The sequence below is a fragment of the Mustela nigripes genome, chromosome 5 (genome assembly GCF_022355385.1).
Source record: "Mustela nigripes isolate SB6536 chromosome 5, MUSNIG.SB6536, whole genome shotgun sequence".
In the NCBI taxonomy this organism is placed as follows: Eukaryota; Metazoa; Chordata; class Mammalia; order Carnivora; family Mustelidae; genus Mustela; species Mustela nigripes.
Genome location: NC_081561.1, coordinates 79,423,068 through 79,711,425, shown reverse-complemented (window position 1 = coordinate 79,711,425; position 288,358 = coordinate 79,423,068). Strand labels below are relative to the sequence as shown.

Genomic DNA, 288,358 nt, shown 5'->3' with positions numbered 1-288,358 from the left:
TCAATGGATAGCAACACATTTTTAGTAAATTCATTTTGAAAATACCCATTGGAATAACAAGAATATCATTAAGTAGAACACATAACAAGGCTAAGGGAAGGCTTGTCAGAAAGTTTATGTGTGATTATACCATTTTCTTTTGTCATAAATGTAGCCCATAGCATCTCCAGACATGAGACGAGGTTCTCAACCAAAAAATAAAAAAATATCTTCAATGGAAAACAAATGCAATTGTTTCCTAGATTCTTATCTGAATTGTTTTGCTCCAGCTGTGAAATAAATTGATAGTCTTAAGATCCCCAAGGTATCTGGCTGGAAGCCATAGTTGCTGTTTCAAAATAAGGGGTATAAAAGGACAAAGTCAATTAAAGAAAATGATCTATCTGATTTTATCTTTAAAATTTGGAACAAGGTAGAAGAAATACAGGGAAAAGAAAAAGGTAATAGAAATACATTTACAAAGAAATGTTCAAAGTCATTTTATTTCACTGTGATTTTGAATAGCACTCTGCCATATTTTTAATCTTTCTTTCTCATTTTGTATAATTGATTAATAGTTCAGTATATTTAGCTGCAGAAAGATGTTGTTTATTTCTCTTCATTAAACATGCAAGTGAGAGTACTAACCCCTCTCAAATAGAGGTTTTATAACTTTGCAGCTGATACTAATACTTAAATATTTTATAAATTCTGTATTAACCCCCTTATTTTATGATAAACCTCTTTAGCTTATGTTTACCTGAGGAGCACTAGCAGTATACCCTTCAAAAATACAAACTGGGGGACAGACTCTCTTTCTCCGAAAACTCCAGTTCCTTCTTGTGAACAGATTTGTACCTATATGTAAGGAAAGATCATCTTATGGCTGGCAATCCAGGAAGTATTTTCTCAGGAAGTTTCTGATTGTATATTTTATTGCAAGAATTTACTCACAGAAGATGTTAGAGATTTGACTGAATAGTAACCCACCTGTTCCACTGTCCATGGTACTGAACCAATCATGCATCAGTGCTGGGCTACTCAAAGTGTGGTCAGCACAGAAAATTGTTAGAATAGCAAATTTCTGGCTTCAACCCAAACCTACTGGAGATCATACTCCACAATTAACAACAACCTCAAATGATTACTCAGCTTGTTAAAATTTGAGAAGTGTTGCACTAGGACGCCATTCATATTACCTTGTAACTATCCTGGGGCTTTGTTTATATTACTCTTCCTTTCAATCCCTTCCTGAGGCACAGCTGAAATCCTGCATTTTTATCTATGTTTTATTTGGTGATGGTAGTGTGGTGTTATGCAAAGAGCATAGCTTTTGAATCAAAGAACAGGGCTAAAATCTCAACTTGTACTGACCACTCTGATCTCTGTTGTCCTCATCCATAAAGTGTCAATAATTATAGGACGTCCTTATAATGCCATTTTAAGGATTCAATGATAATAAAATAGTATTTGTAAAGCACTTAACCTGGCATATAGCAGATGTTCAACAAGTGTCTCAGTCACCCTGATGGCTGCCATCTTGGCATCACACTCTTGGGCATTGTAAAAATTTATTGTATAACAAGTTAGTCTTTAATTTCTGCTCAGTGAGGGTGCTTGGGTGGCTCAGTCATTTAAGCAGCCAACTTTTGATATCAGCTCAGGTCATGATCTCAGGGTAATGAGATCGAGCCCCACGTTGGGCTCTGCACTGGGCATGGAGTCTGCTTAAGATTCCCTCTCTTCCTCTCCCTTTGCCCTTCCCTCTATTTCTAATAAGTAAATATAAATACATAGATACATACACACATGCATACATACTAATAATTTCTGCTCAACCAAATCATAGTACATACAGATTAAATTAATTAATAAAATGAGATTTTAATATCCACCATATTCTCTGTCTTCACCCATAATTATGATCTAGAGCAAAGAAGGGTATGTTCTTTCTTCACAATTATATGAGATCTGTTTTTATTAAATTGGAGCAAGATGACTTGGTATTTTGAATTCTAAAATGTTTATAAATATCTAGATGCCTTAATTCTACTACCAACAAAAATCTGTACACATGTACAGTTGACTTTGTAAACAGTAACTGTTTACACTTATGTATAGTCTCTAATGAAACCACGATGTTGATAAAATAGAATGCAGTTTAAAATTGTGCTATTTAGGATCCCTGGGAATACCCTTTCACACACTTATTTCGAAACATGAGGAAATGTTGACACATTCATTTTTCAAAAGAAATGTCAAACCTGATCATCTGTTCTATTACAATAGTCATTTAATGAGTTTTGACACTTGGGATCATTGCTCACTGTGCCATTGTTGATCTGGAAACACCTGTTTCCACAAGTGAATAAGCTGTAATGAACTTGAGCAGGCCAAGTCTTCTTTTAGGCACTATATCCATTGTTTTAAATTATTGGAAAAAATAATCTTTGAAATACTTTAGATATCATTTCTTTCATCTCCCTCATTATTTTAGTTAATGAACACAAGTTAATTGTCTATCTCAGGATCATGTAACTAGAGAGTGGTAAGGGCATGACTAGAACCTGGATCTTTTTATTCCTAGTTGAAGGTTTATTCAGCATTCACTAACATAACTCATGTTAGGCTGCTTTAATGTCCCCAGGTGGTTATTGGAGAGCTTGTAGCCTATCCCTGGAAGTAGATGAATTTCCCCAGCCTTACCACACCTCCCCACCTAAAGGAACAGTCTTATAATAATTTATGAATAGAAATTCTGTTTTGGATTATTCATTCATTAATTGAGAAAGCATTCACATAATGTACTGGACATTATATTCAATTAGGGTCATATAAAAAAGAGTGAGAGGAGTCCTTTTCCTTATATGTATTGTGGTCTGGTGTGTTTTGGCACTTTTATAAGCATACAATCACAATGTGAAAAGTGCCCTAATAGGGGTAAAAAATGATGATATAAAATAGGGGTTCTCAGAAATCCTTTGGGGAGCTAGAGTTCAAAGGAGGTTTCAAAGACATGGGGATACAGGATATTGGTCTTAAAAGACTAAGAGTCTTCAAAGGATGGACTAGGGGGGTAAGGGTGAGCAGAATTCAAAGAGACAGAACTGTGTGTGCAATTTCCAGAGAAGAAAACAGTGTGGGACATTCAGAAGAGGGTAGGTAAACCCAGTATGGCAGAAGTGTGGAAGGAAGCCAGAGCTATCAAAAGGAATGTGGAGAGTTCGACCGGGACCAGCTCACAAAGGGCTCCGATCTCCAGGTTAAGAAATTTAGGTTTTAACCTGGAGACATTAGGGAACATTAGAACATCTTTTTGACAGAAGTGGTAGAGGTTTTGTGGAAGGGGTGAGAAACTCAGAAGCAGGCAGACAAAAATGTTGGATATTTTTATAATAGCCTAGGTAAGGGAAGGTGATGGAATGAACCAGGACATTGGGAATAATGATGAGTTTGAGAGCTTCAGAAAGTACATATTTTTATTTACACTGTCTAGGACCAGTATTCAATGAGCAGAGCCGTGTGCTGCCTTTTCTGTTCATTCTTCTGCTAAATAAGAAATGAAGACTAAGAGTTCATTTGCTATTTTCACCATGGTTTAAATTCTGTGTCCTCAAAAACATCTGATTTATTCAAGAGTTAAAAATTCAGATATATATTAAAGCAGTAGATTGCAGTATTGTCCATAGTTAACAAAAATATCATAGCAAACCTTCATATAGTACTTACTTTGAGGTCGGCACAATTCTTAATCGTTTTATATCTATTAACTCTTCACAAAAATCTTCTAGATTAAGTACGAATTTTCTCCCCATTTTACAGAGAAATAACTGAGAACTATAGAGGTTAAGTGACTTACACAAGTTAGTAAGTAGAGGAACTGGGTTTATGAGCCATGCAGGCTGATGCCAGATTTGGAGTTCTCAAGGACTTTTAGTTGTCTTTCAGTGAAAATGGGAAAGCTCATCAGTAGGAGATTGTCAAGTTATGATATGTTGACACATTGGAATACCATGTAGCCCTAAACAGAAAAGATCCATATTCACCTATAGGAGTGAATGTCAAAGAGACAGTGCTAAGCAAGAATAGAAGTTGTGGAATATCTTGGATAGTGGAAACCCATCTTTGTTAAAATGTGTGTGTGTGTGTGTCTAAAGGTGTTAGGCGTGGAAGGATACATACCAGAATATTAACAGAGACTATCAGTGGGGAATGAAACTAAACTCATTCTAATTTTTATTTTATGCAATTTTTCTCCTTTAATTTTTTATAATGACTTGTATCAATTTTATAATAATATTCTTAAAATAACAACAACAATCATTAAGACTTTTCTCTGTAACTGTGGACCTAGCAACAGATGGATCTTACTGATAAATGACATATGTAGGAAGTTTGTGTTCATATTTTCAGACTTTTCTTCAAACCTGGCATATACACACACAATAACAAATTTAAATACCAGATTTCACCTTATAATTCATCAACTAAAATACAGAATTTTTGGAATCCTTACTGGAGATGTGCAATCTGAATTAAAAGCTTCCTGAAAGAAAGTTCTTCAGGACTTTCTGGCAAATGCAATCAATCTGCAGCTTCATTATATTTCCATCTTCTTATTGTATGAAAGAATAATTTACTTCAAAAGGCAAGGTAATGGTTGCTTGATTATTTGACATCTTGCTAGCAAGAGCATTATCTAATTATACTCTTCTGCCTCCATGAGAGAACGCAAATTTTTGTCATAGAATATTTGATTAGTAACTTTTAAATGACTTAAAAAACAGAAAGTGACATGTTATTGCTATGAGAGAAATTAACCTTTTTAACCAGCCTGATGCCTCATATAGCATTCCTTTTCTTACTGACAAAATAAAACCTCATTCCTCAAATGCATGTCAAAGCAGCTCTTTTATTTTCCTGTCTGCTTCCTCATTAATTATTTAAACAAAAGTTAATGTGTGCCAACCAAAAAATCCAAGAACTATGCTTTTACAATGTTTACCCAAATATACTCAAGAACAATGCTCTCTTACAATGTCTTATAAAGTATAGTGTACCAGTAGACTGGTACAGTTACCCAACTGGTTAGTTACCCAACAGTTACTCACAGACTGGTCAGTTACCCAACAGAGGATTTGAAATTACTTTTTTAACCTTGAAAGAGAAGGTACACGTTGGAATGTTGGAGCTCAAAGAGTTTACCTGGCCCAGAGTCTGACAACTAACAAATTTTAGGGTTAGGATAAGGATACAGGTCTCCTGTCTTGTTGTTCAATACCCTTCAATGCAAAAATACTGTCTTCCAGTGAATGGTTGTAGTGAGAACACAGGTGGCTTGCCAGAGCTTTTGCAAATCAAGAGATTAATGAGGGCCTGCTTACTGGATCCACAATTTTGCTGGACAATGGAGGAAAGATTTTTTTTATTGAAAGGTAAAGATGACCTATGAGAAAAATTATAAAATTACAGGGACTTTTAAAGACAAAACACAAAATAGCAAAGAAGTTCTGAATTCCCATCTAATGTTTTGACATGCTCTAGTTCATGGCACACAGTAGATGTAAAGGTAAAAATCCACTTTCCTCAGCAAAAGGAATATTTTGATGAGATTATTTGTGAATCTCTCGCAAAATTAGAAGCTAAGCAACATAGAGATGAGTCACTCGGGTTTGAGAGCATCTGAAATATGAATTAATTACTGCAAACCAGTAAGTATTTGATTGCCCTCTTATTTCTTCCCAACAGTTCCACAGGCAAGGGAACATACCAGGCAAAGGACTGATATTTTGGACTGAAGTTCATTTTGATGAACTTCACCATTGGGGGGTGGGGAGAGAGAAAACCAATAGGCTGTTAGGGCCTCTGGTACCATCTATGGGAAGGACAGTAAGTATAATCTTATGATTAAAAACTGTTCTTTTATTCAACACATTCCTCATGAGCTCCTACTACTGTGTACCAGGCCTTGTTCTGGCCCAGCCATCTCTACCATTAATGATTCAGATCTCAGAGGGGCAGAAAATCATTACATACAAAGTGTAGCAAAAGGAAGTGATAAGTGCTTTGAAGACGTAAGCAGGGGAAGAGTCTAGAGAGTGATCTTGGAGCAGGACTATAGTTTTACGTAGAGGCATCAGCAAAGTCTTCTCTAGGGGCAGATGCTTGAGGAGTATATCTAAGTGGAATAAGCCTTAGCCTCACTGGTTGTTACTCACAAACAATAAATCATTGAACACTACCGCAAAAATTAATGATGTATGATATGGTGACAACATAACACAATTAAAAAAAATCGGCCCGGGTGCCTGAGTGGCTCAGTTTAAGAAAGCCTCTGCCTTTGGCTCAGGTCATGATCTCAGTGTCCTGGGATCAAGACCTGTATGGAGCTCTCTGCTCAGCAGGGAGCCGGCTTCCCTTCCTCTCTCTCTGACTGCCTCTCTGTCTACTTGTGATATCTCTCTGTAAAAAAAAAAAAAAAAAAAAAAAAAATCTGCAGCAGGGACAGACCAGATTGAGGGAACAGAAAATGCAAAACAAAACCCTCTGAGGTGGAATGTTCTGGGCATGTTTGGGACCAATCAGAATGCCAGGATGACCAGGCAGATCAGGGAGAGGATAAATGATGAGAGATGAGAGAGGGAGGAGACTGGGGCCAAGCACCCAGAGCCTTGTAGGACTTAAGCTTCAGTTTAAAATCACATCATTTTAAATTATACCCTTATTTCCTATAACAAGAACAGTGACAAAATTTGAGATTTTTAGGGACACTTGGCTTGATCAGTCAGTGGAGCATGTGATTCTTGATCTCTGGGTTGTGAGTTCAAGCCTCACACTGGGTATGGAGCCTACTAAAAAATACGTAAAAAGAAAAAGAAAAGAAAAATTTTAAAAATGAGATTTTATTTCTGGATGCTCACTTCAAAATTCATAACCTGAATAAATAAAACAAAAACATATATGTGTAGGTGCTTAGATTCTAGAAGGCTCTTGCCCTCCACTCTGACTTTGAGCAATTGTACCTACATAGAAAAACCTGATAGCCAAGAAGGAAGCAGCATATTAGCTTTACAATGGCTATGCAAATACATTAAGCAAACTCCAAAATGAAGAGCTATCAAATTAAAGCTGAATTGGAAATATTGTTATGGTCCAAATCAGTCTACTCTTGCTGTCTGCATCCCTGGGCCCTCTGTATCAGCTGTTAAGCTGGAGCACAGCATCGGCCTTTTTAACTGAGAAGTTGAAAATTTCAAAGGTAAAGGGATGTAGACCAGAGGATCCTTTAACACAGAGATCTCCAAGGGAGTCAAGAGAGGAGCAAAAAGTATGTACTCCAACACTTCCCTGTTTGCTCTTTGCCCACAGAAACAATAGGAAACAAGAATACACATCATCTCACTTATAGGTTGAAGCTAGGAAAAACAAAGTAACAAGTGCATGGATACAGAGAACATATTGGTGGTAGCAGAGGTGGGGTAAGGTGGTTGGAAGAAATGGGTACAGGGGGTCAAAATATACAAACTTCCAATTATAGAGTAAACAAGTCATGGGATATGATGTACAGCATGACGAGATGTACAGCATGACAACAGTAGTTTGCATTATTGTATCACATACTTGAAAGTTACTAAAAGAGTAGATGTTAAAAGTTCTCATCACAAGAAAAAACAAACTTGTAAGGATGTATAATGGTAGGTGTTAACCAGACACTCTGGTGATTGTTCTGTGATATGTACAAATACCAAATCATTACATTGTCCACCTGAAACTGACTTAATGTCCTATGTCAATTACACCTTGATAAATGTAAACAAAAAAGAAACACAGGAAAATGAAAAATGTTTCAAATTCCTCCAACTTTGTAATTTTTAAAGAATTACAAACCAAAAATAGGTAAGCTATATATCATGCTAATCCTTTTTGCTGAGGCACCTTGATGAAAAAAGCCCTAAAACTCTCAGAAGGAAGACATGTCTGTTACAGGTAACTCTCCCTCCAGTAGCATAAGCTTTCTTTGTTGCTTATAGAAACTGTGAATTTCATTCAAAATAAGAATGAACTCTTCAAAATGTTTAATTTCTAGCTCAGTGCTCATGAAGATCCTACTGGAATGGTAAGTTTTGAGAAAGAAAAAATTTCATAGTCTTCAAGGACCTTCACTCAACTGTAGCTACATTGTCCTATTCACTTGACATTAGTATTGTTGTTGATAGGATGAGTATTTAGGACCCTTTTGATTGGAGTGTATTTGCAATTCTAAATATGAGAATTGGTGGTAAGAAAAGTCACAAAGTGAAGAGGTTTCAACTCAAAACCCCTTAAGCTGTGAGTCACACTTGAGTTTTAAGATGCGATAAGTAAAACCATCTGCTGAAATAATTTTAATAGGCTTTTACTCATAAAGCCTTAATATCTTTATTCATTAATATAGCTTCTTTAAAAAAAATTGCTCCTTGACAGTAACTGACCCCTCCTTTCTTTCATAAAATCACCATATTAATTTTTAATGAAGTCATTTTCTTGCCTAAAAACTTCAATGGCGGCCTATCACAATAAGATAAATGGAAAATATTTAGCTTCTCTTAACAACCTAGTTTGTTTTTGACCCCTCTAGACTTATCTATAACCCCTCTCATGGCACTAATAGAACTATTTTATCTGAGTGTCCTAACATTCAACTTGGGAATAAGACAAAATCCATGACTCATGACAGATACTGAGAATTTTTGAGTTCCAGTTAGGAGAATCTGTTCTCTGCCTTTCCTTCTTGTGCTCCCTATGTACATTTGTGAAAACAGGCAGCCTGATTTCCTTTATACCACTCAAAGACAGCTGGCAAATTCTTACTTCCTCCCTGTAAGGAGGGGCTTAGAAGGTCCATTTCTGTTTACTCATTCAGTGAACACATGTCAAGTGCCTGCCATGGGCCAGGCACAGAGGACTCACAGCATCCCTATGCCCCTATCTCTGGGAAGGGGGGGGGCAGTTTCAGGATACATGGATTTTCTCCCTATTCCCGACTCCCCCAAACCCATCTCATTCATAGTTTTGTAGATAGCTGTCCTGCCTAGAGAATTCTTATCACCCACCCAAATATGGTTCTGTCTAGACCAACCCATCCTTTTTCATCCAACCCATCCCTTTCAGCATGAGGAACACCCTCCCGGGCAGGACAAGGTGACAAGTTGTTGCCACGGCTGTCTCACAGGAATGTCTCGTTGGATGGGGGGATGGGGGGGTGGGGGGGGGTGTCTGCTTTCTTCTGTCTGACTGAAGAAAAAAGAGATTGGCAAGTTTTTTGATTGCCTTTTTCATGCCTAGGCCCCTTGTCCTAACATTTCTCTCCCTTGAGTGGGACCCCATGGCCCATGGCCTCCACCTCCATACAGGCATCTGATGCCTTCCTGTTCTCTTCAGGCCTCTTTCTCCTCCCTTCACCCCCCACAAAAAACTCATAAAATTCAACTCAATTAAGAATTTATTTATTAGGTGCTTATTAACTATGATCATCAGCCTCCTATAACTTGATCATCAGCCTCCCCCTAACCAAGAAATTTTAAACCAAACGGACTGATTAATTTGGTGGAAAATTATTCACAGCCCAGGTTTAGGTCAATGAAGCATGTTTTCTTCCTCCATTTGTATACTACTCTGTGTTCTAGTTATAAACAAATAGTGCAGGAATTTTGATAGGGAAGATGGAGGGTGTAAGTTAAGGGTAGTGGGGGTCAGTGTCCTGAAATAGCAGAGGAAAATGTTCTAAGCCAAAGCAAATCTTTCTTTCCTTCCTTCTTCCTTTTTTTCCTTCCTTCTTTCCTTTCCTCTTTCTGTCTTTGGAGACTATGTATAATGGGAAGGGGAGGTGGCATCAATGGAGGGGTTGCCCACCAAGGCCCAGGAAAGCGAGAAGTCAGTCAGTGTCTCTGGAAAAAATGTTAGCATATAAAACATTAAGAGAATAAAGTTGGATTACAAATTAGATTCCAGGAATTTGGTGGTGTGCCAACAAACAGGTGGCTAGAGATGTCCATGTCGGGAAAATACTAGGGAGAAAATAACCACATGTTAGCTATTATCCTTACTGGTTGGGCTGGTTAGGGGTGAATTTTCTTTTTTAGGTATTACCACGTTTTCTGCAATGAATAGTTGGTACTCTACAATAAGAAAAATAAATTGTTAATAAGAGGAAGAAAACAAACTCAGAAATATTTTCCTCTCTGAGGGCGATCTGCTGCCTTAGGGGGTCCAGCAGACTTCTCTCTCAGAGTAGAACAGATGCCCTTGTCTCTTGTTGGTGATTTGTCCTCCACTAGCACTTTCTGTCCTGTCATTTCAGTTCACCACCACTTCTCAGGACTCCTAGACTCTAACCTGCCTAGATCACACTGCACCCCTCTCCTTTGCCCTCGGGACCTAGTACTTATTTTCTGACTCCAGGAGAGGAAAATGTGAGCAGCGCAAAAACTGGGGCCGTAGGATACATTAAGCTTTGCCACAGTACCACAGAGACATGCTTTTTATTACTTAATCATTTCTTTACCCATCCATTGGTATCTTATTTTTGTGCTGACCAGAATTTTCAGACAAAGTCCTGTGTGACGAGAAAACATCCTTTCCATTCTCTTGGTGATGACTTACGGTACGGGTAGTTCACTTCAGATACTGAATTGTGGAGATTTCAGGCTGACCTAAGGGACATCAGGAACAAGCCCTGAGCTTTCAGTGAAATGAAATCTTTTCTAAGTTAAAAAGGTTATTTGAAAAAAGATTCTGAGAGCTATTGATAATGCATCCCTGAAATTGCATTCTATACCAGATTCAATATAACATTACCCCCCAAAACCCAAAGTACATTAAAAAATCAATAACAATAATCACAGAAGTAATCAAATTCCATCATCATCTCTAAAAAGTTAAGTTTTTTTCCCTAGAAGTTTCCTAAAATTACTGACTTAACTCCATTCTAGAAAAGTCAATGTTTTGTTCCTAATAGTTTTGAATCAAGGCCCCACAGTATGGTCTGAATTTTCTAAGTTCACAGACTATGTGCTTACTTACCAAAACATGGTCAACATTTTCTTTTATACACTATAGATAAAGACTTCAATAATTTTATAAAATTTTAAGAATATATGTTACTGCTACCTTTCAAGGAAACAATTTAGCTTCTTACTGTAGATCCAAAAGAGTTAAAGTAAATTAAAATATCATGTTTCATATGAAACTCACTATATATTGAATATTGGGTAAATAATTTCCCTTTTTTTGTTTAACAATAGAGTCTCACTTTTTAAGCTATCATTAATGAAAAGACTGTACATTTCCAGTATTCTGGAAGTCTGTCAAGACAATATGGTGTCTCAAAGTTTTAAAAAAGAGAGAAATCCTTGAATAAACAAAAACATGCCATGGTTTGGAGAGGCTCTAAAGTGAGTTTTAAAGTGATTATCTTTAATTATAAATGTGATTGTAAGATATTAAAATTAATAGCCCAATTCTTAGCTAAAATTAATTGAAAATGATGCTTAATGCACAGGTTGCTTAGCAATTACATTTTATGATTTCACATTAATTTTCCAAAGCTGAAGCTCAGTTTATTCATGGGAACCAAAAAACATCTCATCATGAACATGAAACATTTTTTTCTGAGGTTTGTAAGCAACATCGTGGTGGAGGAAAAAAAGATTCTAAACTTCTGGTCCTGAGCTATTTTATTTTATTTGTTATTATATTTTATATATAAGGTCATATGAGAACCTGGTGAAAGTTATGACTCCTCATCCCAGAAAAAGCTTAATGCCATCATAGTTACAAAATTTCCCTATATCTGTAGAGAATTCATTGTTGGCCCAATATCCCCAATATCGTTTTGGACCGTCCGATTATCATAAGCCTGAGGTTAAGAATCCCTGTCCAAAGACCAGGTTAGTGTTTCATATTAAGTCAAGAGACATATCTAGGGCTTGGGTTTGTAAGAACTCTTTATTTCCCTGCCAAGTTTAGTCTACTGATGGGATAACAGGAATAGCTTGTGAATATCTGGAATTTATTGAACTGAATTTGAAAATGTGTTTGTGTGTAGAAAGCACACAACTATACATTTTAATATATCATCCAGTTATCAGGGTCAAAGAAAGTAGAGAAGGTAGAGTGAAATGGCATCCTTTGGCCATTTATTTTCTGGAAGGCTTTCAAAGAGCATGTTTCCATGCATCTAACAAACCTGCTACTGTAACAAACGTCCCACTCACAAGGGCTACTGCGGACACCACTTGTAGTGCACCAAACACCTTCCGGGGCTTTGCTCACGAACAAACGGAAGCTAGTCTGCACGGACACCAGGTTCTCACTACAGATACACCTCTACCTGTGTGCCATGGAATGTGGTCCCCTGGAATATCCTCACCCACCCCGTGTATAACGGAAATGTTACTGGAATTTTCGGTCAGAGTGGGCTTCAATCACCAGAGTGGCCTTCATTTAATTTGGAGGCAACTTAAGCTTCCATTTCTCATCCAACAAATCTCTGTAAGTTTTTAAGTGACAGGAGACAACAAACCAACCAACTACTAAAACCTGAATTAAAAACAAAAAGTAGGGGCACATGGGTGGCTCAGTCAGTTGAGCTTCGGACTCTGGATTTCGGCTCAGGTGATGATCTCAGGGCTGGGCGATCGAGCCCTGTGACAGGCTTCACCCTCAGTGGGGAGTCTGCTTGAGATTCTCTCTCTCTCCCTCTGCCCCTCTCCCAGTCTCTCATTAAAAAAAAAAAAAAAAAAAAAAAAAAAAAGGAAAACTAGGTCTTCCTACTGTGTCTTTACTTACTTAAAAGTCATTAATGTTTTACCATTTTGCATTGTCCATCAAATAGTCTAGCTTGTCAATTAGCTGAACAATTCTGATGTCATGTGTTGTGTTAAAGCAAGATAAAGTGATGGACCATATTGATTATTACCATGTAGCTTCCTTTCTTGCTTGGTTGCTTGACAGAAAATTGTCAAGTAATAAACAAACATTAATGTGGAGATTTTGTGGAATCTAATGTCAATAAGGCTCAATTATTACAGGAAACCAAAAACCTCATATGGCCCAAATGTATTGGAAACAGTTTAATGCTTCTGACATCATATTTTGCTTCCAGACAGATTTCACTCAAAGATGACACACCTGGTCTGGAGATCTGTCTCATCAGGGAAATTAGACATCTTCAGGGGGAAAAAACGGTTCAAGAAGAGACACAATTTGGAGCAATGTAACCTTGAACTTCATCATAAAGGATGCCAGATGGCTGACTATAATAGCTGAAGAAAAAAAAAGGTCTCAAAATGGTAAATATATATAAATATGATCAAAATATCAAATTGCATCAGATCTAGTATTTTCTTCCTTTAGAATTTCCAGAAAATTTTTGTGGAATTAAAAAACAAGATTTTTGAGAATCCTTTCTGATTTTACTTTAACTCTTTTTGTGTTTACTTAATTGAATCATGTTTGTGGAAAGCAGTCCATGCCCCAAACATCCAGAAAAGGTGAATATATTATATTATTTAACAATGAAGAATTAGGCTGTAGATGGAATTAAGGTTGTTCATCTGCTGACCTTGACTTGGGGAGATTATTCTGGATAATCCGGGTGGGCATAATCTGATTACCAGAGTCCTTGTAAGTGAAAGAGAAAAGCAAGAGAGTCAGAGTCTGGGAGAAATTTAAAGTTGCTATGCTGCAGGCTTTGAAGATGGAGGAAAGGGGCCACCAAGCCAAGATATGTTGGAAAACGCAAGGAAAGTTTTTCCACTAGAGCCTCCAGAAGGAACCAGCCCTGACAACAACTTGACTTCAGCCCAGGGAGACTCACTTTGGATGTCTGACCTCCTTTTTTTTTTTTCCAAGTGACCTCCACACACAGCTCAGCATGAAGCCTGATGCAGGGCTCAATCTCACAACCATGAGGTTAAGACTTGAGTGGAAATCAAGAGTCAGACAGCAATAGAAAACAAATACAGTATTACCAAACACCTATCATGTGGCCACCTCTGCATTATAGACTGGGTACATATTGAAGGAGAAGTCTTGATCCCTAATAAGTTTAGTGGAGGATAAAATCATGTGTACCAAATATCTCCGCAGCATATCATGTAGTGATACGGGAAAATCTTCACAATCTTAAGAATCCTCTGACTTTTGAGGAGCTACATTAGGAGGATAAACTCGATCATATAAGCTGAGAGAAATCGACTTAGAAATTTATATAGAATATTTAAATCGCAAAGACCAACATCTTACATTGAATTGGAACTCATGTCTGGGCTATTGATGTTCTTTCTTCAATACCCAAGCACCTGTTACAGAAGGTAACAGTGGAAATTAGCCCTTAGAACTCCTATTTTCTGAAAGAGGAGTTTGGAAAGAAGACAGTGTGATTGTGGATGTAGGAGCCCACTCAGTGCAAGCGGCAGATGGTGAATGCTGGTAGCATTGAAAACTAACACTCTCCAACTTGTAGTTTGCTCCCAGCTGCTCTTACCCTCTTTGCTGGTGGTGGTAAGCGTCTGACGGTCTAGTGAAGGTTTGACTATAACTTACATTCAGTGCTTTATAGCTGAGTCATAAAACTTTATGTAAACCCTTGGGAGTACAAACACTGCCTGAGGGGCACTTACCAAGTGGCTAGAAACCAGGCCTGTACCCAGTTCCTCCCAGGATGGGGTAGCAAGGTGCAAATTCCACATCATGAATGGAGGGGTGGAAATTTGGAAAAGGGTATGTTACATATCCAGATTCTGACAACCACAAGGAACCGCTACCTCCCCCTCAAAGGATCACAATGTATAGCAGTTAACTTGCCCTTTTGGCACAGAGAACCAAAGAATCACCAAAGACATTGTCAGGTGTTTGGGCAGCATATACAGATGTGAAGAAGAGTGAGCAGGCAGGCACTCCCCCAAGATTAATGTGAATAGCTGAATTTTTAGGAGCTATGACCAGCATTTTAGATAATGATTTTTCCAGCTTAGGAATCAATACACTTGCATTTTAGAGCAAGTGTAGAACACTACCTACTATAGCAAGATTGATTACTTCATTTTCAGGCAGGAAATGACTATATTCTACTACATGCTCACTTAAGACTACTAGTCTGCAGCATGTGAAAATATGGTGGATTTTTCCTCTGGATATTTTTGAAGAGAAATCACTATGAGATGCCCATTTTACCTGTGGCAAATATACAAACAGGATCAATTATCAGAGATGTTACTTTCACTTACCAGGTCTAACCTCTATAACTGTTATTACCAGGTCTATCTTCTATAGTTGTCATTACGATTCCTTCTTCCTTTTTTAGAATGAAATTCTCCCAGAGATAGTGGCATGCACTGAGTTGTACCATAGGATGTGGTATCATACATCGATTGAACACAGGCAAATCAGGATTCCAACCCCAGGTCTACCACGGTGTGTGCCTAACAATCCGAACCTCATTTTCCTCGACTGTAAAGCAGAATACAAGAAAATAGCTCCTAAGTGTTTTCTGATAATTAAAGTTGTAACTCACGTAAAGTGCTTAATGCATTGTTTTAATAAATGTTAGCTTTCATTTTAATAGGTAGTGCATAGAAATCCACTGACACAGAGCACGTGTTTGATAAGGTTAACTTGGAAAACCTTAGGTTTGGGGCACCTGAGTGGTTCAGTTATTTGAGTCCAACTCTTGGTTTTGATCTCAAGCTCCTGGGATCAAGTCCTGCATCAGAGTCTGTGCTCACGGTGGAGTCTGCTTGAGATTCTCTCCCTCTACCCTTCCCCCCACTCACACTCTCTCTATCTCAAATAAATAAGTAAAATCTTGGGGCGCCTGGGTGGCTCAGTGGGTTAAAGCCTCTGCCTTCAGCTCAGGTCATGATCCCAGCGTTCTGGGATGAAGCCCCGCATCTGGCTGTCTGCTTGGCAGGAAGCCTAGTTCCTTTCCTCTCTCTCTGTCTGCCTCTCTGCCTACATGTGATCTCAGCCTGTCAAATAAATAAATAAAATCTTAAAAAAAAAAAAAAAAGAATTAAATTTTTAAAAATTAAATAAATAAGTAAAAGCTTAGGGGGGTAAAAATCTCCTGCTAGACAATGTTGGTTGACTGAATAAATGAATTAATATTTATGGATCTGATTTGCTTAAATCTAAAATACATAGTAAGAATAAGTACATTGTTCTTCACTCAGCAGGATACTGGTGGTACTGGCAGGAAGATTCACTAATGGGATTATCTCCTCGGTGGTGACTGGGCAGGGCTGTGCCTGTCCTGGGGACAGGTCATACATGTTGGACAGTTGCTTGGCCAGCATCAGGGCTGGGCTCATCAGTCTTGGCACATTGTTTTCCCTTTCTGGAGCATACCCACTCACGAGGGGAGAGAATTCACAAGCTTGGCCTCATTTCCATTCACCCTGGAGCATGACAAATGCTGCTGGTCAACTGCCTGCTGACCACTTGGCTCATCTTTGGGGATGGGAAAGTGAGCTTGAGAAATATAGCAGCTGGGAGCCTGACCCTCTGCTACTGTCAGGCCTCGGCCCCTCCCCGGAGCTCAGAGACAAAGGCGATTGCTGCAGCCAAGTGTTTTTGCAAAGATTATGAGTCTTTTCAATGAAAAGGATTGATTGATAAATGCCATGTCCTCTTTGCACCGAGCGTGCATACCATCTGTCTGCCGGTAACAGGTTTGTTTCCTGTTGATAGGGCCTGGTCCTCCATATTTCACGGCCTTTCTCAGAGGACTGCACTGATGGTGCAACATGAAAGGAAGTGTGCGGGAAGCAGGAGAACTGGAGATGTCATCTGGATCTGCCACAGCCTTCGTCTTTGGCTGTGAACCAGGACAACAAGACTAGCATTCTCAAATGCCTTCTGTGGACCAGTTCTGTGTAAGAGGCCACATACGCATATCTGGGCTTAAACCTCCTGACAGCCCTGTAAGATAGGTGTCGTGATCCCCCTTTACAGATGAGGACGCTGCATTTCGGAGAGACTGTATAACTTGCCCAAGATCACTGAACTAATAAGGCACCAAATGGGGAAGCTAACTTCTGCTAACTGCAAAACCTTTGTTGTCTCTGGAACTCAGTTGTCTTAGTCCTACAATGAGGGAGATGAGCTAGGTGGGGGCATCTCCATTTTCTCAATAGTCACACAAGTTCAAAATCCAGTATCACATAGAACACAGCTTTCCTCTTCTTTCTTTCTTGAAAAAACACAAAAACATTTTCTTTAATAAGAAGCCCATGCCTTATATAGAAATGTTGCAGGATTATTCGCTGAGGTTAGTAATTTGTTTAAACGTGTTTCCCTCCTCCCTTCTTTTCCCACTGACAATTTCAAATGGGGCTCAGGACTGTGTTCCTTCAACTCAGAATGAAAAGCATAAGCCACTTGAAAAACAACAACAACAACAACAACAAAACCCAGAGAATTTTCCTGGTTTTTGTGAAAGCCTGACCTCCTTGGTGTTATTTGGGTAAGTGCGGCAGGGGTAGAGGTGAGAGGAGGTAGTGCCTTTGAGGTAGGTCGGCAGAGGCAGGTGGAAAGATTTCAACAGAGAAGGAAAAGAGTGGAGTTCTACGTGCAGGATTCTGAGCATAGCTTCAGGGCAGAGCCCCAGAGACATGGCCGTTCTGCCGGTCCCCTAGCTCCACCGAGGCTGGGTCTCAAGCACAGGCTGGCTGGCTTCCATGTGGCATGGTGGCGGAGGGCATGGGTATAAAGCATGGGGAGAAGACGACCATGATGAACTACAGAGGAAACAGTCTTCCCCCTTTTTGTCATGATGAACTACAGAGGAAAGAGTCTTCCCCCTTTTTGTCAGCACCACATACAATCTCTCGATTCTTCTGCAACCTTAATGACTAAGACTGAATTTCTCACCTGTCTGGCAGCATAGGAGCTTGGAGAAGATTTTATGTGGATTTAAAATAATAAATAAATGTGATATTTCCTGCCAGCAGGGTTTATAGACTGAGTCACACCTGTGCTACGGCTTTGGATGTGACTCAAACATGAGTCAAGTGCATGTGGAAGTTTTATTCAAACCCATCTTCCTTTTGTTTATCATCTCTCGTAAGACCCCTTTTTCATGGTGTAATTTTAAAGGAATTGAATATGAGCTATTCAAAATTCTGTATTAAATCATATGCGGCATCTATTACAATTGCTAATTGATCCAAGTCTATTTAACACTATAACTGCTTGTTGTCCCTCATGACACAATCATGCAAGAAAGCATTAGGATGCAATGGACCACCAGTTTATACTAATGTTACGACCCACATTTCAAAATCTTGGCTACTTCCGGAGAGAAGTCGGAGCAACAGGATCAGGAAGGAGCACCCAGGCATGTGAGTGGTTGTGGTCAAGTTCTAAAGTGCAGCTTTTAAGTGAGTGGAAGGAGCCCAGGACTTTCCTGTACTACGTATACTTCCTAACTTACACATGCATGGCAAACATGCTTTTGCATGCATCAAAGATACATTAAAATATGTTTAAATGCTGAAAACCTGTAGCAAGTTCGAGGTTATAAACCTAATACATCAACTGTGGCTGTCTTGGACTTTATTGAGGAAATACACACGAGGATTATATTCCAGTCACTTAATCCACCAGCTACTTGTATCTGACCTTGACTTTCTTCCCTCTCTTTTGCTACAGTGGGAAAATTGTAGCAGCCCCTCTGTGTCTGAAGCCAGTCTCCTCCAGCACACTAAGATATTTCCCTTGCACCAGTTTGCAACCTTGCTGTAGAACCTCTCTCCAGCTACAACCACCACTGGACAGCCTGCCATGACCTCAGATCTCCGTCAGCTAATTCTTCTCCCCCTTCCCAGCACCTCATCTTTATAAAAACCAGACCATCCTCCCAGCCTACATTTTCTTATATCCCAGTTTCTTTGCAGCACTCTTGGCTCCATATCTCCACTCAGTTTACTCATGCCAAGATCACAAATGTCCCTCATGTTGTCAAACCCACTAGAGCCATGGTATTTAAAGAAAAATCTCAGGACTGGACTGCATCAAAAGTGCAAAGAAATACATAGATCCTAGCTTGAACTGCAATGAGATTTCTGCCAAACTAGAAGACTTGCACAACTCTTGTTTGTGAATGCACACAGTTCTCTGTGGCCGAATGGTACCTGCAATTTCACTTAAGGTTACACTGGCGCTTCGGGCAATAAAAATATATTTAATTTAAAAATGACAAGATTATCATTTAAAACAAGGACAAACACCCTGACTCCTTGGCAAGCTTGCATGGGAAGGTCCCAGGGTGGCAAAAAGAATGGATCAGTTCTTGTGTGCATGCTGTACCTAAATCACACTAGGTTACTGCGTCTGGGCCAGTTTTTTTGCGTGGATTAACATTTTCCAGTTCCAAAAAATTTTCTCCAAAATGTAATACGTGTTATTTTAGTTGCAGCTATTTTCAAGAATAATGTTCAGATCTTTTGAATTTAAAATTTGACTTGATATTTTTAAAAGATCACTTGTTCTACCCCATGACTAATTTTTTCTGATACATAGAGTTTTAACTTTGTTTCTTCAAGGCAAGAGAAATAGTGTCAAAGGGGAAGGAAGCACACAATAAATTGGTGCAAACAGCGAAGTAAGTGCTTCACAATTTGAAAAAAGCTAAGTACAGATCTCAACATACATTTTTATATTTTGATGGTAAAGAAGGCAGTTCCAAAAATTATGCTTCAATATTATATAAATGGATGCAACCATTCCAAAATATAAATATCAAAAGTATTCCTCACATATGTTTTTAACTGCAAAATCAACCACACTTAATATACTCATAGTAATGGCTTTTGCCAAACTGGGGAAGCAAAATACTGAAAAACAAACAAACAAATAAAAACCCATACTGAATTTAAAAGCGTGGTTTCTAGTCCAAAAATAAAAGGGTTAACCTATTTATCTCAAGATAATTTCTAACCAAAAATATCTACTATTTTAAATCAATATTTTGGGAGGGGGTGCCTGGATTGCTTAGTCAGTTAAGCATCTTTCTTCAACTCGGGTCATGATCCTGGGCTCCTAGAATTAAGCCCCACATAGGCTCGCTGCTCAGCGGGGAGTCTGCTTCTCTCACCCCCTGTCTTTCCCCCTGCTTGTGCTCTCTCTCTCAAATAAATAAAATAAAATCTTTTTTAAAAATCATTATTTGGGCATTCACCTAATCTTTTTAAACTCTTATCCTGATATCTAATAACATTTGATCAATCTAGAATGTAAAGAAATATTTTAAAGGCTTATTTGTGAAGTGTTCTAATTTTAATCATGCATTTAATATGTTCTTTAAATGCTCCTGGAGCACCGGGCCGGCTCAGTTGGTGGAACATGTGATGACTCTTGAGCTCCTGGTTGTGAGTTTGAGCCCCAGATTAGATGTAGAGATTACTTAAAAATAAAATCTTTAAGAGAAAAAAGATGTTTCAAATGTTCAGGGCTGGATTGTATTTACTAAGTCATCCCTGTGCATCTCAGAGCACCATCACATTTTAGTCATTCATTTACTTATTCGTTGACTTAAATATTTATTGAGCATATATGCTATATATCCAGCACTCAAAAGGCACTAATAAAAGGGAACCAGAATGCAGTTTCTTCCTTCTCACTTTACTTTCTGGTTGAGAGCAGACTATTACATGATGTTTACCATGTGACCAATTAATCTAATTTCTTCTTATATTAACTCATGCCAGTCCTGCAATAACCTGAAGAAGTTAATACTATCATCATTCCCTTTTACAGATAAAGAAAAAGAAGCACAGAGAGGTTAAGTAATGGGTCATATATCACACAGCTAATAAGCAGCAATCCAAGAAACAAGAAAGAACAGGGAAATTTTACAATCCAAAATGTTAGTGTGCTTTGTACATAATTGGGGGGGATACGAATGCAAAAAATGAAGTAAGATGGTCATAGGAGGTCATTTGTCAGGGAATGGTCTCCAATGGCATCTCCAAAAGCAACAGGGAACTTGGATTGGTATGAAGGAAGTGAAACCTGGTCCAGAAAACCCTTGTAGCTTGCTAGGTGCAGCTAGGGCGCCTGGTTTTTGTAAGGGCTGGGAGAGAGGTATCCATTGTCGTCTTCTATCACCTATCTCTATTTTAGATATATCTAATGTTCACCTATCAAAAGATTCATTTAAAAACCTAGCAGACGACACTGCTGTTTTGACTTTTTATAAATGCTCCATTGTTAACTACTTGTAAAACAGTTTTATTTTATATGTCAATGGCTGCTCACATGGTAGTCATTGTTTGACTTTCCATCCATTATTCCAGGAACATTTTCTATTGTGAACTTCTAAATGTCAGAAAAAACTAATAGCTTGAGATTCTGCTCCAGTCTGATCTGTGTTTACCGGCAAATCACGACCACACTGCCACCTAGTGGGTCTTAGCAGCAGCCTCCGCAACTGACAAATCGTAATTCAAGTATCTCCAGCCCAGAATTCCTTAAAATTTCTGTTTTGACATTGGTGGCTTAGAACACACAGCTCATGTTAATATAGAAATGATATTATGAGTAGCTGGTACGTTTCCAGCTTGTTCACACAATCATTCATCCCATAATGTACTCTGAACACTTTCCAGCTCAGCTGTCCCGTCCATCTCCACAGTTTCACGGAATCTTCTTGGATCATGATATAAGTTCTTTCTGCTTTCACTGTTCTGATGGTCCACGAGCAAATGCCTGGTTCCCAGCCTTCCACTCCAGCCATGCTGTCTCAGCCTGCAGTCTGGCCTTGGGCAGAAAAAGAACCCCACTGGGGGGTCAGTCTCTTTCTCTCAGTCCACTTTTGATTGCTGATGCCATGACTCGAGTTTCAGAAGGGCCGGGCCTCTGTCCAGTGCTCCCAGCTGTGTATCTCCTCCACTTCTACCCTTACCTGGCCCACGTGGGCCCCTCTCTGACTCTGCCTCGCTGATGACTCAGTGGAATCCTCGCTGATCTGTTCCTGTCAGTGACCCTCATCCTGCCTTCATGGACTCCCTGACTTGTTTCTCTTTTCCGAATATTTTGAGAGCATGGTGAATTAATACTGTTGCCTGATAATAGGAAAGATGGAATGCAGCAACTCAAGGGATTTTTCTCTTTCTCCTGGTTTCCTGTGAAAGCCCCCTCTCCTGGAATTGAGACCCACATATGTCTATGAGGCTATTATTAGCTAAGGAGAGTCCATCTTGTGGTCTTGACTTTTTTCCAAATTCTATGTGAAGGTGCCAAGTGTACTCTGGGTATGTGGTTATTTGTATATTACCACAGTAGAGAATTTCATACATTTCATTGCATGACCAGTGCCTGGAAGAGTATGTAACACATAGTAGGTCTTCAAGAAATACTTTTATGGATGTTCCGTGAACTCGAATTCTTCTGGGGAAGAGCTCATGGACTGGCCACCAACTCACCTAAAACGGGATGGTCAGATTTCCCATTAGCATTTCAGGATTCTAGGAATGGGTTGGACTCTACCTCTGTCTTCCTTCTCCCACACTCTTGTCACCTAGTTGGTTATGGTTGCTAGGGAAAATTAAAATCCATAGACACAGTAAGAACAATAAGGTGGATGGCTGGTAGTAGCTGTGAATTAAGACCAAATTGTGTCTCTTAGGCTTTCTCATTGTCCATCTGCATCAAATTCTTAAAATATCATAGACCAGGACTCAGAAGACTGGAATGTAAGTCTGCTTGGTCACCTGCTGGCTGTGCAGACCAGGGCTATTCCTAACTTCCCAAAGCCATTTTCTCATTTACTAAATGAAGATGGCAAGACTACAAGTGTACGATCCCTTGCCTGCAATTCCAAAATCCTAAAAGTTAGGAAAATAAAATGCTTTTTCATAGCTTTTTTAACATCATAATCTGACTTGTATGGAACAAACGAATGGGAATCTTTTTAAAACTTTTATTTATTCACTTACGATTATGAGGCAATGTCTCAGAACCACTTGGATATATTTATGGTTTAATGTATGATAAAGGCATCAACTTACCTTTCTAAAAAAACGTAAAAATTCTGGCCCAGTGTATGCACCTTCATATGACACATACTTGGACTTGAGCATTTCCTAAAAGGTGCTGTGGATCTTTTCCTCTCTCAGGATTTTGTCAGGAACGTAGTCACAGAACAAAAGCTGTGAGTTATCACAGTGCCTGGCTGTACTGAGCCCTCAGTGAACGTAAGTTATAATTTCTAAATTTTAATTTCATTTCCCCCCTCCCAGAGAAAGACATTTTCTCTGTCCTGGAGGGGCACAGACTACCTGGAGCACATTCATCCCAGGGCTGTATAGGCTTCCCAGAAAATCTCCCCTAGCACATATACACACTTTCACGTGTACTTTCAGCGAAGCCACCAAGTTCCCCCAAAGTCTATCAAGGGACCCTACTCTGGAAGTTCATCTCTACGGAATTCAGTAATACCATCTGTGTAAGAAGAATCCCATTAATGTGATAGGTGGTTACTTGGAAATGATTTAAAACTATTTTCAAAACTATTTCATACTAAAAAAGTGCTATGCCTTATGTTAATAAATATAATTTTAAACGTTTGGAGAAAATTGAAATACCACAAAATACGTCAAAGGCATATACAGGTAAGTCACTCTCCTGAGTGGCTTAGGCACGTAAATGAACCAAACAACCTCCTATGGGCATCACCAGTTCTATTTTCCTATGATTCTGCTTTTGTTAACAACTTACATTCATATAATATATATAACTTATAAAGTGATGTCACATACGTATTGCAATAAGTCCTCAGAGACTCCTGAGAGCTAAGACAGATAGTACCTTCATTTTACAAGTGGAAAAAAATGTAATTTTAGAGGAGCCAGATGATTTATATTGGAGGTCACAAAACTGGATCTCCAAATGCCTAATCTAGTGATTCTGCCACGATACTCCACTGGCTTTTATGACAAATTCTTCTCATGGATACCTTCTTCATCTCCAAGTTTTCACTGACACTCTAAACTATATTTGCATTTGGCTTGCTTTTTGTATATATGTGTTATTCTTATATATATTGTATAATATATTTATATTTATAGGGAATATAGATTCTATACAGTCTATCTAGATCTAGATCTGGATGTATACTTTTGACATACTATAGTATGTCTTTGACCTCTTCTTCCTCCTCCTACATTTTCCATGGACTTTTCATCTTAGCACATTGCAGTTGCACCATATACGAGGTTAAGTCAACAGGTGTTTTGAAAATCAAGGGCAAGAACACCGCATTATTTCTTAGAGCCTATTAGCTTGAAAGCACCAGACACTACACAATTCTAGCAGAAATCCTGTGGTCTGTTTATATCCTGGGATTCAAGTAAGTCATAATGCAATGGACATATGAATTTATATTTAATAAACGTGTGCTAACCCCAATTTTTCAAGTGCTTATATTCAAAAAGCACTGAACAAAACAAACAAACAAACAAACAAACATTCAAACATCCACAAAGCTCTTAAAGCAGCTGGAGGGCATTTTGTCACATAGGGCTGTACCTGTAGAAAGCTCAGAAGGAAGTCACGTGTCAAGTCAAAGTTGGATTTGTAGGACATGTAGTCCATTTCAGCCGTGATATTTTTACAATTCCTCTACCAGGAGAGATTGACTCCTGAAGGATCTGGTAATTTTCCCAGAGCCAGATATTTATTTGTGAAGAATTTTCACTTGTCATTTTGCTAATTATTGAATTTGAATTCAATATCCCCTTTGGTTACGTACAGCTAAATCCCACCTGATCCACAAAAGTCATGAGCTGGGTTCTCTTTCAACAATAAGAAAAGTTACACATGAGCAAGTCTGACTAAGACCTAAATCGCACTTTCAGATTGTGTTCGGATTTCAGATTGTTCGTATTTGGAAAAGCAGCCCAGTGGTTCCACTGACTAGAATATTAATAACAACAGTAAACAAACAAACCAAACAACCCACCTCCAAATGCTTCGAGGGGTTTAATTCTCACTTCTAAGCTATTTGGCTTAGTGCCAGTGTTATTTTCAAAGTGGAAAGCAAGTCTACTGTAAGAATATACTGCTTTGATTTTAAGGGTAAAATGAAGGCCTATAATCTTTATATTTTTAAGTGAGGAATCATAACCTAACATGGGTGTATATCTGACATTTACAAAAGGTTTTAAGAAATATTGTCTTGCTCAATATTTCAGGGTCTCTTAAGGACTCTATCTTCTACCACAAATGTTGTTTTTATTGAATAGATGATAACAAAGTGTAACAATTAGGCCTTTAGGCAAAAAAATTGAAATAGGAATAGAATGTATCTCATACCTTCAAATTTCTTTTCTTCATGTTTAGTCAAAATCATTAATAACACCTCCCCAACTCACATACTTTGTATGCCCTTTCTCTTCTCCCTTGTACCGAGACATTATGTCCAAAAAGCAGCTGGGAATTCTGGTTAGAAAGGGCATTGGGGAGGGCATGTGCTGTGGTGAGTGCTGTGAATTGTGTAAGACTAATGATTCACAGACTGGTACCCCTGGGGCAAACAATACATTATATGTTAATAAAAAAAAAAAAAGAAAGAAAGAAATGACAGATTAAACACACATGCTGTTCGTTGCTCCTTCACAATATTCCAGATTGAAAATAAATGTGTAAAAGGGCACAGAGCCATAAAAACAAAGAGAGTGGGAGAAGAGATAACAGCAGATGAAAGATATCAACAGAACCTTGGACTCGGGAAAGCAGTTGGGTGAACGGCACCCGATTACGCAGACCCGGGAAAACAGACCTGTGGGCTTGCAGGAGAGGGAGCTGCTTAGCTCTGCCAACCCTCAGAAAGGCTCCAACCCTAGAGAGAGGGGACAGTTCTGAAAGCAGAACTTCAGAGCCCTGGAGCGTGGGTCGAAAGTTCATGCGAGGGTCGGTCAGACCCCCGGGTTCCCTCCCCAGGACCCTGGCCTGCTCCTCCCCTGTTGAAGAGACTTATCTTTAGACAGATGTACAGGTGCAAATGTAGCATGAGATTAGACTGGTGAGAGGGAATGCCAAAAATAAGGGCGTGAAATAGACTCCCAACAGAAGGGTCAGACTCTCGAGGGCTCCACTGCCTACCAGCTTGCTTACAGTGAGGTTTTGATTTTCCGGGGGGGAGACACAAGGACTCCTTAGGGTCGTCAGTGGTTTGGCAATGCTTTGAGACATGTCTGATGCTTGCATCTTGTGGGGAGAAGCCAGGGATCCTACAAATACACAGAGCAGCCCTGCACCACGGAGAATTCTCCAGCACAAAATGTCAACAGTACTGGGGCTGAGAAACTCTACGCTTCAGGTGGTGATTTTGGTGTGGTCCCCAGACCAACAACATCTCCATCACCTCAGAACTTGATAAAAACGTGCATTCTCCTGAGTCTCTCTCCAGACCTACTGAATCACAGACTTGGAGGCTGGGGGCATAAGACTCAATCCTCCATTGGAACAGGCCTTCCAGATGATTCTGATGCAGCTGTAATGTGAGAACTACTGCTGAGCCATTCTAAGAACACGGCGACCAGAGGGAGAAGTCCTAGAGATGCTGAGGACTGGTGATCCTCCAAGGCAAAAAGTTTGCCACAGCCTCCGTGTTCTCATCACGTGCAGACCCAGTTCCTGCCCCGTGGGATGACCATCAACTTGTTAGTGTCTTACTCTTAAAAAAGAACCAACCGGGCCTCCAGGGTGGCACAGCAGGTTGGGCGTTTGACTCTTTGTTTTCTCTTAGGTAGTGATCTCAGGGTAATGGGATTGAGTCTCCCCTTGGGCTCTGTGCTCAGCACAGAGTCTTGCCTGATGCCCCTCTCCCGCTCTCTGCCCCTCCCCCGCTGGCTTGCTCTTGCATGCACTTTCTCACTCTCTCTCTCTCAAAAATAAACAAATAAATCTTAAAAAGAATAAAAAAAAAACAGCCAGATAAATCACCAGACTATTAAGAAAATTAGGGATCAAAACAAATAAATGATATATATGAGGTCCTATGAACATACTGAAGTACTATCATTAATATATCTGACAAAATAAAGTGAGCTTTAAAAACGAGGCACTGAATCCAAACAAATCACCCAAAATTAGGACCCAAATTACATGAAGAATAACTTGCCACTGGAACCCAGAGCATACAAAGTAAACTTGCTTTGTACTACCTTCTAGGGAAGACAATGGGTCAGCCCCCAGTCACTCATTAGGAGGAGGTGTTGGCTAGCTTTAGCTTCTCTCTTTCTGGCTCTGCTTCTGCCACCCTTGCTAACTGTGGTTTTAGCGTGTTAGGTGTAGGAATTGAGGAGAAATGAGGGGAAGGAACACTCCCTGGGCTCGATGGAGGTTTTAAATGGGCTCCTTCCTCCTTGGGTACTCTCCTGTGTCCATCCGAGGCCGCTCTCCTGATGGGCATGGAATCTGTTTCTGCAGTTACCACACTACTCTTGGTTCCTAGTTTTCCTGTTGTCCAAAGAGAGGTCCTATCCTTTGGAAGTTCTTCTGAAACAGGACTTCAAACTTCTCCAGCTCACTTTGGTTCTTCTTCCCTGTCCCTCTCCAACATGGCTGTCATCCCGCCACAGAAAACTCTTACACATCCTTTGTCCTGATGAACTCAAGTGTGCTGGACTATCCCAAAGCACTCAGCTCCATTCTGCTCACAGACCTCTTAAACTCTCCCAGGTTGACTCAGGCTACAAAGCAAGCTCTCTGAGCAGTCTCCTGGCTCACTAACCATGGCATTGGAGGTCAGCTCCCCCTCATCCCTGTGTATTTGGGTAAGGATGGGGGACTCACAGTATAACAGCTCTTTCTTTAAAAACTTCTCATAGATGCCCCCCTTTTTTCCTGCTCTCAACTCTTTCAGCTTTGAAGTTGGCAAAGAAGTTTAAAAATGTGGACTCAGAACTACCTTGGCTAGTTCTACACGTAAGGATTCGCCTCAGTCATTTTGAGGTCTGACATCTATTGTTTGATGCCTCAGTTGAAAATGAATGCAGGATAAATCCTTCGTGAACCATGATACATACAGAAGAAAGTGGGAAGCTCAAGCAATGTTCTATATGGTAAGCTAGGCCCTCCCCAAATAAATGAAATAATCCCAGCTCCAACTCATTCCATTTTCCTTGACTAAAGACTGAGTGTTTTCCTCTTAAAAAACTCAGTCATGATTTGGGATGGGGTGGGGGACCTAAGGTTGGATGCCCCATAAAACTGAGTTAGCCCAGCCAATCTGTGACCAAACCCAGAAGTTAGGATAAGAAAGTTGTCTTCAGCAAAGCATTTCCTTTGATGAAGATTTGATCTCTTTTGATGGGATGTTTCCAGGTCAGACCCTAAGAGATGAATCAGAAAAAAAAGAGACTAAGAGAAAGCAGTAGACCCATGGACATCCTTACAAATTTTATTGTCAATACTTCAGCTGACCCCTTGCTCCAAATCTCAGCCAATTTTAAAAAGTATAGCATAAGCAGCCCCTGGAATACTCTCCTCTTCAGTTTTTTTGATTTTTTTAAGGAAGGCTCAGATACTTCTCTGTGGGCACGTAATCACAGGCTACAGCAATATCCAGGGCAGGAGAGGGGGCTGGGGGGTCTGCTCTTGCCTTGGTCTTTGGATGGGCACATAGTTTCAGTAGGCCCCAGTGCCCTCACCTCACATAAACTGCATCATTAACAGAATTTCAATGATTTCTAAATAACCTTCCAGCCCTACCATGTTGTAATTCTGGCCACATAAATAAAACACTATTTTGGTAGCCGGATGAATAAAATTGATACTCACAGCAGAAAAAAATAATAATATAAGGTTCAATATAATTCTAACATCACTTCTGAAAGCATGGAAAATGCGACAGTGGGTAGGAGGCTGATGCTGTTTGTGTACTTTAACAGTTTTCCTTTATAAAGATAGTTCCTCCTCTCCGTAGCTCCATGATTTGGTGGGGAGAGTGAGATGGTGAGCAGCACTGTGGCTCTTTCTCAGGGTCCCCTCAATTGATTTCAGTCATATTCACTCCTCCAGAGCTGCCCAGCCTGGGGTCATCTTTCCAAGGTACACTTGGTTAATATGGAGCATTGGGTATACCACCAAAGGACTTGTCCTTCTTAATCCACAGGGGAAGAATATTAGCTATGATTGTAGTTAATTTTTTAAAGATCTAAACCTATTAAATCCGGCATATTGCTATGGGTTACTGAATGCCTCATGCTCGGATCTATCTCTTCAATGCAGTAGAAAAAATCCACGGCTATGTTAACAGATACACATTGGCAATCAGTCTTCAACTCATTATTTTTGCAATATAATTCAGGTCCTTAAGATCTATAATCGTAGGGTTTGGGAATTGACAGGTGTTAAATTATCTGTACAGAGCACATTTACTGTAATTTTGGATTCAATAGAAGTACATTATTTATTGCCCGGGAAAATTACAGCACTAAAAGAGATAGGAAAACTATAACATTCAAGGAAATTGTGCTCCCTAGCTCATAACCAGAACTGTTTACATGCAAGGTGTATTGAAATTTTGTTAGAACATGGTATGTTGTGCCTTGATTTTTAAAGAAAAAGAATTTAAATATTTTTATTAACCAAAAAGTATTTTTATTTTTATTTTTATTTCTATTTTCTTAAAAGATTTATTTATTCATTTATCTGAGAGAGAGCACATGGGGAGGGGCCGGGGGGGAAAGAGAGACAAGCAGACTCCCCAGCCTGTTGTGGGACTTGACCCCAGAACCCTGAGACCTAACCTGAGTCAGAATTAAGAGTCAGACACTTAATGGACTGAGCCATCCAGGCGCCCCACAAGAAAAGTATTTTTAGAAGACAGAGATAATTAACCTTGGAAAACAACTCATTTGTGTCAGTGAAGAAATAAAATATATGAAGTTATTTCTATTAATATAAATTCTACCCACAAAGGGTTCTAAAGCTCTAGATATTAAATGAAATATTCTCAAAAGACAATCTAGGTTTTTACTAAGATTACATTTGCCCTACCAATATTGCAATATTTATAAAGATATGGAGGCAATTCTGGTAATGATGTTTTACATTCTTTGACGCAATTGAAACACACCGAAATGGATTCTGGGACTCACATGGATAGGCATGCCAGAAAATTCTGGGAGAATATCATTCTCTAATATAAGAATAGAGAAACCATGGGTATCTTAGCTTTCAGTCATTTTTTTAAGTGCCTGCAGCTCGTTTAGGGTTTCAATTTAGGACAGGAGGTTATGCTCAGGAAAGGGTATTATCTTAATTGAATAACAGAATTACCTGCCATTTGGTACATTGGAGAAAGATTTTTTTTTCCCTTCGTATGATATTATTAAGTGATTGCTTTCTGAGCTGAAAGGAAAACACTGGGAAAGCTGAGGAATACAATTAAGGGGAGTCAAGAATGACTTATAATTAAAAAGAGTAAGCTTTGACTTCCCAGAGGCACAGGAGTGTAGAGGAGGACAGTCAAGGAGTTCGGTTAATGCAGCTGATGGCAATGAAGTGATCTGGATTCAGACCCCCCCACACTCAGCACAATAATGGTGCCCCGAGTCCCTCAGGTCTCCTTTCTTCTGTCGGCAGGAGGCCAGGAGGCTCACACTTCTTGGTGACATTTCTGCTTCTTGCTGTTCTTTTTCATTTCCCCTGCTTGGTGGCTGTCCGAACTTGGGCTCTGCTTGGTCAGAAGACCACCTTGTACCTCTCCATCTGACTCACTTCCGTCGTGGCTTCTGACGTCAAGGATTTTCAAAGCACCAACATCGGATCTGTGGCTCCACATGACAAGCGACGAAGACCATGACAGGAATATGTTCACACATAATCCCTAGCATTTCTTGAGCACTTTCTAAGTGCCCAGCAGAGTGATAAGTACAGTATCAACTTACCGGATTACCGCAACTACTCTACAAAGTGGGAAAGAATAGTATCCGATTTTTCAAGCAGGGAAAAGGAAACTTTCTCATAATCACATAAGCAGCTAGAGCTGGGTCATCAACTGGAACTTAGAATCTAACACCTAGGCTCCTGTCCCTTAGTGTCTAGTTTCCAGCATCATGAGAAATAATATTTTCTGACACTTTACAACATGAATTCAAGTATGTGACATGCATTTTCCACTTGGAACACAGTGCTTGAAATACCCTGGCTCTCCTTCAGTGACTTTGGAGAAGGATCTCTTCCCACAGAGGTCAACTTTACATGATAAGACTGCTGAAGGAAGCCAAGTGTTAACACCAGAGATTAGAGTATGAGTCTTGATTTTGCTACTCACTAACTTTATAAGGTTGTTTGAACATTCTGAGTCTAGTATTCTTTACCCCTAAAATAAAGATTATAATTGTGTGTTTTGTGAGTTATTGAGATAATTGAGAATTATATAAAGAACAGTGTGTACTCATATCATTCTTTCAGTAAATGCTGGCTATCCTAATATTAATATTGGTTATTTTCCACCTGAAGGGTGACCTCATAAATCTCCTGAGTATCAGGACACCTTTACTTGGAGCTAGGTCAAAAGTCCATTGTGAATCAGCAACTAGGATACATTTTTAGCACCTTGATTTGCTTCTATATCATAGTAACTTCATTTCTCAGAAAAGGAATTTTTGCCTTGATTTGAGGTAGATTTGATCATTCCCTTGTTCTAGAGGCTTAATCTTGTAATCTAAGACCTACCCTCCAGCCCCAGAATTTCTTCCACTGATATCTTTCATAAGGTCTGATGAAACACCATCAAAACTAGGATTTGGAGGGTGGGGAGCCTGGGTGCTTCAGTCATTAAGGTCTGCCTTCGGCTCAGGTCATGATCCCAGGGTCCTGGTCTGAGCCCCACAATGGGCTCCCTGCTCAGCAAAGAGCCTGCTTCTCCCTCTCCCACTCTTGCTGCTTGTCTGTCAGATAAATAAATAAAATCTTTTTTTAAAAAATAGGATTTGGGGCTCTCTCCAGGTTGGTCAAAGCCCCTGGGGTTTGAGGTTTTTTTCCCTGAACCATTCCTACAAACAAATAGTATAAAGTAGCATGGATATTTGAACTTGCCAAATCAAGGAGACAGAGATGGAATGAGGGCCTCTTGACCTCTCCAGGATTTGTAAACATCTAAAAATCTCCTGAGACTTTATTTTAACATTCTGAGAGAGTTCTTCAGGAACTTTTTGGTCATGGACTCCGGTTCCAGGTTTGATCAAGATTAGCATCGAGCTAAACCAAGCATAACCAAACAAAGAAAGTAAAAACAAAACAAAACCCTGTTTGATCAGAGAGGCCAAATAGAGAACAGACTATAGGAAAAGACTCCCAAGAATGTATCATATATAATCCCATCAAATTGTATATGTTCTCTAAGGACTTAAATTTAGATATTGGATGGGATGCCCTCGAGCTCCATCTGAGACGGAACTCTTCTTCTGCTTCACCCTCAGCCACTTATATCAATGTCAAAAGACATAAAAGTACAGGTCTCAACTGGCAATGTAGAAACTGATTTTGCATAAATGTGTAGTTTTAAAACAGCTATCTCATAGTTGACAGATGCTACGCTTTTTCAGGCCAGCATCTATCTACTCATATAAAGAAATAATCAGAATGATCAAATTCAATAAAGCGGTGATTGGCATGCTATTCTTTGTAAGCAAAGCTATTTAGAAACTTACTCTGACTTTTGGACATGATCACTAACAGCCAATTGACCTAAGTTAATTCCGTAGTAAAATCCTATAAAAGAGCAGTATGGATCACAGTTATTCAATTTTCAACATCAAATTCTTTGTTTCTCCCACAGTTTGTGGAACAATCCAACTCAATATTAAACCCATTTCTCCTTCGTTACATTGTAAACCCGGGTTTCTTAAATCAATGCTGTAATTCCTTTCGTAAAGAATATTTGAATTATTGTTTTAATAAGGCCTTAGAAAAATACTCATTTTCACAGTTAATGAATACTTTTTAGCAATTAACAAAACAAAACAAAACAAAACAAAAAAAAAAAAGGAAGAAAAAGAAAGCTTAACTCCAAGCCAATCAATACTCACAGCAGAGCCAGCTAGCTACATAATTTGCAGGGCCCGATGCAAAAAGAAAATGTGGGGTCCCCTTTTTAAAATCCATGATGAATTTCTAGGTAGTGACAGCAAAGCAATAAAATCAGACCGAGTCCTTGGTGTGGAAGCCCTGAGCAGCTAGCTAACTGCATGGTTTCACGTGCATGAAGGCAGCCCAGCTCACAGCTACATCCAGCTTCTACATCCAGCTTCTGCATCCAGCTTCTATAAGGTCTTTTGCATCGAGTGAATACTTCCTTCCCCACGGTATGCACAGGTTTTCACTGTATGTAAAGGCTGAGCTTTCTGAATTAATAAATATTACAGAATATTTTATTTAGATCCATGCAAGTATGTTCAGAAATGCAGAAATATAAGGGAAAAAATATAAGGGGAGAAAGGATTAAAATAATTCAAAAATTTAAGAGAAGGAATGAAATAGTAAGTCAGAATCATAGTTCGATCATCTACATCCTTCGTCACACTATAGAAATAGAAGCTCCGCAGTGAACCAACAGTGAAAACCTTAATCGGTAGCTCAGAATCTTTACTAGAAAACACCAGGCCCAGATGGCTTATCAGCTGTGTCTACCAAATACTCAGTTGAGCAGTTTCATGTTCGTGAACTCTCCCAGAGAATAGAAAAAGAAAGAACATTCCCTGGCTCATTTCACGAGGTTAGCATAAATCTGCATACCTGGGATGGATACGTTTTCCCTCGACTCTACATTTGTCCTCTGTATTTTTCTATACCTCTGAGGGTAGAAGCCCACAAACTGTATCTTGTAGCCTTCTTGCCATCTGGCTTCCTGTTAGTTTTGCTAATGTGAGGCCCTGACAAGAGTCTGGAAAATGAGACTAATGGTGAAGTGATTTGTTTCTCATTTCTGGCAGCTCCTCCAGGGATGGCAGCTCTAGCTGGGCTGCCGCAGCTCCCTATCAGGTTAACAGCTTAGTCCGCTCCCTTCCATCAGCAAGCAGCTCAGAGTCATGGCAGTCTCAGGTACAAGGTAGCTTTTTGTTTCTCTAGCCCTCATTACCTTCACTGGGTAACTGTTCCTTCCGTGTCCCTCTAACTCATCTAATAACCTTGCAACAAATTTCATTCTCTATATTAAGTGTCCTCTTCTTGTGATATCTAGAATGGTCTTGTTTTTTCCTGCTTCGATACTGACTTATGCGGTGGTTAAACCATCTGAGAATACTTTAAGAAAGTATTGAATATATTTGCATAAGTGCAAAATCCTGAGCAAAATATTAATTTAGTGAGGTATTAAAAAAGATACTATGTGATTGCCAAGTTGTGTTGATTCCAAGATTTCAAGGATAGTTGAACCTTGGCAGATTAATCAACACATTTCCCACCAATAATATTTAACAGGTGAAAAACCATATGATCTTTATAGAGTCAGGAAAAACATTTGACAGAATTTAGTATCCACTTATGATTAAAATTCTTACATAACTAGGAGCAGAAAGGGATTCTATAACCTGATAAGGAAAATCTTCAATGACTTCTACCTATCACTTTTCTTGATGTCAAAATGCTATAAACATTCTCTTTAAAATCTAGAAAAAACATAATGACTCCACTACTACAACATCTATTTAACATTTCTTTGGAGATCATAGCTAGTGAAATAAGTCAAGAAAAAATAAATAAGAGGATAGAGTATTGAAAATTAAGAATTAATACCATAATTGTTTAGATGACATAGATGATATAGATAATCTAGACAGAAAACCCAAAGAATCTATAAAAACTTCATTAGGATTAATAAGAGATTAACAGAGTTGTTTGAAACAAAACCAATGTAAATAAATCAATTTCATTTCTTTATAACAGCAACAGAAAATGCAGTTTTTCTATTTATAGTAGCGACCAAAGAATCATAAAATGTACACTTTGTAGATAAATCATAAAATATTATTGAAAGGTATTTTTAAATACCTAAATAAATAGATCCATATACCATATTCTTGGAAAGATTCAATATAATCAAAAATATATATCAGTTTTAATATCTTTAGCTTAAAGTTCTCATAGAATTCTAATTAGAAATTCATCATGATTTTTTTTTGTGTGGAACTTGGCAACTTGACTTTATATACAAAAAATGAAAGAGCCCTGAAAAGGGCCAAAATTCTTTTGAAGCAAAATAATAAATTGAGGAGATTTTCCTTAAGCTTAATGAACAGTTATAAAGCTCTACTAATTGAGATACAAATGTAATATTGGCATAGCGATAGAGAATTTGGTCAATGAACTAAAGACAGAACCCCCACAACTAACCCACATATTTTCAGAAACTTGGTTTATGAACAAATTTGGCATTTCAGATATGAGAGGAAATGAGGGAGTGTTCAAAAATGCTGACAGAACAATTGTTTAACCACACAGGAGAAAAAGAAAATTGATGCATACCTCACATGAAACACAAAAAATCAATCCTAGGAAGTTTTTTGTTTTGTTTTAAGATTTTATTTGTTTGACAGAGATCACAAGTAGGCAGACAGGAAGGCAGAGGGAGAGGAGGAAGCAGGCTCCCTGCTGAGAAGAGAGCCTGATGCGGGATTCGATCCCAAGACCCTGGGATCATGACCTGAGCTGAAAGCAGAAGTTTTAACCCACTGAGCCACCCAGGCACCCCAATCCCAGGAATTTTTTAAAAAATAAAGTTTAAAGAAAAAAACATTATAATGTTCTGGGGAAATGCATTTAGACACTCATTAGATTTTATTAAGGGAAAACAGATGACACGCTTTAAAGGAAAAGATTGGTATAGTCAACAGCTTTAGATTTAACACCTTATGTTAATCAAAATATTTTTAAGAGATGAAAAACTAGACTAGGAGAATGTACTTGCTGCATGTATAAATAATAAGAATTAAAGTCTAGAATGTACTCAGGAGACAAGTGACATTATTTTATTTATGGTTTTAAAAGCTCACCAGACCATTGTTTGTTCAATAAACTCTATAGGCACAAAAGTATAAAGTGGGGAACAGCTAAGAGAACAGTTACGTATAAAAGATGGAAATTTGGACTGGGGTAGTAGCAGTGGAGAAAGATTCAGGAGATGGATTCAGACAGACAGATTCAGGCTGGATTTTTGCATGTGTGGCCAATAGAACTTGCTGACAAATTGTGTTTCAAAGAAAAAGAAGAAAATTCTAATTTGATTCCAAATTTAATTTTAATCTCAATCAACTGGATCCCTGGGGTTCTATAAATAAATACATCTATTTCTATTTATGGAGATGCCTGAGGGAAGAAAAGTTTAGCATTGGGGAGAAGTCAAGAGTTCCCTTCGGGGCCATGTTAAGTTTGAGTTACCTATTAGATATCTACATGGAAATACTGGCTTCATTAAAATGGGCATCAGCTGCTTTAGCTCAGAAATCAATAGAGATATCAAGCTTAAAAGACGAATGTGGTAGTCATTGGCCATATATGGTAGGAAAGTACTCATCTGGGCTGTCATCTGAAACAGAGAAGGTTGTGACCTCTGCCTTTGGGGAATATTGACAAAGAGGACCCCTACTTGGAGGAGACGTGCTCTCCCGGATGTGGGAAGTGGGAAAAGTACTGAAAATAGCAATGTTCAGTGGCGTGTCCCAGGCAAAGTACTCTGTTGATCAGCTCCAGGAAGAGTGATATATGATAGTCAGTATTAATTTTTTTTTCCCAGGTTGTAGTCTTCTAATATCTTCACTGACTTTTCGTGGGAGGGAAAGTTAAGCTTGCTGTTATACTCATAGTGAGGACCCGGTAACTTAACTGCAGTCTGGAGAATTAGGTATAATGCCATAAAGGGAAACCGATAGAAGAGCACAGAACATCATTTCACAGCAGCTTAGTATGGAATGATTGACTAGCCAATCTCCCTTTTCTACACAGAGGTAAGGGCTGGGGGGAGCGGGCAAGAATCATTGGTTAATATGAGCCAATTGCATCAGTCCCATCTCCCTTGCTTGTTGTTGGTATATATACCTAAACCAGTTTATGCCAATAAGAAGTGACGAGAGGTTGGCTGGGGTCTTGACTCTTAAGAGAAAGCTGTAGCAAGTCAACTTCCTTTTCCCTAGACTTGAAAATGGAACTCTGTAGTTCTATTTCTATAAACCACCATCTTGTGGCCACAAAAGAAATGTAGGATAAAGGTGATCCAGTAGATGTGGTGGGAAAAGAGGGAAAGAACCCAGTCCTCTTCATCAACAACCAACTCTGAACCATACCCTACTCCAGGAGCCGCTCTGATGTAAGTCAGATTACTTTTACTTACTTTTAAAGCTCATTATGGGTCAGATTTCATGTAGTTGAAGCTGAAAACATTTCAACTGATACAAATATTGGTATGCAATCATCAGAAGGATTTATGGGAAAAATTAAACATTACTGGAGCTCAAAAATATTAAAGAACAGAAATCCAAGGATGAGATGAACTGCCTGAAGAAATTTAAGATGAATAATTGGACTGTAGTTGCTGGATATTGGAGAGAAAATCGATGCTAGCTAAAGGACTTGGGGACATTTGGGAAATTCAGGGTACTCAACAGTGTTCAGATTTCTGCAGAACCAGAAGTCAGGGAGTTATATAATTTTTGAGACCATCCTAACAGTCATATTGAAAAATAAATCACTGGAAAACTGAAAGTAAATGCTTAGAATTAGAAATCTTAATAAATATGTACTAATAATGATTAATATGTTCTTCAGTTGAATGCAATGAAAGAATAAAATTGAAATAATAACATTTCATCTTGGTACTTAATCACTAATCCTTCTTTCTGAAGTGCTTAAAGAGCATCACAAATAAGATAAACGTTAATAGCTGGAGACCAAGTAGAATTCGTTCTAAAAAAAAGTACAGACAGTAACTGTTCAGGCAAGGATTTTCTCAGAGTAGTCTGAAATGCCCTAAAAAAAAGCTCATTCAAAACTCTTTGAAGTGATTTTCAGAGTTGTGTGTAATGCTTAAAGCCTTTTGGAGTCTAGTATGTATATCATATGACATCCTTAGGTTAATCCTACATATGTATATTTTTTCTTAAGTAATCAATTTCCTTTAAAATTATATAAAACTACAATTTAAAAATGATTAACTTACTCTTGCTTACCAGCTCTGCACAACCATGTCCATCAATGTCTACTAATACTCCCAAAGAAACGTCTTGGGAGGGGACACCGGGGTAGCTCAGGCAGTTGAGTGTCAGAGTTGATTTCAGCTCAGGTCATGATCTCAGGGTCATGAGGTAGAGAGATGGAGAGATGCAGCCCTGCGTCTGATTTCTCACTGGGCAGGGAGTTGGCTTGAAATCCTCTCCCTTTGCCCCTCCCAGCACCTTGTTCTCTCTCTCTCTCTTTTTCTGTCTCTTCCCCTTTGTCTCTCCTTCTCAAGTAAATAAATCTTAAAAAAAAAAAAAAAAAAAAGTCTTGGGAATAAAATCTGTGTTCCTTACAATACAGGAAGGATCACTTAAATTAAGGTAGCACAAAAGGCTGTCTGCCCTCTTCTGGTCAATCTTGAAGTTAAGCCAGGCTTGACTTCCACTGCTATAAACTTTCACGCAGAGCCCAGGCTGTGTGAGTTTCTCTCCTTGCCCATGGGGCCCAACACTTATGAAAATCAAAGGCAGTCCTTACCTGGAAAAGTTTAGAGACTTAAGAGACAAATTCTGAAGTCTTTTGTAGCATGAACTCCTGAAAACATATTTTCATTATAAAAGGACATTGAGTGCTCCTAAACTTGAAGATATAGCAAACTCACTTCTGACAATAAAATAGTCATCACTGAATTAATAATCTGTCAATATCACATATTAATCCTTTATCTTTAGAGAATGACCTTTTAAAAAATATTTATGAAAACATCACAATTCTACAGGCTATTCTTAGGCCCATAACGTGACTAAGAAAACCATATCCTACTTAGCAATATTGTCACCTGCCAGGAAAACATGGTCATATGGTTATCTGTGAAAGAGAGTAATTATATGGATAATAAGATTTTTTCAGTCTTTGTCTAAGGGAATGGGCAGTGTGTCTGAGAAAGGTCTGTACCCTAATGGCTAGAATGATGCAATGTCTTCTGGGCCAAGGATATTTGTGAGTGTTTTCTCAATAACTTTATCAAAGGTGATGGAAACATGGAATGCCTGGCTCACAGAAGAGATTTTGGGCAGATGTAAGATGCTGTATTCAATCATAGAACATTCCTTCCTGCTGGCCTCAAATGTTGTCTCAAAATACTCCTTAACCTGGTACCTTAGGCAAATAGAGTGGGCACATACCATAAAACCAAACTGTTCCTCTGACATAGATGCAACAGCCCAGTTCCTTTGGCCTAACTGTGGACTAAATACTAACTCAGGGTTTCAGAGAATTTGAAACCAGGAGAGGGCAGTACTCTAGATTAATCCTTGGATAGAAACAGCCTGCAGTGTAAATGAATAAATAGACCACCTGAATTACCCAGCAATCATTTATGAGTTTGATTCTTAAGAGTCTTTTCTGAGAATGGAGTTGAATCAGGACCCGATGAAAATGAGGTTTTATTTATTTATTTTTAAAGATTTTATTTATGTATTTGTCAGAGAGAGAAAGCCAGCAAGTACAAGCAGGGGGAATGGCAAGCAGAGGGAGAAGCAGACTCCTCACTGAGCAAAAAGCCCTAGGAAGGACTTGATTCCAGGACCCTGGGATCATGATCTCACCCGAAGGCAGATGCTTAACCGACTGAGCCAACCAGGCATCTAAAAAATGAGGTCTGAAACAGTAAAGGCCCAGCTCTTGTGCTATGAATTGCCCTGCCAACTCACTGCCAACCTGTGAGAACCCTCCTTGGTGGCCAGTCCTTCAACTCACCTCTGTATATGCAACAAAAAATAACATCCTACTTGTAATTTAGTAAGCTTTAGTTTTAAAAACTTCAAAAACTTCAAAAACTTACCTGTTTTAATAACTAACCTTTAATAATAAAAGTCACTAACGACCTTTTAAAATTTTTAATTCCTTTCTTAATTTCTATTTTCTCTTCCTAAGCTAAATTACTTTTCATCTAAACAGAACTGTTGTAGACACTCATTAAGAACTTATAGATCTGCGCACATGTATTTATTTTAACAGGACTGAGAACTCATTAAATATACACTTATGTGACTAAGGGAAAGCCCACAGTTAATTAAATAATTCTGGAAAACCAATAAGTGTTGGAAAAGGGAAATCACATGAGTATTAACAGATAAGATCACATACCAACAAGTTGTTTTAAATGATGCTCATATGTACAGATGCAGAGAAGTAAACTATAACCCTTGGAGATTATGGCAAAAATTAATGAATAACTTTGCATGATATTAAGGATCCTTCACCAAGACACTGCCTACAGAGCCGTGAGACTTTGGGCTGACAGCTAACTAATTTGCTGGTTCTCTATCAAGCTATGAAATAAACCAGGACCTTGAGTAGTAAGACTTAACAACCATTTTCAAAGGTCACTTGTTTTCAAAGGCATCACTATTGTGTAAATCAAACATCAAAATGAAAGTTCTGAAAAAAGTGTGCTAAAGGAGGTGTTAAGGAAGAATGTTGAAATAATGACTGTCACAGTAAATCCAGAGTGATTGGTTACTGCCTGAACCCTGAGGGCAAGGAAAGCAACAGGATTGATAAGCATAAAAATTTATTTTCTTAAAACTTGTATATTGTTATATTTCCAGATTTTAGAACAGTGGTAACAATAATGTACATTTAATAATAATTGCCATAACTTTTTGCACATTTACGGTGTGCTACTCTATTGTGTAGGTACATATTACCTGTATCATCCAACCTCAGAAGAGCTCTGTAAGGTGACTTATTAGATGAGGAGACTCAATCACAGGACAGATACATAGGATACAGAGAGGCTCAAGGGAGATCCCAAAGGCAGAGCTAGAATTAAATCTAGGCAGCCTAACTCAAGAGTCATGTATTACTCGCAATGTTGTATTGTGATGGTTATTTTCAAGTGTTAATTTGGCTAGGCTGTTGTGCCCAGTTAGTAGTTAAAATACCAGAGTAGATATTGCTCTGAAGGTAATTTTTACATGTGACCTAACATTTAAATCAGTAGACTTTAAGTGAGGCTAACTCTTCCCCATAATGTAGATTATGGGTGGGCCTTATCTAATCTACTGAAGGCCTCAAGAGCAAAGACTGAGGTTTCTCCCAGAAGAGGGAAGTCTAGTTCAAGATGGCAACATAAAAACTCTGCTTGAGTTTCCAGCTTGCAGTTATGGGACTCAAGACTGTGGCATGGACCCTTCCTTGAATTTCCAGACTGCCAGCCTACTCTACAGATTTCAGACTTGATGGCCTTCATACTTGCACGAACCAATTCCTTGAAATGAATCTCTTTCTCTCGATCTCTCTTATAGAAATTTCTCTCTCTAGATTTCTGTTTCTATGGAGAATCTTGATGAATTCATGTATATTAGTATAATCCGAAAGTTGTCTTACGTAACAATTTTTCATTTAGATTTCAGTATAACCTTATGCCCTAGGTTAAAATAAGTTATTATTAACATGTTAGAGATAAAGAAAATAGGCCAACAGAGAGCAGATTATTTGTCTAAATCACAGCACTAGTCAGGAATAAAGCTGAAGAAGACAAGATCTACCAACAGATGTGTTATGTTTGGTTCTAGCAGGTGTGTTGCCATCACCTACCTGGGTCTTCTGACTCCATGGTCTAAAAATATTTCCTCCACCTCATACCACCTGTCAAATACACAAGTACATTTATCAGATAATTCAAACAAAAAGGAAGAAGAGAACACTGAATCAAAAGCTTTACACGAATCCCGCTCTTTGCCACTTTCTGGGGCATGGTATGCAAAGTGGGCAAAAATGATGAAAATAGAATCAAGAAAACCAGCCTCTTCATTCACTTCCTCAAATACACATAGAGTGCCTATTGCCCAGTATATAAGCATATCCTTTGGAAGATGGCAAAAGGAGTGTGTTAATATTAAGTCACAGAGCAAGGGGGGGTCTATGCTAAAAGCCAAAAGTGTTTCTAACATTTAAATGAGTCCCAACAGTTGTATCCCCCTCTTTAAGCTCTATACCATGCCCCCTGTGCACCACTCCAAATTTTAATATTTATTATATGCATAATGTTAAAGGCAAATAATGCTAAGTTCGTCAAATGAGCAGACCACAATTGACACTGTTGGATCTAATAGATAGGATAAGTATAGTACATAGTGCTTAAGTGAAGAGTGATGTTTTCCAGCAGAATGTAAGAGCAGTACTTACAAAGATGTCATCTGAAGCAAAGTGAAATGGCTCTGCAATGAGTGTTTATTAAAGAGACTATACTATGCATAAGATTGTGATTAGCTCTGTTCAGCTATTTGATTCTTTTTTAAAAGATTTTAGTTATTTATTTGAGAGAGAGTGCTAGAGAGCATGAACAGTGGGGAGGGGTAGACGGAGAGGGAGAAGCAGACTCCCACCTGAGCAGGAAGCCCCACGTGAGGCTCGATCCCAGGACCCTGAGATCATGAACTGAACTGAAGGCAGATGCTAAACTGACTGAGGCACCCAGGCACCCCAGTAATTTGATTCTCTTTCACTTGGCAACTCCCATTCCCACTCACTTCAGTCAATTTTGCAAACCTTATCTACTCTCTTCCAACCTTTAATCCCCTCCTTCCATCCCAGAAGATCTCATTCTACTTCACAGAGAAATAGAAACCATCTGATAGGAATTTCCTGACCACCCACAGAGCTACCATCATCATTTCCCATTTGAAATGGAGGAGCCAGGGCACCTGGGTGGCTCAGTAGGTTAAAGCCTCTGCCTTCGGCTCAGGTCGTGATTCCAGGGTCCTGGGATTGAGCCCTGCATTGGGCTCTCTGCTCAGCAGGGAGCCTGCTTCCCTCTCTCTCTCTCTGCCTGCCTCTCTGCCTACTTGTGATCTCTGTCTGTCAGATAAATTAAAAAAAAAAAAATCTAAAAAAATAAATATATAAAATGGAGGAGCAACTCTTCTTTCTTCTAGAGAAAAATCTTTACCTGGTTCTTTGGCTTCCCTCCTGTGATGGTGAATTTCATAGGTCAGCTTGGATAGTCTATGGGACCCAGTTTGGGGTCAAATACCAGTCTTTATGTTACCGTGAATGTGATTTATTTAGAAGTGATTAGCATTTAAATCCGTAGACTTCCAGTAAAAACAGATTATCTTCTACAATGTATCTTCTACTTCTCTCCTTTATACATTCTATATTTTCTTGACTTCTAAATAAATCCAACCTATCAGGTCAAAGAAATAGAATATGAATTTCCACAGCATCCTCAAATTACTACCTTATTCTCTTTTCAGCTTCACACTTTTGATAGTTGTTTATTCTGTTTTCCTCCTTTTCGTGCTTGTCATTCATGTATTTGTTCAATGAATGATGAAGAGGTGAGTGGAGAGTCTTCTGGATACAGGAATTCTAGACACTTAGAGGATATAAAAAATATAAACACTACTCCTTAAACAAGGCATAATTTAACATAATATAATATAATATAATATAATATAATATAATATAATGCCTCGTGATAGTTATAAGCAAGAAGGTACAGAGACAAAGCATCAAAGGGTTGGGATTCTTCAGAAGATTTCTAGGAGGAGATAAAACTCCTCAAGATCACTGTAGTAAAGAATATACTCCAAGAACTCATTTAAGGGACAGAAGGAAAAAATTAGAGCCAACTACAAAGACAGATATGAAGTAAGGCATCCACAAAAAATTCTGGATTAGGCAAAAGTGGGGGGAGAAGGAGATTTTTAAAGAGAAAGAATGAAGGGAAGTGGGTAGAAGAGACAGGGTAACTGGGTGGTGGGCATTAAGGACGAGATATGATGTAGTGAGCACTGGGTGTTACACGCAACTGATGAATCACTAAACTCTACCTCAGAAACTAATAACATATATGTTAATTAATTGATTTTAAATAAGAAATAAAGAGAATAAATCTAATCTTGTGGAGAAACTAAAGGAGAAAATGTAAAGAAAATGAAGAGCTGTCAAGGAGAATAGAAAAAAAAGGAATATATGCATAAATATTTTCAATTAGTAGGCCAACAGTCAATATAGAGAGAACAGTTTCAAAGAAAAAAACTGGAGCAGAAGTTGGATTATCATGCATTAAGGAATAAGGGAAGGGGTGGAAGCAATGAATATTAAGTCTTCTTTCAAGGAGCAGGACTCGGACCTGCAGGACTTCTGGCATGATACTTCCCCATGATACTTCACTATTCCCCACCCCATGTCCCTCTGTCACCAAGGTTCACCACTCCTTTTACAGATGTCTCCCATCTTGATTCCTCCTTTTCCCTTCCTGTGCCTGCCTCTCTCCTACCTTCATTGGTCCCCTTGACTCCCATTTCCCTGCCCTGGGGGTCCTCCGATGTGAATGATGAAAAAGAGGGGGGGAAGGCTGTGGTGGGTGGGGTATTCTGGGGGAGGGGCAGTGCATAGGAGGGACAGTGTAGCATGAAAGAAAGCACGTGAAAGCCTGGAATTGAACAAACCTGCTTTTAACCTTACTGCTGTCTGATCTTGAGAAAATTATTTAAATTCCATGGGCCTCAATTTCTTCATCTGTAAAACATAGATATTACCTTCTTTATCGGTTTGATATAGGGGTCGAACGAAATAAAATCTGTTCGACAGACAGGTATATGCACTCAAGGGTCTCAATCATTTTTATTATACCAAACTAATGTTCCCAAAATGCTGCCTTTATTATTTTACATCTGTGACCAAAAGCTTTCAAGATCCTGTGCTTTCTTACCATTTAAATGTAAATTTTTTTTCCTCGGCTGATCTCCTGGGCCAAGAACCTGTCTTAGTCATCTTTGCAACTCCAGTGAACAACTTAATTCACTTATTCAAAAAAACCTTCCGTTATCTAGAAAATAGACTTGTTCAATGGCACTAGGATAGAGTAAGATACTTTTGGATTCAAGCAGCAGACCACGTAAGTAGCAGGGACTTTACAAAAAGGATGCTTATCTCCTATAACAAAATTCTAGACGTAGTGACTTTCTAGATTATCAAGGCTGTATGATGTAGAATTCTTTCTCTCTTTCCAATCCACCAGCTTCTGTGTGTTGGTTTTTCATCCTCTGTCTTGCTTCCTCATAGCTCCAAAATGGCTGTTGTAACTTGGGGTATCACAGGACCTGACAGAACCACCTCCGAAGCAACACATACTGAGGCCAAGGAACAAAAAAGCTTTCCTTATTCGTCTCCTCGCCACCTTATCAGTGAGGAGACCTTTCTACATTTCATTTGTTTAATTCTCTTCTTCTCAGTTTGCTCTGTTAAATGTGGAAAAGCCCCAGAACTCTAATGGCTTTCTTTTCTACTTATTCTCCTTGGTGCCTTTATAACATTCTCGTGCTTTGGAAAAGATATATGCAGATAACTGCCAACTGTACAAATCTCACCTCTGAGGACCACGTTCATATATTCAATTCATATCTCCACTTGCTGTCCTGCCATATGTAATATTTTTCAATTTCCTTTTGTCATTCTATATCATGTTTTTGAGAATGATGCGTATTACCCATGAGAGTGTGTCCATTTTTAACTGTTGATTATTAACTTAATATGGAAATAAAGCATAATAGCTCTGTATTTCCTTGACCTGGGACAGTTACTACTTTTTGTTCTTACAAACAGAACTGCAAATAAAGAATTTTTATGTCTGCTTGATCTATGGTTAAGGAATAAGGAGCATTTATTTTCTAGTATAATTGTTGGCTTGTTCATTTCTCTTTCTATTCATGTAAAATGCTCTCTCTGTATGTTGTTGGGGGCATATACATTTGAAATGGTTATTACTTATTGTAACTTGAACTTTAGATCAATGTGTAGTAACCACCTATAACTCAAATAATGCTTTTCCCTCCAAGCGTATTTTTTGTATTAATAGAGCTACACTAACTTATGATTTTTATTTACCTGGGCTATTTTCCTCATCTTTTTACAGTGAATTATTTTGTGTCATTATGTTGATGTTCCTATATAATGAGAATTTTGTTGGATGTTTAAATCCCAATTTATAGCCTCTATTCTTCAACTATAGAATTTTGTCTATTGACATCTCTTGTAAATTACTGAAATTTTTAGATTTATCTCTCTTTTCTCTCTCTTTTTGCTTTCCGTTCAAAGTGCGTTTATCTTTGTCTGACTTCTGTAAGATTGGCCAAGGTATCTTTATCTCTTTTATCCTCTAATTAATTAAATATTATACACTCGATTTCTTGTTGTTTAAGTGATTATGTTGAAATTGCCAACATATATTCTAACCTTCTCCTAAACAATAATTACCCACTTTCCTTATTTAATGCTGTAGGTATTTGGGGTTTTATTATATCTTGGGTTTTTTTTTATTACTTAAATTAATAACCACTGAGACACAGCTTTGTTATTATTCTACGTAAGAAATGCTTCTTTTATCCACCCACATTATTGCTAATTTCTTTGCTTACCATTTCTACTTGAAATCTGTCTTTCTTTCTGGCCTTTTCCTTCCTTACATCCTTTAAAAAGCTTTTATTCATCATTTATCTGAGAGTGGTAAGTCCTCTGAATTCTGTCTAAAAATGTGTTGTTTAACCCTCCCTTTCCAAAAAACAGTTTGCTAATTTATTCTAGATTAACACTTACATCCTGCTTAGTGTACCTATTGGCTTTTTATTTCTAGAAATTGTATGTATTCTTTCACAAATGTACAGTTTCTTCATAGTGTCCTATTGTTTTCTTATGATTTATTCACGTTATGTTTTATTCATGTTGGACAAACATTTTGTAGATTCTACCAGAGTTTTCCCGGGACTGAAATTCTCAGGGTTCACTCCTCCTCATTGTTGAATCTGGTGACTGCTGCTCCCGGTGAATTGCTCTCTGTGGCTTAGCCTGAGGGTTGCCTCTCTAGGACAGTTTTGCATTCGCTTCTTGCACAGGCCCCAAGGGTACCATCCTGCTGGGTCCAATCTTTATGCAAACTGCTTTCTTTCAAGATTTCTAGGCTTTGCGAAAGTATTGTTTGGAACCCTAACCCTTCATGAAACACACATTTGGAATTGGATTCCCAGAAAATACTCTTTTGACTCAGCTTGTCATCTTTCTAGACCGATAGGTGGAGTTTTGCTTTAAGAATACTTTCTCTGAGGGGTTCCCTGAGATTTAGAGCTTTCTGGGTCCCGTATTTGTCTAAAGTTCTCAGCTTCAAGTCCCTTTTCTTTGGAAGACAAAGCTTCAATTTCTGTCCCTATAAGAATGGTAAGCTCTGGGCGCCTGAGTGGCTCAGTGGGTTAAGCCGCTGCCTCCGGCTCAGGTCATGATCTCAGGGTCCTGGGATCGAGTCCCGCATCGGGCTCTCTGCTCAGGAGGGAGGCTGCTTCCTCCTTTCTCTCTCTCTCTGCCTGCCTCTCTGCCTACTTGTGATCTCTCTCTGTCAAATAAATAAGTAAAAAATCTTAAAAAAAAAAAAAAAGAATGGCAAGCTCTGAGCTGGATTACAGAGACCAAGAAGACCGCCGGGCAGCCACAAGGGCTCATGGGCTCACGTATGCCCCTCTGCCACCAAAGCCGTCTGTTCTTCCTTATATGCCCAACTATGCATTTAAAAAGTCTTGTTTTTTTTTTTTTTTTTTCCTAATAACATATGTCCAGTACTTAACTTAGTGTTGGTAGCAGGAGAATTTCTGCTTCTCTTTGTTCTCTGTTTGTTATACCTCTTTAAGACTGCTGTCATCTCAGTAAGGCTAGAAAACAAGACCCTTTCCCTAGTTATAGAAGCCATCTTAAAGGCAAAAAGCAAGGTCAACCCTGAGTGTGTGTGTGTGTGTGTGTGTGTGTGTACAAGTATGGCTTATGTGAATGTGTTAAATATAGACCTCAGGCAGGGAAGACTTTGCTGAGGAACTATGTCTTGAAGGAAGAAGAGGAGTTTACTACTGAGGCACAGTGAGCCTGCTCTGGGCATAAGGGAACATAGGCCATTTGGAGATCTTTAAGAAGGTGCATTCAACAGGAGCATAAACACAACACAGACAAATGGTCAATGTGTAGGATTGGATGAGAGAAGTCAGATTTTTATCTTAAAGGCAATTGAAAGCCTTTGAAGGCTTCAGGCAGAAGAGTGACATGATTTGATTTCCTCTTTAGAATGCCAATTGGAAGACGAGGCAGGGAGACAGACAGTCCAGCAGATCCTTGGACTAATCCGTATGTCTGATTTTCTGTGCTATACTCGGGCGCCGGGGGCCAGAGGATGTCAGGGTGTTAGGAGAGGAGGAAAATGCAGAGAAAGGATGTCAGGCAGAGAAACCCGATGCCATGACCCAAAAGCGAAAGGAACGATCAGGAGGTCTGGACATCTGGACAGAGGGTCTGAAGTTCAAGAGAGTCAGAAGGGAACTCATGAGGGTGGCCAAAACTGTAGCCAGGTTTGGTCATAATGCAAAGAAATCTAGGCCGGGAAGATGCGGACCAAATTAGAGAAATGGTGAGAACAAGGATGAATGTTTGATGCTGTCAGTTATGGGACGTTGTGGTTCGTCATGGTGAAGCTTTCAGAGATGTCCATTTTCACTGGTTCATGGAACAGGCGGACATGCTTCCTACTTAATGTGACTATCTTTCTTATAGAGTCTCTGATTCATCAGCACCACTAAAAATTCATTCTTAAATATAATCCACAAGAAAAAGCATGAGAAAACATAATGATATGTCAATAATGCATTACACTGCTTTCACTAGGGAGAAATAACTCTTTAATGGAGCTATAGCTGTATCTCTGTGGGTACAGGCATAGACATTTATGGGGCAAGGTGGTAATACTCCTGCCAGAAGAAACAATCTGGGCTGTCTTGATTTCCCGTTTTCTCTGTCAGAGGAATCTGGCAAAGCTCTAGATGCCTGGCAGGTGCTTATCACTCTATTCCTCCTCCAACAGGAGAACAACAGCCTGGCGATGTGATATTCCAAATTTAAAACAAAACCCACTTTATCCCAGATGATGAGCTCTAACTGGTGTGGCTCCAGGGAAGCAACTGCTCATATCTGGCTTTTGTGTTCTTTTGGGAAATGCAAGCTGTGTCTTTCCCATCTTGGCAGCAGTGGATCTCTAACCCTAATTAAATCTCCGCAGTGGTACAAGTTGGATCACCCTGAAATTTAAATAAAGGAGAAATCACAATTTTATACTGTAAAATCAACAAGGTAGAGACTTCCCCTTTTTCTACCAGTTTGAACTGTGGGGATTCCTACTCTGCTCAATTATTTTATACCACATTTTTAGCATGAACAGTTAAACCGTGTATATTCTTATGCATTTTATAATTACCAAATAGATGCTTGATGGTCATGGAGATGGATGATTCTGGAAGATTTGTAGAATAACAAGAAAAGAAGCCAAAGATGAGGCAAGAAGATAATGCTATAAGATTATAATTACTGTCCCAAGGAGTTTACAATCTGCAAGACGATGTCCCAAATAACTACAATATAGAACACTGTGTGACACGTGTCAAAATAGAAGCATGAACAATTTTCCCACGGAGAGAGAATCCAAGTTAGGACAAGCAATTTTGAGGTACAGGAAAAAAATTCATGTGAACATGGCATTAAGCAACTGGGAAGCAGGAACAGAGCTCAGATGAGAGTCTGGTGTTCAAGGCTAGATTTGGAAGTTGCTCATCTAGAAGTGATATTTTGAAGCTTTGAGATTAATTATGGGTGCCAAGGAGAAGCATGTGAAAGAGCAGGAGAGAACCAAGGTGAGAACCTTCTGGAAGATGCTCCTAGAAGGGACAGAAAGAGGAGCCAGTCAGGAAGGGATGAGAAGGGAAAGAGGTGTGGGATTGTATTCTGTCATCAAAGGCAAAGGAAATGAGAATGTGAAGCCAGAGGGAAGACCCACGATGCAAAATGCTTGGAGAGTCTCTTAACTTGGTCATGATGAGGCTGGTTATCATCTGCAGAATGGCTTCAGTAAGTAGGAAGAGAAAAGGAATACGATGGTGGGTTGAGTAAGAAATGGGGAATTGGAAAGTAGAAGCCACTGAAGAAAACATTACCTCACAAAACAGAACACTTTGGGGGAGTCCTGTGATAGGAAAGAGAGAAATGCAAAAATCGCTCAAAGGGCCAATGGGCTTGAGAGTCAGATTTTCTAGTTTGTTTTGATTGGTTTGGTTTTATTTTTAACTTAGGTGAGATAATTTTGATTCCCAATTAAAGATGAGTCAAAACAAACCATAAAAGACTCAATCTCAAAAAACAGACTGAGGGTTGCTGGGAGGAGGGTGGATGGGAGAGGGGGGTGGGGATATGGACATTGGGGAGGGTATGTGCTATGATGAGTGCTGTGAAATGTGTAAACCTGGCGATTCACAGACCTGTATCCCTGGGGATAAAAATACATTATATGTTTATTAAAATAATAAATTAATTAATTTTTAAAAAAGATGAGTAAAAAAAGGAGAAATTTAAGAAGGAAGGGGAGAATAAAATAGGGTCCCTGAGGGATCGTAGGTCAAAGACTCACATAATAATAAAGGGTATTTTTTATTTACTGCTTACTGTATGCCACATAAAGTACTAGAAACTTTATAAACATTAAGTAATGTAATCTTTAGAGCAATACTGGTAGAGAGCTATTGTTAAGCTCATTTTATGATGTGGGACTGAGACTCAGAATGATAAGGTAAATTTCCATGGTTATACAGCAAGTTAAGTGGTGAGGCTAGGAATGAAATCAGATCTAACTGGACTCCTAGACTCATTTTCCAACTCTTATGCTAGGTTGATCTTGGCGAGGCAGAATATTCAATGTAATTGCAAAAAATGTGATCATGTCTGTATTTTCCACCTTCTCTCTAATCAGTGATGCTACTAAGCTCAGTGTGTGTAGGGGGGTTTATGGTGGTACAGCAACACAGCCCTCCTTCCTCTCTAGGCACATAGAGACATATATACATCAGTCCCTTGTTGGGCGGGGCTGTGTGAATTGTTCAAGTAGATGAAATGTGAACCAAAGTAACCCAGCACTTCGGAGCTGAGGCAGTGAAATGCATGACCGTCCTATAGCACCCTTCTGCCTTTGTGCCACTTGTGGAGGAAGGTCTTGAATTGAAGAGTCAGGGCCAAAAGTCTGACGCTGACTGCATCCCCCGTTCACTGTACGGAGCATAATAGTTTTGAAGAGGTGGCCAAGAGTGGCAGTGGACTTTGTGAACAAAAATATTCTTGTATTATGTTAATCCTCTGATATTTAGGGATTGTTTGTTACCATGTTACAAACCAAACTTAGGCTATGCAGAACTGAGAAGGAACGTCAAGTTTATACCTGGGACATACATTAAAAGGTTCTTGAAAGGGGTAATAACTAAGTTACTCCTAGAGATGAGCAGAGGTTAAATAGGCAATGAGTAGAATAAATAGAATAAGAAGGACAAGTAGAGGGTGTACCATAGACCAAGGAACAAGATGGTCTATTCGGAGAAGAACATGGCAGGTCATTTAGTGTCAATGGACATTGTCTTTATCATAAAGTAAATGTGTATACACATAGGTTTTTGTTCTATGCTATTTCATTCACTTGTGTCCAGACTTGTTTAAACAACATAATTTTTTCATTATTATAGCCTTATGAAGCATTTAATGTCTGTTATGAGGCATTCTCTCTCATTATTTCACTTACTATTTAACTATACTTTTAATTTTAGGCTTTGAGAGAAACTTTAAGAGCTAAAATTAGTAAACTGATGAAAGCTTTACACTTGCATTAGTTTCCTACGCTTGCTGTCAAGTTAGTGGCTTAAAATAACATCAATTTGTTATTTTGCCATTCTGAAGGTCAGAATTTTGCAAACGATTTCAGTGAGCTAAAATCAAGGTGTCAGCAGGCCTGAATTCCTTCTGGATGCTCTAGGGGGCATCTGTTTCCTCACCTCTTCCAGCTTCCAGAGGACACCTACGTTCCTTGGCTTATGGCCCCTTCAAATCACATAGCCCAAACTCTGCTTCTGTCCTCTCTCTCATTCTGATCCTCCTGCTTTCTTCTTATAAGGACCTTTGTGATCATAGCGATGCCGCCCAGATAATCCAGGATAATCTTCCCATCTTAAAATTCTTAACTTCCTCACATCTCAAAGATCCCTTGTACCATGCAAGGTAACATAGCTTCAGGCTCTGGGATGTAGACATCTTTGGGAGGTTAGTAGTCAGCTTATGACAATACTTAAAGGAATTTTGAGCAAGGTTGTAAGCAGAGAGTGATGGAGGAAAAAAAGCTCTAAAATAAGAATGCGACCATATGGGAGTGGAACCTAAAGTAAAAAAACTATAAATAAATAAATAAATAAATAAATAAATAAATAAATAGCAGAAAAGAGAAAAAGCAACGTTTGAAGATCAGTGAAAGAAAAATCCAAATCAGGACCAAGCAGACCATTTCCTGTTCATAACAAGCTAACTAATGATTTCCCCCCTCATGTCAGTGAGCAGAAATAAAGAAATAAGTAAGCTCAAATTTACATCACGAGTATACTGCTATGTATAATTACACTTCAACTGTGTACTGTAGTTAAATTATATAATGCAGGCTTGTTCTTATAAACCAAATACATGTTTTATTGTTGTTCTTCTGAGGTCCAGAGCAATACAACCCTACCCCGTATTAAAACAGATGGGTTTTTGAACTCTCTGGGCTTTATCTGAGTATTTTGGTCAAGACTTTAAAACCAGAGTTGACAGAGTAAGAAAGTACAATATCTTTTTATTGCTTTTTAAACCTAGCTTATTATGTCCGCACAATGTAACATGCTGATGATACGGTCTGGGACTATTGAAGAAACACAGGAAACCAGCAAGTGAGCCTTTGCGGTCAATGGTGAGAACTACTATTACCAAACTCGAACTTGTCCATGCACTTGCTGCACAGTAAGTCAATGTCAGAGTACCTGTTTTGAAGCTGAGGACACTTTATTATCAGAAGGGCAGCCCAACGAGAAGGCAGGGGATCACTCCAAAAGCTGCCTTGCCCTGTTGAGTGTAGGGGAAGCTTATATACCTGACAGGAAGGTAATGGGTTTCTTGAAACTTTGAAAGAATTTGGAGGTGAGGATTCTTCTGGACAATGAGGCACTGTTTGGGACCACGTATCATCAGATTAAATATGTAGAGACTGGTGTTACCATCTGGTCCCCATTAGGTTTCTACAATTACTGGGTAAACAGGGAGTAGGGTTAAAGACAAACTTAATGATTGAGCAAGCATGAGGTTAAGAGATGCATAAAACATAATTGGGCAAGGAAAAAGACAGAACATGGAACTAAACTAATAATACAACTAATAGAAGTATAGTTCCAAACAGGTCCAGGAACCAAGCACGTGGCCTCAGCACTGGTACAGAGATAAGTGTGGGATAGAGATATCTTCCATTTACAGGAACTATGGGAACAGAGAAATAAGTAAATGACCCCCACAAGGGAGCAAAGAGACAAATACAGAGTGAAAGGCATTCTTGGGTGGGGTTTCTCACATTTAGTGGCTGTACAACTCACCCAGGGAGCTTGTTAAAATACAGCTTCTGATTCAGCAGGTCTGGGGTAGGACTTGAAATTCTACATTTCAGATAAACTCATAGGTGATGCCAGCACTACTAATCAGTAGGCTATATTTTGAGAAGCAAGAATCCAGAAAGCCACTAAGTTGATTTATCCAACAAGTTAATGGTATGAAAGGAAAAAATGGTGAGGGGTGGGGCTGAGCAACTGAACTCGAGAATCTCAAGAGACAGTGCAATCAAATGTAATGAGTTGTACTTGTTTGGATCCTGATTTGAACAAATGAACGGTAAAAAAAATTTTAAAGTACAAAATGTTTCTGAAACTGGATCCTTTGATTCTGAACTGAGTTTTAGAATTCCAGAGAATTCTCATTCATTTCCTTAGGTGGGATAATGACTTACTGGTTATGCGAGGTAATACCCATATATCTTAGAAATGCATATTGAAGTATGTGGGAGTCAAATGCTTTAAAAAAACTTCAGTAAAAAGAAAAAAATGTAATGAAGGTATTGCTAATTGTTACATTTGGTGATGGGTGAATGTTTACTCTGTTTTTCTTTCTACCTGTATCTAGAAAGAATGGAAGTAATTTTAAGAAAAAAATTCCCAGTAGGTATGCTAGTAGAGGATGAGGACGCTAATATGCTACCAGTCTATTACATTTTTCCTGTGAATTCTACCTGGCGCTTTATATCTAATATAAATGAATGAATGAGCCATAATTAAAAGCTGACATCCAATGCTGTACACCAGCAAAACAATAAACACTAAAGCCTCCTTGGATGGATTAATTCATTTCTTCACAAAACACAATATTTAATTATTAGCTGAAGATTTATAATCTCTTACTGGCCAGATAGCTAATCATCCCAGTTGTTTCAGGGAATACATTTTTGGCTCTCTAGCTTTTCCTCATTATTTATAAAAATCAGAAGCTTTTGGAGCTTTCTTTTTCTTTCCTCTTTCTATTTCTCTCTCTCTCTCTCTCTCTCTCTCTCTCTCTTTTTTTTTTCTGCTCCAGGACACTATACAACTATAACTTAGGTGTGAAATAATTTAAAATAATGAGTGGATAAATAAGTAAACCATTTTAGGAAGTGGCTATTCCAATCTGATTCCTGATTCTAAGAGGCTCTCAGAAAAGTAATTGATTTTAGATATCCCCAAATTTAATCCGTTAAATAAAATACTGATGAATAGACATGGGTATAAGTATATGATAAAGATGGCATTTCAAAATAGAGAAAAGATAAATGATTTAATAAACAAAAATGGGATAATGATCAGCCATCTGGAAAATAAATATATCCGTGACTTTCCCTCACTCTTTCCACAAAAATAAATTACAGGAGGATCAAAGCCTTAAGCATAACAAGAGAATTATTTATAACTTTAGGAAAAAATAGGACTTTTTAAGAACAAATACAAAACTCAATAAACCATGAAGAAAAGGATAGATGAATGTGTCTATGTAAAATTTGTAAATTCCGCTCAGGAGGGAAAAAACAACATAAACAAAATCAAACACAAGTGACAAAAACTGAAAGAACACTTGCAATATATGACAGACTAAAAGTTATTTTCTAGATACATGAAGATCTTTAACAAACCAAGTAATAAAAGAATTCAAAGGAAACTGAAGGAAAGAACATAAACCAAAAAAGTCTTCAAACATAAGAAAAGATGCTCATTCATAATCTTAAAAATGGTCCTTAAAATGAGAAACTATTTTAACCCAATCAAACTTGAAAGCATCAAATTTTTAGATAGCATACAGTGTTAGTGAGGTTGAGGAGAAACAGGAATTCTTATATACTATCAACCAGAACAAATATGGTAGTATTTAGCCATGCTTAAGATGGTCACAATCTTTGACCCAGCAAATCCACTTCTAGGAATTTTCAACAGATACATTCATACCGATGTTCTAAGGAATACATACATGAATGTTTCTTGCAGTATTATTTATTTAAATAAACCCCAAGAAAATCTTAAAATCCATTAGTAAAAGACTAGTTAAATAAATTATTATTTATTCATACAATAATGTCATGTCATGTAGCTATTAGAATGAATAAGATAGGTCTGTGTATTAATATATTTACAAGATCATATGAGGGCCATGGCAAAATATTTGGGGGAGGGACTTTGTGAAAAAATGATTTTTAGGCTATCCATAGTTTACCTTTGCAAGTAATCATATCTTGATTTAGGTGTAACTTCATAGGCAAATTCTTGCTTATTTAACCCTCTTAAAATCCTTGGGAGGAATGCTAAAGTTGAAACAGAAAGAGGAGAATGGTTCAGGCCAAAAAAAGTCCCAGAAAACATCATGAGATCAGGAGCTACTCTATATATTTGACTCACAGTTTTATGGGAAATATTAAAATATCCAACTCTATCTCTAGGTTTACAGATATAGAATGGGAGGTCCAAGAATATTTATGGAACCAGTAATATTTGGTGCTCATTTGCATATGAAATAGTTAACATATCTGAAAGGATATATACTTTTTTTTGTTTAAGATTATTTATTTATTTATTTATTTGACAGAGAGAGATCACAAGTAGGCAGAGAGGCAGGCCGAGAAAGAGGGGGAAGCAGGCTTCCTGCTGAGCAGAGAGCCCGATGCGGGGTCCCATCCCAGGACCTTGAGATCATGACCTGAGCCGAAGGCAGAGGCTTAACCCACTGAGCCACCCAGGTGCCCCAGGATATATACTTTGAAGTAGTTTTAATTTAAATTTAAGGGCAGAACCACATGTATAATGCATGGAATGATTTGCATTTTGTTATGAAATGATATTAATACTTTGAAGAGGAGTTGTTTTAATAATCACAGACTTGTTGCTCACAATTACAGGTTATTCTGAACAACATGATAACTGTTTTTTGTACACTGTCTAGGTTGCTATGGTTGTTAAAAAATTTTTTTTCTATGAATAACAGTGATAAAATTGAATCTCTAGATCACCAAGATATCTCTATCTTGGAAACCTATGCTTTGAAGGCACTAATAAAAACAACCCATTCTATTCTGTCCATCTGTTTACATTTAGGACCACAAATAAATCTTCAAAACCACAAGGCAGATCATTTGTTTCTCAAAGATTAGGACTTTTCTCACAGAGTTGAATATGTAATCTTGCTCTTCATAGGTGCTCAATAAATACTGGAATTGATTGTTTGAAAAGACTGGGCCAAGTGGACAGAACTTCATCTGAGTGAGACAGACTGGATCCCAATTCTGGCTCTTCTACTCACTGACTGATGATTTAGAGCAAGTCAGTTTTCTCTTCTATGGGTAGAGTTGGCCGCACCAACTTTTTTTTTTTTTTCTGTGCCATTTTGGGCACAAAAGAAATTTTATTAACAAGACGCACTCAAATTTTGCTGGTTCATTTTCCCCTCCTGCAAATTTTATCAAGTTGGTATCCTGTAAACTCTCCCTAAGTGTTTCCAGAATTCCTTAAGGGATTCACATACCAAGCTGTTCATTCTGGATACTGCCTTGTTCCATGGGCACTGCAGCTCTCCACTGTGTCCTACTGCTCCCTGGGGTGTCTGTACTTCTTCTGTCTACACTGAAAATCAGCCATATTGTGAACCTACCTGGGTTAGTAAGTCCCTTGTGCTTGCTCTCCCTGCTATGACTCCATCTCTGGTCCCAGCAGAAACTCTGCTGCTCCCCCAAGGTGCCTTCCCAGCAACTGGGCTCAGGGGCTCGAAGTTGCTTGGTGATCTGTAGTGATGTATCCTCCAGGGCAGTACTTTCTGTGAGAGTTCCCCCAAACATGGTGCTTTTGTGTGCCAGTAACAGAGCTCTTTCTCTCTTTCTTTTCTTTCTTCCTTTTCCTTCCTTGTTTCCCTCTCTCCCATTCCTCAATTCTCTTTCTAATTTATAGACCCCTCACTCTCCGTAATACTAATGCTTCAACAGAGGCTGTGCTAGAAGTTAGTATCAAGTGATGAATCTCATATTGTATTCAAAATTCCTTTTCTTCTTCTAACTCACTACAGTTGGCCCTTGCAGAATATGGGGGATGGGGTTAAGGGTGCTAACCTTGAGCAGTCAAAAAACTCACATATAATTTTTGACTCCCCAAAAACTTAACTACTGATAGCCTACTGTTGACAAGAAGACTCACCCTCAACACAGTCAATTAATACATATTTTGTATAATATACACTATATTCTTATAGTTAAGTAAGCTACAGAAAAGAAAACATCATTAAGAAATCATAAGGAAGAGAAAATACATTCACAGTACTGTACATAGTTTTACTGGAAAAAAAAATCTGTGTGTAAGTGAACCTGCTCAATTGAAACCTATGTTGTTCAAAGGTCAACTGTATTTACTACAGGTTCAGCCCCATATGCATGACTTCTTCCTTTAGAAAATTCTTTCTCTCATAACACATTTCAGCCTCCATTAAAAGACAATTGTGTTGGCCCACATAACCAGTCTGTCATATATTCCAGGTAAGATTGTAGACAGCCTGTGCTCAAAGTGAAATCCTCATTAAACACAGAATACATATAGTGATACCCAAATTATAAAACTGTTGTAATATCTTATGATATTCTTACTAGGCTTGTTGGAATTTTAAAATAATTACTAACACCTTGAAAACTATCAATAGATGTTAGCTAGTAGTACTAATACTACTGGTAGTACATAATACTTTTTGTTATATTTGTATGACCAGTTTAAGATGATTTTCCTTTGTGTATTACTTGTGTTCATTATAAATTTCTTTTGATACATTTTAAAAAATATTTCTATAACTATATTTAGTTTCTTTTACTACATTCCTTCCTATCAATAACTTATAGAATAATTAGGAAAATAAGCAAATTATGTTCATCTACATTCAAGTTAAGAATTTTTTTGTTTTTTTTTTTTTTAGAAGAGAGACATGCATGAATGGGGCTTGGGGAGGAGCAGAGAGAGAGAGAAAGAGAGAGAGAGAGGAGAGAATCTCAAGCAGACTCCTTACTGAGAACAGAGCCTGACACAGGACTCAGTCTCACGACCCTGAGATCATAACCCGAGCCAAAATCAAGAGTCAGGGGACGCCTGGGTGGCTCAGTTGGTTAAGCAGCTGCCTTCGGCTCAGGTCATGATCCCAGGGTCCTGGGATCGAGTCCCACATCAGTCTCCTTGCTCGGCAGAGAGCCTGCTTCTCCCTCTGCCTCTGCCTGCCTCTCTGTCTGCCTGTGCTCGCTCGCTCTCTCTCCCTCTGTCTCTGACAAATAAATAAAATCTTAAAAAAAAGAAATCAAGAGTCAGGCTCTTAACCAGTTGAGCTACCCAGGTGTCCCTCAACTTTAGGACTTTTAATTAAGAGAGTTACTTTTGATCCAAAACTTTAACTGTAAATTCTTAACTATGAATTGAACTTAAAAGTAAGTTGTTTGATTTGAAAAATGAAAAAATAGCATTAGGATTTAATTAATTAATAAATATATATGGAGTGTTATCTGCCCAGCACTAAACTCAATACTAAAGGAAAAACAAAAGAAATAAAATACCTGAGGACAGCCCTTCTCAAAAAATATAGGATAGATATGGTTAAATTTAAAAAATTAAGAAAATAATAACTAAGAGCTAACCCACATGATAATTACAAAATTTACAGTAGGCTATGAAAGAAAAGGTATGGTAGGAAAGGCTGAATCAGTTGCCTACAGCTTAGTGAAGAAACTAGAATTACCAAAGGAGTCAATGAGTGAATTCAACCAGTGAGAAGATAAGCAGGGGATTATGGAAAGTGTTTTAGCCAAAGATTCAGGAAATTTGCTTTCTGGATCTGATTCTGACTTGATCCATTTAGTGAGACTTTCAAAAACTGACTTAACCTCTATTTTAGCCTCTATGTTATTATCTCTGTTGTTTTAATTACAAAATTTTAGAATGAACGAATACACAATTTTTTTTTAAGTATTATGATTTCAATAGGTTGGAAATGTGCAGAGTTTATTTTTGGACCACAATGAAATTAAAATGACACTTGAGACCAGAAAGATAACTACAAAGTGGCCAACTGTTTGGTAATTAAGCAACACACTAGCAAACAGCTCATTGGTCAACAAAGCAATCACAATGGAAATTCAGAAATACATGAGGTGCAGCTAAAGCACCACCAAGAGGAAAGCTTATAGCACTAATTGCTTCTACTAGAAAAGGGGATGTTCTCAAGCAATAAGAGTTCCCACCTTAACAGAGAAGAAAAAGCAAAATAAACCCAAGCAGACAAAAGGAAGGATATAACAAAGCTAAGAACAAATATCATTTAAATTGAAAAGAAGACAACAATAGAGAAAATAAAATTAACAAAATACTGGTTCTTTAAAGAAAATCAATAAATTGATAAACTTTTTTCAAGATGACAAACTAAAAGGAGAGAAGGCACAAGCTGCCAATATCAGAATTAAAACCAAGGACATTACTACCAATACTTAGCCATTAAAAGGTGACAAGGCAATACTACAAGCAACTTTATGTTCACAAATTTAACAACTTAGGAGAAATGGACAAAGTTCTAAAAGCCACAAACTCTAAAACTCAACTAACATGTAATATATAATCTGAAAAGTCCTAGAATCATAAAAAAGTGAAAAAGCTCCGAGGAAAGGAATCTCTAGTCCCAGACGGTTTCACCAGAAAATTCTAGTGAACATTTGAAGAATTAACACCTATTTTACCCAATCTCTTCCAGAAAATAGAAGAGGAGGAAAACTTCCCAACTTATTTTATGATGCCAACATTACCCTGATACCAAAACCAGACAAAGATCATATAATAAAAGAAATCTACAGGCCAATATTGTGTATAAACTTAGATGTAAAGATCACCAACTAAAATACTAACTTATTGAATCCAAAAATATATAAAAACAATTATATGCTGGGGTGCCTGGGTGGCTCAGTGGGTTAAAGCCTCTGCCTTCGGCTCAGGTCATGATCCCAGGGTCCTGGGATCGAGCCCCACAATCGGGCTCTCTGCTCAGCAGGGAGCCTGCTTCCTCCTCTCTCTCTCTCTGTCTGCCTCTCCAGCTACTTGTGATCTCTGTCTGTTAAATAAATAAAATCTTAAAAAACAAACAAACAAACAAACAAACAAAAAACAATTATATGCTATGACCAAGCAGAAGTTACTTCATGTATGCAAGCCTGGGTTCAACATCTGAAAGTCAATCATTGTAACTTACCACATCAAGAGGCCAGAGAAGAAAAATCATAGGATTATATCAATTGACACACACACAAAAATGTTTGACAACATGAAACACGCATTCATGAGAAAAACTCTGAAGAGTTAGGAATGGGGGGGGGGACTTTAAATATTCAGGGAGAAAAAGATGAAAAGTAAAAGGATAGAGAAGAATACACCATGAAAACAATAAAAATAAGAAAGCTAGCATGACTACATTCATATCAAAGTCAATCAAAAGACATATATAAGAATGTTCCAAACAGCTTTATTTATAAGTGGCGAAAACTCAAATCCCCACATGTCTGTGAAAAAAGCCCAATGAAAAAAATAAGTGGCTGTGTATATATTCAATGGAATACTAACCATGATAACAAGAACAAATTACTACAGTGCAGTAACACATATGAACATTAACAAGCAATAACATGTATTTCCACAAGCAACATAGGTGAATCTCATAAAAATACGTGCATAGATTGTATGACACCATTTATACGAAGTAGTCAAACTACTTAGTCTGTGATAATACATGTCAGAATAATGGTGACCTTGGTGGGTAGCGACATTAAGAGGCACATGGCAGTCTCCTGGACAGCTGGACATGTTCTGCATCTTGATCTGAATGCTGGGTTGCTGGGTATGTATATTTATGTTAATATCCATCAAGCTGTGCTTAAATGTATACATTTTCTTTGTGTATAACTTCAATAAGAATACTATAGAAGTAGGACTTTATAAATTAAAAACTCAATAATCCTATAGCATTCTGAGGACATTAGATATGAATGATTACTATTAAATTTGATCCAACTAGAGGTAGAGTTGGTGTTGAGACATGGTGGGAGTAAAAGTTGAGGGGTATAACATTGTTTTTCTTAATCTGTCAGCAGTTAAAATAGTTTTCTAATTTATTTTTAAAATAGATGGAATGAATGCCACCTATTTATATTAACCCAATTTCTCTATTATTCTCAAAGTACTTTAGATCAGGCCAACGCAGCTGCAGGACTCTGTACACTAGGACAAAGAAAAATGTTTTAGAGGATTATTTACAGAGAAGCTATCTCAAAAAAAAAAAAATGTGAGCTAGCCAAATAAAGATTTTGAGTACTTGTAAAATACCTTTGTTTTACACCATTTCATAAAGCTAAGTTAAGCATCTTACGGAATGATAGAAAAGTGAACCCGTCCATTTAGTGACATCTGGATCAGCTGGAACATCTGGCTTGGATGTTTAAAATAAATTGGAAACCAGAAATGTTTTATTTTTTATTCCAATCCAGTTTCATTTATTACATTGCAGAAAGCATAGGCAGCAACATCTGTTTCCAGGAACACTGCAAGAGGAGTGCGTATAGACAAAACATGCAATCATCAAAAGACGAGGTAGGAGACAAAGACTCTTCGAGTTTATAAACGGAATGGCATGAAACGGTAAAAACCAGAGGGATCACTGAGCAAGAAGATTTTTTTTAAAAAAGAATAGCAGGCAAATAAAGATTCTACAAAAAATAATGGTGTACAGATTTCCAGAACAGATTCATCTTGTATAAGTGAAATGTTGTCTCCTTTGGCTGACAACTCCCCACTTTCCTATTCTTCCAGCCCTGGGAACTATTATCCCAGACCCTGGTTTTGTCAGTTTGACTATTTTATTTTTTATTTTCTTAAAATGAGCTGTGCACCCAATGTGGGATTTGAACTCATGACCCCAACCAAGATCAAGAGTTATATGTTCTATCAACTAAGCCAGCCAGGTGCCCCTCATTTTGACTCTTCTAAATTCCTCATATACTGGGGATTATGCCGTGAGCCTCTAGTTAACAATACTGTATTGTATACTTAAAATTCACTAATAGGATATTTCTTCCATTAAGTGCTCTAATAGCAAAAGAAAAAATATACTGTAAATACATACATACATACAACATACACAGGACAGAACGAAAGTTTTCAGGGGTGATGGATAAGTCTATGGTCTTGGTTGTGGTGATGGCCTCACAGGTGCACAGTTCTCTCCAAGCTCATCAAGCTGCATGAATTAAATATGCACAGCTCTTTGGATGTCAGTCATGCCTCCAAAAAGTGGTTTAATAAATGATAATGGGGATGTATACGTAAAAGCAGTCCTTCATTTTTACACAACAGTGAATAGCAAAGATGTAGTGCAGAGTCATCACTGGTCTTAAAAGATTTCTGAAGTACAATTACAAATGATTGTCTTGGATCCTGATATAAAGGGCCTCTAGTAATTTAAGTAACAAATTCTTCTATGTTACAATGTTATAACCACTAGCTACAAAAGAGAAGCTAGTATAAGGATCTCATTCCTGATTGTGCTAAAGAACAAGAAGCCGGGAGCACCACAGTTAATCAAGCGGCTCGTCAACGAAATCAAGGGTCCCAACCCCCTTCATCTTCCCAGGATAATGTTGGCAGCTTGCCCACTTCATGCTTACACCCACCTTCATGGCTGCAAAGTGGCTGCCACAGTCCCAAGCACAGAGACACGAATGTGGCTGTGAAGGGGGAAGTACTTCCTACTGTGGGTCGTTTTTTGTTGTTGTTGAAGAAGAAGAAACCTTTCCCAGACGATTCCCAGCAGATTCCCACTCAGTCCCCTTGACTAGAATTACAGCACATGTGCCTGTCCTTTATGAGAGGAGGATGAGGAAGGATCTGATATTGTCAGCCCTACTAGTCAGAGGAGAACTCAGGTATCGCAGGGCAGAGCCGAGGAGGTTCAGTAACTGTTGGGTGTGTGGCTGGTGATGTCTGCTACACTCTCCCTGGACTAATCTGGGGAGGGGCTGAGTGAAAGAACATAGCAGAATTGGAGAGGACAGTTATGACACCTCACAGAATTTGCTAGAATCCTGGCTCTGTGCCATATACTAGTTCTGTGAGCGTAGGCTAGCCGTTCTGGTCCTCAGTTTGCTCATACATAAAAAGAATAAATAATGCATAAATCACAACCTTTTTAGTAATAAAGGATATACAAGCCTTGTGTGGTATCTGATCCATAGAACACATTCAGTAAATAACACTGCTATTACATTAAAGCAGCTCTATTAGCCTATGACTCTTACTAACCGGCTAGGGTTTCTGTCCAATTATACACTTAAATGTTCTTATTCTTTATAGATTCACCTTCACATTCTTTTATTTCCTAACTTCTAGGGTTAATATTTTTACAGACTGTTTTGCATTAAATTGTTTAATAGTATAGAAAATGTCTATAAAGGAAGATCAGATGATAAGCACAGATATCAAAGAAAGGCAAAATATCAATGCTAGAAATTCAAAACCTCATTTTACGATGAGAGGACCTAATATATAGTAGACATTTCATGATCGCAAGTGAATGAGTCAAGTCCAGTAGGTAAAGTAGGTTTCCTATGGCTAGCAGCTAGATATTGCTGTTCCAGGAGAATAATGAATAAAATACTGATTTAATATGGATGGTGTTATTAATTGGCTTCTAATGTACATGTGGTGGCATGAATTCAAAATTCCTCCCTTTGACTCCTGGAAATCACCTTAGAGCTTCAATCTACATTGACTTATTTTTTTCTTAATTTTTAATTTTTACTCATTTTTATTTAGTTTTTTAATGAAACTGGGAGAAGCTAAATTTTCCAGACTTTATTTTTTTAATTTTTTAAAAAGATTTATTTATTTATTTGACAGAAAAAGACACAGTGAGAGAGGGAACAGAAGCAGAGGGAGTGGGAGAGGGAGAAGCAGGCTTCCTGCCAAGCAGGAAGCCCAATGCAGGGCTCGATCCCAGGACCTTCAATCATGACCTGAGCCAAAGGCAGACAGTTAATGACTGAGCCACCCAGGCGCCCCTGAACTTTCTAAACTTTAAAGTAGACACAAGAGCTACTGAGAATAGCTGGAACTGAACAGGGAGATCAAGAATCATAAGGGAAGAAGAGGAGAGACGGTATCACAAAAAACATAACCTCGAGGCGAGACTCAGTAGCTTCTGGTAAGAAGGGCTAGAAAGGTATACTCCTGAAGAAGAAAGATACCCACGAAAAGGCAGTAGCTGTTGACAGGAGACCCTTGAACCATTTTTAGTTGTGAGGAACAGAGGAGGCAGAGGGAAATGGCAAATTCACATAGGCAGCCATCTTTTCTGGAGGGAATCTGTTTCTGGAGGCAGTGAAGGAAGAGAGACTCTGTATTGATTAACGTGACTCTCTCCATTGACTGAGGAAAATAACTTCTGCCAGTGTGATGAGTGGAGAGAAACAAAATAAGATATATTATGCGATCATGGGAAGGAATGAAGTACTGATTCAAGATATAATATGGATGAACCATGACAACATTCTAAGTGAAAGAAGTGAGACACGGAAGACCACACTCTGTATGATTCCATTTATATGAAGTGTCCAGAATAGGCCAATCCAGAGATAGAAGGTAGATTAGCAGTTGTCTGGGGCTTGGCAATGGGGAGGGAGGGTGGGAGGGAATGACTGCTAAAAGGTGTGCATTTTTGGGGGGCGTGATATAAATCTTCTAAAATTTAATTGTGGCTATAGTAGCACAACTCTGTGAGTATACCCCAAACCACTGTACTATATACACTTACATGGGTGAATTTCATGTTATGTGAACTCTATCTCAGCAAAGACTTGAAAGGGGGAGAGGCTTTTATCTTATCGGTATCACTTCTTCTACAGTCTTTCCTCACCCCTTCTCTGGGGTCCATTCTACACTGGACCAAGAATAAAAGTACTTGGTAGACTCTCTGTAGAGAGCTTAGAGCAGAGGGGGAAAGTTTTGGAAGATGTCAAATGAGTTATGTTGCTATGTCCAAAAGAGGTCTTTGTAAATACTTTCATTAAATATGCTAACCTTATGCCCCTTTGGTTTCAAATCTTAGCCACGCCTGTCTCACGGTGGTGCTGGTGATTCTAATCTGCACACCTAGTTATACATACATGTTTGAGGGCTCACGTGCATCGCCATCTCTACCTATTACCCATTACTTCATTCCTGGGACCGCCATGTTGTTTAGTATTGAGCCCCATGTTTGGCCAGGGTTGACTAATATAAGCCCTTCTTTACACTATGACCACAGGCCTTGTATCTGGACTTCTTTTCAGACCTTATGGGTCTCAATAAAACTATTTTGAACAGGAGATGACTGAAGAGGGTTCCCCCTACCTGATAACCTTTGGTGTTCTATAAAGTTGTACTCAGGGGCACCTGGCTGCCTCAGTTGATAGAGCATCTGACTCTCAATCACAGGGTCATGAATTTAAGCCCCACATTGGGCACAGAGCCTACATGAAATAAAATAAAAAGTAAAGCTCTACTCAGAAGCATAACTTCTCTGGGATCACTTCTTTGATAAAGGACTTTCCCTGAAACTGGTCCTCCTGGAAACCTTCAAAGCAATGGTTCTCCATGTCCCACAGCCCACAGGCTTACAAGATTGGTTCAGACTGATCATTTTTTTAAAGTAGTATAGACTGTGTCAAGTATCTTTTGAACTTATCATATTACTGTGTCTAGTCAGCACATCTTTTCTGCTGGTTTCTCACTTTTGTTCCTTCAACCCGTGTAATGGGATAAAAACATGCACCTTTAAAGTCCAGGTGTATCTGCTATGCATACATGTATACAAGTCATTAAAGTACAGATGTTGGGCTCACAAGACTCCCGACAGCACTCAGGATGCTCACAGCCCTAAAATGTAGATAAATTAGAGTGAAAACACCATCGCTTCTCTCCTCAAGGTTCGCAAACACGATTCCTTCTCACATACGAGGTTCAGATGTATTCAAGAAAAAAACTAAAGTCATTTTTAAAAATCTGTTTTTTACCAGAGAAAGATATATGGCTTCAGAAGAGAGACACTTTGGGCAATTAGAGCAAGTTATGTTAGCGTCATGAAGACGAGGAGGAACTAAATTCAGGGCCTCGTGTTCAAATTACACTGATTAGGCCCAGCCTTTTATTGCCTTTCCTGGGGCCCCTGATGACCAGCATGGCCCAGACTTACGGCTATAGGGCATACATCTGGTCCCAGCCCAAGCTGTATTACCAAGTTTTCCAGGAAAGGGAAGGAGGTCTAGAAGGACAGAAATCTAGACAATTAGCTCCTGAATGATTTTTATTTTGTTTATCTTTTTTCAGAAGTCTCCAATACAATTTTGTTTTTGAACTTCAGTGTTGAGCCCTATGTCAGATGCTGTTATTGAGCCCTATGTCAGTTGCTCTGTCAGCTAGACATAGATGATATTTTTGCCCTAGGGGCCTGGTTTTAATCAAATTTTACCCTGATAGCCAGCCAACTAATAATTTAAAATTTCCTGTTGCTCCAGGAGTAAGAGCAGGATTCATTGCTGAGGCTTCTATAAGGCATCTTAGCCTTACTGCTAGTAAATGGAGCCCAGGTCCTTTTTCTATACCCTTGTCTCTTTTACCCCTCATCCCCAAGGAGAGGCTAGCTTAGTACTGGAGAGTTCTGTCCATTGGTTGGGTGAGCCTTAATCTTCAGTGCTGGCACTCCGTGCTTAGAGTCTCTTCTTTACCTTTTACTTGGTGATGGAAGGCTGAGGGTCAGGTAGACAGAAGCAGTGAGTAGACTGTCCTCCCCTGGTCACAAGCAGTATTCTTCCTGTGTGTTCCCCAGACACCCAATATCTATCCTTGTTAACAAAGTGGCCATCAACTGCTCTATGTTGATTTTGTTTCCAGGCATTTTATAACTACCAGGGGTATTAGTGGGATATAACAAAAGACTAGATTAGGGTGCTTCTAAAGGGGAAGAACCAGAGGGGACAAAGCTCCTTACAGTACATGGAGCCCAGTAAATGGAGCCCAGGTCCTTTTTCTAAATCCTTATCTCCCTTATCCCTCATCCCCAAGGAGAGGCTAGCTTAGTACTGGAGAGTTCTGATCCAGACATTAGGTGGTCACTTTTGGGGACCAGTGCTACAGCGTTTGAATAAATTTCAAGACACTGTGACTTTTTGCGAATAAATTCAAAAAAGCAAACACATCAAAATCTGCAAATTGCATCACAAAAAAAGACCTAAAATAAAATGATTCGTAGCAGTTCAAAACAACAGGTAACCAAAAGAATACCAAATAAAGGCTAATAAAATGAAATCCTATCTAGGACCCTTAATATCGGCAAGATCAAAATACTGCACAACACAATGAAGGGCAGCTGATAATACTACAGGACATACTTCATGCCAAAGATATTATAAATATTGATGAATCAAGTGCTAATAGCAACAACAATCCTAAAAGAAACAAGATACAAGCAGAAATCTACAGACACACTTCAGAGAGAAACAATCGTGATGCACCCCATTCATATGAGGATGGATACAATGGACAACACATGGGTAGAGAGAGACTTGCTCAAGAGCTGGAAGTTATTCCTCATGTACTAGCCAAATACTCCCATAAAAAGAAACTTACCCTGGGGTGCATTTCATACAAGGAAGATGGGGTACATACCCGCCTTTGTTGTGGTAGTCCTCTTATTTTCCAGTTTTCAAAATAATGAGTTGTTCCCTGAGCACCTTCCAAAGGCAACTGACCCCATGGGCGTTCTTAAGAATTTATGGTTTTCAACATACTTGATGTGTTTCAATCCATTCTGGGTATTGTTCATACTAATGCTCAAATTGTCTCCTCTTTGTTCCCCGGGAGCACTGCCGGGTTGATTCCTGAGTCCTTTTGATAGGACAACAATCATTCTTAATAACTCCTTCAGTTTCTGATAAGACAGGATGACTCTGGCTCATCTTACTCACTTCACGCCCTGGGCTGGGAATCAGTCATTTTCTCAGGGAGAACAGGTTCCTTTGGAAATGGTTTTTAGAGGTAATAATCTGGTTCTAGGAGTGCTCAATGTTTCCAGGCCTTTTCAGTGGTCAAAATTATAGGTGAATATAATAAATTGTGAGCTCATAATGGAATTTCACATTCAAATTTATGAGTAGAGAGATTTTACTTAATCTTGCCAGTCTCATATTTTTATCTTCTTTTTTCCCCCACACCTGAAATGCTATATTCTAACTTCAAGGTAATTATCCATTTAATATATACCTAACAGTTTTTTTTTTCATTTATTTATTTTCAGCATAACAGTATTATTTTTTCACCACACCCAGTGCTCCATGCAATCCATGCCCTCTCTAATACCCACCACCTGGTACCCCGACCTCCCACACCCCACCACTTCAAACCCCTCAGATTGTTTTTCAGAGTCCATAGTCTCTCATGGTTCACCTCTCCTTCCAATTTACCCCAACTCCCTTCTCCTCTCTAATACCCCTTGTCCTCCATGCTATTTGTTATGCTCCACAAATAAGTGAAACCATATGATAATTGACTCTCTCTGCTTGACTTATTTCACTCAGCATAACATAACAGTCTTTAAAAACAAAAATACCAACACTACCACCAGAGATATGATTACTGAAAACAGTTTATACATGTTTTGGTTGTTTTTGTCCTTAGAGTATATCCACTAGTGATGGACTATATAGTCAAATTAAAGTGTATTAAAGCCATTTGAAATAATTCCAATTCTGCGTGGTTATGCCACCAACTTGACATTATATTGTGTTCTTTTTGTTTTTTGTTCGTTTCATTTTATTTTCTGTTTTTACGGATGGGCTTTTAAATTCTCTTTATTTTGTTTTATAATTACATAATGTATTTACATTATTTCAAAGTTAAATCTAATGTTATATCTAGATATTACATATATTTTGGGGGGGGAGGGTGCCTGGGTGGCTCAGTCGGTTAAGTATCTGCCTTTGGCTCAGGTCATGATCCCAGGGTCCTAGGACTGAGCCCCACGCTGGGCTCCCTGCTCAGCAGGGGAGTCTACTTGAGATTCTCTCTTTCCCTCTCCTTCTGCCCCATCTCAAGCTTGTGCTTGCCCTCTCGCTCTCTCTCAAATAAATAAAATCGTGTGTGTGTGTGTGTGTGTGATGATTTCTTATGTATTTTCTAGAAGCTTAGCCTTGATTATGGTTCTCCAAAAGTCTCAGTGGTTCTATGAGCTATTAAATTTTTTTTTAATTAATCTCTTTTTCTGCTTAGTCTCCTCGAATTGGCTTCAGTTGCTTGCAACTAAGACCCTTATCTAATACTTGGGGACTGGTGTTGGGTGAGCGACCAGCTCCATCCGTGAATTAATCCATGCTTCCCTGAGACTAGCTTTATATGAACAAAATCTCAATATAAGTGTCAGATCTGAGAGTTATTAATGTGCCTATTACACCCTTACCATCCTCCTGCTTTGTCCTGGATTCATGGCACTAAGGGATCCCACTCAAGTGGTTTGCCACAAAATAGAAAAACTGTTTCAGGATAACTTTGAACTCTACCTCTAGACTCTAGACATGGGAAAAGCTGGCCTAAATTTGAGGTATTCAATCACTTGCCACCTTATATAGCATAAGTCTTTTACATATAATTTTACACATATTTCAAGAGTTTCATTATATTCCCTGAGGCCTATTCATGGTTCTGCTCCAAAGAAAGGTTGAGAAGTTTATACTCATCAAGAGTCTCCAGTTACTGTGTCGTGGCCACCAGTGGTGTAGGGGTGCCCTTCCTCCTGGCAGGTGACCGTGACCTTTGATCTAAATAGAGTATCAGTTCCTCTCTACAAGTCCTGCATAAGTCTGAACCGAGATGTTACCACAGAGAAGTTGTGAGAGAGCATACATTCTCTCATCTATACTTAGAACACATGGTACACTGGAAAAAAGTGGGAGGTTTGAAGACTATGAATTGTATCTGATGGTGAAATACAGAGATGTTATTATCAAAATAGCATTACTTTCTCTTTCCATGAAAACAGTCCTAAAAATTTCTAGATATTTCTGATTGTGGTGTGTATTCTCTACTTGTTTTTTTGGCAGCAGAAACCCTTTTTAACTACTCTTCAAGTTAATCTAACACCTTCCACAGCACCTTAGTTTTTATAGAAAATGACTATGCCTTAGCCTGGAATTCCCAGTATTCTGTGGAACATTTTCCTAGAGGCATTCATAGGTTTGCACCCAACATATCCCAGATTCAAATGGATTTGGGAACTTCTGCAGAGACTTTACCCTGAATGGGAATTCACAAAGCCCTTTAGCATGTCAGAGCATTATAGTCACAGCGCTGCCTTCCAAGCATGTATGCTAACATTCTTCATGTCAGTCTTTCCCTAGAAGATGGTAAGGGAGTAAAAATAATGAATATTTACTGAGGTTTCACATAGGGCCAAGCTCAATTCTGTGGATTTGTTCTACAGCATCGTCCTGGTTAATCACAACAATCCTATCAAATTGGTACAATTTTACAGATGAAAAACTGGGGCATGGGGATATTAAATAATTTACTTCATAGCACACAACTGAATGTACATTATATGGTAAATGAAGGCGCTAAGAATTGAACATAGACATTTTGACTTTTGAGGCCATTCTTAACTGTTGCACTTGCTGCTCTCAAATGAAAAATGCTACCAGAGAAGCATCTCAATCATTTCTATGTCTTTATGACACATCTCATAAGGTTAGCGAGGCTTCAAATTGTCTATTGTGTAGAAGGTTTATTTTTTGTCAAAGGCATGAAATATTTCCCTCTGAATCAAATCATCCAATAAAACTAAATTTGCAACCAAATTAAAATATACTTCCAACTTATTAGGAGCAAATTTAACAGCCTTATTTATATAGGAAAAGAACCATTATTTGAAATCTATCTTCTGTTTGGTATTTGCAAAACTGATTAAAATTTTGCTAGTCATTTATCTAATGAGAATTTCACGGTTACCTACTCTTTTTATCTAAGGTCATAAACAAAGAATCCAAAATCAAGTTGCAGACAATATATATTCATGAGACTATTAGAGAGTAAAATAACAATACAAGTAGCAGCAGATGAATTTTTAAAATTTTTATTACACTGTGTGTGTGTGCACGCGCACATGTGTGTGTGTAACACAGGCAAGAGACAGCTTTCTTCTCAACTACTGGACCTCAGAGGAAGTCACCAATCTTCATCAAGTCTCATGGTTTTTAAAAGAATTAGTGGAGGGGTGTGGGCAGCTCAGTTCGTTAAGCGGCTGCCTTTGGCTCAGGTCACGATCTCTAGCTCCCTGCTCAATGGAGAGTCTGCTTGTCCCTCTCCCTCTGCTTCTCCCCCTTGCTCATGCTCTCTCTCTCCCTCTCTCTCTCTCAAATAAATCAATAAAATCTTAAAAAAAAAAAGTGTAGACTATATAATGTCTACCTCGTAGTATTTTCCATGATCGAAAGAGCCCAGAATTTGGTAAGAACTCAGTTCAAATCTTGATTCTGTACTCAATAGTTTAATGACTTTGTATGAGTTATTAAAACTTGCCAAGCCTCAGTTTCTTAACCTGAAAACAAATGGGAATACTACCTTTCTTGTAAGTAGTCAAGATTAAGGGAGATAATATATGCAAAGTACACAGCATCCAACATGAGAAATGTCCATTCCAGTTTCCTCCTCCCCCCGGTCTTGTATCCTCTCATCTATTAGAAAGGACTGGAAGACATGATGGGGGGGTACTATTTGGAAGCAGAGGTGCCTCCTGCTCAGCAGAAACCTTCGTCTCTGAACAAACCCAGCCAAGCATGGTAGGCTCAGAGAAGAGGAATTAGACAGCAGAGTCCTCGGGTTCTAAATTTTAAGGGAGAAAAAAAAGAGGGCTTTAAAATTTCTTTCCACGTATCCCAACCCAACTCACCAGGACAGCAATGTTGTTAGGGATTCAAGCGGAGACATAAGGAGCAAACATGCGCCCCTTCCCAGGTGGGGAGCTCGGCAGCACAGGTGCGCTTCCAGGAATTGCGGGGGAGGAAGGGCTGGGAGGAGGTGACTGTTCTCCTCTGTGATGGGGAGGAGACCACAAATGCCTCAGTGTCCGGGACTGCCTGGCAGAATCCCTGAGGTTGCCCCAGACCCAGAAGGACCCCAGCTAGTGCCCCACTGACCACCTGCTGTTCCCCTGAGACTTGCCCCCTTCACCACCCCCCAGGGCCTGACTCCTGCTAGGAAAGGGAGGCCTGCTTAGCCACTGCCTCAACTGCATTTCCCCATATTTTCCTCCTCACAGGGTGTCTCCCGTATCCTTATGCCTCAGCGTCCTGATTCAGGCAGATGGAGCACTCTCTGGGTGGGCCAACCCCAGATGTTATCGTATGAGCCTTTCCCAGAACCTTCCGGGCCAGCCAGCCCCTTCCTGCGTTCCTTCCTGTTATTTGCCTGCCTCACAAACCTCGATAAACCCTCCTTTCCCTGCCATTGGCTGCCAGATGCCTCTTTCAGCTCCTTGTTTACTTATTGATGAGTATTCTTTCCCACACCTGAAAGCAAGCTCCTGCAGAAGAGGGACTTCGCCTGTAGGACCAATCTGGTCCACTGCCTGTATTTTGTAAATAAAGTGTTATTGAAACACATTCGCACCCATTAATTGACATATCGTCTGTAGGAGCTCTGCACTACCACAGCGGCCTTAAGTGGTTGAGACGGCTAACTATCTGTCCCACAGAACCAAAAATGTTAGTTATCTGGCCCTTTATAGAAAAAGTTTGCCGTCTGGTAGTCTGGTTCATTGTTCTTGCAGTAGAACAGTGTTTGGCACATAACAGGCACTGAATAATATTTGATGAATAAATAAATAAGCACTAGACCGGGAAGCGAGGAGGGAAGAACTTTCCCCTTGGAAGACTTTAGATGCTGTTGCCCTGAAAGGTTATATTAATATAAGTAGCTGAAGAATCATAACAGGTAATATTTACATTTGTTTTTTAGGTTTCCTTTTCCACTGATTTTTGTAGTGTTGGCAGTGGTTTGCTAGAAATCAGGACAAAGGTTCCCACTTTAATTTCAGAGCTATATTAAAATAACTGGATCCGATCCAGGAATATATCAAACTTATTAAATATAATCATTTTCCTTGAGCTACAGTTATTTAAAAGATAATGTATATCTGTTACTGAAAACGTAAGACGAGGAAAAAATTACCTCAGTCCCATTTCTCAAAGACAGATGTTGACAACATCAGTGCTTTCCTTTGCAGTTTTCCTTCATTCCAGATAGAAGTTTTTCAAAGTTGTGTTTTTATTAATGTGATCATTTTTCTGCTTTAATTTTCAATTTAAAATAAAAAGTATTTCATGAGCATTAGTAAGCGTTCATTGGTTGCAAGCCACAGAAACAAAGAAGCTAGGGCTTAAGTAAAAAATGAAATGTATTACAAAGAACTGGGGTAGCAAATAGAATCAAAGGGAAGGTTATTCAGCAGAACAGGCTTTTCAGCTGCAACCATTTCTAGTCTTGTGTCCTTCTGATCAATGTTTAAATTCCAGGCAAACAGAATCTGACCAGCCCAGCAGGAGTCCTCTGGCCTCCTTCCCACACAACCCCCCACGTTCACCCAGGAGCCTGGGCTATTTTGATGGACAGTTGGCCAAGGGTGAATGCAATAGGAAAAAAAAAGTGTTCCGCAAAACACTGAGGTAATGTCACCAAAAGGAGAGAAAGGAATGTAGACAGACGGACATCCACTGTAACATGTTGCTATACACTCTTCATAGATAAGTTTATTGTTTAATGGAATGCTTTATTGGGAAGTTTCTGACTGTTAGCAAGAATTCTTTGCAAAATAGTTAGATTTTTCTTTTAAGTGATCTCTACACCCACCATGGGCTCAAACTCACAACCCTGAGATCAAGAGTCTCGTGCTGTACTGACTGAGCAAGCCAGGTGCCCCACTCTTCATAAAAAAGTTTAGAAATTACTTTTGAAATTGTTGTAAGAATCAATGATTATTAAAATGCTAGAAAGAAGGGTCCCTGAGTGGTTCAGTCAGCTGAGTGTCCAACTTTTGATTTTGGCTCAGGTCACAATCTCAGGGTCGTGGGATGGAGCCCTGCATCAGGCTCCACACTCATCATTCTGGAGTCTGCTTGGGATTCTCTCTCTCCCTCACCCTTCTCCTCTGCCCTTCCCCCCACATTCTCAAATACATAAACAAATCTTCTTAAAAATGCTGGAAAGAATTTTCCTTTGCTTCTGAGCCCACAGATGTCTATGATTACTCACTCCCTGACATTTTGCCATCTCTGAGTATTGTAGCTTATTCCAGATGGTCCCTCTTTGACCCTCTCTGGTCATGTGATTATTTTACTAAGACATTTTGAGACACTGCTGATTTGTTTGTTATAGTGTTTGTTATACCAGGTAGTTTCATCAGCATTGGTTCCTGGGTCTCTGGAGGATTCCCTGAAACCTATAGTATGGGTTAAAGAAAAAATTCTATTTGGGAGGAGGAAACTTCAGGAGCCCACATCCACAAAAGACAAAAAGGCAGGGAGAATCTCTTTCTCCTCCCATTACCCCATGGAGAGCCCCCCTAAGGCCAGGCACTGTGACAGTAGCACACGCCGCCTGGGATTGCTTTGCAGGGGAAAGAGCCCATTCTTCTGGCGCTCTGCCTTCATATAGAGCAAATGTGAGAGGAGCTTTTCTAGAGAAGGTGTTTGCATGCTAACTGTGTCCAGGATGACAGCTTCCCAGCACCATGGGAAGTCAGTCGTGCTCTGGGGAGCAAACGTGGGTACAGCCCCTCCTGTTAATAAAATGGGGCCCTGGTGCCAGCTAGCTCATCATACAGCCAACCCAACAGTGAGTATATGACGTGGCATGTTACACTTCTCTCAGGCCCAGGGCTCAAATGTCTGCATTGTGGAAAGAGAAGTTCAGAGTGAAATTTCCCCCTCAAAACTTAAACTAACCTTTGCATATAAACGTGTGGTTTTTCACTTGGACAGTAGGATGTGCTGGGTACTAGTTTTTTGTTTTCTTTCTTTCTTTCTTTCTTTTTTTTTTTTTTGCCACTAACTGTGAGACCTCAGACAAGTCAGCCTCTCCTTCCTCTTGTCTGTCTGTCTGTCTGTCTGCCACAGTATTCTCACCTATGGTAGAAGTTAGTTGGACTTGATAAATTTTAGGCCCCTTCTTGATCTTAACTCCTATAAAATCTGTAACTCTGTGATAGACAAATCAGTGAAATGCCTCCACTGGCTAAGTTTTCTTTAATTATGTAGTATTAATTTTTTTTAAAGATTTTTATTTATTTATGTGACAGAAAGAGATATAGTAAGAGGGGGAACACAAGCAGAGGAAGTGGAAGAGGGAGAAGCAGGCTTCCCACCAGGCAGGCAGCCCGATGCGGGGCTCAAACCCAGGACCCTGGGATCATGACCTGAGCAAAAAGCAGACATTCAATGACTGAGCCACCCAGGTGCCCCAGTATTTAAAATTTCTTTCTAGCTTTTTATATTTTATCAATTTGTCTTAGAAGAGCTTATAAAATACCTCAGTGTATCGATGACAGATATTTGCTGGTCTATGGATGACAGATATAGCTGGTCTATGGATGGCTCATCTTTTGCTCACTGTTACAAAGCAGACCCTGTACCACTCCACATCATTGAGCAATATGGCGTAAAGGGTGAGAAAGTGGGAATCAGGACATAGAAGCCCGCAAGGTACTGTACAGCCTCAGGGGCAGCCTCACACATCTTCTGTTAGATGGTTCACAGGCACTCTCCTCCACCTCTTCATGTCTGAGAAACTGAGGGGAAAGCATTTCTTACACTGACCTCCTGCTCCCACCCCTTTCTGGCCCAGACACAGTCAGTCAGTCATGAACTCCCTGCGTCCACAGGGATATGAGGATTGCACGGACTCGTGTTCCCATTCTGCCCGTGTCCTTCTGGAAAGTCCTTTTAGAACCTTGTAGTTATTAGAGCAAATTTGTGTGTGTGTCCTTTTTCATATCTTTGATCTTTTTTTTTTTTTTAAGATTTCATTTATTTGTTTGAGAGAGAGTGAGCACGAGCAGTGGCGAGTGTTAGAGAGAGAGGGAGAAGCAGACTCCCCACCGAGCAGGGAGCCTGACGCAGGACTTGATCCCAGGACCCTGGGATCATGACCTGAGCTGAAGGCAGATGCTTAACTGACTGAGCCACCCAGGTGCCCTCTTTTGCTCTTTCTTCACAAATGCTAAGGAATAATCTTCTCTGCTGTTTATTTTTAAAGATTAAACATGGTCTCTAGCTTTAGTGCCTCTTTACTCACATTAGTTATTTTGGTTAAAGAGTAGATTTGATGGAACCAAATGTAATTATTCTTGATTTCCAAACATCATTCTACACTATCTTTTATAAAGACAGAAGAAATATTAACTGATAAAATAATCCATCTGCCATCTTCCAAAAATATTTCCATTTTTAGTATCAATTATTTGGCTTAACTGTTGACTTTGATCACATTAAGTCTCTAATTTCTTAAGACCGTTGGTGTTTTGTTTCCGTGCATGCAGTTTTAGTTGAATAAAATTAATTTTGCAAAATATTAAGATTGCTGACAATTTGGTTCTCTATATATGCATAAACCATAGTTATATATATAAGACTACTGTGCACTTTGTGCTAAAAAGCAAAGTAAAAATGTGGTGATTGAGAATGTTTTACACCTTTAAGCCTAATTAATTTTCATTATGACCTATATTGGCAAAATCAACTGAAATGGAGTTTGTTTCTTTCTTTCTTCCTTTCTTTCTTTCTTTCTTTTTTTTTTTTTTTAAGGCTTTGTAAACTTGGAAATGAATCTTTATTAGATATTTTTAAACACTTCATTGCATTTCTTGTAATGACTATTTTTACAAAAGTTAAATCCTCTAATCCTCACAACCAATAAACTAATCTGAAATATCACCCAAATCAGTGATTTGGGGGTTGCATTTGCTTTTAGAGGCAATGCCTCATTGGGATCAGAATCAAATATTGGCTCAAGGCCTTAATTAATTGTTTGAGTTGGGTGTGTTACTTACAGCTCTGAACCTTGCCTTCCTTGTCTACACCATAAAGATGATTGCACTTGTTTCAAAGGATTGTGGTGTATGAGTGGTGTCTGGCAATCAGTGCTGCCAACGGCTCTTCTTAGTGCTTAGCTACCAGTCATTTTTAAAGCAATAAAATAGTCTGATCATTTTTATCCAGCAAACGGTCATTGAGCTTCAGCTTTAGATAAAAATAAGCAATTCAGGACAGCTCGGAAGTTTAGATCAACCCAAAATTCACCCAAGTACTAATGCCAGGTGCTTTGCAAAGCATTAGAGACCCAGAATGAGAAAGAGCTAGGAAAGAGCTCTACCTAGGGCTGACACAAGCACGACAGAGCAGGGGCAGGGAGGACTCCAACATGTGCAACTGATCTTTGTATTAAAAAATAGTTTGAATAATAATAGCACAAGTTACCCTTGAGACAGTTCATGTCAAACAGAGTATCAGACTCTTTGCATACATTATTTTACTTTATTCTCACTACCCAGACACTTAGACCTTTTGTCCTCCACAGTCCATAATCAACAGATTGTTGCTGAATTGTTGGGGATAGAAATATTTCTGTATAAAATCAATGTAACTTATTTTTTATCTAATGGCGTACATTAGCCATTAATTATAATAAAACCACAGTAAAATTAAGAAGTATGATGACTTTTTTTTTTATATTAAAGTTGGGTTTGTTCATTTTTCCTTATTATTAGGACTGGATAAAACCGGACAATATTTTACCAATTGCGATATAATACAAATGGCTGAGTGGTCTCTTAGTCAATTTCTTGTTTGCAGTCATGTCAAATTGATACATGGAAAAAAGTCCTCCAAAATAAAGTTTACATAAAAAAATTCAAAAATACATAAAAGATATGAAGCTAACATTAATTATGTAAATGACAGCACCAATATTTTGATCCAATAAAATTGACAAGTAGCCAGAGGTATTGATTTCATAATGTAAGCCTGCCACAAGACTTTGGGTAATTTTTCAAGTCAATCATTTTCTTGCCTTCTGCTTAGCTGTCATTTGTCGTTTGCTTAGGATGGGGAGAGAGATCTGAGGTCTAACTTCTACCTTACCAATTTGAAGCAGGTCCCACATTTTCAGCTCTATATCCGTAGTCTGCCTCCCAAGAGAAACTCCAGTTTCTGACCTTTCTCTCTTGTACAGTGGCCAGCCGCTGTCCCCTAGTCCTAACACACGAACTCTGCAGATCCTTGGAGGGGTCCTCTGCCATCTACTTTTCTCTTCTCTTTGACCTCCTGAGTTTAAACGTCTTTCTTCATTTACTCTTATTTCCAAAAGAAGTGAAAGTTAACACAGACGTGCAATCTACCATATTTCCTTGGAAGTTCTGCAACATAACTTCTAAAATGAAATGGTTGAAAACATATGGCTATTAAGTAAAACGAATAAAAGTGTGTTTACATAGACTTAGAAAAATGATATTAAGACATTCATTAAAAAATCTGTAATCTATGTAACTAATCAAACATTTGAAAGTATAGTTCAAGTCCCATAATTCAAAAAACGTTTACATTATGAGTATTAGAGTTTGACCTATAAGTTTGAAAGCCAGCAACCTTACTTATTGGCTATTAAGCTAAGCCTGTTTAGAAATCTACATCTGAACTACAAAATGAACATAATAATAGGATTATCAGGTTGATAATTTTATGAGTCAATGTCTGTAAATCATTTTGCACAGTTTCTAAAACCTAGAAATGGCTCAATAAATATTACACTCATCACTCTTACCATTATTCTTAAGTACAAACTGAAAAAAAAAATTAGCTTCTACTGCATCATTTGAACTTTAACTAAATGTTACACTTACTTGTGTTTCAGACTTTTTCAAATACTGGGAAATAATTACTTTTTTCCTTTAAATTTTGAGGAAATTGATTTAGATTTGTTTTGAATGTTCTTTCACTGTTGAGAAGTCTAGAGGCATGTAGTTTTAGCTGTATGTTTTGTAAATCTCAGGATAAGGTCCAAGTGGAAATTTTTCCCTTTAATTTTTGTGTTCATTCTAACAGTGATATTATACTGACAGATTTCAGTTTTGGATCAATGAGTGGGAACTTAAGAGAAAGGTTATTAAAGAAGACACTATTAAGTTCAAAATTCACCACAATGGGAAAACTCAATAGGAAATCAAATTATTGTTTTCAGACTCAATGCAAACATTTGGAATTGTTTTGTAAAAAGCATTTGTAAAAATATCAGCCTTATATTAAGGTTGAATGATGAGAGTTCTGAACAGATTAGATAGCTTGCATAAAAACAGCACTTTGTGGCATCATATACATTGTTGCCCGGCAGAAATACATACATATTTTGCCATCAGTAGCTCATTTAACTCATTAGAGAAACCTTGGTATTTCCATATTTATTGTATGAAAGCCAAAATGGAAATTCAATTTGCTATATTAAATAACTATAATTTCTCTATTTTTTTTAAACTTATTAGATTTCAGTCTAGAAAAATATGTAATGATTATAGTTCAAAGGAAAACAAGCTTGCAATCCCATGACAGTGAGTAAAGTGAGGCTTGGGCCATCCATCCTTATCTCTGGGATGGGGGACAAGCAATAGGGTAGAATCCAAGCAGTGTTCTCCTGGTTCAGGAACAACCATCTTCTAGTTTAGGTCGTTTGTTATGCAGATTTGGGAATACTCAGGGACATAATACTTTTGGGGTGATGGAAATGTTTGTTTTCTTGATTATGGTGATGATTTCATTCATATATATGTGTATATATATGAATAGTATACACCTCTCTCTATATATATGCTTGTGTGTGTGTATATATATATACATAGTGACATACACTCATAGATATACGTGTATATATGAAAATCCACAAAGATGTGCTCTTTAAGTATGTGCAATTTATCAATTAAACTTAAATAAACACCAATTAATTTTATAAATAATTTAGTAAACATCAATTAAACTTTAATAAAGTTGCTCTTAAAAACCCTCTTTGGTAAGGAGAAGAAATAGTCAATCTAATAGAGAAATATGAGCTTCACGTAAAAATAGAGACAAATGCATCTTGAACGTATGAAGAAATGACTAACTATACATGTAAGCAAAGCACAAATGAAACCACAGCTAATGACATAGCAGTGACACAATTCCCACATTTTGGCAACACACAACAGTAAGAAAGGGGTGCGAGTGAAGAACCACTCTTCCGCATTGCTAAGGGAAATGAAAAAACAATGATAAAACCCTATGAAGGGCAATTTAGCAATTTCTCCCCAAATTTCTAACAAAATGGCAAATGCGTTTAAATTTAATCCAGCCATCATACTCTGGGGAAGATAGTCAACTGATCATTTTATTCATAATAAATTGTGTGTACTATTTATACATTAATATCATACATATGCATATAGTGAATAATTATACAGTGAACAACACTGTATCTATGAGGAAGAGGTTGGAAACAGCCCGTGTGAAACACTACCACACTGGCCCAGGAAGCAGAGGGACCTATACAGGGTGCCCCATGGCTGTGGAAAAGAATAAGGATGCTCTACGCTCTGATAGGGAAATATTTCTGAAACTTATTTTGAATAAATCAGAAATGTAGGATTGTGATAACGGCTACACAACCCTGAACCTTTAACAAAGTAATGAACTGTTTACTCACAACAGGCAAGTGTTACTTTATATAAGTTATACCTCAGGAAAGCTTTAAAAATAAGTAAACACACATATATAAAGGCATTATTATCACTTAATATGTTATGCTGTAAACCCTGTTCCTTTTAAAAAAGTGATTTGAAATTGTTGGGTCTTGTGAAGGCAGTGCAACTGCTTTGAAAGGTGTAAATCTCTATGCAGAAAAATATGAATAATAAAAATAAATAATAATAAACGTTAAAAAATAACAATGCATTTGGTGTACTATTTCTACCCAAATAAGGAAACAAGAGATTACATGTTTGCATTATCTTGTTTGCATGGAGAACTGATGAAAAGGTAGTAGAATAAAATAAAAAAGGTTGGGGCACCTGGGTGGCTCAGTGGGTTAAAGCCTCTCCCTTCGGCTCAAGTCATGATCCCAGGGTCCTGGGATGGAGCCCCACATCGGGCTCTCTGCTCAGCGGGGAGCCTGCTTCCCCTCCTCTCTCTGCCTGCCTCTCTGCCTACTTGGGATCTCTGTCTCTGTCAAATAAATAAATAAAATCTTTGAAATAAAAAAGGTCACTTGCAGAAGGGGGCATTTGGTAGAGAAGAATAGGAAGGGGAACAAAAGATTTCTCTCTCTTTCTTTTAAAATTATTTCTATCTTTAAGTGAGTGTATTTTGAATTAAAAAAAAATTAAAGTGCATTTTGTATTTATCTAAAACCAAAACAACAGCCAGTCTTTTTATGTCAAATGTTTGTCACATGGGTTTGTTAATAAGCAAGGAGCATGGTCTGATCAGCAGTGCTTCAAAATTCATGTAATTGCAATCCCTGATGAAAAGTTTCCTTCCCAAAGATACTCTAAGAATTTAGATATTTTGAGGGACATACCGACATTCCTATCGAAATGTAATTAAGCAACAAAACTCAGTTCCAGAAAACCTATTGAGTTACCCTAGAATGACCCTATGAATGAAGGGTTGTGTTTGTGGTGTAGAGGCATACGAAAGGAGTCACCCACAAACCCCACTTTTTAAAGGGAAGTCATTTGGTCTTCACTACAGAAGCAATTAATTCATACCAGGGAGTAATGTTCCGTACAATTAATTTTTAAAATAAAGTTGAGTTTTACATTTTAAGCACTAGATTAATCTTCTATTCAGCAAGTCGGCTTCCATAGTGATAGCAATCAAACGATTCTACTTCAGGGTTCTGATTAAAAGAAGAAAACCCAGCAAACCCCAAAGACCAAGGTCACCTTTCATCCAGTCTTGCTTTTTAAAGCGATTCCTTCGTACGAAATGGCAGTGCAACAGAAACTCAAGCAGGCACTTGACATTTATCCTTCCACTCAACTCGGAATCCTTGATGGCACCATTTACTTTTCTTTCACATCGCCGGATTGCTGGGAGGATGGTGTGAAGCTTTCATTAGTCTGGAAATTAAATCAAGTCATTTCCATTTCGAGCTTGAAATTTAAAGCGTCAATGATCGTTAACAATCAAGTCAGTGAGTTAAGCTTGTCTAATAATCAGGGACTTTATACAAGATGACAAATCCATTTAGGGACAAGTTCCCTTTTTTCACAGCTCTCGCAGAGCAAGTCAAAACTCCTAGCCAGATGGTGTCATCTCCACTCGAGGCCAAAAATTACCTGAGATTATTTTTGTGTTGGCCTCGCTCCTAGCCCCAAAAAGGGAAGAGTGAACTCTGGGTGACCTAGGAAAGAGAATTGCCCCCATTAACCCAGCTCAGACCTCAGTTTGATTTTAAAGAAATGAAGGAGTCCTTGGGTGGCTCAGTGGGTTAAAGCCTCTGCCTTTAGCTCAGGTCATGATCTGAGAGTCCTGGGATCAAGCCCTGCACTGGGCTCTCTGCTCCGCAGGGAGCCTGCTTCCTCCTCTCTCCCTGCCTGACTCTCTGCCTACTTGTGATCTCTGTCTGTCAACTAAATAAATAAAATCTTAAAAAAGAAATTAATAGACAGAGTTTGGGTGCAGGGGTCTGTTTCCTTGAAAAAAGACGAAAGTTTCAATTTTGCTCTCAGCTCTCTCGGTGTCTCTCCTGGTCTGTTTTCCCCCTTTGGATGCGGAGAAGAACAGGTACAAATTGGGTTGTGGAATATAAAAGAAGGTTGTCACATTTCCCCTGGCCTGCACCTGGGTCAGATCCGGGGCTGTTGGGGCTGTTGTGTGGCACTCTGAGGTCATGTGGGGGAGTCTCTGAAGAGTTCCAGGGCTGGGGTCTGCCGTAGAGGGTGGCCAAGCTCTGCTTTTGTTACTTCCCTGCCAGGCTTTGAGACGAAATCTTTCCGAGTGATCAGAGAGAATGAGGGCATGGGCACCACACGTCACGCTCCTTCCCCCCAGTGATAATGGGTCTCATGGACTCACTGTACTCCCGTCCAGTCACTCTCAGGATCATAAGGGATTCCGCAGGCCTTTGTCCCTGGAAGTTTACTTCTAAGCCCTTGGAGTCTGTCACGTGATAGAATTGTCTTTGCTGTGATTCAGTCAGGAAGCCTGTCTGTGTAATGAACCCTCAGTAAAACTCCGGATGCCAAGACTGGGTGCAGCTCCCTGGGTGGCAATAGTCAGAGTCTTGTCACTCTCTGGTGCCTAAAGGGGACCCGGTCCTGAAACAGGCAGAAGCTGGCATTCGGAGCCCTCCCAGACTTCACCCTGTGTGTCTCTTCTTCGGGCTGCCTCTCATTTGTCTCCCTTCCCTTGGCTATAATAAAGTGTAATTGTACACATAGCTCTTTCGGCGAGTTCTGTGACGCTTTCTAGTGAACTGTGGGACCTAACACAATTCTGGGGACCTCCATGTTTGTAGTGGGCCAGTGGGAAGTGAGGGTAGCTCTGAAGATCTCTAAATTCAAGTTAGTCTTGTGGAGATTTCTGATGAACTCACCCTATTTTTTGAAGCTTCTAGCCACATCTGCCTTTGCCTGTCAGAAACTTAACACAATAGTCTCAGTTCATGTCATAGGAAATGATCTGAGAGGGCCTTCCACAGGTGTCTTTCCACTTGCCAACTTTCCTGGGAAACTCCTTGGAGGATAATCCAGTCTTTCAGAAACCAAGTTGACCCTCTTAACAAATAAGAGTCCACACCATTGCTGAAACTACAGTTACTATAATAACCGTAAATGCTGCTGAGTGCCAACATTTGCTGGTTGCTCTTCATGCACTAACACAGTCTCAGGAGAAGGCCCAGTTATCTTTTTTTTTTTTTTAATTTATATAAGGGAGAGAGCATGCACATACATGGGGAGGAGCAGAGGTAGAGAGAGAATCTCCATCAGACTGCACGGAGCCCGACACAGGGCTCAGTCTCACAACCCTGAGATCATGACCTGAGCTGAAACCCAGAGTCAGACGCTTAACCAATTGAGCCACCCAGGTGCCCCTCAGTTACCTTCCTTTTGACAGAAGAGGAAACCGAGACTTAGGTTACATAATTTGCCCAAGGTCATACAGCCAGAAAAAGGAAAGGCCAAGATTGAAACCTCAGCTATCTTATTGGACTACTTGAACCTTCAAAGGGAGTGCTCTCAGATCGTAGTGCCTCCAGTCGTCCCCACGTGCAGGTATATTTCTGGAACTTACAGTTCTATTTTGGCTTGTCAAGAAGCAGATCCTGAGGGAACTTGGGTACAAGGAAACACCAGGAGGGCAGTGGAGAGATGACAAAGGCTGGGTGTTCAGTCCAAAGCACAGATGAACTAGCCTGTCACCATGAATTTTACTGAACCCAGATCCTGCCTGGCAACTCCTGAGTCAAGAGTAGGACTTGTGTCTCTGAGATACCTACACTGGCTTTTCGCATCTCACAGGGCTATGACATCTTGTCAGTCCGTTGTCATTTCAGCCTGCCCCAGGCATTGTGTTGACATTATGTTGACAAAGCAAGTCCCTGGGTAGTGGAGGAGGGCCTTTCCCCACTGGAGTGGTCAGACTTTAGAGGCTCTGGGGGAGCGCTGAAAAGGTAGGGGGTACCTTCCTCCTACTTCAGAGTTTAGTGACAGAGTCTACCTGGGCTGTTGGGAGCCATGTATAACTCTGTAAAATTAATTAAAACCAATAAAATTAAAAATTCATTTTCTCAACCACATTTCAAATGTTTAATAAGCATATGTGGCTAGGGACTACTAAATTGGACAATGCAAGTTTAGAACAGTTTCATTAATGATAATAGTTCTATTGTTCAGCACTAGTCTATGCTGTTATGTAAGAGGGTCTTGGGGATATCCCTTCTAGGAAACAATTTGGCAAAAAAACCCCAGTGTGTGTGTGTGTGTGTGTGTGTGTGTATAACTTTATAGTTGTTTATACATTTGACCAAACCCTGATTGATTAAGGTACTAATCCTTGAACTATCTATGAGCCATCTATGAACAAAGATGTTCACTGTAGCATTATTTTTAATAACACACACACATTTTTTTAAAAGGAGCAATTTAAACACCCAACATTTGAGGTGGGCTAATTAGACTATACTCCCATAAGTTGGAATACTATACATTAAAAATTAGATTTTAAAAAGTTGAATGATGTGAAGAAATTCTTTTGATATCAGGAGAAATGACAGAAGTAAAAAATGAAAAATAACTGTGTACTAAGATCTTAACAATATTAAAACACATTTATTATAAGGTTTAAGTATTTTTCTTTATATCTTTTATTTTTATCTTACATTTTCCACATTTCCTGTACTGATCACGTTATCCCTATAGTCATAGATAGAATTAAACATGTCCAGGGGTGCCTGCATAGCTCAGTCGGGTAAGCCTCTGACTCTTGATTTTGGCTTGGGTCATGATCTCAGGGTCGTGAGTTCAAGCCCCATGCTGGGGATGGAGCCTGCTTAAGAGTCTCTCTCTTGCTCTGCCCCTTTCCCTGCTCTCACGTGCTCTCTCCTCACTCGCTCTCTCTCTTAAAATTTAAAAAAAAAAAAATTACACCATATAATTTTTAAGGTCTTTGAAATCTTTATTTTCTCATCTAAGTCATCGATAATGCTCTTGGGCAGAATGCCAGTACAGGCTGAATTGAGAAGCAAGACACTGAAGATCTTCCCCCAAGATCTTATCAGAATTGTTCAGCTTTGAATATTCTACCAATTCCAAATGTTCTGATCTTAGCACCCAATCCATATTTCTTTATCTTGACCACAAGAGTTAACAAGACTTCATGAACCAAGACTTCATGTTTGTTCACTGAATTTATTCAACTAACATTTGTTGGGGAGCCGTTCTCCCTCAAATGGGGAGGGTCCCAGGGTTGTGCAAAGAGGCCAATGGATGGCTCTCTAAGGTAGAAGTTCAGCAGATGGTATCCTGGGCAGGACTAGGGCAGCCCGAAAGTCTCCCTAGACCTTGTCCCTTGTCCCTGTTTGGTCCTAACCTGAATGTTCCCACCACAAAGTCTTCTGGATTATGACCAAAATGTTGTAAGCACAAAGAGTTTCCATATAATATTCTCCTGATGGCCTCACTGGCTTGGGCACTGAGGCTCTTAGGATCTCTTCCAAGAACTCAGTGGGAATAAATATGCATTCTTTTCTTAAGCAATTTAATCAACACCGTTCTGCATCACAGCTTATGCTACGTGAGCAAGTTTATAATACTATCGAGTCCTTCTTTATTTTAAACCTCACTTCTTAAATACAATCACAACTTATTGTAGAACACGGTAGTATTTGTTTAAGCAAGTACTCGTCTAATGAATTGGGAGCAGAGAAAAATAATTTCTCCAAGTATGAAACTTGTCTACATTTCAGAATCTAAAATAAATCTGTTTGATAACCATTAACATTGTCACTGTGGTGAGGTTTGCTGACACTTTGGCTTTGAACTTCTACTCTTGTAACTGTGCAATTCATTTACCACAAAGAGCTCCGCAGTTTACCAGCTATGTGACTTGCTGGCTACGAATTTAGTCATAAGGAGCTCTTCATTTACTCATCCTTAACAGATGGCTTGCTGTGCACCAGCTGTAGTAGTAAGTGCTAAAATGACAATGTTGGATAAAATGTGGTCCTTAGGACAGTTAGAGTGGAGAAAGCACAGTGATCAATTTCACTTCTCTCTGGTCAAGGTCACAGCAGAACCACAGCGTGATGCTAGGGAGCACCTAACCCATGTTTTGCCATCCCTGGTTTCTCTTAATACCTATGGCTGACTAATATTTTAAAAAGTGTCAGGTCAGGGGCGCCTGGGTGGCTCAGTGCATTTAAGCCTCTGCCTTCGGATCAGGTCATGATCCAGGGTCCTGGGATCAAGCCCCGCATCGGGCTCTCTGCTCAGCGCGGAGCCTACTTCCTCCTCTCTCTCTGCCTGCTTTTCTGCCTACTTGTGATCTCTTTCTGTGAAATAAATAAATAAAATCTTTAAAAAAAAAAAGTGTCAGGTCACAGGTATAAGTCTCGGTCCACTAAGTCAGTAGTGTAGGATATCCATTTGTCATTATTTCACAGCACCCAAGAGTCAGGCTCTGAGTCCCTGTTCCACCAGAGCAAGGAGAAAGACAAGCACCCTCAGTCCTTCTGACATTTCCCCCACTCTTGTGCACTAGGGTTCTGTCACAGACTCCATGACACGGGCACTGCTAAAGCAGTCAGGGTAGAGGGTGGTGGAGTGGTGACATCAAATATTTGGTCACTGGACACCCAGTTTTCCATTAAAACATCTACGGTCCTGAGGTGCCCGGGTGGCTCGGTCAGTTGAGCGTCCCACTCTTGGCTTCGGCTCCATTGTGGGATGGAACCTGCATAGGGCTCTGTGCTCAGTGTGGCATCTACTTGAGATTCTCTCTCTCCCTCTGCCCCTCACGCTTATGCACGTTTTATCTCTCTCTAAAATAAATAATGTAATAATGATAAGAATGATAATAATTCACTGCCCCTGTCCACACAGTCCTTGGGTCCAGAGTCTCACTACCACTTCTAAGCCATGCTTGGGCACAAGAAACTTCACCCGGCCCTCCCGAGGTCTCCTCTGTGCAGCTCATAGCACAGCATGGCTGTCTCAGGGATCGCTGGGAAGGCTCAGGTACCTCCTTAGAGGACTCTCCCTCCAGCCAGAAGAGGTCCTCCTCTCTGTTTTACCATGATACTCTCTCTAAGCCTAAGCAGCGCAGGGTCTTGTTTACAATAACCAGCAACACTGTACTCATTTCTGCTGTTTCTACCCAGTGGCAGGGAGCCCACTTTGGAAAGGAGTGATGGTAAGAGGAACGATTGCAGACATACCTAGAAATATCTCTGCTGAGTATTATTTGCTCACACCTCCTACTGGCAGGCCTCCGGGAAAGCCTCCCCTGAGCTGATTGCACACAGCCAAGAGAAGCCTCAACAGGGACATGCTTCCATGGTAGTCTTTCCTTGTTTCTGGAGGTCTATTCTGTCTGCCTTACTTCACACCATCGCTTCTCAGCCCTGATGCACACTGGAATCCCCTGGGGGAGCTTTAAAAAAATTCTGATGCCACAAACTCTGTTTAATTGTACTGATGTGAAACCTGGGCACTAGTTTTATTATTTTTGGCTCTGCCAGGGATTAATATATGCAGCCAGAGGTGATCATGCAACCACTGCTGTCTCCTGCTCCTGGTTCTCCTGAGTTCCATTCTGCTAGCCTGGCCCTTGGCTTCTCAAGCTCTTCACATCCTAGCACAGGGAAGTATGTGTGTGTGTGTGTGTGTGTGTGTGTGTGTGTGTGTGTGTGTACACACAATGGACTAAGTAAATGGAACTGCTTAAAGCCTCTGCACACCGGGAAGAGGTTCTAGTACAGCAAAGAAAGAGATCCAGTCCTTGCCATCTGTCAGTGGAGGGGGGCAACCAGTGTGCTCCCATACCGGGGTTGGGCAAGTCTCGGTTAGGAGAGCCGTCTGCCCCTCTAGATACAACCTGTGTATCATTCCCTTCAAAGCATGTTCACACAGTAATTGTACATGTGCCTCTGAAATGGAATTTTACTCAATGACATTTTGGGTCCTGCTATCTGTTATTAGTGCCCAGCACAAGAAATAGAAAGAAGAAAAGCTGTTGTCCTCACGCAAGGGCTTCCAGTCTCTATCCGGATGAACTCACCTTATAGGCTGGTATTCAATACAATTCAGTTTACTTGCTTTACTGAGCCTGATGTAAAGTTCATCCTCATTCACTTAGCTGTTTGTCCTTGGGCAAGTCACCTAAGCATTTCTGAAACTCTCTTATCCAATCTAGGAAAGGAGAGGATTTTGCCAGATCTGGAAGACCAGATCCCAGGCACCGGGGAGCCAATTTTTTTTAAAAAGACTAGTTTTAGCTTTGTGTAAATGAAAAGTTGGAACATCACTGCCTATCTTCAGGAGAATCCAGGGCTGACAGAAGCATGAGCATTTGTCATTCCTTCCTGTCACTTCCAGTATCAACCTTACAGGAGAACTACAGGGTCCTGTATATTTTTCATCCCGCCTTTCCCATCTGTGGTGTGAGCCCCGCTGCATTAAAAGGCATTAAGAAGATCGACCTGGGCGCCTGGGTGGCTCAGTCGGTTAAGCCTCTGTTTTTGGCTCAAGTCATGATCTCAGAGTCCTTGGATCGAGCCCTTCATGGGGTTCTCTGCTCAGCGGAGAGTCTGCTTCTCCCTCTACTGCTACTCTCCCTGCTTGTACCCCCCTCCCCATCAAATAAATAAATAAAATCCTTTTTTTTTTTAAGATTTATTTATTTACTTATTTATTTGACAGGCAGAGATCACAAGTAGGCAGAGAGGCAAGCAGAGAGAGAGGAGGAAGCAGGCTCCCCGCTGAGCAGAGAGCCCGATGCGGGGATCGATCCCAGGACCCTGGGATCATGACCTGAGTCGAAGGCAGAGGCCCCAACCCACCGAGCCACCCAGGAGCCCCCCAATAAATAAAATCTTAAAAAAAAAAATCCACCACCTTGTGTCCTTTCTTTAGGGGACACAAAATCCAAGTCATGCTCAGTATCACAGACGAACAGAACAGAACCCCCGCTTGACTCACAGGAGGAGCCTTATAGGAGGACGCAAGGATCAGCTGTCACGTGCTCTAACAGATGAGTGGCTCCCAAGAACAGTTTAGTAAACTGCAATATTTCAATAATGCAAGTTCTTGCCACCATTCAGAACTACAAAACAAGCAATTCTCACCTGCCCAATCCCATGCGCATTGAGCTATGTAAAAAACATTACATCAAGCCGGTGTCTGTGCTCAATAAAGTCCCATGCATTTTACTTCTAGGTACTTACTCCAAGCAAACAAAAGCCCCAACACACAGGACTTTCTTAGACACAAAGCTTTGAGTCCTTGAATCAACACCTTTGTTCTGATACATGTGTTACCATCTCTGCCTTAATGTTGCTGTGGCAAAGGTTTTCTGATCAGTAAAATTTCTTCTAGGAGTTAAGAAGTTAATTGATGGGAAATTAGATATATTTAAAGATATATTATTGTGCACCTATGTTTTCACATATATTTACATTGGCATTTATCACTCTTCTTAAGACGTTTGTCCTTCAAGAGTTGATGAACATTAGCTCTCTGAAATCTAGCCGTTTCAACATGGTTTCCTGCTTCTGATAACCATCTTGGAGGGGATCTTGCCCTTCTTTCAAGGACACAGCCACTGCTCTGTCTATTACTGCTCAACAATATAAGTATAGCATTGCCAGAACTCTGATTTTTTAAATCAAGATTCTAGATTTTAAAAAAATATATTTATTATTTATTTGAGAGAGAGCATAAGGAGGGAGGAGAGGAGGAAGCAGGCTCCTGGTAATCAGGGAGCCAGATACAGGACTTGATCCCAAGACCCTGGGATCATGACCTGAGCTGAAGGTGGATGCTTAACTGACTGAGCCACCTCGGTGCTCCAAGAATCTGGAATTTCAAGGAGATATTCCATTTTTAAAATAAAATAATTAAAACCACTTCTGTGGCTGGATCTGGCCTAGTGCTAGCTCTTTTGATCTTCTGGTACAGAATTGGTGGATTGATGCCTCTCCAGCAATGATCCATAAATATCACTTTTTATCTTTTATCTTTAAAACCCTAACTTTTGGGAAGCCTGGGTGGCTCAGTTTTTAGGCATCTGCCTTCAGCTCAGGTCATGATCCCAGGGTGCTGGGATGGAACCCTGTTCCACGGAAAACTTGCTTCTCCCTCTGCCACTCTCCCTGCTTGTGTTCCCTCTCTCACTGTGTCTCTCCCTATCAAATAAATAAATAAAATCTTTCCCAAAAAATGCTATTAAAAGAAATAAAAAAAGAAAACCCTAACTTTCCCAAAAATAAAATTTGTTTTCTAATTTGTTACCCTCAACATTTTCTCAATGAAAAAGTCTGAGAGTAACAAATTAGAAAACAAAATGCATTAATTCTGTCAAACCAAGGAAACCACTTTTCCCTTTTGGTGCACGTTTTCCCTGTTGTTAGTTCTATTTCTATTTCATACTCCTAAAACATTAAAGCATATTATAAGCTTATTTTCACTTAATGATATTTCATGGCTATTTCTCTGTATTGCTATTTTTCTAAAACACTATCTTTAATTACTGCATAATAATCCATTTTAAATATAAGTTACCATAATTCAGTATTCAATTTCTATTTATGGAAACAGCCAGTCCAATTTCTTTGCCATTCTAGCTATTGCTAGAGTTCCCATCTTTGTGTTCTTTGGTAATGTCCTTAGGGTAAATTCTTTTTTTTTTTAACTTATTTTTTATTTTCAGCATAACAGTATTCATTATTTTTGCACCACACCCAGTGCTCCATGCAGTCCATGCCCTCTATAATACCCACCACCTGGTACCCTGACCTCCCACCCCTCCGCCCCTTCAAAACTCTCAGGTTGTTTTTCAGAGCCCATAGTCTCTCATGGTTCACCTCCCCTTCCAATTTCCCCCAACTCCCTTCTCCTCTCTATCTCCCCATGTCCTCCATGCTATTTGTTATGCTCCACAAATAATTGAAACCATATGATAATTGACTCTCTGCTTGACTTATTTCACTCAGCATAATCTCTTCCAGTCCCGTCCATATTGCTACAAAAGTTGGGTATTCGTCCTTTCTGATGGAGGTGTAATACTCCATAGTGTATATGGACCACATCTTCCTTATCCATTCATCCTTTCTGATGGAAGCATAATACTCCATAGTGTATATGGACCACATCTTCCTTATCCATTCATCCATTGAAGGGCATCTTGGTTCTTTCCATAGTTTGGCGACCATGGCCATTGTTGCTATAAACATTGGAGTACAGATGGCCCTTCTTTTCACTACATCTGTATCCTTGGGGTAAATACCCAGTAGTGCAATTGCAGGGTCATAGGGAAGTTCTATTTTTAATTTTTTGAGGAATCTCCACACTGTTCTCCAAAGAGGCTGCACCAACTTGCATTTCCACCAACAGTGGAAGAGGGTTCCCCTTTCTCCACCTCCCCTCCAACACATGTTGTTTCCTGTCTTGCTAATTTTGGCCATTCTAACTGGTGTAAGGTGATATCTCAATGTGGTTTTAATTTGAATCTCCCGGAGGGCTAGTGATGATGAACATTTTTTCATGTGTCTGATAGCCATTTGTGTGTCTTCATTGGAGAAGTGTCTGTTCATATCTTCTGCCCATTTTTTGATATGATTGTCTGTTTTGTGTGTGTTGAGTTTGAGGAGTTCATTATAGATCCTGGATATCAACCTTTTGTCTGTACTGTCATTTGCAAATATCTTCTCCCATTCCGTGGGTTGCCTCTTTGTTTTGTTGACTGTTTCCTTTGCTGTGCAGAAGCTTTTGATTTTGATGAAGTCCCAAAAGTTAATTTTCACTTTTGTTTCCTTTGCCTTTGGAGACATATCTTGAAAGAAGTTGCTGTGGCTGATATCGAAGAGATTACTGCCCATGTTCTCTTCTAGGATTCTGATGGATTCCTCTCTCACATTGAGGTCTTAGAAATGTTATGTTAGGGTCAAATGTAGGAGTTTTTTGATGATTTTTTCACTTATCTCAGTAGCCCTTGAAATTGGAGAGATTGGGATTCAAAGCTACTCTTTTCCTTATGAGCTACTGGACTTTTGGTGAATTATGTCTATGAACTTTAGCATCCTCATCTATGAAATGGGAATAATACAACAGAATAAGTTGTAGCAATTTATACTTCCCTTAGCAATATATAAGAGAAAGTTAGTCCTCACATTCTTGCTAAACTTTTTTTTTGAAATTTTCACCTTTTCCAATAGAGTAGATAAAAATGGAATTTAATCATTTTTATGACAAAGAATGTTGAGCAGATTTAAAATTTTGTTCATGAATTGCTGATTCCTATTTTTTATTGGTGTATTTAACTTTTCAAAAACATTTTTATTTAAACTCCAGTTAGTTAGCATACAGTGTAATGTTAGTTTCAGGTATACAATTTAGTGATTCAATACTTCCATACAAAACATTATATTCCTTATAATTATATTTTACATATATACATAAATATTTTTCCCTCTTAGTAGTCAAATATATCAATCTTTTATTTTCATTTTACAATCTTATTTTAGATTATTTTACTTCTTTTGTATTTAATTTTCATATTTAATTCTTTAGCTCATCTGTGGAATTTAGTTTATAGGTGATATGAGGTAGAGTCCCGACAAAATCTGTTGAATAATCCCTTCTCTCATTAGCAATTTGAATCACCGTCTTTTTAATACTTCCATATGTATTTTTCTGTTTCCAGATTTCTATTCTATTTCAGTGATCTGTCCTCTTTTGCCCCAGTACCGCGCTTTTACATTTCTTATAATTTTATCGGACTTTTGAACATCTGGGAAAGCAAATCCTTTGCCAAGAATTTCTCTTTTTGCCCATTTGTCCTTCCAGATGAACACGAGTACCATAGTTAAGTAAAAACATGAAACAGTGTTTGAATTCACTAATGGGAATTCATAAATTAATTCTGAAAAAATTGACAGCTTCAGACGATCAAGACTTCTCAGATACACGTTCAGCTTCTGATAAAAATTAACACCATGGCTCACAGGATTCTCTGGCAAGAAACCAGAGAATTGCAGTCTGCGTTGTTGACCCATTAACTCTGACAATCAAGTAGGCAGAAGCAAGAATGAGTCATAAGTTTGATTCAGAGACCAAAAGATCTGGGTGTTCTGACTCAAGAGTCCCGAAAGTCCTGGGACACTCACCCATTGCTATTGTTTTCATTAGTTTCAGTAACCTCCCAGATAAATTGCTCTTAGTTTCTTTACAAATGTAGAAATATAAAGTTTAAGTTACTATTACTGTGTTCCCCACTTCTCCTCTCCCTCAGATTTCTTGGGGGTGGTGTGGATTACAGATGCCTCTGGTAAGTTTTGTTGGGCACAAGAAACCCAGAAAGATTTAGTAGTTTTCAGAAAATCAAGATTTTAGTCGGTAAGTTCAACCATTAGAAATTACTGATCTGAGACTCCTGTAGGTACAAAAACGTCAATTTCATATGGTTCTGCTTAATATCTCTTGAGATCTACACAGTTAGCTGACACCAAGCCAAGGAAACACATCAACATAAACCACAAACGAACAAACAAACAAAAGCCTGTGTAACTGTTTAGATCCCAGTCTGTTTTTGTCAGGGATTTATGGAAAAATTAAAAATTTTATTTCCATAATTTTTTTAAAGTTTTATTTATTTATTTCAGAGAAAGACAGAACTCAGGTGGAAAAGACAGAGAGGATTCCAAACAGACTCCGCACTGAGTGCAGAGCTGAGGTGCGGCTCGATCTCGACACCCTGAGATCATGACCTGAGCTGAAACCAAGAGTGGGGTGCTTAACTAACTGCGCCATCCAGGTGCCCCATTTCCATAATTTTTTGAGAGATAATATAAACATCTGTCTTTTTAAAATGAAGGAAAATTGGTGTATGTAGGAATGTTTAGAAAAGCTAAACCCTTCCTTGTCATACACAATTTACTTCAAGAAAGAATACCCTTTCCTGTAATTTATCTTACTTGGCTTTGTAAATAATCCCTCTAAAGCATGGAATATGCGATCAAGTCAATGACTTCCCCAAGCTGATGTGTATCCGTAAGCTGGGGTACAGGATTCCCAGCTCTTCAGTGATCTTTCAGAGCCTGTCTGCTCTGGCCACTCCAGACGGTCCTGTGCACCTACAGGTCCTCAAACATGACTTGTTTTTTGCTGGCTTTTTACTTTTAGTGTGTTCTGTTGATTCCCTTTCTCTGCCTCTTTCACTATATGAACTGTATTTTTTTTTTAAGATTTATTTATTTATTTGACAGACAGAGATCACAAGTTAGACAGAGATTGCAAATAGGCAGAGAGGCAGGCAGAGAAAGAGGGGGAAGCAGGCTCCCTGCCGAGCAGAGAGCCCCATGCGGGGCTAGATCCTGGGATCATGACCTGAGCTGAAGGCAGAGGCTCTAACCCACTGAGCCACCCACGAGCCCCTGAACTGTATTTTTTGTGCAGATTCCAACTTAAGATCCATTCAATCCATTTCCAGGAGAGTGGGGAAATCCAGCTTTTTACAGCGCCTGTCATATATTATATTCTGCTTATGGACACGTCTTATGTTCTTGGTAAGGCTTCTAACTTCTTTATCACCATTCACCTAGCTCTGAGCTACCTACGCAGCAGACATTTTGATGACAAAGGTGGGCAAGGTATTCTAGTTAACTATTCCAGTTTTTATACCTGCTGGTTGGGTGATGGTTGGAATGAACAATGCTCCAAAGTGGATGACGTGATTCGCTTTACTTTAGTATAATGATGTCATCTCTTCCTGCGGTAGCAAGGCTGCTCCCGACAGAACTGCCTGCACGTTGCTCCATGTGACTACCATATACCTGTTTTTTTTGTACCAATCCCTTCTTTCTTTTTCGCTAATAGGATTTGATCTTTTGCTAAATGGCTTCTTCCTTCAAGTACACCCACGGTTAGAGATGTCCTTTGCCATCTTTTGCAGGGAACCAAAAGGGCGTTGGTCCAGCAGAGGACTTAATGCCCTGGCAAAGCTTTTTAAAAATCCTTCCATTGCCTCAGCTTTGGGATGGGAAAAGAAAAAGAAAAATGCGAACAGCAAGAAAAGTGAAAAGATGCTTTCATATTTTAAAAAATTATTTATTATTTATTTTTAAAAAAGATTTTATTTATTCATTTGATAGAAAAAAAACACAGCAAGAGAGGGAACACAGATGGGGGGAGTTGGAGAGGGAGAAGTAGGCTTCCCACCGAGCAGGGAGCTGATGCAGGGCTCAATCCCAAGACCTTGGGATCATGGCATGAACCAAAGGCTGAGATTTAATGACTGAGCCACCCAGGCGCCCCTCATATTTTTCTTTAAAAGTGCTTATTTGTGGTTGATGGTGTTATATGCCACATCACCCTTGAAAGATTATAAACCACATTCATGGCAGCTGGTACTATCTTCCTTTTGGGAGCTTTAACAAATTTATTAAATAAAATTTGCCCTCAAGCTGCTCTAGCTGAAATCTTATCTCTTCCTGGCTTTAATTAGATGTGATCCTTTAATATTTACTACAAATTTATTTTATTAAAGCACAATCTAATCGAATAATGAAAATGCTTTGGCTGGGGTATTCACTCATAACGTTCTTATGTCATTCTCTCTTTATTATTGTGCCTTAAAATATTTAGGGATCATACTTGCTCTCACATTTCAAAATTACTTCAGATGTTTCGAAAACTGCTGGATACAAAGTAAAGCTGCTGGATACATATTCTCTCATTTGACATGTCTTCTGTTCCTGAATGAAGTTTAAGGTCATAAGTAATATATCCATTATTTATGTGAGAGGAAGATGCAGGGTTGCTGCTTAAAGATGTTACCTTGTCTTGGAAGTGATATTATTTTATTTTCTTAAATACTCAGAAAAACGAATGGTCAAAACTACACTTCTTTAATCTGATTAGGTACGTATGAAGTTATAATTTGATAACCGTTTTGTTTTTTCTGGAAGTAGAATTAGGTAAATATCTGGGAGTTTAAAAATACGAGCCGGTTTCCAAGTACTCACTTTATTTTCAAATTTCCTTTTATCCATTGATGGCCTCAGGGCAGTATCTTCTACTCTGCATACCTTTTAATCTTGGAGTTTAGAGTATTGTGAGTTTTTTTTCTTTTCTTTTCTATTATTTTTTTAAAGTCTTACTTTTCACAAGGAAGCCAGAAGTGTGACAGGAAGGTGTGATTTTTAATTTACACCAGAGTCTTGCAAATAATGACTTTTCACACGGTGCTATTGCTGCTTAGCCTAAGGGAGGAGTTCTGTGGCTACTGTTGTCTTAGCAAATTAAATCCACTGCTGTAATTCAACAAGCCAGTCTTCTGTATTTAACCCTTGTTTTCAGTTTTGCAGCTTGGTGTTTGTGAATGCATATGAGAATGTAGCTTATTACTTTGAAGTGGACTTGTTCTTGAGGAAATGGATTTTGAAGACCGTTATCTTCTCAGATGGTTGCAGTCTGAAAGGTAAACATGTTTCCTTCCCCACCATGCCAACTGTGATGCTGGAAATTCTAACAGACTCAAATCCGCAAAAACAAACAAACAAAAAATACAATAATAATAATTTTGAGAACTTCTGGCAATAAAATTTAAATACACAATCTAATAAATATTTGTTTCTTTCCTTATGGTTCCATTTCTTTAAGAGTAGCTTTGTGCTGTTTTCATAGAAGAATCAGTGTCTCAATGAACAAGTAAATCTGCATTGTTTAAAGGATGAAATAGAAAGTAATGCTAAAAGATGAAAATGTTTTGTTTTGTTTTGTTTTTTCAGTTCCTCCCTGGTCCATTTAAAGTAATTTGGATGGAATTATAAAAAACAGGGACTGAGATACTAAGAGAAATTTTAAAAAATTACTGAAATTGATATGCTTTTTAAAAAAAGATTATATTTATTTATTTGTCAGAGAGAGAGAGAAAGCATAAGCAGGGGGAGCAGCAGGCTCCCTGCGGAGCAAAGAGCCCCATGTGGGACTTGATCCCAGGACCCTGGGATCATGACCTGAGCTAAAGACAGATGCTTAACCAACTGAGCCAGCGAGGCATCCTGAAACTGATATACCTGTTAAAATTTTCTGAGCAGTTGCAGAAGAATAATGGCATGTAAAAATAACTGAATAGTTGAAGAACATATCTTGCCAGCTTTGTATACACATCGTTCACTTAACAATTATTAACATATTTATCTTACTATTTTAAATTTGTCCAACTCAATTCTTTTAAAGTTTTCAATCAATGTGCTTCTTTTTCCTACTTATCTTACCAATCATAATGCTGTTTAATAAAGTTCTAGGACTGAATAGAATATAAAGGGTATTAACAGAAGGAAGGAAAGAAACATTCAGATTCTCTTGAGAAATCTGGTTGGTACTTCATCCCCTTGTTAAACCAAAGTAATCAGGAGGACAAGCTGTCTTTCCTAGCTGGGAGCCACAAGGGGTTAAACAGTCTTGGTTTACGAAGTATCTCTGTCAGGCTTTTATCTGATCCTTCCTCCCTTCCTCCCCTGCCCACCCCTTTTGTAAATGTCAACCACTTCCTGATGAGCCCAGTAGTGGTGAATTTCACACCTTTCTTTTCTTTGTGAGGAGACCTGGGTGTTAATGGTACAGGATTGGGTACCGTTGTACCGCTTTGGCGGGCTGTTAGTAAAGCTGAGGGATGCCTGTGGAAAAAAAGTCGGAGAAGGTGAAGACATTCGAGAACTAGGAAATAGGTAATAGTTTCCAACTGGTCTCGTTTTTTAAAAGAGTATTTGTTTTATTAGCAACTTTTAGATGTGTATTCAGGAAAGAGTAATCTTAAAGAAGCTTTGTGTTGAGAGTCTCAAAGAGTCTGGCAAAGGGAGGAGCTGAGATTAGAGAGCTGATTGGGGAAAAAACAAAAAATAAAAGAACAACAATCCCAGAGAAAAACGGAAGAATCCTTCTCTGACCTCTCATTCTACAGGTGTATTTACAGGACACAGCCATGGAAACCTGGTCAGTTGATCAGGTCTGCAGTTGGTTGGTGGAGAAAAACTTAGGAGAGCTAGTTCATAGGTTTCAAGGTGAGTTGTTTACACTTTGAAAAAATATTAACAGGGCAGCCTACCTAATGATTGTCCTCTGTTACTGGTAATTAGTAATTAGTTACTCTTGTTGCCTAATGCATGCGCATGTGGGTGTGGAGTTGCTACTTTGGGGAACTTCCCTTTCTTTATTGACTGTACCTAACATCCAGAGGAGGATGTAATATTCGAAAAAGAAATTGAAATAAAGCCAAGTAGGAAGAGCTAGCCAAAATACACCTTGGCTATTGGCATTTGATATCGCTTTTGTCTTTAAAGAATGCAGCCTGTGCTCTGATCAGTGTTGGATTTACAAGTATTGGATATTGCCTGGGAGTTACTATAAAGAAGGATTTTCAGAGAAACCTTTTTTCTTATAAAAACAGTGCCTCTTACAGAGAATAATCCGAAGTGGGGAGGCCCCCTGGGGAAGCAAAAAGTTTCTTTGTGACTCAACATTCTGATACTTTCTTAGGAGCAGACAGCTGTTGGGAATGATAAGGTGTCAGTGTTCTTCTTTCTTTGTCAAAGAGAGATAATTTTGTAACTTCAGAGGGTAAGTTTAGATGATCCTTTTAAAATCAGAAGTGACTTTGCCTGTTCAGAGTGTTGTGTGTGTGGACTGGACAAGCATGTGGAGACTTTTTTTTTTTCTTTTTCCCAGAGGAAGAAGTAAGTGGGGCCGCTCTTCTAGCTCTTAATGATCGGATGGTTCAGCAATTGGTGAAGAAAATTGGGCACCAGGCTGTTCTGATGGATTTAATTAAAAAATATAAGCAGAAGAGTCAAAGACTGGAGCCCCTTGGGAGCCTTAGAGAAATAGCCTCCCTCGCTCAAGCAGGAGCAGCCCGGGAGTAAGTCTCTTCTTGAATGACCTTAGCTTTGATGCTGTGCTTTCTCGATGTGGACTAGAGCATGACATGTGGGGGTTAAAAATGTTTTGAAAACTGTGACCATTTTCAGCAAATTTGTAGGCACAGTATTTCTAGTATCTTCGTTAAGGACACTTTTGAAAGTTTCATGAATCGATCTACATCTTTTCTTTTCTTTTTTCAATACACTGCTTTTTGAACAATGACCCCAGTTGTTAGGGAAGTCCCGTGAACTGGGAGTTCCTATATAGAAAGCTCTGTAGCAGGTGGTTAGAGTGTACGTAGAACACAAGTGCAAAGGGACTCCTGCAGTTTGGGGTTTTTTAAAATCAGGTTTTAGGAAAGGTATCTTTTGGTGTTCCTTTGCTTTTCCCCAAAACTGTTTATTTATTCATGTATTTATTTGCCAAGAATTTCTTATAGTAAGTAATTTATATTCTCCTCTAGAGGTTTTCGCAGTATCATTTGCTGAAGACTCTTGCCACAATGAGTTTTCTAATTTCTCAGGGAGTATTCTTCGAATCGTGAATGCTATGATCACATCCCACAGAAATCATGTCGAAGAATTGGTGGTGCCTTTGAGATTCAGGGATGGTTTTTGTTTTTTTTTTTTTTGTTTTTTTTTTTTTTTTTGGTTGTTTTTGTTTTGTTTTGTTTTTATCACTGACTTCTGCAATGGAAAGAAGTGATTAAATTAAATTAAATTAAATTAATTACCAAATTTAAATTGTTACCAAATTAAAATGTTCACTTTACAAATCTATATGCCCCAGGATCATTTCAAATATTCTGACTTGGTTTTTCTGTATTTGAGACTTTTTGCCAAGTTTCAAAGGTTAAATAATTGCCACAGATCTATTATTCATTAATTTTTAAAGTAAGATTATGGTGTTTGATGATATCTATTCTGTGTCTTTGGTTTTTCAGATTAAATCTGTAATAATTGCTGCCTTGCTCTTTGATAAGCAATACAAGGTTAAAGAGACTTGGCCTCAGTAATTTAATTTCTAGGATATTTGGGTATTTAGAACACAGAGTGGGGCAGGTGGTCTCGAAGGAGTGGTCCGTGGTTGCTCTGAAGATTCTACCCTCTGATTTGTTTCAAGGATTTCTCCTAAACATTGTTTTGACATATCTGTGTAAAAATCACACTCTTCAATATGTGACTTCTGATGCAGTTCCCATAGCATGCTTTTACGCCATTCTTGCAAAGGGTGGGTGTGAACCTTAAAGTAATTTCCCGGCATTCTTGGATGGGTTGGCCTTCTAAGTTGGAAGTTCCCTTCAGTTGACTGGAATCTTGATATTGCCTGAGGCACAGCTTGGAAGAAAACAGACAGCCTTGTTTCCACTGCAGATCAGTTTACAGTGTTCTCCAGTAAATGAGAACTAGCTGGACTGCCAGGAAATCTGGGCTGCATTCCTGGTTCTACGACTGCCTTGGATTGATTATGTTAAATGTTGACTTTCCTGTTGCTTCATCTGTAGGTTGCGAAAAGTGATATAGTACCTAACTTCATGTTAATTCACACTGATGTTGGTTGTATCATAAGCTTTGAGAAAATCTTTCCTCCTTCAAAGCAGTCTCACGTTAAATTCGAAGCTTTGTTACCCTGGTAAAGAAAGCCATTTGCAAGTGTAGCCAAGACTTGAAACATTGGTAATCCAGGAATTGATGAGTGGCGACTTTTCACTCTAGTGGTAAAAAGCTTAATCACTTTAAGGACTGGTTAAATTAATCTGGTACAAAGCCACAGTTGCAGGTGGGGTTATTGGTTATACTAGGTTTAAGCTTTTATTGGCTATATTTGCTTATTATCAAATAATATGTTGTCCTGTGACAAATATATTGTTGCATGCTATTTAATTAAACCCTTTCAGGAAGTGCTTACTAAAGCTAGGAAACTGGGCGTAGTAACCAGAACCCTGAAGCTAGGTTTCAAAACACTTGATTTCAAACCTTTTTTCTGATGATAGCTACTCATCTGACCTTGGAGATTTGCTTGGCTTTTTTTAGTTTCAACTGCAAAATGAAGTAGGTAGACTAAACGATGCTTAAGACTCCTTCTAAAGAGTCGATAATGGCGTTCTGGATCAGAGATTGCAGATGGGTTTCGAATCGAGTGCAGACTTCTTTTAACGGCTAATGGTTGCCCAGTATGTTCTTTTGAAAAGTATTTGTAGGCCATATCTGGCCAGAGTATTTGGCATCCTATTCGGACTTGAGCAAATCACAGGAACTTGTAATAGGTGGGAGTATTTGCAGTTGCTTTTCGGTTGCTGTTGTTGCTGCAGCTGGTAGAGAAATCAAAGAAAGTCAGAAGACTGAGGTCAACTCCTGGCACCGCTACTGAGGAGCCTGATGCTGAGAGCAACTTGCTTTTCCTTCTGGGCTTCAGCCATACCAGCTGTAAAGGGGGGTAGTTAGTGGACTGTGGTTTTAAGAGTATTGGATTCCACAGAGAAGAGACATCCCCCCCCCCCCTCAAAATAAGGGCAGGGACTGGAGAAGGAATCTGATGTAGAGCTAATCACTTTGTTTTTTTGGCAGAATAGGGATACTAACCAATAAAGATAACATTTTAAAATCTATTTTATTTATTTATTTGACAGAGAGACAGTGAAAGAGAGCATGAGAGGGGTGAAGGTCAGAGGGAGAAGCAGACTTCCTGCAGAGTGGGAAGCCCGATGTGGGACTCGATCCCAGGACTCCGGGATCATGACCTGAACCAAAGGCAGTTGCTTAACCAATTGAGCCACCCTGGCACCCTAAAGATAACATTCTATTATCACCATTATTTCAAAGAAGAAAGGATTGCCATAACACCATTTATAATATGACCGATTGGAGCAAATAGCATTGTGAGCAGGTATCAGTCTGCATCCTGGCATGTAGGAACCACTGTGTGAGATGATTCCAGAGTGTCCTTTCTTTTCTGTTTTCTTAGTTGTAACCTTAACATGGAGCTGGATTATGGTGTCACTGTGGGCTGTCTTCTACCCTCAGGGCAGCCATGAGATTCAACAGCTGTGGCTCCTGTTGAACAGGTCCTAACCCAACTCTTCTTTCTTGGTGACAGGGATGAACAATTCCCTAGTCCAGACAACTGTGGGCAGCAGACACCATCTTTCTATGCAGCTGAAAACCTTGAAAACGGACTAGTCGACCAAAGAGTACTGAAACAGAGGTGGGGTTGCTAACTTCTAAACATTTTAAAGCTCAATGATAATATTTGTCTCTATTTTTTATGAGATGTCCTATGTTTAAATGCATTTCTAAAGCAGGAACCTTTTGTTTTATCAGAAGGGAATCTTTAATCAAGTGATGAAGAGATTTGGTAAAAGATGGAGATAAAAACTTGTGATCTTTATATTGGAAAAGTGAAGTTTGGAGATGATAGTAAGCATCTTTCAAGTACATGTTAAGGAGAAAGAGGATTCCTCTGTCATAAACTGGGATGATTGGCCGTAGCCACAAAAATGTCATTTATTCAGGGAATAATGCCCCATAGAGTATGCTTTTGTGGTGTCTTTGCTTTTGTTTAGAATTTTGTCATTGTAGTTTATTTAAGTTGACGGTTCTGTTGGAGATGCTGCTTTGGCAAATATTTCTTTGTATTTCTACACTGGATTTTACGTGCTGTAGTATTTCCATATATGGGGTACATTGGAACAAAGGGAAACCATAAACTTAGAGAATTAGACCCAGGAATATGAAAGTCAGACAAAGCCTCAAGGGCAGATGTAGGTAAGATGTGGTACAGAGTCATGGCGGCCTACTGGCGTTCCCCGGCCACTTGGCCTGTGTGGTTTGTGCATCCGTCATGATGCTTATGGTTTTCAGTCACCCACCAACAAATGCTTTTCTTTAAATGTCCTATCATTGAAAGGAGAGACGTCAACTCGCATAGGAGAATAATCAGGCAATAGTCAAGCTGGTGGCGGGAGGCGGAAGGGAAGAGTCAAGCTGGGGAGTGGGGGTGCTTTATAGTTTTCATTCAACTTTCACATTATCATCTCATTCAGTCCACATCAGTCCTGCAAGGTGAGCATTTATTCTCTCTGTTTGATAAATGAGTGAAACTGAGCCTTAGACAAGATCAGGCGTGTTCAGGGTGGTATGGTTGTAGACGAAACTGAGACTTAGAGAAGTCCAAAGGCTTCTGGCTAGTTTTCCTGAATATGTCATTCTCACTTCAGGCAGGATCTACTGCCTTCAGGGGAGGGGACCGTGGGCAGTAGCCTCAGGGCCCAGCAACCCCTCAAAGTCAGGAAAAAGCTGCACCTTTGATCAGGAGCTATTCCAAAATAGGCTTTGGCTCTGGGCTGTCCTCTCTGTCCTCTTTCTTTCTTCACCATCTTCAATCTTGCACCCCACCCCTGGGCACAAAGACCCCAGCTCCCGAAGATCTCTCAGTATTAGAGCCCATCTTCCTTGATACCACTGCCTTCTGCTTGGGGAGGTGAACAAGAACGTGTATGGCAATGACAAGGTGAGATGTAGCCCCGATGGTCTTCCTGGTCTGAACTATGGTTCAGGAGATGTTAATACATTTTAATGATGGCTTCATTCCCTTGCTTTCTGCCCATGGGTGCTTGTGGATTTCGAGTGTTTTCCTTGGTAGGCTCTGGGTGCATGGAATGAACCAGGAGTTTTCAAGTACTCCTTTCATCAGCTTCAGCTTCCAGAAACAATCAGTCCCTTCTGTAACTGTTCAGGTGTGAGGAGAGAGAGGAAGAGTGATGATAAGTCTCTGTGGCCCAACCCTAGTCCCATTGTCAAGCAGTATCCAAATCTGCACAGCAGGGAATCTTAACAATATTATTCTCTTCATGGTGCTTTTGTGGGGACCATTATGTAAAAACGGATAATGCTTGCCGAGTGCTGAGCCCAGCAGAAGCCCATGGAAAGCGCTCAGGGCACTGCTTTAGGCTCCTAGAACACAATTCCAGGTAGTTGTCCCACTTCTCATAGGACTTTTCTCTCCTTATTTGCTGCCGGTGGGTGATGAGGCTGTTGCCTTCTATGGGTTCTGTAGGTCTTTTCTCTTTCTTAAGTCTTTTTTTTTTTTTTTTTTAAGAGAGGGAGCATGAGTGGGGGTGGGAGGGCTGGGTAGGGGCAGAGGGAGACGGAGAGAGAATCTTAAGCAGACTCTGTGCTGAGCCCAGAGCCTGATGCGGGGCTAGATCTCACAATGCAGAGATCATGACCTGAGCCAAAATCAAGAGTCAGACACGTCACTCACTGAGCCACCTGGGCACCCCTCTCTTTTCTAAACCTTCAGACGACGTTTCATCCTCATTAACGGTTCTGTGATACCAGCAGAGAAGGATTATTACTGCATTTTTTTCACACAGCTGGTCAGAGGAACACAGGTGGCTCTCATCCCTCATAGCGCTTCACAGGGGGCAGAAAAAACAGAAATGGCTTAGAAATGGAGAGACATAGGGGGGTTTGGAAAGCAGAGCAGATACTCCCATATCTTTCTCTGTAGCCGGCAAGTCTCTCCTAATCCCTGGGACTGCCTGTTGCCCTCTCCATCCACAAGCACCTCAGAGTTAAATATGTTCAAAAAGTGACCTCATGTCACCCACCTTAGTATATACTTCAGTGCAAGAGATACAGATCCACTCCAACTAACCCCAGACAGGGGGAGTCTGTTGTAAGAAAAACATTTCATATCATATGCCGAGACAAAGCCTGTAAGTTCCCGGGGCAAAGGGATGAGTTTATCCCACTACTCGTGGCTGTCCCACACTGTTCAGACTGCCTGGCATGTGACTACCTTGCCGTAGCACTGACTTCAAAGAAAATTCTCCCTGAAAACTGCTCATACCAGCCAACAGACTCAGTCTTTCAGTGCTGCTTTGTTCGGTGTCTAAGAGAGAGAAACTAAGGGGTCCAGCATGGACACCATGTCCCCTCTTGGGCAACCAGCTGTGCTGTGGACAGAGGCAGATTAAAGGCCATACGCTTATTTTAAATATTTTCACTCTGGTCCAGCCTTTTATCCAGAGCCTTGCTTATGCGGGAGGGGGTGGGGGGAGGTTGAGGGTATGGGGGACTGGACTGAAGATTCCCTTCCCACATCCTGTCTCAGACAGGGACCCTGTCATCCAGCTGTGTGAGTTAAACTCACTGGAGCCCCCCTGCCTCCCTTCCTCCTTCCTCCTGCCCTTCTGTCTGGGGTGCTATTCCTTCAACAGGTATAGAGAAGGACCTGTTGCAAGGCTTTTGTGTCCGGGTTGCCCCCTTCCCTTTCCCATCATCCTTGAGGATTCTGCTCAAAACCTCTCATTTACGAGCCCCTCCATTTTGTTATTCCAGGTCATGCAGAGAGCTCTTTTTCTATGTGTAGTACCCTCCTCTATGTATCTCTTGCTTTACTTTTAAACAGAGATCATGGAATTGATCACTTTAACATCTTTATTCCCTCATGAGATGGAAAACGCCTTCTGGGCAAAGACCACACCTTTTTGTCTTTGTAAACACGGCACTGGCACAGTCCTCATGGTCCTTGGCACACAGAATCTAAGTAGGAATTTTTAAATTGAACTGAAGGTACGCCATCCAATGAAAGACTTAATATATCTCCTTGGGGTGGGATAAATATTTGAATAGCATCAATTTCTTTTTAGATCTCTTGATACAGTTCATGCTAAATATGCTGACTTTATAACAGTTAAACTCCAGAATTCATGAGTCACTCATCCAGTACAGGCTAGAAAGCTTATGGCATTTGGTTATAAGGCTTTCACAAAGCCATCTGGTCTCAAGAGACAGGGAGAGATAGTGGAGTAAGTGTCTACTTGGGCACACACACCTACTCTGGAATCCTGACTCCTCCATCTACTTGACAGGTGGTCTCTGCAAGATGGGAACATCTGCCTACCTATGTAGTTCTTGACGTCCAAATGGGATGGCATATTCAAGTACATGGCAACCATTATCACACCATACAAGGTGGCTCGAATTATTCCTGTGATATTTTTTTCTATTGTCCCTAAAACAACCATGTGCTTTCCACTCAGATTATTTGCAAATAAGAAAGAAAAAGAATGCTCTAGAGGCAAGCTGACCACCTGAGCTTGGCCCTTGAAAAGTCTCTAGTAGAGATGTGTGTGTCCCAGTGGATAAATTTTGGGAGTCAGGGAAATGCTAGGATACTGTGATATAATGCAGATTTCTCTGGTGATGGGTGACTGAATTGGTTAAATGCTCTTCCTTGATTGTGAAGACCCATCTTCAACAAGCACTGGTGACCCTTTGGAAAGAGATTTTTTTTTTTTTTTTGCAAAGCCATCCCTTGTTTTTCATTTACACTATTTGCTTCCGTTTTAGTGTTTAATAAGGCATGAAATCAAATAAGGAGGTAGAGGTTTCCTAAATGTTACTTAGAAACACTTTGCTAAACTTTAAGTATATGTGTGCAGATGTTTTTGCTTCTCTCTTTGGGCATAATTATAAATTAGTCATGGTTTCATGCATATTTAAAAATTATTTTAATGATTTGTGTTGTTGGTCTACATTTCCTTGGAAATGCAGAATGATCTTACCCGACTGCCTGTGCCCAGTTAGGCAAATGACAATGGGTTCCCACTTGATATATTGTTTGTCGGCTCGATCACTCAGATAAGGGGCATTGCAGTCATCGGTCCATCTTAATCAGTGCCCAGTAGAAGGAGGTTCAGTGAAGTGCAGCAAAGACAATACATGTAATAAATTGTCACAGGCCAGTAGAGCAAGGATCCCTCAGAGGGAAATGCAGGAGCGCGCTTCTCCCCCCGCCCCCAGGGTATCTGAAATAGCTGTACCTAAAGGGTCTGAGCTTTGGAAGTGTTACATTGTAACTCTAGTCCTTAATAAGCGATGTCCCAGTGTACACAAACAGAGTAAATGCTATGAGGAGTCCTGCAGTGAGAAAACCCATTTAACTTTGTTCCACCCAGAATTCTTTCTCTGGGTCATATCTATTAACACTACAAAACAGATCTGCGGGTAGGCGGGAAATACTGACTTGAAGATTTCTTACCCAAGCCAGGATTCATTCATTGATCTCATACCTAAATATTTACTGAATGCTGATTCTGGTCATGCTGTGTCTGGGCCAGCAGACCAAACCTCCTGCCCCACATTCTAAAGGAGGAGAAAAATAGCCAATAAATGCAACATTCCATTATAATATATTTAAGTGCTATGAAGATCAGTAATGCAAAGAAAAAAGGAGGAGGCATAGAGAGTGAGCAGCTCCTATGTGTGGGGGCTGGGGGGCGTTCAGGAGGGTTCTATTTCAGATGGCACTTTTAGGAAGTCTTTTGACTTTGAGTGTGTGATGCCTGAGCACAGACCCAAATGAAGTGAGGAATGCTGGGCCACTAAGCTAGAACCAAAATTTCCTTCAGCAGAGGATACTTGCGGGCCCGGCCAGACAGGAACTGCAGAATCAGGGGAAACTGGGCTGAGACCCTTGATAAGACCCTTGCACATTCCCATTAAATCTAGTATGGAGTCTTCAGAGATCTGAAATAAGCTTGAGTTCTAATCATTTCCCCCTTTTTGTTCAGTACGAAAGTCACTAAATGTACACCATGAGCTAGGCGTGATTTAGACTGTGAGGGAGGGGAGTGAGGGGTCTTGTAGTCCTCGTCCAGGGGACCCCTGCCTCTCAGGGACAAGACCAGCATGTCTGCTGATGACTGCCGTGCGGGAAAGAGATGCAGAAGCGGAGAGGCGCAGGGGACAGACATCCCCTTCTTTCTCTTACAGAAGAGAAAGAAGTAGACTTTCAGGGAAGCAAGTATGGACAAAGCCTCTAGGGGGTACTTCACAAAAACGGAGTAAGGATTTTGAAAGGTGATTAGAAATCCAGCTGAATGAAAACAGGACAGGAAAGGAAAGGGACATTCACAGCAAAGCAAACAAACCCCTGAAAGGGCAGAGGCGACAAAGTTAAATGGGAGTGTTTTGGGAAAGTGAGAGACAGAGGTGGAGGAGATGGAGTTGTGGAAGCGCTAAGAGGTAAGGAGGCTCTGTGCTCTGCTCATGAGCTGAGCAACTCAAGTTCCCCTGCAGGGTTTCAACAAATGATACCAGGGTCCCAGACCAGTCCTCCTCGAGCTCTTCTGTACTTGAAAATCACCGGGGCGTCTCGTTAAATTGCAGATTCTGATTTCATAGGCTGGGGGTGGGGCCCGAGATTCAGCGTGTCTAACGAGTTCCTAGGGAATGCCAAGGCTGGGGCCACCCTTGGGTAGCAAGCAAGGCACGACACCAATGAGAATTTCTGGTGACATGCAATGCTGTCAGTGTCACTAAGTGTCTGTGTCCCTCCAAATTTCATATGTTGAAACTCTAATCCCAATGTGATGGTATCTGGAAGGGGGACGTTGGGGGGTAATTAGGTCATGAGGTTGGCGCCCTCATGGATGGGATTGGTGCCCTTGTTAGAAGAGGCCAGAGAATTTGCTGGCTATCCTTCTACCATGTGAGGACACGACCAAAGATGGCCTTTGTAAACCAGGAAGAGGGTGTTCACCAAGTACCAGCTGTGCAGGCACCCCGATCTCAGACTGCGTAGAGCTGTGAGAAGTCAATGTTTGTTGATTCAGCCACCCAATTCTAATTTGTTGCAGCAGCTCAAGCAGACAGTGTGAGACCTGTGCATCAGTAATTTTTTTTTTAAGATTTTTTTTTTTATTTATTTGAGAGAGAGAAAGAGAGGGAGGAGAGGCAGAGGGGAGGCATCTTCAGGCAGACTTCCCACTGAGCTCGGAGCCCAACCAGGGCTCAATCCCAGGACCCAGAGATCATGACCTGAGCTGAAACCAAAAGTTAGATGCTCAACCTATTGAACCACTTAGATGCCCCCCCACCGCCAGTGCATCAATATTTTTTTAAAGTTCCACTCACAATTCTAGTTCATAATGAGAATCGAGAGCCACCGCTAGAGATCACAGGGAGTTTTTGTCATTTATTGTGATAGTGATGTAGGGAATGGATTGGAGAAAGGATAAGAGGAGGAAGGTGCTGGACTCAAGTTTAAGCAATAGATGATGAAGGTCTAAACTAAGACAGTGGTAGTGGCGAAAATTATATTTAAAAATAAAATCAAGAGGACTTGGTGGTTAATTAACCTGGGGGAGGGAAGAATCTTGCTTAGTGGTAAGTTTTCTCTTGTATTTTAGGCTTGAGCAACTGGGTGATGGTGGTGCCATTATCCAAAATAAGAAAACGATCAGAAGAGCATTGTGAAGGAGAGGTCTAATAGTCTATTCAATAGAATAGAAGCAGCCCGGGGCTTCTCACTACATTTTGTCTTATTTTGTTTCTTCTCTTCTCTTGTCTTCTCTTCTCTTCTCTTCTCTTCTCTTCTCATTTCCTATTTTCTTTTCTTTCTCTTCTCTTTTGCCCCTTTCCTTTCCCTTCCTTTATTTTCCTATTCTTTTTTCTCCTCACTACTTTATACATTAGCATTACATATAAGTAAACACCAGACAGGAGTCACTCTGAGCACCATTCACTAACACAACGTCTCAAGGAGAGGGACTTGCCATTTTTGTTCACAAGTCTGGTTTTCTCCATTCCTCAGAGAGCCACAGAATGCCTATACCTACAGTCATAGTCAGTAGATAAATCAGGTTACCTGAATCCTTTCAGGTGCCAAACTGAGATTTTTATGGAGCCATTTAGTGGATGGAACTGGCAAACCCCAGCCCAGGTGAGCAGGGCTGGGGGAAAACCAAGTCACTAAAGGTCTTGCTCCATGAGGCATGTAAAGCCAGCACTCTGGGCCAGATTCCCCCACCACCACCACCCCACCGGCCCCTGCAAAAGTTGTTCTGGGGACATATACTGTTCTCTGTGAGTTCGGGATCCAAAAGTCTAGTAATATGAAGGTGGATTTTTTTTTTCTTAAGCTGCTTTAGATGCATTCAGTCCTGAGAGATCAGATTTTGATACTTCTAAAGTAGAAATGGTAGTACTGAACCATTTTGCAACAGCGGAGTAGGTAACATCTCATTACTTTTGCTTACGTGTGCATGAGGAACAAAAACAGAAAAGAGGGACTTGGACATGATAGCTCTCTGTGAGACCTATCTGTAAGTTCTTGTGGCTGTCATGCTCGTAAGTATAAGTAGTAAAGATAAAGACTAGAAGTTTCTGGATTTTTTGTAGGTCTGTCAATATCACGAGGAGTTGAACAATGGGAAGACATAAAATATTTGTTTATTCTAGGCTTCTTTTTGTGATTAGTCAGAGTCCCAAGGCTGCTGGGTCTTTGAATCTCACACTGGCAGCCAAAGATGGGAGAACTTGAGCGGAGTCTCTCTGTCTGTGCCACAGCACATGCCTGATGCCCTCCACATTTCTACCCTACCCCCTTTTTAGGTCTGACTATGTGTTCACACATGCTCTTCAGAAACTAAATTCCTCTGGAAGCTTGACAGTTTAAATGGCAGATGTGAAAGCCCGCAGCTCTAAAACACAAATTAAAAGCAAACATCAGAATGCTGATAATGTGGAGCAAACATTTTCTGTATTGGCAGTGGGGACCATCAGTTCCAGCAACAGAAGAGCATTTTCTTCATAGTCCAGGCATGTCTTGTGCTGACATTGTTCCCTGTTTTCAGAGGTGGCACCTCAGCTTGTTCATTGGCATGTATCTCTCTACTGAGCTTTTCCAAACTTCTTGTTTGCCTTGTTGTCTCAGCAGTGGAGAGTCTTGCTGAACTAAAGTAAAGCAGGTCATTTCCAGAGCACTGGTGTGTAATAGGGCGACGTCTCTGTGTAACTTGTAGTTGTGAATTGTGATCACTATTTTGAAGAGACATATTCTAACATCCTCTTCTTTTCTAGGCTAAGATGACAGCAAGTTCTTTAAACAGATGTCTGAGCCTTCAGTGGCCTCCTTCTTCTTCTTCTAGGTTCCAAAAACATCTCAACCTTTAGATGTTGTTGTGGTCACATGTCATTCGGCTTCGGCATGTCAATCCATAACACGGGGCTGGGCATGGCAATCAATAACACTGTCAGTGTATGAAGTCGGTGAGCTTGGGTGTGGAGAAGAATAAAATGAAAAATGAGATCTCAAAAGAAAGTGGCTGTTGGGACACAGTCTGTTGGGACCAGTCTTTCAGTCTGGTCCTTGGAGAGCATAGTATTTGTCACCACTTTCTCTCCCTATGGTGGGAAGACTACCCCTGGAGGTACTTTGGATATGAAGACCAAGTGCTATAGCCATAATGGATATTCTTCACAGAAAAGTACCCCATTTGTCCCTTGCTCTTCTTCCTGGAAAACTGGAAAGCCATATTATTTTGTAAGATTAAAAGAATATCACTGTTCCTGAAGGTGGCAGATGATCTCTTCAGCAGGTGCCCTTGGAGAAAAGTGTCATTGGGGTGCTGAAATTTAAAAAAGCAAGGATGATTCATGAAATGACTGTGTCTCCGAAAGTCAACCAAGATTGAGATGAGTGTGGTGGGTACTCTGGTTCTGTAGAGAAGCCTTATGGGACACAGCTGAACCTGGGTGAAACACTGAGAAGAACTTCTTTGGGAGGATTTTTTGGAGGAAAGAGGAGTGTGTTTGATCATTTGGTAATTCTCCACAGCCACAGCCTACTTCTTGTGTACCTTTTGTGTCTACAGAGGATACTGCTCCAATCCCAGATCTGCCTCTCCAGGATCTGGGTCCCATTGGTTTTCGTATCTCAAACAAAAGGACTTGTGTGGTCTTTCTTTTTGCTGGCACATCAGCTTGATGCCTTGCTAGTCAATAGATCCTTTGAGATAGGTTGGGAATTTTTAATGTAACAGAACTCTCCTTTTGGAAAGATGTCAATTTTTTTTTTTGTATGAAAACACAAATGCATGGAATAGAAGACTGTATTTATCATAGAATATTAAATTTTATATCTTTCTCAAATGTTCCTAAATCATTTACAACATTTTTATTACAAACTGTTCCACTCCACAAATTCACAAGGAAATCAAGGCAGATAAGGAGGTAAGACTTAGTTGGACTAGGCCATGTGGGGGGTGCAGACAGGGAAGACTCCTCAAAAGCCAGAAGAGTGGAGGAAAGTCCACCAAAAGAGAGGGCTTAAGATGAGCCTAGAGGAAGGAGGGGAAACTTCAGACTCTCAGGGTGAGAGAAACAACTGCTGACACATGGGTAGTGTGTTCTGGAGACAGAGAAGGCTAGATCTGAGAAGTCACATTGGATGATAGCTGATGATAAGATAACCCCAAACTGGACCATATGATGAACGGTCCTAATTATTATGATGATGAATTCAAATTTGGGATGTTCAGAAGTTACACACTATGAATTTTATTTTTGTTCACAGAATCTAAAAACCCTATCACCTGCTTTATTTGTGGAGATGTACAAGGGAAGAATGAGAAATTTTCCTTTCTGGTCTGGAGGTTCAAGAGTTTATATTCTCCCTAAAGCAAGAGTATCTGCTTTCAGGGGGATAAAATAGCTGCCAAGATTCAATAGCTTTAAATGGGGTTTTATTGCAGGGAATAGTTCCAGGTCTTTCCTTCCAAACATACATTTTTACATTCAAATATGTTAATAAATCATAGTCATTTTCTTCTGGGAGAGTTCCATGAACCCAAAGGGCTGATAGCCGAAGGATGGACCTTACTGAGACCTTCCCTTCGGAAAAGGCAATAATCATACTGTTCTCAGGGAGACCAGATACTGAAGGTGCTATTGGTCAAAGAGATGATCATAGTGCACTGGGTCCACGATGGCCTGTCTACCCTGTTCAATGCTTAGTATCTGATTGCTAGGGACAGAAGAATCCTGAATCATCCATGTCACTCAACATATAGGTTACATTGTAAGTAAATAGGAAGAGTATCAAGCCTATAACAATTGGGAAAATGGTGAAGTTCCCATGAAGAATCAGAATGGGCAAAACATCAAGTATGGTCAGGTGTTGAAAATGAAGTTTCAGCTGTCCCATATACTTGGTCTTTAAACTATGGGACTTCTAGATTTGCAGTGAAATTTCCACATTGGCTTCTGTCTAATCCCAGCAATCTTGCAGTACCTAAAGTATTTTTTAATTCTTTTACAGACAAGAAATAGTACCCCCCAGAACCAAATGCTGGATTCTTGGGTATTTGGGCTGCATGTGGCTCATACATGATGTCCAGTTATCAGATCACATAAGCCAGAGACAGCTGACTTCCTCTGTAGACTCCAGGTACTGTGACAGTTGTCAGTCACAGACCACATGAGTGGTCCTTCAGAATAAACTGCTTCAAAAGACAATGGTTGAAGTGACAGTCCAAGGGTTCATCAAATTAGGGCAAAATTTGTTATGTGATTAGGACAAATGAATGAGGCTAGTAATAGCCTACTCTCCATATATATAGTCTTCTTTTCCAGCCCTATTTCATGTCTGAATATCTTGTTTGTCTTCTCTCTGGAGATAGTCTTCTTCTGGATATTTCTCTTGGACATCCATTTCATTATCATAACAGGGCAATAGGGTGCTAGGAAGAGCTTCTCTATAGGAACCTGGGAGCCTGGCAAGCTACAGAGAGATGTTACTTTTGAATATCATCATTGACAGCTTTCTTTATATGTCCAGACCTCAGATGACCAGGTCTGAGTTAGCATAGTTTGCTGTGGTCAGTCAGTTAGATCAGGAGCCATGGGCCTAGAACCTGAGTTGCTTTGTTCTCTTGGGCATGGTTACTATGTCAAGCAAGACTGGTGTAGTATACTGGGTCCCTGCTATGTCTTGGGTCAAGGAGTAACCTGGAAGCCATTAACCAGTTCCAGCTGGCTGCTCCCCTGACATGATGATAGCAGTGTTTATGTAAAATTAAAGAGAAGATCAAGAGGAGAAGGTTTTATGAGTATCTACAAGGAAAAAATATGAAAACACAGAATTTTAAAAATGAACTATTACCGTATTGGTTTTCAGTCTCTTTTCTCATTTTTTGGATTAGACTATTTCTTTTGCTCTGCCTTCAAGCTCTATATAATGTCTTATAATGTCAATTCTACTGTTAATCCTATCTAGTACTTTTTTTAAATTTCAAATTTTGTGATGTCCTATTATTTTAATCATTCTAGCATATTTTCCTTCAAGTCACTGACATCTGTATCATCTCAGCATTACATTCTATTAAATGTTTTTATCTTGAGAAAGGGTCACACTTTTCTGGGGTTTTTGTTTGTTTATGTTACATAATTTTGGATTGTATCTTAGACATTGTGAATGTCACAGTGTGGAGACTCTTGATTTTGTACTATTTACTCTAAGAGTGTGGAGTGTTGGTTAGTTTGTTTTTGCAACGCAACAAAATTGGTTGGACTTGAACTGAAAACTCTCTTGGGGATCAACCCAAATCCAAGTTTAGTTCTCTTATTCTTAGTTGGGCTATGCACATGTGAAATTCTAGATCAGCCAAAGATTTGGACAGTTTATTCCGTAGTTCCTCTTGCTAGCTATCTCCTTTCTACGATTCTCTTCTCCCTTTTCAGAGAGAAGATTGCCCAAATTCTGTCCACTAATTCAGTAGTCCAGAAAGACCTCAGGTTTTCTATTAGAGTTTTGAGCAGCACCGCCTGAGGCCGGCCTTCAGGCCAAAAGTCATAAAATGGAAAATCTATGTCTTTATTTTCTTCCAAGTGTAGATTCTCTTCAGAATCCGCCTGCTCTTTTTCTACTTTCTGGTGTTTTCTGATAATTTTTTTATTGCTTATTTGTTTATTTTTGTATGTTGTCCAATGCTAATAGCTATTATTCATAGGATAATATGTCCAGTGTGAGCTAATTAGGCCATTCCAGAAGCAGAACTCTGCTAGTTAACTATCAAAGTAGTCCGCATTTGAGTGATGAATGCTTGGATAAATGTAGTAACTCGGACAATGGAGACAAGTAGGCAAATATAAGAGATAAGATACAGAGAAATTTTCATGACACCCAGATGTGAAGAATTAAGACATTGAACTGTTAAGCCTGAGTTGTTAAAGAGATACAAAGTGATACAATGAAAGACACATGGAAATTGGAATGGTATCTTAGTCAACTCAGCTGCCATAATAAAATAGACTGGATGTTTTCAACAAACTGATTTCTTACATTCTGGAGACTGGAAAGTCCAAGATCAAGGTGTCAGCCACTTTGGTTTCTGGTTTTTGGCTTCTTGGCATGCAAATGGCCAATATGATGAAGAAAGAGAGTGTGCTCTCTGATGTCGCTTCTTATAAAGACACAAATCCTGTATATCAGGGGCTCATTTTACCTTAATTATTTTCATAACAGTCCTATTTCCTACTACAGTCTCACTGGGGATGGGGGCTCCAACATATGAATGTGGGTGGGGGAGACACAATTCAGTCATAGCAAATGGAAAAGTGGCTTTGAAATGAAAAGATTATAAATTATTTTAGACATGTTGACTATGAAATGAATAATGTACAAATTGCTGGAGGTGGAGGATAAAGCATGGAAAAGAGAAGATTATGGATGATTTATAGTCCTTCAACATGTAGCTCAGAGCTGAGGCCCTGGGGGTTGGGTGAGCTGTAGGAGGGAGAAAGCATAGATCAATACTGAGGATTAAGAGGGCAAAGTCCAAGCCATGTGCAAACTCTCACAGAGGATAAAGGACAAAAAAGTCAGCAAATAAAACGAATGAGTTCTTGGAGAGATAGAGAGGAGGCAAGTAAAATCGTGTGTAGAAAACAAGAAAGAAGGGAGATATGCAAAAGTGGTCAATTGTCCTAAGTGTGATCAGAAAAGTATTAAAAGACCAGTCTTAAAAGGCCCTGGATTTGTAAATCAGGAAATCATCATTGACTCTTGAGGATATAGTCTTATGAAGTGACTGGGAAGAGATCAACGTGCAAGAGATTAAGGAAAGGCAGCATGGGAATGACGGGAGGGACATATTTGGAGTGTAGATGGTGAGTTGGCTCTCCGGGCTAGTGAATGCAGTGAGGAACCCTGAAATGTTAACAATATTGTTGAGACCAAATTGAATTCAGCCGTGCACAGATAACCACTCTTTTCAGCTGACCACATTCATCCTTTCGTCAGCCATTGTGCACTAACTCCACTAAAGCAAAAGTATCTTGCTGGAGATAAAAGAAAGTCTCTGCTCCCGTGTAACAGACAGATGTCTTCTGCTCACTGCCACGGCTCAACCTTGGTCTTCTGTGTGTTGAAATCTTTCCCGAGAAAGCTGGTGCTCAACCTGACCCACTCTTACTAGAGCCATCTTCCTTATCTGAGGCGAGCCCCCTACCGTCTGCAATATTAGATGAATTTTTTTTGAAGATTTTATTTATTTATTTGACAGAGAGAGATCACAAGTAGGCAGAGAGGCAGGCAGAGAGAGGGGGAAGCAGGCTCCCCGCTGAGCAGAGAGCCTGATGCGGGGCTCGATCCCAGGACCCTGGAATCATGACCTGAGCTGAAGGCAGAGGCCTTAACCCACCGAACCACCCAGGCACCCCAATATTAGATGAATTTTCACCATAATTAAAGTAGTGAGCACTGTGTGTTGTATTGCAGCTGATGAATCATGAAATTCTACTTCTGAAACTAACAATATGGTATGTTAAATTGTACATAAATTTAAAACTTCTTTAAAAATTAAAAGAAATATAAGAAAATTTTTAAAAGACATTTCAGAATCCAACGAGATTTTTCATGAGAACCTCAACTCATAATTTTTTAAAAATTAATGTATATTGCAATAATGATTCTGCCATTTATCAGATGTATCAACTTTATTAAAAGTTTTTGTATTACAAATATTAACTCTACCTATGAGTATTTAGTCCAGTAGACTTTGAGTCAGTTAGACTGGGCTCAATACTAGCCATTAATATTGTCATAGAAGCTTTCCCGTTGATTTTACTGGACCCCCAGGTTTGAGATCCATTGGATCAGCGGTTTGTTGTTTTGTGGTATTTTGTTGAAGAGTACTGGCCCTGAGGTGGGAACCGAAATATTAGTGTCCTCAGTTTGGGATTGCTTTCTGATCCCTGCCTTTGCTCTAGGGTGACTTCTATTGATGTTCTGCTCAACTGTTCCTCAATTAACACAAGATGAATAATCTTAACCTCACCGTAAAGATTTTTTTTTTTGATCCAATGCAAATACCATTTGAGGAATGGTAAATGATTGTGTGTGCAGTTATCTGCTTCCAAATTAGAGTGTATTTTTAATTTCTGGGGAGTCCCTTTGCTTGCATAATATTTGTTTGGACTTGTTTTAGTTGGCATAACTTGTATTCCCCTCACTTCCAGAACCTTGTTGAATTGCTTTAATTTAAAGAAAAAAAAAAAAAACTGGTGCCTCTGATTTTGCCTAATGATGCTATTAAAGGGAAAATGGAATAGATGGAGTAACTAGCTTTGATAGAGCTTGGTATGTGTCTAGCTACATTTAGGGAGTTTGAAAAAAATAATGTATAGTCCCTGTACTGTCCCTACCCTTATTTTGTGGAGAAGTGACATATAGGAAAATACATAGAACAAGAAAGTAAACATTGTATAAAGGTCTATCTGATGACGTGGAAATACTGAAGTTACCCACTGGTGCAGGACAATAAGAGATAGCAACCTCCAAAGCCTAAAGGCATCATGCAGCTAATTTAGCCACTAAAAACTTCTGGGGGGAAAGGAGGTAAGATGTATGGAAACCAAGTTTAACACCTGCACAGTTACAGCAACTTTTGGAATCATTGGGAAAGCATAAAACACAGCCAACAAAACTTGCCTTACTTTACAGCCCTGCTCTGAGTGGGTAAAGGATAGATCACGGGTGAAAGAAAGAAGTTAATGCAATAGGAAAGGAAATTGGGATTGTAGAAAATGAAATGGTATAAGGTAGACCCCCAGTAACGACTGGTCGAAAGAGTAAATGAAATGAGAGAAACATACTAGAAGGAGATTGGGCTGAAGCACGAATTTCATCTAAGAATTGCCGGCTGCTTCATTGGATCAAGCATTACATTATCCGTGTGGTTCTTTTAGCCAGGACATATTTTCCCCACTGATACAGGACTGCCAAAGGGGAAATAAAAGAGCTTATCGTGAAAAGGGAGGGGAGTGCTCTCTCTTCTTTCTTCATTGCCTATGTTTCATCATGCCTCATGCACTCTTATAATATATGACCTCATATTCTAAAGGAAGCCTGGCTTTTCAAAACTCATCAGAATTTTGTTTGGACAACGAAGGATTCCATGGGCGTGCCAGAAAATAAAGCTACTTGGGCTAATTCAGGAAATCTACTTGGGCTAATTCAGGAAATCTACTTGGGCTAATTCAGGAACTCCTTCTCTTGTCTTCCACTTGGCTCGCCTCTGCTTCTTCGCTTCCATTCCAAGGCAAGCCTGTTGCCTCTGGTAACTTGCTAGGAAATTTTACTATAGATTCTTCTTTTTACACACTTGATGATCAGTTACTAACTTTACAAGTCCTTCTGATGTTTAATTCTATAAATAGCTTTACTGTGGTATCATTTATATAACATAAAATTCATCTATTTACAAGCGACAGCTCAGTTGATTTTGGCAAATTTATACAGATGTGCAGCCCCCATCACAGTCCATTTTGGGATCCTTCCATCCCCCTGAATATTTCGCTCACACCCCTTTATAGTCAATCCCTGCTCCAATCTCCAGCCCCAGGCAAACATTGATCAGCTTGATTTGTTTTCTGTGGCTATAGTTTTCTGTAGTTCTTTCTAGAAACTTCATCTGAATGTTAGTATCTGATAAGTAATTCTAATTTAGAAACTCAGTTTACCTTATTAAAATGGCCAAAGACCAACTAAATTAAATGGATCCTGTATGTCACTATAAACAGTAACAGAGTAAAGCAGTTAGAAGAATTTCCTAGATCAGGTGCTGGAAACTAATTGTGTGCCTCATTTGCTTTGCTGAGTTGGAACTTACTCCCTTTTAGTTGGGCCTTTTGTTCAGTTTTGAGCTATGCATTATCTATTATGTCTTCAAGATGAATGAATCAGTTTTCTTTTCAACTTCAGGCTTTATTCCATGGTCAATTTTAGTAAGACACGTTTTCCAGAACTACAAATATTTATATGTGTGCGAAGGGAAAGAAAACAGAGATACCTAATGAGCCCTCAACCATTGGCGGATAGATGAATGGATGCAAGATGGATTGATGAATTCCATATTTAGCCCTCAGGAAAGTAGTTGATATTATAAGTTCTCAGGATGTAGAGAATTCACAGGTTTCTTCTCTTTGAAATAGAATTTCACTCTCTGTGTGTTTTTATTTAGCAGAAGGAATGTGAAACACGTGCTAGCAAGGACAAAAGCATTGCAATGGACTCAGTCCTATGTTTTACCAGAGTTTCCCTATGATGTCAAATGCATGTTAGCAGAACAGAAGTGTCCCGATCACAGCATGAGGATAAGGATCATTGAGTTTCTCCAGGCCGACATGACTAAGTATCTGGAAGGCTCACTGTGAGTAATATGGGAGGACCCGCTGCTTTGGGAGAGGGTCTGTTTTCTGAGTAGAATAGAACTCATTTGGATCCAGTGTGCTTCAGATTTTGGATGACATACTGGTCATAAGCCCCACGTTGCCCAATATTTGAATATCTACATTGTTATATAGAAGGATCTAAAGAACAGTGAGTGTAATTTGGACTCAACTTGTAGGAAGGAACACGGGCTGTTTGAGGTGAAACATGTCCCCCTTGTTGCTCTCATCAGGTATCCCAGCACCCAGCAGTACAATGATGTGGTCAACGCCCTGCTGCAGGCCCACCCTTTCCTGGACGAGGACGGTTGTGGCTTCGTAAGTGACCACGTGGCACCATACCATTCATCTCAACCCATCTTAAAATAGTAGAATTGTATTGTCCGGTAATCGTATGTCCCATTCCTTTTTTCTTAGTCTCTCTCTATCTGTCTATGTCTGTTTCTCTTCCTCTGTCTTCTTGGACCCATTGTCTCTGTCTCGTCTCTCTCTGATTCTGTTCCATTAGCCTGGTCTCATGCTGTCAGTCCCTGTTTTTTTCTTAGCTTTGGTTTCTCTCTCCACCCTCCTCCTCTTTTCTTCCTCCATCCACACCCCCCACAACTACCCCGCCGCCCCGCTCTGCTCTTTTTGGATACCTTCTTTGTCTCTCTGTGTGTTCCTTTGCCTTTAAAAAAGAAAAAAAAAAAAAAAGACTTTTTTAAAGGGCAGTTTTAGGTTTACAGCAAGATTGAGAGGAAGGTACAGAGATCTCTCATGTACCCCCATCCCCACATGCGTAGCCTCCCCCATTATGAATGTCCTCCTCCAGAGTGGGACATTTGGTACAATGGGTGAATGCCTAGCTACACATCATAATCCCTCAAAGTCCATAGTAGACATTAGAATTCTTGCTTGTGGCTGTACGTTCTACAGGTTTGAACAAACGTATAATGACACGTATCCATCATTATTGTATCTTACAGAGTATTTTCACCGACCTAAAAATCCCCTGTGCCCCACCTGTTCACGCCTTCCCCATCTCCTTCCTTTGTCTTCTTTGTCTCTCACCATCATCTTTCTGACTCTCCCTCAACGCAGTTTGGAAGCTTATGTTTACTGTTGAGTGTCCAGGGAGGGTCTTGAAGGGATGTAAGCACAGAAAGAGAAGACATGACCGCCCTACTTCACTGCTGTCATCACTGGAGTGTTGCTTGCCTTCCTCCCTTCTTTCCTTCCTTCTGTTTTCTTTCTGTATTTTCAAGAAATGTTTATTATGTATGGATAGAATGAGAATTTTCTGAGTGGGAGAGGACCATATATATTCTTTTTTACCACCCAGACTCAGGAAAGGGATTGTAACTATTGAAGTAACTATTGAAGCCCAGTCCAGAATTTAGGTATTTTTGCTTCTAGTTTGACATCCTTCCTAAAATATGATGCTGCCTATAAAAGCACACTGTAAAATAAACCAATTTTTTCTAAAAAAAAAAAAAAAAACCCACTATTCAAAAAACTACAAAATAAACAAACCTATTTGTCACAACATTGATAATCACACTGATATGCCTGACAAAATTGATTAGAAAAATGCCTTCTACACTCAAGATATATGGTCTGGCAACTAATCAGTGTTACTGTGTATAGAGCTAATAGTGTCTTAAAAAATAATTTGAATTTGCTGTTTGAATAAGTTACCTATTCACAAAGTTCAAAATTCAAAAGCTACAATAAGATATAAATGGAAAAATCTCCCTCCCACCTCTATCCCCCAGCTACCTTATCTTCTCCCCCAGAAGAAACTAATGTTATTAAAGATTCCTTCTAGAGAATCTTTGCATACATCTAAACAAATACATATTTATCCAATTACATTTTGACCTTTAGTTTCATAGTTATGAAAGTGAGACAAATAGAGAGTAATGAATAATGCTGATCTTGTGTGCATTTTACTCACTTCTATCCCCAGTGGCATTAACGAAAGATGGTTAGCTGATAAGACTTGAAAAATTGCTTGGCATGTTATGGCCCTTGTTGACACACATAGGATGGAAGGGGAAACTCTGGTGCATGGTAGAAAAGGTTCATGTGCGCGTGCGTGTGTGTGAGAAAGAGAGAGAAAGCACGCACAAGTGAGCAAGCTCTTAGTTATTTTTTAAGGCTAATTTTATTCTCAGCTTCTTATTTTGAAAATTTTCATGTCTACACAGTTGAAAGGTGCTGCAGTGAACACCCAGATACCCAAGAAACCCAAGGTTTTCTCCATCTTGGCAGTACTTAGAATTTAGGCTGGCTGAGTCTTTGTGCTGGAGGCTGTCCTCTACATTATAGGGTTGTCGGCAGTATCCCTGGCATTCCCTGGGTGTGAGGAGCCCCCAGCCACTCACCCAGACCATGAGAACAACCACCATGTTTCCAAAGATTGCCGTGTGCATTCTGGGAAGAGGGCAAAATCCTGATACTTCAGAATCACTGATCTAGATTCATTAGGTATTAATAGGTTGTCACATTTATTTTTACTGGCTCATATTTATTTATTTGTTTGTTTTGGCTGAAGCATTTGGAAACAAAAATCAGGTTTCAGATGCCGTTCCTAAACACCTCAGCAGATATCTTGTAAGGACAGAGATGAACTCCTCTCTAAGCACAATGCCATTTTTACACCTAAGCCAATGAACAGTAATTGCATCATATCATACACAATAACTGCATAAAGACATATATAACCCGTATTCCCATTTCTCCAATTGTTCCAAAAGTGTTTTTGAAATGGAGTTTTTTCTATAAAATCAAATCAAGGATTATTCATTGGATTTGACCTTGCCTCTTCAATTTCATTTTTTCTCAGAGAGTCTCTCTGAACCCTCCCTCTCCCCTTTTTTCCCCCTGATATTTATTTATTTAGTTATTTATTTTTCCCCCTGATATTTATTTTTTGCACGAGCCTAGTCCAGTTGCCATGGAAGATGGTTCATATTCTGGGTTTGTCTGAATGTTTCCTAAGGATTATATCTGGGTTTAAAATGCAGAGCAACGACCCGCTGGAGGTGCCATGGACTACTTCCCCTTTCAGATCAGGGACCCAAAATTTCAGGGCTATTTTGTATTTCAGAGGGGGTTGAAGGAGAACCTGTACCCATGCAGCTCTTCCCACTGCACTGCCTGCCTCCTCCCGCGCCCCAGGTGGAAAAGCAGCCAGAGGGAGAATGATTATTCAATGACAGGGGTGTTTTCTACTGAGGCATCTGGAAAAGGCACGGGCAACTTAAAAATGTCCTAGCAGTTGATGGCTCTAATTCTTCCCACCAGATCAGCAGGTTTAGAAGGACTTCAGAGCTGTAGAAAACAAGAGGGGGGAAAATGCATTTGCATTCATTCATATTTAGAGCTAGAAAAACACAAACCATCCATTCTTTCTGTGCTGTTGTAAAACAGCGGTGGCAGAGGGCAAAGCCGCAAGCCTGTGGGAGGTGAGGGAGCCTCTCTGACTCACCCATACCGAGGAGCTTCGTCAGAGTCTTAGCCGCTTGCCAGCCTCCGCCCACAGCAGTCCTCTGCGGGGCCACAGAAGTGTTTATGAACAGCACTCTGGTTTACAAATCACTTCCATGAGGAGCGATCATGTCAGTGGACAGGACTGGGCTTGTTGTTCCATTTTATAGTTGAAGAAACTAAGACTGACGAGTTACTTGCTGATTTCTTGGCTAAGACACACTCGGCCTAGACCCTGGGTCCCCCAATGTCCATCCCTCTTCTGAAGGGTAGGGCATGACTCTTCTAGAGACTTATGCCAGAGAAGAAGGAATGGAAGAATTTAAGTGCCAGACAGTACCGATATGACCTCAGTGGCATTCTCATTTGCCCATGAGGAAACAGAGCTTAGAAGAGGTGCCCCAAATCACCGACTCTTGGGCCTCTTCAGGCATATGGCACGACAAGGAAGTCGAGGGACTGAGAAGCAGCCCTGAGACTCAGGGTTTTAGAAGTAAGTGAGGTCCTGAGCAAGCAAGGCCAAGACTCAGAATCTTGATTCTAGTCTGTTGCTTCCACGCGTGGGTCCCTCTACCTCACAGAGGACTGACACAAGACATCCAATATTTATAGTTTCCCAGATGCAGCAGACCCTGTGCAGACATGAGCCTGTCTTCTTGTGCTTATATATAAGTGAAAGGAAAGGAAATAAAGAGGGAAGGAAGGAGGGGGAGGAGGGAAGGAAGCTAGCAAGCAAGTGGGGGAGAATGGAGAGAGGAAGAATGAAAAGAACAGAATAGAAAAGCTCAGAAGCAGAAACACATCACACACATGAAGGTAAACTCCCCTTGTGGTAAGTACAGACCAGGAATGGTGAGAGCCGATAACCAGAGGACAAGAGCTGAGCTCTGGAGGCAGAGCAAGAGTTAACTAGATACCAGCAGGGCCAGAGAGGAGAGGGATAGAGCTTTCCAGGCCAGAACCAAAGGCCCAGCAGAGGAAGACGGTGTTGGTTTGTTGAGAAAGCCTGGTTGTGTCCCTCAGCTGTTGCCCATGTCTTTGATGTCGCAAACACCACATGGCAGACAGATTCTTCCAGAGCCCAGACCTGACCATCTGGTCTCCTCTCTCTAGTGGCCTAGGAGGACTTCCTAGCCTGGCTCTGTGGCTGGATTATCTATAAAGCCTTGAAAAATACAGACATCCCAGCTCTGCTCAGACCAACAAAATCAGAATCCCGAGGGTCTGGGCCAGCAGCATCAGCATCACCTGGGAACCTGTAAGAAATGCAGATTCTCAGCCCTATCCTTGACCTTCCCATCCGGCGGCTCTGAAGTAGCCTCAGCAACCTGTGTTTTAACAGGTCCTCCAGGAACTGTGATTCGGGTTAAAGTTTGAGAACCACTGCTTTAGAGGAAGAACCAAGGATGAAGGTTCCTCTGAGATACTGATGTAGTCTCTCCACAGAGAGAGGTTTAAAAAGATCTGTTTCTCAGTTGCAGCACAGCTCCGTTATGGGGTCACCGTGCCTTTCAGGATGGCACTGGCTTCTCTCTCCTGCCTTAGTTTCTGGCCCATCTTAAACTCCATGTTCCAGCCATGCACAGCTCTTGGCAGCTCACCAAGTGGCACAGGCTATCCCTCTGCTCCACGGCACAGACTGCTTTATCTGGAACTTCTATCCACGCTTCCCCCTACCTGGCATTTCCCAGTGCTGTTTCTATTGCCCCCCCCCCCCACACCATTTGTTTTCTAACCTTAACATCTAAATCTCAGCTTAGGTGTACCTCCTTCAGGAAGGCTTACAACACAGTGTAAGATAATGCTGTCTCTTCCCCTGTTATAACACTTATAAAACTTTTCTTTCTGAATTTAAATTACTCATCCCTCTGCTAGATGGGGTCTACCTATGCTCTCTCCCTCCCAGGGCAAGATCCTGGTCTTTGTGTTTGAAACAGTAGATGCTCTACAAATATGTAGATGAATGAATGCCAACAGTATTCACCAACGTGAATTTCAAGGGATGACAGAAACATTGTTTTTAAGAAAATGCATCCATCCATATAAGCATAAGACAGTATCAGTCCTTCTCTAGATCCCAGTGGAAGAGTGAAATGTGTTGTGGAGACAGCAAAGTGTGGTAGGAAACATCCAATTTTGGAAATCAGAAAAGCCAGATTGAAGAGCTAGTATGTTCACTCAATAACTAGGGGGCATTGGCGAAATATTTTTATTTTTCTGAGTCTGTTTCCTTAGTTATGATTTAGGGATTATAGCTTTTATAGAAGTATCACAAGACCATCATGAAGGTGAGTGGAAGGATAGTTCTATTATTTCTATTACTGTGATGTGAAAATAACTTCAATCCAAAAGTGATAAAGATTTCATTGTTTATATGGGATTATTCCAGTCCCCTTGAAGATTAACTGTCCTGTTCTATTAATTTATGCAGTTTTTATGGAAACGAGCTCTCAAAGATCGCTTTAAATATGTTCGGAGACCCATAGAAGATGACGAACAAGTGATGAGAAATAAGTGTAAATTTGGACACCGGAGAGGCCAGACGAAGAAATCTCTTACCAATATAAGCTTTGATGAAGTTAAAATTGTCCAGATAAAAGTAAGATTGGATATTTAAATGCTCTTATAACTTATTGATTTATTGATTGATTAAAGGATAATAAGTAATAGCATCTAACATCACTAAAACAGAATCAGATAGTCTTTTTGAAAACTGGAGGTAGGGAAGTCTGTTTGCATGGCTAATAATATGTATGATAATATGTCCAAAAGCGGGCTCCCAAAAAGAGTTCGAGCGGAGCATGTTATTCATCATCTCATGTTTGTTCTTTCTCAACCTTTGAAAAACTTGGAAACACCCTTATGTTCTGGGCCTTTGAAAAATTCCGCTTCATCCCATAACATAGATCTTACGTTCTTACTGCAGACAGTTTTTGGAGATCATATTGTAGGATAGCCTCTCCTCAAGGTTTCAGGGAAGCATGTAGCCCACATACAAACCCCATCCTGCCCTTTCATTGCCCAGAAGCATGTAGCCCACATACAAACCCCATCCTGCCCTTTCATTGCCAAGGACGTTTAGGCCTAAGGGCCAGGCAGCGGCTGGAGATTCCCCCAACAGCATCGGGTTTGCTGTAAATAATTTGCATGAGGGTCCTAATTACTGAGATCCTATAAATATCCTTTAACTACCTCAGAGCCCCCAGATATGGTCAAAGCCAAAAATGTCCCCTACTAATAAAGCAAATGAACTCCTTAGGAAGGATGTCCAAAGCTACCAAGTGTAAAAGAAGTCAACTTCCATGACTGCCAATTCTGTTTCCACCCCTGTCCAACATGAACATGTAATCCTAACTCTTCGCCACAAACACATTTATGTTAGTGAATGTACTTGGTGTGAATATTTCATTTTCTTTTTTAGCTGGTGTAATTAATTGATAGTAATAAAGCAACCCAGTTGGTCATCTCAATTTTCTTCGTACTTTCTATGAGCTCCAGGGGATAGGAAGAGTTTTTAAACATATTTTGAAAATCATTCATCCCCACAACATAAAAAATTTAGATGAAGCTGTATCTTTTAAATATCTTACTATAATTTTCAATCAGATTTTTCAAGTCCTAAGCCAGTGAAGAGAATATAATTTTATGCCTGCTCTTTGACCAGAAGACAAAGGAAAGGTAACAATTTAGTGGTGTAACTTGTTAGAAACTGTAACTGCAATATTCTAGTTGCAAACTAAAATCATGACAAGATAGAGTTAGATTAATTTTAGTTATCTTTTATATTCTGAAAATAAAAAGTCACTTTGTAAAGGAACATAATTATGTCATACATGAATTGGTTTTCTCAAGAAATCTGACTTTCCATATGTAAAAATGGAGTTTCTTTATATATAAAGTCTTACAAATTCAGTTTTCCTTCCTTTTCTATGATGCGTGGCTCACCAAAATTCATTAGAAAGAATGAATGTAAGCTCGGTAGATTAAGAATTGTCCCTAGCACTAGAACTCAAAGGAATGTTCATAGGGTCAGAGATCACAGGGCCTAAAGGGCCTCGTTATTGTTGACACATCATCACGGAACCAATTTGTCCACTTCCCTTCCACTTCCTTCTCAGCACCACCTCAGTTCTTCATGGAATGACACTCTTCATGGCTCTTCCCTTCTCCTCTCCTCCCCAAGACCCCCTGACAAGCCCGAATACTCAGATGAATCCCACTAAGATCCATGCAGGGACTTTTGCTACAAAAACACATCCCTATTTTCTCCCTCCCCACAAAACACCGAGAACTGAATGTACCAGAGTCTGAGATGAGTTAAGTTGCCATAGAATTTAGTTTTGACCTTACCAGCTGGGGCAACAAGAGATGATAGAGTGTCCATTGTTCACACCTGAAGAGACAGTGTTTTTTCTGGCAAACACCTCTAATCAATGAAGATTTACTCGTCTCCTCCTTACAAGTGGAGTCACAGACTATTGATTCTCTCAGAGACCGTAACATCTCTGTATGTGACCTCGTGTTCTCTAGAGCGAAACGCTTTAGAGTTGGGGAAAAGTTTATCCCAGAGTCTTACAGAAACAATGCGTTTCTGTACTTTGTACCCTGCGTGGCCACAAGGCAAATGGTAAAACCCTAAGAAGATCGGGAAGACAAATCCATTGAATAGACTACTAACAGAATTTGACACGTCGCATGAATTGCCTAAATGACTTCCCATCTCCGTTTTGAACTTCTGATATCTCCTTTTCAGTGTCTTGAAGATTTCTCAAAATTAAAGACATTTTGAATTAAGGTACTTCGGCAACATTCATGTCTTTTAAACGTTCTTGGCCGGGCACAGTATTTCCACGATATAGAAAACATGGAAAATGCTGGTGGAGGCTAGAAGTCAGGAGTCGGGCTATGCCCTCAAAGGCAGGGAAGTGGGTTTGGATGAACTAGAGGAAAATTTTAGAAAGGAGTAGTAAGAGAGGGGAAGAGATTTTCTTTTGTTTTGTTTCGTTGCTGTTGTGTCTCTTTTGATTGTTGGGAACAATTTACCAAAGAGCTGAAGGTAGATGTCTCAGTGGAGGAAGGAGTTTTTCTTAGCTCTGTCACATGGGCTTCTGCAGATAAAGGAGACAGCAGCAGAATTTGTGTGGGTCTGAGGCTAGGATACGGACATCTTTTCACTAATTTTCCTCCTATACAAGCTCCGGGCCAGTTCATAACTGCTAAACCTACATTATGAAACCCAAAGCATCTGCAACGCCAAAGCATCCACCTGTGTTTTAAATCTACCTGGGTTCCTCATATTCTATTGTAAAAAGACTCACCAACATGTTATGTGGATGGCTATGCTGGTCAGAATCCCAGACTTTGTTTCTAGGCCAAGTCGCCAAAATACTGGGCATTTCAGGGTGTTTAAGAATCTTTTTCCAGGGATGCCTGGGTGGCTCAGTTGGTTAAGCGACTGCCTTCAGCTCAGGTCATGATCAGGAGTCCCGGGATTGAGTCCCACATTGGGCTCCCTGCTTGGTGGAGAGCCTGCTTCTCCCTCTCTCTCTGCCCGCTGCTCTGCCTACTTGTGCTCTCTCTCTGTGTCACTGTCAAATAAAAATAAATTTAAAAAATTGTTTTTCCGGGCGCCTGGGTGGCTCAGTGGGTTAATGCCTCTGCATTTGGCTCAGGTCATGATCCCAGGATCCTGGGATCGAGTCTCTCGTCAGGCTGTCTGCTTAGCGGGGAACCTGCTTCCTCCTCTCTCTCTCTCTTTGCCTGCCTCTCTGCCTACTTGTGATCTCTGTCTGTCAAATAAATAAATAAAATCTTTAAAAAAAACATCTTTTTCCAACCTCATGACCTCATGTTACTGCTGTGTCTCACAGCCCAATGCAGCAGCTGTGCTCCATAGCTCGTATGTGTCTGACTTTTAGTTCTAGGTCTAAGCAGTTTGCAGCCCTGTGAATTGATAAATCTATTTCTTTTGTTTAATTCCCTTTGACAATATTTTGTCTTATGTCTAGAAACTGAGGTATAATTAGATTCTCAGAACAGTAGACTTAACTGAGTAATGTCCTAAGTTGCTGACATTATCCTGTTTAAGTGAAGATACTAGTTTTAAGAGCTTACAGGAGTTATATTGAACTGCATAGCCATGTGATGGAATTTTACTTTGCAGTATTTTTTTGTGAAAAATCTGAGGTGCTAATTAAAGTTGAATGAGTCCCACTTCTTAATTCCTGGCCTATCATGGTCGTTTTCCCATGTGAGGCCTGTTGCTATTCTCTTCTGTGTTTCTGTTCTCACCCCTATCTGTTCGTCCCTCACCTCTGCCCTTGAGCCACCATTCAATGTATTCTCTACATATCTTTTAATCTGTAAGTGTTCTAGAATGTGTACTATCATTTTGGGATACACACACACACACACACACACCCATATACATGACTTACTATAAATGGTATTTTATACTTCATTCTGTTTCACTTTTCTCACTAACACTCTTTATGACTCATTCATATTAGTGTACTTCTAGTCCATGATTGCAATGAATTATAAAGTACTCCCGGCCCCAAGCCCTGCTCCTCCTGGCTAGGAACTACAGCATAGAGAACACCATCATCCATGTCTGCTTCTGGACCTACCTATGTGTTACTGCTTTCGGTTGTCTGCCCAGAAATGGAGCTCATGGGGTGGAGGGTGTGCCTTTACTTACATTTGACTGATTAGTCTCCAGATGACTTTGTTTGTCTCATTCCCACAGTCATGCATCTTCCTGTATTCCTGCCAACCCTTGGAATTACCAGTCTTCTACATTTTGCCAAGTCTCTTAGGTAGCAAGTGTAATGTCATTCTTGTCATGATTTACATTTCCCTGGGTAACTAATGAGTCTGAGAATCTTCACTATGTTCGTGAGCCTTTTGAGTTTCCTCTTTTAGAAAGCTCCCTCTTTAGATCCATTGCCCATTTTTTAATGAGTTGGCATCTTTTTTTTTTTTTTTTTTTTGCTAATTTGAAGGAAGCAGTCCTTCCCATGCCCTAAGTCACACAAAGACATTCATTCTTCTACTCTTTGTTCTATTAAATATATTGTTTTCACTTTCATGTTTGGCTCTTTAAGTCATGTGGAGTCCATCTTTTCTGCTATTAAGTAGGGATCTCCTCAGAATGAGCCACTTTCTTAACCTCAGTTGCTAAAAATCCATCCTTCTCTCATAGATTTATGGTGACACTTATTGTATATTAAGTTCCCAAGTAGACGTGGGTATGTTCTGGGCACTGTCTCTTTGTCCCATTCGTCTCTCATTCTGTTTCTATGCCATTGCCACCTTACATGATGACTTAGTGTTTATTGCTTAGTATCATGTCAGTGCTTAGTGTACAGACATTTTTTTGTTGCCTGTGGAAGATGGGCATGGTCAGGAAAGTTCCTTAGTAAAGCAGTTTCTGGGGAGATTCATCCTCAGTTTTCAGAATAAGGGGAAGGACAGGAGACCCTTCTCTCAGGAATCATCCCCTGGGACTCACAGAACTGAAGCTTAGGCTAGGGATGCCACATTCAAGTGGGAGGGTTGGACCAAAAGAAGGTTCTGGGGATCTGTCAGCACCAGAAGCATCAGGATAAGCGATGTCTTACTCATGTGGAAAACCTTCTGTGACATGACGGGGATACCCTGCTGGAAGAATCCTGCCCCTGTCTTCCTGGGGAGGAGGTGGTAGTGGCATCTGGTCTGCATGAGGCCCTGGGCCTGGATCCATACAAGGTCACAGCCTCATGCTCATCCTTCCTTGGAAGTCTCTTCACCAGAGGATGCTTAGGTGGTCTTCTTGAGCCTCTGCCAGATGCCCCATTTGAAACATCAGGATGTAAATATACTTTTGAAATGCTTAAATTCTTCTTTATCATTTTTTTGGCTATTGCATGCATTTTTAAAATTTATTTATTTATTTTATTACCATATAATGTATTATTTGCTTCAGGGGTACAGGTCTGTAAATCATCAGTCTTACACACTTCACAACACTCTCCACAGCACATACCCTCCCTAGTTTCCATAACCCAGCCATCCCATTCATTCCCCCACCCTCCTTCCCTCCAGCAACCTTTGGTTTGTTTCCTGAGATTAAGAGTCTCTTATGGTTTGGCTCCCTCTCCTGTCCCGTCTTGTTTCATTTTTCCCTCCCTTCCCCTACAACCCCCCTCCCACCCTGCCTCTCAATTTCCTCATGTGAGTGAGATCATGTGGTAATTGTCTTTCTCTGATTGACTGATTTTGCTTAGCATAGTACCCTCTAGTTCCATCCATGTTGTTGCAAATGGCAAGATTTCATGGTTTTGATGGCTGCATAGTACTCCATTGTATGTATCTACCATATCTTCTTTATCCATTCATCTGTTGATGAACATCTAGGCTCTTTCCATAGTTTGGCTATTGTGGACATTGCTGCTATAAATATTGGGATGCATGGGCCCCTTTGTATCACTACATTTGTATCTTTAGGGTAAATACCCAGTAGTATAATTGCTAGGTTGTAGGGTAGCTCTATTTTCAAATTTTTGAGGAATCTCCATACTGTTTTCCAGAGTGGCTTTCCCAGCTTGCATTCCCACCAACAGTGTAGGAGGGTTCCCTTCTTGGCATCCTCGCCAACACCTGTCAGTTCCTGACTTGTTAATTTTAGCCATTCTGACTGGTGTCAGGTGGTATCTCCCTGTGGTTTTGATTTGTATTTCCCTGATGCTGAGTGATGTGGAACACTTTTTCATGTGTCTGTTGGCCATTTGCACATCTTTGGAGAAATGTCTGTTTATGTCTTCTGCCCATTTCTTGATTGGATTATTTGTTCCTTGGGTGTTGAGTTTGGTAAGTTCCTTATAGATTTTGGATACTACCCTTATATGATACATCATTTGCAAATATCGTCTCCTGTTCTTCAGTTGTCTTTTGGTTTTGTTGACTGTTTCTTTGGTGTGCAAAAAGCTTTTTATCTTGATTGTATGCATTTTCTTTTAAGTTATTGAGGTTTCCTTCACCCAGCAGAACCCTCAACCTATTATCATCAGCTTTTTGCTCATGGGATATAAACCACTTTGGTAAGAAGCTTTCTTCCAAAATTTTCTGAAAAAAATTTGGCTTGACTTTTTCAGGTATCCAGTTCTTTACAGTTATGACTGATCTTTTCATTTACCTTGAAAAGATCCTCCTCTGTCTTTATGAGGTAGATTAACTCTAAATTGGATATTTGGTGAAAATGTATTCTGTTTTCTTGAAGCAGTACAGAAAGTTTCTAGAGGAGCTTTGAAGTTTCTACAGGAGCTTTGGCTTCTTTCTAATTTGTTTTTTCTAATTGCAATGAGGTTCTCTCAGTCGAGAGACTTTTAATATGATCTTTAAGTGCATAGGTTGTTTTATCACTTAATTTGATTTACGTTTAGTTTCTTTTTAAGAGTTTTCAACAAATGACTTAATTCCTTTTTTTAATAAATGACTTAATCTTTAAATCAATTTCTTCAAAACTGCCTTTAATACCATCTTCTCAGAGGTCTTCTTTTAATGATGTATTTGTTATATCCAGTTCGGTGTCCCTACAATCTATTTTGTCTTCTCCAGAAATAACAGTTGTTCTAGTCTTCTAGTTCCTTATTTATCATCTGCTTAGAGGTTCTGTTTTTTATTGAAAGTGGGGTATTCAAGTCTCCAACTACTATTATTATTGAACTGTCTCTTTCTCTTTTTAATTCTGTTTTTGCCACATGAGTTTTGGGACTCTGTTGTTAGGTGTATGTAAGTTGATATTATTATATCTTCTTGAGGGATTGGTTCTCTTTCATTATAAAATATTTTCCTTTGTCTCTAGGATAATGTTTTAGTATAGCCATTCTATCTCTCTTTTGGTTTCTGTTTGCATGCTATATCTTTGCCCATCTTTTTTTACCTTTAAACAATTTGGGTCTGAATCTAAAGCATGTCTCCAGTAGACAGCATATATTTGGATCATTTGTATAATCTATTCTGCCAATTATTAAATATAGTTACTTATAAGTTAGAATTTATGTCTCCTTTCTTATTTGTTTTTTAATCACTTTTTGTTAGTTTATTCTTTAATTACTGTCTTCTTTTGTGTGTTTTTCTTTTGTATTTTCTAGTGTACTAATTCAATATCCCTTATTGTTTCTTTTAGTATATATATATTTTTAGTTATTCCCTTAGTGGTTACCCTGAGAATTAGAACTAATATCTTAATTTTTAAAGATCTAGCTTGGATTAATATCAATTTAATTACAATAGAATACAAAACCTTCATCCCTATATAACTCTATCCCTTTCCCCTTTTGTGCTGTTATTGTCACATAAATCACATTTTATATACTGTATGACCATCAACACAGATTTATAATTATTGCTTCATGCAACTGTCTTTAAAATATGATGGAAAAAAAGTTACAAACAGAAAATACATTTATGCTGTCTTTTATATATACCTATGTAATGACCTATACCAGAACTCGAATTTTTCATGTGGATTTGAGTCACAGTCAGATGTCCTTCTATCTATTTGCGAGTGACCAAGTATCTCAGTTTTTATTTATTTGGGAATGTCTTAAATTGCTCTTTCATATTTGAAAAGTGTTTTGCTGAATATAGAATTCATTTTGTTCATTGTTCTCTGGCTTGAGAATTGGGTATTCTGATATCTCAGTTAAATGGTTTTGGCTGCAGTAGACGGACAGCCTTGTCTAAAACTGGTCTAAATTATAAGAACTTTGCTCTCGTATTACAAGAAACTTAGGGGTAGAGGACTGAGAACATTATAGCTCCTCACCAATTTAACCATCTTGTTTCCTTATGACAATCAGTAGGATTGTTACTTCTCCATTATCTTGAAGTTAGATGTGGCCTTGAGACTGACTTTACACAGGAAATGTGAGCAGAAGTGCCATGTACGTTGGTCATCCAGTGTGCAACGCCCCATCTTCCCCCGTTCTTTATCAGTGATGCCAAACAACATTGCAGGTGGTGGAGTCAGGTCCCTGGGTGAGGAGGATGAGGACCTGGGCCCCAAGATGGGCACGTCACATGAGCTGCAAATAAACTTTCATTGCTCTAAGGTTTGGGGGTTGTCAGGTACAGAAGCATAATTTTGCCTATTCTGAGTGACACCAGGGGATCCCAGTATAGTATTTCAGGCTTTGGATCCACACCTCAGTTATTCTCTTTGTGTTGGCTCCATGAAGTTACAGAGGCATTTTTGAGGATCTCGCTGCTCCTACCATCCTTAGCCCAGGGATTTCATAGTCTGTATCTTTGTTCTTTATCTGGATTGGGGAGCTCTAGGAAAAGTATTACCATATATGATAATCAAAATGCTTACAACAGAGAGAAACTTTATTTTGCTTTATGTAAAAAATACCTAGTTTTAATTTTTTCAGCTAATCCATTTGGAGATTCTTTCTAGTTCTCAAGATGGAGATCATATCCATTGTAACCTTAGTTAAGGACATTTCTCAGAGTCTGAAACATGGCAGAAACAAAACTAATACCTTGTCCCATCTGATGTGAACTATCCTATCAGACATGTGGTGACAGTTTCTTTCAAGAGATTAACTTGTGTTTTTTTTAAAAAAACAACAATAAAAACCTCTACCTAATGTCCAGGACAGTGATGCAGGCATTCAATAAACCTTAAAGGTTGTTCTTATATTCCCAAATCCTCCAAACATTTGCTAAGTAAATAGATAAATCTGCCAGGTGCTAAATTACTAAGCTGACTTAGTAATTGATTCATTTCTATCTTACAACATTTTCTTTTCCTTAGTAATATAATTCATTTCTTAAAACATTTTCTTTTCCTCCTTATTGGGTATCCTGTACTTCCTAACTTTGAAAGTCATGCAGTAGTCTTGTGTGTTAACTTTCCTTTGCTTAGAAGTGAAATGGAATCAAAAGTTATGCAAAAACTGCTGAAAGGCCAAATGCTTAAGAATATCTTGTAGGTTTCTTTGGATTTCATAATGGCATTTACTGTTAGCTTCTTACTGCACCTGACACATAATGATTTATTGAATAAATACTAATCATTTTTATAGGCTTTTGAACAGCTGTTTCTCTCATGGTGCAGAACTGAGCACAACAGCAAAAGTTGAAGAAAAATGTTGAGTTAATTGCATTCGGGATATAATGCAATGACTGCCATCAGCAGGGGGCCCATGTGCTGATGCTGTGAAGTTTTACAAGTCAGCTGTGCTCTTAGAACCCTGGGCCAAGTGGCTGCCTTTTCCCTGATGACTGACTGAGCCACACACCTGAATGCTAAGCAAAGAGACTTTTCAAGTTACATAGAGGAACATTATTTCCACAGTCCTTATGATGACTGTGGAATTGAAAACCGGGATGATTGGAATGTGATATGTAGAAAACCCTAGTCCCTAACATAGCACTGCCCAGCAGAAATAGAAGACGGACCACAGGTGTAATTTGAAATTCTCCTGTAGCCACATTAAAAGAAATAAAGAAAAGTAAAAAGAAGCAGGTGGAATTATTATATTAGTATGTTTTATGTGACCCAGTATATCCACAAAATTATCACTTCAACATTCAGTCATTTTGAAAAATTGTTAATGAGGTGTTTTATTTTTATTTTTATTTTTTGGTATACTAAGTCTTTGAAAGTCCGCATTTTCAAAGCCTACATCTCAGTTGGGACTAGGCACAGTTCAGTGTCCAGTTGCCTCCTGTGGCCACCAGACTAGGTGACTCCAAGAAACACTGACACTCTCTTGGAGATACTGTAGTTGGCTGGGACCATGACCAGTTATCTGTTGAGGATGTTCAGAGCTCCAGACCCTGAATCTTAGATTCAGGACCTTTCCATCTGGCCTTTAAAGTCGATTTTTAAGGATATACATATAAGAATTATTAAATTGACACAGCTAGACACCTTCTTTGTAAACTTACTCAGATTGTAGGATGCCAAGCAACATTGTGTTCAATAAAAAAAGTCCGGGTGAGTTTTTATTCATCTCTGTGTGGGAATTAGTTATAACTATTTTGAACCATGCTGTGTCTTACTCTATCAAAAGCAGTCTCAATTTTCTGTTCAAATCTCACTTAGAGTGTCCTCCTTATTTCTCTTTCTCTCTCTTTTTTTAAAGATTTTATTTATTTATTTGACAGGAAGAGATCACAAGTAGGCAGAGAGGCAGGCAGAGAGAGAGAGAGAGAGAGAGAGAGAGAGAGGGAAGCAGGCTTTCTGCTGAACAGAGAGCCTGATGCGGGGCTCGATCCCAGGACCCTAAGATCATGACCTGAGCCGAAGGCAGAGGCTTAACCCACTGAGCCACCCAGGCGCCCTGTCCTTATTTCTGTTCAGCCGTGGGCTTAGATGACTGTGCTCTCTGCTACTCTACCCAGATCCCCCAGAGCTGCAGGGCATGGTGCTGTAGGAGCCGAGGGCCCACTCTCTGTTACCAGCACTCCTGTGGTCAAGGAGGTGTGGCCTAAGCTCATTACCCATTTTGGATCCAACTGAAATTAATGTTCTCGTTCATTTATTCTGATTCGTTTGAAGTCACAGATCCTATAGATGACTCCTACACTGCCCTTCATCGTGTCTATTCGTTGGGATTCCTTGGCTAGGTGTGATCTGTTCCCTGCTTCACGGTTTCTTCTTTCCATTACTTCTTGAGCACGGTTCCCTCCTCCACCCCCACCCCTGCCCCACCATCTTTACTGCCGAGACAGACATGTAGCAGCCAACTCTGCTGCTGCTCTGTAAGATTCAGGCTTCTCTCATCCCCTGGTTCCCTCTTGTCAATGTGTATTGCTAAGGAAACCAGCCTGTGGGAACAAGGCCATCCATTGTTTTGGAGAAGTCAGGGTTACACTAAGACCAGAAGCCCTGCACCTGGCCATCTCCATGCTTGAGAAAGTCACTTCCCCTTTGAAAGTCTCAAATTGCTCATCAGTAAAGTGAGAAGCATAGGCCAGACATTGTCCAAGTTCCTTCTGGCTCTAACGATACATGAATCATTAAAAGGTGAGAATTTGAAATTCTGAAGCAGCCTGCTATTCCTTTGAATACAGTACTTCAATCTAAGATAGGATTTTCTGACATTATGTTGGTCCAATCAGAAGAAGCTTTCCAGAAACTCTGCTTTCTATGACATATCATGAATTGGGTGGGGGTGTTAGGGGAAGCCATTCTTTATGTGTATACTTATCTATAAATGTCAATAGTACCAATTTTAGAACTCCCACTACAGTACAATAAAATGAAAGCTGTTTATAATTACAAACATTCCCTTTTCTTTTTAAAAATTAAGATTTTCCTTTTTATTGAAAAACTACTCATTATATACATTTGAGACTTACAGAAGAATTCTATATGTATAATTTATAAGACAAAGGAAACACCATGAGCCTCACATTCAGCTTTAAAATCGGAACACTGTCCATACCTTTCAGCCTGCCCATGTTTCACTGCCCTGTACTCTGAATTTTAGTTTTCTCATTTGAAACATATGAATTTGCCACATGTGTGAGGTGACTTATTTAGTTTTGCTTGTTTTTGCGGCTCATGTGATGATACACAGTATGTCATCGATGACTTTTTTTCTCACTCAATATATTGACTCTGGGATTCATTCAGGCTCAGTTCAGTTGTGTTATTCATTCATTTTTATATTGGCTTAAAATCTACTGTGACAGGAAAACAGAGTTTATTTGGATATTCTTTTATTGGCAGACATTTGCCTGGTTTCCAGTTTTTGCCTCTGTGAGCTATGCTGCTGTGATCGTTCCTTTTTTGTATATATCTTGGTGTATATGTGCAAGTTCTTTCCAAGGGTGTATGTGTAGAAGTGGAATTGCTGGCACATATTCAACTGTATTAGACAATGCCAATTGTTCTCCTGGTCGCTACAGACATTTAAACTCACTGAACTGAGTTTAAACTGCCACACCCCCAAGTAAGATACCATTTTGATCAGATATCAAGATAACTCCCTCCCACCTCAAGTAAGATACCGATAGGTTGGGAATAAAATGTTACTTGTTCCTATTTTCATTTTAATCACTTATAAGTTTTATCATCTTTCATATTTATGTCCAGTCATGTCTTTTACCTATTTTTCTGAGGTTGCCCCTTTTTCTTATTTACTTGTAAGAATTCTTTATATATTCTGTATTCTACTCCACCAGTTTTATCATTGTAAGTATGTTCTAGTTCATGCCTTGCCTTTTGAATTTCTTTATGAAAGCTGTTGACTGAAAGTTTGTAATTTCAATGTAGTTAGATTTATTAGTCATTTCTCTTATGACTAGTACTTTTAGGAACCCCTCTCCTACCTTGAAATGATAAGAATTATTTATATATATATATATATTTAAATTTAAAGTTCTGCCTTAACATTTATAAGCCATGTGTAATTTACTTTTGTATAAGGTGTGTGGTATAGATCTGTTTTCTTCTTTCCCATATGGCTAGACAGTTTTCTGTACCTTTTATAAAACAGTCCTCTTTCCCAGGCATTTGTGTTGTCATCTCTATTCTTTCCAGAGATCTGTGCCTAGAAGCTCCGCCATGTTGCCCTAGTAATGTCATCTATCCCCGCATCTTATCTATTCCCTATTTACATATTACATAATTGTAAACATCTTGATAGTATAGTTTCCAGTCTCTATCACTAACTAATGGTTATTTTTTTAAGAGTGCCTTGGTTATTCTGGGCTTTTTAATCTTTCATGTGAATTTCAGAATCATCTTGTTGAATTCTTAAAACATTAATTTTTGGTTTTTGATAGATTTTAGACTTTGATAAAAATATTATTGAAGATTTTGATAAAAATATTATTGAATCTAGATCTCCATTTGAAGGAAGGCGATACTTCCTTACAATACTGAGTTTTTCTAACAGTGAATATGGTAGATCTATTAATTTGTCTCATTAGTATTTTCTAATAATTTTATAATTTTCTCCATAAAGGACGTACATATCTATTATTAGTTGTATTCCCAGGTGCTTTTTACTTTCTGTTGCAACTGTAAAAAATTACATATTCTGTTTGTTAACAAATTTTTAATATTTATCTTACATTCAGTTGTTTGTAAAACTCTCTCCCTAACTCTAATAAATTATATGTACATCATTTTGAGTTTTCTCTTAAATAATCAGATCACATCAACTATGAAAGAGGACAGTTCGTTTCTATCTTTCCAATATCCATGCGCCTTTTGTTTCTCTTTCTTATCTTAGTACTCTGGGTAGGATCTCTAGTAAAAGGCTAAATAAGAGTAAAGCAGAGCAGCATTGTCTTGTTTCTGATTTTAAGGAAAATTCTTTTAAAATTTCAACATTAAAAATGTTAGTTCTAAGTTTCTGGTAGATAACTTTATAAGTTTCAAAAATTCCTCTTTTTATTTTGATGAACATTTTTTCCTTTAATTTTAAAGGGATGTTGAATTTTATACATTTTTTTTCAAGTTGAATTTTATACATATTTTTTCCTGCATTATTTCAAATGTGGTCATTTAAAAAACACTTTGGTTAATGCAGTATATGGTATTTACACATATTTAGATAATCCAGGTTAATTACAGAACTGTTCATATGTCAAAATTCTCAAAACCTATGTATTTTTGTTTCTATCACAGTGACCTTAAAATTCAGATTTCAGGGGTGCCTGCGTGGCTCAGTCCGTTGAGCGTCCAACTCTTGATTTTGGCTTAGGTCATGAAATTGGGGTCGTGGGATCAAGTCCTGCATTGGGCTCCCAAGTTCAGCGGGGAGTCTGTTTCCCTTTCTCTCTCTGTTTTTCCCTCTCTGCCTATGCTCTCTAAAATAAAGAATCTTTAAAAAAAAATTCAGATTTCAATATGAAAGGTATGTGAAATGTAATGGGTAAATCAATCATATTTCCCTTTATTTACTATAGCTCCTTTAGTAATGTCAGACCATTGTTGCATTTCTGGGATAAGCTTAAGTTAGTTGTTCTTTGTTCTCAATATTTATAATTTTGTTCATGAATGAGATTGACTTGTAATTTTCCTCTTAAAGTGTTCTTTCAGGTTTGGGGAGTCTTAGAATAGGTTGGAATCCTTCATAGAATTCCTTTTCCCCCCCACCTTCCTGACCCCGACTTCCTTATACAATTTGCATAAATTTGGAACACTCTGTTTTGAAAGTTTAGTAGAATTTGTCTATAAAACTTCCAGGACTTGGCATATTCCTTGTGGAAAAGCTTATTTTCTATTTATATTTATGTAAGATTATAGGGTTTTATTAGTCTCTTGGTAAGTTATCCTTTTCTAGAGATTTGATCACTTGGTCTGTCTTGCTAGTCATCCTACGTTCATAGATAGTGGATCTACCTGAAGCTCTCTTATGTTCTTGAAAAGCCCTTATGTAGGAACATTTTAGGCCTATTTTTTTTCATTTTTTATAAATGACATCTGCTCATATTCTGGTCAACTAAACAGTTTGCCAACTTGTTAACTCAAGTGCAGTTCTGCTGAGTATCCCCTGCACAAATTTTTCTTTCTTTCCTTCTTCTTTCTTTTTCTCTTTCTTTCTTTCTTGTGGCAGGAGAAAGTTTGTTGTTTGTTTATTTATTGTTTTAAAATATTTTATTTACTTTTTAATTTTTTTTAAAGACTTTATTTACTTATTTGAGAAAAAGGGAAAGCACAAGTAGGGTGAGAGACAGAGGGAGCAGCAGACTCCCCACTGAGCAGGAAGCCTGACATGGGACTCAATCACAGGACTCCAGGATCATGACCTGAGCTGAATGAAGCCAGATACCCAACTGACTGAGCCACCCAGGTGCCCCTTAAATATTTTACTTAAATTCTAGTTAGTTAACATACAGTGCAATATTAGTTTCAGGAGTAGAATTCATTGATTCCTCACTTACATACAACAGCCAGTGCTCCTCCTAAGTGCCCTCCTTAATACCATCACTCATCTAGCCCATCCTCCACCCACCTCCTCCCATCAACCCTCAGTTTGTCTCCACCCTTTAAGAGTCTCTTTTATGGTTTGCCTCTCTCTCTTCTTTTCCCCCTCCCATATGTTCATCTGTTTCTTAAATTTCACATGAGTGAAATCATATAGTATTTGTCGTTCTGTGGATGACTTATTTCACTTAACATGACACACTCTAGCTCCACTCGTGTCTTTGCAGATGGTAAGATTTTCAAAAAGTTTTTTTTTAACTGAGTAATATTCACATATATATTCCCATTTATATTTATATATACACAGACACATGGACACACACACACACCACCACCACATCATCATCTTTAACCATTCATTTGTCAATGGATATTTGGGCTCTTTCCATAGTCTGGCTATTGTTGATAATGCTGCTGTAAACAACATTGTGCATATATCTCTTCGAATCTGTATTTTTGTATCCTTTAGATAAATACCTGGTGGTGCAATTGCTACATTGTAGGGTAGCTCTATTTTTAACTTTTTGGGACACCTCCATACTGTTTTCCAGAGTGGCTGCATCAGTTTGCATTCCCACCAACAGTTAAGAGGGTTCCCCTTTTCTCCAAATTCTCTAGTGGTGTTAATTTTGGCCATTCTGACAGGTGTGAGGTAGCATTTCATCCTGGTTTCGATTTGTATTTCCTTGATGATGAGTGAGGTTGAGCGTCTTTTTATGTGTCTGTTAGCCATTTGGATGTCTTCTTTGGAAAAGTTTCTATTCATGTCTTCTGCCCATTTCTTAACTGGGTTATTTGTTTTTGGGATGTTGAGTTTGGTAAGTTCTTTATAGATTTTGGATACTAGCCCTTAATGATATGTCATTTGCAAATATCTTCTCCCACTGCATAAGCTGCCTTTTAGTTTTGTTGTTTCCTTCACGGTGCAGAAATTTTTATTTTGATGAAATACCAATAGTTCACTTTTGGTTGTGTTTTCCCTTGATTCCAGGGACATGTCTAGTAAGAAGTTGGTATGACAGAGGTCAAAGTTGCTATGGAAGGTCATAAGCTACCTATGTTGTACTCTTGGATTTTGATAGTTTCCTGTATCATGTTTAGGTCTTTGACCGATTTTTGAATTGTTTTTGTGTATGGTGTAAAGAAGGTGGTCCAGTTTCTTTCTTCTGCATCTTGCTGTCTAGTTTTCCCAACACCCATTTGTTGAAGGACTGTTTTGTTGTTGTTGTTGTTGTTGTTTTTCCCATTGGATATTCTTTCCCTCTTTGTCAAAGATTAGTAGACTATGTACTTGTGGGTCCATTTCTGGGATTTCTATTTTGTTCCATTTACCTGTTTGTCTGTTTTTGTGCCAGTACTATACTGTCTTGATGACTACAACTTTGTAATATAGCTTGAAGTCCAGAATCAGGATGCCTCCAGTTCTGCTTTTCTTTTTTAGGATTGTGTAAGCTATTCAGGGTCTTACAGATTTTAGGATTATTTGTTCTAGTTCTGTGAAAAATGCTGGTGGTATTTTGATAAGGATTGCATTAAATGTGTAGATCACTTTGGGTAGTACAAACATTTTATTTATTTATTTATTTATAATACTTTATTTATTTATTTGAGAGAGAATGAGTAAGAGAGCATGAGAAAGGAGAAGATCAGAGGGAGAAGCAGACTCCCCAAGGACCTGGGAGCCCGATGCAGAACTGGATCCTGGAAGTCCGGGATCATGACTTGAGCCGAAGGCAGTTGCTCAACCAACTGAGCCACTTAAGCACCCTTGGATAGTACAAACATTTTAACAATGTTAGTTCTTCCAACCTATGAGCATGGACTGTTTTTCCATTTCTCTGTCTCGTCCCCAATTTCCTTTATACGTGTTCTAAGGTTTCAGAGCACAGAACTTTTACCTCTTTGATTAGGTTTATTCCTAGGTATCTTATTGTTCTTGGTGCAGTTGTGAATGGTATCGATTCCCTGATTTCTTTTTCTGCTGCTTCATTATCAGTATATAGAAATGCAACAGATTACTGTATGTTGATTTTATATCCTGCAACTTTGTTGAATTCATATATTAGTTTTAGCAATATTTTGGTGGAGTCTTTCAGATTTTCTGCATAGAGTATCATGTCATCTGCAAATAGTGAAAGTTTTTAATTCTTCTTTGACAGTTTGGATGTTTTTTATTTCTTTTTGTTTTCTGATTGCTCCTCAACAAAGTTTTCTAGAAACACTTGCTTTTTTGGCTACTCAAACTGATCATCTTGGATTTTTAATATGCTAGGTATTTCCTAGTCATCCACCCCACCCAATGTACTCAAATTTATAGTAAATATAATTGATGGTTTGATGATTTAGTGTTACAAAATACCCACTGTTATTATTTTGAATTTGGATTTTATGGCATAGTAGTGCAGTTATAAAAAGGCATTTAAAAAGGAAAAATACAAACAGTAGCAATAACAAAACCTTAATTTAAAACCTCTTTATCTCTTTTAATATTTAAATGAGCAGAAATAAAAAACATTCCTGTTAAGTGTGAACCTTGTAGATAATCTAGGTTTCTACTAAAAGGGTATGTAGAATATGAAGTAACTCTTACATCTTTTAAGAGAACAGACTGTAAGTAATGATAGTAAGTAATGAACTATCTGATTTGCTAAAGACTATCCATTTGTTACCCACAGTCAAGGCTAAGTGTAATCACACGTGGTAACCCTCACCTTAGGAGTCCATTACAAGTGCAATAACAGACTATGATTCAAATTCTCACAAAGTGTTAAACTGCCACTTGAAAGATGAAACATATTGATATTTCAAAAATATTTTGCAGGAAGAAACTGTTTGCTTAGATTCTGAGACAGATGAACATATTAACTGGTTCCAGCAGGAATATATGAAAACAGAAAAGAACTGGAAAGAAATTGATAAGAGGATGAGTCAGACTTTGGAAATAAGAAGAAAGTTGATTGGCAACAGAACACCTCTCAAGGATGTTCTTAAAATGTTTCCTTTCCTGAAGTGCCCTTATCAGGTATCTTTATTTGCTTATAATATTCTCTAATTTTAATGTCCAAATGGATTTTTTTTCTTTTCTTTTGGAGTATAATAGCACTATGTAGCAAATGGTGGGTGTGAATCTCAGTAGGGTGTGTAGACTCCACAGGCTGTAACTGGGACCATTTGGTAAGAATTTCTGGAAGCATATTCTAATAACATACACTGTCTGCCTTCAGATTTAAAGATTTCCCTGTCATTGAACATACTGGGGAGGCTGGACGGACCACTACTTAGGGGTGTTTTGACAGTGTGAAACATTTTCCCTTTGCATACATTTAGACAATCAAGATAGTTTACTAAGGAACTGTTAGTCTGCAGCATTACTCAAAATCTATTTCCTTTATGATCCCAAATAACTTTATAAAGTGGAATATATGAAATTTAACAAATAAATCAAGTACCCTTCCATTTAGTTTACTTACAGGGGCCTTTAAATGGTCCTATCACAATCTTAGTGTAATGTTAGCTGAGTATATAATGAAAGATTCATTGAAGTTTTTACCTGGGAACACATTTCATGGAAGAATTCTGTGGGCGCAATCAACTGTTTTGAAAATAAAAGTTATCCATGTTATTTTTCCTCCACAAAATGAAAAAGAACTTGCCTGCATATTTTATTTTCATAATCATGCCTATAGCAAACATCTGAGTGCTTACTACATAGGGGGCGTATTTTCCGTGCTCTACACAGATTATTTTATCTGTTTGTCTCTCAGCAACACTACCTTAGTTATTGGTTGTTTTCCCTTCATCTTTGGGTTGCTACCAAGAGTAATAGCCAGGAGGCTTTGGCTATTTCAAGAGTACAGTCAAACCGACAGCCCATAAACCCCGTAAGTGTAAGGAGCATATTTTAAACATGTTAGTAGTTCTCCAAGTGCCTTGCAGAATATTGTGCGTGCAATACAAATGAAATATTGATTTTTTTTTTTTTTTTTTTGGAATGCTGAATGAGTTAGTGAATGGTTGGTGTCTTTGTCTGGACTGCTGTAACAAAAATATCATGGACTGGGTGGTTTATAAACAACAGAAATTTATTTCTCAATAGCTCTGGGGTTGGGGTAGTCCAAGATCAAGACACTGGCGGGTTTGGTGTCTGACAGTCTGCTTTCTGGTTCATGAACGGCACTCTCTAGCTCTCATTTCACCTGGCTGAAGGGGCAGCATAGCTATCTGGAAACTCTTACAAAGGCAGGAATCCCATTTGTGAAGGTTCCACCCTCATAACCCGTCCCCTCTCAAAGGCCCCATGTCTTCATTCCATCACATTGAGCATTAGGTTTAACATATGAATTCTGGGGGGACATAAGCATTCAGCCCACAGCAGTTGGTGAGACTGTCTGGACACGGACGCTGCAGCCTTAGGAGGTCTTCGTGGGTGTGTGGCCTGCACAGGTTTAGTGATTCAAAGAGATAAGCTATGGTTCAGCAGCCTTTCAAAGAATGATAGTGAGAATGAATCTGAGTCGGGGGGGGAGCAGGTTTTAGACCCAAGACGGGGTGTCTCGTGCTTTGTCTTAGGTCTCTTTTTTTCCCATTCCCTCAGGCATTTCACTCTTTATATCCAAAATATGGATTGGGATATGGTTTTTGTAATGACTGTGTTACTGAATGAATAAAGTTGTCTATCTGTTGTTTTAAACAAAAGAGTTGAACGTTTCCGCTTTCTTTAGGAAGTGCCTGTCTAGGCCTTAGCCAGCCAGCTGGGATTCACAATATTTATAAAACCCTTGTTGTGCTTTCTAAAATAAAAGCAAGCTCAACCTAACTTACAAACACCCAGCTAACAAACAATCCCTAGAGCAGGACAGCTGTCCCTGCTCCAAACTACTCCCACCACTTGTTGCTACTATCATTGTGAAGCCCTGTGAGCCTAGGGAGCTTGTGCTCACAGGTGTGGCAGAAGAGAAGCAGCCAGCATGGGACATTGGACTGGAGAGTTTACATGGATCCTTCGTCACCACCTGCATTCATCACCCTCCTCCCCTCAAAACACATTCTTTGAACAGAAAATCAGAATGATATTTAGGAACAAAGATTTTAGCCCTAAGTATACTCATAGCTACAGAGGTGCTATTGCTCTATAATTTCTCACAGAACAAAGCCAGGATATATACCTTTGCATAGGTGTACATGTGTGCATGCACACACACACACACACACACAAAATCAAAATCTGTATCTGTTCATATATCCATATAGCCATGAGGTTGCATTTATACCTTCAAGTCCAACCCAAAACAGAGGGCTTATTCTAATTGACTCCTTTTCCATACATTCTGACTCACTTTAACAGCACCCATTGGCACCCATTATCCTCAATGTATTTACTTATTTGTGTCACCTTCCTCAAACCTCATACAGCCAAACTCCTGGTCATGAATGATCGGCCACAGAAAAGCTCCTTTCTCCACACTCCATGTTTTGTCTCACAGGTTACTAATCGTAATCCTCTTTTTTTTTCCTTGTTATTCAGTTCTATTGCTCTATCTTCAAGTCCATGAAACTTTTCTGTTTCCCACATGCATTTTCCTATTTGGTGATGTTTTCATTTCAGTAAATGTTATTTTTGAATTGAATTTCAATTTGATTTTTTACATATATAAGTATATATCCCATTTCTCTGTTGAGATGCCCCACAGTGATGATACATGGAATTCACTGGACTTACCATGTTCCCCACTATCCTCGATTAGTGGTCCACTGAAGGTTGCCTAATAAGAGAGCCACCATGCCTTTATGAGAATGTGCATTCCAGTTTTCTGATAACTACTTTTGGACCTAGTCTTTGGGCAACTGATGATCTACCAAAATGTTCAAGAAATGATGAGACCCCATGGGTAGTATGTAACTCTTCTTTACAGAGTTTTAGGGAAAGAAATGAGTACTTTGATTCCTACCAGTGTGAGTGATGATGAATTGTCTTATAAAGCCACCCTTAAAAAAAAAAAAAGTGGGGTGGGGCACCTGGGTGGCTCAGTGTCAAATAAATAAATAAAAATCTTTAAAAAAAAAAGTGGAGAGAAAGGCAAGGGAAACAAAGGCAAAAATGAACTATTGGGACTTCATCAAGATAAAAAGGTTTTGCACAGCAAAGGAAAGTTGACAAAACCAAAAAACAACTGACAGAATGAGAGAAGATCTTTGCAAACGACATATCAGATAAAGGGCTAGTATCCAAAATCTATAAAGAACTTACCAAACTCAAGACCCAAGGAATAAATAATCCAATGAAGAAATGGGCAGAAGACATGAACAGACATTTCTCCAAAGATGTACAAATGGCCAATAGACACATGAATAAGTGCTCCATATCACTCAGCATCAGGGAAATAAAAATAAAAACCACAGTGAAAGACCACCTCACTAGTCAGAATGACTAAAATTAACAAGTCAGGAAATGACAGATTTTGGCAAGGATGTGGAGAAAGGGGAACCCTCTTAGACTGTTGGTGGGAATGCAAGCTGGTGCAGCCACTCTGGAAAACAGTAAGGAGTTTCCTCAAAAAGTTGAAAATAGAGTTATTCTATGACCCAGCAATTGCACTACTGGGTATTTACCCTAAAGATACAAATGTAGTGATCTGAAGGGGTATGTGCACCCCAGTGTTTATAGTAGCAATGTCCACGAAAGCCAAACAATGGAAAGAGCCCAGATGTCCACCGAGAGATGAACAGATAAAGAAGATGTGGTACACACACACACATATACACAGGAATATTATGCAGCCATTAAAAATGAAATCTTGCCATTTGCAATGACATGGATGGAACTAGAGGGGATAATGCTTAGCGAAATAAGTCAGTCAGTGAAAGACAATTATTACATGATTTCACTGATATGTGGAATTTAAGAAACAAAACAGGATCACTGGGGAAGAAAGGAAAAATAAAACAAGATGAAAACAGAGAAGGAGACAAACCATAAGAGACTCTTAATCGTAGGAAACAAACTGAGGGTTTTTGGAAGGAAGGGGCGTGGGGGGATGGGGTAACTGGTGATGGACATTAGGAGGGCATGTGACGTAATGAACACTGGGTGTAAGACTGATGAATCACAGACCTGTACCACTGAAACCAATAATACATTATATGTAATTAATTGAATTTAACATTTAAAAATGTTTAATTAAAAAAACAGTGGGGAGGCTCCAGTGTGGTGGAATTCTCAGACGGGGAGAAATTGGGCAGTGGCAGGAAAAGGTGGTTTTGAGTAAAGGGGTTCCCATACATGTAAACTGGTTTTGCTCTTACTTTGTAATCATATTGCCTATACCTGTTTCTCATCACTTACTTTTGTCTCTAAAGCTCTCCTCTTTCGAACACTATGGTTAGGTATTTTTAAAATTTTGCTTCCTGGGCGCCTGGGTGGCTCAGTGGGTTAAGCCACTGCCTTCGGCTCAGGTCATGATCTCAGGGTCCTGGGATCGAGTCCCGCATCGGGCTCTCTGCTTGGCAGGGAGCCTGCTTCCCCCTCTCTCTCTCTCTCTGCCTGCCTCTCCATCTACTTGTGATTTCTCTCTCTGTCAAATAAATAAATAAATAAATAAATCTTTAAAAAATATTTTTTTTGCTTCCTAAGATCTAACAGTTTTCTTATTTTGCTCTTGTTGCACACCACCTAAAGAAATACAAGGTCCTAGAATCTTAGCTGGAAGCCGAATAGCCAAAATACACATATATCGTTGAACCCTCATTTAGTTGAGTCTGTGCAAAGTTTTAATTCTATGGGTATAGAAGTTTGCTATGTCCATTATTTATCTTATTTATCCTATTCATTTCAGATTTTCTTCCCCTCCTCTGTCTTTTTAAATCTTTACTCCTCCACTAAAGCTACTCAGATACCTTGTATATATTTTAAACTAGCATTCAAAGCTTAATATAAGCCTAAAGAGTTATTTACTCCTTACATTCTATACATTAGCTTTTCTTGTGACCTTTTTCTTCTTTTTCCTAGATGTTCAGAGAATTCCAACTTCTTACAAGAACAGATATTTATAAGAAAATAAAGCACATTTTGGAATCCTATTCAGAAAATATACTGACTTCTTTTTCAGTGATGGACAATCCAATCAATATTGCATTGCAAGAAAAAATGAAACAGCACACAGATGAAGAAATGTTGAAACGTTAGTAAATTTGGGTCTCGGGCAATCTGGTCTCAGTTACCTGGATAATTTGGGATAATTAGAAAAGCTCTGTTTTAGAAATAAGTAATTCAGTGAAACAACATGCAGGATGAAAAAAATTCTCAAATAGGGCAAGTTGAGGTACAGAATTGAAAGTACACTTGAGGGGCACCTGGGTGGCTCAGTGGGTTAAGCTGCTGCCTTCAGCTCGGGTCATGATCTCAGGGTCCTGGAATCGAGCCCCGCATCAGGCTCTCTGCTCAGCAGGGAGCCTGCTTCTCTCTCTCTCTCTCTCTCTCTCTCTCTGCCTGCCTCTCTGCCTACTTGTGATCTCTGTCAAATAAATAGATAAATTAAGTGAAATCTTAAAAAAAAAAAAGTATACTTGATCCTGTAAAATTATATTTAGGGGAACTAGTTAGCTGTTAGTGTCATAATACACATCATGAGGTAACGCATGCTAAAATCTTCCTGGCTGATGGACAGAGAGTACAGGGCTCTTATCTTCTGGCCATGACTTGGAGGGCAGAACATGAGATCCGGTTTTTATTAGATGGCAGTGTTGGTTAAATAGTTGTGAAACACTGATGCAATAAAGCTGGTTTATTCTCTGTAGAAGGAAATGACTAAACAAACAAACAAAAATCCATGTTTAAAAACTGGCTTTTGCTTATAGTTGGCAAAACCTTATTTTCACTTGGACTTTAAGCACATTTGTTTTGGCAGATCTGAAGATGACAGCCACATGTTTGCTTCTACCAGATGTTTTCGGGGATGATCCCAGCCTTTTTGTCATTGTGAATGAGAAGGTATGCAGTATGTCAGTGGTCACTGGGTTTGACGTTTCACATCTTCATATGATAATTTATTTGAAAACAGGGTGGTGGTCTCTTTTGAAGTACGGTTTCATCATATTTACAAATATGCTGCACTACGACAAGTTCATTTACTGTAATATCATGGTTAAATTGAGGCACATTTTATTATTTAGCTATTATCCACATCACAGAGTGTTGAGTCTATTATCTATTATTTCAGGTGCAAGTTTCCACACCCGTGTTAGAAGTCAAGAACCCTTTCAATGTCGATGTCTGCGAATTTTCTTTGTATTTAGAAAAAGAGAAGCTCACAAAGGTAGATGACTGTATTACGGCCTTGGCTGCCCTCATTGCTGCCTTCCATGTATTTGGAGTTGAGTGTCCAAGAAGACTGTCCCAAACCCTCAACTTCCTAGAGACGCTGATTTTTGATATGCACAGTCCAGGTTTTCCTTCTATGAAAGAAAAGGAAAAGGAAGTAGGATTTCAACATCCAGTCACTTAATGGCGTGCCAAATATTGCATCAGAATTAATCTCTGGGATTAAAAATTTTTTAAAAAATTTATTAAAAAAAATTGTTTTGACTTAGCGTTATAGTAGAGGTAGGTATTAGAAAACTGTCTTGTCTCAAAGATGCAAATGAATTTCAGTACCTTCTATCTTTATGCTTAGATACTGAAAATTCTTTGTGAAGTTCTGTAATAAAATACTATGTTAAAGAGCTGTTGGAGTTCTAAGAAATTCAATGATCCAAGCTACACTTTTTAAAAAAATAGTTATTTATTTTTTTTGAGCGAGAGTGCACACGTATACAAGTAGGAGGGGCAGAGGGAGAAGGAAAAATAATCTCAAGCCAACTCCGCACTGAGTATGGAGCCCAATGCAGGGCTTGATCTCATCACCCTGAAATCCCAAGCTGAGCCAAAATCTAGAGATGGGCGCTTAACTGACTGTGTTACCTAGGTGCCCCAAGAGCTACACTTTCTAGGGTGCTTTAGCTTTAGAAAGACCCTCCACTTCAGATAACTCAAGTCCTTTGATAAGGGTAATCACACCTTACACTTGGCCCAATATGTGCACCCTCGGAAAACCTGATACCCAGGAGCTATACATTTGTGTCCTGTGGGCTGCCTCTTTGGTCTGAATATGGCTTGGAAACATTTTGGTCTTGAACATTTTAAGAAGATGCACATACTCCCCAGTTCTTTTTCCTCCAGCTGACCTGCCTGATCCCAGGCATTTTGGTTTCCTTCAATCACATTTGTTGAGAACAAAGGCTGCTTCATTCCTGAGGTCTCCTCACTGCTAGCTGATCTCACTGGCCCAGGTTTTGATCTCCTGTGACTGTGTAGTCTTCCACTGCTTCCCTCTCTTGACACACAGTGATGGCCCCGTTCTTGTCTCATATCATTCAACTTTTCTCTGGCTTTGACGTCAGGTGTTGGTGTGAGCCCTGGCTGCTGTTCGGATTTGTTAGATCTGTAATATGGACCTGGTTTTCCCCTCCCAGAGCCTTCTGGGCACCAGTTTCTAGCGTTTGGCTTGGCCCCTTCCTAGACTTGCTCTGTTGCCTATCTCTGAAGTCCAGATCCTGATGGCCTCATCCACCCAGCTCAGAATCCCATGCTGTCATTCCATTTGTTCTGTTCCTAAAGACGGTACATAAGGAGTCCTTAGGTTTCACAAGACTCAGTGCACTCTTTTCAAGTATTTTATAAGGATACATGACAACATTACAGTTTTGAGGTGCTCCTTGATAATCATCATCACAGTTTCAACAAAACCCATCAGTTTTGACAGAACAGATTGGTTTAGAGACTGAAGAGACTTAGGAAGAGACTTAGGTATGCTAATACTTCCATCACAATGCCATGAGCATTTTGGGGGTAACATTATCAATTTTTTTAAAAGTTTACAAAGAAAAGGATTCATATGAGTTATTGAAAAACATTTGTATGACATACATCTCTAGAAATACTCATTCTAATGCCTTTTTCTCTGTTAAGTACTATTCTTTAAAATGTTTAAATCAGTGAGCTAGAAAATGCAATTTATCAGCTGCCCACCTCTACAATGACCATTCACTACCTGCGTTTCAGTGACAATGGACAGGCAGAGGACCAAATTGGTTCCTATCAATTTCACCTGAACTAGTCCCTAATTCCATGATTTCTGTTTCTTCCCTTTCCCCTTCCCTGAACTGTGCCTTTCGTTCCTTACAAACTTCCCTTTATCCCTCCTCCCCGCCCCCACCACTTTTTAAGTTCCATAATCTGTCATATTCTTCCTCTTCCAAAAGGAATTTACTAAATTCTTACAGATTCCTTTCCTCAGAAGTACACAGTCTCTGTGGCTAAAGGTCAACGAAAGCCTCTCTTTGTCCCCATGGGCTGGGGAAGGGAGGGGCGGAGCTGCAGGAACACAGCCGTGAGGTTTGGCTCTAAACATGGCAGACACGAGCTGACCGTGAGGGCAAATTCACTTAAGCTTTATTGTCTCTTCCCAGGTGCATCCCCAGTGCCCCCAGCACAGCCCTGCCCCTTGGTAAATACCCCTATTGTTGACTAACATAAGTCTGAGTCTACCGAATCCAAAATGGCATCCTTTGGTTATATTCCAACCTGCAGACAGGTCCCAGTTGGCTTATACAATGTTTGCAGCCTTTTAAAAATGTGTCCACTTATTTACTCACTTATTTGTTGTTGTTCTTTGCATCACCTGGGACACAGCTTGACAATTTTGAATCCTGCAGATTCTTTACATAGCGAGATAATGCCCAAATCTTTGACATTGCTCCTGCCCTCATTTGCCTGTTTGACAAGTTTTCTAAAAAAATCATACATATGTAAAAAAAAGTATCTGCAATTAAGATTTTATTTCATTCATGTCAGATATAACAAGTGCAACTTGAATGTACAAATTCTGAACAGAACATAAAAAGGAAAAAAAAACCCCGACAACGAAAAACTTATTTAAGCAGATTCATGCAAAGAAATGAAAGGGACATTGCAGATGTCATGGCCCTTTTGAATTGTGACAAATGCAAAGGACTGCTAGTAGACTCCCAATGGGGGACATCACAGGAAGTCCTACATCCGAGAAAATGAGGGCAACTAAGGAGAGAGGCGGAACTTGCCCCAGCATGCTACGAACTTACTTGCTACTCTTATAATATAGCCCTCGAATAAATGGCCCATCCTAGGAGTAGACATTACATCCAAAGGCTGATAAAATAATTTAACTTTTGTGTTGGAAAGACATTCTTGGAAAAGAAACACTACTGCTAGCTGTTTCTAGGTAATCAAGGGCTTTCATTTAAAGTGCATCTGTACATTTATAAAACTTAGGTGAACCATTCTACAGAGAAAGGAACCTTTCCAAAATGGAGGTTCTTGAATAATTGCTTTGGGAAGTTGCCCCCTGGATCTGTGAGCCTTTAGAAGCTTTCTGTTCTTTATGACCGCTGTTGCTCCCTCCCACCCTACCTTTTCAGTAAAATCCATACACTCTCTCTTCAGCCAACCCGAAGAAAACTTTTGGGTCTGGAGGAAGATGACTTCTGAGACAGAACTCTATATGGAGTAGTGTTTCCGTAGACAGAATGACCCCTTCAGCTCTGAAAAGCACCACAGTTACTTCATTGGCAATCAGAGAGAAGCTCGAGATCGTCTCACAAATAGTTCAAGATCCTTACAAACACCCCCACCCCCCAATATAACTGCATATTCCTTTGACACCACTGGACTCTTGTAAATACATAGGGCACCACCATGTATAAGATTGATGCCATCCAAATACATCACCTAATTTATTTATATATTTTATTTTTCAATTCCATTATTTATATACATGTTTTTGGTAATTATAGTAAAGATGCTGGTGAAAAGTAATTTGTTTAACATTTCATAATGCGTGCAAAAGTAAAAACACTGATTTAAAGTAATTTTTACCACCGTCCAGCCCCAACAAATTATGACAAGCAGTTAGGCAATATCATGACTTGCAAAGTTATACTTAGCATAATGTTGCAATTCAAAATATGGCACAAGATGAACAATACAGGTAACAGTCCCACTGGCGAACCTCAGCCAGGTTTTGACTAATTTGGTTTCAGTTGAACTTGGATTATATAAAAATTTCTGAAAGTACTGAAAAAGAAACAGTGTGCATGAAAGAGAATTCAACAATGTTTACAAAATGCCAAAAGTTCTTACTCTGAACCCCCCTTTTACCATAAATAATTAATGAAGTCCCCTTCCCCCCACCCCCGAGCCTCAAAAAGATGTACAAAGATAAATTTAGCTCAGTGAACAGAACCAAAGGATGACCGCTGTTAGACAGTACTTGGTTAAAAGCCGAAGGACTTTCATAAGGATTCGTATATATTGTCTCTTGAGGAATATAAATAATCAGATAGCATCGCTCTTTTGAGTTTTGGAGACTTCTCGCGTAGGAGTTATAACTGTCCTTGTGCTTTGAATAAAACATGAGCTTTTAAAGCAGAAAGCTGATGGTATTCCAAATTCCCCATCTTCAAAGTTCATTGTGAGAGTTCTTTTCTGCAGCTTTGAACATCAGGATGGAATTGAAGATTTTGAGAGCAGGGCCCAACTTAATGCTCATAATTTTAACAATGTCTGTTTGGGTCATGAGCAGAAAGGCTTCTCCATCAATTTGCTACAATGGGAAGAAAAGACAAAAAAGATTATGACTCAGTCGGACGTGGTGGTGTGGCAAATAGGCAAAGCTGCGTTATCAGCCGTCTTCTGCACAGCACCATGAGAACGGCACAAATAGGAGCTCATGTGTGCCGGCATTTACCAATTCATTAGGCTTTCTTATCGACAATAACCAAATGTGGACTGGAAGCAAAGTGAAAAACGAAGTCATCTGAAAAATCGGCCTGTAGGAAAATGGGAGACGCCCGTATCTCCCCGTGATGACTCTGACTTAGGCAATGAGTCAAGCAGAATCTGGGAAACTCTGGGGTGCCTTAGATCCAGCTCCCATTACGGCAGATTTTCGGATGAGAGAGGAGAATAAGCACATAGGAAGCACACAGCTGCTTGTGGATAGAAACAAGGAATTTGGGCAAACGTGTTGGCTGCATGTTAACATTTTTTTAAAATCGCTTTCTGCATTAAAAAAAACTGATAAATAAGATTCATTTTTAGAGTGGCCACAATTACTCTTCACAGACAGAAAAAGAGTAGTAACTGACAAAGGCAATCAGCAGTGTAGATGGAAACACAGGAGAGGAAGGTGACAAAGGTGGTGTGAAGAACTGCACACTAGGCTGACTGCATTACGTGGGTAACTGTGACCAACATCCTTCCTTGCTCTGAGTCTCTCTGAGAGTAAAACTCTCCACTTCCACAGAATAGAAAACTTTGAGGTTTAAAGATACCGCTCTGAAGAAGATGTCTGTTTTAGTGGACAGAACAAAGGAACAGTTTTTTTTGTAAAATTTTCAGGTTTGGGGGACATTCCACCATCTTAAATAAATTGCTTTTCTTTCAGTTTTTCCATTTTACACGGAAAGTTAAAAAAAAAAAAAAAGTAAGACACACATTTGCTCTTTGCCTCAGAGTACGTCGGAAATTTTGACAGCAATGTACTGCTTTGAGGTGACTGCGTCTGTCCCAAGTTCATACATGAAAGTCCTAACTGCCAATAACCTGAGCACGTGACTTATTTGGAAACAGGGTTGCTGCGGATGTAGTTGGTTAGGATGAGATCATACTGGAGTATGGTGATCCAAGATGACTGATGTCCTGATAACAAGAGGAAATGTGGACACAGAGACAGACATGGGTAGAGGGAAGATGATGTGAAGACAAAGACAGAACATCTAGGAGCCAGGGAGTGGGGCCTGGAACAGAGCCTTTCCTCTGCCTTCAGAAGGAAGCTACCCTGCTAATATCTTTCTTGCCTTCTCAGACTTCCAGACTCCAGAACTGGGAGGACAATACATCTCTACTGTTTAAGTTACTGGTTTATGGTTCTTGGTCATGGCAGCCCTACCTAGCAAACCAATACCACTCCAAATTCTGTAAACAGTTTACCAAATAAAGGCTGATATAATTTAGTAGCTGTTTAAGATTTTCCTCTTTTCTCTAAAAATACAACAAGCCTGAAAACCCTTTTAACTGATAAGAACTAGGGCCATCTTATGCAACTTTGAGTATTAATTATTTGGAAAAAGTTTCCTAATTTTCAGTAAGGAAACATCTTATTGTAATAAACTAGGAAGGAAAGACACTCCAAAGTAATTTTCCAAGTGAAGACAAATGCAGTGGCAGGTACGGGAAATGTTCCATTGTTTTGGGGGGAACATTTGCTCTGGTCTCGTTTGCTTGTGCTATGACAGTCCTCTGATCAATCAAGGCCAAGCAGAGAGTTAGATCTATTAACATTTCCCTCAACGGACAAGGCAGACCTTAGTAGGATATATGGTCTGAGAGAGGTCTTTTAAGTCATTAATGAAAATGTCAACTAACATCCCAGTTCCCAAGGAGCTCATTACAAAGGTGGAATTGTTTATTATGACCTTGGGCCCTACTGAGCCTCCTTCTGAGATTATATAAGAATTTAACATGACCAATGACTGATGAAAAGAAACAGTCTGAGAGAAAATGGCAAGGCTGGAATCTGAAAGCTGGGAGTGGGGTGAGAAGGTAAAGTTTCGGTAGATGGTTCTGAAGGGTCCACTGGGAAAAAAAAGTCATCCCGAGGCCAGTGCTGGCCTGTATATTTCACACATGCTGCTTCAAAGTGTGACCAGACCTACACACCTCCACTGGAAGGAAGTAAACTTAACTGGAGAAAATCCTTTCTAAAAACAGTGTTCACTGCTATGTAATACTGGGCTTGTTTCTTGTTTGCTTTTGTAATGCGCACACACTGGTCTGACTCCAGAGGTGAAGTATGTGGCTCCAGGCCCAAAACTCCAGAGGAGGATTTGGAACTCGGGGTGTTCTGGCCTTCCATTTCATTACTATTACTTTGCACCCATGGTTCTTTGCCCAATGCTTTAACTCTGCAAATCACAGTGACAAGCTATCTGGATGTCTTCCTCAGAGGATCAAAGTATGAGTGTGTTCACACAACAAAAACTTATTAAACATCTATTACATCCCAGACACTCTTCTTGGGGATGCACATACAGCAGAGAGTAAGAGATACCAGCAAAAACAAGCAAGGAAAGAAGCCAAAACTCCTTGTGAAGTTTACATTCTAGTAGTAGAAGACAGACTGTGAGCAGAAAATATAATAAGCAAATTAATTAGTTAGTGATTAATTAGTAATGAATCGACAGTAATCCATTCTAAAAGGCGATTCATGCTGTGAAGAGGACAGCTTGGTGGGGAGATGACAGGGCAGCAGGACAGGAATGGATGACTGAGAAGGTGGCATCTGAGCCAAGGGAGTGTGTCACGTGAACATCTGGAGGAAGAACAGTCCACACAGGGAAGAGCCAGAACACGCCTGGACGATTATGAGACTGGCAAGGAGGCCAGTGTGTGGGAACAGTGTAAGCCCGGGATGGAGGAGACAGAGGTCAGGAGGGTCTCACTTCGCTCCAGGTCATGGGGTGTCAGACCGCAGACCCTTGTGAGGATTTTTTGTTTTTATTCTGATTTACTACTGAAGGCTAGGAATGGGAGAGGGACATGACTGTGTTCATTTTTAGCAGGGACCCCTGGCTAGGCTGGGAACAGAGGAGCAGAGAGAGAAGGAGGGAGACTACTTAGGAGGTTACAGCATTAATCCAGGTGGGAGATGGTGGTGGCTCAGACCAGAGTGGTAGTGGTGAAGGCAAAGAAACCCAGAAAGTCAGAATCCCTACCTGTTCTTAAATTATACCTAGTCGGATTTTCAACAGATTGGATGTGGAGTGTATAGGAGAAAGTGAAGTCAAGCATGGTTCAAGTAACAGCACATCCTAGCCCTTGGCCTGTGCTTCTTAGAGATAGATGACTTACTAGACTTTAGATTTATGGTTTACTTCTAGGCCAAAAAACCAGCACCTGCTAACCTTGCGAGATACGATTTTCACAAGAAATTATAGGATGAATGAAGAAGGGAAGAATGATTATGTGAGTAACACATGTGGACAGTGGACATGCAGTGTCTCACTCCTTACAAGGAGGACACTGAGGATACTGATGCCCGAGGAACATCTCCAGAGATATTATGCCATGAAGAGAAAATGTATTCAAAGGAGTATCGTATTTGAATATGCACTTGAATCTTAAACTAAGTAACAAAGCAAATCCACACAGATTGTCTGCATATAAACAGAGCCAAAACGAGGATTTACAAAATGGATGTGCTATAAATTTATTCTTAAAAATGTTTTATCATTTTCACAGGTAATAACTACATGACTGTTTTTTCAAAGAAAGAACCACCATTCCCTGCAGGTGTCTCATCTGTTTGGGGACTGAAAATTAATAGGCTGTGGTCCATGAAGACACTTAGAATGTAGGAGTTAAGAAGCCCCCAAATCTGAATAACTGTCAATTACAGATCAACTAAAAAGAAGCAAAAAAGTTCTTGAAATAAGAACATAAATCAGAGAAAAAAGGATGTTGAAAATAAGATGCCTATATGTTTTAATGGGCACCTACCTAAAGCCTAACGATACTTCTTAGTGTAACGACACTGAAGCCCGGTGCTTGCATTCTTAGCTGTCCTGATACCTTTGCAAGGCTCTTAATTGAAAGTGTGCTATTCTTAGCTGCTGAGGCTAAACACAGAGGCAAGCAAACAAGGCATATATACTTGTAACTGTAGACAGCAGATGTGGAGAAAGCCTTCTGAGATTACTTGGTCTTCTTTCCATCTTCCCGTAGCCAAGATGGACTGATAATTGACTGCTTTCTTTGGAGAAGCTGACTGGCAAGGGACTTATTTTTAAAGGTCTCAAGTGAGAAGAGTCTCCTGCCGTGCTCCAACAGAATGACTTCTAGGTAGAGCCAATTTCTTTTTTGTTCTAATGCTCAATATAGGTCGTAACATTATTAATCACCTCTTATACTGAAGTTTTGGGCAGGCACATGAAAACAACTAATATAATCCGCCAACTGCAGACCGTAATGAATATCAGTTGTTATAAACATTACTGAGATAGGTAGAAGATCTAAGGGGTTATTTTAGCAGTAACAGTAATGCTTATTATAACATTAAATGAATTTAATTTAGGTGTTGTTAAAATGATGTTTGAAAATAAAGGGAACTCATTTCACATTATTAAAAATAAAACGTTGCTTATTTCTCCCTACGTTATAAACTATACAAATGTATGCTATGAAGTTTTCTGTGTGTGTGTGTGTGTGTGTGTGTGTGTGTGTGTGTGTGTGTTTAAGTAGGCTCCATGGTGGGCCTGAACCCACGACCCCCAGATCAAGACCTGAGCTGAGATCAAGAGTTGGATACTCAACCGACTCAACTCTGAACCACCCAGGCACCACCCTGCCTTTTATAAAAAAAAATAATGGCTCTAGTGCTGTTGCTACAGAGCATAATGAAATAGTACAAACATTTCTGCCATACCTAATCTCAGACAAAGACATTTTTTATACAAATGACTAATACTGCTTTTTAGACAACTCACACCAATTTGTCAATTTCGACACACTCCGTCTCATCCCTCTTCTGCCAATTCAGAATACCTCACCGTTCACTGCAGTTCAGTGTTCTGATCCCACCAAGTAACAGACTGCAACTCAGTGGAATACTTACTTCATCTTTGAACACCTTTCCATGTTCTTCACACCCAGGTAAGCTCTGTATGAATTCTGACACCTGTCAAATATGAGATAAAATTCCAGTTTAAAAAGGAGGGCAGAATGTAAATGTTACGGGTTTAAAATATTTCACCTATGTTTTAGTTGTTTTTCTCAGAACAATTTCTCCTCTTTCAGAAAAAAAGACTAAACCCCACATGCATTCACTGTATTCACACCCCGCCCTGAAGAACACACGCTCTAATCGGTCCTTGGCAGACAAAGAAAAGAAAATACACCTCATCCGTGCTCCACTTGGAGACTTTACTGGCAGGGATTCCGGCTACGGTGGGAAGAAGTTTGCTCTGCTGCTCCCAGCGCAAGGGCAGACATGGGATCGGGGATTTGAAGGACAGAAAGACAGCAGATCGACGCTGAGCCTGCTGTACGCTAGGTTCTTCCCGGGCACCTGGTTGGTTGAAACAAATGGGAAATCACACTCTGAAAAAGCAACAACAACAACAACAACAAAAAGCCTCAAATGCCATGTGTCTCCTCCAAATAATGTTGGTGGGGGCTGGCTTAGGTTAAAGCATTGCTTCCTTTCAACATTATATTCATTGAATAATTACACTTTCCTTTTTCATTACTCCAGGTCACCATAAGAAACAACTTGTAAATTCAACTCACGTGTCTGCTGTGTTACCCATTATAGAAGATGGGTCACGTTCGCAACACAGCCTCTTTAATGTTTCATGGAAGATCCTAGCCTCTGAGCTTCACTGGCAAGGAAAATGACTCTCACCTCAGGAACTAGTTTTGTTTCCCTTTCAGCTGTGGATGTCCTAAAGGTAATAATGGTCAAGTTGTGTGCTGAAGTCCAGCCCCTGTGGTTACCGTGTACTACCATACCTCTTTCCTTTCATCTCATTCCTGCATTCTTTTTTCAATTTCTGTTTACCAATCACATTAGCCAACTTAATTTTTTTTCGAGAGTGATATGAAATTGTTGCAATAAAAATAAAACCACAGAAAGCAAATAAATGCTTTTGTCATTCTTATTTTGGTGGAGATAAAATTAAAGGTATAGAATATTCCATTTATCTTCTAAACCCAAGCCTATTTACTGCTGCTCTCCTAAAATCACCATTTTTTAGTAAATGATTTTATGTCACTGGGACTCCTAAATCTTGTCAATAATTACCTCCTTAAGATCCTTTAGAACATAAATCTTTTCTGAAAACTACTTACTCAAAGCCCATCAGAAGAAAGGCACCTCCCCTAACATTGACTCTCCTCCACCCCTACACCAGCCCACAGTTAATAATTCAGATACTTTAATTCCACTATCTTTGCCAAATGGTTACCTAGTTTAGGCTTTTGTAGCTCTGGGAAAATTTTAAACTATTTTGTATCACCAAGAATATTTTAAGGTTTATTTCTTTGAAGAGTAAGATTTACAGAAATGTAGATAAATCATACTGTATCGCTCAAAGAATTTTCACGAAGTGACCACACCCAAGTGCCCAACACGAGGGTCAAAAAACAACATGGCAGCATGCTGAGAGCCTCCCTATGCCCCCTTCTAATCACACCCCAGCCAGCAAGGGTGATCCCTTTCCTGACTTCCAACACCAAGGCTCTTTACCCTGCCTCTGAATTACATTCAGATGAAAACCTTAGTGTTTCGCTTCTTTCTCTCAACAGCATGTCTGGGAGACTCATCCACATTGCTTGCTTTCTGTGGTTGTAGTTTGCCTGCTCTTTGCTGTATAGTTTTTCATTGTTACGAATATTCCACAATGAATTTGGAATTAATGGACAGTGGAGTTGTTCTTAATCTCTGCCTATTATCAACAGTGCTGCTATGAGGATTCTTGTCCATGTATTTTCATGAACATATGTATATGTTTCTCTTATATAAACATATATATAATGCATATATAAAAATATATATATATAATATATATATATATATAAGTGAAACTTTGAGCTTACAGAGTTTGCGTACATTCAACGTTAGCAAATTCTGCCAGTTTTCCAAAGTACTTGCACGATATGCATCTACTAATAGCGTAAGAATGTTACAAATCTTTTATGGCCTCAAGAACATGTGGACAAGGACACCGTCCACCTTCTTCATTCTGACCATCTTGGTGAATTCGCTGTGGTATCATATTGTGGTGATAATTGCATTTACCTGACGACTAATGAAGTTGACAATCTTTTCCTGAGTTTATTGGCCAAATGGGGAACCTCCTTTGTGAAGCTGTTTTATGCCCATTTTTTCCATTGGGTCATGTTGCCTTTTTTCTTTTTACTGATTTGTAGAAGTTATCTATGCATACTCTGGATAGAAATCCTTTGCTGGAAATATTAACATCTTCCACTCTTGCCTTCCTTTTTTACTCTCTTAATACAGTCTTGTACATCTACTGAAGAACTCTGTGTTTTCTTCAAGGTCCTGAAGTTAGTCTCCTCTGTTTCCCACTGAGTACTTCATGTTTTATCTCACAATCTATCTGAACTTTATTTTTGTATGGGGTGAGATAAGGCTTGCCATTCCTAATGGGTTTTTTCCACATGGTGTTCTAATTCCCCCAACACGATTTACTGAAAAGACCATCCTTTCCACAGTGTACTGCATACAGTGCTGCTCTAACATAAACGTGTGTGTCCAGATGCTCCACTCTGTTGCACCAGTCTCTCTACACTGACCTTCAAGGTTTTATTTACCACCACTTTAAAAGTGTCCTGATGTCCATGATCTAGTTCTTCTTCAATATCCTTATCTCTTTGCATCTCCACATAAAATTTAGAACCAGCTTGCAAAAAAAAAAAAAAAAAATGCTAGGATTTAGATGTAGATTACTACTGAATATAGACTGATTTGATCCCGAGAAATGACACCTTCACAATATTCAGTCCCCCAATCCAAGAACAAGGTATATTGCTCCATTTCTTTGGGACTTCTTTACTAGTTCTCTTTGACCTTTTGTCATTTTCATTACAGGTCTTGCATATCTTTTGTTAAATGTATTCCTCTGTACCTGAAGTTTTCTGTTGTATTATTAAGTAGCACAGCTTCTTAAAAATTTATTTCCTATTGTTCTACTGTTGTTCTTTAATAACTTTTATCTTAAACTAGCCTAATCTGAATTTTGAAATGTTCTGAATATTAGAAAGTAACTTAAAAGTAATTATTAGGGGGAAAAAATCTTTCTTATTGGAGTTAACACACTCTGTTCCCAGTTCCACCTGAGTGAACTCATACAGAAAAATTTATCTGTCCCACATGAAACATTTCAATTCTTCAAATACTTTAAAAAAAATCCATCATGGTGGGCACCTGGGTGGCTCAGTTGTTGGGTGTCTGCCTTCGGCTTGGGTCATGGTCCTGGGATCATGGGTCATGGGTCCTGGGATCAAGCCCTGCATTGGGCTCCCCGATCAGCGGGAGGCCTGCATCTCCCTCTCTCATTCCCCCTCATTGTCTTCCCTCCCTTGCTGTCTCTCTCTCTCTCTCTCTCTCTCTGTCAAATAAATAAATAAATAAAATCTTAAAAAAAAAATCCATCATGGTACCTCTTGCCCCATTTCTTTTAATCAATCTCATATAACTGATTATGAGGTTTTGGGCTCTTATCCTGTTCTACTGAATAGGTTATGAGCCAAACATATAAGACTGTAACAGTTTTTTATTCTTTTATTCTTTTTAAATTTCTCACAGAGCTCAAGATGTTTTTGTTTAGCATAAACATGGGGTATTTAAAAACATTTCTTAATTTCAGACACTACCAAGAGTTTAGCAATTATTTGAAATATGGTATTTGTAAAATCTTTCACACGGCAGGCTAGTATGAAATGGTGAAATTTCCAGTTCCACAGGAGAGTGACACTACAGAGCCCACTTTATGGTTTGTCTGTCCTCCGATTGCTTACCACCTAAGTGTCAGTCTTTTCCAAAGTGGTACATTTATGATACAAATGTCTCTATTCTATTAACACCTGCCACTCTTCCCTCCTTCACAATAGTTCCATTCTATTTCCCCCTAAAGCTATCGTATTAAGTTCATTTCCAATGTTGCTAACATCATTACTCTTTAGAAAAAAAAAATGAGGGGTGCCTGGGCAGCTCAGTGGGTTAAACCTCTGCCTTCGGCTCAGGTCATGATCCCAGGGTCTTGGGATCGAGCCCCGCACCGGGCTCTCTGCTCAGCAGGGAGCCTGCTTCCCCTCTCTCTTTGCCTGCCTCTCTGCCTACTTGTGATCTCTGTTTGTCAACTAAATAAATAAAATCTTTAAAAAATAAAATAAAATAATAAAATAAAATAAAAACAACCGAGCCATAGAAGAAATGACTAAAACACCTAAAGATCCCAAATCTCTGATGGCTTCACAGGTCTTTGAAGCTGACACTATAGAGGCCTAAGACAGACATATCATTCGAAAACTAATAAAAACTTCGCATCTTTCACTTCAGACTTTCCTTGCTTTTGCTGATTCTTCCATGCTGCATGATGTCCTGAGGCCCAGTGGTGTTTTCTGATGAATGGGGCAAAAGTAGAATTTCCCAGCCACAGAACATCCCATCTCTTCAGAAAATAATAGTGTTAGCTATGATCCCCACCCAAAAAACCAGAGAAAACTTCAGTTAGGTGAATGTGTATCGGAGCCCTTGAGTTGCACAGAAATGTGACTCTAGGTTTTTATTTTTAACATGTGATCAGACTAAAATAAATGCAAAAGGCTTCGGCTCAAGCAGCCGGCTCAGTGCCACTAGTAAGGAAGAGTAGGTCTGAATGTACACAATGTGCTTCACAAAACAAAGCCTTTGTTCTCGAAGACATTTCTGCCACCATCACAAACTATTTGCCATCTCTTCTCAAACTATTTATCTGCCTGGTAAATTACACTTTTACAGGAGTTTTCTGTATGTTTTAAAGTTCCCAGAAATGAACATTTACCCATTTCCCCTCCCCTTTGGCTTCTGATTTTGTGCTCCCACAGTTCTTCGCTGCTACTCAGTTTTGTACCGTTGGGCACAGCCCGGGGAGGATTTCTAAGCCCAGTTCTTACTCATCCTTTCAGAAGTGAAATATGATTAGGAAACTTTATACTTTGTCTGGAAATTGTCTAACTGACTTTTACTATTTCGTGACTATCACGGATGGGTATTTCTGGGCTTCCTTAATATCGGAAGCAAGAAAATGTTAGGTGGCAGTAGTGTTAAGATAAGTAACTTGGTGGAAATATGTATGGTTTCCTTGCTACTGCATCTGTTAGGCAGCTACTGCATGACTGCTGGGCAATTATCGAGAGAGGGATAGTTTTCCTAGGTTGATACCTAGAGAATGAATAATAGAGGTCTGCCTCCTATTTATGATTATGATTTACCATATGGAAATTGCTCAGCATGGACACTGTATCGGGAACTGTGAATGACTTCTCAAGACAGCATATTCTTGCAGACTTTCTTGAAATGAAGTGCAATCCATAATAATGTAGTTATCCAAAACAGAAACCTGCCACTACAAATTTGCCCGCCATGTCTGTCAATCTGGTTGAGAGCATAGGTATTAAAATCCCTGATTTGGCTTAAGGTAGGAAAATGTGAAGTCACAAATTAACCCCCGGAAGAAGTCATTTCTGATAAAGCTGATCGTAAAAGAAATATCCTCTGATGTCAAGACAATAAATGTTCAGTATAGGGAACATCATGTAAACCAACCATGAAGTCTCCTAGTAGAAAGTGATGTCCTCACCTCAGTGGAGCATGAGAACCTGCTTCCCACAGGACCATTCCATTAAGACCCAGTGCAACCACTGTATGGTAGGCTGACCAAACAGGGCAAGTCCTAGAGAAAAGGAGAAGCCCTCCCTCTCTGTTGCGTTTGGAATCGGATCCCACTCTGAGCGGGTTTCCTATTTCCAAGTCTGGAATACTACATCAAAAAGCTGATAGCATTACGTTACCACTGACCTCTTGCCTGACTCATTTCTAGAAGCCCTTTAAGTCAGAGACAGAAGTGAGACCAAAAGCTCCAACTGTCTTGCTTCATTTTAGTTTCAAACCAGTGCTAGGAGGTAACTATCCCTAAGGTGAGGAAACAGAAGCCTGACACCCAAAGCCACTCTGTGAAGAGGGACAGCATCAGACAGTGACCCTGGATCTTTTGCCTCCTAATACAGAGGAGAGGGTCATGGTCAAGAGGGTGAGCTTAAAAGTCTGATACACGTGGACTCCAATTCATGCTCTACCCCTGACTAGTTCTATAATTTCGGTGAAGTCAAAGTTACAAGACTGTTGTAAGGATCACATGATATTTTTAAAATGCTTATCCCAGTGTCTGACGTACAGGAACGACTCAGCAAATGGGAGAAATTATCTCTATTTTGAAAGAAAGGCAAATTACTGAGACTGTATTGGATATAAAAAGCAAAAATGAAAAGGAGTCAATACCCTTTGAGGCTAATATTCCATGAGTCTATAAAATAGGCTCCTAATGGGAAAAGAATAAGGCCAGAAGAAAAGGAATACATCTGTCAAAAAAAAAAAATTTAAATGGAGTTACTAACTGGTGACTAAATATAAAAAGATGAACAATAAGAGTGATTGGGTAAGATAAATAGATCACAGCATCAAGGAATGGAGATGAGATTAGCTCCAGAACACTTAACTCAGGCTGAAAGATATTTGAGGATCATTTCAAGGTTAACAACCAAAAAAAAAAAAAAAAAAAAAAAAAAACCAAAAACCAACTGCTAGGGAGGCAAAAAGCAAGCCTGACTCTTCAAGTGAGAATTTAGCACATTATGAAATAGAATTCAATTCTTTCTGCATATCAGCCACCCATGAGAAACAAGGCTTGCAGGAAAGAAAACAAAACTATACCTTTCCCAGGAGTACAAGAGTTTAAACTTGAAGGCCAGGTCATAGAATCCTTTATTAATGGGCTTTCCTACAATGATAGGAATGAGTTATTTCTTTTCTTTTAAGGTAAAAAAGACAGAAGTCCAAAAAAAAGGGGGGAGGCAAGGAAGAAAGGAGAAAAAGTGATAAATTATATTCAGTTAAACTTCCCAAAGGTCAAATTCAGTTGTATGGTAAGAATCATAAAAAGAGAGGGCTCAGAATTACCTATACTGCATGGAATTAACTTGAACTAACTAAAGAAACAGAGGAGGGAGAGAGTTTTTTTTTTTTTTTTTTTAAAGATTTTTTATTTATTTATTTGAGAGAGAGCATGAGGGAGGAGAAGGTCAGAGGGAGAAGCAGACTCCCCATGGAGCTGGGAGCCCGATGTGGGACTCGATCCCGGGACTCCAGGATCATGACCTGGGCTGAAGGCAGTCGTCCAACCAACTGAGCCACCCAGGCGTCCCCAGGAGAAAGTTTTATTTTGTTTTTTTTTTTTAAATATCAATTTGCTCCATGACTCCAAGCAAAATAGTTCTCATGGGCCTGCTGAGTCTTAAATCCTACTGGCCTTTTAAAGAATCTTAGGGTAGCTTCTTTCAAGTCTCCTCTACCCTAAATAATACACACACTGCACAGGGCTTCCTCTCCCCCTTTGCACCACCACGCAGTGCACTACTTTTGGGAAGGGCTCCTTCCACCACTGGAAGGACAGAATTATGAATGATCCCTGGTGAACCTTTACTAGGCTCAAGAATGTGGACCCAGAGTGCAGTATTATCTACCTGACCTCCAGGCTCAGGTTTGCAAGAGGAATTCTTCCAGCACCCAAATGGGACCACTGAGGGGTAAGTGTTCTTCACAAAAGACCTAGAAAAATTCTCTGGACTCAAAAATGTTAAAATAGAAAACAATCACCACGGGGCCTCTGACAAAAAGTTCTATAAAACCTCAGAAGAGGAGCACTGATTTATGGACAGAAGAATTTTGTGATTTTAGTGAGGTCCAAGGGGATAGGACCTCGACAAAACAAAAGCAGGCTGTGAAAAAGAACAAGCCAATGCAGGGAACTGAAGGGAAATAAAAACCACTGCTGTTAAAATTCGTGTTAAAGGTGGTAAGTAGTAGACTTGGCAGAGCAAGAAGCTATGTAAGATATTCCAACTTGCTAAAGATGCTTAGAACATCAAATATATATAGAAGTTGTGAAGATACTAAAATACTAGGGTACCTAGGTGGCTCAGTTGGTTAAGTGTCTGACTCTTGATTTTGGCTCAGGTCATTATCTCAGGGTCGTGTGATGGAGCCCACACTGGGACCTGTGCTGGGTGTAGAGCCTGCTTAAAGATTCCACCCCCCTCTCGCCGATTCCCCCTCACCATGCTTGTTCTTCCTATCAAAACAAAAGCCAACACCAAAAACAAAAAAAACCCTAAAATACTTCTCTATTGGTTGGTACAAAGCTCCCCCTCCCCCATTCCAATCCCACCCTCTCCCAAGGCAGCCAGGCTCTTAACTGGACTTTATAAGATCCAGCAACTAAGGGTAACTCTTGCTATAGTGGAGAACATCCAAAACTCTCCTCCAGTACTAATACCACTGTTAATTTTAACTATCTTATGCAAAGTTGAATGCCAAACCAACTGTTAAATACTTTGAATATAAATATAATCCCCTGGGTCTAACTCAAGAATAATAGGTATTGCCAGTCAACAGAGAGAGTAGAGCACAAGTCATAACCAAAATTACAACCGAAAGAAGTTTCCTGGGTTTAAAGACCAGCTGGCAATCATAGCATGATTTTACTACAGATGAAATTAGTTTTGTGAAAGCTTTATAGAAAATGTTTCAAAACTCCGATAATGAAGGAAAGTTATCAAATTCATTTTAAGAGGCTAAAAATGGATGAGATACTAATTGTCAAATCTCACTTAGGAACGTATGTGCAAAAATTCTCAAAGCACTTATTTTATGAGGCTCTCTCCCTTTCACTAACAAAAAAATAAGACAGTATTTTTAATATGCATATTGAACTACAGGTTTTGCAGGTGAGAATAATAATTAAGAGTTATATATGAATCCTAGTAATGTTTCCAGAGAGAATAAAACAAAAACTGAGGTAATTCAAATCAAGAAAAACAGGACAAAAATACATAAAGTTTGAAAAGACAAAGAGAGAACACCATGCATATTGTATGTTAATCAAGCCAAATTCGCTATTAAGAGAATAGTAATTTTCCAGATGATTTCCAGAAAAAAAAATAATCAAAATCAGCTCAGCAAATCCAATAAAAGTTAAATGGATCAAAGTTAGGAACAGACTGAAAAGTTTACCAAAGTATTACTCCCTCAAAAAGTTCAGAGTCTAGAAGATTCTATTCTGCTTCTATCTGGATTTCCAATGATGACAGAATTCCATGCAATAAACACGTCTTCCACAATACTACTACTCTACTACTACCACCAGCTAATACTTTAGCCACTGGGGCATTTAATCCTCACGATAAGCTAATGACATGGCTATGTTAGGACTACATTAATCTTACACAGGAGGAAACTGAAGCCCAGAGCGAGGTGTACCACTGAGAGGAATGAAGGCTGTGATCTTAACCGCCATTTACAAAGAGAGACCCTCTTCAGAGAGACCTTCATCTGAGAGTCCAATGTACCTTGATGACAAAAATCCTCATAAATGTTTTTCTTCCTTTCTAAATGGCCAGAAACATTTAAAATAATCAAACACTTGCACAGCACTTACTATGTGCCAGGCACTGTTTGAAACAACTGACAGAAGCACTTAATCGTCATGACAACCTGAGGAGGGAGTTACCATCATTAGGCTTCTGGGTAGATAAGGAACCAGAAACAGGGAGAGGTGCTCAGTGACATGTCCAAAATCACACAGTGAGCAGGTGGCAGAGCAGAGATTCAAACCCTGGCCATCTGTAGGGTTTGTATGTGGTGTTAAATTAAACACAACAGAACATGTTGAAGACAGCAGTGAATGTAACCTTTAAAATAATCACAGGTTACTACTTTCTAAAAATCAGATATGGAAATCAAGCCATCCCTTATGGACCAGGTCACTGCAGACAAACAGTCCTTAGGTGCCATTCTCAAATCTCATATGATAATCTAAAGCAAAAAATTCATATGAAAAAGCAAAGCCTCCAGGGAGATCATTAAAATCCCAATCAGGCTTACATTTTCTCATAAAAAAAATAATATGTGTAAGTCATAAATACAATCCATACCAACCGTCAGTACCACTTCATTACTTAGTTAAGCCACTGTAATGTGTTTTTAGCAAAGATGGAAGACAAATCACTTTCTCCGATACAACTTAAAACATTTGTTCAAATGATTTTCTTTTCATTCTGTGGTGTTAGACTAAGACCATATTAATTCCCTTTGGATTTCAATACACATTCTGAGGTGAGTTTTAAACATATGAAGGAAATGACATCAACAATACCATAGAAAATACATCACAAGAACCAAATAGAATGCTGCCCAAATTTTATATATAATATTGCACAGATATGTCAAAGAGACTATAAATATAGGTCACAAATGAATCCATATCACTATGAATTACATACTATAGTTGACCTTGAACAATGCAAGGGTTAGAGGCACCAAACTCTGTACAGTCAAAAGTCTGTGTAGAACTTTTTTTTTTAATCTGTATAACTTTTGATTCCCCCAAATGTAACTACTATTAGCCCATTGTTGACCAGAAGCCTCAGCGATAACCTTATTATACTTATTATAGGTTATACTATTACCTACACTTATTATATGTATCCAATACTGTATTCTTATAATACAGTGAGTTAGAGAAAAGAAAACACTATTAAGGAAATCATAAAGAAGAGAAAATACACTTATAGGACTGTACTGTATTTACTGGGGGAAAAAAAAAAGGCCATGTGTGAGTGGACCTACACAGTTCAAACCCACGTTGCACAAGGTCAACTATACCTTTATCCTGAACAATAAAGTTTTAGAGCCTGTTATAACTGAATAAACCAACTAAATAAAGTTTATCTTTAATACAGAAGTGGCTACTATACTCTAGTCAAGTCTGATAGTTGAGTATTAGTAGTAATACCCATCGATACAATGAGATTATTATGGCTACCTCTGGCTTCCTGCGACGTCCTCATTTCACTGTCTGTCCGCTCTTCAAAGTCCTCCTTGACATCATCAGCATGCTGGTCTCTGAGAAAAACAGGTGTATCAATATTTTGTAATAGATGCACTTTAAAGAATAGTTCAGCATTGCATCTCAGCAACTGTGACAGGTAAGTAAGTGATAAATCACTGAATTCTACTCCTGAAACTAATATTACACTATATGTTAACTACTTAAAATTTAAATAAAAACTTGAAACTTTAAAAGATCAACAAAACAAAACAACGAAAAAAACACATGAACCACTTAAAACCACTAAAATGTTTGAAAGGATTTTCAGTTCTACGAAGAAGCAATTCCTACTAAAACATCTATAAACATCCATTTTCTTCATTACCAATTTTGATTTATAGTTCAGAAATATTTTTAAAGCTAAGAATGCTATTAAGGTGAACTTTTCTGTCAAATTCAGCTATCGAATAACTCAACTTCACACTGGGACATGTATTCATGAAGAATTTTACTTTACTGTACAGTAAAGCTACAATGTAAGGAAAGAAAACATTTTGAAAGTCCAGACCATTTAATCAAGTAGCATTTATACTACACTCAGCTCTGGGATTTGCGCTTGAGCCTGAGATTGGCCCAGGAGAATCAAACTCAATTCTAGGAAGCTTTTCCTGGCTTAGGTCAAATGTGTAGGCTGAACTGATTCCAACTCTTTTTGACCAGGAATGACCCGATGCTTATCTAAGCATGCCGAAATGCTCCAAAATACAATGGAATCATTACAATCTTAATTCACAGCTTTACCCTTAAGTCAGGGACAAAAAAGGCATTAAAGGGAACCAAGCACAGACTACTTCTATTTTCTTTAAAGCTGAATTTCAAGTATTTAAAATTTTTCAACCTAATTTTTCCACTCCCAGAGTTTAAAATACACCCCAATCTCCAATTTCCTGGTATTGTCGAGGTTATGATCCCTGGTTTACACACTTCAATGCCTTATAATACTCTGCATTTATGATGTCCTACTGTTTCTCATGTATTGTCACCTTTATGAGTTTCTGAAAGATCCAGATCATACTTCTACTGTAAAGTTTTAAGAAAAAAGGTAACACATTTGAAACCAAGTATCCCAAGAAAATATAAAGAAGATATGTGATCTTAATTACAAAGGCACTAATTTATTCTCCACTTGAATGATGATAATTTAACACAACAATTCAAACATAGTAAGTATGCTATAAATACATGTTCACTATTTCTTAGAAAGATCATTTCCATGGACACGTGTGAAATTTCATTGAGATCTGTGCTCCCTGGCTAATAAGTTCATGCTAAAAACAACTTAGCACAAATGCTGAAGAAAACTTGCTTATTTGAGAATGGGGACAAACCACTGTTAATACAAAATATAAACAGATCTCCTTCTAAGTGCAATCAATTAAATGATTATGGAGAGATAATCATTACTCCATAAAATGTGGAGATGGAAATATGGGGAAAAATAAGAAAATCACTGATAACTGGGGAAGGACATTAACTGATGACATTAATTGAAAACTGTCTTCTCTGTAAAAACTGTGCTGGAGCTACATGTGGTAATTACAACATGCTAAAATCAGCTTCCTATGTTAAAATCAGCTTCTATGAACTTCTGAACTTGTTTAATAATAAATTTAGAAATAATATTCTGAGTCCACAAGTCTATCCCAGTAGTTTGACTACTGAAAAGTTGTTTGTGCACAACTATCTTAATATGAGAAAAAAAGTCGTATTATAGTGATATAACTAAAGCTGGCCTTTTTTCAGAGTCAATAATTCCTAATTAGTTATTGTAGATTTCCTAAAAGCTCTAATGAATGGTTAAAAGAAAAAAAAAAGAAAAAGAAAGAAAAACTGAGATTGAAGGCTAAAATTAAGTCTCAGAATTTTTCAAATATTTTCATTTTCATGATCAGAATTGTCCATTAATAAGTTTCATATTTTTGTGGTTTTAATAAAGCACAACATTCCTTTAAAGTAAGTTTTGTTAAAATAAAGATAGAAGACTTAAATATGAGCCAAGTCCTATTGTATTCTTATGCCCAAATACAATGTCAATGATTTATCTCATGAAATGGAAGACAAGGACCATCTGATTGGAGAGAATGGAGATGGAAAAGGAAAATAAGACCTCTGACCCAGAAAGTTTCTTTAGGGCTGAATCTGCTGTAATCCATCCCCAGAGAAGCAAAATGGAAGCCATCTGTTTTTCTATTATTTATTTAGCTGCATTACAGAAGCTTATTCAGTTTCCATTTTCCCTACTGCAACTCACAATATGTCATTAAACTGAACCCATATAAACTTGGGAATATATAAACATGAATATTCCTCTTTGCCAAACACAATTCAAGTAAAGGATTCTGGAAGAAATGTCTACTGAATGTTTCATTTCCAATTAATAGATTGATTCTGCTAATTCCTTAAAATTAAAAGTGACTAAACCCCTATGGGGTTCTACATGGTATGTCATTGAGCTAGGAAGTTGGAGGGGTAGGGCAGTGGGTTCACCTGAGCAGTCTACTAGAATAAGCATTATTAAATAAATGGATGAACAGAACCACTGAAGAGAACCACTTAATCTAGATTAAGCACATCTAGAAATGTGGGAGCAGTTAACAATAAGAAAAGTTACAAGAACATACTATGCACCAAAGGCTGTTTGAGATCTTTACATGTCCAATGTTTCATAATAATTGCTGGAAGAAGATTCTGTTCTTATAGCCACTGAAACTTAAGAGGATAATGTCAAATTTGTAGGACAAGTATAACACCAGGTCTTACTGACACCAAAATCCATAATCAGATTTAATTATTAGCTGGTTTTTACCCTTGCATTTCTCCAGGAAACAGTCTACCTGTCTTCTAGTGACAAGGTTGGGCATGAAGAATCTGACTCATTTTTATTTGTTTTGTATTTTATTTAAAATAAAAATTGGTCTCTCATTTGGGCAACCAATATTTCTCCCTCCTACAAGGTGAGGGGTTTCATGGCCAATTCTTACTCAAGGGGTGCCATGATGGGTCTCTTCCTCTGCGCAAAAATGAAATCCTTGATCTAGAATTTCAATTTCCTAAGCACAGAGTTTTTCTAGCGGCACAGATCTTCCAATTAAAGACAAAAAAAATGTTTATTATCAGAATGCTTCAACTCTGTGATAACTTTATAATACGCTCTGGAATATGGTACTGATATGCTTCTTGACAGATTTCTTTAAAAAAAGACAACCAAGTATTTTGATGTTGTGTTTTAGTAGTACAGAAAAACACTTCTATTTTCTCCCCTTGATCAACACTTTCCAGTGCCAAAAATTTCATTTAGGAAGGAGCAGGGGACAGGGGTATAGGGAATCAGAACATGGAGTGGTCACGTAGATGGTCTCTGGAAGTAAACAGACCTTGATCCAACATCAGTTCTGCTACTTAGTTCTAAATGATCTTCACCAAGTTACTTAACTTCCCTACTTCCCAGCTGTATCATCTGTAAAATGAGGGTAATAAATCCTTTTCCTCAACGGCATTTTGAGACTCAATAAAATAATGAATAGAAAATGCTGTCTCCAGCCAGACACAGAAGCAGGAGCATGATCAATGGCAGCTTCTACTATTTAAGAATTGACTCTGCAATTGCACTCCTGGGTATTTACCCCAAAGATACAGATGTTGTGAAAAGAAGGGCCATCTGTACCCCAATGTTTATAGCAGCAATGGCCACGGTCACCAAACTATGGAAAGAACCAAGATGCCCTTCAACGGACGAATGGATAAGGAAGATGTGGTCCATATACACTATGGAGTATTATGCCTCCATCAGAAAGGATGAATACCCAACTTTTGTAGCAACATGGACGGGACTGGAAGAGATGATGCTGAGTGAAATAAGTCAAGCAGAGAGAGTCAATTATCATATGGTCTTACTTATTTGTGGAGCATAACAAATAGCACGGAGGACAAGGGGTGTTAGAGAGGAGAATGGAGTTGGGAGAAATTGGAAGGGGAGGTGAACCATGAGAGGCTATGGACTCCGAAAAACAATCTGAGGGGTTTGAAGTGGCGGCGGGGGTGGGGGGAGGTTGGGGTACCGGGTGGTGGGTATTATGGAGGGTGCGGATTGCATGGAGCACCGGGTGTGGTGAAAAAATAATGCATACTGTTTTTCTGAAAATAAATAAATAAACTTATATATAAAAAAAGAATTACTTACATTTTGGGATAAAATCACCTACTGTCACCTGTTTTCTTCAAGTTTTAAAACAACTTTTAGAAAAAGTTATGAGCCAGACTGCAGCCAGATGGCCTGGACTGTAATCTGGGTCTGCTATTGACTAGCTGTGTACTGTAACCAAGAGAGGTTCTACATTTTTGAATGATGATGTAATAATAGCACCTAGCCCCATATAAGGCACTGTGAAGATTAAGTGAGCTAATGTGGGTAAAAAACCCCTAGAAAAGGACGAGTAATACAGCGATTTCTCTTGAAGTTTTAGAATTTTCAAGTACCAATTTATTTCAATATTTCTTTAGTCTGAATTGAAATATAACCACAGCTTAAATCTTACTCAAGAATACTCTTTAGGCTTTTAATTAAGACAGTGAAATCCACTCGAGTGCAAAAATGCATTCCTTACATGAGTCAGCATCCTCTTTTTCTCTGTAATTATGTATCATGTTTTAGATGTCTTACTATCTTACTCTAAATATACTTTGTGGTAATTATTAGCAAAACAAACATCAGAAGGGTAAATACATAGTAACAGGATACATTTGAATGCAAAGTGCTACATTTCTTCAAGTTTGCTTATTTTTCATTTAAAAACAATCCCTAGACAATTATCCTTCCATTAGTCCCCAGTATGTTAAAAACAATATTGAAAAAACGTGAAACAATTACTTTGCTTCAATTTGGGGATTTCAGCTATACTTCAAAATCCAGCAAGAGTTTGGTTTGGCTCTTAGCTTGAAAGAACCCCACCTTCTCTCTCTCCAGCAGCTCATTCTAGTCGCAGAGGGGTTTTTGTTAGAGCTGAAAAGTTACCTGTATTCCCTCGTAACAAGAGGCAACACAGTGACTGCAGCAGCGAGGGCTGAGGGCCCTATAAAAAAATACAGGCATTTCTGTGTTGAATGTGAAAAGGTCTTTTTTGCATGCCCCCAGCAAATTCCTTTTTTTTTTTTGCTAAATTTCTGGGCTGAGGTCACTCACAGGAAAAAAAAATGCAATAAAGAGAATCTCCGGGTTTATACTTTAGAGGAAGCAAATTCCTTTTTTTTTTTTTTTTTGGCTAAATTTCTGGGCTGAGGTCACTCACAGGAAAAAAAAAATCCAATAAAGAGAATCTCTGGGTTTATACTTTAGAGGAATTATAAAAGATTACTTGAGGTGTCTCCAAATGCCTCCTACAAATGAAGAGGAGAGCGAGCACGCACAGCCTCAGCACATCCTCTTCAAAAGGACTCAGAAAAGATGGCAAATGAAACAAGTCACATTAAAACTTTTACGTCTATGGTTAACATCTGAATAGTCTTTTTTTTTTTTTATAAACATATAATATATTTTTATCCCCAGGGGTACAGGTCTGTGAATCGCCAGGTTTACACACTTCACAGCACTCACCATAGCACATACCCTCCCCAATGTCCATAACCCCACTCCCGTTCTCCCATCCCCCCTCCCCCAGCAACCCTCAGTTTGTTTTCTGAGATTAAGAGTCACGTATGGTTTGTCTGCCTTCCAATCCCATCTTAAAGGTTTATTTATTTATTTTAGAGAGAGAGAGAGAGGAGGGAGGTGGGCATGCAAGAGAGAGCAAGCAAGTGCATGCATGTGGGGGCAGAGGCAGAGAGAGAGACAGGCAGACTCCCCACTGAGCACAGAGCCCCACATGGGGCTCAATCTCAGGACCCCGAGATCACAGCTCTGAGATCAAATCCTGAGCCAAAATCAAGAGTCAGATGCTTAACTGACTGAGCCACCCAGCCACCCCTAGCAGTGGTTTTTTTTTTTTTTTTTTTTAAGATTTTTATTTATTTATTTGACAGAGAGAGATCACAAGTAGGCAGAGAGGCAGGTAGAGAGAGGAGGAAGCAGGCTCCCCGCTGAGCAGAGAGCCCAATGCAGGACTCAATCCCAGGACCCTGAGATCATGACCTGAGCCAAAGGCAGCGGCTTAACCCACTGAGCCACCCAGGCGCCCCCCTAGCAGTGGTTTTAATATTGTCTTCATAAACACGGCCTAAGGGAGGGAGACATGGTTTACTATTTATCTAATGTCTAAAAATAAAAGATTTTGGTTAATAAGCCCAATAAATTAGCATTTAGCATAAGGAACATGTTAATGAAGAAAAGTAATACAATGAGGCAAAACAGTGGATATTATCAAATGCCAAGGAAAGACCCCCAGAAAAACTAATTCAGCAATTAACTGATCAATCCTCTTATAAAATGTAAAGCCCTAACCAATGAGGTGAGCATTGGGGAACAAAGACCACATATTATAAGAAGAGCAAGACTGCACAGCTTTTACGTTGTCGAAGAAAAGTAAACAGATGTTGTTGCTTTTCTACTATATATAAGAGTCATCTGAGTCAGGAATTAGTGCTGTTCAAGGGAATAAAATAAAACCCAATTCAGTATTGTTCCCCCGACTTCACCGACATACAACAACAGAGTCATCGCTTCCTTAACACTCGAATGATTCCCTTGGTGTCCCAGTGGTCGGCATAAGAACTGTGAGTGTTGGGGCACCTGGGTGGCTCAGTGGGTTGGGCCTCTGCCTTTGGCTCAAGTCATGATCCTGGGGTCCTGGGGTTGAGGCCCTCATTGGGCTCACTGCTCAGCGGGGAGCCTGCTTCCCCCTCTCCCTCTGCCTGCCTCTCTGCCTACTTGTGATCCTGCTCTCTGTCAAATAAATAAATAAAATCTTAAAAACAAAAACAAAAAAAAGAACTGTGAGTGTTTTAACTAAAACTGAGCTTCTCTTTAGTGCACACAAACAACCACACAGATTTGACTCAGGTTCCCAGAAGCTGGAATATTTTTAAACTTGCACCACTCCTGATCTGTATCTGGCAGCCTGCTGACAGAGGAAACAGGCTTTATAGGGCAGGTAATGCCTAGTCATCAAAAGGGACTTTCTCCAATTCCAACAACAAACCCTCAGGCTCAGAAAGCCTCAAAAAGCAAAACAAAGTTCCAAAAGATTCTTAATTAGCATTTGTAATCTTTTAGAACTTCTGGCTCTAAATTAATGTTACTCTCTTTGATCTTGCAGTTCTGCAAAGTAAAGAGATTTTTGTATGCTTATAGTTTCATATTTCTGTTAGCTTGTGTTCCATCTGTTTAATAGAGCCCTTCTCAAGTGTGTGTGCAGACTAGCTCTTGGAGTGACTGGCAAATCGGATTCATCCTAGAAATATAAATCAGATTAATAGTTGCAATTCCTACAACTGCTCTCTGTAATTCTGAGCAGAAACACTGGTCCTACAACTTGAGAAGCCATTTTAATGGCCTCTAATGAGCTGAACAGACTGAAATTTTTCACTGGCTTTAGATTGGCAATGGGCTTTTGCCCTGCAAGGTAACACAAGCATTTAGCAGATATTTAAAACATGTTTTACTGTGTTTCTGTGGTTATGTCTAAGCAGGCTTAAACAACATGGGAGCTTAGAGCATTCCACGATTTTTAAGAGATAGCACCTAATTTAGAAACACAATTACAAGCAGCTGTAGGGTAGATTTCACGAAAATGAGCCTATGTGGGATAGATGCCGATGTTCTCTGATGGGTAACACACTGTGAATTATTACTCCAGAGAGGGGTCTTTATACTGAATAATAATTCTCTAAGCCTAGTGTCAAGATCATTTGCATCCATCTCCTGGGGGCGCTTGTTAAAAATGAACTGGGATGCACCTTATACTTCCTGAATCTGTTAACTCTGGAGATGGTACTTTGAAAGCTGCATTTTAACAAACATCTGATGAGTCTGATGCAAAACAAAGTTTGAAACCCAGGTTTATTAAGATGTAGAGGAAATACACACATACTTTTACTCAGTGGTAGACATGCAGAGACTTCAGGTCCCAGTCCCCGGGAAAAGTTGGCCCCTGACTGGACTGGGAAAGCCCCTGACTCACCATCTTGTGGCGAGGAGTGCTGTGAGGGCAGGGACACTGCTGTCGCTCTCCCAAGTGAGGGAAACATCTCAACGAGAACACTAGGCACAACGCAGACACTCCCTACACGTCTGAGGAATCATTGGCTAACTGGAAAAGGATTGCAGACTCACATTTCTATCTAAATACACATCAGGAATTCACATAACCCAACCATCCCTTTGGGTTTGATGTACTGCTGTAGGAAAACAGATCAAAATATTTAACACAGCTGGGGCGCCTGGGTGGCTCAGTGGGTTAAGCCGCTGCCTTCGGCTCAGGTCATGATTTCAGGGTCCTAGGATCGAGCCCCACGTCGGGCTCTCTGCTCAGCAGGGAGCCTGCTTCCCTCTCTCTCTCTCTCTCTCTGCCTGCCTCTCTGCCTACTTGTGATCTCTGTCTGTCAAATAAATAAATAAAATCTTTAAAAAAAAATATTTAACACAGCTATAAAAGGACTCACAGGGAAGCCATCTTAATGTGGGGTGGAGCTTACCAGCCAGGATACCCTGAGTCCCTGCTTACAAGTGCCCCCATCTGGTCATAAGAGGCGGCCCCATTCACTCCCTTTGCCCTATAAATGCTGTCATTTCTGCAGTATATGAAATGAAAATTTCATTTCCTGTAGAGAATGAAAAAGGTAGCATTTCCTATGTGGGACAGGAATTAAAACAACAGCATTTTGGGAAGCACTGCCAAATTTATAAAAGAGTGCTAGTATGTATGCCAGTATTGGGGGTTCATCTAGTCATTTAATAGATACCCAGTGTGGAGACCTTACAACAGTGAAGAATGTAGCTGTTTCACCAGAACAAAAAGTTCATACAGCAGTTGCCTCTTAGATTATATAACTGATCTGTCTCCTTTGAAGGCTGGTGGATGTTTTGAGGTCACCTTGCATCCTTACTGGGTGCCAGGTAGCATGTTCTGTGCTGGGGTGTCTCAGAGAACCAGAGAAGATGTAGCCCCAGCCTTTATGGAACTTACTGTCAAGCAAAGTACACAGACTCAGAAGTATATAACTGAAACCGACAGCGTTATTGGGCTGTGTGCTGTGAAGGAGCATAATGAGGAACCTGAACTACACTCCAGCAGATCAGATAAAGCTTCCCCAAGGGAATGATATGAACTTGAAGCCTGCAAAATGAGAGATGAGCTAGGAGATGACAGACCTGGAGGCTTTAGGCAGAGAGCAAAGGATGACTGAGAACCACAGTGGTTAAAGCATCAAGTTTAAAAACGAGCCTGGCAGAGATGGGCAAGAGGGGCCAGAGAACACAGGACCTTCCAGGCCAGGCTCAGAATTACGGTCTCCATCTCAAGAGTAATGGAGAATCACTGCAGGTGTCAAGCAGGGACAAACAAACAAATTTTCAAATGCATACTCTTGGTTTCTAGTCTGGAAGATTCTGGTGGGGCTGGCCCGGGCCCCCAAATCTGAATTCTCAGAAGGTCCCTGGGACTCTGATGCAAAGTCTAGGAGCTACTGCCGTGGAACATTAGTTGTCCCCACACCCAGCCTGAGCAGGTGGCCTGCCAACTTGCCCTTACAATAACGGTCCCGGTCTGAAAAGGATATACACATTCCTTGCATTGTTACTTTATCTGGCCTGGCTGTGTCAGCTTCCAGATCAAAAGCAATGCCTGGGGACCCTCTGGCATTTGAAACAGGTGAAGGAGGGGGTGGTGACGGGTGGCAGAGCAGCCGCGGTCAATGCCCAGCCCGTGTCTGCTGGACAGCACCCCCTTCCAGCCATGGCGCCAGCTCCACAGTCTTTCCCACTCCGCCTCCCTATATGCATTCCTTGCTCAGTGTGCAACAGGGCTGATGTGCAGGGAAATGACTGTGTGTTCCTCCCCTGGCAGCCTCACTCTGGGACTGAAGGTAACCGCTGTTTAAATAGCTCTGTTCCTTCAGCCTCCCGGTGGGCAAACTTCGAGACTGTGTGTTTTACACAGACTCCCAGAGTGGTTGCAGCAGGACTGTCCCTGCTGTCCACAGTGGTAATCAGTGTGACAGCAAAGCTTTCATGGGTGGTCTCCCCTTCCCCGGCTCACTTCCTCACCTCCCCCACGGAGGTCTTCCTCAGCTCCCAAATAAACCACCTGCAACTCAATCTTTGTCTCAGGGTCCACTTCTGGGGGGACAAATGGTCTCTTGCTGTCCTAAAGTGTATTACAAAAAAAAAAAAAAAAACAAAAACAAACCCCAAACAAAAAATCTGGTAGAGTCTGGCTACCAAAGTTAGTAAATTATTACAAAGGATGCAAGGAAAATGCATTAAAATCTGAATGAAAAATTCTATCCACATATATAACAATTACGAGAAAAGGAGAGAGAACATAATCTGGTATTGTGAGAACTGTCTTCAATGTTATATTTAAAAAAATAAAACATGATCAAACTAGAGAGAGAGACAAACCATAAAAGACTCTTAATTTTAGGAAACAAACTAAAGGTTGCTGGAGGGGAGGGGTTGGTGGGATGGGGTGACAGGTTGAGGAATATTGGGGAGGGTACGTGCTATAGTGAGAAAAAATAAATTAAAAAAAGAAAAGGAAAGAAAGAAATGGGCCAGCCTTTCCTTTGCTCTGCTAGAATAAAAGAATGCCATGCAACAAATAGGTAACCTATTCTTCTTGCCCCGTTAATACAAACTAACATTTACTGAGGGCTTATTATTAGTCACTGCTCTCAGAGCTTTGCACAGCTTACTAGTTTCTTAAGTCCAGGTGAAAGAAATCAGCAATCCAAAAATTTTATATTTACTTATGAAATGAAAAAAATATTAAATATGTTCACACAGATTCCCTTAGAGCAGAGAAACCAGCCAACTTCTACCCTGTAAATTCTACCTTAAATCAACCATTATCAAGCCATCAGATACATTTTTTCATTAACAGCCTTTCTTTTATCTGTTCCCATTTACTATGTTGGCACCTCGTGATCATTTATATCTAAAATACCCAGTGCCATTGGGATTACTGTGAGAACCAGTGACTGCCTGCAGTAGAAAAAGGTAATCCTAAGTCAATTTTTAAAAATATTAAGGAAGAAATTAAAATTTTTAAAGAGTAAATGAATCTGTGTTATTTTGAAACATATTGTGTGGAAGCATTTAGGTTGCAACATCAAAATGTCTGCAATCATCTCTTACATATACTTCTGCGTAAAAAATACAGTGAGGAAAAAAATGTTCACCTTAAAAATTGAGGGGTTATTTTGATCATCTCCCTCATGTTTCCTTTGCATGTAAGTAATCAAATCTTTCAGTTTATTTTTCAGTTATAAAAATAAAGTAAAATAAAAACAGTAAATCTGGGAAGATGAAGGCAAGAGGAAATCCAAAGAGTCTCTGAAAATATGAATAATGGAACACCCACGTACCAAATGAAAGCAGATCACCTGAAGAAACTGACCTTAATACAAAGAAGTCCAAGTATTCAGTCACACAAAGTAATGACAGGTCAGAATTCATTGACTCAAAAGAGAGTATGGGCGAAAAATGCATGACACAGAAAACTATTTAGATGTGAAACATATGTAATAGGTTATAGAGAAAACTAAAAATGTCTGTGGTTGTTCCCTAAATTCTGGGTGATTACATGAAGAACCATGACCACACCTCAGAGAAGACAGGTCACTGGAATGGTCAAATCCACTACAGCTTTTTTTTTTACATAAATTTTGTGTTAAAGAAGACCCTAGGAAATCATCCCAAGGAGATTCTGCTGTGAGGAATCTCTGGCCCTGGGAGTCTGGCCTGGAGCCGGTAAGGTGAGTGAAAAGCCTGTGAGATAGGCCAGCTTGTTCCTCAGAGTCTTCTGTTGGTATTTTAAACAGTATCTTGGCTTCTGAAATCTAAACACTAGGCAGTCTTACCACCTTGTGAGTCAGAGTCAATGAACTCTGTATCTATAATTATTACTATATGAATTAGTGCTTTATTTGTCTTAAAGTAAATTTCCTCACATGGTATGACCTCATTTTGGAGGGCTGGGTTGGGGAAAATGAGTTTACATTACATTAGTCATAGTTTTAAGGGTTAAAAAAAAAAAATCATCTTCCTGTGGTTAATAATTACAGAAGTTACAGCTCACCTCATCCATAGGATAAAATAACTTTTTTATAAGGATAGTGAGGCCTGGGGCGCCTGGGTGGCTCAGTGGGTTAAGCCTCTGCCTTCGGCTCAGATTATGATCCCAGGGTCCTGGGATGGAGCCCTGCTCAGCAGGGAGCCTGCTTCCCTTCTTCTCTCTCTCTGCCTGCCTCTCTGCCTACTTGTGATCTCTGTCTGTCAAATAAATTTTAAAAAATAAATTAATTAATTTAAAAAAAGGATAGTGAGACCTGAAATGCCAGTACTCCAATAGCACTGCTATGAATTTACAATCAGATTAATTAATTCAAATGTCCACCTGGCTCATCCATAAAGATGGAAGTTATAAAATATTTAAATAGAGAATGATGTTGCCTTAGGTTTTAAAATACTCATGAAAGGGGCGCCTGGGGGCTCAGTTGGTTGAGCATCCAACTCTTGATTTCAGTTTGGGTCATGATCTCAGGGTTCTGGGATCCCCCTGAGGTGGGCGCTGCACTCAGTGCAGAGTCTTCTGGGGACTCCCCCTTCCTCTGCCCATCCCCCTACTCACGTACATGTGCATGCATTCTCTGTCTCTCAAATGAATAAATAAATCTTTTTTTTTTTTTTTAGATCTTTTATTTATTTATTTGACAGAGATCACAAGTAGGCAGAGAAGCAGGCAAACAGAGAGGAGGAAGCAGGCTCCCTGCCAAGCAGAGAGCCCGATGCGGGGCTAAATTCCAGGACCCTGGGATCATGACCTGAGCCGAGGCAGAGTCTTTAACCCACTGAGCCACCCAGGCGCCCCTGAATAAATAAATCTTAAATAAATAAATAAGTAAAATACTCCATAAAAGAAACTCCCAAAACCTAAGCACTAAGGAATACCTTTCTACCAATCTGCTTTTTTTTAGTAGTATCCTCAGCTGTTGGAAGGGCACACGACTTTTATTTAAAGATCAAACAAAATCTAGTTCTTTACCTAATAATCCACTGAGCTTAAAATTCCAACTCAACTCTACAAGTGAAATCAAAACTGAATGAGCTCATACAGGTGACCCTTGAACAACATGGGTTTGGACTAAGCAGGTCCACTTATGCATAGATTTTTTTTTCAATAAATTATATATACTACTGGAAATGTACTTTCTCTTCCTTATGATTTTAATAACATTTTCTTTCCTCTAGCTTACTTCATTGTAAGAAAACCATATATAATATCTATAATGTACAGAATATGTGTTAATCAACTGTTTATGTTATCGGTAAGGCTTTCAGTCAACATTAGGCTGTTAAGTTTTTGGGAACTTAAAAGGTGTACTTAGAGTTTTCACTGTGTTGAGTACCCTTAACCCCCCATGTCATTCAAGGGTCAAATGTAGTGCAATTAACAGTTTAATAATTAAATGGAATAACACATATGCAAGCATTTAGAATGAAAAAGAAGTAATGTATATTCTTCACAAAACTCTTCACAGAAATATGAACTGGCATGAAGTAAAATGACTGGAATTTCTAAACTCCTAACACCAAAAAAGTTCAAGCAGAAGAGGAACAAGTAAGAATTAAGCCTGTCTGATTAGATATGCTTTTAAAAACCCTCTGCCTAATTTTTTTAAGTCCACTACTGATCTTCATCATCCTTTTACATTAAATCAAATACATTTTCAATAATGTCCGAGAAAAGATAACCAGAGAACATAAAACATCTGAGATAGAAAACCTCTTTCAACCAGAGTACTTCTAAACAACACTATTATCACTTTAGTTACCTGATTTCAGGAGATGAAGAGATTTCATTTGTGTCTGCCCTTTTATTTCTTGGAAATGATGGACTAGCCGGAGGCATCTCACCACTTAAGCGGTCTGGGAAAATTCGGTCTTTATTCAAATTGATTTCTGAATAGGGACAGTTGGCAGCACTAAAACATTAAAAGGAAAAGGGAAGAACATTCTTATTAGAACACACCTCTAATGAAAATGACAGGCTACAGAACATAAAATTCCAAAATTTAATTGAATGTTATATATATTTACATATGCATATATGTATGACTAAACGTATCGTACGCAATATTTTGTTTCTCAGACCCAGTTTCAGTATATTCTGAGAGCAAATGTGTCTTGGCACTTGATGTTCAGACGCTATCTGATGAAATCTTTGGAACTGAGGAACCATCACTGCAGGATCCCCTCTGTACTGTCCAAGGGCAGAGCCTGTGCATATCTACAAGAACGATCAGCCCCAAGAGAGAAATGCTTAAGACATCCTAGGAGGCCTGGTGATAACGGTGGGTCAGAGAGATCCTGATGGGACAGATGGAGCAGATCTGCTTCCCAAAGTGATTCTCCAGCCTCAGGGTCCTCAAGGGCTGTGTCATTTCCTTTATAACAGCTGTCCCTCTCAAGGAAGGCAGTTCCCCCATGTTCCTGACTCCACATCCAAATGCACACCTGATATCCTAGGCAATACATGTATCAATCTGTAGTTAACCCTGTTTCGGATCTCAAAGGAGCCCGGACACCAACTTGGATCATGACCATCTAGCTTGCTTCCCTTCTATCAGTGCCCTCTGCACCCCTGGCTGGTCTCTCAGGATCCACTTGGGGATCATACCTGCTATCCAAGCAAAGGAAATCTAGGCCACTAACTATTAAATCAGTATTAAGTCAGTATCATCCTCTGCCTAGGCCTCAGCTCTCTAGGCTCCAGAACAACTGGGCAGCCTCTGTATCTCAGGCCTCCAATACACAATGAACCCCTCCAAGTAACGGCTCCTCTGCCCCTCTGGTTTTAGGAAGTCTCCTTAAAACTGGAAATTGTTGGATCTTAGATAAATTATATTAGTGTCTTATGTGTCTCTTCCTCTCTCTAGGTGATTGTGGGAATGTTGATAATCACCCAGGGAAAATTTTTTAAACAATGCATGTCTATTCTCCATCAAGAAAATCAGATAGATACCTTCTCCTAGAAGAGGGGGGAAGAGTTTGACAACCAGGTGATTCTGATAGTGGTCTATAAAACTTATCACAGATACATTGTAAGCTAAAATACAATCTTTATTTTACCTAACTTCATACTGCTCTACACTCTATGCAAAAGACAAACATAAATAACATTCCCTTATGTTTTGACTTAAATGTATATAATGCTAATCCAACAATAACAAAAACAGTAACTAGTAATATTTATGGAGTTCTCACTATATAATCAAGTACTGTACTAAGCACAGTACCTCACTTAAGCTTTACAATATCCTATGAGGAAGGCTTCTCATGGGACAAATTAGGCCTAAAACGCTTAGGTGACTTCAATCATTAGTTATTTCATTCATTTGTTCAACAAGTATTTATCAAGCATCTATTAAGCTCTAATTATCTTTCTAGGCACTGGAAACACAATGGAAAATAAAAAGACAAGGTGTCCCCTCTCATGAAGATGATATTCTAGGAGAAGCCACAATTGCGCAAACATAAATTAGATAACCTCACATAATGACAAACTCCTTGCAGTATGACCTAAGAGAGAAGATGGGGCTGTTGCAGGTGTGAGGAGGGGCCTTTCTGAAGTGGCAGCATTTGAGCAGAGCCCTCAAGGTCAGGAAGACGCCTGCTCTGTCCACACAGGAGAAGAGCATTCTGGGAAATGGGAAGAAGAACACAAATGTAGGGAAAACTCGTAGGGAAAGTTTGGTGGGGGAAGATCAGTGATGGTGGAGTGTATGAGCAAGGGGAGGGGATGCACTAGAGGCAGGTGGGGGAAGTGTTATGTAGGGTTTGGTCATGTTGTTATGTAGGCCATGGTCATGAATTCAGTTGGTTAGGTTACTTTTGATCTGAGGGCACCAGAGGACCTTCAAATAGGAGAATGATATGGTTTGATATACAATTTAATCACTCAGAATAGAATGTTTTGTGGAGGGAAGATTTCAAGAGGACCGAATTGGAGCAAAAGTAGTTTCATAAGAGTAAAGACATCATGGTGACTTGGATTTGGGTGGCTAAAACAGTCACAGTACTTCTGTGATCCCTCCAAGGGAAGCTGTGCATGGATAGCTGACGGAGAGTGACATCAAAGAAGGACTGAAGAATGGTCTGCAGGTTTCTGGCCTGAAGACCTGGGTGGTGATAAGGATGCCTTTTCTCTCCCCACCCCCTCACAAGATGAGAATGATGAGAGAGAAGGAAATATTGTAGGACCACATCAGAATTGTGGAATATTTATTAAACAATCAAGTAGAGATGATGCCTTCCCAATGTCACACAGCAACAAAGCAGCTCAGTAAAATGAGCCCACTATTTCATTTATCTTATCGAGAATGGGCATGCTATTTTAACTCATTTTTATTCAAGTAATGATGTTAAGGAAAAATCCATCACCATTGTCTCTTCTGAACAAGAATCCTTCAAGTACCTCATGGAATCCTTTATGGAGTATTTGTACTAATCAGTGTTTACAGATATAAGTAACAAAAACCAATTCAAAGTTGAGCAGAAATCAACTTACTACAAGGGCATCATTCAGCTCAGTAGGAAGACCGGGCAGTCAGGTTGCATCAGGAAGAAAGGTCCAACCAGCTCTCCTCCCCAGACATAGTCTACACTGGATGGGGGGCTCCTGGGGCTGTGGCCTTCATTCACTCTGCAGACCCCTCAGCCACTTCCACACCCGCCCAACTCCCACCCAATCCCAATTCCACAGAGGCTGCAAACACCAAGTGTCACCTGCCTTCACATCACTCCTTCTGATGGAGGACCCAGCTGGCAGCATCTGCTTGGCTAAATTTCAGTTTTCTGCCCACTCAGTAACTGCCACAGGTCTGAGGAAGGGGAGAGGCCCTGCTCCCTGTGGTTCCCCCAAGAGACGTGGAGCTTGCCTTCCACCTATCTTGTTTCATACAAAAATAAATGACCCAGGCTGGCCTCATAATAAACATGCTTACAACCAAATTTATCAATGAACTCCCCCTCTTCTGATGAATAAAGATAAGAAATACAACCAGTTCCTCCTGTTATTCTTGAGTCTTTGTTTCTGACAAAGGAAATATATTAACTAAGCCTCAGATTGTCATCTTTAACTCTGTTCTATTCTTTCTTCCTCATATTGTGTATTTCTATTACAAATTTATCTCCTTGCGTTTTGTGAACAGCAAGAAAAAAAATCTAAATATAATTCTTTTTTTTTTTTTGGACAAATAGTATGCCGCTAATCCAAAAATACTGCAACCATCACGTTTCACTCACAGTTAAACACCTGGCTTTACAATGACTGAAGAACTATCTACACACCTATCCTCAGCTTTTCTCAGATATGAAGTAAAGAAAATGAGAGGCCTGTTCTTGACCCCACTCACTCCCACACTGTAAGACCCACAATATTCTTTGGGGCTGCCTATCCCCGACTACACACAAGAGGTAACAGCTATAGTTTAGAACTCTTACATCATTCCCTTCCCCTCTCTGTTGACTACATGAAGGAGGAATAGCTCTAAGATCCCTACATATGAACTTGGACAGCTCACAGAGAGGCGAGACTGCAGAACAAAATCAGCCTTACTGTCTAACTGTCTGCCTCTCTGGATTGTTAGGGCCAGAGAGGAATTTCAAACTCTTGTCTTGAAGTAGGGGAAGGGAGCACAGCCTTCCCAGCAGAGATTTACTAATGGGCCGGGCTGATCTAACAAGGGAGTCCCACCATGATCTTATGCTTATACCCCCCTCTTCTTTTGAACCCTGAGAGAAGTAAAATGGGTATACACACCTCACATTTCTACACCTACTCTGGGGTAGAGAAGGAAGCCAGCTGGTTCCTGAAGTGGGTGGTGATTTAAAAAAAAAAAAAATGCAATGCCACAAAATGCAAATGAAGTGTGCTCAAGTGACAGTATGCGAGAAGTGATGGGTAATCCCCCAGACAGAAATCAGGAACCTGGTTCTAAAGGTGCTCTGCCTCTCCATCCATTACTTCCTCAAGAGTGAACACAACTTGTGAGACCCCGTCTTCTCACTTGTAAAACGAGGATGATAACAATGTCATAATTTCCACGGCTTAACTGCATTACACACATTAAGTGCTTTTTTTCCATAATCTTGTTTAATTCCTACAACCCTGGGAAGTTGGCTCCTTGTCTAGCACTCGTTTTACAGATGCAAAAACTGAGTCTTAAAAAAGGGAACTTACTCACTATTGCTTTACCAGTTCTTGGCAGAGTCCAATGATGAGCTCTGACTGTCCTGTTACGTCGTATGGGGGCAAACAGTACCTCGCCATATCGAAGAATGCCCTCAGCTTTAATCTGTGACAATGGACTTTATCTGAGTATCGTCTTCGAGCAAGATACTCCTGTCATAGAGCTAATACGCTTCGACCCATAACTGAATCTCTTTGCCAGTTTGCTTTTTCTTAAATTTACAACATTCATACAGTTTTAAAAGTTACCAGTGCTGATCAAACTTCTGTGGAGAAAGTGGGTTCTCATTAGGCTTCTGATCATCTCTAGTTTCTCCTGTACTACCTCTGTGTATCATGTACATAGAGATACATACACACACGTATCCACATATACATAACTCTTTACCATGATGGAGTTCCTCAGAGAGCAGAGGAAGCAACTCATGCAGGGGCACACAACTATCTACCATGAGGATTTCATCAGGGTACACCCTGTTCTACTGGCAAATAATTCCGTATCAGCTTCACACACGAATGTCAATGTGCCTCCAGTCCCTCTATGGAGGCAGTTTTTTCCTATGACAGACTGGTCCAGCTGATGAGGAAAGGGAGGAGGACTGCCTTATTCACTATTCCCCACTGCCACCTTTGAAATCCTTTTAATTGTGGATACGTTTACTTAAACAATTAGGTAACATTTCCAGTTTTCTGAGTGATCACATAATCGTTCTCACACACTATCCTGACCAAAACCTGAGTCAGGCTCTATCAGGCCACATGCTTCTTAAATGAGAGTCTAGGAGTTACAAGCAGAGACTGGGTGCCATCCAAGCCTCGGTTGAATTCTGATTCGGCCACTGTCTGACCCTCAGGCATGTACTAACTCCAACCCTGTTTCCTCACCTGTAACAGAGATTAGAACAGCACCTGTTTCACAAAGCCACTGTGAACAGTAAGTGAGATCACACAGTAAGTCCTACAACAGTGCCTGGAACACAGGAAGTCATCAATAAATCCCACCGGTTGTCAGTATTCAAGAAGCCGAAGCAGACGAACACATAACCAGTATGGTGTAAGAGAGCATTGGCAAAGATAAACAACAGCATTAAAAAGTCCATACCATGCCTCACTTTTGGAGGTTCTCTGCTTCTCTCAGGAAAAGGGTGCTACTCCATTCATGCCTCTATGAAAACCTGTTTGCCCCAGACTGGCCTTCTTCGGTGTAGGGACCCCCTCCTCTGTGCGGCCCACCACCTCACCCTGCAGCCAGCCCAAAGCAAGCACTCAGCAAGCGTATGCTGGCTGCAGGGATGGACGGATGTTCAGTCAATATGATGTTTACAGTTTGCAAGTGTCTGTTCACATTTTTAAAACTCTCCATGGATTCTATGATGACCTTTTAGAGGTTGTTGGAGATACTCCCCATTTGTTCTTGTTTATTTCCTCCATGATCCAATCTTACGTAGAAAAGATTTACTTCTGAAAGCACTAGAGATACACAATATCTTTCATATAACTTTAGTTCTCCTTTAATCTCCTCCCCTTCTCTGACCTTTCCATAGTCCGAATGAATGAATCAACAAAGGGAAACACCACACCACCACCCAGATTAATGCTCCCTTGCTAGAAAGAGAGCATGGAGCAATCTCGCTACCGAATGTCCCTAGAGACATGAACAAAATCCACATTCGACTCACTCACTGATCATTTACATTTCAACATCTGAAAACATCACATTCTCAAAATTCATAGCCGAGACACATGTTCTATTTCTAACACCTCTTACATCAAATTCAACTATTATAATTTTTCAGAGAAGCTAACAACAACCGCTAGTCAAAGCATAGCCTTTTGCTTATGTGTTCATAAAAGTGATTATTCTTGCTTAAAAGAGCAACTTTCCTTGTTATCTAAGCAAAGAATGCATGTTTTGATTTATGCAGTTTCTCAGTAAATTAGTCCAAAGAGAATTTTCTCATTATGTTTTCCTAAACACAGCATTCTCAGCAAGGACAAAAATAAGTGCCAGAGAAATGAACCTTTTCAAGAATATCCATGAGGCTGCAGCTATGCCACAGTCTACTAATGAAATGGAAAACAGGCTGTGCCTGTTAAGGATTAATAACCCGCCGGACACAGAGCTCTGAGTGTTGTAAATAGGACAGCACAGTTGGGAAGACTCAGAAAAGCCAGCAGAAAGGGCTAAGAAGAAGGGGAGAGAGCACAGGCCAGGAGCTGATGGCGGCTGCCAGTTGTCTGAAGCCCACGTACCGCTCCTCGCCGAGGCTCCAGCCAACCACCAACTCTGCCCCAGGCTCATGCACAAAACTGCTAGTCACGCCCTCCAACTGACAGAACACCAGATGCCACTTCTTTATCAATATATGTCTTCAAGCCCGAAGGTCTACTGCTTCCTCTTTCATTCCAAAAAAATGAGTAATTCTCTATCGGTTCCAGTTAAACGGAAAGATTTCTTTACCGCATCTTTCCATAAAATTTTCCACGACTCGTCCCACAATGCCCCCCCCTCTTTTGGCAGATACGACACCGCATCGCTGAAGAAATGCTCTGGAGAGAATCACCGCAACTTTGTGAAATGCGTGTGGCTCAGCAGAGGAGCCCTCAGAGGTCCATGGTATTGCTGGGGAAAGGTGGTCGTAATGAGTGGACAGTGCCTTCAAGCAGGGGACAGGACTGTCACCAAAGACCTTGCCATGACAGGCAAACCTCTCAGCTCAGGCCAAAAGCACTCCTAAAGAGATGATGGACATTGCTTTAAGGGGGGTTTCCTTCCCAGAAGGCCAAAACAAGTATTTCAACTGCCCCACAACAACATAATATCAATATGCATGCTTTAAAATAAAAACAAAAACTTCTGTATTCTTGTCCTTAATTTTCCTCAAATTTCCATAATTTGAACAAACTACCTCAGTCCAATGAATATCTTGGGGTTGGTAACAGGTCAAAGGTTCAATATTACTGTTCTGTATCTTATATTTTAATTAAATTATGTACAGCTTTATATCTCCATTAGTCCCTGAGTTCCTTGAAGGTTGCTGTGACTAATTCTTGGAGCAGGGCCTTGAGAGGCACTGCGAGGGGAGAGGTCAATAGCACACACCCTTGAGCTAGACTGGGTGCCATTCCCTGTTTCCCCCTTACCAGAGCCAATCAATAAACCTCTCCAGTGCCATAGTGGCCTCATCAAAAATTGGAAGAAAATAACACTAGGACTAATAGGGTAGTTCTGAAGGTTATCCATACATGTAAAACAGAGCAGTACCTTGTGCAGAGGAAATACATGCTCAATAAATGTTAGTTATTATTGGGGAAAAAACTCAAAAATATTTACTGAATGAAATTATTTATATACAATGGAAATTTATTAATGCTAGTGGGTTATTTCTGGCATTTAGACTTATATAATGTCTGAAAAATAATCTAGCTGCCTTCACTCAGCAACACTAAACAACTCTGAAGATATAGTATATTTAATTCAGTTTGCATTAATCATATAACTTTGGGTTTGCAATTACATAAACAATGAAAAGGATTTTTCTTTTTTAATTTTTTTCATTCTTTCCTTCTTTCTTTCTTTTTTTTTTTCTTTTAAATTATTTTTTAAGCAGGCTCCATGCCCAATGTGGGGCTTGAGCTCAGGACCCTGAGATAGAGAGTCACATGCTCTACTAATTGAGAGAGCCAGGAACTTCTGAAAGGGATTTTTATTTTTTTAAAAGATTTTATTATTTATTTGACAGAGAGAGATCACAAGTAGGCAAGGAGGCAGGCAGAGAGAGAGAGAGGGAAGCAGGCTCCCTGTGGGGAGCTCAATCCAGGATGCCGAATCATGACCTGAGTCAAAGACAGAGGCTTAACCCACAGAACCACCCAGTGCCCCTGAAAAGGGCTTTTAAGTAGGTATCTGTAAATGGAATCACCATCCTATTCTTAGACTATTTACTCTAAAATAGATTGAATCCCATGAAAACCTCAGGAGGAGTGTTACAAAAGGACGATAAGCAGTATTTGAGGATTCAGAGATTAAGGAAAGATGGAAGGAAGGGAGGAAGGGAGGAAAGAAGGGGAGAAGAGAAGAGAAGAAAAAGAAAAGGAGGGAGAGGAAGAAACATTAATTACATCACTTTTACAGTTCCTATTAACTCTCAGAGGAACAGGTAGTACAATGTTCAGATTTTTCAGAAGACCCAGATTCACCGTGCGTACAGACTAGATAAACAAGGGACCATTTTCCTTACTGGGCAATCCAATTAACATGCAGTCAGAACACTTACACTGACAAATGGTGATTTTAATACATCCCTAAACCGGTGATGCTTCTGTTCCTCAAAAATCACAGTCAAATCATTGGAACTTCCAGGTATTTCATAAGATTTTTAAATGCCTACAAACACCCTCAAATAGCCTACACAATACATCAAATTTCAGATGCATAATTTTGATTTCTTTTTTAAGTTACTTAGGGGTTAAAAAAAATACTTGAAAAACATTGTTTTGGATCAATGCATTCTCAAGTGTGACTATTTATATTTGTGCTGCTTATGAGCTTTGCTGGTAATCTATGATAATCTCACTTCTCATTATTCAGATTGTTGAGTCCCCAAATCATATCATATTCTATCAAATAAAGACCTTCAACAGGGTCTGTCTTCTTCTCATTATTAACGGTTAATCCAATATGACTCTTTCAGAAAATAACTGTTTGGACAACTGGTCAGGCTGTCAAGAAAAGGCAAATAGCTAGAGTAAATTTATTTTAAACTGTGAATGCTTTTTTCAGGAATGCAGGAAGACTTAACTACAGATACACTCTTCATTTTTACAGGGTCACCATGGAAACCACATTTCATATAGATCAAAATATAAAATTAGCTCACATCTATTAGTACACATGGAAATCATTATCTTACACATGTGTGGGATAGGTACCCTCTCTTTGACCACATAAAGAATCCCCGTGTGAGTGGCAGCAACACATACCTGTGAGGGCCCAGGTGTCTCACTCTCTTAAAATGGCCAATCCCTTTACATCCTGGGGTTGAGCATCCACCATGTTCGGAAGCTTCCATTAATTCTAAGGGGTCTATAAGAAAACAAGGGGGCAAAAATGAGAGAAAGAAAGAAGGGGGCATAAAATTAACCAGAAGGCTATAAAATAAAAATTAAAAATCTTAAAAGTCTTTTTAAAGGTTTTCCCCATGCTTTTGTTCACATTATCTTTCTTCAATAGTGAAATGGTAGACTTTGGTTTAAACCTCTTTCAATGTCACAGATTCCAGAAACACCTAAATGTGAATTAATGAGGAGATTCTAAGCAATTTTCATCAAGTAACTAACATAACTAATACAGGAATACTAGTATACTGTGAAAATTTCAGACACCACATTGGTATACAGAGAAACAGTTACAGATCCTGTTCATACTACATACTATCCCACCCACATTTCAGACACTCCCTCAGCCCGACAACTTATGTTCATGTGTAATGTGCTAGATGTTGTTCTAAGCATTCCCATATATACCTGTGTGTCTGTGTGTGTGTGTGTGTATCACGTTTTTGTTTTTGTTTCATTTAGTCACATATAAGGGATAACATAGATGTGTGCTATTCTGAAACTTTTTTTTTCTTTGGTCTTTAACTTCAGGTCTTGTAAATCTTTCCATCTTGATGGTAACATCTTTATGGCTGTTGCAGTGTCTGTATTATGAATGCACCAGAATTTAACCAATCTCTGTTTCTAAGGTTTGTTAGTTTAAATACATTGTAACAAATGGCATTCATGTGAATTTTTGTACCTTTACACAGCCTGTAGGCGGCATCCAGAAGTGAAGCCACTAGAAGGGGGACTGCATGCTAAACATTTTAAAACCCCACAATAATCTATTTCCTACATATTTTCTGTTACAAAGTATATGTTTTCTTTCAAAGTAGAAATCACAGTATGTTAAGTTTTCCATGTTTACTTTTTTAAAAATTAAATTTAAAGAGAACTTTTACTGAGGTTATTATAAATCACATGAAGTTTTAAGTAATGATTCATATAGAGACCTTGTAGACTTTGCTCAGTTTCTCAAAATGGTAACATTTTGCAAAACTACAGTATGAAATCACTCCTGATACACTAAATTTTGATAGTCTGACAAACTGTCTTCCAAAAATTCGGTATTGATTTTAAAAGGTGAGGAGTACTTCTAAATAAAAGTAAAAAAAATATATATAAACTTCGCTTTTTCAAACATTACATTTTTTCTTTTATATTTTTGTGACTGTCATGTGACTGAAAATGTAGGAAAAGGATTACATAGAGAAGAAATGTACAGTGAGAAAGAAACAGAAAGGATAGGAGAAAAGAACACTTTAAACATACAAGAACATGGAAACATTTATTTAAATTATTCTTGTATCTCTTACTCAAAGGAGGTTGAAGAGGATGCCCGGTTTTTGAACACCAGCCCACGGGGTGAATGTCTGGAGAATCTGCATCTACCCAGTAATCGTAGCAGCTGTTCCAGCCATCAAAGTGAACCTGGATGACAGAAAGAAATTAACAATACAATTCAGGTCATGAAAATCCCTACAATAGAAGTTTTACCCACCATAACAATTTTCATTCTCTTCTAAATTATACAGTAGATTTAATACCAAATACATTTTTTAAATTATTTAAATTACTTCATTTACACTATGAGGGAAAAAAGGGCACTTTTGACTTATTTTTAAATTATCTGTCCATTAAGAAATGTCTTGCCAGGAGTACTTCTACAGGGATATTATTATATGTATCTTCCAACACTAGAACATCTTGAATACATAACATCTTCATATAAGCAACACCAAACACCCAGTAAATATGCCTTAAGTAACGAATACATCGGGGCAGGGACGGAGAAATGGGAGGGGGTAGTAGAGAGGCACAAGGGCTTTTCATCTAAATGTCAACTCTTCCAGAGGTAGCTAGAAAGTCTTTTTAAACAAATTCAACATCCTATTAGAAATACAACCAGTTTACAAAATATCTCTCCATTCAATGCATTTCTAAAGAACATTTTTTTCTCATAAATAATTACAGTATCTCTCAAAAAGGTTTTATGTTGGTGCCACTGTTACTGACTACCATGTGGAAGAGCACCTGGTTCCCCAGCTAGGGTCACTAAGAATCAGCTAAGTAGCTTTTAATTATTACATATACTTTATCTTTTAGGATGGAAGATTTACCAAAAGGCTACAGATATTTTACTTTTACATTGTTTGCCAGCTACATCTCCTTAAGTCTGTGAATCCCTTACTCCTAACCAGACAACAGAGGCCAGATGGATGAAAAACGCAAACATTAAAAGCTGAACAACAAAAGTTCTAGAACAATGCATGAGTGAACATGTTTGTCATCTCAGAGTAGGATAACCTTTGTAAGCAAGATGCCAAACTCAAAAGCCGTGAAAGAATAGACTGTTCAATTGACCACATGAACATTAAAACTTGAGAGTGGCAAATATTCTATAATGAGTGGCAAATACCACACACACAAAGAAGAAAGGCCCAGGAGAAACCCCCAAAATACATTTATTACATATGTAACAATGTACTTTGTTCCTTAATGTATATAGTTACCATATATTAACATAGTAAGATTAAAAACCCAATAGAAAGATGAAAAATAGATATAAATTGCTCATAAATAAGAAACTAAGTATAGTTAGTAAACATATAAGAAGATAATCTATTTCACTTATAAGCAAAACACTACAAATTAAAATCACAAGATGTAGTTCTTTCAACCTGTCAAAAATGTGCCACTTGGGTGTTTCCTAGAGTTGGTGGGTATAAGAATAAAACGCTTTCTCTTGGACTGCTGATAGGAGTATTAATTAGCAAATACTTCTGGTATGTTATTTGCAATAACAATCACTTAAAATATATCACCCTTGACTTGATAATCTCAATAACTCAACTCTTCATTTACAGTAGAAAACAACCTGGGTATCCACCGTTAGGGACTGGCTAGCTAAATTATGGTACATCTGTATGACAGAATAGTACAGAGCTGTTAAAGTACATATAGACAGGTTCAAAATAAAGTCCTTCACAATGAATCCACTTTCTCAAGCTGAAAATCAATAAATCCTAGAATCAAAGCCCACAGAATCCCATATCTGGAAGAAATCATAGGTATTATTTTAAAGAAGAGAAGAGATCACACAGTTAATTAGGAGAAGTTACAAAGCCTAAAATTCAAGGATCCAAATAAAATTACTCATCATTCACATGCATTGAATATAAAAGCAGCACTTACATAAAATTACCTAAGTCGTCAAAGTAACCCCTTCTTTTCCTTTGATCAAAAACAATGCCCAATTAACAGTGAGAAGACATTCATGATAATTTTCTAAAAATACCAATTTATGCTATCAATGCTACCAATAAATGAACACACATAATTTAATGTTAAAGTAAGTTTGAAGTGTCCTAATTCTCAACTAATCAAGTGATTACCCTATTTTATTACACATGAAACGTCCCTGGATTCTGATCTTGCTATTCCTAAATTCCATTTATTTGACACTGGAATCAATGTTCACATAATATATGTCTCATTTGTTGTAAATGAACTCCTAAATTTTTTAAAATTTAGGCATCTTCCTATAGCAAACATACTCAATCCTAACAAATAAATGGTTCTCCACCCCTGCTACAGATTAGAATTTTCTCAATGATGAAAAGGAGAAAGAGATAAAGGGGGAAAAAAACAAACAAAACGTCTGAGCCTACCTAGGAGATTGTTAAACCACGGGTTTGGTTTTGCGCATACTTATGTTGTTTACTCAACGTCTAAGTTACTGAGGTGTGCGCTCAGAATTGAGACCCATGGATATTAACAAGCACATTACTGTACACCAATAGAGTCTCTGAAAGTCTTGATATCATAAATAAACAAAAGGGTTCTTTTTAAAGTTTCCTTACATATGTCTTTAAGAATGTTTATGGTAGATCTAGCATATCTGTTGATACCACAATGTGTCATAGTTTTCCATGAAACTGACTTAGTTTGGCAATGAGATGTTATCTACCTAGGATTAATGTACTTTAGATTCCATAGATAAGTCTAATACCACCAATAAACTAGACTGGTAGACAATCTGGAGAATTTTAGTAGTTTAAAATTACAATTTCAGAGATAAGATTTAGTTTAGATATTATGAACAGAGGTAACAATAAAATTCTCTTTGATAAGTACCAAATATACTTAAAAATGCTATCTGAAAGTATATAAAAAATAATATATACAAAAGTTAATACTAACCCGAATCAAAATTCTCATTCTAGAAGCCCACATGAAACAATTTTATTAATGTCTGTATAGTTGTATTTCATCTCTTGTAAATTCTACTACTTCAGTTGCTGGCATATTAAGAGGTTTTAAACAAACAAAAAAAAATCAGACACTTTAGTAACATTGTTAGAGTTTTACTCTTGCTGGTGACTATTTTGAAAAGTAATCCAAAGTCTAACAAAGAACAAGAAAGGAAGATACACAAATGTGTAACATGAAATACTTAAAACTTTTACAAACCCAAAAGAGACATACAAAATATTTATAATACAAATGTTTCACTAGAAATACAATTATATATGAAAGCAACTCAGCAATAATTCTAAATTTAATAAAAAAATCTAAAGAAAATAATATGAGGGGCATCTGGGCAGCTCACTCAGTTAAGTGTATGATTCTAGACTTAGGCTCAGGTCATGATCTCAACGTTGTGAGATCAAGGCCCAAGCTGGGCTCTATGCTGGACATAGAGCCTGCTTAAGCCTCCCTCTCCCTCTGCAAAGGTCTAAAGCCAGGAGGACAAATGGAGAAGTAAAGGGGCCGACAGTTGAGACGTGACAGTAACCAGCAACGTGAGTGGAGGGCAAACGAAGTTCGGAGTGCTGACCTACAGGACAGAGTGGTGAGGGGCTGCCTAGGCACCTGAGAACAGGACCAGAGCAAACCCATGTACCAGGCAGAACCCAAGAAGGACTCAATCTGGTGGCAGGAGGTAGGAGAACTCCTTTAGTGTGCTCCCCAATTCCCCCCACCATGGTGACTGCCCCTTCAACAACCCTGTCAGAGAGCAGAGGTTTACCTTGTAGAGAAATAAAATCACTAAGGCTCTGAATTCTAGAATAAATATCCCACGGCCATGGGTGGGACAGAAAGTAAGGAACTGAGCAAGAGCTGCACATACCAGCCCCGTCCTTCTCTCTATCTCGCCCAGCAGCCATCAGGAAGGAGACTGGCAGAAACTGGAAGGCTCCAGAGAAGGACTCAGGTGCCAAAAATGGGGATCTTCATGTGAAAAAGCTGGCTCTCTGTTTTCTTATCAAATGGTGAAATCCACTTGTCTCTAAGTCCCACCCATGAAAACAATTAACTTTTTAAGCGTTTTTTCTTAAAGAATACAGCCAGTCAAGGACCTGACATTTGATCTGGCTGAAGAGAACTCCTGGCTCCTCACTGGGATCTGTGGCTACACTTGACGTTACCGTCTCCAACAGAACAAACTGGATCCACCTTCCTGAACATTCCTTGACCCTGTGAAAGGTACAATCTGATCTTCTTTGTAAGATTACTTCTCTTTCTGCATCCTAGATTAAAAGGATTTGCTTCTGTACTTTTCTTCTGAAAAGTCTATATCTAATACAATCCCATCAGAAAACATTAATCTGCAAGTTTTCAGGGAAAAAAAAAAGAGCATACTATTGAAGAATGAGATGCCATATTCAGAAGAAATCACTCTATGATTTACGACAGACTTTTAATATTTCGAGTGTGTGCTGGGAGAAAGAACAGAGTTACAACATAGTAACTGTCAGTCACAAAGAGAAATTCTTGCATCAATTAAAGGAAAAAGACTGGATAAACATTGACAAAGACGCACAGCTGTTTTATTTGCATATTCCTATGGTCTGACTAATTACAGGACCTCATAAGTTAAATATCTGTCTACGTTTCCATCCAAGATATCTTAGAACAAAGACAAAATTCCACCAGAGTACACTCACTTTTATTCGGTGATCATCCGTGTCCGCAACTGTTGCTACTCTAATAAACATAGGATTTCTTTTGTCTATGACTTCAAGCTTCATTTTCTTCTGAAATCCATGTGGAGGTTTCTGCCATACAGAAAAGTTTACATGGTAAGATTCAGAGGAAGAGAAGGTGGGCTCCGTGTCACAAAGACAGCATAAGATGAGCTATTTACAGAATCAACCTTCTAACTCGCAAGTTCCTACAATAGCTTTGGACCTTTCCTTCCCTATCAAAAAGCACAATCCCAAATCACAGGGCCAAACCCTGAGGCAATAGAAACAGCCAGAGCACCCAACCACAGGAGCAAAACAGAAAGCAAAAGATCTTAAGATAAAATTCAAAATGCTTCAGTTATGCAAGAAGTTTTTCTCATTAGTGAGAAGAAGGCTTCTTGGCAAAAATCAACAAGCATTTAAATAATTTACAGAAAAAGAGGGAAGAACTTTAAAGTGACAGAGAAGTGACACAGAGATTAGAAATGATCAGACCAAAAAGCAGATGTCTTTAAAAAAAGGAAAATTAGCCATCAAAACATACAAGATGGAATTCGTCCTGTAAAAACAGAAATGAGTAAGGAGGACCTTTGCTGCTAGACCTTAGCTACCTATGCCTCAGTCCTCAGCAGAAACCTGCAAACCTCGAAAAAAGTGGCAAGCTGCAGAAGGCAAGGTGACTGTTAATATTAGGCAAATTGCTTAACTTTTCTGAGCTTCACACCCCTGTTCTTTAAATTGGGTATAACAAAACAGTGGCTCTGAAAATTAAGTGTGAAAATTATGTAAAGGATAAAAAACAATCAATGCAAGGCACCTGAAGGCCAAACTAGAGAAGTCATAGTTATCTCTTTGGTATCATTGTGACAGGAGACATGCAGGCAGATACTGATGTGATTTTATCCAGTTCAAAGCAAACTGCAATGCAAGTTCTTCTTTGTAACAGCTTGAGTTAAAGTCAGAGAGTCAGGTAAAAATTCTTAAGTAGGTCATAACTCTATTCATTTTTAAATCCTAAATTTACTATCAGATATGCTGTTTTTACATGGCTTTTCTTTATGTAATATGCTTTTTTCTTTCAAAAATTTTGATGTTCTTTTCTATATTTGGGCCCATACCTCTAATTAATTCTATCATTAAAAACTCTAGCAATTTATACGCAAGAAAATCACTTAAAGAAAAGTGAGGTTTATGACAGACTAATTATGCGACATTAAAATATTTTTTAAATACTTAATATAGTTTTCTTTAAATTCACAGAAAACTAGAAATTATAAAAGAAGCTTTTAGAAATAAAAAATTTTTAAAATACATTTCATTACTTATTTTTCCCTTGCAAAGAAATGAGGTTTACTTTGAATCTTACCAAGTTATATGTAAGATGCAATGACTCCAGTTAGAAAGATACTATTAAAATAAGCAGGTGACCTTGTATTTTGATAATTAAACATGCTGATTAATAGCAATAAAATGAAAAACAGCAACTCAGCTTGCCATAAACAAATCTAAAGGAACGGTTAAATACAATTTTCATTAGAAAATATCCTATCTTGTTTTGGTTTTTCAGAACATCTACCTGGAAAAATAGAAGTTTGCCATAAGACCACAACAACTCATTCCATACCAATTCAAGCAGAAATATTTTCCAAGGAGACAGGTCCAAAATGAAAGTATTTTCTGGATGCAAACAACAAAAACCCCAGTAATAACTTTGACTTTCAAAATTGTAAGAAGTCAAAAACATCTTCTGTGGTCTTCTGTTTCCCTCCCTTTCCTCTTCTGGTTCACTTGTACTCTCTGTTTCTGTTCTTGAATTTTCAATGAATGTACACCATTGCCAACACAAATTAATCAAATAGTGTAAAACAGATTAACTCACCACTTTGAAAGCTCTTGCAGGAGCAGGTAAAGAATTGGTTTCTTCTAAGTATTTATCCCAAGAAAAATGTTTCACATTTGGATAACCTAAGAAAGAAAAAAGTAAATCCTGTCAGGTTTCACCAAAATGATAGTGAGAACCACAAACTGACCTGTAAAATTAGGATATATTATTACTATAACCTAAGAAATTATGTTCCTATCCCACATAATCACTTTAAACTGAATAATACACTCAGAACTGTTTAATAACTATATTACTTTCATCTTGATCAAGACTCCTCTATTACCTTTTAAATGAAAATTTAAGATATACATATAATTTCTATCCTCAGGTAAGTCCTATATACAGATACACACAAACAAAAGCACCCTTTACTGTCCAATTCTACTAATCTAGGAAAATCTCATGTACATACAGACAATGCACAGTTGTTTGTTATGTGTCATATATATAATACATAGGGAATAGAAAGCACTTGTTAAGAAGAATGAGGCAGATTTACATACACTAATATGTGACATATTCCAGATATATCATCATATTATTAGGTCAAACAAACAAAAATCAAGTCATAGGTACGGTGTTTTGTTTTTTTTTTTAAGGTTTATTTTATTTTTAGAGAGTGTGAATGTAGAGAGACGCAGTGAGCGAGGGAGAGGGAATGGGAGAGAGAATCCCAAGCAGACTACATGCTGAGCTCAGAGCCCTACAGCGCGGGGGGGCTCCATCTCACAACCTTAAGTAAAACCAAGGATCGGGAAGCCCAACCAGCTGAGTCACCCAAGTGCCCCAGGTCATGGAACAGTGTTAGAAGAATATGTAGAAATAACTATTCCTCTTTCCTCCTTTTGTTTCCTCCAGAGTCCAAAATCCATTAGGCAGGCATGAGCAGGAATTAACATAAAGAGGACTGGAAAAAATAGGTAAATATACTGAGATAAAAGAAGGCAGACTTCTTACCGACTGAAAAAAGAGGTATAAATAGACAAAGTAGGAAACTAGAATAAACTTAGGGGTCTTTGATATGAATTGGAGCTAAGGATATAAATTCATTGTTTTCAATGTCTAAATAGATACATGAATATACAGAATTTTAAAAAATATTTTTACATGAGTGTGTTTCCTAACTATGTCATCTGAGAGGACAGAAGTAGTATCATACCAGCAGCAAGGAGCACACCTACTTCTTCAGATTTTAGTTTGAATCAGGGAAAGTACAAAATAAGCCTAGCTATACCAGAAAGTAGGAAGTTCTCAAAAAATGATTAGAACATGTCAAAGGACATAGTAACAGCTTAAAGGGACTCCTACAGCCAAATGTGAGAAAATCTGGACATGGAAGTAAATAATACTGGTTAGAGATTATAACTCATTGATAAAAACAGTAATGTATGAGTCCATGCAGAGATAAATAAATTAACTGAATGAATAAATGCAAAGATGAAAAAGTTATTTTTTATAGAAGAATATCAGCTAATTATGTACAAGGAATAGAAAATTAGCATTTAGCAGCTGCCAGAATAATAATTTGTACTAGAAATATCAACAGATGTTAAAACTAGTGAGTGATGCTGGGATGAAGTACAGGATATTTATACAATCTCAAATTATCTCTCCACAAAATACTTATTAATTAGAGAGGGAAAAAAATTATGTTAGTGAAGAAGCCTGGCAAACACCATCTTTTTTTTTTTTAAGATTTTTAAAATTTATTTTAGAGAGAGTGTATATGTACACACAAGCAGGGGGAGGGGCAGAGGGAGAAAGAGAGAGAATCCTCAAGTAGACTCTGAATAGAGCAGAGAGCCCAATGCAGGGCTCAATCCCAGGACCCTGAGATCATGACCTGAGCCAAATCAAGACTTGGATGCTTAACCGACTAAGCCACCCAAATGCCCCTGGCAAACACCACCTTGATCAATTAATGTTAAAAAATCAAGGAATGAGACAAACTGACTTCGTATGCCACCTGAGAGGATGCAGTGAGCACACAGCACCGTTTCTGTGATATTCCTGCCCAAATATATAACCCGGATCTAATAAAGTGGAAATGCTAAGCATATCCAAATTAAGTGGCATCCTACAAAATGACTAATCTGTGGGGCTCCTGGATGGCTCAGTTAGTTAAGTGTCTGACTTCAGCTCAGCTCATCATCTCAGGGTCCTGGAATCAGAGCCCCACATCAGGCTCCATGCTCAGTGGGGAGTCTATCTGTCCCTCGACCTCTCCCCTGGCTCATGCACTCACTCTGTTGCTCAAATAAATAAATTATACATAAAATCTTTAAAACACAACAACAAAATGACTAATCTGTAATTCTTAAACATACTTACATGAAAGTCAAAAAAAACGTAACTGAAGGGGAGTAGAGGGATGTAACACCTGAGTGCAATGTCTGATCCTTTTAGAACAAATGACATCACTGATAAGACTGAGGAACTTGAATGGGTCTTTGGGTCAAGGGCATAGATGATTTCTACTATTCTTGTACCTTTTCTGTACCTTGAAGTTGTTTCAAAATAAAGGTTTAAGACTAAGTATTATGCAACCATATCTCTATGAATACAAATATTTTACAATATATTTTAAGGACCGTATCTTGCAAAATTTAAGTAATATTAAAGCTGACTGCACATGCATAGAAATCTGTATACAGAGAGGCAAAAAGATTCTTCTGGAGAGAGAGAGGGACAAACTCTTAAACTATTATGAGAGCGAACAGCCATTACCTCTATTTTCACTCTCAAGTTTTCAGAACAAGCATGTATTAATGTACAATTGGATAATTCAAAAGAAGATCATTTTAAAAGTCACCAAGACTTTAATTTTGGAAAAACAACAGTAGACATGCTACATGTTTCAAAGAAAACATGAACATGGGGCGTCTAGCAGGGCAGCTTAGAGGACTGATCAAGGATGTGGCAAGGGTGGCCGAAGGGGCAGCTGCCTCTGGGGAGTGACTGGAATCCTTCTCACATAGGACATCAGAGATGCAGCCAGGAAGCTGCCCTGGGAGGAAAAAGGACGGGAGAAAGCGTATCTTTGTTGTCAGCGTTTGGTACTTTTGAACATGAAGTTCGGATTGTTAAAATTTGTCAAAAAGCTATGGCTTTTCTCTTCCACTAAGTTATAAAAGTCCACAAAAGGAGACCGATGACTTGGTTATCTGCCTCCCAATGTAAGTCAACAACAATGCCTGACACCAGCCCTTCCCACAGTACTTAAGCCAGTGCTGTGAAGACATAACGAGGAACCTCCTGTTCACTGGTTCTCTTGTCAGATCTCTGATTATGACCAAAAAGGTGGGAAAGAAAGAAAAAAATGGATCAAGACTAAATTGGGCAATCTAAAAGAATCCTCCAAGCAACTCAGATGCTAACAGTGGCACACAGGTAACTATGCCATCAGCATTCACCGGCTCCTAACACTACGTAAGCCGTGGGACACAGGAGAGCCATCTGGGAAAAATCTTCCGGGCAGCTCGACAGTTGAGCCATGAAACTGTTAATATCTTGCTTTAACACTTCATTGTTTATGCTAATGCCCTTTCATCTTCAAGACAGCTCCATAAATCAGTAAAGGACAGGGGCTTTTGTCCCTTCACACAGGAGAAAAGTCAGAAAGCAGAAAAGACTCATCTCAGCCATCCCTAGCATGACAGAAGTGGTCCCCTGGGTGAGTAAATGATCAGAGACTAAGACATGGTACCGAGGAACTGGAGACAACCTGCAATCAGCTGTTGGAACGGAATGAGACAAGTACTGGAAGCTCCAAGCTGAGTCTTTGCTGCCATCAACATCCACAAATCAGCTCTAAGCAAACTAAGCAGCTATCCTTTGCCTGTGACAACGGAAGTTGTCATCGCTCACACAAGTACCCATAAGTAACCACACACACACAAGACAGTGACACTTTCCACCAGCCGATACCCCTGCCTTTTCACCCAGGTGGCTCCTTCGAAAGGCATATGCTTGGAAACCTGCTGTCTTGATTATGCACATGAAAATAAACTCAACGTGACCGAGGACAGAGAGCCCATTTGTCAGCCTTACACCATTCACTCTCAAAGTGGCGTGAGGAAGCGGAGAGGGGGCCACGGGGCTGGAAGCAGACACTGAAGTATCTATATAGCACAGAGAACAGAGAAGAGGTACTACCAGCAAAAAGGTGCAAAATCAATTTTGGAAACAACAACCCAATAGAAAAAGGAAAAGGGAGTATGTGAGTTCTGAGCCAGGTTATTAAAAAAAAAACAAAAAAACCTGAAGCCTCAAGTTCTCACTTAAACGTGAGCACTGTGCGTTTCTCAGAACGGACTCACATGTGGGTCAAGGCTCCATCCACAGTGCTGTCCCCTATGCCCATTTCTCTATGTTCATTAAAGCTTTAGACAATTCACTTCTGTGGTTAGACGATATACTTCAATTGTAGATTAATGCAAGGTCTAGAAATGAATTTCAACTTGAAAAATAAAAGACCTTTTAAAAGAAGAACTTGGGGCACCTGAGTGGCTCAGTGGGTTAAGTGCCTGCCTTCAGTTCTAGTCGTGATCTCAGGGCCCTGGGGCTGAGCCCCCACAAGCTCCCTGCTCAGCAGGGAGTCTGCTTCTCCCTCTCCCTGTGTCCTTCCCCCCAGACTACACGTATGTATGTGCTCTCTCTCTAATAAATAAACTCTTTTAAAAAATTTAAAAAAATAAAAATAAAAGAACTTACCTTCCAAAGAAGACAACCTTTGATACTCTGTTATGGACTAAACCAATGTATATACTTCCAGACTGGAGGTCAGCAAACTGCCACTTGCAGGCCAGCTGCCTGTTCTTTGCAAATGAAGTTTTACTCAGACGTAACTACGTTCATTCGTTTCTATATCATTTAGGGCTGCTAAAACTGAATCGAGTAGTTATGACGGAGATCATATGGCCTACAAAGTCATAAATATGTTCTATCTGGCCCTTTATGGAAAAAGTTTGCAGACTCCTGATGCATATGAAAAATAATATTAGACAATAAGGGGCACCTGGTGGCTCAGTCAGTTAAGCGTCTGTCTTTGCCTCAGGTCATGATCCCAGGATCCTGGGATTGAGCCCTGCATCAGGTTTCCTGCTCGGCAGGAAGCCTGCTCCTCCCTCTGCCTGCTGTTCCCCCTGATTCTGATCTCTCTCTGAGAGATAAGTAGATAAAATCTTTTAAAAAATAGCAGACACATAATAAATACAAACCTGGTGGAGTAATAAGTGTTCTTCTATGTTCTTTACACCAACCAACTGGATGAATATGTGGACTTGATGCTTCACACCTGTAGTTATATAAACCACAAAACTGTAATTACCAGGATAAATTCTCAGATACAAGTAAATGTGTACATAAATAATCATATACACAAGCAAGCTAAAATTATTCAGCATCTGTAAGGACAAACATGTAAAAAGCAGGAAGCTTGATCACCCTCAAAAAGCAAAGCGTACTATTTCTATCATCTGTCACAATGACAGAGACCAGGCATTAAGACGGGGTAGCCCCTTCCTATCCTCACTCTCTTCTCCCCTCTGCCATCTTTCCTTCAGTCAAGCTTGTATTTTCATAAGACTCTTCAGCAGCATGCATTATGTGGCATCTGAGTCCTTGCTCCTGATCAAACCTGTTCTATGTACTCACGAACTTAACGTGCAACATTCATTTGCTCCCTCGTTCATTTTAAACACTGAGCAGTTACAATGCATCAGACACTAGCACAGACAAGGAGGATACAGTAGCACATAAAACATGTACAAAGTTCCTGCCTCCGCAGGATCTTCAGTATACCGGGAAGAGACAAGAAATAAATTAATAAAATATGTACTCTAGAGGCAGAACACTATGTGGACAGGAAGTGGAAGAAAGAGGCAGAGAGCAAAAATGGAAAAACCCTTTATACAGTAGAGTTAAAGGGGCTTCTCAAATAAGGTGACACCTAAAGAAAGTGAAGAAAGAGAACTGCGCCACTCAAATGCATAAGAAAAAAGCCATTTCAGGCAGAAGGAACAGCAAGTAACAAGGCTATGAATTGGGAGTCTCAGGGCTATGTCAGGAATAGACTGAGGAAAGCAGAGAATAGGCAATAATATCAGAAAGGGTCTTTAGGCATGATAAGGTCTTGGGATCTTACTCAGAGTAAAATGATGTTCACTAAAATATCATGCATGGGGTTTTAGCAGAAGAGTGGCATAATCTAATTTATGTTTTGAAGTAATTATTCTGATTGCTTGGCAAACAATTAAGCACACTGGAAATGAGATGAGGCTCTTAGAATGCCTTTTCCAGAGTTGATGAGGGTGACCTGGACCAAAGTGCTGCTGATAAAGGTAATAAGAAGTGATCATGTTTTTAGGTCTATACTTTAAAGAAAAAACCAACAGAATATGCTGGTGCATTTGATACAGAATGTGAGGGATGTGAAGAAGTCAAAAACATTCCAAGGTCTAGGGCATGGGCCACAGGAAGAATGCAGGACCATTTCCCGAGATGGGAAGACTGCAGACATGGTCTTTAGCATTGCGAATGGTGAAGAGTTTTGTTATCAACATATGTTTGACAAATAGGTTAAGAAGTCAAAGAGATAATGAGCACAAAAATATGGAGTTCAAAGACAAGATCAAGGGTAAAAACACAAATGTGAAAGTGAGTCATCAGCATTTTGGATGATATTTAAAGTCATGAACAGAGACGAGGCCATCTGGTCAATGAATACAGAGAGAGAATAGAAGAGGTAGGAGGGAAAGACGTTCATGAAGAAATGTCTAGAAAATAAGTGAAGGGAAGAAAGAAAGAAGTCAATGCTGAGTCAAAATCAAAGAAGAGAAGAAACCAGAATTGATCACTGGATTTACCAATGTAAAGGTCTTTAGCATTCTTGACAAGGGTGTTCTGATGGAATTGGGGATAAGATAGGACAGACACTATGGAGTGTTATGCCTCCATCAGAAAGGATGAATACCCATCTTTTGTAGCAACATGGACGGGACTGGAAGAGATTATGCTGAGTGAAATAAGTCAAGCAGAGAGAGTCAATTTATGGTTTCACTTATTTTGTGGAGCATAACAAATAGCATGGAGGACAAGGGGAGATGGAGAGGAGAAGGGAGTTGAGGTAAATTGGAAGGGGAGTTGAACCATGAGAGACTATGGACTCTGAAAAACAATCTGAGGGGTTTGAAGGGGAGGGGGTAGGAGGTCTGGGGAACCAGGGGTATTGGAGAGGGCACGGATTGCACAGAGCACTGGGTATGGTGCAAAAATAATGAATACTGTTACGCTGAAAATAAATTTAAAAAAAAAAGAAATTGCCATGAAAATTTGGAAAAATAATTGGAAAAAATTGGAAAAAATTTGGAAAAAAAAAAATACCCAGGAGGGGAAAAAAAATGAAAGGACAGAAACTGGAATAGGGAGGGTTGGTTTTTTAAAAAGTATTTATCTATTTTAGGTGGGGAGATGGGGAGGAGCACAGGGTGAAGGAGGGAGAGAGATACTCAGACTGCGCTGAGCACAGAGCCTGGGTTTGATCCCATGACCCTGAGAGCAAGACCTGAGCCCAACCAAGAAGTCAGACAGACGCTCAACTGTCCACACCACCCAGGCACCCCTGGAATAGAGTGGGTTTAAGAGTAAAATGGATGGATGACAAATGGAGTCGACATGCTTTAGGAGCTGTTTTAAAAGGAAACCAAGAGCAAAAGGAATCTTACTGCTTTTGTTTTTGTTTGTCTTAAGTTGGGAAATCCAGAGGGGAAAGCTGAGTGAGGCATATATGGAAATTTTCTGTACTTTTTTATTTTCAAGTAAACTCTATCCCCCAACAGGGGGCTCAAAGTCACAACTCTGAGATCAAGAGTTGCATTCCCTACTGACTGAGCCAGGTGCCCTCCTCTGTACTATTTTTTAAGTTTAGAATTGCTTTAAAATGTTTAGAATTGCTTTAAAATAAAACTCTTTACAAAAGATGGGAAGTATTACTTCGTTTATTCAAGAACTATATGCTGAGCAATGACCATGATAAGGGTAGTGTTCTAGGTGGTAGGTCTACCAGGGGTATCAAAAACCCCCAAATCCCTTCTCTTATTTGGATACTCATAAGAATAATTTAGCAGAGAGGGATGACCTATTGATGCAGAAGAGAGAAATGACTCAGTGAGAGGGAATGGAATCTCTGGCATGAGAGTGGGCTCCTAAGGCACAGACAGGCACTGCACCCAACAATCACAGAGAGGGTTTGGTCTATGGGCAGAGAATATACCCACCAGACAAGACAGTGGGAGCACACAGAGTTCTCTGCTGGCGGTCTTTTTTCTCACTGACCAGGAAACAAGGTTATCAGTTGAGGGAGGGTAGGGAAGGAAGTGAGAGAGGTTTGAAGGAAACAATGGAGCGGACTTTAGTGATCTGGAAGAACGACGGGAATCTGTTGAGCAGGATTATGGGAAAGCATTAATGCCCACCTGACGTTAGCAGTCATGAATGGGACTTTAGACGAGTGAGCACCTTGCACCTTTCTCTAGCTACATTCAATCACTCATAGTGGGCACAAAGTTAGTTCACTCAAGTGGGCACAAAGTTAGTTCAACCAGGGTTGGGATTTTGCCAAGCAAACACAATATAAGGCAGAGGAGGCTACAGTTACAATGGAGGAGTTATATAACAGGATTATATAATAAATGTATAGGCACCTAAAGACACATGACAATTAAAGTCTGTTTAAAAAAAGTTGTAGAATATTTCTTATTGGAGTTTTCAAAGTTAAAGGGTGTAATGAAGCTTAAAAAAATCAGGGCTAAATGATTGAGATATTTAATGCATCATTAGTGTATTAAAGACTGTCAAGTTATATCATAAGCAAACAAGTTTCAAATTATTTAACCTAGCATTTCCTAAAAATATTTAACTATAAAATAGTGCTTTAGTGGACAGTCCATTAACATCATGTGGAATGCTAGTGTTCTGCAGAACACAGTTTGGAAAATGTTGGTCTAAAGGATGCCAAGAAGTCCAGTCTTGCTCTATTAACCAGATCCACTGAGTATGTCCTAAAAGATCAGGAAATCTCAACACACTCCTCTCTGAATGGAAAAAGAAAAGTCAGAAAGGTAACACAGTGGCTAGAGTTTCTGGTGAGTAAAAAAGTCTTATGACTAGTGAAAAACAAAGAACTTTCTAAAAAATGCTCTAAGTGAATGAGATCAATATATAGTCATCTCTTTACAAACCAACTTTCAAATTAGTAGCCCTGAACAGTATCAAAGTGAGTTGATAGAGCCCCCATTTTTTTTTTTAAAGATTTTATATTTATTTGACAGAGAGCGATCACAAGTAGGCAGAGAGCCAGGCAAAGAAGGGGTGGGGGGCAGGAAGCAGGCTCTCTGCTGAGCAGAGAGCCCAATGTGGGGCTTGATCCCAGGACCCTGAGATCATGACCTGAGCCGAAGGCAGAGGCTTAACCCACTGAGCCGTGCAGGTGCCCTGAGCCCCAATTTTTTTTTTTAAGATTTTATTTATTTATTTGACAGAGAGAGATCACAAGTAGGCAGAGAGAGAGAGAGAGGAGGAAGCAGGCTCCCTGCTGAGCAGAGAGCCTGATGCGGAACTTGATTCCAGGACCCTGAGATCATGACCTGAGCCGAAGGCAGCGGCTTAACCCACTGAGCCACCCAGGCGCCCCTGAGCCCCAATTTTTAGTGTGGATATTTCTCAGAATTATTTCAGTGAAATATACCTTTAAATTTATAGTTAAAGGTTACCTTTCTCTTCTTTTATTCACTTGTTATCTCCTACCACCCTTCCCCACACCAGTACTTCTCTTAATCTATGTATTAGGGTTATGTATATATGTGTATGTCATTATTTTAGAAATCTGAAAACAAAACAAACACTGCTAGGTCAATGCTAAGTCCATACAAAACTGGTATTATCTTACAATGATATAATTTCATAAAATATATTTTAATATATAATTCCTTAAAATACATTCTGTTGTGGGAATATACACTGGTGTAGCCACTGTGGAAAACAATATGGACATTCCTAAAAAAATTAAAAGCAGGGTGCTTGGGTGGCTCAGTGGGTTAAGCCTCTGCCTTCAGTTCAGGTCATGATCCCAGGGTCCTGGGATTGAGCCCCGAGTCGGGCTCTCTGCTCAGCAGGCAGCCTGCTTCCTCACCACCCCCACCTGTCTCTCTGTCTACTTGTGATCTCTCTCTCTCTCAAATACATAAATAACGTCTTTTAAAAAAATTAAAAACAGAAATATCATATGATCCAGTAAATCACTCTTGGGTATTTACCCAAAGAATACAAAAACACTATACGGGTACACTTATGTTTATCACAGCATTATTTACAATAGTCAAATTATGGAAGCAGCCCAAGTGTCCAACAATTGATGAATGGATAAAGATATGGTAAATATATATAATGGAATATTATTAAGCCATAAAGAGTTAAATTATCCCATTTGCAACAATATGGATAGAGCTAAAGAGTGTAATGCTAAGCAAAGTAAGTCAAATTTGAGAGACAAATGCCACATTTCACTCCTATGTGGAATTTAAGGGAAAAAAAGGGGGGGGGAGGGAAACCAAAAAACACTCTTAACTATAGAGCACAAACTTATAGTTTCCAGAGGGGAGGTGGGTGGGGGGCATAGGGGAACCAGGTGAAGGGGATTAGGGATACACTTTTCTTGATGACCCCTGAGTAATGTGTGTAATTGCTGAATCACTGCATTGTATACCTGAAACTAATATAACACTGTATGTTAACTACACTGGAAATGAATGAAATAAAAACATTGTTATAAATTATATAAACAAGGCTATAAAACTCTATTTCCAGATACTCTACTCTTTACTTAGACACTCATTTGGTTATGGATTATTACTGATTATGTATTGCCTCTATTTCAGAGAAATTCTTATTTTATTTTAGAGAAAGGCAATAATTCACATAGCGCTCATGAAAAATAATAAAAAGAAAACATATACAACATTTGTCTAATTTCTTTCTTCCCAATCTAATACAGCTAGCAAATAGTTTTTATAATTACCTGCCAGGCTCATGGTGATTACAGTAAGAACTGCAACATTACTAATTCTTTCGATTTTATTGCATTTCTCTATAAACTGCAATTAAGAAAAATACTATGGTATATCTCAGCGATACATTCCTGTACTACTCGAATCTTATGTAAGGTTTTAATGCTGCCTAAATACTGATCAAAGTTACCATTTAAAATCAACAGGAAACCATCTCAGTAGAGAAAACAGAAATGGCCCTGTTTTCATCTATTGTACTCACACTCTGCCCATCAGCCAACACTTCATTGAGAAGGAAGTTGGAAGCCTGTGAAATCCTTTCTGCTACTACTACTGTCAAAGAAGTCATCTCTTAGTCCCATCTAGTGTTCAAAAGCAGAAACGGAACCAGAAAGAAATGTAATTATAGACGAATGACTGATGGTGAGATGTTTGAGCTGTTGATCATTGTACCCCCCCTCCTTCGTTCTTTTGGGTTTCTAAAAAATCATCAAGGAAGTCCATGTCAAACACTTTTTTAAGTCCATTTCAGGGGCACCTGGGTGGCTTAGCTGGTGAAGTGTTGGTGAAGGGTCCCGACTCCTGATTTCAGTTCAGGTTATGATCTCAGGGTCATGAGACGGAGCCTGTGTTGGGTTCTGTACTTAGTGGGGAGTCTTCTTGGGGGATTCTCTCTCTGCCCCTCCCCCTGCTTGCACAAAGTCATGTGCTCTCTCAAAAATAAATAAATAAATCTCAATTAAAAAAAAAAAGTCCATTTCATAAGCGAGTGAAAATTATTCATGAAGACTCCTAAGATCCAGTCAGACCTCGACAGGTAGACTTCAAAAAGGTCAGAATCCAAAGAAATCACTCATGAAAAACTTATGTTAATATAATGATAAAGAGAGTAGATGCTAAGATATTGATTTTATGAAAACAGAAAGAGGTTAAGAGATTTCACCAAGACTTTCAGGTGAAAAGAAAGAGATACTGGTTTTCTCAAATCACAGCCAAAAGCTCAACAAAATGCATGCGCTCCGGACTCTGCAAATCTAGGCAGAGAGTCAAACAAGAACATTTCAAGATGCTCACTTAAGGAAAATACTAAAGTCTTCATTTCAAGCAATAATGGTCCAGATTCTTTGAAGAAATACATACCACTTGGCCTTGCCTACTCCCTGAATTCAGAGCATGATGACTCCCTTTATTTCCCAGAACCCTGCTTTCCTGGTTTGGGTCTGCGCCAATTCTCAGGGGCCTCCGTTACTCTGTGTTTCACTACTAAACCCCAAACATCATCAGGCTGAGTTAAGTAGTTCTTTTCATCCCTAATTCATTTCCAAGCCCATTCCCCATAGCAGCTGTTTTTAATATTATTAATTTGCTTTAAGCTTAAAACGTGATTTTTCACTAAAAGTGAAACTTGGGAAAGAGAAAGGAGATGCCACATCATTATGTTTCTCTCAAATTTTCCCATCATTTCTTCATCTTCTCCAGGCTGACGGGGAAGGGAGCTCCTTTCTCCCCCAGGTTAGCTCTTCTTACAGGACCACAGTCTCAGATACCTTCCTCATGGTGGCCTCATTTCTTCAGCCTGAAAACTAAGCTCAAAACTCTTTTTGTGCAGGGAACCCTACCCTGACTGTTGACTGCCCCCACCCCCAACACCCCATAATCCGTTTTCACCTCCAGGACCTACCTTCTCTGCCTGAAGTCCCTTGTAGCCATCTCTTTAACCTTCTGCAAACTGGTTTCTGCTTCTTAAACTTTTATTTTAATCCTCACAACACCCATGAGGTACATATTATTATCCCTTTTGCAAAGGGAGCAGCTAAAGCTTAGACACGAGTAAAGTCACTTACTAAACAGATGGGCTGCCATTCCCCAAACATACCTCTGTTTGCTCGCTTGGGCCTAAACATAAGCACATGCTTTCCTTGGCCAGGAATATTCCATCCCAACATCCAAGAGCTGATTCCTATCATCCTTCATGGTCCAGCTCAAATCCCAGATCCTCCAGGAAACCTTCCCCAAGATCCCTCCATTCAATCAGTCAGTCCTTCCCCTACCCACCACCTTAAATAGCAAGTGGTTGGTTCTAAAAACTAAGCACAAACCATGTACCATGCAACCTGTGGTTTGTGCCCCTCCCCAGACCCTGAGCCCCTCAGGAAAGAAATGCAGAGCTACCTAGGTTCCTTTCATCTCTGTAACTGTGACCACCATCAACCCATGCTTCTCAAATGATGACAAACCTGTTAACTTTGACACTGCTCTCAGAAATGGACAACATGCTGTAAACTTTTCAACATTACTTTGGGGAGATAAAAGAGAGCCACCTTTAAACAAACAAACAAACCAAAAAAACCCCAACCCCCAAAAAACAATAACAAAGTTTGAAGTACACTTAGAGACAATGGCCCTAGCCCCCTGTTTGTTCTAATTCACTAACTTGACTCTTCTTTTTCATAGATCTGCTTGTTGATTTTTTCTTGCCCTGCCTTAACTGGGAAACCAGACTGAAATTCAGGGACAGCTGAAGCTGCAGTCTCAATTATGACAGCTTTTCTACTCAATAATCAGTGAAGTCCTACTGTGCCTTCCTAGTTCCCAAAAGACCAGACCACAAGAAAATAACTTTTCTTAAAAGGAAGGTTCCTTGGCGATTCACAGACCTGTACCCCTGGGGCTAATAAACATTATATGTTAATATAAAAAAAGGAAGGTTCCTTGCTAGTGCCTGGGGGAAGGGAGGGGAGGCTCCTTCACACCAGCGCTCTGCTGAGGAGCCCAGTCTCCAGGCAGTGGAAGACTGGGCACTGCTCTGGGAGGACAACGGCACCCTCACCTTGATGGTGATGCTCCCCAACTTTCAAGTCCTTCCTAGTTCTACTATTCCAAGCTACTTAGGATTACTAATAAGTCTAATGACTGTCAAGGGGATAGAATTAAGCTGCTAGCAATTACCAGAATAATAAAAGCACATGGGAAACCCAGAGGTAAAGCAAATTTTATTCTAACATAAACTATTTCCCCTTTAGTAAAAACTACTTCAACTCTGCATACATTTTCAGTTTTCCTCTTTGGAAGGAAGAAACATTTCATTGCATTTGTATTACTACAAACATAGACAGATTTATATACTTGACCCCTTGAATAATACATGTTTGAACTGCATGGGTCCACTTGTATGGACCCTGATTGTCTGATTTTTTTCCAATATATACAGTATTATAAATGTGTTTTCTCTTCCTTATGATTTTCTTAATAATATTTTCTTATCTCTAGCTTTCTTTATTAGAAGAAAACAGTATATAACACTCATAGCATGCAAAATACAAATTCACCAACTGGCTATGTGATCAGTAAGGCTTCTAGTCAACAGCAGGCTATTAAGTTTTTGGAGAGTCAAAAGTTACACACAAATTTGTGACTGTACTGGGGGTGAGGACTCCTGCCCCCTACACTGTTCAAGGGTCAACGATACATGTTGTCCAACTCCCACTAAGGTAAAAAAAAGATGTAAGATCACTATTCAATCCAAATGGGAAAAAAATCTCATTTCCAAACCATTTTAAATTCAGAAAGCAATCTTATTTGTAACCTCAATTATATACCTAACCAAGTAATTTATACAGATAAAACCCATCCCAAAATTCAAAGATCAAAGAACATAATATTTAATAAAACTGGAGAAATTCCAATGCATTTAAGCAATTTTCAATGTGCCATAATTGCATACTGAGAAAGAGAACACACTGTTCTCCTAGTCTGACAATGAACAGAATATGATTTCATGTCAACAGTTAAAAGTATAAGTAAATCCTCAAAGTACATTTTGTCCTAAAAATAATTAGTCTGTGCTCATAAAAACACAAAAATCAGTGTTAAAAAAAATCTTTTTTCTCTGCTGTTTCTAAAAAAAGAACCCAGTATCTTTCCTATTCCCTAGGCATTTGGCATCAAAGAAAAATGAATGTGACAAAATCTTCTAGGCTTTTCATTAATTTTTTCTAGAAGAACATTTTTAAAGGAAACACATCTTATGACAACTTAACACTTTTAAAACTCTCTAATACTTCTAAGACCACAAAAAATAATAAACATTTACCCATTTTGTTTAAATCAGACAAAAACTAAAAATAAAAATCACCCTAAATGAATCAGAACTTTAAAAACAAAAAGCACTCATTTTAACAAATTTTAATAAGTGCTTTAAAGTATCACTTATTTTTAAAAATATTTATTTAAATAATCTATATACCCAACATGGGGCTCAAACTCATGACCTTGAGATCAAGAGTCACAAGTTCTTCTGACTGAGCCAGCCAGGCGCCCCTGAAGTATCACTTTATTAATGGATCTGGTCATCACTCTGCTACTGTCACCATCAGAGCACATCAAACACAGCAAGGGAGAAACACACTTGACCTCAGAACAGATTTATGGTGTTACTCAATTTAATTTAAATTTAATTTAATTTAAATGTTTTCTCATCAATTCCCTCACTCAAGTTAGGTACAGATAATTTTGAATGAAACAGAAACCACAAATTAGTAAGAAATATGAGGAACAGATGAACATGGTAAGCAATATGAGAATTCAATCAACAAGTCCAGACTGTGGGAGACTCAACAGGACAAGCACCTCCGTTTCTTCAATAAAAGTTACAAGGGGTAGAGAAGGAGAGGAATAGGAATCTATAAAGAAAGAGATCAGGAGAAACATCAAAACAATCATGAAGAGTACACCTCATTTGGATTTAAAACCATCAAGTCTAAAAAAAAGGAAAAAAAAACACACAAAAAACCACAAAACTAAGATAATTGGGAAGAATGTTTAAGTATGTCAATAGCAAAATGGCATTTATAACAATGAATCTGGAGAAAAAGAATCCCTATCTTTAAAAAACACACACTGAAATATACACTAATGAAATGCTATGCTATATGAAATTTGCTTCAAAATAATCCTGAGGGGCGCCTGGGTGGCCCAGTGGGTTAGAGCCTCTACCTTCAGCTCGGGTCGTGATCCCAGGATCTGGGTATCGAGCCCCGCATCGGGCTCTCTGCTCAGCAGAGGGCCTGCTTCCCTTCTCCTCTCTCTCTCTCTCTGCCTCTCTGCCTACTTGTAACCTCTGTCAAGTAAATAAATAAAATCTTTAAAAAAGGAAAAAAAAAAAGAATCCTGAAGTTGGGATTTCAGCAGAAGGAATACAGAGAAAACAAGAGTGTATCTTAAGTTGATAATTTTTGATGCTGCAAAGTGGCTGCAGACAGGTCACTATTATTCTACTTTTGTATAGGCTTAAAATGGTCTATATTTCAAAAATTTTTATTGCAAACAGAATGAAAAGATAAGCTATGGGGAAAATTATGCTTTGCAGAAAAAAGCTGGGGAAAAACACATTGAAAATATTCAAAAGTACAAGACTCTGTGTGGTGTAATAATGGAACTGCTTGTCTACCCTTAAAAGAAATTCTGTAAAAAACACATGTAATGTATAACAGGAAGCGTTTAAAAAGTATGAATAGCAAATGGATTCAATGCCTCTCCTTTTTAAAACATTGTAAGTAAAACTGGTCTCTAAGAATCCAATTTGAGGAGTAATGGAAATGATTGACAACTCAGCTGAATTTTTAAATGTATGCATACTGAAAAGTCAGGTCAGGAAACAAGCTTTCCTGAAACACAGCAACACCTATATAAATTAGTATTCAATTGATACTGTAACACTGGCCGTATTTTATAAAGATATGTTCTCATTGCCAGTGTTCTAGGAAGGAATTAAGTACTTCAGAAATGACCTTCACAAGGAAACTGAATTGTAATGATCGATAAACTTGAATTAGGTATGGAAATCACTATTTCAACTGCTTAATCAAAATATAATGGCTTTATTAGAATTACAGGTATATGATTTTCTAATATGTTGCTCCTACTACTTTATGTAGTATGTCCCAAAACTCTAAGGATTAAGAATATTCCTCAATTAATATATTTGTATTTGGCAATTAAAAATGGTTGAATTAGTTACTAAGAATAAAAATATGAAGGAAAATTATTTTCTCAGAAAATGACAGAGGACACCCAGGATAAGGGGGAAGCATGCATCTCTGGGCACTCCCACATGAACATGTGTTGGATGGGGGGTAAACCACACTTCCACAGCAGGAATGAGTGAAAATACAAGTCATGAAGTTGAATTGAAGGATACTATCTAGAAATACGTGCCATATGAAATAGGTACAAAATTAAAAATCTGAAATGGCAAAGAATGGGACAAAGCACTGCTATTTTTTTTAGTCATGAGCTTTGCATTAGTATTGTTTCCATGCACCTGGTGGCCTTGAACACACCCATCACAGACAGCACACAGCAACGGAAAAGGGTCTCACCAATAGTCATAGCTCTCGTCCCAGTTGTCAAAATGTACCAGGAAACGATTGTCCACCATATCTGTTACCGTAGCAACACAGATGAATGCAGGATTCTTTTTGTCTACAGCTTCGAGCTTCATTCCAACTCGAAAGCCTGATGGGATCACTGTCTACGAAACACACAGATTTAATTAGAGATAAGCAGACACTTAACAGCGAGATTTGTACCCTCTCTACACCTCCCCGCTGAAGGCCTTGGCGTTCGTCAGCCGCCTTCACACTATTTAAAGAGCATGTACTGGTTTTCAAGCAGGGTCGCTTTCCAACAAGCAGCAATGATAAAACAATGTCCTGTTGGTACACCCAAGTCACTAGGCGGATATCTGGACCTCCAGACCAAAATACTCATAACCTCACAGTTTTATCAATTTCAGTATGTGTTCTGGGACCCTAGATAGACAATTCCACTAGTTAGGCAAGTTTAATTCACCATACAGTTCCCTTTTTGTTTTTCTTGTTCTTGATTACAGACTTAATCAAGAAAATTATTTCACACAAAATATGCACTTAATCAAGTTAAAAATGTGTATGAGTCAGTCCAAGTTCACTCCCATTTCTGAAGCGATCTCTCTAAAGAGTACTCTACTGGAAGTAGGTCATCTTCAGACATGAAAAGCTGCAAGTTATTACAACTTTTACCTAACACTACAGATATTATTCACAAAAGCAGCAAAACAAATGGCTGAACACACATGGCCATTCAAAATGATTTTTAATGTAACGAACAACAAACATGATCAGCCATCTGGGATATGGAACCAAGACAATAACAGCTCAATAAGATTTAGTGCCTGAGGTGCACTAAAATATAAACATTCCTTAGGATCTTGTGTGAGGAAAATTATCCTAACTTGGAGAGATGCACTGGGATATCAGTTATGCCAATCATAACACCCCAAGTCATTTCTGCCCTTCTTAAAAAAATCCTCTGCCCAGACTTAATCACAGAGATAACTATTCTACTTACTTTAAGCAAAACAACTGTTATCTCTCATTTTACTGTAACTATCCAGCTCTCATTACAGAAGTGTAGATAACATATATCTGAAAATGCTAGCATATGTCCTAGATGAATAGAAGGAGCATGAATTAATGGTACACAGATACCCTGACGATACGTTTAAGTCCTGAAATTATTTACCAGGGCTCTGACCACAAATATTTGCATATTCTAAGGTAGAATTCAGGGATAGGAAAGTTAACTGCATCTTGGAGATCAAACCCATTGCTCAAGATTAAGCTGTATGCCAGCACTGCACAGAATTTAAGATGACGGTTCAAGGCAGTTAATCAAATCCCCGACTGAACGCATCCTCAGAGAACCAGACAGGGATTAGGAATCTTGGAGCAGGCTGCTGAATTTTCCACCTAACTGACCTCCCTCCCTTGTCTTGACAGAGAATACCTACTGACAACATGGTATTTACATTTCGGTAATTAAGCTCTCCTCTCAATTAAGAGATTTTTAAAAAAATGATCTGGCTCATTAGCTCTATTAGTTACCTAAACACATGCACGCACACACACGCACACACACAGCTCTCTTCAGTTCTCTAATTCAACCTGGCCTATGTTCAATTCGATCAGAGACTTGTTTAGCCATCAGACCAATGCCTGGAACAACTGGTTAAAACCATTTCACAAACAGAAGGTATTTGGATCGGGTGAGAAAGTTTCTACCCCGTCCTAATATTCATTTCCATTTGGAGGGAACCCCATTACTGAAATATTATTGTCTCTCTCTACGTTCTCACTCACTGTTACCTGACTGGTGAATCTGGAAGAAGGAAGTGGTCCCACTCACAAAAGCAAACTGGTCTACAGGGCATGGAATTTCCACCCCTCTACAGGCTTGTTCTGTCCCTGTGGGGTGTAGGTCTGCCCCCAATCCAGTGCTCCTGGGCTTGGGGGATGGGGCAGAAGGGCCAGTACATCGTAATTCGAGGTCTCAGAATCCACGAGCGCATTTGTCAACAGATAGAGGCCATGCATGTACTCCAACTGAGCTCTTAACTGTTAGATGGTATTCTGGCTTTCCACCTGCCTGCTCTCTGTTAATTCCAGTTAGATCAGAACGGGGCCAAGGAAGAGGAGTGTAACATGTTGGGTTTCCTCAGGGATGCAACAGGGAACGCAGCGTGGAAAGTGGGAACACAAGTCAAAAATATGGGAAATACATACACATCCAGACTCTGCTTCTGTTACATGGCAAGAGGAAGCTACTCGCTAGAAGGAAGGTGAATCACTGTCCCTAAGCATGCAAATCCCAACAGGGCTACCCTCATTTCACTACACGAATCCCATGTGAACAGCACTCCAAGCATGGACACTAGCAATAAAATATCCCAATTTAATTTTTTATGTACTTTTACTGTAAATTCACCAGGGTTTCCTTCCTGTGTTGCCTTCCACCCTTCAATAAAACACAGTAACCATGATTTGGCTATAAAATATATATTCATGATAATTTTAAGCTAATTTTAAAGTTTAACTAAGAGTGCTTTATTTACCAAAACAATAAAATTTACTATAGTCTCTTGGTATCACTTTTAGCTTATCCTGTGAAACATCAAAAGTCACTTCCCTTGAAAGGAAAAGTATTTTGGATGTACTTACTATATTCTGATTTTCAAACAATGACTTGGGAGCAGCTTGAGCTCTGCATGTCTTAAGATAGGTCTGCCAATTAAATTCTTCTTCTTTATAACCTTGGATAAGCACATATACACAGACTGAGCAAAATGTAAAAATGTTTCATACCTAATTTTCCATTCCCACTTTTAGCTATACCTCCAGCGTGCTGAAATCGAACAATCGATTTTTTTAAAAAGACAAAATTTAACTCATAATTCATAACTATGGATTGTCTTACACAGGCTGTATTTATTTCCAACAAATTGTATTATTTTTCCAACTCTGAACGAATGATAAAGGATATAAATAAAAGGTAATAAATATGTATTGTACTCTGGTCTGCTTATTACCAGGCTATTTCTATCAGTATTTAAGTATAACTGCTCCACAGTCAACGAGTGAGCGGGGGAGTCAAAATCTTTATTTTCCCCTCACCTGTTCTATTTTGGGAAACTCACTTGCAGGAACAAGTTGGAAACTGGAGAAAACAGTAATAAAACAGATAAAATCTTCTTAGTCTATCACCACAAGAATGACAATTCAAGATTTATGAAGAAAGGATGCTGGCAAATTATAATAATGGAAATGTCCTTGCCTTCATGCTCACAATTTCACATTTAATGTTGTTGAAGCCAACATTTCCTTTAAAAAGGAAATTGAGCATTTTATTTTATTGGCTCATGTGCTCTCTTCTACCTCCATTAAAGTCCAGAAGGCAGCACGAAAAGAACAGCGAATAACTCCCCACATATAGGAGGTCAATTTATATAAAGGCTTGCAGATTCTCTTTTTCTCCCTCATTTTTTTCTACGTGTTTTTGTTTAATCCTTCAGTCATCTGAAAATACCATTCTGCCATTAATTTTTCACTTAAAAACCAAAGGATGGCTAGCCCATGAAAAAACGAGAGCCCTGAAACAGGCCCAAAATACCACACTGGTCTCCTGGATCTTTGACACCAAGTAAGCAATACTGAATGAAACAGTTGAAAAGGAAAGAAACAAGATATTATGAAATACACTAGAGATGGACTGGAAAAAGATGGTTATCTGTTATTCTTGGATCTTTAGGTAAAAATGAAACAGGCAAAATCACTGGCAGACTGTAGTATAGAGAACTCAGGAACAAAAAAGTAATTGCTATTAATTCAACCTCCACTCAAACCAGCATTTAGGGCTACATTCTCCCTCCCTATCTCCTAAAATATTAAGATTCGTGAATTCACTGCATAATGTCTAGAGATTTTCTATATAATGAAATATGAGTAAGTAAACTTATTCATGTCAACAGGTTAGAACTAAATTTTCAAACGTGTTTTTTCAAGGATCTAAATACTCGACCCTGAATAATACAGGTTTGCACAGTATGGGTCCACTTACTCAAATCTTCTCTTCCTTATGATTTTCTTAATAACGTTTCCTTTTCTCTAGCTTACTTTATGGTAAAAAGATAGTATATAATCTATGTAACATACAAAACTTGTGTTAATTTGACTATTTATATTACCAGTAAAGTTTCTGGTCAACAGCAGGCTATTAGTAATTACGTTTTTAGCGAGTCAAAAGTTACACGTGGATTTTCAACTGTGCTGGGAGATGGTGGCCCTAACCACCTCGTTATTCAAGAGTCAGCTGTGTGTGTGGGGAGGGGGAGGGTGGGGAAGGATGGGTGTGTGTATGAAAGAAATCTGTCACTGAAATTTGTATTCAAAATTAAGTATCAATCCAATGTTATTTTATAACATTTATAAGTACATGAACATAGTTCAATGTTCATTGTTATTTTATAACATTTATAAGTACATGAACATAGTTTATCATTAAAAAGGATTCTACTTTCTACACTTCTTTCATTTTAATGAACATATTTTTCTTCATAAACAATAAGCTTGAAATTAGGGTCTACCTGAATCATAATAAAGTCTGAATTCTTAAAAATTCCAAATCACGGTATAAGGAAAGAAGATTTTACAGCATTTAAAATATGAAACAAAAAAGGGACAATACCTTTGGGAGGATGGAGTTTATGGCCAGTCTTCTCACACCACCCCACTGGGTGAATATCCAGAGCATCTGCATTTACCCAGAAATCGTAGCAATCAGAGTAGCCGTCAAAGTGCAATTTTATTCGGTATCCACAAACCTGAAATAGGTAAGGCAGGCTCACTGACTAGAAAAACAGAAAGAAATCCAAAATACCCAGAATATCTCTGTACAAAACTTGTTTACAAAATAAAACAAAATCTATTGATTTTGGTACACAAATAAACATGGACAGTCAGTGTGACATAGCCTATGTTCATCAAAGTGCCCTCATGACCAGCCATAAAAGCAAGTGCACTAAATGACAAAATCTAAAGGCAAGGGCCTTCTCTGGAAGGAACTGAGCTGCCGTGCTTTGGCATTCTTCCCAGTTATATTAGAAGTGCAAAGAGACTACGCGAAGACTGATTTTCCCACATATCCGTGCCCTCTCTTCGTTCTTTATATCGCACCAGCATGCATCAGCAAGGAGGGCCAGCAGGGACAGAGCCAGCCCCTCACAGGGCACGCAGCCCCAGCAGAGTCCCAGGGTGACGCCCCACTGTCCGCTGCCTGAATGCTGGCTCTCGGCCTTTGCAGAGCGCTGCAGACTGTGAGCGCCGGCCAAGGCTGGTACACAGAGGGAGGTCTACAGCTTCTCCTCTCTACCAATAGCTGCGTTGGGAGAAAGCCAGAAACGCCTTCCTCAACTCATACTTAGCAGAGACAGGTTCCCTGGAACGCCAGTAAGAACTCACTTTATGTAACGCGTGCTGAATGCTGAGGCCACGCAACTGTCTAGAGAGTTGCTCTTGGGGAAGTTCTGAGTTAAAATTTCACAGGGGTTGAGGAGGCCTCAGCTGCGTCACTCTCTGCCTTGGGCTCTCAGATAGAAGTCCAGCCTCTCAATCCCTTGGCCTCTAGCACAGCAGATGTGTTCAGGTGGGAGCACACAACACAGTAGACCTCTAAACACTCCAGGAGCACCTGCTCTGCAGAAGCCGGTCAAGAAGCTTGAGGCAAGAGCGCAGAGCTGGGACCACTAACCATTCTCGAATAACAAGGGAGATGCTTATTTACTGCCATGGAAAGTCCTTTGGAACATACAGTTAAAATCCAAGTGGCAATAAATTCTAAGAAATGCTCTCCATAATATACTAGTATACTAGTGTATTATGTGTATAATATACTACTATAATATACTAGACTAAAATAAATATATAAATAGACTAGAACAATTTTTCTCAAAAAATTTCATAGAGGTACCTTGAAATACTAAAAGATATATAAATATCTGTTGGTCTAGTTCTTTTTCTCTCTTTTTTTTTTGAAGATTTTATTTATTTATTTGAGATAGAGAAAGAACAAGTCGGGGGAGAAGGGCAGAGGGAAAAGCAGACTCCCCACTGAACAGGGAGCCTGGATGCAGGACTCCATTCCATGACTCTGGGATAATGACCTGAGCCAAAGGCAGACATAGGACTGACTGGGCCACCAGCCCTCCACCCCCCGTTGGTCTGGTTCCTATGTTAAAGAACCAAGTATGACCAAAGCGATGGAGTCAGAAGGACCTGGGGTCAAATCCTGCTTCTACTACTTTGAAGCTGTGTGGCCTTGTAAACATCACTTAAGCTCTCTGAGCCTCAGTTCCTTTATCTACAGAACAGGAATGAAAACACATGAACTGCATAGGATTCTTATAAAGATTCAGTGAGTTAATACACAAAACAAGAAGTATAATGCCCGGTATCAGCACTCCAAATGGAACCTTTTCCCGTTATTAAAACCCCATAATCACCATCTTATTGCAAAAGTAAAGACAAGGCAAGGCTTACCTCAGCCACAGTGAGGACACAGTACACAGACTGATGTTCAGGATCCACACCTTCTAATTTCATGCCAACTTTAAACCCATTTTTGTTATATGGAAAGGATTGATACTAAAATGCAAAATGACACTGGTTTTAGTATTTTGTCCGAAGAGCCCAATTAAAATGTGACTAATCACCACTCTTAAATAAAGACTAATGAAACAGCTAAGTCCTTCAGAGCCCTGTCCTCTAGGTCCCAGATTTGCCTCTCCCCGTAATAAGTGATTACTGCTACCAGTTCTTCCATCCCCTTCCCAGAAAATGTATGTGCCAATAAGCAGTAGATATACAGATCCTGTCCTCCCCATCTTCAACCAAATAATAACATGCCACACACACTGGGTGAGATGTTCTTTTTTTTTTTTAACTTAGTTTGGAAGGATTCCATCATTCCATCATGATTCCCTTCATCGTTTTTTTTCTTCATCATTCTTTTATATCAATTATTAGTTAATTAATATATTAATCTTATTTTTTTCCATAAGTTGCTCTCTATTAGAGGACACAGTATTAAGATATATATTAATATGTGACAGATATACACCTCATTACTTGACCTTTTTATAGTCTTTGATAATTTTCCACTGAATTATTTGGTGGTCCTTTTCTTTAGGATTTTTAAGAATTACTTGGCGTTTCTAGTGCTCTTACAGTGTCAATTACAAGGCTGTTTCACTGATTCAAGTAATGAGGTGTACTTAAACTTTTTTTAATGTAAAAAAAATCTATTCTACAAAGAATCAAATTTACAGAAAATAATTATATAGAACAAGTCCATATGTAATTACAATTACATTTAAATATTCTTAATGTAGATGTAATCATCGTAACATTTACTATTCATCATGTTTTTAAAACTGCCTATGTGAATGCATAGCTAACAAAGTATCAGTGGAGGATTTATTACACACCATGATTAAATATAAATAATTTAAAGCAAGGTTCAGTGGACTACACTCTATGGGTCTAATCCAGCCCACAACCTGTTTTTATAAATAAAGTTTCACAAGAATATAGCCATAGCCCTTCCTTTATATATTGTCTAAGGCTGCTTTTATTACAATAACAGAACTGAGTTGCAGTAACTGAGCCCAGATGCCCTACAAAGTCTGAAATATATATCATCTGGCCCTTTTACAGAAAAGGCTTCCTGACCCCAGGTTTAGCCCAGTGGTGGCAGCTGCTACTCAGAACCACACCTGGTAGCTATACTTCTAACTGAGCTTGTCACTCACGACAAAATGTTTTTATTACAGTTAACAGAATACAATAACCTGCTTTTAGATTTTTGTTGTGATATTACATAAACCTCAGTAACCCATTTTCACTTCTCCCAACGCCGTAATGTTGACATGAAATTTCATGCCAGATTTTCTTCATGTATGAGCTTTTCGGTAGTAGTAGAGGTATCCCTCTTAAAATTACTGAGTGGGAGCCTGGTAAATGTCAAGAGAAAAGAGCAAGTGTGTCCCGACGTGTGTCTGTGCATGGGGCATGGGGGCGTGGTCAGCCTATATTAACGTTAGCTGCCCTTGCACTATCCCCTCCACATAAATACACTCATGAAATGCAGTATGTTTGAGAAATTATCCCAAGTCACATTTCCTACAAAAACAATGGAGACATCAATCCTAATTCCAGATCAGAATTCCAGACCCTTTGCCCTTGTAGACAATGCCCTTACAGACAATGCAGACAATGCTTTCTAGAAGGGCCTGTACCTCCTTGAAGAGCTTCGCGGGCACTGCCACAGCTTTTTCCTCCTCCAGGTAGGATGCCCAGCACCAGGCTTTCTTTCCTTTAGGAGGCAAACCTGAAAAGCAAGTGAGACTAATAGGCTAGGGTTCCCAGATGTAAGAAGTCAGAGATGTATCTTGTGAAGTCTCACTTTCCAAACTACTACTATGCTGGGATCTTCTTTAACTTCCATGACTGGTATTTCCCAGTCTCCTCCTGGCCCCTCTTCCAAAGAAACAAAGGTAAGGAGTAAACTGTGGTGTATAAGCAGTTATGATGGCAGAAGAGAGAGGAGAAGAATTTAGAATCAATGATGGAGACAACACAGGGAACCAAGACAGAAGAGTATCGTGAAACAAGATGATCCAAAAATGTTTCCTGAGATCAAGAAGCTGAGGACTAAGAAGAGGCCAGAGCAAGGAGTGCTTAGGAAATGGCCGCTAATTTGGGAAGGGAGGGGATGGTCAATTCAGCAAGGGCCAGACTTTGAGCTGCAAAAGAATCTATAACTGATAAAAGTATGCCACCAGCCAATATCCATTTTATTGTGGATTTATTTAATAAACAATAGAAACGAAAGGAAGAATATAATAGCAAAAGGTATTCGGGGGGGCGAGATTTGAGCACGCTCAGATGGAGCCCATGAAAAGAAAAAAAGAAATTCTGAACACCTAAGGGGGGAAAAATAAATGACTGAAGGAACAAGGTCCCAGAAGAGCTGGGGCTCTGAAGACAGGAAAGAGAAAGGTTAAAACACTGGTGAGGCCGAGAGCAGAGTGAGGAGTTTACCCCCTATCATCTCAGTGATGTAAAACAGAAGGTCATCTCCCCCCAGAATATGAGTTAGGCTGTGTGCCTGAGGCAGGCAGAAACACTTGAAGCCGTGTCTGAGGAACTGAGAGAGGAATGGGCAAGGAATGTATCCACGCGGTGAGGAGACACACTGGCCTCCCGCCCCAGTTTGCAGGGACAACAGGAATGGCCAGGTTGGCGGTGGGGCTGCCTTCAGTGGGCAGACCTGACACGAAGGGCTGGCGGACAGATGGGACGCATCAGAAAGGTGAGACAAAATCCAGTGGGCGTCTGTGGAAATGAGCTCAGGGCCATGATGAATAAGGAGGTCAGGTCACCCAGTCAAGTGTAAAAGGAAAGGGTCTAAGGACTGGATTCGTCGTGAAAATAAAGTGTTGCCTGAGGAGCAATGACCGAAAAAAAAAAAAAGGCTCCCCATCAGGAGGTTGTGGTTTGAGAGGAAACACTGAAAACTTGAAGTCTTAAGAAATGAACAAGAACAAAGGTTTTAGTCAATGTGCAAAAGTAGAAAAAAAAACTATTTGGTGGAAAAATATCTGAAGCTGTTTTCAAGTTTGAACGGACACTACTCAGAAGTTACTAATTTCCATTTTTTTCCTTATCTACTTCTTCAAAACTCTGATTTTTATTGACAAAATTTAAAAAACAAAACAATACCTTCACTACCATAGTGTACATTCCAATTAAGATGAAAATGTCTACCTGTGTGAATTATTTTCCACTTCATAAAGCCACAAGTAAAATCTTTCTTTCATCAACTTACCTTGCTTCAGTACCGCTGAATCACCCCGTCTTTTCCTTCGGGCTCTCTGTGAACCCCTCAGGATTCTTCCATCTTGCTTGTTCTCCTACAGCAAGAAAGGAAAATTATGATTTTAAAAGCTCATGAAATTGGCACCAATGAAAAGTTAGAGAGCTGTCAGAGAGCATTATTATTTTTTGTACTTTTTCTTCAATTCACTTCGTAACTTTTAAAGAAAGAATGAATACAGGTCATTTGAGAACTGTGTTGCTTTTGGCCTGAGGTCATTACAAAATAAGAACGTTTCCAAGAATCACACTCTGCAACAACTCAGATACCGTTCCTGCCTTCTTGGAGCACTTTCTTCTTATAGCTCCTTGACCACTGTGTGTGGATTTCCCTCACACCCCACTGGCCCGTCTTTCTCGGTCCCTTTGCTGGTGTCTCCTCCAAACCACTTCCTTTCTCTTCTCTATTGAATCCCTCTTCCTGGGTTTTAAATATCATCTGTCTACCCAATATCCCCAGTCTGTAGCCCCAACCCTCTTCCCTGACTCCAGACCCCTGTATCTGACTGCCCACCTGGAATCTCTACTCGGATACCCAATGAACGTCTCAAACCCACGAAGCCAGTGGACTCTAGATTCTGTACTCCAGTCTTGCCTTCCCATCCTCAATAAAAGACGTCATTATCCAGCCAATTATTTAAGCCAAAACCTGAGTTATTCCTGATCCTTCTTTCTCCCTCACCACCTTGGTAAGACAGCCTCCAACATCTACCCTAAATCCAGTGACTTCTATCTTCCCTAGCCCTCTTAATGAGTCGACTGCAATAAACTGAGTGTTTCCCTGATTTCATTCTCACTTTCACATGCCAACACTAGAGCCATTGCTTTAAAACATAAATCATGTCATCATATTCCTTTGCCTTCAACTTGCTCATGGCTTCCCATCACACACAAAACAGAATGAAACCCCCTAAGTCTGGTTTCTCAGGAAGCCTTACAAATGGCCTGAACCTCTTCAGCTTCATCTTACTCTACTCTCCCTTGATCTTTAAGGCTCAACTGAACTTTCTTTATTTTCTCAAACAAAACATGTCACACAGGTTCTTGCTTTAGGGGCTCTTCCCGGCCATTCCACTGCCAGGGGGGGCGCCTCAGTCTTTTGGCAAAGCTGGGGCTCCCTCTTGTTGCAGAGATCACACTGTTCTTGCCAGCTTCTCTGGGAGGCCTCCCTGATAGCCCAGCTTAAAGGAGTGAGCCAATCCTCATGCCCTACTTTGTTCTCACATAGCATTTATCACAGGCTGCTGTGTCTCCTGTTTATTAGCTATCCCCTGAAAAGAATGTGGTGTCCTTGAGAAGAGAGCTCCTGTTCTCCCACTGCCACACATCCCTGTGTTCCCAGCTCCTAGGAGAGAGACGAGCAAACAATGGTGGGTCAACACCGATGTGAAGGGGAAGTCTTCAATTTCAAGACTTTCCAAGTTCTCTTTTCACATAGGACCATTATATATACTTTAGGGATAGGATATTTATGCCTTAATTAGCACATTCTGAATTAGTTTCCCCTAAATATACCTGACATTTATCTGCCATTTTCTACCTACTTGCATAGTTTTATGGGATCTGTCTGTAATTTACCAAAACGGGACTGACATTTTTGCTATTGAGAGGGACTGAAGATTCATTTGCAAAATTAAAGATTTTGCTGTGGCCTTGCTCTCCGGTAATAAATTTCAGCACACCCTACTTCTTCAGCTTAAGAGAGGAGTACCATTATTTATTATTCTCATTTTGAAAGGTGGACAGTGACACCCAGAAGAGGGTAGGGAGGTAACTCGCGGATGGAAACACAGAAAGTCATGGAACCACCACTGGAAGTCAGCGCCTCTGACCAGGTGCTATTCTTCTAGGAAGCACCCCGTGCCCCCGGTAGGTGCACGGGAGATACTAACCATCTCGTCATCTCTCTCTTCTCCATCCTCCTTGGAGTCGGCCTTCAGAGATAATTTCGGTTTCTTCTTCCGACTACACTTAGGATCTTCTTCCTCATTGTCTTCTCCTATGTCCCTTTCTTCCTTCTGATCTCTGTTGTGTTTATAAACCCAAAATAGTGACAGGAAACAATACCTATCAAACATCTCCATGTTGATTATCATGCAATTAAAAAAAAAAAATCATCCTCCAAAGGAAAAATATTAACCACCAGGAGAAGTATGTAGGCATCAGAACATCACAGCTAAGTAACACCTGAAACGACTGGCATACATAACAGCCCAAGGCAGAAAATAGAAATTAGCTTATATATTAATTTCAAAAGGGGATCAGCGCCGTCTGTGAAACAGGCTCTAACAAGTTTAAAATGATTTGTCTTTCACATCTGCCATCCACACTAATAAAAGAAACAATTATTTAGAGATGTTTTAATCTTCAGGGCAATTTTAATGCAAAGATCTAGTAATTATTAAGAAGGACAAGTGCAACTGAAAAAAGGCCAAGTATAACTTTGTAAAATAAAAGTTGGCCAACAAAAACAGACAATTCCCACTACGCTGGTGAAAATACATGGGAAATACCACAAAAATATATAAGGGTCAAGACACTTCTTTGTGGTACACAGTTATACGAAAAAACACCCTGGTGATTAGTTGAACTTTATCAGACAGTCCCCAAATGGCCAGGACACATAGCACCGTCAGCCACAGCGGACACCCCTGTCTTCTCATCATCAGTCTGCCCCAAGATCTCCAGTTGGGAAACTTGTTACACAACTGTCTAAGGCCATCTTCATTCAGCTGGTCCCCTGTTTGTGGTGGCTTTGTTTCGCCCGCCCGTGGAGTGTTAGCGGAGTTACCTAAGAACCCCTCAAATACAAACAAAACTGCTTTTCCATAAACATCGGTATCATCAAAATGTATGCAGCCCAGAGAAATTCAAATACGCTTAGCAGGGGCCTGTGATATAATTGAAAGGCTAAAGAGGCAGAGGTTGTACATGCAGATAAGACTTAAGCAGGACAGCCCAGATCAGACACGATGGAAGTAAGGGGGTCAGCATCCACATGTCTCTAAAGGCAAAGTCTCTGGGAGAATAAAGGGCATGAGTGGGTGACCAATGTCAGACAGCCTCTGTATTCCCAAGTACCATGACCTTGGACTCTAAAACCCATTGTATAGATGGAACAGGGCAAAAACCTACTTGTCTTTGATATGCCGGGCACAATTCTGGCTGCAATAGTTTCCTCCAGAAAGACACTCATCTACATTGCCATACTGACAACAGTTCTCACAGAATTGAAGCCCTTCTACTTTCACTGGATCCTTCAACCTGAAAGGCATCCCAGTCTTCTCTGAAAAGACTAGAAGATGAAAAGGAGAAAGCAAAAAACCAAAAAACCAATTAGAACCATGACAGAAAATATTCCAAAATACATTTAAACTTTTTCTTTTAATAATTTTGTTAGCCACACAATACAAGAATAATGTTTGTTGAATGAATGAATGACCAAGTGCTTGGGAGAGAAAAGAGAACAGGCTTAGGAGGAATCATTCAAATCACTTACACAATGAAAAAATATTTTGCAGAAAAGATAAAAGTTTATCTAAGGCGTTTTCTGCAGAGTTCAAAATAAGATAAAGAAATTTTCATTACTAAATTCAGAGGATGAAACTGTCAATCTACAGAATCCTATTTTATGGATGTATCTGACATAATTTAAAAAGGCTTATCTATGTTCTATACCTTTTGATGAGTGGTTTTATGCTACTAGATTGGTTAAATCACCATCTATGTGACTTTTCATGTAAAAGAGCTCCTAAATCATAATGACCCAAATCATTTAGGAACTCTGCCTGAATTTGTTAGGCTAATCTAATCATTCATTCAGCAAACATGTATTAGGCACCAATTTACACTAGACACTGATAATGATAGTACAGACCTTGCCCAAGATAGCTCACAGTCTAGAAGAGAAGACAGGCAAGAAAACCAATATTTATAATAAAATGTGATAACATGCACTTAAAGCATGAACAAGTTCCAGAAGTAGTACAGAGGAAGAAGTGATTCAGTTGGCCTGGGGTGAGGTCAGGGAAGGATTGTCTGGAATAAAGCCTCAACTCGATTTTGAAAGCCAAGAGGCATTTACCAACTGGACAGAGAGAGAAATGGCATCCCAGCCAGAAGAAAGAGCATGCGCAGAGACAAGGAGGACGATACCACATGACGTGTTGCGAGAATGACAGGGAATTCAGTGCTGCTGGCACTACCAGGACACTGTGTACAGACAGAACAGAACAGAGAGCAAAGAGGCACAGCAAGCAGGTGGGTGGTGCCACCCAGATCTCTGTATGGTCCGCTACAGAGACAATAAGAAATCAGCGAAGTGAAGAAATCAGATAAGCGATCTACAAAAGTTCCCCTGACTTCACGGTGTGGGACCAATCAGGTGAAATTAGCAGCAGAGTGGTTCTCTAGGTGGAGTCTGCGACAGTTCAGGTGAGAGCTGAGAAGGGCCTACACTGAGGCAGGGGCAGTGGTCATTAATAGAAAAAGCCAGATCTGAGATGTATTTAGGAAATAAAAACCAAGAGGATTGAGGAACAGGCCGTGGGACTGGGGGAGAACAAATTCAGGATGACTCCTAGATTTCTTGCTTGTCCACTGGGTGGATGGTGCCACCACCAACTGAAATACGGGTTACAGAGGAAAGAGTAGGTCTGGGGGAAGGGGAGAAGGAAATAGAAAATGAATCGCATTTCAGACATGTGGAGTTTGAGGTACCTGTGGGACATCCAGGTGGAGATGTCCAGTAGGCAGGTGGAAATACGGGCCTGGTGCTCGGGGGAGAGGTCGGGGCTGGAGATACAGATTTAGGAGTCATCAGCATATAGGTGTTAGTTACAACCATCGGATAGATGAGAAAAAGGTGGCAGGCTTTTGGCTAAATCACCTGGGTAGGCTATTACAACACTGGATTTACTTGATAATTGCCAATTAACCTTGCCAATTAACAGATCTGGCATTAGGAAAGAAGACAGTTTATAGTTATTTTAAAATATAAAAGTTGGTTCTGTATGAGTTTTGTTATAGAAATTTACCTAAGAACATGTGCCATGAAAATCATCCAGGATTTTCAAAGTTCCAGCCTATTTTATAAAACCTAGATATTCTTATTTTAAAACTCTCAACAGAAAGGGCCCTGCAGATGACCCATTTGTACCTTCTTGAGCAGTTGGTACCATCCAAGTTGTGGTAGCTGTTGCTTTTTTCACGTTTTCCATCTCACTCTCATCTGTGATAACTTCCAGGGCTCCAAACTCGTTCACCCGAAACTAGGGACAACATGGTAGAAAGAGGCAATATTTACAAAAGCACTCAAAATGGTAATCGTTCCGTGGCTGACACATATAGTCTTGAAGCAAACTGATTATGCTTTAAAAGTTCATTTCAGCAAATATATCTAGGTGAGCCCTCTGCTAATATTAAGTCCTTTGCGTTTTACTAATCTAAGAACTCGGGGACGGAAAAACAAAACAAAGCAGCAAGGTACTTCTTCCGGTAAAATTACTAACCACCCCTGCACTGTGCTGGTAGAACTGAATGCTCTCTCCACGTGCTCTAGCATTTCAAACACCAGTTCTTGATAGGGCTTTTATTTTTTTCCCTCTCTTCTTATTTCGTATCACTACTTACTTAGTAATCAAAATTAGTAAAAGAAGAATTACTGTTTTCCCAGGAATCAACTTGTCTCACCCAATTCACCCAGGCCAAGAGAAAGAAATCTTTCTTCCAGAAATAATGACCTACACTCACAACTCCTTATATTTCTAAGATGTAGATGAAGAAGATAAGTGTGAGCCATGTGAGCCCCAGTTCTATACTTCTTTCTTTCACTGCTTTTTGGAATTCTCCATCCTATTCACCTGGAGTCCTCTAAAACAACCGGTAAAGTTTATGAGGTGCAAACAGATCTACTAGCTACAGATCAATGCTATCAAAATTACAGGCATTTTGATTTCATGGACATTTTGACTTCAAATATTGCAAATTTCCTCTCATCTCATGGCAAGCTTCAAACCAAGTATGTTTCTGCAATAGCCAAGTTGTACTGTGCACGGGTTGAAGGCTTAACCACCATCTCTGTGCAGCGACACCACCACTATCCTCTTTGAAACAACTAGGTTTTCTCTCCTATTCATGAAGTTCAAATTTTCCATAGTCCTCTGCTTTTCCATAAAATAAAATGACCTCAAGGATCCACTAATTTTTTAAAATTTATTTAAAAAAAATTTTTTTTAAAGATTTTATTTATTTATTTGAGAGAGAAGGAGTGAGAGAGAGCATGAGAGAGGAGAAGGCCAGAGGGAGAAGCAGACTCGCCAAGGAGCTGGGAGCCTGATGCGGGACTTGATCCCGGAAGTCAGGGATCATGAACTGAGCTGAAGGCAGTCACTCAACCAACTGAGCCACCCAGGCGCCTGGATCCACTAATTTTGACAGCTGATGAAAAACTGGAAAGCTGACCATTCAAATCATAAACTTTTAGCTTAAAGTTTTTAGATGTTTCACAGAAATATCTGTGAGCATGCCAATATGTAGTAGTGAAACTTAAGACCGCCATTCCCCAATCTAAAACATCTATTTAGTCAACATGCCAACAGAACAATTCATTTAATCATTCAAACTACAAGTCAGAAAAGGCTGAGGCAAAAATTACTATTCCTTCCACCAGGAAAACACAGCGCCTTAAAAAATTTTATGCATGTACTCTACCATGATTAAAAGGTTTTTAGACTGACAAAGCTGAAATTGTTAAGGGAAGTGAAACTGTTATTTCAGATACAAGTTCCCAGCTAACAGGTGTTTACTATACCTGGTGTGCTCACCTAAAAATGTCAGTGTAGAAAGTGGCAAAAAGGTAACAGAGGAAAAGAGCTAAAAATAACTTTACTTTTTGGAAAACAAAAAATTTTTAAATGATCTACTCTGGAAAGGGACTATTTCAAAATAAAGCTGACAGTACCATCTACTGGGCAAGAGTAGAAAAAACAAGCCATAATGATTACTAATTAATGATATGAAAGAATGAGACAGAAAATCAATTCTGCATGAATGTTTAACAAAACCAGAGGCATGAACTTTGTCATTCAGTTCAGGTAAGTAGTTTTACTTTTATTATAGGTTGATGTTAATTTATACCTGTTTGAAAACTACAGAATGTGAGAAATGGCACCATTGGCATTACACAGTCTCCTGTGGTAGAAGCTTCCAGCCTGCTGCTAAGCTGCAAGGCTGCCTCTCCAACGCTAGAAAGAGAACATCACTGAGTTGAATCTTTGAAGTGCAGAGTTATGACACCCGGAGTTGAGCTTTAGGCTCAACTACTCTCGAAGTTAAAAAGTAATAGTTCCACAATACAACAATTAGTCCCAGTTATCTTTTCCTTCTAATACTTATTGCCAGTAGATGACCTATAGCCGAAGTATAGAGGAAAGATGCCACGACACTGAGGGACACAATGAACTCCTGGAAGCCAGGGATCCATAGCTGGCCTTTTGCATGAAAATACATGCACAATTATGTCATAGTTCTGGGAATCAGGTTCATAAGTTTCATCATATCCTCAAAGGTATTCTATAACCCTGAAAAAGTAAAGAACATCTACCCTAACCAAATTTACTTTATGTCAAAAATTAACCTCTAAGCGTTTTCAAAGTACCCTATCATACGCAAAAAAAAAAAAAAAACCCAGAGGGGTTAATTTTTTTTTTCTGGCTTCTCAGTTTGGATGCACTGTCTTTCACAATGTTACTGTTGTAGAAAATGCTGGATAACAGATGCTGGTAGGTGCTCCCGACATTGCTGGAGTTCCACACATGGAATTCCAGAAAGACTGACACATTCCCCAACATTCCTTTACCCCAATAAACCACCAGGTTCTGAAGTGGGTAATGCTTTTATGAATGGTTTTAGAGCCATGGAAACTTGAACTAATCCCTCTTACTTCTTTTTTCAAAGTTCTTTTCATCCAGACATCTAAAAAGCAGCATTAAAATTTATCATGTGGCTCCATTCCATAATCAAGAACATCAAAATCATAAACTTTACAAAAGAAATTTATTAAGCACATCAAACACCTCAGCTGACATTGTAATTTGTTCTGTTGGTGGATACATCTAGGTCAGTCAGAAAACAATTATGCCTGAAATATATAAAGGTTTGTTTGTTTGACTTGGCTTGAACTACCTTTAACTGATTCAATTCTCTTCTTTCTTTTTGCTTGTAGAGGCAAAGGATCCTTTGCTGATTTTTGCCCGTCTTTAATAGCAGATCATTAAAAGATGCTGCTGAAGTTACTATTTTTGTTTTATTACTTTCCATGCTGACATGTGAATTCTACTTACCAATCTGCTTTAAGAGCAAAGATTCTGGTAACTACATGTTTTTGTACATTAATCACAACAAGGCAAAACTGCACACGAGGAGTGCAGTGAATTTTCCAGTTGGGTTTCTGCATGGCTGCTGCAGGGTCTTGCTCTCAGTTAAGTGGCAACTATTCTTACTAGATAAGATGCTATCGCTCTCAGGAGTGTATCTGCATTCTACTAAAGGATTCCAAATGGCTAAATCCTCATGACCCAGAGGAATAATTCTCTGTGGATAAATTTCAGACACCAATTAGAAGTTCAGAGAGAGAAACTGCTTAGGGACAAGGAGCCCTACCATGCACCTCCCCCCTACCACTTACTGCTCTGCCTGTTCTTACAGCTGGCCTTGAGAAATTCATCTACAAATACTAATCTGCCATTTTACAGAAAAATTAGGCAATGGCACAGTTTCTAAAGCTTGTTTAAGCAAAAATGTCTTATGGATGACTACAGTATTTCCAAGAGGGTCTGTAGACACTCGGCCTTTCTCCTGTAACACTAATACTTTCTTAGGCTGGTCCTTCCTCTGAATGCCCTTCTCTTTCTCGCCTGCATCCCTGCACACAGCAGTCTTCACGTAAATGCCTACCTATTTTCAGACACCTGAAGCCCACGTGACCACTACTTCCCAAAGCCTTCTCGATCCTTCTAGCTAAAATAATACCACCTCTAAATTGCTCTAACATTTTCCCTGTATCTCTTTTGTTATGAAAACATCTCCTCCCTTTAGACTGTAGCATAGCAGTGTTAAGAGAATCAATTTCAGTATCAGAAAAGTCCAGCTTTAGACGCAGTTCTGCCAAAATCTTGACCTTGGGCAAATGCTTTAACCATTCTGGGCCTCCGTTTTCCCATCTGTAAACTGACAACAGTGCCAGGAAATACCTCAAAGGGATTAAATAAAAAGATGCAGACAAAGTGCTCATCAGAGAGTAGGTTCTCTATTCTTTCCACTCCTGCACGCAAATGAAAAGTCTCTGCACTGTTTTATATAAAGGTTGGTTAATTCAGGACGAAGAGGGGCAAGGGGACCCAGCAACAGGAAACAGTATACAGACCAAGGTTTGAAGCCTTCAACTAGCTAGTTGGCCTGGAAGGGAAACAAGATGGCACAGAAGAGTGAAATGAGAAGCAGCTGGAAGAAAGAAGGGGCCAGATCACCAAAAACTTCTGAGATAAACTTTGCCATGAAAGACAGGAAACTGCTAAAGGATTTTAAGCAGAAGAGTGACATAACTTGATTGGCCAGCAACATTTTACAGAGAAACATTCTTTCGAAATGGCAATAAACTGAAACATATAAAAACCTCTTCCCATGATAAGAAACTGACTTCTGTGTATTGGCTGACTGTATGAACTACATTAATTTGAGCAGGCTGTCTTAGGAGAGCCTTGTTTATGAGGAAACCCACATGGCTATACCCATGAAAAAAACAGAAGCTTCAGTAATGTAAGATAGACAAGGCACGGTGTCAGAGAGTAAATCTCATGCTTTATTCAAAGTTCTTTTTAATACGTCTTATTTTTGTGAAAAATCAATTTCTCAATCAGGTCTCTTAAGCGACTCAGATATTAATATCAGGAACAAGTGATTAAGAAACCCTAAGTAACATAATCAACTGGCTTGTCCTTTAATCTCTTCAAGTAAAAATGGTTATAAAGTAGAAAAACAATTTTTTATTATTATTTTTTTTAGAAGTGGGGTTTCAAACTGTCTACAGTATATATAGTGAGTTGGATACATGGCAATTACCCAGGTAATTAGATGAGCCTAAAAGTCAAATAAAATAAACCAGATTATAATACCCACTAAGTGGCTTAATTACCTGATTACCTTAATAAAAGTAATAGGCTAATTCCTAAAATCCATTGCTCAGAAAACCTTCAGGCAATTTAAATTTCTGAGGGAGGGAAACTTCTCAGGGATAGAAAGTTCAAAATCTAACTGAACAAAAGGTATAAATTTCATCATCTACTGACACCAAAATAATGCAACAAAAATGTACAAGGAAAATATAAGAATAAAGCGATAAAAAAAAAAGGCAGCTTACATAATATATCACAAAGCCAGGAAAGATACAATTTGTTAAATGTTTTCCATGTTACTTTTTTCAATCCTTATAACCACCTTGTGACATAGATCCTGTTTCCTCATTTTTTGGATAAAGATTTTGAAACGTAGGAAATTTAAATAACTTGACAAAGCTCATGTAGCTACTATGAGGCTGACATTATGAGCGTCTGGAACAGTTTTTCCTTCTCACAAATTTCAGCACTCGATTCCCATCATATCTAATCCAGATGAACATTTGGAGAATGTTAAAGCAGATAAAATCCTTAGTATTCATTTAATTCCTTATTTCACCAAAAAGGAAACCAGCCCAAAGAGACTAACTGACTTGTTCAAGGCCATACAGAACTAAAACTAAAACCGTATCTCCTTTCCAGACTTCACTGAACCTCACTGCAGTTATTTTGTTAAGCTAAACTCAGATATGTTGGCACACTGCAGTTAATTCAACCTAACCCAACTAAAATCTAAGTACTTTTCCAATGACAGACTATTCAAATCTCACCACTGATGATGAATTAGAGTGGACTTGGCTGAGATACTTGTCAAGTAGAAACTAAAAGGTACTGGATTCCAGGAAGCCACTATGAGGGGGCAGGAAAGTCTATTCAAGATAGACCAGAACACCGAGCACTACAGAGGAAAGCCAAGCGACAGCCAGTTAGGGTGCTCAGAAGTTCAAACACCTGAGTGACCACGTACAAACACAAAGTCTAAAAGGCCACAGACAGGTTCAAGGTCCCAGAGATAGGACTAAAGCAAAAACACATTAAAAATGAGAGCTGGGAGTGACTAGCCTCCCTGATGAGCTTGCATAACTATGTTTCGCAGGGCAGCAGAGGTGGTCCTGCTATGGGTTTAGGGAGACTTGAGGCAAAGGGCAAGGTGAGCACACAGGAAAGGAACAGGCTGAAGCGTCACTCTCTGAAGACAGTTCCCATCTATATAAAAAGCAACTTGGTTTACAGCACGGACAAGCTTTTGAACAAGTGATTATATAAATAAAAATCCATATTTACAGTATAAATAATTTAAGGGAGGAGAATAGCCCTGTCTATTAAATATTTTAACATTATCCAGTTTTAAAAAGAGAAAACTAGGGCACAGGGAATGTGGTTATTCATTTAAAGTTATAAAGTTCATGACTACAAAACACAGGAAGCTAGGTCCTCAAAGCCTACCATTTCCATATTTATTGTCCATCATGATGAAGTCAAACCTGGGATGAACCTCTGGAAGCTACAATCCAACTTCTGCAAAATAAGCAATAAGCACGTATTGCGAAAACAATCCCATCTACCACCACAACTGAGACGACTTCTCCCAAGTCGTCAGCATTTCGTCTTGGAAGATTTACTGTAGACATCTCAGCATCACATGGAACATAGAGCATTTTGCTTAATGCTTTTAATTCTTGTTTCACATGTGTAGTCAAGTTTATTTTAATAAATACACACAGATGCACACACAGATAGCCATATCTAATAAAGCCAGCTTACCTTTAAGTCACTTCCTGGTAATGTGCCTACTCCATCTTTCCAGTCCATAACACTGAATACATCAAACTCTTGACCACTTGCGCTAGAGGCAGATTCAGTCATGATTTATTTTTGAAACTGGAAGGGGGAAAAAGGCATGTCATAAATATTCTACATACAAATCAGTTTTTATTTTAGTGGTCATTGCCTTGGTTTCCAAACATAATTTTCTTGATCACAAATCCCATACCCATAGAGCTAGAAAAACATGCTTCAAAAATATCACTTTTTTCCTAGTGCAATCTCTGGTAAATTATAGAAGAAAAAATATTACTAAAATTTATAAATTAAAAAGTGTCAATTTTTCTATTCTTAAAAAGGAATTCTGTTTCACAGCATATTCACCTAAAATAAAAAATCATGATACATATAAATAGAATTTCTTGCCCACTAACTAGTTTTTTTGTTGTTGTTGCTTTAAGATATTGAAAAGAGAGTGGGTATAAACCAAAAGAGAGTGGGTATAGAACCAATATTAAATGTTAATAAATAAAATGAAGCCATTTAGATAAAAAACAAGAAAATTCCAATCCATTAAGACAGTCATCTACACCAGTCAATTAAGTTTGCTGTATCAATTCAATGAATTCGCAGTGTAACCGATTCTTTCAGTAAATTGATTAATTTAATTCAGTTGAGATGTCTGCCAATTTGATGTTCTGGAAAATAGGGAAGCAATCTTTAAATACAGAGCAAACACTAATAATAGGGCTTTGTTAAGATAACCAAGTCAGCTAGCTAACTGTGATAATGCTTTTAATTTGCATTTTTTAAAATTTATAAAAGTTTTCTATAATCATATTGTTAGTGGTCACATTGATATTGTTATTCCAGGACTGCTGTGTATGTGGTATGAGATTAAAAATGTAAGTAATTATGTTGGTGTCATTGATATGCAATGAAAGATGGTTAAGTCCTAAATTTGAATGGAATTATCAGTATATATTCATAACACACTTTAATATTTTAAAAATATGTATATTTTCTAGCTTTTTCTGACAAAATCTAGAAACCACCACCAACCAAGAGTATGGAACAGCCAAGTGCTTAGACTGTGGTGTCTAAATACCATTTCTCTCAGGTCTTCCCAGTGAAGGGGCTGATTTCTGCTAAGTGGCAAATATGCAAGACAAGTCTGGAACTGGTCAACAAAAAGCAAGGAAGCTATCAAAGACAACGAGGTCATATCAAAAGAACTCGGAAGCCAACTTGAAGAGGCTCCTGCTGGACAAACTAAGGATAAGATTCCTACAATGAACTGAAACACATCAAATGAGTTTAAATCCATGAGTTCATACTGATATTGAAAATCAACCAAATGGGCACCTGGGTGGCTCAGTTGGTTAAGCCACTGCCTTCAGCTCAGGCCATGATCCCAGAGTCCTGGGATCTAGTCTCGCATCAGGCTCCCTGCTCCATGGAGAGTCTGCTCCCTCTGACCTTCTCCCCTCTCATGCTCTCTCTCAAATAAATAAATTAATTAATTAAAAAAAAAGAAATCAATCAACCAACCAAGAACACCTCCTTGATCACCTTTTGAGACTACAAGGGAACCAACTCATCATCTGGAAAAAGAAACAAGGATTTATCCTGCCTACATTGCATGAGACCCATGCAAACTGTATCTCAGGGTAACCAAATCATTGGTGAGAGGAAGTTTCAGTTTAGAAAGAGTTCTGCTAATAAAGAAGGAATAACAGAACTGAAACATTTACCATTTTCATTACCATTGAAAAATGAATGGCTTTGGCAATGGCCAGCGATGACCGCTAAGAATACAAACCCAACACCATCTATCAAGACATCTTGCCAAGAAAAAAAACAAAATCAAACCTAATCAGATCAAGTCTATTTACAGGAAATACCAGAGACAAAGAGACATGTTAAATCACACCATGAAAATACATAGGAAGTAAACTTCAAACTGTCAGAAACTCTTGGGGCAACAATTCTCTCAAGTATAGTCCACAGACCCTGGGAGGCTGAGACACTTTCTAAAGGCCCAAGAAATCAAAAGTACTTTCATAAAAATACTAACACATTATTTGGTTTCTTCACAATGTCAGCATATGATATCTGCATTGATGGTACACAAGCAACAGTGGGTAGACAGTTGGGATGCAAAGTGGTAGGAGTAGTCATTGCCTCCTTTACCACTGTGTACTTATAGGAAACAAACACCGGTTTCACTAGAGATCATCCTTGATGAAGTAAAATGACAACTTTCATTAAATCTTGATATTTAAAAACACATCTTTTTAACATTCTGTGGGATAAAATGGGAAGCACACATCAAGCCCTTGGGTGTGTCAAAGCGCCAAGGAAAAGCACCTGTGAACTGTTTGAGATGCAAGCTGAACAAGCTGCTTTTCCATGGAAGGCCATTTATTTAACAAACTATGTTCATTTGGGTTTGGATATCTGGCAAATATTTTGTCAAAAATAAATGAAGTGAGCCCGTCAACCTCATGGGAAACACTGATAGCATTTGTTGCTGAAGATACAATTTGAGCATTCCAGGGAAGACCATGATTTTGGAAAACATGTACTCTCCACCATGGGCTTGACAAGCTTCCTAAGAGCTAAATACTTTTATAAGGAGATGGGTGGTGATATTCATGAACAGATTTTTAAAATATTTTATATTTGACATATGTCAACATCTGGGAGATTTGCATAATTCAGTGAAACAGTATTTTCCCAATAACCGTGCTTGATGTCACAAAATTATGCATGGAAAGGATCCATTCAAGTGCAAGACAGACCAATGGATTTTAATGTAACACAGTGTGAAAAGTTCATTGTTGGGGTTTCGAATTGCCTACTACTGCAACCTACCTTTAAGAAACTATCACTTGTCAACTTTTGGTGTAGTATCACAGAAGAATGTCCACTGTTAAACGAAAAAACTTAAAGTACTCCTTTCCCTTTCCAACCCCACATCTGTGTAAAGCAGATTTTCTTCATACACTTCAACAAAAACAACATATTGTGACAGACTGAATGCAGGAGCCGATATGAAGATCCGGCTATCTCTTTATTAAGCCAGACATTAAAGAGACTTTCAAAATGTAACAGAGTGCCACTTCTCTCATTTTCCATGATGGAAACTATGATTAGGTTTCATTAAAACTGTGCAGACATATATTAACATAATGGGTTTGCTATTGTTATTTTTTTTTTAAGATTTTATTTATTTATTTGACAGAGAGAAATTACAAGTACACTGAGAGGCAGGCAGAGAGAGAGAGAAGGAAGCAGGCTCCCTGCTGAGCAGAGAGCCCCATGCGGGACTCGATCCCAGGACCCTGAGATTATGACCTGAGCCGAAGGCAGCGGCTTAACCCACTGAGCCACCCAGGCGCCCCTGCTATTGTTATTTTTAAGTAAATAGTTTAAATTATGTATTTTAATTCTGAATACAGGAAATATTAGTAGATATAACCCATACAAACAATAGCTCTTTGGAGTTTTTAATCATTCTCAAGAGTGTCAGAGAGATTGGAGAGCCACTGCTGTATAGGATTTAAAACTTGGCTTTCTGCCACACAGACACATACACATGCACAAGGCCAGGAGTAAAAAAATATATGGAAGAGGAAATCTGAAACTTAGATTAAGAGATTTAAGAAACATATTAATAAATCACAATACCATCATTCACAGATCTTGTTTGGATCCTGATTTAAACCATTTCTTAAAAGAAGATGGCAAAAATTAGACAGGAAGGAAAACATGAATACCACCTAGCTATCTGATGATGTACAAAAATGTTTATTTTTCGGGAGGGATGATGATGGCATATACTTTCAAAAGGGGACTTCATCCTTGTCAACTGAAACTGACAGATGGAACGATTAAGATAGGAATTTGCTACAAATTAGTCAAGAGGGTGAAGTGGTGAAATAAACAGGCAACGTGCTAGTAATTCTCAAGAAATCTTAAGGGCCCACAGCAGTTTATTATACATCTTTCATTTAGAAGTGCTTGAAAAATTCTTTTTTATTTTCTATTTAAATTCTATTCTATAAAAGAAATATATTTTAAATGCAATCTCTTTAGATACATAATACACATTTATTTTTAGTCAAAAGAAAAAACCTGTGTTTCTTTGAATTATAGTTAGCTTTTGCTGAAGTTTATTGGATCCCTCCATATTCTTTCTTCCTTTGTCCCCTTTAAATGAGCCAATTTCAAGTGTTACATATTATCTACTTCTGATCATTTCAAAATTTATACAGTCTGAATTTGAAGAAGTACTAGATTTCACTATCATTAGACTTCACCCTTAAAACAGGAACTAAGATGTGAAGGCCTGAAGAAGATTAATCTAAGAAACAGAGAAGACGTTAAGTGAATTAAGACCTGTGCTTAAGCACTCGGTGACTCCTACCTCACTAAACAGGGATCAGCAACAAAATCCACTTCCCTGTGAAGTGTTAGAGGAGTGGCAACTTTGTCTTGATAGACAGTAGAATTACAGAATTTTTCCCCCTGGTGGATAAACTGGGTAACACCCGAGTGATCCATAGAAAAGGACTGTTTTCCTGCTCTTTCTCTAACTACAGTTATCACCAGGTACTACAATTACACCAGTCAGACATACTATATATACTTTAAAATTTATTATTTCAATCTCAATCTCTTCCAGAAATGGAGTCAAAGCAGCAATTTACATATATTATTTCATTTATTTCTTGCTCACAAAAAGATCGATTCTAAAATTCCTCCGGTCTACACTGAAGAAAGTGAGTTGTAGAGCTCAGGAATTTACCCAAAACCATATCTGGTGGCATGGCCAATATCTGAAACCAGGTCTAATTCCAACCATGGCCTTTTTTTCTCAACCACTGTCTTGTCTTTGTCTCAGAGTCTTATGCCTCTAAGAATCTGGCTAAACCTACTTTTCCCTAAGTTACTCCTTTAGACATGACAAATCCAGAAACAAATTTACTAGGGCTAAAGTTCTTGATTTATGTATATCAGTGCAATGTGTATCCTTTTAATCAATATTAAATACATGCTTATTAATAACCAAGTGTCATTAAGACATATATACAACAGAAATAGAATTTCGGTCTTTTTCCACTTAAAAATCATAAATGCATAAAATTCACAACAACAAAAATCCTGTGACTAGGAGAAGGAATAGAAAGTAGGAGAAATCTAAAAGTTAGCACTGTACAAAACCTGAAGTAAATGCTCATGACACATTTTTGGAAATACTTAGAATTTGCTTTTGTTCCACAAAACATCAGTAATGTTTCACACTGTACTCTACCTATAAGCACATAAAAATTACAAAAATTTCTATTCATTGTTTCACTTTAAGGTTTGTGAACACTGTGTATAAAATATGATAGCATAAAAATATTTACCATGTGTTCTTTCCCCTTATCTGATTTTGAAGCCAAGTAGCTACTCGCTGAATGGCTAGGACATTGTCTATCATCTCGTCATCAGACAGAAAAGCCATCAACCAATATTATTTTAACAGAAGCTCCTTCTTCATGACACCCTAAGTCTTCCTCCCTTGTTTTCTTTCTCCGGAAGGCATACTTGCATACATACAAAGTCCTTTCATTTCAATCAGTTGGGATCCTAAGAATGAAGCAGCTTGTTTGTTTTAAGAACTTAAAATGCTTTGTTTTATGTTTTCTTTAACTATCACCTGGTGCTATTCCACAACTCCATGTGTAACCTTTATTCCACGGACCATAAAAAGCAAGTAGGTAGTAGAGTTCCTCACAAGGCAAGTCACAAACAGCGTTTCTCATTCTGCAGAAAATCTCATCCCTAATCTCTTCTTAATGATGCTGAGATTTCCTAAAGAAGCATCTCCAAAGTGCACCATGATAGGTCCTCTGCACTATCAGTCAAGATCCACGATTTTCCTCTAAACCTCTTCTAAATCCTAAGAGTCTCCCAGCCACTGCGGATGTCAAAAAAGACCACTGTGGGGTTCACATATACAGCAAATACACCACTGCAGCTTTTGATCTTTTGATTCCTACTAACTTCCCTATCATGACTAGAAATGGCTAAAATCAAGCATTCTGATGTCCAAGGTGCTTCTACCAATGCCCACTGTTAGGAACCGATGACTTTACTGAAGGCAGAGGCCATTACTATTGACACCAATTTAAACGTGTTAGACTCCCCAAGTCCCTCTTTGGTGCAACAGTTCACTTTAGATTTTACTCATTTTTATGACAATCTTGTTGCCCTAAGCCTCCAACAAAAGGGCTGGAGGACAGATTAAACGACATGCAACACTGTCCTCAGAACTACCTTCTGTATCTCTCTCCTGCACCATTCCTTGCCTCTAAACCAAAGCTTTGCAACTTATCTTTCCCTTGGGACATTGTATCTAATGGATGAATGTGCTCAGTCTCTCACGTGAATAAATCCCTGGAAGCCTCAACCTACCATACACCACTAGTTTTCAAGAAACAGCAGGCAATGAGGAGATTAGTTAATATCTTACACTTGAAAATTCTATGTTATGAGGATATGGGGAAGCAGGCCCTCTCGTGCATTGATGGTGGCATTATAAATGAAAACAACCTCTCAGGAGATCAATTTCCAAGAACAGACCCTCCAACTCAGCAGTCCTACTCCTAGAAATATATTCTATAGATACTTACACATACAAAAGAAGGAAAAATGTAAAGTGTTATTCACTGACTACAGGTCTAGTCATAAAGTCAAAAAATTGGAAACAATCCAAAAGTCCATCAATTAAGGACCACTGCAGGACATCCATATGGCATTTAATGCCATTATAAAAAACAATGAGCTCTTTACGTTGTGATACAGAAAGAGCTCCAACACAGGACTAATACTCTAATTTTATGCCAAGTATAAAAACTGTGTCCTACTGCTTCTATAAAACAAAGGATATACATAGGCTTATTATATAGGCAGACATCCTCTCTGCAAGCATTCATCAGAAACTGGTAACAACACTGGCCGCCCTCAGGAGGAGGCAACAGTTTGCTGCAAGACAGCCATGGGAGGGAATCTGCTCTCTAGACATTCCTTTATACCTGCTGACTGTTCACATTTTTTTAAGAGGAAAAAATATAATGTAAAAAATGTTTCTAAACCCCTTCTCATGTCAATTCAGAATAGATCATGTAACGAATGGCAGGTCTTCCCGTGAAAATATTCAGTTTGTGATTGCTGCCAACAACAGAAGCAATAGCAGAGAAGTCATTAAGGGAAGTCAACTTCCCCAAAACTCTTGGGTCATTTAAATAGTAGGTATTTAGCAATATATGCAAATGCATCAGCTCCACAGATGGATGAGAAGAGGAAGGTAAGGTTCACTTCTCCCCCAACTCGGGTATCAAAAATGCATAGTAGATCACTGGCATTCACGGATTATTTATGGCTTCTATCGTTCCTGAGAGGCATCTGAAGTTCCCGTGACATTCAGCACTTTGTTATCTTTCAGAGACATGCAAGGGCAAGTCACTTGGACCAGTCACGGTCCAGGGATGCTCTTACGCAGAGTACTGAGTCTTAGTCTATGGCCGCTGTAAAGAAAGAGATAAAACATCATTTCTTATTAAGAAATGAAACAAACAACATTAACTGCTAGTTGATTCTAGTGTTGATGACAGAATGAGGGGAATATGGAAATGTTTATGAAAGTGCTAGGCCTAGCCACAAAATAGAAGTTTCAGATAAATTAAAGACTGAAATGTCAAATGCAATGATGACTCAGACACATTGTGTGAACAAAACTACCAAATGCTCCAAAAGGAAGTAAGTAGAAAAGATGTGTGAATTTGTTTCAATAAGTGCTCCAGACAGTACAAAAATTGCTCATCAAGCAAGATAAGTAGTTAAGGTCTAGAGAGATGATTTACATTTTTCAGTTATACTTTAGTAATCTGAAGGAAGGAACTGTATATTACAATGATTTTTTTCTCAAGTTGAACTGGTGATTGCCTTGGGATATATCCTTCACAAATGTCAAGAATCTGCCGTTATCTTATTTTGACTGGAGATAAGCAGTCTGTGTGTCCTTCATAATCCCCCTTCACACAGTCCCTTCATTCACATCTGCCACTGGTGGATCAAACAAGCGGCGGCTCCAAGCGAGGGGCACGGACCCCCCCCAGTACCAAGCTCCTATGGCACAGTCAAGGTGAAGAACCTTTCTAGCACTGAGACGAAGACGAGAGTCCCTCAAGAGATAAGTCACCCAATCCAGGATGTTCAAAATCAAGGGAAAGAGTGGCCACTACCTAGAAACGAAAAGTTTGGATCTACAGATAGAGTGAGAAATAAAGATTATTAAGAAAGGGAGCTAACTGTAGCTGGGTCATTCTTTCTCAAATGAATGGCTAGTTAATGTTCACTAAGAGCAGTTAAAGAGTTCAAATAATCTTACAGTTGCTTTTTTTAGAGTTACATTTTATAGCTTTATAGTTAACCCGTGTGTTCTTCAAAACTAAGGTACAGAGAGGATACGGCTATGAGTTGGGAGTGGTTATAAAATGGGGAGAAACATCACCTCAAAAGCAGAATCGGGTTAAAATTCTGTCATTCAGATGAAAGAACTGAGATACCAGCACCTGGTTTTAATCAGTTCGGGCTAAAAGGACAAGCTGTCTTTTGCAAAGAGTCAGGAATGCAAACCCTAAAAGCATCATCACAGACCAAACAAAATAATTCATGGATCATCCTCAAAACTTGCGGTGAGAGCACCAGTTCCCTCTTCCGTCCCTCACCCTTCCCTCAACCACTGCCTTCCTTTCCTCCTCTCCATTTCACTTTGCAAAATCTGACAACTGCCCACCCAGTAACCTCAGACCAGTTAACCTTGGAAGTCTCAATTCCCCCACCTAGCAAGGGTGGAGAAGGGACCCTTTCTTCTGTGGACAATGGTGAAGATTCCATGAGATAAATCGGTTAATACCTTAGCCTCGTGCCTATGACGTAGTAAGCAGTCAATAAAATGTTAGCTTTTTATTATAATTATCTGATTTAACAATTATTCGAGCTCTTGAGTGACCTTAAAGATATCAGTGACTTTTCTCTTATTTAATTGTATTTCTGTAGTATCTCTTACGGTAAGGCACCTGTTCAAAATCTAAATATCACAAGACTCAAGATCACTCCATAAAAGCAGATATTTTATTGTTCATAATATCTCGTGTTTACATAGCTTCAGAAAAGACTACTAGCTCTTTTTATACCTCTTCATGCTCTTCACCTATTCTGCCCATCCCCCCTCTCCCCTCCTCTTTGGCAACTAGCAGTTTGTTCCCTATACCTGAAAGTCTGTCTTTTTATTTGTCCATTTGGTTTTTTCAGATTCCACATATAAGCAAAATCATGTGGTTTCTGTCTTTCTCTGTCTGATTGTTTCACGTAGCATAATTCCCTCTAGGTCCATCCACTTGCTGCTGAAGGCAAGATCTCATCCTTTCTTATGCCTGAGTAATACTCCTGTGTGTGTGTGTGTGTGTGTGTGTGTGTGTGTGTGTGTGTCTGTGTGTATCACATCTTCTTTATCCATTCATCTATGGCTAGACACTTGGATTATTTCCATAGCTTGGCTATTATAAGTAATGCCACAATACACAGGGATGCATATATCTTTTCAAATTAGTATTTTTCATTTTCTTTGGATAATTAACTGGTAGTAGAATTACAGGATCATACGGTAACAGTATTTCTCTTTTTTAATTTTTTGAGGAACTCCCATACTGTTTTCCATGGTGGAGGCACCAATCGCATTCCCACCAACAGTGTGTGAGAGTTCCCTTTATTCTACATGCTCACCCAACACTCGGGATTTCTTGTCTTTTTCACAGTAGCCATTCTGACTGGTATGAGCTCTTATCTCATTGTGGTCATTGTGGTTTTGATTTGCATTTCCAGTATGGTGGGTGATGTCAAGCATCTTTCATTTGTCCATTGGCCATGTGCAGGTCTGCTTTGGAAAAATGTCTATTGAAGTCCTCTGCCCATCTTTACATTGGATTGGTGTGTGTGTGTATTGCATTGTGTAAGTTATTTATATACTTTGGATATTAACCCCTTATTGGATATATCACTTGCAAACACCTCCTTCCATTCAGTAGGATGCCTTTCTGTTTCATTAATGGTTTCCGTTTCTGTGTAAAAGCTTTTTATTTCATGGGGTCCCAACAGTTTATTTTTGCTTTTGTTTCCCTCGACTATCACCCTTCTTCAAAAGCCAATACTTCCAGTGACAGAGAAGGCTTTGCCATAAAGGGAGGGAGCTGGGCCTGAAGGCCAGGCTCTCTCTGCTACCATGCTGACCACACATTACAGGCCAGGCAGAGGCATAGCAACAAAACTAGATAAAAGGCCAGGGCAACATCTCCCAGCCTATTCCTCAAAACACAGCCTTTAGGAGACCATTTATTCAGGGCCTGTGATGCAGTTGTTTTGTTGAGAGAGATGTGAATATCCCGGGGGTCTTCAGGACACGTACAGCGCACGTCAGCAGCACTGTGGCATCTGGGAAATACTGGCCAAGCCAAAGCTTCCCACGGTCCCCTCGCCTTGTGACTCTATTATCACAGGGCATCGAATTCCATGGAGTCCTCTACCCCCTGCCCCTGGCCTTTGGGAAAATGCTGAACTATGGAAAATAAATTCAGGAAATAACATGAAAGTAGAAAGCATTTTACAGGAATAAAACGGACTCTTCTTTAGGTTAGATCCAGCTACAAATGCTACCTTTGGATCTAGTTCCCAACCTGCATCCGAGGGGTAAGACTCTTAGTGTCTTAGACCGGAGAACGCCTTCTGGACGTGTAGTCCTTGAAGTCCAGGCTGGAGAAAGCGATCCTGAGAAAGATACAGCCTCTGACTCCTCAGGCCTGTCTACCATTTTCTGACTTACTCTCTGATGGCCTGCACCCTTGTGACCTCAGCTCTCTGAAGTACACAGCCTATAAGGGGCAAACTCACACGCTCACAAATACACAGCTACAAAAAAAGGGTGACTGGCCAAAGGAAAAAAGCCTAATATACATGAAGGGGATACAGACAAACCAGAGCAGAGAGATCTCCTCCATGAGTTGCCATTTATTTTAAAGGGTCTCACCAAAAGCAGTCTGTTTGACCCTCACGACTACTCTTGAGACTGATTCCATTTTACAGGCAAGAAAATGGATGTCATGCAGCCAAGAAAACTTTTGTCTCCCAAGACAGTGGCCCTCAGACTATCCCACATGGCCTGGCTTGTTGCATTTTAGCTAACAGAAGCCAGTCTAGTGTGAGGGTGATAAGCACGGGCTCCAGGGCCACAGCACCTGGGTTTGAGTCCTAGTCTCCTATTTTCCAAACTACTGCATAATCCTAGGCAGGGTACGTAACCTCTCCTGAGCCTTAGGCTCCTTCGTCAATAAAATGGAAGGGGAATATCTACAGAGTTGTAAAAATCTGTGTTTTGATCATGTGTGCTAAGAGTGTTTGGCACATGGTAGACATGCAGTACACGGAGCTGTAGCTATTTTGAAGAAAACAAAACAAACCGCACTCCAGTGTCCACGTTCCCTCCAGGCACCACTTTACCCAGTATCTGAAGCATACCAGAGCACAGGAATGATAACTGCAAAGGTCGAGACCTCTGCACCACAAAGCCCTAAGTGATTTCTCAGGAGTCCAGAGGTGAAGGTAAAGAAAAATGGGATGTTAAGATCAATGGTAAGACTCTGGATTTCATGGACATGGAAAATTTCAAAATGAGTTAGTTTCAGCTTTTGCCACATTCTTATAAAGAAAAGAATGTTATAGCAACCAAAAAAGTCAGAAGGACATAATCTCTAAATTATGACCCAAGAGTAGACCACTGGCAACCTTATGGGTATTTTTGCTGAGGAGGTACAAAAGCTTCCTCACATACCAACTGCGGTTCCAGGTCTTGCAAAAGGCCAGTAGGAGAAAGACAGACCAGAACTAGGGATTGTCCCAAAGGAACTAGAATAAGTCCCCCTCTTTATAAGAACTGGAGCCTGTGTATGAGATATGCACCAGAAGAGAGACTAGGAAGAACGAATCTATAACCCCATCACAATACTTCTGACAGTGTATCATGATCATCTACTTTGACCAGGCTTTGGAGGAAAGGGACCTTGACTTATTCATTTCCTTATCCCTTATGAATACCCACTGTAGGTATCAATAAAATTTATTAAGTGAATGAATAAAAAAAGAAGGGGAAAATGAAACAGACTAGTTGTGGGTGGGAATTAGGGAGAGGGGAAATCAGAAAAAAAGATCAAACTAAGCCTGATGGTGGTATTAAGGAGGGCATGTATTGTGTGGTACATAAACAATGACTTTTGGAACATTGAAAAAAAACAATTAAATTTTAAAAAAAGATCAAATTCATTTGTCCATCTATCTCATATTCTTCAGTGACATTCTAACTCCCTGCTGGGCTGCTAAGTATTCACTTGCCTTGTTGGCAGAAGCATAACATTACTGGCTCCAAGAAACCCTCCTTATTTAAGTGTCAGTGGAGGACACATCAAAAGAAGTTAAACTCAAACCTCTTAAGCAGGCTTATTCAATAAGGATAAGAGACAAATCTAAACTCACACTTGAAGCATCTCTCAACAAACACATATTGCTACAAAGAAAAATTTTCCTTTCAAATCAAGCATGAAAGATACCAGCTTTGATATTCTACTCGCCCGCCTGATGAGAACTCTGAATCGCACACATACTGGAATTGAGATCCTGTTGTGGAAAGATGTAAAATTTTGCCCCCAGGGCCCAAGTTCATAGATTTTAGGTAGGCAAAATAGATCATTTCAATGGAAGAAATGAAATCTCAGGAACGTCAAGAACAATCTTTGAAAATCTGGGTCTTCTGTCCACATCTATCCTTATTTGGTAGATGACTGAGTGGCAACTAATCCCCACTTTCTCTAAGCCTCTGCCTTCGGCTCAGGTCATTAACCCGGGGGTCCTGGGATCAAGCCCCACATCAGGCTCCCTGCTCAGTGGGGAGTCTGCTTCTCCCTTTACCTCTCCTTCTGCCCCTCCACCCTGACTTGTGTGCGTGCACACACTGTCTCTCTCTCTCACTCTCAAGTAAATAAATAAGATCTTTAAAAAAATATATGAAATCGATTATGGGATGGTTCCTTCTTAATTGATATTTTCTCAAAACGTATCTCCTGGTCGTATGCTAATGACAATGATCCTATTAACGCAGCTATAGTTTATCTGATTTGCCACCTTTTCTGCCATGGAGATTATACACAAAGGGGTAGTCACCGAAAGCAACCTTTTACAAAATCTCAACTTCCTGCCTTCCCGCTTGTTACTGTAAGAAGGATGAATTATTTGAGATTCTGTGGCCTAACCTACTTACTTCCTCTAAAGGAGGAACAGAAAATGAAATATGCCTTTCAAGAAAAAAAAATGTACATAGAAAACGAAATCACAAACTGACATTAACAGGCTTATGGCATATTTAATATACTCTCATCAAATGCTTTTATTGGAAGTTCACTTTTAGTGTGGAGGGCAACATATCTCGATTTGAGGCAAAAATATCCTGACAAGTGCTATCATATCATCAACATCACTACACTAATAGAGTCATAATAGAAATGTTACACCCATTAAGGGGACTCAAAGGGCATAAAAAGAACAAGAACCTGTCTGACACAGATATGTCCATGCTTATGCAAAATATGCAGAAACTCAAAAAAGAAAAACTAAAAGTAGTATCTTGTTCTTTTCTCTTATTTCATTTCATAATTTTTAAATGCTAAAAGTGGGATCTTTTTTCTTACTCACTTCATATTTTTATAGAACACAGAGCTAAAATTAAGAGATTTACACTTGATTTCTCTTTTGTATCTAATAAAGTAGATGTGACCAGATTTTATTTCTCTCACACGAGTCAAGTCTATAGGTTTATCTTGATAACCATTTGTAGCTAAACTCCTTATCAACAGATTGAACAGCTAGGCCTCAAATCCACCAAATAAGAACACAAAGCAAAAGGGTGAATTATTTCGACCGCTTAACAACCTGACCACACTGATCTCTTAGGAATTTCAATTCATGGTTCAGGGTTCAGTCAGTGTAACAGATGAAGGGAAAATAATCAAATGACTTTTGGGGCCTGAGCAATCCTACTCAAAATGTTCTACTACTGAAGGAGTTTAACGTTACAAAATTACACGTAACATAAAGCTACCGTCCAATCTTAAAACAGCCTGCCTGTAGCACATGCTCAAAAAGGTTTATAGAGACAGAGCTCCCTTAAAGGAGAAACCGTCTATTACCCTATGATCAATGTGTGCAGGGGTGTCCTTCTACATCAGACTGGAGCTCCATCTGATGGACCATAACTCATATACCAGAGATACTACCTGACTCCCACTGCAGTACAGAAACAATGAATAAATAGAGACTCTTCCCTTCATCTGGCAAGCATGAGCATACTCTTCTGGTTAAAGAGTATAACAGTTACCATAGCACTGTTGTTGAATGTATTATTAGTCATATTTCCTGTTTTCTTTTTTTTTTTTTAATTTTGATTCCAGCATTCTATACTCAGCCCTGCCCCCCTACTTCTCCCCACCAATATCTCTCTACCTCCATTTATTTTTCTTCTTCCCTTTAATAATCCTGCTTCTGAGAAAACTCCATCATCTTTTGTGTTCACTTTAACACATTTAGGTCCCATCCTTTCTACTGACTGAATGATCCACATTTTTTGGGAACTAACCCTACTGCCTCATCTAGTCTCTTCCTACAAAGAACAAGTGAAACCTTTTTCACATATTCTCATATTAGGTATGAGAATTACCTAAACTGAGTTATGTTTTCTTAACAGTTTATAATCATTTCAAGGCCATGAGCCAGACCAAGGTGTTTCTTTCAGTATAGTTCAGTAATTGGTCTTTTCCCAATTCTTGCTTTTAAAAAGAAAAAAAAAAGGGAAAGGGAAGAGATAAAGTTTTCTTCCCATTATTTTTTCTGATACCTGTTTGCTATTGCTTATCTTAGTAAACCAATCTATAAAAGTGAGCACATTAATCTGGAAATGTGTTTTCTTAAAAATATTCTAAGAATTACTTTTTCAAAAATTAGAAACTAAAGACCTAACAAGATAATCATAAGCCAGTATCAGTTTCCCTGGTCCCAGCCCTTTCAAACTGAACTTAGACTATTACTAAGTATCTCTGAGCATCAGTTTGCTCTAAAAGTAAAATAATATCAACTCCTCAAGGTTAGGGAAAGTGTTAGAGATAATAGTGCCAACACTAGCACCTGGGAAGACAGAAGGCATTTAGCATTTGTTGGATATATAAATAAATGAATGAATGAATCAAAGAATATAAAGTGCCTAGCTCAATACCTGACATTCAGAAGGCACTCATATACAATCACACTTAATAGAGCAACATTTGGCAGTGTTTTACAGAGGGCGACCCACCTCCCAGGTCCTTACCATAGTAATAGATTCAAGGCCACATCCAGTGGTTCCACCACAGTACTCACTGTGCTCATCTCTACCCTTCTGGAGCAGGAGCACTGAACGGTGGCTTTGTTTTGCTAGTCACCACTGTACTGTACGTGGTGCGGGCTATTTCCTCAAATGGAATTACGAACACATGGAGGCCAAGGTCTGCTGCTTTCTTTGTAATGCCCTAACCCATTCATTCATTTGACGCTGTTTTAAGTGAGGATTGTGAAGCACTCTTCAAATGAGACTTCCAAAACCTAGGTACTCAATAAATATTTGTTGATTGACACAAAATCTGGATTACAGGAAGAATAATAATAAAGGAAGCACGTAACTATTATGTATAATACACATGTAATTCCTCCATCACTTTCCAAGTAACCAATTCTAGGTCCACTTTTAAGGAAGCTCTCATCCAAGATCACCCAGCTTCATTCAAGTTCCTCTCAAAAGTCCTTGTTCTTCCCCCAAACCACCCTGTCTCCTCAATGGGGAAATTTCTTATATGTCTTTCTCATTTTGACTTCATAAATCAAACTCACTTACATTGTAAGGGTACCTTTTTCCTGGTGTTTTGTTTCATCTACTTGCTGTATAGCTGCTGCTACAATCAGTACAAATTTAGTACAAATATGCCACTATTTACTCATGTCCTCACGTATCAGTAAAAATTAACTTACTGAAGGGACAACCTGAGAATATTCCTGTTGTATAATGAGATCCTTTACAAAATTTATCTTCTACAGATACCCTGAATTTCAAGATGTCATATGCAAATATACACACATACGAAGGTATAAATGTTCTCTTTAAACACGGTGTCCCCCAAATTCTTGTGAGGAATGAATCCCTCAGTGTGAGCAAGTAGAGCAATCTCCACCAGAAAGTTATCTTTGTGAACACACTAGTCAACGCAGAAAAGAACTACCCAAACCCAGTACCGTCACTGGATATACAATTCAGAAATTTCATGATCCTGGATAAAGAGCTTCATATTAATTTCTGAAGATGAAGCATTAAGAAAGGGATAGAATATTGTATATACAATTATACAGCACTGTCCTCCTCACTGAACCCAGGAATCTGTTTCCTGACTCATTGGCTCCCAAGAGCGCAGGGTCCCTTGACCAAGTGGAGCTGCTATATTCTTCTTAACAGCTCAGAGTTGTGTCCACTCCTGGGGTTAGGGTCCAGGAAACTCAGGGGCAAAGACCTAGTCTTTTGGTGTTCAGCACTATAAGAGCTCCACAAAAACTAGTTAACTAGGGGCACCTGGGTGGCTCAGTGGGTTAAAGCCTCTGCCTTCAGCTCAGGTCATGATATCAGGGTCCTGGGATCGAGCCCCGCATCGGGCTCTCTTCTCAGTGGGGAGGCTGCTTCCTCCTCTCTCTGCCTACTTGTGATCTCTGTCTGTCAGATAAATAAATAAAATCTTTATTAAAAAAAAACAACAACTAGTTAACTAGTAGAAACATTATAAGAGGGATCATTCAAGTTACTCATCCTCCAAACCCCAAAGGTACCCTTGTTCCATATTACATAAAGTAACTTCTCTTATAAATTTCCCATCTTAACTGCATCTGCAACAAAATGCCTTAATTGAAATATGTGTTCTTAGAAATAAACTACCAAACAAACCAGGAGAAACTATTCAAGAACCAACCAATGAATTCAACAGGACACATATTTCTTCTTCCCCTACTATTGGGTTTTTGAATTCTTGGAACAGTGATTGGATAATCTACAAAAGAAGAGAGATGAACTAAAACTTGTCAGGATTTGTCAAGTTCAGTATCAGCAAATTGAGAATGATGACAGTCAATCCTTGCGACTTTTTTTTTCTATTTAGGTAACAGGTAGTTGGTTATAATTAGAATAAAGTAGCAAAGGGGTCTAAAAAGCATTAAGTGAGGTGTAGGGGAAGTCCTGCATGGACTTTTCCCTAAATCCACAATCATCTGCAGGACCCATTTTCTGACCCCTAGAGTATAAATCTTACTACCCCAGTTAGCTATTTTCTCATGCTCATTTCCCAGCAGACTCACACAACTAAAATATTAATTACAGCACATGAATTCCCCTCACACCAACCCTTCTACTTTCACTACCCTCCCATTTCCACAACTAGGCATCATTTTTAATTTGACTTATTTCGCTTACTCCTACCTTTTAAATGACCAGATTGGGATAAATACATTTCAGTTTATATTTAGCATCATGTTAAAACATGGTCCCTTCCTGCAATGAGCCAACACTATTAAAGATAAACTATTTTTTTCCTAAAGAAAAGAAATATCCCCCGGAAGTATTGTGACAAGTCCCCATAATATATATACCAGAAACCAATGTCATCATTTCAGCCAGGATTTAAATCACTCTGTTCTGCCCTTTACAACCTACTTCCTGCCCTTCACAAAACCTGACTAAGGTAAAATGGTAATATGACTACCAAACATTTGAATAAGTCTTTATAATTCTCAAAACCTTACTTAATTTTACCCTTTCAACAAAGGAAGTGAGGCAAGCACTGTTGCCCCCATTGTCCAGATGGAGAAATCTAGGCTGAAAGAGGTAAAGTGACTGATAAAATGTGATACATTTAGAGGTCAAACTGTCTTCTGATTCCCATTCTAGCACTCTATCCACAGCCACACTCTATCCACAGTGAAAAAAAGAGTCACTGTCTTCCACCCGGCATGTCCAAACACGAAACTCAACACCCTAGGAAACATCTTCTACTCTGCTTATACTCTACTTCCATCTGCATGATCTTCTAGGAGTTGTTCTCACCCCACCGTCTCTGTTGCATCACCCACACGGACCTCATCTATTTATTTCACTAATTACTCCACTCAAAACCATCCACAAGCAGAAAATGACAACGAACTCCTGTTAACAATCATTTTTACACCAGTAATTATTCAGTGTTGACATCTAGGCCATACCTATCCTCGTTCTAAGATACCCCAATGAGGATTATTAGTCTTACTCATAAAAGGTAGGTCTAATTGATTTTGTTTTATTTGTTTTTGCTGAACAAGAATTAGCAACTCCTTTAACACTTAAGACAGATCAAATAAAAAGAAGCAAAAAAGGAGAGGAAAAAAATTAAAGGGAGAGGGGGATTATAGGTATAACAAGAAAGCAATAGAGTAACACAAATATACTTTGATGGTTTACCTACAGCAGGCTGCCCTCTTTGCCTGAGAACAACCTTTGTCCTGAAAATAGGCCTTGAATTACTGGAGATAAACCAGCAAGAACCCTCCAAAATTACCACAGGGATCTTATTAGACAACAGCCATATATTCTGTGAAGATAGTTCAAAAGTTGACAAGTCTATGTTAATACAAAGGAAAAGTCACTACAGCCTTTTGACATGATATTTGGCACAAGTGGGGCCACACTGGATTTAAGCCACAAAAGTTAAATCACTTAAATACCCCAAAGCTCTTGTTGTAAATTTCACCTACAAAATTTTAACAAGTTCCAGAATCTTCCATATCACTGGGTTACAACAGTTACATTAACTTACAAGTGCTTTGTTCTAGTTTTCCCATTTTTTCAATTCCAAGGAATAAAATTATTTACTTTCAGCAGAAAACAGGTACAAATGAAATGCAAATTAGGAATCTAGTAAAGGAGGCAGTACATAAATTATCCAGGACAATCTCAGAACTTTTCCTACTGTTTTACTTGAGCCTCAATCACACTTCACATCAAGACTTTCATGCATTCAAAGCAGCCACCACAAAATGATGCTTTTCTGCCAATACTGCCCCACATTCTCCTTCCTGATTCCCAAGCACAGCTTTTAACGTTTGCAAATATACCACACAATTTGTTTCGACAGGCAAATCTTACCAAGTGGTGGTGAAGAAATAACTCTCCAGTGGTCTTTAGGATTGCTGTCCACCCCCCAACACTTCTCCTAAAGGTCCAGCACTAACTGAAAGAGTGGAAAAATAAAATCAATGCATTGTCATAAAAAAGCTTTCAAGTCCACAATTAATATGTTTAAATTTTGAATCACTGACTTATTGCATAATTTCACACAATACCACTCATTATATTAAAAATAAAATAAACTAGTTCTGGATGAGATGAAATGGGTCTTACCATTCTTACTCCCTTATCCTAAATTCCTAAATTAAAGATTCCCCCTTTGTATGAACAATACATGAAAGTTACAGGGATCATTTGATTCGACTTCAATTTTTCTCAGTGCTCTTATTTTTAAAATTAAAGTTACTTCTCAGAACAAACACTGGCAAATAAATAGATATTATGTAAGCAATTTCCCCCCATGTATGTAAATGTTTAAATCACAACTTAAACACAATGTATTCTGAAAATAATGTTTTAACCAGTGAAACAAAATTACACTCTTAGAACTAAAAAGGACCACTTACTTTATGACTATATATAACTGCACGGTTAAGAAACTAAGTACCAGTCTTTAATTTTATTTACCAGAGAATAAAATGGTCCGTTTATATAAAAGACAAATTTCAATCACAGGTCTCCTTCATTTTTTTTCAAAGTTTTAAACACTTCGCATTTTTATTAACATTCCAAATGAAACGACCTGCTGTGACTCTTGATTGATTAAAAACAATACGATGATAAATAAAGACAAACTCTTTCTAACCCAGTTATGGACCCATCTCAGATCCCCGGATAAAAGCAAAGCGTTTTTCCCATATAAATGCAGAGGGATCGATGCTACAGGCTCTGGATCGTCAGAACTTATCTGCTCTCCAATTTCCTAAACCTTCTATTTGTGACCGGCATCCATTCACACAACATCTGGCTGCTCGCTCAGGTCTTCTAATTACTTCCACGTCTGAACAGACTACGTAGCTACAAGCAAAGGCCAAACTTTGCTCTCGGCCTTCCGAACTTAAAGATGCGTTTAACCACTAGAGGTCTCCCCTTGGCCAGTTTTGCATGTTCGCTATTTTGCTGCACTTGAAACTTTCCGGAGAAATGCTCTACTCGAGTCAGTGTTTTTCTAAAAACTTGCGCAAAAATCCACGCGACCGAACTAGCCAGTACAGAGACTCTCGGGCTCCACAAACCAATACAGATATCACAAACAACGCTCTAGGAAAATCAAAATTAAAATTCGACGCACTCGCCCAGCCCTCGCCCGCCCCCCCCCCACCCAAAATCTTATTTCTCATCTCAGTTTCCCTTAACTTAAACTTAGAACAATTAAAAAATCTATTTTTGTTTCTGTAGACTTTGAATGATTTCTAATGCATTTTTCTGGCGGTGGACCCGAGGTGGGAAAGGAGCGGGCCAAGGGATGCAGGGAGGGGGAAGGGCCGTGCTCACGGCGCCCGAGGAAGTTGCATAAGGAAAGAGACTCCGTTTTTTGGGTCCCCTCAAAAAATCGGCGGGGAGGGGGAGGAAAAGGAAGCGGGGTGGGGGGGGGGAGGCGGGGAGGAGGGAAACTGAAGCGACGTTTACCTTCGTCTCCCCGTGGAAGGGTGGGGTAAAGGCTACGGTCTTCGCGACCCCGGAGGGCGGCTCGTTACCCCCACCTCTCTCCGTGCGCAGACGGACAAACAGATACCCTCACCCCTCCGCGGAGAAGGCGGGGAAGAAACCGCCTGCTTTTAAACTTTCTCTCACGGTCGCACTGTGGGCCATGCTTTGACCAGAAAGGGGGGGGGGGGTAATCAAAAGGCCTTTTTCTTTAAAGATAATTAAAGTTTTACCACCAGCACAAAAGTTGCGTCCTCCCCCCGCCCGTGCCACCGTGCCCCCCCACCCCCTCCAGGGCTCACAAGTTTTCCTCCCTGTCCCCCCCACCCGCTCGCGGGGCGCGCGGCGGATGGCTCGGCTCCTGCGCTTCCCGATCCCCACCCCCGCCGGCCTCTACTTCCCCCCCGCCCGGCCGCCGCGGCGCGAGGACGGCCCGCCGGGCCCAAAGCGCGAGTGTGCAAAACCCATTATTCCGGAATGGCACACGCTCGCGGCGCGAAGCGGGCGGCGGCCCGACCCGGACCCCACTCTGCCTCCCCAATATAAGGGCGGCGTAAACAAGTTGCAGGAAAAGCAGCCCCGTGCCTCCCCCCGCCCGCCCGCCCGCCGCCCCGGCGCGGCCGCCGCCGCTGCCCGCCGCTACCGCCGCCGCCGCCTCCCGACACACGCCCGCGCCCGCACCCTGGCCGGCGCGGCTCGGCACCGAGCGGGGCGAACGCCGCGACGGCGCGGGCTCCCGGCCCGGCCCGCGGCCCGCGCCCTCCCCCGCGCGGACGGCCGCGGCGGGCCCGCGCCGCCTTGCTTCCCGAAGCACTTTCCTGCCTCGGGCAGAAATAAACCGGAGGGTTTATTTTTGTGCAACTTTCCCAAAATGGCGGAAATTGGAGCTGATCTATATGAAATTCTCACACAGTCGGTTGGGAAGGGGGAGGCGGCGAGGAAGCAAACGCAAACTCTCGGCCGCCGAGCCCCGCCGCGGGTCCGCGAGTGTGTGCGTGCGTGTGAGTGTGCGTGTGCGCGGTGGGAGTCGGGGAGGCCTTTCCGCCGCGCACACACACAGCACACGCCGGGGAGACGCGCCTGCACATTCAACCAGTCCATTCTCCGCAGCCCGAGCGGGGAGAAAGTGGCCCGGCCTCTTTTCCCACTGCCTCGGTCTCCCGTACTTGTACTTCTCGCGCTCGCTCGCTCACTCGCTCGCTCTCCGGTGCGCGCCCGGCACAAAGGCCACACGGGCGGAGGGGGCCGCAGGGGCGGCGCGCGGGGCTCGCGCCTCCCGCCGCACGGATCCGCCGCCCCGGCCGCCCCCGCGCCCCCCGCCGGCGCCCCCCGCCTCGGCGGCCGCGCTCGCCGCCCGGGCTGCAGCTCCGCGGCGCCCACTCGGGCACGCACCCCGGCGGAGCCCGGCGCCGCCGCGCTCCCCCACCCCGCGCCCGGTGTCATGAAAGCGACCAAAGTGACAAGCTCGGGGGGCGCGGGGGAGGGGGCCCACACGCATCCCGCCGCCTGCGCGCCGGCGAGAGCCCGACGCGGCCGCCTCGCCCCGGCTCCCTTCAGCACGGCCCCCCACACCCTTCCCCGTGTGCGCGCAAAGAAAAAAATACAAGTCTCTCCTCCCCCCATTTTTTCCTTTCTCTTTTCTCTCTCTTTTGTTCCTCTTTCACACTCGCACTCACTACTTGAGAGTGAGATGCCCAGAGACTCCCCCTCCAGCCGTTTCCGAGTCACTTGCCCACTTTTTTCCCCGGGATTAAGTTTTCTCCTCTTTCCCAGAGGCGCAGAGAAGTGGGGGAGAAACCCCTTCTGTCCTTTCCCCTCCCCTGATCTGTTTCACAAGACGAGGGTGCGCTTCCTTCTCTCCATAGGTCTCTTAACTTTCATCCTCACCCAGAAAAATAAATGAATGGCTTTTGCACGGACCAATCTTCTGATTAATTAGAGATTAGATCCGATCAACCGCTTCTTACCCCCAAATTTTCTCTTTTTTTTTTTCTCCGTCTCACGAGTAGTCCTGACAAATGGTCCAGGGCTGCGGGCGCAGTGCGCATGTGCGCGTAGAGTCAGGGCTGGGGAGAGGGGAAACTGCGCTGGTGCTGGTGCCGCCGCCGCCGCTGCTGCCGGGGAGGCTCGCTCTGGCTTCCCTGTTACTGCTGCTGCGCCTTCGCCGCTGGAAAGCAGCAATAAAGCCGCTTGGCAAATGCAGCTGCCCGCAGATACTGTTTCAGGTGCATCTTTTCAATATCCTTGTCACCGCCTCAGAGCTGGTTCAAAAACAGTCAAAACAAATATGAAAGACTGCTCAGGTTATAGATTTCTTTGTCTGTTTTTCACTTTACTTTTTTTTTTTTTTTTAAGGCAATTCTCAGAGCAGCTAATCCAGCATGTACTGTAAATGTATTCATTCAGCCATTAAAGAGTGGGCCTTGGTCTTATGCAAACATTACCGAAAGGCTCAATGCATGCCACAGGTCATGAAAAATAAGAAATAAAGTTGTAAGCTTCCAAGCGGTAGAACCTCCCCCTGTTTGAGGACTGGAAGAAGGCACGGGTAAAGTGTGTGTGTAAAACTTGCGTGTTCTTTCAGTTCCTCAAATGTTGGTCTTTATGGACAGCTTCTACATGTTAGGCCTCTGTTGTGAAATATGTTTAGATTCGCTCATCAACTTAGAAATCGGTGTTTCCAGACCCGGGCAAAAGGCAGAGCGAGGGCTACCCTCTTCGTGCAACCAGTCAAGAGCGCTGAGCCTTCCTGAAGAGCAAAACCTGTCTTTGTTAAGGCGTCAAAACTAGATCAAGAGAGAGTATTGTATTTCAGGATTGACAGCCTTCCACTTGGTGACTGCAGGCCTCCTTTTGGGCAGCTCACCGTTCTCTTTTTCTACCAGATGCAGGTATTACAAAATAATTTGTGTAATTGAAGTTGTGATAAGCATTGTAATGTTAATAACAGTTGGCAATTCGAGGGGAAAAAAAATCAGAGTAGCACGTGTGATTTCCAGAATGGCAAGAAGCAAGTCTTAACATTTTGCAAGGGTGGGAAAGAAAGAGAAAAAGGCTCCGGCCCTCGGAGTGGACTATTTATTTTGCATCTCGTAAAGGGTAAAGGAGGCCTTTTTCCAGAATTGCTGCCTGAGGCCTAGAGTTTAAATATATCACAGATGGAAATACTGTATTAAAAATCCTTCTTCAAAATGTAAGTAATATTATTTCTTGATTGATTTTTTTTTTTAACTTAAGGAATGTTCCTTGAACCAGTTTCAGAAAATAAACTGTTAATTTCTTCCTTTAGGACCATGAAATTACCCTAGAGAAGCTGACCACCCCACAATTTCTTCTGTTGGTATAGTGACCAAATTCTCCAAACCAAAAATCAGGACATAAGCCTTGCCATGTACTCAAGAACAAAGGAACAAACCCATGAAGCTGAAATGAGCTTATAAAATATGCTCATATGTTGGGCAGCCATCAGTTTAGGGGTGCGAAGTGGCACAGGCTGGGTTAGTGAGAGCTATCGATAATCTGAGACCACCAGATAACTATTGATTTCACCCACTACATCCAACCCTTTTCAGAGCTGCTCCCAAACAGCCTAATTAATTGATCTGAATTTCAGCTCCTCTCCTTTTCTCCTTAGCCCTTGAATAATAAGCAGTGAAATGGCCAAAGGCAGACTGTAGGAGGAGCCAAAAAGAAAGACCATGAACTATATGCAAAACTAAGGCCGGACCACCTCCCCACAAAAAACCCTAAACTTTAGATTTTTATTTCTAAAATAAATCGATTGTTTCTAGATAACTTCTGCATGGTATTTCTGTTTCACGTATATTTTCAGAGATGTTGGTTCAAAAGTCTGTAAACTTATATTAATGGCCTATGTTGAGCTGTCTGCAAGGTACTAGGGAAGAAGAGCAGACAAAAAACCAGCCACAAGGAATTCAGTCCAGGGAACTGGGCGTTGCCTTACAGTATGTGTGCCATTGTAGGGTATGCAGAGCAAAGAGAGTTGAGAAGCGCCTATGTCAATGAGGACAGATTTTCCAGAAAAGGTCATAGCTAAGCTGATTCTTGAAAGACAGCCATCCCTGGTGCGTTGTTCTACTTTTCCTCTGGGAAAAATGATCCAATCAGAGGAAGTCTAAGGATTTGGAGAGCAAGGCTTGCCTGGGACCTATGCATTTAATTGAGGTCCACTAACAAAAATGAAGATGAGTATTCTCTGGAATACCTTGCCTTTCTCCTCCGGAGACTGTCCGTAAAACCTCAAAGATTTCATTTCGGCTGTTCCCAAGACGTGGTTCACCGTAGGAGATATTTTGAAGGTACTCACATGTAAAAATAAGACTGCTACTGCATTTTTCTACAAAGAATCCTTTAGTGCCACCACTGTAGCCAGACGTAGAGTGCAGCATTAGGATCTAGATAACACTGTGGTGTTCTTCAGGTAAACTGCTACTATTTACAGGACCTCTCTCCCTCCGGGCCCTAAATGGTAATAGACTAGTAGGAGCTTCTTTGCTGTTCCTTCACCCCTCTCCCATCTAGTCACTGCTTAATAATTCATCATGAATCCCTTCTTTCTGGCTTCACTTAATATCATCACTCCTTACCATTCCTGGGTTCCCACTCCACCCTGCTCTACCCTCTGACACCTACGTATCAAATCTGTCCTTCAGTTGAGATCAATTTCCTTGATTCCTCAAACCAAAGTATTAGCTCATTCCTTTATTATTCTTTGTATTGATTTATTTAAACCCAAACTGATTCCCCCCCACCCAATGGTTTACTCCATTCCTAAATATTCTGAAGCCAAAGTTATTTTACATGGAAAATATTTTAAACAAATCACTGCTTTCATTCTTCGGAGACTTTCTGAGGCCTCCCCAGTGAAGAATATTGAAAAGCTCTCTCACTGGACTCTTAACTTGAGGAAACAAACTGAGGGTTTTTGGAGGGGAGATGGATAGGGAATGGGAGGACTGAGTGATGGGCATTAAGGAGGGCACTTGTTGTGGTGAGCACTGGGTGTTGTAGGCAACTGATGAATCACTGAATTCTACCCCGAAACTAATAATACACTATATGTTAACAAAATTGAATTAAATTAAAAAGATTTTTAAAGAAAATAAATGGTAAAAAAAATAAATAAATAAAACCTCTCTCACTGTGCTCCTTTCTCTTACCTCTACTCTGTGCGAACTTCAGTTTAAAACCTAACATCTCTTTTCCTACACTCAGCCTGTCCTGCATAGATAGGACTCACTCTTCCTGGCCTGCAACAGTTCAAGGACAACCCCCTCCAAGGGCCAGTCCTTCACAAATTGAAATTGGAGTGAAGTCCAAGAGATTTGCGTTCAAATCCAGTTGTGCCACCACCCGCTGGGAACCATTAGGCAGGTCAACTCACATTTCAGGGCTTCAATTCTCTCACTTGTTAGACAAAGAAAACAGAGTAATTGATTTCTGAGGCCTCTTTGAAAGCCACGTTTTTCCCCATTTTTCCCACCAAACAGGAGTGCTGTCATATTTTGGTACAAATAATATGGAACCAAGAAAGGAATTTTAAGGAGTGAAAATCCATCCATCTGCTAGGTATCAGAATGTTATCAGTTTATAGCTCATTCAGTTGGTTTAAGCCTGGTACTAATGAGATCAAGGTCATGGGTTCCATTCCCTAATGGCTAGTTAGTTTTGATCTGTTTCATAGCCACAAACTGCTTCTCTCACACCAGTCCCCCAGTTGTAACGTGTGCTGCTGGTCACAAGTCTTGAAGTAAAATTGAATCTTTCCATAGGAATATTCTAAATGAACAATACTTGAAATCATCCTTTTAATGTATTATCTTACTTTTAAGTATGAGTCAAGTTATTGATTTTTTTAGCCTACATAATTGTGTGCTCCATGTTTTTCCAAGTATAAAAATGACGTTAACATTGATTTGGCCAAGATTTTTATTATTGATATTTGTAAGAGCTGAGTTTGATTTTCTTGTTAGTGTTCTAGATAACGCTGAAATGTTTATTAAGTACTCTCATTTGAATCCTGGTTATCTTTATTGTGACACATCTGCATACATTCTTAACACAGCTTGTGATGGTAAAATGTAATTGAAATGCTAAGGGTGAAAGAAAAAGGGTATATTACTCATCAGGTAGGGAAAGCATTATAATGTGTATCACATTCTCAACATCCTAAGGAAATTAATATAGAAAGAGCTTCTGGATAGATGTGAATATTTATTATCATTTTGTTAAGATACAAAAGTAGATAGAAATATGACAGGCATATCCAAAAGAGTAGAATAATCTGGGACTGTAAAGTGCCTTCTAAATTTAAAGGAAAAAGATAATTTATAGTTTTTCATAATATACTCACTCATTTAAAGCCTAAACCCAAAAGGTTTATGACTAAAAATTGTTAGAAGGCACAAGCCAGTCTTCAGAACATGTCTGTAACAATAGCCCCTCAGACTCTTAGAGCCTGGTCCTAGAATGTTCTTTCTCTTTGACCTGGCCTCCTGACCCCAGCTGATTGGTCCAGGAAAGGACTTTTAATCCCAGGACCAAACTGAGTAGAAAGGGGTGGCCTAGGAGTCAGCAGGGAGTTCTTTCCCATATGAATAACAGTGATGAAATGGACCCGCCATATTCTTAAACTTGGCCATATGAACTGGAACTACTGAAGATAAAGTTAGTTCATATGCATTATCAAAACTAAACGATTCACAGAGAGAATAAGGTAGACTGCAGGCTCATTAACTATTAGGCCTTAGAAACTACACATAAATAGAAATGATAAGGTAGCCAGATAAAATAGAAGTGCCATAGTTTCACTGGGCTCAGCATGACCTCCTATTCCCAAAGGTCATTCTAGGCTTGGAGAGGCCTGGGCCCTCTATGGTCACCATGAAGGCTACCCACATAGCTAGAATTTCTGTATTCACACGTATTACCATAATAACTCGGCATTCCTTATGGGAAATTGAGTCCTAGTTTGAACTGAGTGGGTAAACAGAAGAACCCAAGCAAGGGCAAGGGGGATGACTTGTTCCCATTAGACTTGCAAACAGAGGGGAGCTTCACCTCATTCTCTAGATCTCTAAAATGGGCATATGACTAGCACCTAGCTCATAGTGTCTTTCTAAGGATTGAATGGATCTATGCAAGACTAAATCTTGACACAGAGTCAGTATTCGGTAAACGTGAACCTGAGAGTCGGGATTTTTGCTTGTTTTTGTTTTCTGCTGTACTGCCAACGTTCAGAATTGTACCTGCACACAGTTAACTATGAGAAAATATTTATTGAATGACTTAAGGAAGTATTAGTACACAAATTATTACACCTGCTTTGCTACTTGTCCCTTTTACAGCTGGTTACTAGGCCATAGGTATCATGTCACAGACATGCTCATAGGCAACATCCCCCTAAAAGTTCCTAAAAGCATGTAAACAGAGAGTGCTAATGGAATTCATAGGCCCTATTTCAAAGGAGCCTGCTGTTCAGAATATATTATCTTTATTTAGCATTTATATTACACTTTTACATTTTCAAAGCCCTTTGCAGTTTTTTAACTAAATATTTGTTATAACATCCCTACGTTATCTTTCATAAGGGAGGTAACTGAGGCATGGTTCCAATCGCTAATATCTAGATCTGGAATTGAATTCATCACATAAATACAGTAAGTGTAACTGTATATATATATATTTATATATATATATAAAATCTGGAACATTACTTGGTTCATGTAGAATGCCGAATGGAATGTCAGTGTTTGAGAAGAAGACAATCTGTCACTTTAAATTACACTAGCTACGCCTTTCCCTTGGTTCTATTTCAGAAACTACCATCAATAGAAAGGTTTTTAAACTGAGGTTTCTCAATGGGTTTGAAATCTTTAAAGAACAAAATTTTGAAATTCAGTATTGAAATAGTTCACAATATCTCAGTAATTGCACAATCTTTCTTCTATGAAAATGTCTTCAAGACAGTACTTTTTTCCTTCAATAATTTAAAAAAAAATACCAAACCCAGCCAAACCAAAACAAAAACTCCCAAGTCAGAGGAGTCTCAAGGAGAGCTGGATAATCCCTTCATTTGTCTCTAGTTGACGCCATCTTCCATGGCCAAATCAACTCTCTACTGATCTCAAGGTCAGATTCCACTCCAGGGTTTCTCTCCCCATTCAGTCTCCTTCATCTCTCCCCTTCGACTTCCAAATCTCTCTCTTTTCCTCTCCCAACTCTAGTGAAAGACATCCCTACGTCTTCCCCAGGCAGAGCTTCCAAATGCGCACTTGGTCACACCCTCTTTTTAGTTCTCCACAAATTTTCATGATTCTCCCAATGTTTACAGTCCATTATTCGGCACTTGCTTTTTCACAGCCAAAAACCCATACTCGCGCTAATCTTCTCAATCCTGAGAAAGAAAAACTTTTGTCAATTCCACACTTTTTTAAACACTGTACCACTTCTCTTTTCCTTTGCTGCCAAACTTCTTGAACAAGTAGTTTATGTTCACTTTCTTCATTTCCTTACCTCCCATTCATTCTTTAATCCATGGACGTTATGATATATGCTTTCTTCTCTGTAAAGTCTCCAATGAATTCTTAAATGTCAAATCTAATGGCCACAGTCCACCTCCTAGTTAAGATTCTAGATTTGACAATGTTGACTAATCTCTTCTTTGAAATTGTCTTTTCATTCATACTTGTTGCCAATTCACAATTTTCAATGTTTTTGTTTTTGTTTTTTTTTAATCCTTCAGCCCTAGTCCTTTTTTCTCCTGACATTTGATAAGTATGAGTGCCTCTGGAATTCGCTTCTGGCCTTCCCTTCTATCTCTACCTTCTCTCTGGAGTGAACGCATGTACTCGCCCAGGATCATTCGAACTCACTGTTGTGTGAAGAATTCTTGGACCACATTTTTGTACATGAGCATTCCACTTAGCTTCAAACTACATTTCCAATTTCTTGAGAGATAGATCCACATGGGTATTCTATGTGTTTGACGACAACGGCATGGTGTGGGGATTTACCAGAACAAAGGCTTCAACTTTGGAGTTACTCTGGGTTGGTTGGTTGGTTGGTTGGAGTTTCACCCAATTCTACCCCTTAATCAGATATTAGTAACTTAATCTACCTAAACCTGAGTTTCCTCCCACATACAATAACCCGTCCTTCACTGGGTCATTGTCAAGATTAAATGAGATAAGGTGTCTAACCTGTAAGAGTTTAGTAAACCTGTAACTACTGTTTTCCCCTGCTTCTCCTTCCTTCTGCATTCTTCATCTTAGTTTATAATGTCACTGTTCTCTCAGTCACTGATTTAACTACAACTTCCTCTTCCTGCCACCCACGTCCAGTTGTTAGCAGATCCTATTGATTGTTCCTCTATAATAATCTCTCCTCTACGCCCTCTCTTGCCTTTTTCTAATTCAAATGGCACTGCCCTACTTTGTCTCCTGCCAGGATTACTACCCTGTATTTCTTTTTTTTTTTTTTTTTAAAGATTTTATTTGTTTATTTGACAGAGAGAGATCACAGGTAGGCAGAGAGACAGGCAGAGACAGAGGGGGAAGCAGACTCCCCGCTGAGCAGAGAGCCCGATGCGGGGCTCGATCCCAGGACACTGAGATCATGACCTGAGCCGAAGGCAGCGGCTCAATCCACTGAGCCACCCAGGCACCCTGTATTTCTAACTGTAGCCTTTCCACTACAATTATCTTCCTCAAGTATAGCGTTAGTAACATTACTCCTCTGCTACCAATCCCTGAGTAGCTCCTCATAACTTTAGAAAAAGTTATCTCTTCAATGTGGTACTTAGTTCCCTTCAACCACGAGGGTAGAGTGGTCTTTCCGTCTTCAGCTAGTACACCCCACAAACCCATGAGGAAGCCATACCAAGAGAGCCTGGTGCATTGTCACTTGACTTTGCTTTTGTTCATGTTATTTCTTAAACATGAAATGCCCTGTCCTTGCACCTGCTTGACCTATCAAAATTTCTCAATTGGACAGATATTTGCATACTCATATTTATAGCTGCATATTCGCAATGGCCAAAAGGTGGGAATGGCACAAATCTCTGTCAACAGAAGAATAGTTAAACAAAATGTGGTATGTACATACAGTGGAATATTAATAAGCCTTATAAAAGGAAGGAAATTCTGACACATGCTATAACACAGATGAACCTGAAAACATGTGAAATAAAATAAGCCAATCACAAAAGGACAGGTATTGTAGGGTTCCACTTATATGAGGTACCTAGATTAGTCTGCCCAAAGATATGGATGTAGTGAAAAGAAGGGACACATGCACTCCAAAGTTCATTCCAGCGATTTCCACAATAGCCAAACTATGGAAGGAGCCAAGATGTCCTTCAACAAATGAATGGATAAAAAAGATAGATAAAGAAGGAGATACAATGGAATATTACTCAGTCATCAGAAAGGATGAATGCCTACCATTTACACTGACATGGATGCAACTGGAGGATATTATGCTAAGTGAAATAAGTTAGTCAGGGAAAGAAAATTATATGGTGTCAGTCATATGTGGAATATAAGAAATAGCACAGAGGACCACAGGGAAAGGGAGGGAAAACTGAGTAAGAAAAAATCAGAGAGGGAGATAAACCATGATACACTCTTGACTCTGGGAAACAAACTGAGAGTTATGGAAAGGGAGGTGGGTGGTGGAATGGGGGAACCGAGTCATTGGCATTAAGGAGGAAACATGATGTGATGAGCACTGGGTGTTATTTTCGACTAATTGATCATTGACCACTATACCAAAAACTAATGATGTCCTATATGTTGGCTACTTGAGTTTAAATTAAAAAATAAAAACAAATTCAGAGACAGAAAGTAGAATGATGATAGCCAGGAGCAGGGGGAAGGGGAAATGGGGAGTTATTGTTTAATGAACACAGAGCTTCAATTTTGCAAGGTAAAAAATTTTTTGAAGATGGCTGGTGCTAAATGGCTTTGCCACAGTGCAACTGTACTCAATATCACTGTCCTGTACATTTAAAAATGGTCAATTTCATGTTATGTATATTTTACCACAGTTTACTTGTTTTTCTGATTCATTTTTACTTACATCTATTGAGTACCAGGGATTATTCTAGGTATGGAGAATTCAAAAAGTAAATAAATAAATAAATAAATAAATAAATAAATAAAGTGCTGACTGTTCCCAAAGAGGCATATAATTGAGAAAGGCTCAATGTCTACCTCTACCACGCAAAACTCCAGGTTATTCCACTGGGAGTTTAAAGCTTTCTTCTGTCTCTGTATCTGTTTTAGCATTTGCCACATTCTGCTCTATGTTGTGTCCAGTCCTTGTAAACTTTTGTCTGTCTTTTGGGGTAATAAAATACATAAGATCAAGAGCTCTGTCTTATCTATCCATTTTTTTAAATCTATCATAGCACTTAATGCAGTTCATTGCACATAAAGGGAGCTCCATAAATACTTGTAGAGTAGAACAGAATGGAATGGAAGTTAAATTTGGCCATCAGTGATGTTCCAGGCTGGAAATGACAGCGCCTGATGAGATGGGGCTTCCTCAGAATGGGTTTCCTGACCAATGGCATTTGCCGACTAAACGATCAAAAGAAAGCCCACCTCAAAAATACCACTACATCCCTCAATACTAGGTACTCAGAGCTGTTACAGGTTTGATTTACGATCCTCAGTAAATGTGGCTATCATTTCATATCCGAATTAATTTTCTAAAATTTCAAATTGAAAGCCATCATTTCAGCATGGATGGTTGGGCCTCGCCACTGTCTGGCATATTTACAATCCTAGCTGTGAACCAATCATGAAGAGTTTTGTGAGAAGAGATATAGCCACCATCAGTTGGCTTCCCTCCCTGACCCACAGAGTTTGGAGCAATCTGCCCCAGAGCTGGTCTGGTTTTGAGTACATGGCAATAATCAGCACAAATAGCACTTAGGAATCTAGAACTTTCTATCCTCTGATAACCCTTTAATTATAAATCATCTAGCTAGCAACAGGCACTTAAGCCTGTCTTCTTGAGTGCTAGGAAAATTTTTCCCTCATCAAGATAGGATTTTTCTTTTCATCTCCAGAGGCAGAGTGCTTTATTTTACTGTCAAGATAAGATTTAGGCGCCCTGGTGCTTCATAATTGTCGTTAAAATTTCCTGAGTGGTTACTGAGTGCCAAGACTGGTGTTACACATTTTTATCTGTGTTATCTTATGTCTTCTTCACAATGCTATAGGGAGAAAGGTGGATTTCTTTTGTTTGTGGCTTCCCCAGATGCCCTTTCTTCTCTTTCATTAACGCCACCACCTGAATCCTAGGGGGCTCCCAGCATCGTTCTATGTGGTCTTGGGGGCCTGTCTGTTCTAACACTTCCTGACACCAAAGAAGGGGTGGGTAATGGAAGTGGGGCCAATTAGACTGTCGAGAGGATCTGATTCATGGGCCAAGTGACAAAGGTATGGTGGTTGAGGCAGGTTATTTCAAAATACACCCTCCCCCTAGATTCTTGAACAATAACCTTAGAGTGGCCCTGGTCCCTATTACCCCCAGGGCCTAATCATTTAACTTTTCTTCCAACTCTGACATAGCAAATTCTGGCCCAATATATTCTGCTTTTAAAAAAACCCAATGTTAGCCGGACTCAATTGCCTATAACCTAAAAAGCATCCCAATAAAGTAGCATATTTGTTTTCCATTGTTCTATAACAAATGGTCACAAATGAAGCTGCTGACAACCAATGTTGATTGTTGCACAGTTTCTAGGGGTTAGGGGCCTGGGCAGAGCTGCCTAGGTCCTCGGCTGGGGTTCTCTCAAGACTACAGTCAGTGTGTCAGCCAGGGCTAAGCTCTGTCTGAGGTTTGGAGTCCTCTGCACTTTGCATGGCTGTTGGCACAATTCTGCTCCTGGTGACTGCAGGACGGGATTCCCTTTCCATGCTGGCCATCACCATTGTCTGCTAGGACTGCAGTTTCTGCCACATGACCCTATCCTCAGGCTTCTCAAAACAGGGCAGCTTGCTTCTTCAAGCAGGGCGGCAAAATCTCTTTCCCTTCAGGAAAACCCAGGACCCTCCTTTTAAGGGCTCACCCAATTAGGTCAGATACTTGGCATTATCTCCTTTTCGATTGGCTCAAAGTTAAATGATTAGGAATCTTAATTACATCTGAAAATCCTTTCACTTTTGTCACATCACATGCTCTAATCACCAGCGTAACATCCCATCAGGGTCTCTCCCACAGTCAAGGGGAGGCAATTAGGATAGAGTACACTCCAGCCTGAGGGAAATTTTGGAGCCATCTTATAAGTCTGCCTGGCATAAGTTTTCAGTTTACAGTTTACAGTTGAATAAGCTAAAATTTAGAGAGGTGAAGTCATCTGGCAAAAATCACAAACTTCTAAATATGAATGTCAAAATTTGAACTGGGCCTGTCCCCTGTCACCACAGCTAAGCTGTGATGATCTTGAAATCTTTCTTACCTTCTTCATTTAAATTTTCTTGTACCTGCTGAAACTTTTCTGTATTGTTAAGAGTTTGTCTGGCCTCATATTTCCCTGGATCTAAATACCCTAGTTCTTGCCATCACATGTCCACATAGACAATAAGGCAAGTCCCTACAGAGATGCTAAGGCATCTGACGAAATCTATGGAGCATGAGCAGATGGAAGTCATGGTGCACGGTGCTGGATGCTCAAGAAAACTCAAGGTGGACCCCAAGAAATGCATTTTCTATCACAGACATAAGATTGGATGCAAAATTATGAACATATGTGAAAAAAAAAGTAAAGGAGAGGACAGAAGAGGGAATAATGAATTCTGACTGGAATGAAAACACAAGGGACACCTGGGTGGCTCAGTCAGTTACCATCCAGTGTCCCACTGTTGATTTCAGCTTAGGTCATGATCTCAGGGCCATGAGATCACGTTGGACTCCATGCTGGTGTGGAGCCCACTTAAGATTCTCTCTCTCCCTTTTTCTCTGAACCCTCCCCCCAACTCACATGCACTAGGAAGGAAGGAAGGAAGGAAGGAAGGAAGGAAGGAAGGAAGGAAGAAAGAAAGAAGAAAAGAAAGGAAGGAAGGAAGGATGAAATAGAAAAATCTTCTTAAAAGAGATGAATAGGATTTGGCCTTTCAAAAAAGAGGGGAGGTAGCAGGAAGCATCTCCCTGAAACTCCCTCCTTTCATGAGTTTCTCCTCATTTGATCCTTGATCATTGTAAATTGAACCAAAAGATGGTATTAAGTTACCCCATATCTTGAGGTTCTGTTTTCTTCCTTTGATCTAATGTAGTTTTAAAACCAAGGACAATAAATCAATTTTGGTCAATACTGAAAAATAGTCTTATACTTCCTAGTACCATCTAAAGAATGTTTCACTGGCTTGTTATGTGTATATTATCCCAACTTATTGACTGCTACTTTTCTTATGTGATTTATCCTATTGCTTCTTGGAGAATTCATTTTTTTTCTTTGGCCCAAGGTGCCATTGATGGCCAGTAAGGCAAATAGGACTAATATCACTAGGGATAGTAAAGAAAAAGCCTCACCCAATTAGGTCAGATACTTGGCATCGTATTATATTATATTATATAATATTAATTATATCAAACTGTATATTATATCAAATTGTATATTATATCAAATTATAGTATATCCACATTAGAAATATTATGTGTATTTATTTTGCTAGAAATTTTATATGAAGCAGTAAAACAAATGATGTGAAAATAGTGCTGTTGAAAGTAGTTGCTAAGAGATGTGGAGCATTTAAATTAAAATTTCCAGATACCCAGAGCCCATATTCCCCCCGAATTTATTCTTCTATTTATTCATTAATTCACCAAATACTTAATTGAGTACCTACGATATGCCAGGTACTATACTAGGGTTTAGGAACAAAGCACTGAGTAAGACACATATCAACACTCCTCTTAGGATGTAAGATGCAGTGTAGATATTGTCAGTAAATGGGCAATTATAATACATGAAAATATGTGCTATGGGTAGAGAAAGGAAAAAATGCTAGGGGAGTATGAAAGAAAATCATTTTGTTGAGTTCAAGGGAAACTTTGAGGCTTTCTGGAGGAGAGGGCATTTAAGTTGACATGTAAACATAGAATGGGAGACACGGGACACCCTGAAATGAGCAGACGATCAATAAGGACCAAAAGAAAAATTATGATAGTTATTTGGGGACAGAGGGGTTGTAACGAAGAGCTTTCATTTCTTTAAACTATTTGAAAATGTTAGATTAAAAAAATCTATCTTCCCACACAAAAACGCTTCATTGTATCACTTACCAGCACATATATATGAGCCACAAGTCCTTACCTGCAGCGTCCAAAGAAGAACTCAAGAGCTCACCTGGCTTGTCTTCATCAGTTTTTGCCTGGAATCTAGCTCCACCCAACCCTGAAATCTTGCCCTGTAATGACAAGCATCATCTCCTTCACTGGCCACCGCAAATTTGGAATTTACAAATGATGGGACCTTGTGTTCATGGGTGCTGTCCATGCCAGCTGCCTACGGGCCTCCAGCACAAGTTGCCAGATTGTGTCAACTACACACTGAACAAGTGCCAAAAGCTTATAACTTCTCCCAAATTACTTTCATGATATAAGAGATTCATGGACAATCAACAAATCATTTAATTTTTAATTTATTATTTTTAAAGATCTTTATTTACTTGACAAGAGAGAGACACAGTTAAACAGGGAACACAAGCAGGGGGAGTGGGAGAGGGGAAAGCAGGCCTCCCACAGAGCAGGGAGCCAGATGCGAGGCTGGATCCCAGGACCCTTTCTGGGATCAAGACCTGAGCTGAAGGCAAATGCATAACGACTGAGCCACCCAGGCGCCCCCAACAATACATTTTGTATATTACGATAGACTTTATACTTTCTTAATTTTTATTTTTTTTGAAATCCATTTTTGCTCCTAAACGTATAAATTGTGTATGTGTGTGTGTGCATCCCACTCAACTCTTATATTCCCTGATCACAACTTAATGTAATTGATAGAATCTATTTTTATAAAGCTATAATAAAATACTTTGTTTTTAAAAAAGCGTGATTTTATAAGTTTTGCAACATATATCAAAATTATAATTGCACTTAAATCTTTGACCAGCATTTCTACTTCCGTCCTACAGATTTCCTTTTACACGTGTGACATAACATAGTACGGGGTTACTGCAGCGTTGTTTAGAAGAACAAAATAACTTGAAAAAAATGTATCAATATGGGATGAGTTTTTAAAATGATGGTTAATTCTGAAGAGGAGATAATACGTAGGGTAAAGGAATAGGAAGATATATATGTACTGATATGGAATAACGCTGAAGGCTTGTTGTAAGGACAGCAAGGAGCAGCCTCAGTGAACCCTGGGTACTTTGTATAAGAAAAGGAGGTTATTTAAAGAACTGATATATGTGTATATATGTGTGCATACACATATATTTATTTAATATGTACTATGATAGACTGAATGTTTGTGTTCCCCTAAAGTTTATATGTTAAAACCTAACTCCCAATATGATGATATTAGGGTGTGGGGCCTGTGAGTGCTGATTAGATGCTGAGGGCGGAACCTTCATAAGTGGGACTAGTGTCCCACTTTGGAGAGCTTCCTCACCCCTTCCCCTTCTGACACATTAGGACACAGCAACAAACCCATTCCATGTGAACATAACTAACATACTTTTATGAAAAAATCATTAGGTTTTCCAAAGAAGAAATGAAGAGTGGTATTTTTTGCAAAGGTCTTGAGTGTCTGACTTAATAGGAGACCTCTAGACTCCCATATCTGCTTCTGCATACATTCCATTGTAATATGTTATTCTGATTAACGTGCATGAAGACAATCCAATTTCACACAGATAAGAGACTGAAAAACAGTATTTTAAGTTTTTTCAGATAATTGTAACTATTCTTCTTTGATAGTACACCAAAACTCAACAACCAGTAGTTTCTTAGAGGTTAGTTGCAATACAGTATCTGAAACTCTATCAAAGAGTTCGTACCCTGTTATGTTAAAATCCATTTGTCTGCCTTCCCCTTTGGAGGGTCCTCCTACCCATGCATGACTTTTTAAGATCACACATTGGTCATTGGGAAGTGTTGGTCCACTGAGTTATACAGATCTTTTAAATGTTAATACATCTCATTTTACAATATGAAAAAATTGCATTTGCTGTATCACCACCAAGTTCATCAGAACAGGTTTTTAGATACTGAAAAGCTATTGAGCTCACAGTGGTGGGTACAAGTTTTCCAAAATTCTAATTTCTATTTAAAAGCTCAAATTTTGTGATTTGCAGCTCATACTATCATTTGTTTTTCTGGAAGTAACAGGCACATTTTGTTCATTTTCAAGGGAATGTACACCAAACACTTGTATGAATAACCATAGTTTGTTTGTCATTCTTTCAAGTAAAAATAGTGTTGTGTGAAGAATGTAGCTAGTTGGGTTTGCAACTCAGACTACCAGCAAGTGCGTTTCCTTGAGATAAACCAGTACTTCGGTATGCATCAAAAGTGGTTTATATGTACTTCCCTTTTGCATCAGACAGATTCAAGAGTCAAGATTTAATAAAATAATTGGCTCTTCTTGCTCATCAAAGACATTCTAAAGGGAGATTTGCACATTTTTATCTTTGAGTATGTGGCAGGGAAGACTACAGTGACTCCTCGTACAGGTGACTGCACTGTCTTGGTTCATGCCAAAGTGCCAGTGGTTTTATCCACCCCTGCTTGTGCATCACCAGGGGAAAAGCCAACAGTGAAAATGGCCGATGTCGTCTCCTTATCGTTATGAATGGTTTTGATCTCACAGACCCCCTCAATGCATCTCAGGGACCCCCAGGTGTCCACAGACCACCCTTGGAGAAGTATTTGCATAAATAATTTTTGAAGTAATGTATTAGAAACTGGTAATATTATTTGGCTTCAATGAAGAACACTGGATAATTGAGGGACAGGTGTGGGAGGAAGATGTTTCACTATATACTCTTTTTACTTTTTGAATTTGAACCAAGGGAATGTATTAGTCATTTCAAGATAAATTTAAAAATGATTTTAAAAACCATAAGAAACTTGAAAGCTGGACCAAGGAAAGTGAGGTGACAACTCATATTTATACAAGGATAATATTCTGCATGGCTGCATAGTTGCTAAGTGGCTGGCTGGTATAGAACTCAGATGATTTTAGAATCATAACTTGTAAGGATGCTTAGCCCAGAGTCATTGGTGAGACTCACACAAAAACTGCTAATTGATATAGTAGATCAGGCATGGAGAGTAAGCAGGGAACTTGCAATAAATCACATCATAATTTGATAATAATAAAACTCAGGGAAGAAACTTGGAAAGCTAGATGTGACTGCAAACAATTAAAGACATCCAATAGTCCCTGATTACCATTGACTTTTTCCCCCCAGGAGTCTCATCCCTACTCCTAAGCAATAAATCTACATGACAAAAGTAAATACTGGCCACATGAAAGGAACTGTGCTTTTCCATAAGGAATCATCACTTTTAAGTATATCCTGATCTTGGTCTACCTGATCCACCTTGACTTTCTAAGGCAACAGTTGTAAACTCAGATGCTCAGAGGTTCCCATCAGGTCATATCAATGAGAGAAGCAGGCCAAGAAAAAGAAATCTATTGTCCTCTCAGTTTATCTTGCATGTCTTCATTTATGGTAGAGGTAAAACCCAAGAGATATGTCATTTTCCTCTTGACTTCACTGCAAGAAAAACAAAGTTCCATCCTAACAATAAATGGGAACCAGCACCTGGCCTCTATGTCAGAAGGGTAATAACTGGTGGGGACCCTGGTGCCCCAGAGAGCACAGCCCCGTGTTAAGAGGACACCTGCCTCTCAGCTCTCCTTCACAGCTCTGGATCTGGTGTTGCCATTGGAAATGTACACTTGGTGTGATCATCATAGCTCTTACTCTATTAGAAAAGATAGAAAGCTAAACATTTACGGGACATTTCCAGATTTTTAAAAATAATTAACTTAAAAATTATGTAGTCTTTTAAAAAAAAGAGTTTTTTTAAAAATTTTTATTTATTTTTAAAATTTTTCAGTGTTCCAGAATTCATTGTTTATGCACCACACACAGTGTTCCATGCAATATGTACCCTCAATAATACCCACCACAAGGCTCACCCAACCTCCCACCACCCTCCCTTCCAAAACCCTCAGATTGTTTTTCAGAGTCCACAGTTTCTCATGGTTTGTCTCCCCTCCAATTTGCCCCAACTCACTTCTCCTTTCCATCTCCCCATGTCCTCCGTGTTATACCTTATGCTCCACAAATAAGCAAAACCATATGATAATTGACACTTTCTCCTTGACTTATTTCACTCAGCATAATCTCTTCCAGTCCTGTCCATGTTGAAACAAAAGTTGGGTATTCGTTCTTTCTGATGGAGGCATAATACTCCATAGTGTATATGGACCACATCTTCCTTATCCATTCATCCGTTGGAGGGAATCTTGGTTCTTTCCACAGTTTGAAGACTGTGGTCACTGCTGCTATGAACATTGGGGTACAGTTTGCCCTTCTTTTCACTACATCTGTATCTTTGGGGTAAATACCCAGCAGTGCAATTGCAGGGTCGTAGGGAAGCTCTATTTTTAATTTCTTAAGGAATCCCACACTGTTTTCCAAAGTGGCTGCACTTCCTCGCATTCCCAACAGTGTAAGAGGGTTCCCCTTCTCCACATTCCAACACATGTTGCTTACTGTCTTGTTAATTTTGGCCATGCTAATGGGTGTAAGGTTGTATCTCAATGTGGTTTTTATTTGAATCTCCCTGATGGCTAGTGATGATGAACATTTTAAAAGAGTTTATTTATTTGACAGAGATAGAGAGAGAGAGAAAACATGAGTGGGGGAGAGGCAGAGGGTGAAGCAGACTCCCCAGTGAGTAGGGAGTCCAATGTGGGGCTTGATCCCAGGACCCCGGGACGATGACCTGAGTTGAAGGCAGACACTTCACCGACGGAGCCACCCAGGTGCCCCTTATGCAGTCTTTATATACAGGCAAACACTATGTTGATCAAAAAATTATGCCTATGGGCTGATTTCATACTATAGGCTTATAATTTGACATCTCTGATCTAAATTCACTTTCTAGTATCTTTGTGAATACTCTTTGGGCATAAAGAGGATTCCAATGCAGCTGACCTGTTTCTCTTCTTCAGGGAAGCTCATGCCAGCCAAGGCTAGCTCCCCAATGAGGGAAAAGGAGCTACTGACAATTAAAGGCACTCTGGTAGGGCGTGAAATGAAAGAGGTTTAACACCCTGAGATAGGACCTCACCTCACTTGTAGCTCAGGCAACCTTGAGAACTCAACTTGCTTCTGAGGAGGGGAGTTCCGTTTTGCTCTGACAACCACACAGACACACTGCTCTATAAAGCACAAGACCAGCCTATCACAAGTCTCCAATACAAACCTTTCGTGATCTTTCAACCCCAATCAGAGTTAAGGAAGACAGTCTGAGGGTAATCAGTCCATGCCCATATGCACAGAACTGGCTTGAGATCCAGAGCCTCTCACAGCATAGTCCAGGGATAGGTGAGAGAATCCTTAACCAAAACAACTAGATATATGTGAGGGCATGACACGCACATCCAGAGATTTTGTGCACTGGAAATGATCCTTTGGGATTTCTGGTGACTCTTTCATAGCCAATACATGAACTCCTATGTCACATACACTTAAGGAAGGTAGATCTGAGGGTCTGGAAAAATTATTTCCATGCCTTTGATCCAGAAGCACCTCTGGGATAATATCATCAGGTATTTTATCATTGGATGCTTCCCTTTTCTTTCCTAAGGTACAAGATCATCTTGGTGGAAGTAGATTTTCTCACCAAAATGACACACTGCATGGGAGGTCTATGCAGAAGTATTTTTTATTCATGGGCTCCCAACTACTTCATCTACTCCTTCTAGAAAGAAAACTCTGTTTTAGGCCCTTCTATCCATATCTATCTATCTATGGCAAATCACAGACCACTGACCAGGCAGAATCTCATAAAACTCATTTTCTAGACAATACATCTGGTCTACCACAATTGCTATGTGCAGAACTCACTACAACCCTCCACCAAGAGCATTCTCTTCCACAGTAATAATAATTTCTACTCCTGTTACTTCTTTATATCACCATCTTTCCAGAAACTTTCGAGTGCAGAGAATCACTTCAAGCTATTCAAGAAGAGCAACCGGAACTCGCTTGAATGTAAGAAGGAACAAAACCCAAAGGGAATGTACCTGGAAACAAAATCAGGATCAGAGAAAGCATCTGGCATCCTTCTTGACACAGTCACATCCCTAACTTTTCAAGGTTGCTACAAGACTGTTTCTCAGGACTGTCAGAGTCATGAGAGCAATAGCTGTACCTAAACTGTAGGTACAGCTACAAGAATAATTAGATAATTAGAATTATCTAAGAATTATCTAAGAATTACCTAAGAATAATTAGATAAGGAATTCTCAGCTCTAGGAAACCTCTGGTCTATTTGTTGAATTTGAAAGTATAAAAATGAATAGTCTAATATCTAGGCCAAGAAAACAAATAGTCGGGCGCCTGGGTGGCTCAGTGGGTTAAGCCACTGCCTTCAGCTCAGGTCATGATCTCAGGGTCCTGGGATCGAGTCCCGCATCGGGCTCTCTGCTCAACAGGGAGCCTGCTTCCTCCTCTCTCTCTCTCTGCTTGCCTCTCTGCCTACTTGTGATCTCTCTGTCAAATAAATAAATAAAAATCTTTAAAAAAAAGAAAACAAATAGTCTACAAAGAAAAAGAAAGAAAGAAAGTAAGAAAAGAAGGAAGGAAGAGACTGTCATCACACTTCTATCCACAGCAGTATTCAATGCCAAAGACCATGGAGAAACGTAAAGAGTTCTGAAGAAAAAGAAAGCAGGACCAAAGGATATTTTTCCAGGCATGGTGTCATGTAAGTAAAAACAAACATATTTAAATAAGAAAGACCTCAGGAATATAACACCCTTAGCTTTTCTTATAAAGAAAAATATATTTATTTGGTGACAAAAATGAAACTGTATAAAAAGGGAACCAAAATGAAAAACAGAGGAATGGATAGAGATGGTAGGATATGTGCCGAGCAATTAATCCATTTCCACAGAGAATACTGGAAAATAACAACCAAATATAACCACAGGAAGTTTTGGCAGTATAAAAGTAAAACAACTCACAGACATGGCAAAACTGAGAGGAGTTGGTTACAAGAAGTGTTCTCCTCTCTCCTCGCAGTGAGTCTGCTGACGATGTCTAAAGCCAAACACTTGGTTGAAACAAAAAAATAACAATTTCCATCTCTTATTTTTTAATGTTAGGTTTGTTTTAAAGAAGAAATTACATATTTTGTGATAAAGAACTATATTTGAAGCCCTCGATTTCCTTAACTTTTTCTCTATTAATTAAAACTGCTACTTTTATTCAAATGGGATCCTGTAACAAAAGTCCATCCACCCATCCATCCATCCATCCTGTTGTCTACCTTGGCCATTCTACCTTTCTACATGAATGGTCACCCCTGGAGCAGTGTAAAGTAGCAGTCCAGTTGTGTCTTTCTGTAAGCATGTGTAGAAAAATGGTTAGAATGATGTGCCCCTGGTGTTAAGGGTTATTTCTCAGCAGCAGGATTTGAGGTGATTAGTTAAATTTTCTTGTTTGCATTTTTCAATATCACTTACATTCTAAAAATTATATTACTCTTTCTACAAAGAAGATGTTTCTTTAAATAAAAACAAAGAGGCAACATTTTAAATAAACTAAATAACCTTGACGACTCCCCTCATGTCTGAGGAATTCATCTTCAACCTATGCTTGCTTTCACACTCTTTGGCTTCAATTCCATCTCCAGTTACTGTTAAAAACTCGACACACACCCTTGAGCCCACCCTTGTCCTCTCTATCCCCAGGATGTGGAACCTCCCTTTTTCCTTTGGATTCCTACTCAGTCTCAAGGAGTCCTAGAAGTCTGTGCTGCAGTTTTTGCCACCTGAAGGCTTGAGTCTGGTGTCACACACCATATGTAGTGCATGTTGTTATTTTACTACTGTTAGAAATTAACCTAACAGAGCCCTAGAATTTTGATTAATTTTACTATTTTATAATACTGTATAAAATTAGAAACAAGGTTGTTTTTTCTTTTTTAAATGGTATATCTGGTGTCTGAACTCCTGCCTTTATCTGAAGAATTCTCCAAGATTTGAACCTCTGCTGCACACACACATGGGTTCTAAGAAGTCCAGAAGCATGATTTTGTTGCACCTCTCTCTCCCACACACCCAGACCAAACGTGTCCGGTCGCTAGACCCCTTCTGATATTTGAATATGGAATGAGGGAGGCAAAGAAGAGGAAAGTGGAGAATTCATTTTAGAAGCAGCAGCCGCAGCAACAGTTACTAGAAGCTGTGCCAACGGCAGCGTCGTGCCCTGTGCTGGTCGAGACAGGTGGGTGCGGCAGCCTCCATTGTTCAGCCGTGGCTGTGATTCTAGCCGCTTAGCCTTCCTTTGTTCCTGCCTGTTTTCAAAGCCTGGCATTTTCGTCTTCCTGGAAATTCTGTGGGCTTCCCAATAAGCTCTCAATAAATTCCTTTTCTACTCCAATCAGTCTATATCGATGTCTACTACTTGCAATTAAAATTTTTGACTGACGCTGTACTTACACTATGATTCTCTCTGTGTCTATCTACGTGTATTTTAGATTGTTAGTATAGAACCTTCAGCCTTAAATTCAAATTTTGTTAGTTGTCTGTATTGCTAAATCTGCTAGGCTTTTGACAGCCCTTTTTACTTAATAATGGACTCCTCTGTTTTCATTTTCTCACAATGCATTCAACAAACATTTATTATGCAAAGCATTGTGCTGGAATCTGGGATAAAAAGAAAAAAAACAACCCAAGACATAGTATTTACCATCAAGGACTTCAAATTCTAGTGGGGAAGCTAGATAAGAAAATAACAAGGTGGGAAATGATGGAATGAGGAGGGGCACAAGGTGTTCTAGAAATACAGAGGAAGAGCACGGAAGAGCCCCACCTGACAAGCCGGGAGACTCCACCCCATGAGGGAACGTTGAGGGATAAGGAGAAGGGAGCCAGGTGGAAAGGCAAAGACAAATGACACAGTAAGTACAGTTTATTCAGGAATGTTCACCCAAATTGTCTTTCTAAAAAAAAAAAAAACAAAAAACAAGTGGAATGGGCGTGTCTGAGGGCTGTGTTTCTCAATCTTGTGAGATCAGCAGAATCACCTAAGGCTTGTTAAATATTAGATATCTAGAGCTCTTCCCCCACAGAATGTGGTTCAGGTCTGGAGAGGGGCCCCAGGTGACTCACAAAAGAGAAACTTTGTCCTGAGGG

General features: G+C 39.4%; 2 protein-coding genes across 11 annotated transcripts; one reads left to right on the top strand and one right to left on the bottom strand.

The window, feature by feature from the left end:
* The first annotated feature begins 99,139 nt into the window (after window positions 1-99,139).
* SAMD3 (sterile alpha motif domain containing 3) lies at window positions 99,140-152,098 on the top strand. 4 transcript variants are annotated; one of them, XM_059399151.1, is made up of 11 exons: window positions 99,140-99,266; window positions 99,500-99,599; window positions 100,264-100,453; window positions 103,552-103,659; window positions 120,773-120,958; window positions 121,211-121,295; window positions 126,880-127,047; window positions 145,211-145,411; window positions 150,395-150,566; window positions 151,293-151,375; window positions 151,605-152,098. In XM_059399151.1, exons 2-11 carry the CDS (start codon window positions 99,521-99,523, stop codon window positions 151,887-151,889), a joined length of 1,557 nt encoding a protein of 518 aa, XP_059255134.1. In that variant the 5' UTR covers window positions 99,140-99,266; window positions 99,500-99,520; the 3' UTR covers window positions 151,890-152,098. The 4 variants fall into 4 exon arrangements, with proteins under 4 accessions (XP_059255134.1, XP_059255133.1, XP_059255135.1 ...); XM_059399150.1 differs by having other exon boundaries at window positions 120,770-120,958; XM_059399152.1 differs by lacking the exon at window positions 103,552-103,659 and having other exon boundaries at window positions 120,770-120,958.
* A 2,143-nt stretch (window positions 152,099-154,241) lies between these two features.
* L3MBTL3 (L3MBTL histone methyl-lysine binding protein 3) lies at window positions 154,242-266,040 on the bottom strand. Of its 7 annotated transcripts, none has more exons than XM_059400706.1 (23): window positions 265,902-266,040; window positions 262,306-262,390; window positions 242,913-243,029; window positions 236,135-236,246; window positions 235,696-235,770; window positions 234,112-234,271; window positions 232,869-233,001; window positions 230,930-231,014; window positions 229,338-229,429; window positions 227,581-227,685; window positions 225,731-225,866; window positions 223,708-223,799; window positions 221,050-221,201; window positions 208,826-208,902; window positions 203,601-203,686; window positions 201,701-201,811; window positions 197,066-197,180; window positions 195,633-195,735; window positions 186,232-186,381; window positions 172,180-172,259; window positions 161,416-161,585; window positions 161,133-161,195; window positions 154,242-156,062 (listed from the first exon to the last, which is right to left on the bottom strand). In XM_059400706.1, exons 3-23 carry the CDS (start codon window positions 243,012-243,014, stop codon window positions 155,919-155,921), a joined length of 2,343 nt encoding a protein of 780 aa, XP_059256689.1. In that variant the 5' UTR covers window positions 243,015-243,029; window positions 262,306-262,390; window positions 265,902-266,040; the 3' UTR covers window positions 154,242-155,918. The 7 variants fall into 7 exon arrangements, with proteins under 7 accessions (XP_059256689.1, XP_059256691.1, XP_059256692.1 ...); XM_059400708.1 differs by lacking the exon at window positions 265,902-266,040 and adding an exon at window positions 265,101-265,216; XM_059400709.1 differs by lacking the exon at window positions 265,902-266,040 and adding an exon at window positions 264,844-265,087.
* Window positions 266,041-288,358: the final 22,318 nt, after the last annotated feature.

Excerpts from the sequence above, each read along its gene's own strand:
- SAMD3 (XM_059399150.1), top strand. The coding sequence starts at position 99,521 with ATGGAAACCTGGTCAGTTGATCAGGTCTGCAGTTGGTTGGTGGAGAAA. Across the intron at positions 99,600-100,263 it reads GCTAGTTCATAGGTTTCAAG|AGGAAGAAGTAAGTGGGGCC; the intron begins GTGAGTTGTTTA and ends TCTTTTTCCCAG. Across the intron at positions 100,454-103,551 it reads CAAGCAGGAGCAGCCCGGGA|GGATGAACAATTCCCTAGTC; the intron begins GTAAGTCTCTTC and ends TCTTGGTGACAG.
- L3MBTL3 (XM_059400706.1), bottom strand. The coding sequence starts at position 243,014 with ATGACTGAATCTGCCTCTAGCGCAAGTGGTCAAGAGTTTGATGTATTC. Across the intron at positions 236,247-242,912 it reads TACCAGGAAGTGACTTAAAG|TTTCGGGTGAACGAGTTTGG; the intron begins GTAAGCTGGCTT and ends TGTTGTCCCTAG. Across the intron at positions 233,002-234,111 it reads GCCCGGCATATCAAAGACAA|AGATCAGAAGGAAGAAAGGG; the intron begins GTAGGTTTTTGC and ends TAAACACAACAG.